The 288,358-nt window shown below is 41.5% G+C and overlaps 1 protein-coding gene and 1 long non-coding RNA gene across 2 annotated transcripts; both read left to right on the plus strand.

The window, feature by feature from the left end:
• The first annotated feature begins 11,565 nt into the window (after positions 1 to 11,565).
• Positions 11,566 to 12,317, plus strand: LOC126298630 (uncharacterized). The gene is made up of 3 exons (XR_007552633.1): positions 11,566 to 11,652; positions 11,828 to 12,022; positions 12,116 to 12,317. It is a non-coding gene; the product is annotated as an uncharacterized LOC126298630 (long non-coding RNA).
• A 5,580-nt stretch (positions 12,318 to 17,897) lies between these two features.
• LOC126298631 (xaa-Pro aminopeptidase 3-like) lies at positions 17,898 to 201,038 on the plus strand. The gene is made up of 7 exons (XM_049990039.1): positions 17,898 to 18,077; positions 90,942 to 91,081; positions 114,735 to 115,217; positions 164,189 to 164,492; positions 176,855 to 177,096; positions 193,399 to 193,519; positions 200,824 to 201,038. The coding sequence occupies exons 1-7, from the start codon at positions 18,029 to 18,031 to the stop codon at positions 200,997 to 200,999; spliced, it is 1,515 nt and encodes a 504-aa protein (XP_049845996.1). The 5' UTR covers positions 17,898 to 18,028; the 3' UTR covers positions 201,000 to 201,038.
• The last annotated feature ends 87,320 nt before the right edge of the window (positions 201,039 to 288,358 follow it).

Consider the following 288,358-nt stretch of genomic DNA (forward strand, 5'->3'; position numbering starts at 1 on the left):
CTTATTCCAGTTTTTTTGTAATTTACTCTGATCCATAAAACTCATGTGGTTTAAAAAAAATTAAAACACATATAAAGCACAATAAAACCCAACTGTATTTAATCTCCGAAATTTAATTAACATTCAAAATATGACATAATTAACTTTACACAAATTAAAAAGAACCATCATATTTGGTGATAGCAACTATTTCCTGTCACAAGAATTTATTTTCTTAATATTTGTTTTGACTTTTCTTGCAATATAAGACAGTGAAATACCATTTACACTTGTCAAAAAATGCTTTATATACAACTGTAATGTCTGTAAAGCACAGTTCAGTTTAAATGCAGAAATTCTAGATCTTCACTAATTCCTTGGATCTCTTCTCTCCTAAATCATTACTTAATTTTGACAAAACAAACCTTAGGTGGAGAAGATTCTCTGAATGGATGTAGTGGTATGTGTTATTGAACCATTGGAGAATAATGAAGTTTAGGATCCATTAGGTTGTTTTGTGAAACATAGTATTGTATGCATACAAGAGGGAAATGACGGGCGAATAGTCCTCGTGAACGTAGATAATTTCAGTGCTGTAGACGCTAATTTGGGAAAAGGATTTTTAGTAGCGAATTTGGATGTACCAGATGATGAAGACTGGTGTTCAAGAGGTAGGCATAGCGATCAACCAAAACTGCCGATAGAACTGCATTGTGTAACAAAGTTAAGCATTTGAAAGGAGGAGAAAAAGAGCATATGAAAGAATTGTTGTGGGAATTTAAGGATTTGTTTTATCCATGAGGGCCATTACCAGCAATTCCATTAGTTTAACATAGGGTACCATCAGGGAACAGAGCACCTGTTTACCATAAACCATACAGAATACTAAGGTATTTGCAGCCGATTGTGGAGGATTTCATTGATCAGCAGCTTGCGGACGGCATTAAAGACCAAAAGGGAAAACAATGAAGTTCATCACAAGGTATCAAGGCCATACCAAGTAGTTGAAACCACATCCACCATTAATGTTAAGCTTCAGCTGCCAACTAGAACAACGATAGTACACATTGGGTGGTTGTGGCCATTTAAGGGTTGACCAGATGTGATTCCAGGTATATCACTGGAAGGGAAGAGGTAGGTAGTGTACAGCATGATGTACCGTATGCTTTGCAATCCAGTAAGTAATAGAGTATTTGTAGTTTATTGTTTCTTGTTATGATGTATTGTTAATCCTAAAACTATTGACAAGCAGTATTGATGGACCTCAAAATATTCTCAGTACTGTCAATATATACAGAACATGGAAAGTCAGGTATTGACAGTTTGACAATATTCTCCATTCAGATGTTGACAGAGCTTCAGGAACCAGCCATGCAGCATTAGTGTGCACTGTTTATTTTTCAATACGTTGTTGTGTATGTCATACCTCAGATTCAAGTTTCAGGAGTCTTTTAACACGGAAGAATTTTAATAGGCCTATGCAAGGATAATCATTGTACATGCCACTTTAGGACTGTTAGCGGAGGATTCGCTGTCACACTGCTTACTTCAATAACTTGAAAATATAATATAGATTGGTGTACTATATAGCAGTTTGGAGAAACGATCCGACGTCGAAAAATAGGTCATATATCTGCAATGACTAGTAAGAGGTCTCACAAATACACATCAGTTTCACCAAATAACTGCAAAACGAAAAAATCTGCTATAAGTTAATTGCCAGAATAGATTCTGGCCAGGCAGATATAATTGATTCACAGTTTTCCACAGAATTTTACTACATAACGTTACATTGATACTTGTTCCATATATAACGAATATGAGATTTTGTAATGACGTGGAACGTGTCAGTTTAACATAAGTTTTCATTACACAATATGTATATATGTTACTACTTCGTATCTAAAAATTCATCAATTGAGTAGAAGGAGTTGTCATTAAGAAATTCTTTTCATGTGTTTCTAAATGTTGGTTGGCCATCTGTCAGACATTTAACGCTCTAGGACTGAGAAATAAAATTAATGAATTAATTATCTGCATAAATGAATTAAGAGTCTTCAAACCCAGCTTACATAATCTGCCTCTCTGAACATCATGTGACCACTGGTATAGAACTTCTAAATGTTACAGGGTTTAGGTTAGCATCTCACTTTTGTAGATCAGAAATGGAGAAAGGAGGAGTTGCTATATTCATTAGGACCTGTCATAAATAAAAACATAGACATTCATAAATTGTGCCTAGAACAGCGTATGGAAGCATGTGTAACAGATGTAGAGTTTCACAAAAAATCATTCATAATATTAAGTGTATATCGATCACCTGCAGGTAACTTTAATCTGTTCATAAGCCACCTTGACGCTGTACTGGTCTATTTAACAACCAAAAACAAAGAAATAGTGGTTGCTGGCGATATCAATGTAGATTTCCTTAAAGACTCTCCCAATAAGAACTTATTTGCGTTAGTAACACTGTCGTTCAACTTAATTCCCACTGTAAAGTTCCCCACTAGGGTAACTAATTGCTCACAAACAGCCATTGATAATATCTTTATAGAAAAGGCCAATGAACAAAATTATATTACAAAACCAATAGTCAAAGACCTCTCAGACCATGACATGCAGTTCTTCCTGTTAAATGTTAATACTGAACAGGATATAAAATCTGTTAAATCCGAGCTCAAGAAGGTAATCAATAAGCCAAAAATTGATTATTTATGACACTCCTCAGAGACATTTACTGGACTGATGTTTACAGTGCTCATGGCATGAATGAAAAATATAACACTTTTGCTAACAAAGTGCTTACCTTATTTGAACATTGTTTTCCCACCAAAATTACCAATGTTAGAGCAAAGTCTACAAAGAAGCCATGGATTACTCAAGGAATAGGGGAATCTTGTAAAGCAAAAAGAAAACTGTATCTGTCAATCCGAAACAGTTCCAATGCTGATGCTATAGCACATTACAAGAAATACTGCAAAATATTAAAGACTGTAATACAGACATCAAAGCAAATATAGTGTAACACCCCACCCATCACTTATCTGCATGTGGAATGTGTTCACATCAGCTAATTGACTAACAGATCAACAGAGAGTGCAAAACTGCCCCAATATCGGATAACGCAATGAAAGTAATAAGGCCCTGTGACTCCTGATTGAACTGCGGTGGCAGTGTTGACATTAATTGATTCAGAATTGATCACTTTTAATTAAAAAGGAGTGCATATTGATGTTATATTCTGCTATTGAACACCAGATGCAAATGTTGAACATAAAATTAATTAAGAAACTGACTTGCGATTGCAACTACTTGATTGAAAACAGATGCAGTCGATTATCGCAAATTTATTTTATTTCAAGACCTTCAATCATCACATTACATGACTCTCCTACCAGGCAGTGGTAATAAATTGCGTTTGCGTGGAGTGAAGGCCGATAACTCAAAAGTAATTCCTATTGACTGAACCAGACGTAATGCGAAGTGCGAGAAGAATTCTAAAGTACACGGCCCATGAAACCCTCGTGGAAACTTTGCCGACGTGATCCAACAAATTAATCAGTGGCCGGAGCGGGCGCAATATTACCGAATACAGCGTGGCGTAGCGGAGTCGTTGTGTGGACGTCGGCCGACCTCGTGGTGCTGCAAGGCTGCGCTCGTCTATTCACTCCTTGCTATCTTGCTGAGTACATAGCTGAACCAAAACTTTCCATCTCCAAGCTCAATCGTTCATTTGCTAAGTCTTAAACTGCAGAGATGTCCACACTTTTCTCAGGCAAACTGAGTAAAGAACGCCACGTCCGCACTCTAGGTAAGCTGGGAACGGAAGACCTCCACTGAGACTTCTGCCAGTCCGCTCTTCGCCTCGGTCTCCCCTCCAGCAAAATCACTAACATCAATTGCGGCGCAAGTCACATTATAGGCGTCGCTTCAAAGCACCGACCAATGCCTGCCCTGGGAAGTGGACAAATTCCCACAAAATTTCCCTTCCTCTCAACTTCTTCTATTTAGCTCCCCACAGACCACCCATCAAAGTTAGCGTCTGCACAAACACCAAGTTTTCCGGAATTCTGACTCCGACGAGAGTACTTCAAATTCCTTGGTCCTACGTTCCCATCAGAGGCTGGCGTATTTCATGCTGTCGCTCTTCACCTGATTTACTTCAGTGTGAAGTTGCTATAGTCACAAACACGCATATTTTGACCTCTGTTCAACGCTCCACCATAGCTTGCGCGGCTTTGTCGCATGTTTCACAGAAATGGGACAACGGACATTTATCAACAGGTGTACAAGTTCTCTGTCTGTTTCCCGGTACACCAGCATGGAGTCGGGGTCAACAACCCACTCACTGTCACTCATCTTAAGGCGGCTGGACGCCGTGCACCATTACCGCTTTCTCAGAGCTTCAGCCGCCTTAAACTGCCTATTGTAGCTTCCCTTAGCCGCTCCCCCGGCCGGCCACGCTCGAATCTAAATGCTTCCCTGGGGTAAACTAGCGTCCAGTAAATCGACTTGTTTCCACAAAGTTTTCCTTTATCGTGTTCTATTGCACCACCTCTTCTCTCCTATGTTTTCTTCCCGTTTTCTCCTTTTGTCAAGAATGGTTTTATAAGGCCTGTGAACATGTTTCGGATTAGCAATGTCACAATGGCACAACACAAATATAGCTCACTGCTCACACTCGCAGTTGTTATAATATCTTGGTATCAACAAATATTTCTGGCGTATCAACGCTGCTGTTCGCTCTGTAGACGATTACATTCGGTTCATTATAACATACAATGGGTGCGCTAATTCACGCAACTGCGCATAGCTCTCCACCTCTTACGTGTTCAGGGGCATACGACATGTGTTGTTGTGTTCTCGTAACGACCTACAGGATTGGCCACCTTATATATGTTCTCCAATAGCGGAGATACAATTACGGGGAACTTTTCTGTCATTTACAGAGTTCCTAATCAATCTTTTTCTAGGGGTACGCCCGGAAATACTTGTTTTCCATTCTGTAATCATGTGTCTTTACAAAATACTCTAGTCCACTTTACTCTCACAACATCGCTAGGCGAGTTATCAGTATTAATAATAAAAACTCAAAATATCGGCACATATAAATGAGACATTCTACCACTAAGATCACTATATACACAAACAAACAAGACACTTTAACAAAATCCTTATTCTAAGCATATATTTACTACGTCCGCACTCTGGTCCTATCCGTTAAGGTGGGATGGACCAGGCTTCGGAGGGCGGACTTCGACCTCTTCCTGTTTGTTATTTTGGTAACTATTGTTCCTGTCCTTCCCAATTGCTGATTACAGCCCCAGGTCCTTTCTGATTTACTATGTTGCAGCGGAGAGTGTCGCTCTTCTTCCATGTACCTTCTTTTAGAGTTTTCATTACTCTTATTTTGATTGTTGCCGTTGTAGTTCGGTGCTGGCCTACTATCTCACTGGGGTCCATTATTGCGACGGTTGTTATTTTGTTCACGCTGTCGGCGTTTCTCCCGCGCCTGTTCTCCTTGAAATGCGAATCCCAGTTCGGGCAAAATGCCCTTAAATACCTCAGTATCGCTACCACAACGACCGGCAAGTGATTGTTGATACAAGATGGGAAGTTTCATGTAACATAATGTGATGATTTCCGCCCCGCTACATGGGTTGTCTAGGTACTGGTTCCTTTTTGTCATATTTTCAAAAAAATTTGACCGGACTCCGGTACCCTGCCCCTTCCATATCTCTAGACATCATAATTTCTTGTTTGATCCTTTCTTGGGTTTCTTAAGACCAATACTTGCCCAAGAATGCATTTTTGAATTCTTCTAACGAGACGCTCGTCTTCGCTACATTCCTCATGTACTCAGCGGTCGCGCCCTCCATTTGGGAGCACACAAAATCCAGCTGGTACATCAATGGCCAGTGTGGGGGCAAAGATAACTCGAATTGTCCCATAAACGTTTTTGGATGCAAGCTATTACCTTCGTCCTTGTAGTGATGGAACTTTCGGACTGATAGAAAATGCTTGTGGTCAAACCGGTCATCATTCGAGTTATCATTTCGACCGTTTTTACGATTCGTATGAACTTCGGGACGTGGACGAATTCGTTCCGATACGCTATCGTCATCACTCCCCCTCTGTATTTTCGACAGTTGTTCAGTACATCTAATCAGCTGACAGCAATTGTGCTCACTGGACTGCTGCCCGCTGTCCGTGTTTACCTCGGTCGTTGCCTCAGAGCTGTGCATGGAGGCGTGGCTCCCGTTGCTTATAGTGTCAACTTTGTCACAACATGAAGCGGTTATCTGTGTTCTGGCAAGTGACGGTTCAGACGACGCAGTAAATACACCCTTCTCCTTTCCTGATGTCTCTGTAATGAGACGTTTTACCTCGTCCTCTAAATTTCTTTTTAATATCGCCACCTCCTCTTTCAACATCTCGTTAGGCCCTATGTCCGGTTGCTCTTGTTGCTTTTCTTCAACACGTTTTATCGGGCTTTGTAGCCTTGATAACATGACCTTTCCTACTTTTGCCGTGCTTTGCGTGGAGTCCCGAGTTTCTCTCTCTATTTTCCTTGCACATTTCGGAATTAATTTGGCTTCAATTGCCGTTCGTTTGATGATGGCAGTCCCTTTCTCTATTTTGACGCCGAGATTCTTTACCTTCTCTTTTACTTCCCCATGAACTTCTGTGAGCCTATAGTTGAGCCTTTTTAATTTCGGCGTTAAGGTTAGCGCTCTTCTCTAAGTTCACCGTTTGCACCTGTTGCAACAGGTCCGTAATGTTTTTGAGAGTAGCCTCATTTTGATTCTCGTCCTTTTGTGGCTGAAAATGCTACTCTTCTCCTCTGTTCTGATGAACCCTTCGACATATAGACAAATACCGTCTCCGCGCCCCCATCGGATCACTTGTGAATGAATCGTTTGATAATCGTCGAACACCGTTTTGTTCCAACACACTCTGGCTTCTTAGGCTGGATCTTCCCTACTTATGCATTAATCCTGTACTCCCTGCGTCCCCCGAGCCCTCAGTATCACTGCCTGAATCAACGTCCTTGCTATTCAGCGGACTAAACCAGTCGTGAGACACAGTTTCAGGAGGTTGCAACTCGCGTTCGTCACGCTCATCCGTAGAGCTTTCCCTACTATCACCCATGTTCTCCCAAGTAACAGTCTGATTATATTCTGCTGTTGTCTTGGCTTTTCCCATCGTTGTCATTTGCACTTTTATGTTACACGAAAACTCAAAACCCAGGTACCCCTTACACTCAATAATTAGATAACACAAAACATATATCAGGACACAAATTGATACACTGGGTGTGAGCAATGACCCGACAAACAGTTCATAAAGCATTCCCCCAAAAAAGGCTAGTACCAATGATTGTGTTCTTTGTGCACAGCATCGGTTGATTACGGAACTGCACATCATAAGTACTCCACCAAATCACAAGTACAACTAACAGGCACTTATAACTGTCAATTTGAAAGGACAGCACATGAAGAAGTTAATGTAACTTATTGTAACTACTGCTACCCATATTTCAATTAAAACTGCCTAAGAAATGGATCACAGGGAAAAATTTCCTTTTTCAAGACTACTTCTTAGCAAATCCCGAAGTATCGTATCCTTGGCAGGGTCGCCATATGTAACACCCCACCCATCACTTATCTGGTTTTGGCGTGTGTTCACCCCAGCTAATTGACTAACAGATCAACAGACAGTGCAAAACTGCCGCAATATCGGATAACGCAAAGAAAGTAATAAGGCCCTGTGACTCCTGTTTGAACTGCGGTGGCAGTGTTGACATTAATTGATTCAGAATTGATCACTTTTAATTAAAAAGGAGTGCATATTGATGTTATATTCTGCTATTGAACACCAGATGCAAATGTTGAACATAAAATTAATTAAGAAACTGACTTGCGATTGCAACTACTTGATTGAAAACAGATGCAGTCGATTATCGCAAATTTATTTTAACTCACGACCTACGATCATCACATTACATGACTCTCCTACCAGGCAGTGGTAATAACTTGCGTTTGCGTGGAGTAAAGGCCGATAACTCAAAAGTAATTTCTATTGACTGACCCAGACGTAATGCGAAGTGCGAGAAGAATTCTACAGTACACGGCCCATGAAACCCTCGTGGAAACTTTGCCGACGTGATCCAACAAATTAATCAGTGGCCGGAGCGGGCGCAATATTACCGAATACAGCGTGGCGTAGCGGAGTCGTTGTGTGGACGTCGGCCGACCTCGTGGTGCTGCAAGGCTGCGCTCGTCTATTCACTCCTTGCTATCTTGCTGAGTACATAGCTGAACCAAAACTTTCCATCTCCAAGCTCAATCGTTCATTTGCTAAGTCTTAAACTGCAGAGATGCTCACACTTTTCTCAGGCAAACTGAGTAAAGAACGCCACGTCCGCACTCTAGGCAAGCTGGGAACGGAAGACCTCCACTGAGACTTCTGCCAGTCCGCTCTTCGCCTCGGTCTCCCCTCCAGCAAAATCACTAACATCAATTGCGGCGCAAGTCACATTATAGGCGTCGCTTCAAAGCACCGACCAATGCCTGCCCTGGGGAGTGAACAAATTCCCACAAAATTTCCCTTCCTCTCAACTTCTTCTATTTAGCTCCCCCCAGGCCAGATTTGCTTCAGGCTCTGCAGACCGAGAATTCAGTGTGAAGTTGCTATAGTCACAAACACGCATATTTAGACCTCTGTTCACCGCTCCACCGTAGCTTGCGCGGCTTTGTCGCATGTTTCACAGAAAATGGGACGACGGACATTTATCAACAGGTGTACAAGTTCTCCGTCTGTTTCCCGGTACACCAGCATGGAGTTGGGGTCAAAACCCACTCACTGTCACTCATCTTAAGGCGGCTGGAGGCCGCGCACCATTACCGCTTTCTCAGAGCTTGAGCCGCCCTAAGCTACCTATTGTAGCTTCCCTTAGCCGCTCCCCTGGCCAGCCACGGTCAACTCTAAATGCTTCCCTGGGCTAAACTAGCGTCCAGTAAATCGACTTGTTTCCACAAAGTTTTCATGTCGTGTGAATTACTTTAAAACCATCACCCGACATTAATTATTCCACTATGTCCATACTATACCCTCTACAAGATGTATTGTGCCTTGTCAGTCATTTTGTTCAGCCCTACTGTTCGCTCAACGTGAGTTATGTGATCTTTAATGACTTCATGTAAGGGGCATAGTCTCGCCATCTTACAATATTACAAGGGAAAGATAGTCATATCAGATAACAAAATAAAGACTATATGGGATATAGTGAAGGAGGAGTCCAGTAGAACCAGACAGGAAGAGAGACAAATAGCATTAAGAGTAAAATGATACATTGGTGACAGACGTGTATAGTGTTGCAGAACTTTTTAACAAACATTTTATAACTTTTACTGACAAGATGGAGTTGTCAGGTTCTGTAGATGCTGCTTTGGAATACCTCTGACCAGACATTTCCATAACTTCCATAATATGAATTTGACCCTCACTACCCCTGCAGAAATAATATCCATAATAAAATCTTTAAAATCAAAAACATCTAGTGGGTATGATGAAATATCAACAAAGTTAATTAAAGAATGTGATTCTGAGTTAAGTAACATATTAATCTATTTGTGTAACCAGTCGTTTATTAATGTAATATTTCCTGAATTGTTGAAATATGCTGAAGTTAAGCCACTGTTTAAGAAGGGAGATAAAGAAATAGCATAAAAGTTCTGTCCAATTTCATTTTTGGCTGCAGACTCAAAAATTTTAGAAAAAATAATGTACAATCGGCTTTATAACCATCTTATCTCAAATAACATACCGTCAAAGTCACAGTTCGGATTTCTAAAGGGTTCTGATATTGAAAAGGCTACTTACACTTACAGTGAAAAATGTGCTTAATTCATTAGACAAAAAATCGCAGGCAACTGGTATATTTTGTGATCTTTCAAAGGCATTTGACTGAGTACATCACAATATCCTTTTAAGTAAATTGGAATATTATAGTGTAACAGGAAATGCTGCAAAATGGTTCGAATCTTATATCTCTGGCAAGAAACAAAGGGTGTTATTAGGAAAGAGACATGTATCAAGCTATCAGGCATCATCCAACTGGGAACTAATGACATGTGGGATCCCACAAGGTTCAATTTAAGGCCCGTACTTTTCTTGTGTATATCAATGACCTTTCGTCAGTAACATTACCAAAAGCCAAGTTTGTTTTATTTGCCGATGATACAAACATTGCAATAAATAGCAAATCAAGCATAGTCTTAGAAAGGTTAGCTAATAAAATACTTGTGGACAATTGTTTGCCACTAAACTTTGAAAAAACACACTACATGCAGTACAGAACTTGTAAGGGGTGTCCCACGAGTATATGCCTAACATACGATGACAAGCAGATAGAAGAAGTGGACAGTGTTAAATTATTGGGATTACAGCTTGATAACAAACTCAACTGGGAGCACACCACAGAACTGCTGAAGCATCTTGACAAATCTCTATTTGCAATGCGAATTGTGTCAGATATAGGGGATATAAAAATTAAAAAGCTGGCATACTATGCTTACTTTCATTCCACAATGTCATATGGGATTATTTTTTGGGTTAATTCATCAAGCCAAGCTAAAGTCTTCTGGGCACAAAAACGGGATGTAAGAGTTACATGTGGTGTGAACTCATGAACATCCTGCAGAAGCCTGTCTAGGGAACTAGGGATACTAACTACTGCTTCCCAATATATTTATTCCTTAATGAAATTTGTCATTAAAAACATATCACTTTTTCAAACCAACGGCTCAATTCATGGAATCAATAGTAGAAATAAGAGTAATCTTCACAAGGGTTTAAAGTCACTTAGTCCTGTACAAAAAGGTGTGCATTATTCAGGAACACACATTTTCAATAACTTGCCAGCAGCCATAAAAAGCTTAACAACCAATGAAATTCAGCTTAACAGAAGCCTAAAGGATTTATTGGTGGCCAACTCCTTCTATCCATTGATGAATTTCTCAGTAGAATCAATTGATTTGAGTGTATATATATATATATATATATATATATATATATATATATATATATATATATATATATATATATATATATATATATAACTTCAGCACAATTTAACGTAATGTGTTCATTGTAAATAAGTCTGTGTGTGTGTGTGTGTGAGTAAGTACAATCTAACTTCTGCACCAGTTCAGTGCAGTAATGTGTTCATTGTAAATAAGTATTATAGTAATTATATTACACATTATTAGCTTATAATTAAATAAAAACTTTTTATTTTAAATTCAGTGAATTAGTATTTGTAAAATGATTATTTCATATAGCGTTCATTAAAAAATGACGACCATGTCACTTGGGACCTGTGGTATGGTACATCAGCTTATTTGTTTGAGTTGTAAATATTTGTCATGTATTGTTGTTTTTCTGACATATTCTGCATCCTGAAGGACCTCCTCACTACGGATCAATTGGAATGAAAGTAAATCTAAACTAATCTAACCTGAGAAATCAGCAACAGATGGCAGCAGAATGGCCACCTATGTGTCTTAAAAGTAATCTTTGACATGAGCTACCATTTTGATGTTTCGATCAGCTGTTGTATGCTTTTAGTTGTTGCGGTTTTGTACTCCTCTCTCCACGAATATTTATATGGTAAGTTTTGCATAATATTGTTAAAACTGCAATGTATCACTAACTGTAAAATGATGACACTTTTTAACGATTTATACTCAAAACACTTACTAAATTGTGACTGTTGCCATTTGGCAATTATGGGAATTCATGTCTTGCATTTACATAACCTCAGAAACTGCTTCCTGTTCCACAGGTTTCTGAGAATGGCATTTCCCCAGAAAAGTCTGACTTTATCCAGCAAGGCTCTGACAGTGTCCTAGAATATCCAGAAAGCAATCATATTGAAATACACATGAAAGGGAAGGATTACACTATTGAACATGAGAACATCTCTAAACCTCAAGCAACAAACATAGAAAGTAATGGTGTACATCATTCAACCAGTAAGGTAAGTAATATATCTTTTCAACACGAAAAATTATTACATAGTGTTACCTCAAAGTGCACATAACTGATTGTTTATGTATACGTTATGCTAAAGGAAGCACCTCAACCCACAAAAAAGAAGAAGAAAAACTGTTCATGGAAGAAAGCTGATTTCGTTCTGCCAGATACCATGAGGAAAGACAACATACTTCCGCCACCATTTGATGAAGACCTAACTCCAATGAATTCGTTTCAGGTTTCTGTTGATGATGAAATATGCGAATCCATTGCCCTTGAAACAAATCGTTACACACACATCAAAGATAGGGTTGTCATTGATGTTTCTTGCAATGAAATAATATATTGATATTTTACTATTTATGAGTGCAGTTCAATGCCACAAAATAAATTGTACTGGTCACAACAGTGTCGCTTTCATCCAATTGCTGATGTTATGAGTAGGAATAGATTTCGAACTCTAAGGTCATATTTCCATCTAAATAATAACAACAACCAGAAACCGAAAGGTGATCCCAAGCATGACAAGTTATTCGAAATGAAGCCCCTGATTATTTATAGAACAATATGTTGCAACTCCCTCCACAAGAGAAACAGAGAATTGATGAACAGATCATCTCTTTCAAGGGAAGAAGTTCTTTAGTTCAGCATCTCAAAAACAAACCTCATAAATAAGGATATAAAGTGTTTATTCGAGCTGGAGTATCAGGCCTAATATATGACTTTGCAATTTATGTGGGTAAAGCCACATGTGATGAGCACGGTTTAGGAGTTTCAGGAGATATTGTTCTGACGCTGCGTTAAGATTTACCAGAGGGCAAAAACTACAAGATAATTTTGATAATTGGTTCAGCTATTTAGCACTTTTAGATGTTCCCAAACAGGAAGGTATTTTATGTGTTGTGGCTATTCGTTCAGACAGAATGTCACTCAGCCCCGTAGCAGAAGAAAAGGAGCTGGAAAAGAAAGGAAGAGGGGCACTGGGTTATAGCACTGATGAATCATCCAACATCATAGCAGTAAGGTGATATGATAATAAAGTTGTGCAACTGGTTTCCACATATGCAGGTACAAATCCACAGGATAAATGCAAGAGGTGGTGTAAAAAGGATAATCAGTCAATTCAGGTAAATCAACGACTGATTGTGAAGGAATATAATGAACACATGGGAGGAGTGGATTTAGCAGACATTCTCATAGAACTTTATAGTATAAATGTCCATTCCAAAAAGTGCTTGTAAATTCATGGTTGCTTTCACTTGAATCAGTGAGGTGCAACAGCTCATCTTTCTCTTCTGTATTTCCACACTCAAAATGCTTCTGGTCTTACTATGGCAGGAAATGTTGTGCATTGCAAAAGAGGAAGACCATCTACAGAAAATATACAAGCTCCAAAGAAGAGGTTGGTAGCCTCCAGGAGTATTGCAGATGTCAGATATGATGTAGTTGGTCACTGGCCACAACAGAGCCACCAGAAAGGCCGCTGCAAGCTCTGCCCTAAATGATTCAGCAGAGTGTCGTGTATAATATGTAAAGTGTTTCTATGTCTAACAAGTGAAAAAAATTGCTTTATGTCTTTCCACACCAAGTAATAAATAAAGTACTCTGTAACTGAACTTGACAACATGTTTATATTATGTTCTATAAGAAAATTTAGAAATGGTCATGTCATCCATATAAATGTATATTCTCCTTGTTGCATTGATAGTCTCCCTTTTATCACAAGCATATGTTGTATTTGTATTCAATTCTTAAATATAAATGATTTTATCAAATTCCTACCATACGGCAATTTTTTTTTCAAGATTCGGTGGTAGAAAAGTTAGGAGAACTTCAAATTATATTTCCAAATACATCCTAGGTAACATATGTCAAAGCAAATATTTTTTTAAATCACATATATTAATTCAGGGATGAAAGGGTTAAATAAATGTCTGCAAGGTGATCTTGGGTGGGCTCCAGCTCTAATTCTGATAACATACTTTTCCGCAGCGAGTACTTCTTCTCAAAACGTCAAATTACCCCCAAAATATGATGCGAGATGGAAGCAGTGAATGAAAGTAGACTAATTTACTGACATGTTTATCACCAAATTTGCAATAACCCTAAAGGCACAAATAACTGAACCTAACAGTTTCAGCAGATCATCAATGTGTTTCTTCCAACTCAAATATTTCATTGATGCACACATTCAGAAATTTGGAATATTCTGCCTTACCAACAGGCTTCTGTTCGAAGTCTATATTTACCAATGGTGTTATGCCATTTACTGAACAGAACTGTATATACCATGCTTTCTCAAAATTTAGTGAGGGATCATTTGTGGAGAACCATTTAATAATTTTCTGAAAGAGATTATTTACAATACCTTCAGCTAATTCTTTTATTTCTTCATGTGATTACTACACTTTCACCATTAGCAAAAAAGAATGGCTTTGCATCTTCTTGAATTAGGAGAGGCAAGTCATTAATATATATTAAGAACAATAAGGGACCCAAGACTGAACCCTGTGGGACAGCATTCTTGATACCTCCCTAGTTAGAGGACTCTGCTGATTTTTGCAGATTATCTGTACAGTTAATATCAACCTTCTGCATTCGTCCAGTTAAATATGAAATAAACCATTTGTGTGCTGTCCCACTCATACCACAATGCTTAAGCTTATCTATGAATTTCATAATTCACACAGTCAAAATCCTTTGAGAGATCACAATTGATGATGTTCAGTTCTTCAGAGCATTTAATATTTGATCAGTGAAACCATATATACCGATTTTACTGAAAATCTTTTCTGAAAACCGTATTGACATTTTATTAGTACTTAATTTTTACAAAAGTGTCAAGTTCCTTGAAAATCTTTTCTGAAAACCGTATTGACATTTTATTAGTACTTAATTTTTACAAAAGTGTCAAGTTCCTCTTGAATACATTACTTTTTCACGAATTTTGGATAAAGCTGTCAGATGTGAGACTGAGCACTAGTTGTTAGCATCGGACTTATCCTCTTTCTTAAGCAATGAGTTAAAAACTAAACTCCTCGTGAACAGACCATGAAGGCCCAATGGTACCGATTGGCCCCCATGTCGTCCTCAGCCCATGGGCTTCACTGGATGCAGATATGGAGGGGCATGTGGTCAGCACACTGCTGTTCCGGCCATATGCCAGTTTCCAAGACCAGAGCCACTACTACTCAATCAAGTAGCTCCTCAGTTGCCTCACAAGGGCTGAGTGCACACTGCTTGCCAACAGCACTCGGCATACCAGATGGTCACCCATCCAACTTCCAGCCCAGCCTGATAGCACTTAATTTCTGTGATCTGATGGGAACCAATGTGACCACTGCAGCAAGGCCATTTGCATGCAGTGGGTTAAGAGAAGCATATCTCTGTCTGTCTGGAAAAATACCCTGTTTCAGTGAGGTATGCATATGTGGCTGAGAATCCTACTTATCTGTTATGAACAAGCTCTTAGTGCTCTGCTGGGAATGCCATCAATTACATGTGAGTTTTTACTTTTGAGTGTATTTATTATTTTCCTTATTTCAGTAGGAGGGGTAGGTTGAACTTCAGTTTTATCAAATTGCATAGGTACTGTCACTTCCATACACAGCCTTGCATTTTCTAATGAATAGCTCTATCCTATTTTCTCTACAACACTTACAAAATGACTTTTAAAAATATTTCCTACTTCTGCCTTTTTGTTAACAAACTTTTCATTGCTTTTGATAGAAATACAGCCTTCCTGTGCTCTTGGTTGTCCTGTTTCCCTTTTAACAATATTCTAAATTGTTTTAATTTTATCATCGGAGATGCTAATATCAGACAATACACATACTTCCGGAATTTTTCTTGATGCAGTGCAGTAGTTTTTATGATGTTTGGCGGTTACTGTATCATTACTCCTTCTAGCCATAAGATACGTTTTACTTTTCTGTTTACAAGATATTTTTATCCTTTTAATTGGTTTCTTGCAATTATATTTCACTATTTTCTATGGGAAACTGTTTTTAAATATACTCACAAAGGTATCATGAAATAGGTTACATTTTAAATTAGCATCAGGTTCCTTGTACACTTTATCCCAGTCTAAATGGTGCAAGCTTTCCCTTAGCTTTGCAAGTGTTAAACTGTAATTGAACGCATTATTTTGCAGAACTGCCTTGCATTACTGTATGGATGTATTTCATGTACTGTAACTAGCTGTGCATCATGATCCGATAGACCATTCTTAACAGGAAAAGTTTCTATTTCAATAAATTTATCTTGAGCTATAAAAACATTATCTAACAGTATGCTGCTTTCCTGTACTACACGAGTAGGAAGATCAATAACTGATATCAAATTCTAAGAACCAAGTAACTTCAAGGTTTATCTTTCTATCGGACTCTTTCAGAAAATCTGCACTGAAATCCCCACAAACAATAATTTATGTCCCTTTGTCTGACAGATATCACAACAAACAACTCAAATTTTTTTTCAAAAATTTCCAAATGTTGACCTATACACAGCTACAATTATAAAAGTACCATTATTCAGTTTAAGCTCACAGGCACATACTTCTATATGTTGCTCTACACATTTTGTTTAATTTCTAAATTTTTCACACTACGATAAATTTTATCATATATGGCAACACCCCCTCTTTTCATAGTTTCTCTGCTTACATGTGCTGACAGGTTATATCTACCTACAGTTACCTTTTCCATGTCTGTGACTATATGATGTTAAGACAGCCACAGTACATCTTTTCTATCCTCTGTTTCTGAATCTCCTAAACAAACAACAAGCTCATCTACTTTGTTTTTTTATCTCCTGGTATTCTGATGCAATATACTAACATTATTTTTTACTGTGCTTTTTTGAGAATCTTGTGATATTTTAACATCTCTAGTACTTGCCTGTCTGAGCTTCTCATTAAGTTTAATTTCATTTAACGTTTAATCATTGGAAACTGATCTTAGCTTAAAAAAAGAGGTACTTTCATGAGTTCAAATGCCTCCTCCAAGATTTTGCCATCATACCAGCCAATTTACCATTCCCTTTCGTACTGAGATGAAGGCCATGCCTTGTGAGGTCCAACCTACCAATCGCAACTAATTGTGCTAGCTGTGATTAACATTGGGCACTCGTATGAGTTGCCTATCGCCAGAAATCTCTAAGTTACTCCTAATCTGCTGTCGACTGCGATTGCCTCTCTCATTATCATATTTTGATTCTCTGATCATCTCGTATCAGGGCTAGTAACTTGATCTACGATACTGGGCTCATCAGAAAAAAGTTTATGAAATCTTTCGTGTTCTGATTTCAGCTACTAAATTAAGACGTGACCAGTCGCTCCGTTTTTTCAACTAATCTTGGATCCTTTTCGTCTTTTTCGTTATTTTCTGTTGCTTGCAATCTATCTATAGCTAATATAACTGGAGAACACGCTTTCTTTTGGGTTTTCGGCATTTTAACTTCGTAAAATCGCTTTGTTAACTCACAATTTTTCTCAATGTTATTGATAGTGTGAGGTTGCTTCAATGTATTGAAGGTCTGACAAACTAGAACTGTCAATAAATATTGTTGGGCTAGTTTGCAGACGAGATGCTCAGTTAAAGCAGCAACCGTCTTGTGACAAAAGCGATATTATAGCGATCTTCATTTTATTATACAGACCCATCTCGTCGCTTCAAAAAAATAAAGGTAACTGTCTCGAAGAGGCAACTGCTTGACCTTTTTACAAATTTGGTGTGGCACTGATATGCTACTTGCAGGAATTTACTCGGTTGTACGTATATTGGGGCCCAAACGTGAGACGAAATTTAGTTATGACTGATCACAATACAAAGAAATGTGATATTTTGGCACTCGAATAACGCACTTAAATGCGATAAAAATAGAAACTCCAACATCGTCACGAAAACCAACAAATGAGCCATATATCGATAGTTTGAAGAAATGAGCGTGCTTTTAAGTGCTTTAGTGCAGTATTGTTATGTGATAGTAGTGTTATATTTAGTGATGGAAAATGCAGTCCTCGGTTTTAAGAGTATTGAAAAGCAGTATCACACAGACAGGTTTGTTACATAATATGGTATTTCAGCGTATTATTTATGAAATGGAATGCTGCCAGATGGTACTCGTGCTACGCGAGCAACAAAAACTTTATGCTTGGAAGTTCCATCGATGAAAGATCGTCACACAATTTACATTTCTTTTTTTAATGGATTACCTTTCAGAAGAAAATTATACCCAACATTTAGGAAATGTTGCCTGATGACAACAAACTCCGCGGGAATTCGAAGCCGCAAGAAACATAGGCCAACTTTTCACTATCCGTCATCTGACAATGTTTCGCTGAAACCCTTTGTTTTCAAGTGAGAAGTGGTGAACTGTCAGTTTTTATTTGTTGGCTACAATGTGACAATAAAGTCTGGTTTTAGCCATGCTGGTGGTAAAGTAATTAAGACATACCTCTTCTAAAAACGTTGTAACCGCTTTGAAATAGTTCTGTTATGTGTATGTCCTCCCCGTTTTCGGACCGTACACACGGTGGTTTTAAACAAAATTAAACAGTGTGGAACTTAGACTTAATTATGGCAGAAGGCAATTTATTACAATACTGTTTGTTTACTTGCTCACAGTTCTGCATTACGTCGCCTCACTACTTTTAATGATACGTACAATGATAGAGAAGGAGATACATCGAAATGTGCGTATTCATGTGAGGGGAGGGGGGAAGAAACATCATAAGACTACGTAGTGTTAGAAATAGGGACTTTAATCTTAGTGTGTGGTCACTTTGGGGTCCCGCAGATGTTTTCTATAAGTAAAGTTATTAAAAAAATCTTGTGAAGTAAGGCAGGTTTAGTGTGGATAATTTCTTTAGGAGGCTACCATTATTTAACATTTGATGGCAAATTAAGATTAATTTATAAAATATAGCTAAAGTCATTGATATATTTGTATATTTACACTATTCTGTTTGCCAGTAGAAGTTGAAAATGTGATGGATGGAATTGTGAAGACGAAGGAATATTCTGTTTTTTATATTATGTTCCATTTCTAGACTGTATATGAAAAGATCCCCTATTCAAACTATGGGGGGAAATTCCAAGAACTTTTTACCCTAAAAATATTCTTTTGTGTGATAATCATAATTCTAAATTATAAGTCTGTAACACATAGACACTGTAAAGAAAAAAAGGCTATAATTTGTAATGAAATCAACAAAACTTGGTTCATTTCTCGTAGTAGAATGTGCGTGACATCCACAGCACTGATAACAATGTAAGCAGTCTTATAACACGTGAGATAATTTTTTGGACAAAAAAGGGAAACCCAAGTGTATAATGTTGTTGCTTTCTGTTCTGGTATTGTTCCTTGTGCCTACCAGTAGCTGTTATTTCTTGAGTCTTATCCTTCCATATTTTGTACATATCCCCCATCAATAATTATTAGTTTATCACTGAACACTTGATTTGTTCTTAAGTGTTCCATGATATTACCAGAAGTGGCACAATAGTTTAAGGTACTGGATTTGCATTTTGGAGAGCAGGTTTTCAGTCCATGCCCGGCCATGAAAATTTAGATTTTGTCTAATTTCCCTAAAATTGCTTAATGTGAATGATGTAAATGTTTCCTTGAAGAGTCACATGTAATTTCCTACCCCATACTTTAATTCGATCTAAGCATGTTCAGTTTAGGGAATGACCGTGTCTTTAATGGAACACCGTAACTCTTTCTTTTTTATTGTCTCTGTTCTGGTGGATGACATGTAAAGAACGGTGCACATATGAATACTAGGTGTTCTCTTCCCATTTACGAAACAGACTTACCATTTGATGACCCCAGTGGATAGGCACATAGGCCTGTGTATGATGATGATGTACTACTTTGAAAACATTTTTTGAATTTTTCAGTTGGTAGCTGTTCAGTGGTTGTTTCAGCACTGATTGCATTGTTTACAAATTGAGTACCGTTTCTGATCTTATCAAAAGGAAAACTATAAAATTACAGAACAGAATTGCTAGCCACTACTTACTTTGAAGAGAAATATTCAGCACTACCAAATTACACGTAAAAGTACATACACTATCCTAGCTTTTGCAACTAATAGTTCGTTCCTTGGGAAGGAGCTTTGTCTCACCTTGTCCTCACAACAGGTGGGTCCCTCTCAACTTGGGGCCTGAGTGACCTGTCCCGTTTTTAACCTTCTCCCTCCTGGGAGTTTGTGATGTAGAAATGGTGAAAACTGTAAAAAGGGTTAATACTGCAGTCTGTGTATGGATTTTGCACAGGCTGTGTTGAAGTATGCATTGGTAACCTCTCCCACGATTGTCAAAGAGGATGTATATGCTTCACCACAGAGGTGAATAGTGAAAAGAAGGTTAACAGTTCCAGGATTCCTAGAAAGCTCCTTGAAGGATTCTACAATAAGATTATCATAAGAGGGGTCCAGCCTGATACAGACAGGGGTTTATTTTATTTGCGTGGTGTCATGAAATTGATGAATTTTGCAAATGTCATAGGTGAACATTAATCTACAGTATGACACTGGAACATTTTAATGACTATAATAGCATAGTGGTTGGGTTTGGTGGTATATTGAAACCCTTAAAAACCCAATCTCAAAAGTAAAATTTACGAGTGAGGAATCCTGAACTTCAAAATAGAGGCAGGTGCCAGACAAGGTGATGGTTTAATATTGGTGCACCAAGACTAATTGCAGCTGTTTGTATGCGTGTCTGTTGGTGCAGATACTACAGTATGAACTGCCACTTACAACACTAACTATGGCCTGACTAATGTTTGCACAAGGACTTTTCTACTAGTGTTTCACATGTGTACAGTGGACTTTCCTCATACTGTGCACCTGTGACAGCTGACTTGTCATGGCACAATAGTAGTATGTCCTCTTTTCGTTCTTTTTTTTTTTTTTTTTTTTCAATTGCATCTTGAACAAAGTGTGAGAATTTAAAATTAAAAACTTAAAGAAAACAAAAATTACCACTTATGCTGGGAAGAAAGAATAAAGGTGTTGTAATAAATAGCCTAGTATTTACTGATGATTTTTACTGTATTTTCTGAAAGCCTTACAAATGCAGTGGTACAAGTCACCTGGAAGAGATAGCAACATGGTACTATACTCTATAATCACTGGTCATACCACACTCGAGAGTCCATTACCGCAGCAACGTATTTTCGCCATCTATCCCTGTCTTGGGCTATTTCCTTCCATTCCCCTTCAATACCTGGGCTCCTCAAATAAGCTTTCACATTGTCCTCCCATCTATGCCTCGGTCTCCCCATAGGACGTTTTCCTTCTAGGTGCCCTACCAGCGCACTGCGCGCTACACTGCCCTCATCCATTCGAGCTATGTGACCCGCCCATTGCAGCCTACGTGATTTAATAATACTGATTATGTCAGGGCTTGAATAGAGTTCGTGAACCTCTTTGTTATGCAGTTTTTGCCACTCTCCGCTAATGTCATCCCTTTTTGCTCCGAAAATTTTCCTAAAAATTTTGTTTTCAAATATTCGAAATGGCTTTTCATTTTGCACAGTGAGATACCAAGTCTCACGCCCATACAGCATAACTGTATATTCTAATCTTTAAATTCCTAGACAATATCCGTGATGAAAGTACTCTATTCAGTGAGAAGTAGCATGCATTTCCCGCCTGTAGTCTCTTCTTCAGTTTGGATTCAATCTCATTTTTCGAAGTGATTTCCATGCCTAGATACTTAAATGTGTTCACTTTTTCAAACTGCATGTCTCCAACTCTTAACATTTCCTGATCTACTGCTGTTGGCATTCTAGTAGTAGTCAGGTATTTAGTTCTGTCTTCACTTATCCTTAGACCTACATCTTCACTATCCTTGATTAGCACATTAACATTTGCTGTTACAGATTCTTTCCTATCGCTAATGCTGTTTAGATCATCTGCATACCCTAATATCTTAATATTTCCATTTAACTCCACACCCTCTGAATTATCTGCTGCCATTCGTACAATATAATCTAGGACTAAATTAAAAGGTAGCGGTGACAGGGCATCTCCCTGCTTAAGTCCGTTCTTTATTACGAATTCTTCTGACTCCAATTTCCCCACGTGTACTCTACCTTTCGTGTTTTTCAAACTCGCTTCTATAAGTCTAACATACTTCTTTGGTATTCCAAGTTCCAAAAGAATTCTGTATAATTTTGACTGCAATACTGAATCATATGCTTTTGTAAAATCTATGAACAGATTATGAACTGGTTTATTGTATTCCCATTTCTTTTCCAAAATTTGATGCAGGGTGAATATTTGGTCTATAGTTCATCTGTTCCTCTGAAAGCCAGCTTGGTAATCCCCCACAATTTCATCTGCATATGGTGTAAGCCTGCTTAGTAGAATATTCGAGAAAATTTTGGAACATATTGGTAATAGCAATATCTCTCTATAATTACTACAATCCATTTTGTCACCTTTCTTAAAAATGTGGATCAGAATCGACTCCTGCTACTCTTCAGGTATCATCTCTGAGTTCCATAATTTAGTTACCACTTTGTGAACTACTTCCACCAATTTCTGTCCCCCATTTTTAACTAATTCTGCAGTTATGCAATCTGATCCTGGATAGCAACATGGTAGGCTTAAGAATATTTACAGAAAAAACAATGTTTGTAATAAATATAAAACGTGCTCAAAATTTTATTACAATGTTGGTCGCATATAAAAGGCAAAGAAATTAAGATGTTTGGAGAAACAATTCAAGAAAATGATTTAGATGGTTCAAATGGCTCTGAGCCCAATGGGACTTAACATCTATGGTCATCAGTCCCCTAGAACTTAGAACTACTTAAACCTAACTAACCTAAGGGCATCACATAACACCCAGCCATCACGAGGCAGAGAAAATCCCTGACCCCGCCGGGAATCGAACCCGGGAACCTGGGTGTGGGAAGCGAGAACGCTACCGCACGACCACGAGATGCGGGCAAATGATTTAGAAAAATTGGTACTGAAGGAAAGGAAAGACAAAATGCAATGAGGAAACAAAGGCTTATATAAAAAGGTCAGAAGGAAGTAAAACAATGTAGTGGTGAAACTGCCTGTATTAAAGAAAATGCTTAGTAGTTAATTATGTGTGTTGGGAAGAAGAATCCAAGGAAAATATTAGGTGCTCTTAAAACTTATGTAAACTGAATAATTCTGGATATTAAAAAGTGGCAAGAAAATTTATCAAAACATAGAAAACCTATCAGAATCAACAAGAAAGAGGGGTTCACTATTCTTAGGACAAATTTATGGCATGGATGGCAATAAACTAATCAGTGTGTCTTCAGATATCTTTGGATAACTAAAAAGAAAAATGAAATGAGCGTGTGGCATGGTTGGCTGGGTGGCCCCATGCGGGGGGGGGAGTTTGGCTGCCGTATTGCAAGTCATCTTTAGTTGACGCCACTTTGGCGACTTGCGGGTCAATGATGATGAACACCCAGTCCCCTGTTGGAAATTGAACCCGAGCCCCCAATGTGGTAGGCGGAAACGCTACTGCTACACTACAGAGGCAGACTTTGGATAACTAATGAAGAGGTACTGAATCAAATAGGAGGAAAGAGAAATTTATGGCACAACTCGATTAAAAGAAGGGATCGGTTGAAAGGAGAAATCCTTAGGTGTCTAGGACTATTCAGTGAGGCTGCGGAAGGAAAGAGAGAGAGAGAGAGAGAGAGAGAGAGAGAGAGTGTGTGTGTGTGTGTGTGTGTGTGTGTGTGTGTGTGTGTGTGTGTGTAGATAGAGGGGAAACAAGGCTTGACTGCAGTAGGTCCGTTCAGGTGGATGTAGGTAGTAGAGTGCAGTAGTTATGTAGAGATGAAAAATAAGGATAGATTATCCAGAAGACCTTCTTTAAACCAGTATTTGGACTAAAGACCACCACAACATATAAGGAAAACGGAGGTCATAACTATCTACACCCAGTGGTCAGGATGATATGGGATTTGTCATCATAATTCAATAAAAATAAATGGCTCTAATATACATGCACACAGAATATCAAGTGTGTGTTATGAGGATAGGATGGATGGTCATCTGTGGCCTTGCTAATAAACCATTCTGGCATTGATCTGAAATGATTTAGGATATGTTAAATCAAGATGACTGGACAGGGCAAACTTCATTCTCCTGGACATGAAGTTAGTATCTTAACAACTTCACTGCCTCATTCAATTGGTCCATATTTACAATCTTCTTCTGATCATACACAAATGAAATGATCATGTGGCATTTATTGGCTGGGATATCCCCTTCGGGATTCAGCCGCTGTACTGCAAGTCCTTTTAGTTGACGCCACTTTGGTGTCTTGCGTGGCAGTGATGATGAATATGATGATGAAGAACACACAACACCAGTCCCCTGCTGGGAATTGAACCTGGGCCCCCTTGCATGGCAGGCGGTAATGCTACCGAGGCGGACTGATCATACAGTTTGTACCAGATAACTTATAGCATAAAACACAGTTATGTTACTATAATGTACTATGTACCTTGACACACATGCTTGTGATGCATTACATTGTAATTGTCTGTTTATATATGACAGGGTTTTGTAGTTGGCCCCCTTTCATTACTAAGCCCCATTCTGAGTCCTCTAAGTAATCTTTAATTATGTAGTGTGCATTACTTAAGAAGTATTTTTAGTGGGCTTTTAGTTAGCTGTATTTTAGTAATATTTTTCATCTTCATGGGGAATTTATTTGTACAGTTTTATTTCCAGATGGAGAGTGCTGTTTTGATTTCTTTGTTTGTTTGTTTTTCAGACTAGCTCTTCTGCCATGATTATTGGTAGAAGTATTAGGGAAATACATGGAAATGTTTCTCTGAAATGCCCATAAGATTACTGGATGCACTTACTTGGTGCAGTTAGGATATCCATTTTTTTTAATGGTTCTTAACTATGGCCCCAGCTACTAATTTGAGTTTTTTATTCTTATGGTACTTTTCTGCAGTTTGGAAATTCTGTTCATGCTTTCTGTCATTCCCCAGTAAAAAAATCCCATAGCTAAGAATTGAGTGTGGATAGGAAAACTGTCACCACAAGATATTGGCTGTTATAAACTGATGGTAGAACACTAAGAGCACAACTATACTGGTGACATTTTTTTCGCTAAGATTTTTGTGCATTCATTCCATGTTAATTGACAGGCAGTATTCACCCCTCAAAACTTTGTATTGGTCATACAGTCTATATGTTTATCATCTATGCTTAATGTAACACAATTGTTTTCCCTCTTTGTGCTGAAACACATGCTGTGAGTTTTCATTATGTTTAGCAGTTATATATTACATACTGCCCAACTGTAAACATCCTTGAGCATTTCATGTGGCTTTTCTGTTAAGAGTTGTGGTATTTTGTTGACAACTGTGATGCTATGATGTTGCTGCCACTGGAAAAGAGAACTTTTTCTCCATTTCTTACACTGTATGGAAAATGATTGATATATGTTAATAACAGAATTTGGATCCAATACACTAACCTTTGGCACACCTATGATTATATGTTTCTTACCTTACAGTCTTTTCTGTGAACTATTTTAACTTTTGCAGCCTATTTTCTAGATAACAGGAACCACTGGTTTGCTGTTCCTCTTATATGTGACGCTTCCAGTTTGTGTAGTTAAATTTTATGGTCAGCAGTGTCAAAAGTTATGAACAGGTGCAAGAATATGTTTGTTAACACAAACATCCTTGTCAAGACCTGCAAGTACCACTTTTGTGAACTGTCATGGCCGCTATTGTACTTCTCGCACTTTGGAACCTAAACTGTGCTTCCTCAAAAATGATTTATTTATTCCTGTAACTCATTAGTTTATTTTTCATGATTCATTCAGAGTCACAGTAGAGAAACTGGTCTGCGGTCTTTTACAGTCTCTGCCTTACTGTTCTTTAGTTGTGGCTTAAGTTGTGCTTGCTTTAGGTACTCATAAAAAATATCTGAACCAAAGAAATCATTTATTATATATATTTATTTATGGGGTTTGTATGCCATCGACACACACCTTTACAACAGAGAACTCAATCACATCTATGCCAGCTGATGTCTTAATTTTTAATTTCTGTATTGTCTTCCTGACTTCAAGCTCTGCTGTGGGATAAAACATCACTGTGCTTTAAGTGCAATGCATTTGCAGGCACAACATGTGTTTTAGGAAGACTTGATTGCAGTTGCTTTGAAATACCACAGAAATAACCACTTACAAAATTTGCCAATTCCTGAGAATTTTCTATAACTCTACTCTCATCTTTGTTTTGTATGGTACTATACTTGTGTCCACCTTTTGCAGTTCCATAGTTTGTGACAGTCAATACTACTATGTCTTTATTTTCTTCAGTGTATATTATTTTGCCATTGAATGATTTTTTTGCAGCCAGCAGTACCCTCTTGTATATCTCTTTGTAGCTTTGATAGTAATTTAGAAACTGTGGATTGGTGTAGTGCTTTTGTAAAGAACTGAGAAGTATGCGTGTGTAGGAAAAATTTCTAATACCTACAGTTATGCCATCTGTTTTCCTTGTCTACCGCTGTTGAAATGCCTACTTTGGGAAATGCCTATACATCGATATTGCTTTTCATATACAGTTAATACCAGGTTTGATTTACCAGTGCACTACAAAAATGTGTATTATCTGTTTGTAGAAGGCTCATTTGTAGATGTGCAGTTCTGTGGGTTTTACATAGCCTGTCTTTAGCTTTGTTATGTGACAGAAATGATAGGGAGGGCAAGATGTTTTATAAATATTTCACAAATTTTTCCTGTGGACATCATTAATTTGCCTGATTCTCCTTGATTTTTTACAAAAATGTTATCAGTCTATACAAATACAAGGAATATATAGTTAAAGTTTTGTGTTTTACACACGATTCACAAAAGAACACACTGTGTTCTAATCCACACAATAGCCTAATTGAACTTTTCTTGTAGTATCAATATTCTACTGAACTTTCTGTCTGCAAACAGCTCTACAATTTTGCACAATAATTAAGATAGGGATAAATTGTGCCATAATACACCATTTAATGTTTCGCTATGGGGTATTTTGGCAGCTGGCTCAGCAAATATGACACAGCAAATTTTCCCATGTATAAAGTTAGTATGATTTATCATCAAATGCTTTTGTCTGGGTCGATACCTAGGACCTTATGTTAGTGATTTCCATTGCTGAAATACTGCCTGTACTCTCCATATCCATTTGATGTGAGTTGACTGTTTTAAGTGTAAGTAAGTGGAATTTCATTACATTAATGTTTAAGCCCTGATGAAGGAAATAAGAGGTTACATCTGTGACATCACCAGTCACAGGTGATCCTAGCGCACTACAGTCTTCCATATAAAACAGAAGAGAGATGTCATGTGCATAGTTTACTGTGTGTGAATTGGTGGGGTTGAGCAATATCATTAATGTACACCAGAAGAGAAAATGGCTGAGAATTAAATCTTGGAGTTATGTAGAATTTCTCCCACCAATTTTTAAAGACTTGAAAATTTTATCTTTAACATTTTTCAGCTGTCCTATGTTTATGCTTGAAAAGCTATAAATTTGTTTATTTGTGTAACACATACAGATCATGATTTTTCCACCTAAGCTCAATTATATAGGCTGGAAGTGTGAATCGAATGTTATTTTTACTTCGACTGTATGTAAATATCCCTCGGATTTCTCTGTTATCTGATCCTTTCACACAGTAGAGTGCACAAACAAAGAAAACAGCTTACCCATGTAGCAGAAGTCAGTGTGAGGTGGCTTGAAACAGTGCGAAGAGTATCCCTGTGTTATAAAATGGGGTAACACACAGTGGCAACCAGGTCGCAGCACCGCGGAAGAAAGGAAAGGGAAGGAATTATTGATGTTAGCTGCATCGGGACTATATGAGGGATCAGCAGTGATGAGTGTACCGGGCCGTGACTCGAACCTGGGATCTCCTCCTTACTTGCGTAAACCATTGCGCCATCTGGACACAATGTTTATTGCAATGGCATGGACTATCTTGGCTCACCTCCCAGGCGACCCACACTCACACCGAGCATCCCCTATCCACAGTCCCTGTCTGTGTCCTCCATGCTCGCAACTTTGAGATTCCCGCAGGAGGTTAGATGTCACTGTGTATAAGCACTGAAGGTGGCTGCCTATTAACATGAATCATTTATATGAATTTGTGGTGTCTGTTCTTTTGGACATGTCCGGAAGAACAGACATCATGCATTCGTACAAAATATTATTTGCCCGCTTTGGTGCGGCCGATGGCAGACACTTTACACCAGCAAAACAAAATCATGCTCACTTTGGCTGTTCTGCAATCTTTCACAAATAATTTTGCGAAAGCTAGTTGGTGAAAAATGTTGATTCTTTGGTTCCTTGTAGCCTTATATGTCAGCTACGTAGTAAATTGTGGAGCTTTTCATTAATGGTCATAGTTATTGTGATATTTCGAAATTACATAAACCACTGTACGAAATGCAGGTAGTTAGCAATGAAAAATAGGAGTCGGTGTGAATTTATATTTGGTGCGTGTCAGGTCATACATTGCTGCATGTGAAAAGTAGATAGTATTTTAAAACTGAGGTGTATATCTACCTCCAATCTTGAGAAGATAGATTGTAGATAGTACACTCAATTTTGCCTGTGCGTGAGTGCCATAGGTGCCAGGTGGTGCTATAGGTTCCAGAGATGCCAAAGCATTTGTCTCAGATGCCCCAATTTGATGCAGCACAGATAGCAGCCTGAAGCCTGTTGGCCGTGGCCAACACGGCTTCCAGCTGTTTATGTATAGCAGGGAATTCCTCCTGCATCTGTATGTAACATGTGCATTCCCTATCCATGATTACTGAATTTTTGCCTATATCACAAGTAATGTGACAGTAACCAAAGAAGTCATGTGATGCACTCACAGTTGTGCTGCTACGATATCTCTAGTTTACACCTCACTCAGCTCACATGAAGATAATGAACCAAACCTTGCACAGAAAACTTAAACTTAAGTTAGTAAACACTAATCTGTGCAATTCACTTCTTGGTAGAAGTATGTGAAAAACAGAAACTAAAATAAATTACTGTGTATTAAACAAACTGCTACTGCTCCACAGGAATCTGCTCAGCTCTTAAACAGCTGCTACACTGCCTATGCAAACACTGTACCCAACACTTACAGTCCTTCAACCAATTTCCATAAAAGCTCCCGACAGTTGCACATGAACAGCTGATCAGCTTTGCTGTTTCCAAGATACTTGTTCCTGGTACTGGACCACAATAATCTGCTTTTTGTCAAAGTTGATTATGTCATTGGATTTCCTTTCATCTTGTTCCATCCTTGAATGACTCCCCATTCATCTCTGCTCTCCTTACATACTTTCCTCACTGCATCATTTATCCACAACACTGCCAGGCACCATTCGGTCTTGTGGGTGGCAATGGTCATAATGTTTTGATCCATCAGTGTATTCCTAAGATATTGCACATTTGAGTTTATTACCCTAACATTTATTTTGCATCTTTTTTGTTCATTACTCATCAGTTATTTCTGTTTCTACTATGAGAGATCCAACATCAGCTACTTCTCTGCTTACATCTTACAAGTCTTCAGCATTACGTAGTATTCCAGTTTGTTTTGATCAAGCCCAGCAGTAGTTGGGCTTCGTCACTGTTTGAAGTTTCCCTGCTTTGAAATTTAGAGTTCACTCATTATTGTTGGTGCAGCCTGATCAGTCTTTCACAATTGTAATTTTTTCTTACTATGTATAGTTTCTTCCAGTCCACTGAGATGTTTACCATGCCCTGTGTGGTAGCTTCTGTTAAATTGACAATGTGGTTTATGAATTATCAGTTGACTGTCTACAATTAGTACTTTCATCAACATCTACCATTGTTTTGTTTTTAAGTTATCTACAAATTGAATCATATACTTTATTAGCTTTAGAAAATTCCATATTTGCATTCAATTAAGTCATAGCGGTGTGGGATTTAAACTACTATAACATTTTGAATGTGTTAACTTGCCTGATGTTTTCTCCACTGTTGATGTTTTTGCAGATGTTTCATTTTGATGGATATCAGTAGCACAACCTGTGATCACTTCCTCGGCTGTTACTATTTGGCAGAGCTTGCCTCCTGGTTTAACTTTTCCTTCAGTTTTTAGGTGGCCTTTGGTATCCAATGCCTTCACTGTGATCTGTCTGTGTGCCTTATCACAAAAAATAGATATCATGTGATCACTTCCTGGGATGTCACATTTTTTGGCAGAGCCTGCCTCCTTTTCACAAAAGTGAAAATGATTGGAAATAAGGTAATTGAATATGGAGTGGAGGATTGGAAACATAAGTTCATTTTTGTGAGTGGTGCCGATTGCTGAAAAGTTGTACTGGATACATTGTGTATCAATGAAGAACGTTTGTGTAGAGGCAGGAGGCATCAGTGGTGACTGACAAGAGATTGGGTAGAAGTGGATGGGCACAAATTGCAGGCAGATTGGGAAATGGTTTGTGTCTTTTAAGATGTGGATGAAGTTTTTGGTGACAATAAAAGCAGAGACATTTTAAATGTTTTCTCCATGCCACAGTCTCCTTATACATTGTTCATAGTAGGAAAGCACACAAAGAAGAATGCATTGTGGTCTGTGTTATATCTTGTGACTAGTACATATGCGCCTAGAGTGGTGTTGCCGCACATTCGTGTTTGATTCGGGCACCAGTTGTATCAGCATGGGCTGGCAACTGGAGGCAGCCTGTGGGAGGTGTGCATGCGGCGAGGCCTTCTCTCCACTATCTACCAGCGACTCTCTCTCTCTCTCTCTCTCTCTCTCTCTCTCTCTCTCTCTCTCTCTCTCTCTTTTTTCCTCACTTGTGCACACGCACTCACTCCTCGCCCCTACCCCTCCCCCCCTCCCTGGGGGTCCACAACTCTTTTGTGGATATGTGTGTGGCAAGCACGGGGCCCCGAGCTATTGCAGCCTTCCTTCTTTCCAGGGCTGCATTTCCTTCCCCTTCCCCTCCTTTCCTCTTGTTGGTCCTTCCCCCCTCACCCTCTCCTCTCCCTCTTTTGGCGTCCTTGATTATGTTGGCCCCTGCTATCCTCCTGGTTCTGTTGGTTTTGCAATTTGTCTTTGTTGCGTAATCACCTCCTCCTTGGGCACTCCCTGGTCCCCCGCTGGGGTTTGACCTCCATTACTAAATTTCTCTTCCGTAGTGTGAGCCATTTGGGGAAGAGCACATTACCTAGTGTCTCTGACGTCTGCCCTCCTAGTTCATTCCACCTTATCTTTCACGTCGTTGTCTGATGCTAGGGTGCATAACCAGCACGGTAACCAGCCCGTGTGGTGGGGTTGCTATGTACCCTTTTGGTTGAGCCCCCTGAACACACAGGGATCACACTTCTGATACCTGAGCTGTGACCTCCTCATGCAAGTCTCGGAGTGGTTGCTCGTCATCCTGGAGCATCGGAACTCCCGGCAATGACCGCCGTGCCAGATGGCACTTGCTGTGGCTGGGTGGTGCCCGTGAGGAGAGCCCCTGGTCGGAGTGGGTGGTATCAGGGCAGACGCTATGCAAATGAAATGCATATGGGTCCAGAACTCTGGCTGTTCTTCTGCGGCTGTCTCTCTGCATGGAACTGATTCTTCTAGTGCTGCTTCTCCTGCCCCTTCGGCCTTCCCTTCCATGGCTACCCAAGGGAGAGGGTCAGGCCCATTGGCTAGGGGCAAAGCCTTACCCCAACTATCTGGTTTGCACCAGGACTGATGGGGATACTTTCACTAATACCAAACCTTTATTCTTTGTGGAACATATTGAAGACAAGTTTGGCGAAGTGGACTCCCTGAGAGCAAGATGCGGTCAGGTTCGTTGCTGATCAAAACTGCTTCAGCTGCCCAGTCTGCGGCCCTTCGTGCCTGTACCCATCTTGGCACAATTCCTGTGTCCATTACCCCCTCCCCCAGTCTCTAAAGATGGTTCAGGGTGTGGTTTTTCACAGTGACCTCATCCTTCAAACTGATGAGGAACTTCGGGACAATCTTGGACGGCAGGGTGTTCACTTTGTTCTGCGTGTTCAGAAGGGTCCTAAGGACAATCACATTGATACTGGTGCCTTTATCCTGGCCTTTGAAGGTGATACTCTCCCTGAGAAAGTAAAGATTATGGTTTATAGATGTGATGTGAAGCCGTATATCCCACCTCCTATGAGGTGTTTTAAGTGCTTGCATTTTGGACACGTCTTCCCGTTGTTCGCAGGCCGCTGTCTGTGGTGACTGTGGACGTCCACACCATGAGGGGAGTCCCTGTGTTCCCCTCCTGTGTGTGTGAATTGTCATGGCAATCATTCTTCACGTTCACCAGATTGCCCAGTATATAAAAAGGAAAAGAAGATACAGGAGTATAAGTCCCTTGATTGTTTAACCTACACAGAGGCTCGTAAGAAGTATACATGTCTTCACCCTGTGTCCATGACATCTAGTTAGGCTTTAGTTACATGTTCACCCCTTCCTTATCCCAGTCCTGGACCCCTCTCCTCCCCCCCTCCTCTGTGGCTCCCACACGTTCTCCTCTGGACACTGCTCCCCCTCCCCGGCCGGAGAAGTGTTCCACTCCTTCGGCGTCTGCTGGTCAAGTGCGCCCCTCATGGGATGCCCCTTCCCGACACCTTCCAGGCCAAAGGTGTGCTGCCATGTGATGACCGCAAGAATCGCAGTCTGTCGGTCCCCAGGTCACCCGATCTCTTTCTGTTCCCGATCTTGCTGCAGCTGGCTTCTTTATGCCACACAACCCTCCTTGATCTCAAACAGAAAAGAAGAAGAAACGTAAGTCCGAGGACAAAGAGCCTCTGGTGTATCCAGACATCGCATCCCTGGCTTCACAACCAGATTCTGACCTGTCGTTCATGGATGTTGCCCCCTCCTTGTCGGTGACGGGTGGTGACCCTGCGGTATGACTGGCTTTAGCCTGTTCAACCCCCATTTAACTCATTCTGTGGTTATCCAATGGAATTGTAATGGATACTACCGTCACCTTCCGGAATTGAAATCCCTTATTTCGTCTTACTCTGCAGCTTGTGTAGTTCTACAGGAATCTCATTTTACTGATGATCACTCACCGACCCTCTGTGGATTCCATGTTTTCTGTCGAAATCGGGTTGGACCTCTGCGGGCTTCTGGTGGCGTTTGTACATTGGTCCATACAGACATTGCTAGCATGTGGATTCCTCTTCAATCTACATTGGAAGCGGTTGCTGTTAGGGTCCACCTGGACTCTGAGGTCACAGTTTGCAATCTTTATCTACCTCCTGACAGGACTCTTACACCAGCTGCCTTAACTGTTCTCCTTCAGCAACTTCCTCCTCCCTTCCTCCTTCTCGGGGATTTTAATGCTCATCATCCCTTGTGGGGCACTGCATTTCCATCTAGACGAGGTCTTCTCAAAGACCAGTTTATTGCAGACCACGACTTGTGCCTCCTTAATGATGGCTCCCCTCCTCATTTCAGTGCCGGTCATGGTACCTTTTCTGCTATTGATCTTTCTCTTTCTTCTACCTCTCTCTGCTCTCTTCATTATACTGGTTGCCACATGACGACCTTTGTGGTAGTGACAATTTCCCGTTGATTCTCTCTCTCCCTTCCCGCTTCCCGACGGACAGGTTACCTCATTGGTCTTTCCAACGCGCCGATTGTCCTCTATACACTGCACAGGTCGAGTTTTCTCCCTCTTTGTCAGGTTGTATTGATGATGTCCTACGTGACGTGTCTGACGCCTTGCTGTACCGTGCTCATCTGGACCATTTCGTCGCTGGCAAGTCCAGTGGTGGAGTACAGCCATTGCCATTGCCATCCGTGATCGCCGTCAAGCTTTGCAACACCTTAAGAGGCACCTTTCCGTTGCCAGCCTTATTACGTTTAAACACCTTCACGCTAAAGCCCATTATTTAATCAAACAGAGCAAACGGATATGTTGGAAACGATTTGTTTCTTCCTTCGGTTCTACTGTCCCTATGTCATGGGTATGGGCTACACTTCGCTCTCTCCAAGGTTCTCATGGCAGTCCACCCTCCCAGGCCTTCACCTCCCAGATGGCCTTTGTATGGATCTGTTGATTCTTGCGGAACATCTTGCGACCCATTTTGCAATGCCATCAGCATCAGCCTCCTATCTGGCTGCTTTCCTTAACCGGAAACAGGGGGCCGAAGCTTTCACCTTATGTTTTACCCTTTGTGAGTCAGAGTCTTACAACGAACCTTTTACTGAATGGGAATTTCTTTCCGCACTTTCTTCTTCTCATGATATGCCCCTGGCCCAGACTCTATTCATAACCAGCTGCTTCAACATCTCAGTGCTCCACAACGGCAATACCTTATCCAGGTGTTTAACTGTTTCTGGGCTCCAGGTTGACTTCCCTTCTCAGTGGAGCGACAGCATCGTGGTTCCTGTCCTTAAGCCTGGTAAGAACCCCCTATTTGTTGACAGCTATCGGCCAATTAGTCTGACCAATTGGGTCCTCGAATCTTGGGATCTGTTGTCTTTTGACCAGTGTGGCTTCCGAGAGGGACGGTCTCCAATCGATCATTTACTTTGCTTGGAATCTGCAGTTCAGCATGCTTTTTCCCTGCGCCGTCATTTGGTTGCAGTATTTTTTGACCTTCGCAAGGCCTATGACACGGCCTGGCACCATCACATTTTACTTAAACTTCATCAGTGGGGTCTTCGGTCATTCAGAGTTCAGTTTGGTACTGCTTTTAGTTCTCCACGGGCCCAGGAGATGGGCATCCCACAGGGTTCTGTCTTGAGTGTACTACTTTTCCTCATTGCTATCGATCGACTTGTGGCCTCTGTCGCTCCTTTGGTCGCCCCTGCCGTGTATGTGGATGATTTCTGCATTTGGGTTGGTTCCTCTTCGATGGCCTCTGCAGAGTGACAGCTCCAGGGGGTTATACGGCGTGCCTCTGCAGGGACCATCTCACACGGGTTTCAATTCTCTCCTTTATAATCGCGGGTGGTCCACTTCTGTCGCCGTACTACGATCCACCCTGATCCAGAGCTCTATCTCGATGCACAACGATTGCCTGTGGTCCCACAGTTTCGTTTCCTGGGTCTTCTTTTCGACAAAAACCTCACTTGGCTGACCCATATCAGACTTCTGAAGGTAGGATGTTTCCGTAAACTCAATGTCCTTCACTTCCTTGCCCACTCCTCTTGGGGTGCAGACAGCTCCCCCCTTCTCCATCTTTATCGTGCTTTAGTTCTGTCTCACTTAGACTATGGTTGTCAAGTTTATGGTTCGGCAGCTCCTTCCACACTGCATGTGCTGGTATCAGTCCACCATCATGGTATTCATTTGGCCACCGGTGCCTTCCCTACTAGCCCTGTTGATAGTCTCCTCGTTGAAGCTGGGATTCCCTCCCCCCCCCCCCCCCCCCCTTTCTGTTCGGCGGTCCCAGCTTCTGATGTCTTATGCACTCGCTGTCCATTCCTCTCACACTCATCCTTCCTATTGTATCCTGTTCCAAGACCATGGATGTCGCCCACCTAATTCCCACCCTTGGGTGGGTTTACAGTTGGGCTCCACCTTGCGTCTCTTTGCCATGATTTTCAGCTTCCTTCTTTGTCTTGTCTTCCTCGCTCCCTCCCATCCCCCCCCCCCCCCCCCACCCCCACCCCCCGGTTAGTTCCTTGGGGCTTTAAATTTGGATGGATCTCCGCAGAGGTCCGAAAGATTCCATCCACCCAAAGATGTTGTTCCTTTTTCCGCCGAATTTTATGGGAGCTTCGGGATGCTGTTGTTTTTTACACTGGTGGCTCTAAATCTGCTGATCATGTGGGATATGCCTTCATGTCCTCTGTTGGAATGGAAAATCATCTGCTGCCACCTACATGTGGGGTATTTACTGTGGAATTGAAAGCAATTTTCCTTTATTAAACAGTCCCCACACAACCGCGTTGTGTTATGTACGGACTCAATGAGTGGCCTGCTGGCTATTGACGGGTGTTTTTCGTGCCATCCCTTGGTCTCTGCCATCCATGACCATCTCGCTGATATTCACCGTGCTGTTTGTTCTGTTGACTTCCCTTGGGTCCCTGGCCATGTGGGTATCCCGGGTAATGAGCTCACTGATGGTTTCACTGGGGGAGCATTCACTTACCCCCTGTTTTCTGTAACCCCTCCTGCAGCGGATTTACGGCTTCACAACAAATCCAACTTCACACAATCATGGGCCAACTCTTGGGAGGCTACTTCCCTGTCTAATAAACTTCGTGTGATTAAGGTGACACCAGGCCCGTGGTGTTCTTCTGTTCGCCTCTCCCAAAAGGACTCGACCACACTGTGTCGTCTCTGCATTGGCCATACCAGGCTGACCCATGGTTTTCTTTTGCGTGATGAGCCACCCCCACTTTGTGGTTGTGGAGCTTTCCAGTCAGTAGCCCACATTTTGGTTGAATGCCCCCTTCTTTTGGCTCTGCGTGATAAGTACAGTCTCCCCCGCACTTTTACCTATGATGTTGGCCAACAATTCCTGGATGGTCGACCTGGTTCTCGGTTTCCTCTGGGAAAGGGGTTTTTATTCTCAGTTTTAAGGTTTTTAATCTCTCTCTGGTGTTGGGGCAAGGTGGTGAGTGTTGGGGTATCTCCCACTGTAAGCCGTGTTTGGAGATTCCAGACTCCCCTCCCGGGCCAATATCCTCTTTTCTTCCCCTTTTACTCTGTTTTTACCATTTTTTTCAAAGGATTGGTTAGACTCCTTTTCCCATACGCTCTTCTACATTCTAGCGTTTGCACCTTTTAAGTCACAGGTGGTCCTGCGTCTGCTGCTTCAGAGGTGGGGTATTTCCTGTCTCTAGCATTGTGTTGGGTTTGCTCTCTTGCTGACTTACCTCATTTTGTTTTTACCATTGACAACATGACTGCCGTTTTACATTTTTTAGCCTTTTCCCTTTTATCGTTCTGACTTTTCTGAGATATCACACTATCGGAATGGACCACATTTGAAACAAGGGACTGATGACCTTGCTGTTTGGTCCCTTCAACCCAAACCAACCAACCAACCAACCAACCAACCAACCAACCAATCCCCCCCCCCCCCCCCCCCCCCACACACACACACACACACACAGACACACATACACACAAAACACTAACTGCTTCTCTCGTGTGTCTTTCCAGTGTCTCGTTCATGTCTGTGTAGTGTATTGCTACATTGAGTTCCACGGGAGTCTCATTTCCATTGTAGTAGAACCATATTTGGGTTACTTTGGACTGGTCTCGTGTACTACGTAGTTACTACAGTCTGTAAGATCGTGATGCACAAATACTACATGTAACGATTCATGGTAAATCTGTGTACCCATGTGGCAAATAAAGATTTAGAGATCTAGGACCACTTGAAGTTCAGACATTTATAATTAACCTCAAAAGTCACACTTATTAAGAATCCTATAATTCAGATAACATGAACAATAAATATTGTCACGTAGAAGAAGGTGTAGTTAGATGAATGATGAACACTAACTTCACTTATTGAAGGTTTATTCAGCACTTGCACATACAAGAGCGCGGAACGAACTGCCTCTGGCCAGAACACATACAGTATATATAACGTTACAGAGTATTCTATTACAATGATTCTTGACATTTGTGGATACTTCTAGAATGTAGTTGAACCAAATATGGAAACTGAAAGTTTACAGTTCAGGTGAGTTCTGAACTCACGATCCTCCATGCGACAGTCTAGTGTCATAACCACTACACCAGAGTTACTGTGCTACTCAGCTTCTTCTGCGACAGTATAATAATTTTTTATAAGCCAGAACTTTCAATGAATATGCTTTGCCATTAAAAAATCACTAGGAGAAATGCAGTATCAAAGCTGATTGCGACATACCAAGTCACTCTCCTCTATTGAGATCCCTTGCATTCATTCAATGATGTACACAGGTGTTTAATATTAACTTCATAACTGTATTAAAGATTGTTACACAGTCAAGAAGCACTTAAAAAGTACAAGTCACGGAAACACCAAAACACTACGACAAATGTACAGCTACATGCCCTACAGGCAGCCTCTCTGCTGAGCCACAGGGGGCTGCTTATCATCCAGTTAGCGGTCAGGTGTTGCATGTGCACTCTCGTACATCCAGACGCACTGACCCATACCTAACTTGGTCAACTGTGAGGGTTCCAGCCTGCTATATTGCACCCCCCCCCCCCCCTCCTCATTTTAAAGATTGTAACCTAGTTGCCTTCCTATCATATCATTTCTTCCTATGCAATGCTTGTTTATAAACCTGCTGACAAACTTCCCTTTTTATCTCATCTTTTGTCAACCTTTGAAGAACAAGGAAAACTATGTACTCTTTACTATTCCTTGTAAAGAAGAGTTAAGTGTGTCTCTTATTACAGTATGTTCTACACAATCTGTTTATCTCCTCCATAATCCTTTTTCTGGGACTTCTGTGTGGAAAATAGGGCGAATCTGGCGACATTCTGATGCAAGTTCAATTGTGTTGGCTATGAAATGATACCATTATCAGGTAGAATAGATCTTGGCTTTACTGTATGAACAAAATAGCCCTCCAGTTTATCTATTGGTACTTAAGCTGTGCTTTTTTGATGGTAGACAGCTTTAAATATTCAGAATGCGTACGTAGCACTACAAACATACATGAACAACCTCTGTGCCCATGTTGTGGTCCAGATAGATCCGCAGCCATGGGTACTCTGACTCCGTTGGCTCCATACTTTGGTTCAGACCTTGTATAGGTGCAGCTGTTGCTTGTACTCTCTGGCCTTGCTCACATGCAGACACTCTCTTTCAGATGCAGTACCATAGGTCACTAAAAATAATAGTCGCTTGAAGTTTAACAATATACTTTTTGCACCAAAATGCCACCGGCCGCGGTGGCAGTGCGGTTCTAGGTGTTGCAGTCCGTAACCGCGGGACTGCTACGGTCGCCGGTTCGAATCCTGCCTCGGGCATGGATGTGTGTGATGTCCTTAGGTTAGTTAGGTTTAAGGTAGTTCTAAGTACTAGGGGACTGATGACCTAAGACGTTAAGTCCCATAGTGCTCAGAGCCATTTGAACCAAAATGTCCGTAACTTTTGTGTACAGAATCAGTAAATTTTTGTGCACGGAGGTCAGGGAAGGACAACTCCTGGTCTTCACCTCTTAAACAATTTACCTTTATGCAGTTTATAGTTAGTTTTTGCCTTTGGATGACCCTTTGAATTCAACGTTTGCTTTACTAATCGTGTATTGTCATCTGCAGTCTATTCATGACAAAGTTCTCTGTGTATCTTCCAAATGACTTGCACATTTTTAACACCACATTAGTAAACCATCCTGATAACCAATCATATGGTGTGATCATCCTTACATCTACCTGCAGGCACATGAGACAGTGTATCAGCAATCATACAGTTTCATACTTTTACATGGTGAATCTCGAAATTTTATTACTGCACATATACAGCCCAGCTTGTGAGATGTGGATGCATTAGTCTGCATTGCTATAAAAAACTGAACAGTCATTACAATAGTCTGGTGCCCTAGCGAGTAGCATGTGAACTTCTGGAAACCCTAGACGATTGCAAGTGCTTAAAATTCGGAATTGCAATAGTTTCTTTCTGTTGTGTTTAACTCTATCTTGCGAATACAATTATCCTGTGGACGTCTCCTCCTTCAGTCGATTCCACCTGGAACACCCCAATGCCAATGTTTCTGTTGGCGTATAAAAAGATAGTTAGAAATGTGGTGGTATAAAATGTGACTATTAACTAACTTTGATTTTAACTGCAAGAAAGCCTGTTCACATCCTACAGGTCAGTTCCAGGAGACATTTTTATTTAAAAGCTGAGTGAGACGGAACCCATTTAAAGCTTGTGTTGACACAAATCGTCGTCATAACCCAAACAAGACAAACATGGCTTTCAATTGTTTTGTATTCTTTGGGTATGGCGCTAAAGCTCTTTCATGTATTACATGGTAAAGGGAGTGATTTTTTTCTCACAGATTCTACCCTGACTATATACGCTGTCGAAAAGCGAATGTGACACCCTCAAGGATTGCGTTCAGTGGCACTGAGGGGTAATGTGGACATACTGAGGAGTTGAAGTGTTTAAGTGATTCGTCTGTCATGCACATTAGCAATCAAAGGGTGCATAGGAAGCTTGTCTGTGCATCATTTGTTTTGATCTGTAGGCAGTAACTGTTCTGAGTTTAGAGATGGTCCATATTTGCAGCATACATTCTAGAGTACGACCATTCCCCACTGATAAATATGCACTACTGTTGGACAGCTTCAATCATTTCATCGTGGTTGCATTGTGGGCCTGCAGAAAGCTGGATGGACATGTTGACAGATTATAGCACTCACCGGTCACGGTGGTGTGTGGAACATTCCCACACTTGTAGATCGGTTTCCAGACATCCACATAGTACAGACACTTGTGTCAGCAGTGGTAGTCGACCAGACATCATCCACAGATGAAGTCCGGGCACATGTTGCACCTGGTGTGTCATAAGGGAGCTTTGGGAACCATATGCGCGCAACAGGCTTATGATCACATATGCCTCTGGCCAGGTTACCACTGACACCACATCGCCAAGCATGGCTACTCTATTGTCATGAAAGAGTTGACTGGAGAGTGAATGACACTCTCTCATCTTCAGTGATGAGAGTAAGTTTTCAGAATGAGATTTTCACTCTGCAGCGGAGTGTGCACTGATATGAAACTTCCTGGCAGATTAAAACTGTGTGTCGGGCCGAGACTCGAACTCGGGACCTTTGCATTTCATGGGCAAGTAAGTTTTGTCTGCACGTGAGAGGCATACATATATTGGGGACAGGCAAGATAATGTCGACACCTGTCTTACTTGGAAATGGTTTGTTAATAAGGGGTTGGACCCCCATTTGGCCGTAATACTGCTGTGATTCTTCTTGGAATACTGGCATATAATGATTGCATAGTCTCCAGTGGAATGTTATGCCATTCTTTGATCAGAACCTCTTCTAACTCCTGTAGTGATGAGGGAGGCGGGAAATGCTTCAGAGTCTGCACTCCAGTACTGCCCACGAGGATTTGATACTGTTAGAGTCCAAGGACTGTGCTGGACAGGAAAGACGCTGCAGTTCAGTTGCATGCTCGTCGTACCACGACCTACTGTCCTGGTTGAGTGAATGGGTGTATTATCATCCTGAAATGCGGCATCATTGTTGGGGAACATTTGAATCAAGGGGTGCACCTGATCACCTAAAATGTTCACATAATCGTAGGCTGTAATACGGCCTTTGAGAGTAATGATGGGACCAGCAGGATGCCATATGGGTGCCACACCATCACATTTCCATCTCCATTCTTAACCGTTGGAATCAAGCAATCGGGATTGTAGGCTTCTTTTGGCGTTCTCCAGATGTAAATCCTGCTCGATGTTGGAAATAATAAAAATGTTGACTCGTCAGACCATATGACGTGTTTTCACTGATTAGCCATCCAGGACTTATGCTCCTGACACCATGTTTTACACTTCTTTGCTCGGTTGTCATCACTAATAGTTTCGGTATAGCAGCTCGTCCATAAATATTCACTTTATGGAGTTCTCGGCAGACAGTGTCGATAGATACAGTGTGTCGAAGATGGCTGTTGATCTCTGCATTCACTGTAGCTGCCGTAGTTTTGTGTTGTTTTGACACAATTCATGTTAGCGTATGACGATCTCGATCATTTAGTTTTGATTTACGCCCAATATTACATTGACACGATGTTGTCTTTCCATGTTTTGTGTAGGCTGTCATGACTGTTGAAAAAGTTGCCTTTGAAACATTCCATAAGTTGGCTGTCGTGGTTACTGATGCTACAACTAATCAGGTCCCAACAATCTGCCATCTTTGGAACGCTGTTAGTTCTTTTATTGCACGTTGATCTCGACCTCTGAATGCAAATATGAAGTGTGCACTACTCGTAAACAACCTGCACTGACGGCTAATCCGCACTGAACACGCACAGTCCAGTGTAACACTTGGATTACCAGTGTTGTTGACCACCAAACACAACCATCCTGTTATTACTACTATTCACATTATTTTGCCTGTCCCCTGTATGCTGCTGCAGTTCTACAGAGCTCTTTTCAATCCTGCCTTGACTATGGGAGTCTGGTTTACAGTTCGGTGGCACCCTCAGTGTTGTGTTTACTCAACCCAGTGCACCACTGTGGTGTTTGCCTAGCGACGGTCCCCCTGCGGGTTCTGGGGTAAGAATAGGCCCGCGGTATTCCTGCCTGTCGTAAGAGGCGAATAAAAGGAGTCTCAACCCTTTCGGCCTTATACAGGGTGTTTAAAAAATGAACTGTATATTTGAAACGGCAATAAAAACTAAACGAGCAGCGATAGAAATATACCGTTTGTTGCAATATGCTTGGGACAACAGTACATTTTCAGGCGGACAAACTTTCGAAATTACAGTAGTTACAATTTTCATCCCGTCTGGACTATGGGAGTCTGGATTATGGCTTAGCATCCCCATATGCGTTGCGGGTGCTGGACCCAATACTACACAGCGGGATACGACTTTCCACTGGTGCCTTCCGGACCAGCCCTGTGGACAGCATACTAGTGGAGGCAGGTGTCCCTCCCCTGCGGTTACGACGCCAACGTTTGCTGGCCGCTTATGCTGCCCACGTTTTTAGCTTGCCTGGGCATCCCAACTATCGTCTCCTGTTCCCGCAATCGGTCGTCCATCTGCCAGAACGTCGGCCTCGGTCAGGTTGTACGATCGCGGACCGAGTCAAAGAGCTTCTTTCCGGGCTTAGGGTTCTCACTGTTCCACCTCCTTTCCGGGCCACATTGCGTACACCCCCATGGAGTGTTCCTCACCCTTGCCTTCGGCTCGACTTGGCATAGGACCCGAAGGACTCAGTCCCTCCGGAGGCCTTCCGCCGCCGCTTTTATTCCATCCTGGCCACGTATCAGGGCTCTGGCGTTGTCTACACCGGCGGTTCGATGGTTGCTGGTGGTGTCGGTTATGCACTAACTCTAGAGAACCATTCTGAACAACGTTCGTTGCCGGCTGGCTGCAGTGTTTACAGTGCTGAGCTGGCCGCCATCTTTCGTGCCCTAGAGTATATCCGCTCCTGTTCAGGTGAGTCCTTCGTTATCTGTAGCGATTCCCTGAGCGGTTTACGAGCTCTCGACCAGTGTTTCCCTCGTTCTCGTCTGGTGATGGCTATCCAGGAGTTCCTGCATACTCTTGCGCGTTGCGGCCGCTCTGTGGTCTTCGTGTGGACCCCAGGCCATGTTGGGATACCCGGCAATGAGAATGTTGACCACCTGGCGAAAGAGGCCACCAGTACACCATCTCTGGACATTGGCCTCCGGGAGACAGATTTGCAAGCGTTCCTACGCAGCAAAATTCTGGACCTTTGGGACACTGAATGGAGCTCCCTGCCTTCACGAAACAAACTTCGGGCCATCAAGGAGGCTACCGGTGTGTGGCGCTCCTCCTTGCGGACCTCTCGCAAGGAGTCTGTTGTCCTCTGCCGGCTGCGCATTGGGCACACATGGCTGACGCACGGCCACCTATTGCGACGTGAGGACCCACCTTTATGTCGCTGCTGCTCCGTTTTGACAGTGGTCCACATTTTATTGGACTGTCCACTTTTAGCTGTGCTCAGGCAGTCGTTCGCACTGCCTGACACGCTCCCTGCGCTTTTAACAGATGACTCTGCTATGGCTGACTTAGTTTTACGTTTTATTCGGTCAGGGGTTCTTTATCGTTTAATCTGAGCGTTTCTGTTTCATTTTATTGTATTGTGTTGACTCTGGCCTTTGGCCTACGATTTTAAACTGAGTTTTTAATGTGTTATCGGTGGTTGGCTTTTCCTTTTTTATCCCTATGGTCGGCCAACCACTGCCACACTCTGTGTGGTTTCACTTTGTTTTGTCTGTTCTTTGTCTGAGTATTTCTTGTCCTGTGTCGTCTGCCGTCTTTCCTGTTGTTCGTTTTCCTTCTCTTTAGGAGGTTTTAGTTTTTTTTGGAAAAAGGGACCGATGACCGTAGCAGTCTGGTCCCTTTAACCCCCCCACAAACCAACCAACCAACCAACCAACCAACGGGAGCATTTAGAGCGTGTCCGGTGGGCAGTGTCCTGGAGGAGGCCAGAGTCCCTCCATTGAAGGTTATGGGTGCACAACTGCTCGCCAGTTACGTTGCACACGTTCGTAGTTCTCCTGCACAACCGAATTACCGCCTTCATTCCAAACCACGGCGGCTCATCACCCGCATCAGTGGCCCAGGTGAGGGCTTACAATTGCGGTTGCCGTCCGGTCTCTTCTGTCTAAACTGGAGTCCTTCCCGTTATCACCACTCCTTGAAGTCCATTCACGTACTCCTCCATGGTGTACACCTAGGTCGCAGATTCTTCTGGACCTTTCGCATGACCCTAAGGACTTCGTTAACCCCTGCGGCTCTCTGCTATCACTTCCTCTCGATTCTTGACATGTCCTGGGGCCATGAAGTGGTTTACACCAACGACTCGATGGCTGATGGTCACATAGGCTTTGGATATGTTCATGGAAGACATATTGATCAGCACTTCTTGTCAGATGGTTGAAGTGTTTTCACTGCAGAGCTGACGACCATATCTCGTGCTTACGAGCACATCCGCTCATGCCCTGGTGAGTCATTTCTCCTGTGTACTGACTCCTTGAGCAGCCTACAAGCTATCGACCAGTGCCATACACAGACATACAGAAAACAGCAAATGCTCTCCGAATGTGGTGGTGATTTGATACAGTCAAGTACTGTGCTATATTACGCCTCCAGATCAGTGCATTTCGGATAGGTGTTGGCAGCTGTGCTACATTTACAGGCAATTTTAGAACACAGAACGAGATGTTATGTCGTGAGTGCATGGATAGATCTAACCTAAAATGGATAGAATTACGAAAAATGACGAGGGAATAGGTATAAATTGACAGAATATACACCAAAATACTGTGGAATTGAGGAAGTACTTGCGTACCATCTGGTTCACGCCGAACAGTTTGTACATGGGGCAAGTATGCGCCAACAGGAGGAATCTGGGAAAACGTTGACATCGAAACGAATGGAAACAAGGATGTAGTGAATTTTTTTACGTTAAGACAGTGTCTGTTGAGGTACCAGTGATACACGCCAGTTGGCTACTGTATTTGATGCTTTTCAGGAGGACAGAGAACCATTCACTTCTAAACTTACTTACATCTGCATTAAAGGATAACAGAGATTGGACGGAGTGATTGATTGAGATAGAGTTATAACAAGGTATGATTTAATGGTTGACTGATTGATTTTAGAGAAGGAGAAGTTGCTGGAGGTAAATTTTTTCCAGTGTTCTGTCCGGATACATCAGTCGCGTGACATAGCCTGCATTCTACTTGTATATAACAACGTGTTCTTCACGAGACGTGGAGTGCAGCGGTCTTCTTCTGGTCAGTTGCAGATTAATTCGCTAACGGTGCTGCAGGGCTGGTTGGTCAATGGCAGTGTGAGGAGTGTCTTTCACTCTCGAATTTTACCCTAAGATATCGAGAATGCTCTGTGACTCCCATATGCAGAGAGACAGATCATAAATTAAAGACTATGCTCGAGGTGATGAAATATGTGGAGCGCTGTCTGGTATACTTTGATGATTTGTGTGTTCGAGAATTAACACTGAATGGACTTACTGTATCGTCATCTATCCATGTTCACAATGATACTCGCAAAGTGGAGAGGGGATGGTTTAGCTATGATACTGAAATTGGGGAAACATGCTATCCATGTTCACAATGATACTCGCAAAGTGGAGAGGGGATGGTTTAGCTATGGTACTGAAATTGGGGAAACATGCTGTCACATCATTGGCCGGTGTTGAATTTAGTGTAAAATTATTTGCTCTATCCAGTGTGATGTTTATTATTAGAATACATGGACGGTGTCTTTTCCATCTGGTATGGCTTGTTTAAGTTGGGGGAAAAAGTTTTGGTGGATGGACAGCAACTTCTGGGGTGGATAGCACCGAAACAGTGATCGCACACACGAGTGCAATATGAGGAATCAGTCGAAAGGGAACGCAGAGTCGTCAGCTATTCCACCAGTGTGAGAAACGAGTCAATCACCTTCGGACTGTAGTTTGGAGACCTACGCCAACGCCGTAAAAGTCTTCCAGTTTGATTATGTTGTAACTGTCTTTTATTTCAAATCATCCAGTCTCATGCCATCCACCATAAGAACATGATTTACACTGTGAAAAGTCTAGTTTGCTGCGAAAGGCTGTCTATCGGAACTTCTTAATGTCAGTTTAGAACCTGGCACAGGCCTCGAAGTCGTGGCAGAAAAACGACGTGTTTGACATTGTACAAAAGCGTGTTAGGAAACTGTGTTTCAAACAACTAAACAGGATGAGAGGGATTTAGTATAGTCTGCGGGATACGATCATTCGCCTAGAGAATAGCTGGTCAAACTTTAAAGTGGCCTATGCAGGCGGCAGTAGCAGCAGAAGTTTGAGGTGTGAATTCGGCGAGGGACTTGGTAAACCGTTAGGATTGCTTGGAGGGCTGCACACTGCGCTATTCTGGGGAGTATTGCGAAATCTCTTTCTCCGCACTGGAGCCCCACCACAGCTATGTGTTGGGGAGCATTGTGAAATCTCTCTCTCCTCGCTGGACCGGACCGCAGCTATGTGTCATTGCACCAGCATCGGTGCCTAGTTGACTTCTAAATGGGATTAGTTTTTATAGTTCTTAATTTTGAGAATAACGACGATAGCATATTGGGCTGACTGATTTGAATGGGTGCGGATCTGTAGTACTTGTATGCAGTTTGGGGACGTACAACATTGCGCGCATTTCCGCCGAATGGTCGAAACACGATCCTGTTGAGGTAACTCAGATCGTTCTGTTTCTACATGGGTTGCAGAATGTGGTGAATATGGCTTTCTCCGACTTCTGCTCAGTTCTGACTTAATTTGGAGCGATCACATGCGCAGAGCTGCAGAAATGGCAGCAGTTGCAAGATGCGTAGAGACTAACTACAACCACGTTGTAATTTCACTGTAGCAGACAGGTTAGAGAAGGGTGACTTGTTTCGAGATATGGGTTTGCCAGAAATATGATTCACTTGTGACTATAATCATTAAAAGATCCAACACAGGTATGTGCTTGCATCGAGGGACTTGATTCCAAATCCCTGACAGCATTTCTAGCGGATAGCATAACAGTAGAAGTCTGAAAAGTTAGTCTAGATTTCTTACTACCTCAATCAGCACACCATCTACTACTGTTTGAGATCTGTCTCGATCAGTCATCACGTATAACTCAGTGGATGTACCGCAGAACCTCTGACATGGCATAGAGAGATAATAGGTTACAAATACTGTAGAAATATATAGCTGGGGTGGCGTGAGGGAGTAGCAAATAGCGGTTTCATACCACATTCCCTAGCTGAATCACTTCCAAAATTCAGTTTATCACGAGGTTGCATCATGGGCTACACGCAACTGGACTGTTGGTCTGATAATATACACTCCTATGATCACCGTCACGGTATTTGTCTGGACAAGAAACCACCTCATTCAGAGGTAACGTCGTACCTCAATTTATAAAGCAAGTATAGTTTTTAACGTGGAAACTTATATGCACCTGTAGAACCAAGACCGCTTGTGATGGTGATATGGTTGTATTTTCTCTCTGTTTTTAACATTTCTCTGTTTGTAAGACGATTAAGCCTCTCTTTCTAAGACACAGTGGTAGCATTTGAAAGAAAAACTTACGAGACGTGTCCACCCACCGTTGATTTTCGGTCGATGTTATTTTGTATCGCCAGCAATCAGTTATTGACGAAGTATTATACGTAGTAGTAGTAGTAGTAGTAGTAGTAGTAGTAGTAGTGGATGTGGGATAGGTTTGCATTGAGCATCAGGCTTATAAAGTATGTGTTTGTGGTCAGACAAGTGCAAAGGAAGGTATGGATTTGACGTGGAATACTGTGATGGCGAAGGGAAGAGTATGTCAAGTCACAAGAATGGTACAGATATTTCTATTTCCAGAGCCATCAGCATGATGTATTTCCGATACTTCGCTCATTGTTGAACATCACTCAACTGAAAGTGCAATCATAACATTTAATTCTACGTATAGTGATCAAATATATATGTGACTGCTTTCATAGGATGATTCCGTCTACGTGTGGCCTGTGCTGGGAATGATTCACGTTTCCAGATAATGGTAGAGGCCGTCCGAATGCAGACAGTAGAATAGCAAACTAATACTTAGTATGTGTTGGACAGCTTTCGTGATCACATGGAAATTTGAGAAGATTATGGACGTGTGTTTGCGCTGGGGCATTATTCCCACCCATGTAAATTGTTCAGTTGACTGCTTGTTCACATTTTGTGTCTTTATTTACTTGAGAGAACATCGATTGTGATGTGTGCATCTAGCAGGTGAAAGACACATTTTCTGGTTCTCTTGATATGAAAAACACCTTAGTTGGCATTGTAAATTATAGAGGTGATTTGGAATCTGTTACATCAGTGACATCGGTATTCGCGAGTGGAAATATCAATTTCCCATTTTCCTCTATTCGTTTCGAGTTCTCACATAAAGATCTTCTCAGACGGGATACGTTTCTAGTTACTCAGTGGTCTAGACAACGCTCCACCTCGCTAAAGTTTGGGGTTTGCAGAGAAATAACTCCATTCTTTACCTTTGGAATTGTGTTGCACAAGCGATCGGTAGGATACCACTGTGTGCTTGATATCGAGAAGTACCTCGAAAATGGTATAATATTACGGCAAACCATGCGAAAATACATGTGTTCTTGTAATCCCAGAGTCTGGAGATTGGTGTAGAAAAGCAAACAAAAAATGTTTCAAATGGCACTGAGCACTATGGGACTTAACATCTGTGGTCATCAGTCCCCTAGAACTTAGAACTACTTAAACCTAACTAACCTAAGGACATCGCACACATCCATGCCAGAGGCAGGATTCGAACCTGCGACCGTAGCGGCCTCGCGGTTCCAGACTGAAGCGCCTAGAACCGCACGGCCACACCGGCCGGTAAAAGCAAACAAGGAAGCAGTTTCGGACCAGAAACAGTAATGCGTTTGTGCAGAGGGGGACCATGCCCGAATTTGTAGAACAGTTGTGAGAGTGACTTCGCTCCGCTGAGGGTCCTCTGGTCACCCGTACGGGGTGGATGACCGCTGACCTTGCAGGGAAATATCTAGTGCTGCGAGGAGTGTATACGGTGCTGTCCATCTTCGTGCTATATGTACAGTTGAAATAAAAGGGCTTTGATTTTGTGTGGCGCAGGATACGAATTGCATGTTTACTTCATCGACACAGTACACGGTGCTATATTGCTGGGTTGGAGATTGGTTTCGCGCTCTAATATTCAAGCTCTTGTCCTCAGTGGGAAAGTAGTGTAATTGAGTAAGGGTTTTTCAGTATTTGACGATATGTAGGGGAACTTTGCAAGGTTTAATTGTCGGTGCAATATGGTGATCTGTGTAAAATATTTTTTCTGCTGCTGTAAGCCTCGTCTGCAAAAAGAAAAAAAAAAAGCGAATGGTGCTTCCACACCAGTGTCATCAGTAATTTGGTGGGTAAATTCGATTAGAGCCAGTCATAATGTGCAATTTTTCCCAAGATATCCTTTGTTCTGGGATATAGGAGTCTACATAATGGTGAGAACGTTTGCATACGTTGAAAGCAGGAAGGGTGGCACATGATGGACTGGATGCCACGTATTCAATGCGAGGAATAATGCATTTGACATTATTCTGCGCTATTTTCGTCAACAGGTTCTGTTAGGATAAGAATTATCATGCATACAAGCCGAGACATCACGAACACTACTACAAAATCACATGTTAAGTATTTCTGGGACACTATACAGTTTCCGAGAGTTGGAATTGGTTCTTATTTTAGATAGCCATGTGGCTTCAGTACAACATTGAGAACGTTGCTCGATGCTCTTGCAGTGGTATGTAGCTATGCGAAGCGATGCGTCAAACCACACGTCATGCATGTCCCATTAGAATCTCTAGGGAGAATGCAGCCTATCCTATTCTGGAATGGATTTCTGCAGCGTCTGTGAGGGTGAGCTGTTTGGCAATTAGGTATATGGTGGACTGCAGGTAGAGAGAGGAATCACACCAGCAGTGATGGACACATGTGCATGCGGCCCAGAGGATGAGTTGGCGCTTATTTAGATAGACATGTGACGTCAGTATAACACTCGAAGAACTTTAACTGTAGAGATGACTTTGACATGCCATCGGCAGTGGCGTGAGAGTGATGGCTCACGATGGCTTGCGTCTGCCGGAGACGAAGTGCGCGTGCCCTTGGAGCGTCTGCGGTCTGCAAATAGGTCTTCGCTCCCATCTTGGTCGCATCATCAACGGTGCCTATGTGATCATGTATTTCGAGAGAAATTTCTCAGATGTGAAGTATGAAAGGGATGCTGCCGCCTCATGCTTGAGGGATCTGAATGAGCACCTGTGTGTAGCTTGGCAGCTGACGGCCAGGTCACTTTGCGGGGGCTGCAGGTGCATCCTGACTTCTGGGAGCGTGTGCGGTAGCCTCCTGTGTGGTCCAGTGGACAGGGGGTGGCGGGCAGTGCCTGCAAGCGTTGTTTGCCTGTTTGTTGCATTATTTTGCGAGCAGGTCTGCAGGCTGCACTATGCGTTATTTGGACAGTTTACGAGTTGATTTCATGTCTGCATGTCTGTGTGCTGTGTATTGAAATTATTTTGGTGTTTTACGAGTTGTTTCTGTGTCCGTAGTGAATTATTTAGGAGTAGTTTACAGGTCAGTAGGCTGTGTGGCATGTCAGAGCGTGTGTTTTGAATCAGTGTGATAGTATATTTATCTCAAATCCATCCCTAAATAAATTATTCCAAAATAAATAAAGTACACTCCTCCCTCTCTCCAGAAGCCCAGTGCAGGCTGAGTAATTTTCTCCTCCAGACAGCCATCTTGGGTTACGTCACGGACGATTGCGCTCTCTGGTGGCAGTACTGTGTACTAGGTCCAGAGCTCATGGTGAACACACTGTTCCCGCCATTTTCCCCACCATGTTGGATTATGTCATGGAATGGATGACATTGCCCTATGGTGGCAGTACTCTGTACTAGGTCAGTTGGACTCTGGACCCCATGGCGACCACACTGTTTCTCTCCATTTTCCCCCGCCACCTCGGATTGCATCACAGAACAGACAACAGTGCCCTCTAGTGGCAGTACTGTGTATTAGGTCAGTTGGACTCCGGACCTCGTGGTTAACACACTCGCCACACACCGTCAGGTGGCTTGCGGAGTATGGATGTAGATGTAGGTGGAGGTACTGCCTCTGTTTAAATAAAGACTGAAAATAAAGACTGATGTTCAGCATAGGTAGAGTCCTCTTCCCACCATTTCCTACGAAGAGGTGGCGGTCGGATGACTCAGGTTAGTGGAGGTAGCCCAAGTGCCCTTTCTTTCCCAAGATTTTCTTAGGTGAGTAGAGATAGCCCAAATGACCTTTCTTTACCGCAAAAATACAAATTTCCCTCTAATTCCTTGGAAGAAGTGGCGGTCAGATGACTTAGTCTAGTGATGGTATCCCAGTTAACCTATCTTCCCATCATTTTCTTAGGTTAGTAGAGGTGTGTTGATTATCCTGATGGAATTTGAACTTCTCGCCATTGTCTGGGGGGGGGGGGGGGGGTTAGGCTAGTGGAGGTATCCCAATCGACGTATCTTTCCTCCAAAATCCGCCATCTTGGATAACGTCGTTTGCTGTTGCCAAGTCTACAGGCCATCATCTTGGATGACTTCATCACCGCCATCTTGGATACATGTGGCAACGTTGGAAAGTGGGGTGACGCTGGCCAGTCCTACTACTGGTGGGGTAGGACTTCCCATTTTAACTTTTCCAAATACGTTTTGACCTCTTTTGCAACGTGGGGTCGAGCGTTGTCTTGCTGTATTGCGGCCATTTGTCTTTTAATGCTCTGCTCAAACGCATTAATTGCATGCGATAACGAATACTTGGTTTTAACACCTCATAGTACACGACACCAAGCTGGTCCCACCAAATGCAGACCATGATCTTGGAGCCGTGAATATTCGGTTTGGCTGTCGACATGGAAGGATGGCCGGGATATCCACATGATTTTTTGCGTTTAGGGTTATCGTAATGAACCCATATTTCGTCCCTGGTCGCAATTTGATGCAGAAATCCCTTCCGTTTTTGCCTTTGAAGCAACTGTTCACAAACACGCAAATGCCGTTCAACGTCTCTTGGTTTCAGCTCACACGGGTCCCAAGTTCCTTCTTTCTGAATCATGCCCATAGCCTTGAGACGTTTTGAAATGGCTTGCTGTGTCATTCCAACTAATCGTGCCAATTCTTCTTGAGTTTGACGAGTGTCCTCTGCATCTTCGAAAAAATTCTCTCCTTCACCACTATGCCAGTCTACGACGTTAAAATCACCGTCTTGAAGCGTTGAAACCACTCGTAACACGTTCTTTCACTAATAGCGCCCTTACCATACGTACTTCAGAGCATTCGATTAGACTCAGCCGCTGTTTTCTTCATATTGAAACAGAACCGTAACACCTCCCGCAAATGACGAGAATTAGGCTCGTAAACTGACATTTTCAATCAAGAACAACTTTATGATGCAGACACAAGTCGACTAATGTCGACCGAGGTCCAAGCTAACTGCCTGACGTCTGCGATCTGTTCCTTTCGACCGCTACTTACCGTTGTCGCCACCTATCGGCAAACTGGGGAAGCAAAGTTGTACACCTTGTAGTTGAATTTACAGCCTTCAGATTTGTGTGACTTATCGCGTAAGCCAAATTTAGCGGATTTCTTTTAGTACTCATGTGAATAACTTCAAACTTTTCTTTATTCAGGGTCGATTGCCACTTTTCGTACCATACAGGTGGTTGTTGTTGTTGTTGTTGTTGTTGTCTTCGTCTTCAGTCCTGAGACTGGTTTGATGCAGCTCTCCATGCTACTCTATCTTATCCTATCTAAATCATTTTGCAATTCGTTTTGGTCATCTGATAACTTTACAAGACGGTAAATGACAGCATCATCTGCAAACAGTCTAAGACGGCTACTCAGATTGTCTCCTATGTCGTTAATATAGATCAGGAACAATAGAGGTCCTATAACACTCCCTTGGTGAACGCCGGATATTACTTCTGTTTTACTCGATGGCTTTCCGTCTATTACTACGAACTGTGACCTTTCTGACACGATATCACGAATCCAGTCGCACAACTGAGGCGATATTCCATAGGCAAGCAGTTTGGTTAGAAGACGCTTGTGCGGAACGGTGTAGAAAGCCTTCTGGAAATCTAAAAATATACACTCTTGGAAATGGAAAACCGAACACATTGACACCGGTGTGTCAGAACCACCATACTTGCTCCGGACACTGCGAGAGGGCTGTACAAGCAATGATCACACGCACGGCACAGCGGACACACCAGGAACCGCGGTGTTGGCCGTCGAATGGCGCTAGCTGCGCAGCATTTGTGCACCGCCGCCGTCAGTGTCAGCCAGTTTGTCGTGGCATACGGAGCTCCATCGCAGTCTTTAACACTGGTAGCATGCCGCGACAGCGTGGACGTGAACTGTATGTGCAGTTGACGGACTTTGAGCGAGGGCGTATAGTGGGCATGCGGGAGGCCGGGTGGACGTACCGCCGAATTGCTCAACACGTGGGCCGTGAGGTCTCCACAGAACATCGATGTTGTCGCCAGTGGTCGGCGGAAGGTGCACGTGCCCGTCGACCTGGGACCGGACCACAGCGACGCACGGATGCACGCCAACACCGTAGGATCCTACGCAGTGCCGTAGGGGAACGCACCGCCACTTCCCAGCAAATTAGGGACACTGTTGCTCCTGGGGTATCGGCGAGGACCATTCGCAACCGTCTCCATGAAGTTGGGCTACGGTCCCGCACACCGTTAGGCCGTCTTCCGCTCACGCCCCAACATCGTGCAGCCCGCCTCCAGTGGTGTCGCGACAGGCGTGAATGGAGGGACGAATGGAGACGTGTCGTCTTCAGCGATGAGAGTCGCTTCTGCCTTGGTGCCAATGATGGTCGTATGCGTGTTTGGCGCCGTGCAGGTGAGCGCCACAATCAGGACTGCATACGACCGAGGCACACAGGGCCAACACCCGGCATCATGGTGTGGGGAGCGATCTTCTACACTGGCCGTACACCTCTGGTGATCGTCGAGGGGACACTGAATAGTGCACGGTACATCCAAACCGTCATCGAACCCATCGTTCTACCATTCCTAGACCGGCAAGGGAACTTGCTGTTCCAACAGGACAATGCACGTCCGCATGTATCCCGTGCCACCCAATGTGCTCTATAAGGTGTAAGTCAACTACCCTGGCCAGCAAGATCTCCGGATCTGTCCCCCATTGAGCATGTTTGGGACTGGATGAAGCGTCGTCTCACGCAGTCTGCACATCCAGCACGAACGCTGGTCCAACCGAGGCGCCAGGTGGAAATGGCATGGCAAGCCGTTCCACAGGACTACATCCAGCATCTCTACGATCGTCTCCATGGGAGAATAGCAGCCGGCCTGTGGTTCTGTCAGTGTGATCATGTGATGTATCTGACCCCAGGAATGTGTCAATAAAGTTTCCCCTTCCTGGGACAATGAATTCACGGTGTTCTTATTTCAATTTCCAGCAGTGTAGAATCAATTTGACATCCCGTGTCGATAGCACTTATTATTTCATGAGTATAAAGAGCTAGTTGTGTTTCACAATAACGATATTTTCTGAATACGTGCTGACTGTGTTAATAAATCGTTTTCTTCAAGGTAATTCAAAATGTTTGAGCACAGCATATGTTCCAAAACCCTACTGCAAATCTACGTTAGTGATATGGGCCTGTAATTCAGCGGATTACTCCTATTTTCCTTTTTGGGTATTGGTGTGACTTGAGCAATTTTCCCGGTCTTTAGATACGGGTCTTTCAGTGAGAGAGCGGTTGTATATAATTGCTAAATATGGAGCCATTGTATCAGCATACTCTGAAAGGAATCTGACTGTCATACAATCTGGACCGGAGGCCTTGCCTTTATTAAGTGATTTAAGCTGCTTTGCTACGCTGTGGATATCTACTTCGATGTGTCTCATTTTGGCAGCTTTTCTTGATTGGAATTTGGGAATACTTACTTCGTCGTCTTTGGTGAAGGAGTTTGAGAAACCATGTTTAATAACTCTGCTTGTCATCAGTGACTTCACCATTGTTATCGCGCAGTGAAGGTTTTGATTGCGTCTTGCCACTGTTGTGGTTATATATGACCAGAACCTCTTTAGGTTTTCTGCCAAATTCCGAGACAGAGTTTCATTGTGGAAATTATTAAAAGTGTCTAGCATTGAAGTACGCACTATATTTCGAACTTCTGCAAAACTCTGCAATCTTGGGGATTTTGCGTTCTTTTAAATTTGGCATGCTTTTTTCGCTGCTTCTTAAACATCGATGTGACCCGTTTCGTGTACCACGACTTATTAATTTATGTGGTATATATTTCTCAATTGCCGTCGATGCTACCTCTTTGAAATCATTCCACATCTTTTCTACGCTTACGTGATCAGATCGGGAGTGAAGACTGTCTCTTAAAAACGTGTTAAGAGCATTTTTACCAGATGTACTTAGCGTTTCTTTTTGATGGTTGTGGGTGTTACGGTATTCAGCCTAGCAGCAACTGCCTTGTGGTCGCTAATCTCTGTGTTCGTCATGATACTCCCTATTTGTCCAGGATTATTTGTTGCTAAGAGGTCAAGTATGCTTTCACAACCTTTTGCGCTTCGTGTGGGCTCGTGAATTAATTGTTCAAAATAATTTTCTGAGAAATCATTCAGTACAATTTCGGATAACGTTTCATGCCCGCCGCCGGCTTTAAACATATAATTTTTCCAGCGTATTGACAGTAGATTGAAGTCACCACCGACTATAATTGTATGAGTGGGGTACTTATTTGAAATGAGACTCAAGTTTTCCTTGAACTGTTCTGCAACTATATCTTGTAGCGGGGGGGGGGGGGGGGGGGGGGGGCACGATCCAATTAATGGTTTAGTCAGATTGTCAAATATAACCTCTACCCAGACTATTTCGCAGGAACTATCTACTTCAATATCACTACAAGGTGAACTATATCTGACAGCAATAAATACTCCACCGATAACTATATTTAATTTATCATTTCTGAACACTGTTAGGTCAAATGGTTCAAATGGCTCTGAGCACTATGGGAGACTTAACTTCTGAGGTCATCAGTCCCCTAGAACTTAGAACTACTTAAACCTAACTAACCTAAAAACAGCACACACATCCATGCCCAAGTCAGGATTCGAACCAGCGACCGTAGCGGTCGCGCGGTTCCAGACTGTAGCGCCTAGAACCGCTCGGCCACTACGGCCGGCATTGTTAGGTCATTTTTTGAAAAACATTCGCCTGAGCTTATTTCCGGCTTTGGCCAGCTTTCCGTACCTATAACTATCTGAGCTTCAGTGCTTTCTATTAGGGCTTGGAGCTCTGGTTCTTTCCCAACACAGGTACGACAATTTACAATTACAATACCGATCGTTTCTACAACTAATTTACTGTGTTTTACCTGCCCCCTTTTAGACGGACGGCGTTCCTGTGGTTTCCTGAGACACTCTAAGCTAAAAAGCCGCCCAGTCCCTTCCACACAGCCACTACTACTCATGTAGCCGCTTCCTGTGTGTAGTGGATTCCTGACCTGTTAAGCGGAACCCGAAAACCCACCACCCGATGGTCAAGGAATTGCAGCGTACACGGTCACAGAACGGCCTGAGCCTCTGATTCAGACCCTCCACTCGACTCTGCGGCAAATGACCACTGTTGGTTCTATCAACGATGCTGCAGATAGTGAGTTCCGCAGCAGGTGATGGAGTTTCTACAAGCCGGGGGAAAGACCTATGGTGGTGCTGGTAGTTGACCTGAAAGTAACTAAATCGGTAAAATAGCTAGTGGTAAGCATATGGAACGATCTGAATGTGTATATCAGTCTCAGCTTCATTTGCTGGAATCCCCAATAATGCAAACATTAATTTGATAGATCGAGTTATATGTTGCAGGTGAGGAGCCACAAATCCTGTCCTGCTTTAGCTGGAATACGACATCACTCAGCCCACTCTCAAATAGTGCGTGGGGGGCAAGGGGAGTGTGTGTGCTGGAAGCTCTGTGACGCTGTTAGTCACATTATGTCAGTATATTCCAATTGAAAAAGCGTTTATTATCACAGACACTTTGAAACTGCAGCCTTATTTGATTCAGATATCAGTTTACTTGTCATATGTTTCAAACTTATATCCTTGCATTAAGATTGCAAGTGTTCATTCAAACTGTTGGATCTCCAGGTATTGCAAATCTGCTACATTTGTGTGAACTTTTTAACTCAAATATGTCCACAAAACCTTGAACTATTGTCACGTCATAACCACACTAATGTTCGGATCCAAAAGCATGGTCGTCAGTGAAGTACAACAGTTCGTGCTGAACACCAACATACAGCCAGAACCGAACTGAATTTGTAGATATAGAATTATTGAGTGTTGCTACTTATACAAATCATAATAAATTTGGAGAACATTCCAAAAATGATAAATACTAAATAACAAATAATTGCTGATGGTGGGGTTTTAACTGGTGACGCAGTACGACAACCAAAGACATCAACCATTACCCCATAATGCACGCACTACAGCTCGCAGAATTCCTTCACGTCCTGAATAAGGGGTGACCTGCTGTTTCAGAAGTTCTCCTTGGAGCCCACTATAGCACTCTGGGTATAGATCGTGTGTTTGGGGGCCCTGGTTCTCTCTCATGTTCTGGTCGTGTTAGTACATCTTCTTTACTATGATAGACATCAGAGGCAGCCCCTACCATCAAAGCTTCACTATCGTCGACTAGGTCTTCAGTTTGTTTTCACGAGAAGCCGTCATTGCACCTGAGGTCTGCAGTAGGGTATAGTATAGCAGATATGGATGATGTCACTATGCTTTCGCCTACTTGACAGATGGTGGCAATCCTTGACGTATTATGTGCTGTCCGACAAGCAGCAGAGGACACGATACAGTCAAAAGTACCACTTTAGTAACTGTTACGATAGTCCCATTTTCCGCACACGAGTAAAAATTTGTAGTAAGTGTCTCAGGCAGTATCTCAATGGCCAGTGCTTCGTCTTTATAGCGCTCTTGGTCTTTTTCCTGGGTGTGTTGCTTGTTTGGTAATGGTGATGATGTCTCGTGCAGTCATCTTAAATGTTTTCCAATTGAAATGGGAACAGTATACCCATTGTTGTTTCGGCCTTGTGACCGTGGAGCAGAAAGAACTGCGTGAAGCCTGTAATCTCTTGTTTCTCTGTGTTATGTGCAAAAGTGACGCTGGGCATTATTGTATCCCAATCTGCCTGTTCAGCATCAATGTACATCGAGAGCATATCAGCAAACACCTTATTAATGTGTTCGATGATGCGACTCATCTATGAGTGATAGGCAATTGTCATCCTGTGTGTAATGTCACAATGTGAAATAATCTCTGATACTAGTTTCAAAGATTGTCACACGGGGTGCTCCGAACTTCAAAATGATGTCTACTACATTGAACTCAGCAATTTCTGTAGCACTGCTTTGGTAACAGCGTGGCGGGTGAGGTAGTCTGTGATTCTCTTTGTCAACTTCGGGAGCCTCCACAAGAGATGCATTCCAATTCGGTGGAATGGCGCTTTTGCAGGTGGAATTGGTGCTAGATGTCCTGGAGGTAATTGGCATCACTTGCTTCCGTTACTGACAATCCTGGCAGTGGCTCGAATAGTGTTTAAAGGATTTGTAGAGACCTGGCCAGTGATACTTGCGTCTGATTCACTCTAAAGTCTTAAATTCCAGTTGACCAGATGTTGGAGTATCATGGAAGTACATCGGGGTAGCTGGCCGTAAATAAGCTGGGATGATGAGTAACCCTTTCGATCCCATTGGATCATAGTTCCTCACGTACAGTATCCCATTTATTAAATGGAATTCTAATTTGATCAGAGTCTCCTCCTTCAAGGCTTCTAAAGTTTTAAGCAGTGCAAATTCTTCCCTCTGTTCAGCAGCAGTGCCTTTCCTGCAGCGATAATGGGGATTGATCCACCTATAGGATTCTTTGAGAAACAGTTGAGGTCTTCTTTTGTGTACCAGTATGACGATTTACTTCTGAAGCCTCAGCGACCATCTCACTGACCTGAATAGAAGGAACACTCCCGGCGGCAAAGTGGGCAGGGTCCATTGTACTAGGCCTGGCCACGATGTCTCCGTCGCCAAACAGGATCATGTGGAAGGGTAAATGGCCATAAGAGAATATTCGTGTAGTTATTGACAGAAAAGAAATCCGCCTTTTCCATGACTTGTCTCTGGAAGAAAGAAAAATAAACTAAAAGCTACACTTCTGCAACAAGTATATGCGGCGTCAATAATCCACGGACGCCGCCGCCCTATTTTCATGGTATGTCTTCTTGTAATGTGTAGGTAACGTTATCTGTTCATCTCCTTGTGTGTATGTATCAAATTTATCTCCTGCAATGAATAATCCAGCTACGGGACAAATCGTGGAAGATGCACCACAAGAAGCTCATAAAGTATTGCTGTTCTTAGGGTTCTTCACAATAGGACAGCGACGATCTTTTAAATAGTTCCAAAAATCCGTGAGTTCTCTGTCGCCACCTCCAAATAAATAATGAATTGCGTGACCATTGATCCACGTGACATGGTTGTGTTTCGTTCTCAGGTAATAAAACGTCGTCCGGGTAGAGTAGAGTGCGGTAATCGACATAAGAGGGTGACATTCGTAAAAAGAGAGCCAAAATTTGACGCACAAAATACCAGATCTCTTCCGCCGGCCCACAATGGAGCCGGTGTTCGTATGTATCCTGGACGTGACAGTTCACACATAAAGGCGAAGGTGCAAGATGGATCCTACGGAGTCTCTCTCGAGTAATTTGTTTTCTGTTCACCGTCAAGTACCAGGTAGAACGTACACCTGAATCGGGCGTTACCGCGTTAACAGTGCGCCGTACTATGTTCCAACGCACGATGGGACATGTCAGTTCGACGACATTAGGCGACCGGCGGCTAATTAGTGGTCGGTAGATGTCAGTTGCCGTTGGTAATCGAGAGATGGGGAGAACGTTACGTAGGTAGCTATACTCCCGATAAAACATCCCAAAGTCACAAAAGTGCATCGGTATTTGTGAAGTGCCGCTGGAGGGTCGAGGGACTATGGTGCCAGAGCCAGTGATGCTGGTCGGGCACATTCGCCGAAGCTTGAGGTGCATATTAACTTATAGAGGTACTGCTCGGTCATGAACACTGACAATGCCAAGTCCGCCTCGTTCTTTAGGAAGAGTATGGGAGTCGAATCGAACCTTAAATATCCTTCCAGCGCTGACAAAGGAACCGAATGCTGCCACGATGCTCCGAGCTATGTGTTTAGGCATCGTTAGTGTTCACGCTATATGCGGAATTCGTGATGTCTGATAGACGTTAACAAATTCGGTCCGTGATGAAGGTCCAATGCACGAACACGATGATCCATAAGTCCAGCCCGGATGTATTGCAAGTGGCTCCGATAATTGATAGTCGTCGTGCGTGAGATGTCGTCCAGGAAGTCGATACCGAGACAGCGGATTTTATCACAATTTGAGTGGGGCGACGCTTGCAGGTGTCATCCCAGTACCAATATTCAAAGCCATCGATTTATGAACATTTGTACGGCTCCCCGAAGCTTCACCGTAAGTGGCTAAGCAATCCGAGGCTCTGCGAACATCGTGTTCGAAGAGTTAACATCAGATCATCAGCATACGCAGTGCACCTAAAAACCGAGCCACCAGGAGACAAACCCGTGAGGCGGTGTTGCAGCCCACACAACAAAGGTTCTAATGCTAAGGCGTACAGTATTGTCGGTAATGGTCATCCCTGACGAACAGAGCGGCGAATTTGCAAGGTCTACCGTTGACAAGCACTTTCGATGTTGCGCCACGTAGGAAACGGAGTGTCACCTCCACAAAAGCACCCGGGTAATGCATATTCTGAAGAACAGCAATTAAGTACATATTACTGACGTGATCAAATGCTTGACTGAAGTCTATCGCAGCCAGAGCACCCGATACGTGACGCACATTAGCGAGGGCAATCAGGTCCCTGTAGCGGCAGAGGGCGGAGCGGATATTATGCGTCCCACCCATCGATGCCTGATCCACTGATAGGACATGGGATGTCGTACGCCGAACTCGAGCTGCCAGTAGACGTGTGAAGATTTTCATGTCATAGTTCAACAAAGTTAATGGTCGGTAATCTGTAATACGCGAACCTCCGCGAGGTTTACGTATTGGAATGATGATACTTTCCACAAATGCAGCCGGAAGTTGTGTCTCTGGTGTCATGAGCTCTTGACATATTGTAGTCCAAGAGGGCACCAGTAGTCTCTGGAACTTTCTATAAAACTCCAGGGGTAACCCATCCGGTCCTGGTGACTTATTGGGTAACTGAAGTGATATCAGGTGTTCCCCAGGGAAGCGTAATGGGACCTCTGCTGTTCCTGATGTATATAAATGACCTGGGTGACAATCTGAGCAGTTCTCTTAGGTTGTTCGCTGATGATGCTGTAATTTACCGCTTAGTAAGGTCATCCGAAGACCAGTATCAGTTGCAAAGCGATTTAGAAAAGATTGCTGTATGGTGTGGCAGGTGGCAGCTGACGCTAAATAACGAAAAGTGTGAGGTGATCCACATGAGTTCCAAAAGAAATCCGTTGGAATTCGATTACTCGATAAATAGTACAATTCTCAAGGCTGTCAATTCAACTAAGTACCTGGGTGTTAAAATTACGAACAACTTCAGTTGGAAGGACCACATAGATAATATTATCGGGAAGGCGAGCCAAAGGTTGCGTTTCATTGGCAGGACACTTAGAAGATGCAACAAGTCCACTAAAGAGACAGCTTACACTACACTCGTTCGTCCTCTGTTAGAATATTGCTGCGCGGTGTAGAATCCTTACCAGGTGGGATTGACGGAGGACATCGAAAGGGTGCAAAAAAGGGCAGCTCGTTTTGTATTATCACGTAATAGGGGAGAGAGTGTGGCAGATATGATACGCGAATTAGGATGGAAGTCATTAAAGCAAAGACGTTTTTCGTCGCGGCGAGATCTTTTTACGAAATTTCAATCACCAACTTTCTCTTCCGAATGCGAAAATATTTTGTTGAGCCCAACCTACATAGGTAGGAATGATCACCAAAATAAAATAAGAGAAATCAGAGCTCGAATAGAAAGGTTTAGGTGTTCGTTTTTCCCGCGCGCTGTTGGGAGTGGATTGGTAGAGAGATAGTATGATTGTGGTTCGATGAACCCTCTGCCAAGCACTTAAATGTGAATTGAAGAGTAGACATGTAGATGCATATGTAGATGGGTGCCCCTCTTCCTATGGCATCCAACACTTCTTCAGTCACCGGCTCTAGCAGTTCCTGGGAGTTCTGGGTAAGCATTGCGTGCGTCAAACCAGCGACAGCAGTAATGATCTCCGAGTCAGATCTTTTCTCCGCGTACAGTTGAGAATAATGGGTAAAGTATGCATTGGTTATGTCTCTTTGTGTGACGTGACGGACGCCATCTTCTGTCGTGACCTCATGGATCAATGTCCAGTGTCTGCGCTTTCGTTCCATGCAAATGCTGGGATGGCTCGTTTGAAAGGACACAGCCGACTTCCTTCCCTAATCCGATAAGGCCGATGACCTCGCTGTTTGGTCTCTTCTCCCACACAACCCAACGAAACCGAGCTCGCGAATAACAGCGCCGAGTGCTGGGCGTGGTGAATGCTGAGGAATTTGGTCCTTGGGAGACCGTGTACAATTAAAATCGCCCCCGATCACACATAACCGAGGCTCGACCGCGTTTCTGTTGTTTCTTGTAGTGACTCGTTAATGGTGGCCTGTGTTCCCGATTCTCAAAATTGTAAATATGTCCGCTAATTTTCGAAGTAAACAAACTCGCGTTCGCCACTAGACCGGCGGGACGGCAAACACGCGTCCTCGCCACTCCGTCGCTGACGGCCAACTGATCCTTCAGGCTGGTCAGCCAGCACAGGAAATGATGGTCTGATGAATGGTTTACCAAATAAATATTACTGGAAATTGTTGCTGACCCAAACAACTGCAAGACACTCTTTCTGGGTTGTTGGGTAATTCGTCTCAGACTTGGAGAGTACTATGGAAGCATAAGCTGTCACTTATTCAGCACCTTTCTGAATTTGCAGGGTGGCGCAGCAAATGTGTTAACAATTTGTTTTTGAATATAAACTTTGTCAATACAATCTGAAAGGAACATATACTACAATGAAGAGCCGCCCATGGAGATTTGTTCTAACTCAGCACATGCTCATATCGTTTCCTAACTTCCTTCCAACGAACACTGAAGTTAGTGATTACCCTATGGCACAGGTCCTCCGTAAATTCATTGCAAGCTTGAAGAATAAGTCTTCTGAGCTCCATTAAATCACGTGGACGTTTCGGGAAGATTTTTTCCTTTAGGTACCCCCAAAGAAAAGTCACATGGATTGAGGTCAGGACTATTGGGGGGCCAATTTTGTTCGTCATTGAAGCGACCTGGAAACCTGAGTGAAATGATCCGCTTGTCGAAATGCTCGTGTAAAAACTCCAACACAGTGTTTGCAGTATGTGGCTTTGCTCCATATTGCATGAACCACTGTGTGTTGAAGGGCGAGGCAGTAGTAAGAAGCTGTGGAATTAAGCTATTGCGAAGCGTGCTCAAATAACGCTCGCTGTTCACAGTTTCTTCAAAGAAGATGGGTTCAATAAGTCCGTGACTGGAAATTGCTGCCTACGCTGTAATCCTCGGAGCATAATGTTGTCGTTCATGAATCACTTGTGGGTTTTCAGTGGCCCAAAAGCGTACATTTTGTTTGTTAACCACACCGCCTAAATGAAAATGCGCCTCGTCTGAAAACCAAAAGTTGTTGAGAGTTTCTTCCCATCCTCTGCCCACTGAGCAAACAGTAGTCTCTGCTGCTTGTGTTCTGCAGTGAGCTTCTGTGCACAGGTCATCTTGTATGGGTACATATGGAGTTCACTTTTAAGAATGCGTTGAACGGAGCGTCTGGATATTCCTAGTTGCACTGCTGCCTTTCTACACGATTTCCCGGAACTTCTCTGTACAGCAACTCGTACAGCTTCAATATTCTCCGGCGAACAAACAGGCTTAGGCCGAGGTCGCTTCGCTTCCAATACTGTTCCTTCCTGTACAAATTTATCGTACAACCTGTGGATGGTCTTCTTGCAAGGGACCCATCGTGTGTTAAACTGTTGTCGAAAACGCCTCTGAGTCACAACAAGGCTTTTCGTTTCATGAAGAAATAACACAATTGCCGAGCGTTGCTGTGTCGTCAGTCTTCCATTGTCAGCCAATGCCGTTTACTAGTCTCCTAGTGGCAGTATCGTGAATTACATGTCATTTCGTAACTCATTTGTTTTTCCAAGCTCTGCTGGTACTGCTGTAGAGATCCCAGCGGGATATCTAATGTGCGTCGTAAATTGCGAAAGAAACAATTGGTAACACATTTCGTGCGCCACCCTGTACATTAGAACGGCACCTATTTCATAACTGCTGGCGTAGATGTTAAGTTCTGTCTCGGCATTCTCGTCACATTGCTAGGACTGGAGAAGATGCTAGTGCCTCCTTAAGCTCAAGGAAAGGTCTTTCTTGCACCTTGTTCCAGGACAGTTTTGAGTCTTCTTGCCGTAGTTCTTGCAAGGGATGTGCCTCGGTACAGAGGTCCTTCATAAATTGCTGGCATTAAGATTATATTCCGAGAAAGCATCTCACAATGTAAATCTCCTGAGGAGTCGGAAAAGTTGTAACTGCTCGTAGTTCCTCTGGATCGGGACGGACTCCATCATCATCACTAGACGCCCCAAGATTATTTTTTTTTTGCTTGGGCAGCGAAGAGGCAAATATCGGATTCAGACAGCGACCTGCAGTTTGAACACACTTAAACACAGTTGATCATGTGGCTTAGACGTTATTCAGATGTCTTCGAAGAACGACAATGTAGTCCTGATAGCAAAGACGCATCGTCCATTTAAGGTGCAACGCAGTCTGCCCGTTATATGTTTGAAGATGGTTGCAGAATTAGAAAATCTAAACGGCGTAACTTTAAATATATAAGTATCATCAGGAGTTACATAGGCTCTCTTTTCACCGCCATCTTCGACAGCCTCATTTTGCCAGTGGACAGTATGCATATTCATAGTTGAGAAATACTGTGCTTCTTTCAAACAGTCTAGGGTGTCATCAGAGTGCAACAATGGATAAACTTCTTCCTCCATGATGTAGTGGAGTCTTGAATAGTCGCGAAGCTTCAGTCCAGAACCGCGCGACTGCTACGGTCGCAGGTTCGAATCCCGCCTTTGGCACGGATGTGTGTGATGTCCTTATGTTAGTTAGGTTTAAGTAGTTCGAAGTTATGGGGGACTGATGACCTCAGATTTTAAGTCCCATAGTGCTTAGAGCCAAACCACGTGCTTGTTTACAAAAACGCATCAACTTTGTGTACCAAAGCCCTTCAGAAAACTTCAAAATCGATTTTCCCTGTAAACTCGTAAATATCATTGAGAACAACCTGTTTGTTACCACTTTTAACGGTGTTCCATGCGCGTGTTTCACTACGGAGCAGGAAGTAGCGTTACCCATTTTCACAGATTGTGTTCACAGCGCAACCAGAGCACAACAACTAACGTTTACAGAGATCGCGACTGCACACGATTTTTTAGTTATAACTATGTAGCTAACGTTGATGGCTGTTAATACTTTAGAATATCTTAAAGTTTCATTTACAGTAACGTAGTAACAAGATATCTAATACATAAGTAGGAGCTGCTGTCAAGAGCGTAACAACACCAGTGTACGTGTGCTACGGCTGCTGACCAATCATCTCGTTTGTGTGTTTACACCAGATTTAACGTCCGGTTACACATTTTCGGGCTCTCGTTTTATAGTTTTGACTCATCTGGCTGGATCCGTCCGCTCTCTCTTCTGGGAGTAACTGATGACCTCGCCGTTTAGTCCAATAACCCCCCACTCCATTAATCAGTCAATCAACAGGTCTGGGCCGTGTCAGGACCGATAGTCGTACGAGTGACGCGCGTTCCTCTAGGAACCACACATAACAGAGGCTCGACCGCGTTTCTGTTGTTTCTTGTAGTGACTCGTTTGGTGGCCTGTGTTCCCGATTCTCAAAGTTGTAAATTTGTCCGCTAATTTTCCTAGTAGGGAATTAGGACAAATAATACTTGCATTAGGCGAAGAAGAAGAAGAAGAAAAAGAAGCAAGGCAAAAAGAAGAAGAAATATGTGTATCCACAGTGCCTGGGAAATAAGACCAAAACAGGGAGAATTTCGAACATTATTTCCTCATCTCATGGATGATGGGACAAAGTTTTATGAATATTTAAGACGATGCAGGACACCTTCTGTCAACTTTTAAACAAAGTAGAACCAAATTTGAGAAAAAACGACATTTTCTCGAGACTCTCAGTTTTACCCAAAGAACGCCTGGTTGTTTTTTTTTAAGGCAGGTTAAAAAACTGTTAAAAAGAAGGTAAACAAACGAAGAACTCACGACCTTCTTCTATTAGTCTGTTGACGTCAATTTTGGAAACAAAACAGTCTTGTACAGCTTACAAAACAATTGTACCGTCGCGTCGTCCGTCACGTAAAAAATTGAACACAACAAATGCCACCCAGCACGCTCTCGGCTCACTGACGTTACTGGAACACGGTCCGCTCATGTCTGGACCGCTACATATATTTTAATGGTCTATTTCGTCTTCCGGGTGACGGCCGATACTCGAATGTGCCTCGGCACGGACCTGTCGCTCATCTCTGCAGCACCATCAAAGCCTTGCTCAATCAGTTTTTTTTATAAGATAAGAGATGCATTATAATCGTTGTTACGAGTACTTGAGCTGAACCATTTCTACGTACATAAATTCAGGCGAATACTCCCTGATAATTGATTTTCCACATGAGTAATCTACGTAAACATGACGTTAGTTTTTCTTGCTGAGATACAGTATATCTTCTGCTTAGTCAGCCAGTTCATTAAAAAACCTGCCTCTCTGACACTTTTAAATACCTGTGCACGAATAGCATTAACACATAGCTGAACAACTCCATTTTGAATTCCTGGAGAAGTGTAGGTGGCTCTACTATGGATGTTTCGTGCAAGTAAGTTATTCTTAAGAGCCTCAACGCGCGATCGAGCCGAAAACGAAGTAATGCTATAAAATTATGATTATTATGTGCGTGGTCATTTATTGCACTTTGTTCAGTATCACCGAATCGTCTCAGGACAAGTTTCTGTCTTCCACATAGAAGAACTGTTTCCACAGAAGCTAATAATCTTTTTATGACCTCTTCAGAAATTTTACTATTTTCCACATTGATGGATTCCACAACATCAAGTGCTTTTCGTTCTGCGACCTTTACAAAATTTTCTGCCTATTCGCCAACGAATGTATGATAGTTCGTATCTTCATGGTGAGCAAAGCTCTCTAAAGCTTTCATCCACTTAGTAAAGGACTTACTAAGAAAGGTTACAAGTTGTTAATGACTACTACCGCCTTGCATTTTTCCAAAGAAGATACATACTTTACAAAAGGCTCCCTGCATGACGTTTGAATATACAAGCTATGAGTGAGTGGCTGGTAGTCCAAGGGTGTTAGAAAGAAAGTTTCTTGCCAGTGACTGGAAACTTGAAAGCATCCAGTGGGGTTGAGGCCCTTTTAATACTCTCAGCTTTCCCTCATCATAAGTTGGAGGATTACCGACATATCTTCCAATATCATTATCCATATATGAAACAGGAGACATATCCACCACGGCTGTACAAGAAAAAATAAAAATAAATAAAATTAATGTTACAACAACACGCATCTGTTCTCGCTGGTATACAACTAGCTATAGGGATGATCGATAAATCACAACATGTTGCCTTATCACAGAAGTTTTTCTGTCACTGTTATGTCTGTGACGCACTTCCTGAAATATCTGTGACTCTCACAGGTAGTACATACCTGTCACCAGGTGGCCTGCGTCAAAAATAATGCCATTGACTGAGCTGTGACGGACTGCAAATACGACAGTCATGCAGGTCCTCCAGTAACATCCAACATCCGTGCAATTTCTGTTTTATTCAGAATATCACCCAAAATAATCTACACGAAACTGGCAATACAAATAACTGTATAGTTCTTCACAAGGAAATAACGAGGCGATACTAGAATAAATATATTGTATGACTTGTTTATATAGGGTGAACATGAATAAAACCGACAAACTGTAGGGACGGATTCCTGGCGGCAAATGGAGGAAAAAGGGTCATATGAACGTGGGCCCGGAAACGCATCATTGCCACAGTAGATGTCGCTGAGCAATGAAAGTTCCTCTGACTACGTGCCGTGTGTTTCTTGTGTGTTGCAGGCTGTGTGATAGACTCAGCGTACTGTAAGCAGCAGAATGGTCCGGTATTCGTGTCTGGAACAAGCCGAGATGGTTTTTGTGTACGGTCAAGCAGACGTGAACGGTCGAGAGGCAGCATGGCTGTACCAAACCAAGTACCATCACAGACACCGCACATTCCGCTGCTGATAATCCTTGCACTCGTTGCAGGTGATAGGGATAACGGTTGTCATACAGGATACACAGAATCATACTTCGTCTTACACCATGTTGGCGGGCTACTTGCCTGGTGCTTGTACTGGAGCTTGTCTCAATATCCTAAAGAACCCGATCCTAAAAATCTGGTGTACGCACAGTCTTCCGCGTCGCTGTACGTTCGTCTATCTACAAGGACTCGTGATCACACGAACCCCCAAAAAGGGTTTCAGATGTTGTGTGATATGGTTGGTGTCGGTGAGGGTACTTGTTTTGGTACAGCCGTGCTGCCTCGACTGTTTCCATATGCTTGGCCGTACACAAAAACCATCTCGGCGTGTTCCCGACATGAATACCGGTCCATTCTGCTATTTACAGCACGCTGCATCAGTCACACAGCCTGCAGCACACAAAGAACACACGGAACGTGGTCAGAGGAACTTTCATTCGTCGGCGCCATCTATTGTGGCAACACACATGTTCATAGGGCCTTTTTTCCTTCCATTTCCTGCCTGCAGCTCGTGGTCGTGCGGTAGCGTTCTCGCTTCCCACGCCCGGGTTCTCGGGTTCGATTCCCGGCGGGGTCAGGGATTTTCTCTGCCTCGTGATGGCTGGGTGTTGTGTGATGTCCTTAGGTTAGTTAGGTTTAAGTAGTTCTAAGTTCTAGGGGACTGATGACCATAGATGTTAAGTCCCATAGTGCTCAGAGCTATTTGAACCTTTTTTTTTTTTTTCTTCCATTTCCACTCATGAATCGGTCCCTACAGTTTGTCGGTTTTATTAATGTTCACTCTCTATAATTTGTATTCACATTTACATACAAGAATCTAAGTAATTTGTGTAGTTGAGTGTTATTGTCTATGGTTACCTGTTCAATACAGAGGAAGTCTGCTTTCTGTGTTATTCCTTTCTTATTTCAACATCTTATGTGAATGGGCAACATTAAGATTTTGGTGACAGTGGCTTTAAAATTTTTTAATTTGTGACCTTAATCCTGTGTGAATTCAATCGAAATCAAACTTCCGTGCCTTTTACATACAATATACTTTAATTTTCGCTAATTTGTCCTACAAAATCTGTGAATCCCCATACCTTAAAAATCACTTTTTACAGGGAACTTGATTGGAGAAGCGAAGCGAAGTCCGTAAGAATTCTTTCTGTTTTGTTAAGTTTAAACTGTGACAAATACTGTGGTATCGTCTACAAGCAGTACGGCCAACGTATAATTATAGTCTGTCCAACTTTCCTTGAGGCCTGGGCACCGTAGCTCTGCTCAGGACTCAGACGTTTTCGTAACGAGTGACACTTAGTGGTGCTGCAGTGAGCTGCTTATCGTTTGACATTGTGCTGCGGCTTGAATTTAATTGTATTTCAGATTTCATATCCATTAACATAAGTATGATGTGTGACCGTGAATGTTGTAACGTACTGTCTTGTTGTTGCTGTGCGTAGTTCCCGTCAGTGCGAGTAATCAGCACTTATCAGCAGCCGCAAATGCTGTCAGCACTGAGGGAGATCTCTTCCTCCACTCCAACTGCAACAATTTGCAGCCCAGGGCTCCAAAGATGTATACCGTTGCCTCACCCGTACTGCGCTGCTGATGCCCCGAGAAACGTTGGATTGATTATAATCTAACTTGCTTGTAACTTTGTCACAGATACTTCTCAGCCAATAGACAATCAGTATTTTGGTGCAGCGCCCCGTGGCGCAGATGACACTAAGCTGCTACTACACGGTCCATGCTCACACAACCACTCTTCAATATTACTCTTTATAAAATCGGTGTCACACATTGTACAGTCTCAGTGACAGTTATAGTTTTAGAAAAATACGAAAGAAAACTTCGAAACAAACTCACGCTTTCTGTTATAAATTTATACTGGGTTGAGAAAATGTAATTTTAGAAAATTATAAAAAACTTTTTTTGGGTGTATAATAGATTCTGTAATTTGAGATTTACACTACCAATGCATGTGCCTCTAATCTATTAAAATTTACGAATATTGGACAAATGCGTTTCAAGAGTTTTAAAGTCAGCAGTTGCTAGTGAAGACGCCCAACACTCGGACAGTTCTTACGATAATTATAAATAAAAATAGCTATTGAACATTAAAACCAAAGTGTCTCATATAGCCTAATGCAAGGAATCAACAGGAATAAATATTGGCTCGCTACTTCGCTTGTAATTAAAGCCACGAGTGCCCGTATCCGGGACTGATGACCTCAGATGTTAAGTCCCATTGTGCTTAGAGCCATTTGAACAATTTGAGCGTCCGTATCCCTAGTACAAAAATCCGACACTGCAGACTGCAACCAAACTGCAAACTCAAAACAAACGACACTATTACGATTCTGCCCAGTATTCAAAAAATTATTCATTGCAACTGGCGAAACTTGTAAACTACAGATTAAATGAAAAGTTAATGGGGAAAGAAGCTTTTTTTTTTTTTTTTTTTTTTTTTTTTTTTTTTTTTTTTTTTTTTAACCGCTCCCGCTATATGCAGAGCTATGCAATTGTCTTTTGAAACAAGTTTATGAGGAATTGGTCTGTTGTTTGGAAAAGAAAACCTAAAAGCTATTTCTGACTTGTCCGTTTGATAGTTTCTTCAAACGAGACTTATCAATTAACGCACACAGGCAGAGCTAAACACACTACGCCGAAAACTTTCACTGTTGGTTGTTGACTGCCCAAAGTGAAGTGACACATCATAGTAGCTCAGTTCCGTTGAACGCATAGTGACTGTGGCGGAAGACACCCCGCTTTTGGGCACAGCTGTCGTTTGTGGAATCATACTCCCACGATTTGTCGCAATGTCAACCATACGTGGTGCATGACTACTATTTTGTGGCACTGGGTTTTAAAATTCGTGTATTCGACTAATATTCACCTTTTTCTCTATAAGGCGAGGAGGGGGTCCGGACCATCAACACCGCCTCCCCCCACCCCCACTTACGTACGTTCGTCCTATACATGTTACTATCGGCTGGATGTATATTCCATTTACAGCTTTCAGCACAGTCCTTTAATACTACGGAATGTAGTCTTCTTTAGCTGACGACGATAAACGTTAGCCATTACAGAAAAGGTACACCGCGACTCGACCAGTGTCCCGAAGTGTTTTTCATCGGTGGGGACGTCAGTGGGATTTTCTGACATCTCGGTGATTGTTGTTCGTGGAAGATTTTCATCTGTGGTGGCCTCACCTCTGTAGATGGTCGACTCTCTTAGTTTTTCTGAATTTGGCAGGTAGGCGAGTGGCCGGTGACTGTACGGTGACGGGGATAGGCTAAGTCTTGGGGTATCCCCTTCCCTGTTCCACTCGCTAATGGCACTGGGGATGAATGGTTGTCGTTAAGCCTCTGTGTTGGCTCTAATTTCTCGATTTTTTGCGAGATATATGTGGGAGGAAGTAAAATGTTGTCCGACTCTTTCTGGAACCTGCTGTCTCCAAATACCAATAGTAAACCTGACCGTGATGCGCAACGCCTCTGTTGCAGCATCTGCCACTGGAGTTTGTTGAGCATCTGTGTAACGCTCTTGCACGGGCTAAACTATCTTGTGACGGAACGTGCCCCTCTTCGTTGTATCTTCTTTACCTTTTCTATCAGTCCTACTTGGCAAAGGGCCCGGAGTAATGAACAGTACTCACGAATCGGCCGAACAAGCGCCTTGTAGTGGATGAGTTACATTTCCATAAGATTCTTCCTATGAATCTGCCTGTCGTCTTATTTTCCTGTTATTTGTTTTAGGTGGTCATTCCGCTTAAAGTCGCTATGGATAGTTACTAATCGATATTTTACAGTAGATACTGTTTCCAACTATTTGTCATCAATAGAGTAGTGGATTTCATTCCCTATGTATCCGTTATACTCATATGTTATATTTACTTAAGTTCAGGGTCAACTAATAGAGACTGCTCCATTCAGCAACCTTCTGTAGGTCACGTTGCAAATCGACACTGCCTTCTGTCGGTGCTACTTTCTTATAGACAACCGCATAATCTGCGAACAGTCTCAAAGAGTTTCTGATGCTTTTTACTATATCATGTATATACGTTTTAAACAGTAATGGTCCTATCACACTCTCTTGGGGTACGCCGGAAATTGCCTTTAAATCTGTCAGTTTTGTTCCGTTGAAAGCGACATGCTGAGGTTTTTCTGTAGGGAAATCTTGTTATCCAGTCACAGATCTCTTACGATACTCAGTAATCTCGTTTTTTTTCCCCCACTAAACGGCAGTGTGGGACGGTGTCAAACGTCTTCCTAAAGTCAAGGAACACGGCATCAGCCTAAGCGCCCTTCCCTACAGCGCTATAGATCTCGTGGTGGAACACAGCGAGCTGAGTTTCGCGATCTGTTTGCAGTACATGTTGATTTTATAGAGGAGATTATCCTTCTCCAAAAGCGTCAAATAGGTGAACACAAAGCATGCTCCATAATTCTACTACCGATTGTTGACGTCAACACTATAGGCCGACAATTATGTGCATCTGTCCTACGATTCTTCTTGAAATCTGGAATGACATGCGCTTTTTCTATTCGCTAGGGATCCTTCGTTGCTCCAGTGATCTACAATAAACTGCTGCTAGAAGGGAAATAAGTTCTTTCACATAATCTTTGTACAATCTTATAGGTATGTCATCTGGTCTTGATGCCTTTCCACTACTAAGCGATATTAGTTGCTTTTCTATTCCGCGATCAGTTACCTCAATATCTGCCATTCCGACTTTCGTACGATGATTGAAAGGAGGGATCGTGTTACGATTTCCGCGTTGAAACAGTTTCGGAAGACCGAATTCAGTATTTCAGCCTTCTCTCTGTTATCTTTGTTCCGTTGCCAGAATGGTCTCACTGACTGAACGAATAGAGGATTTGGAACCGCTTACTGATTTTACGTACTAAAATCTCTTAGGGTTTTTATTCACATTGGTTGTCAAAATTTTACTTTCAAAGTCACTGTACGCTTGTCTCATTGCTTTCCTTACACCCATTTTCGCTTCGTTAGTTAGGTATGCTCTGACTTCGCTTGAATTTGTGATGCTCTCTTTGTTTACGTAGCAGTTCTCTAACACTGCTATTAAACCACGGTGAGTCTTTCCAATCCCCTTACGACCTTGCTCGGAACATACTTGTCTAAAGCATATTGAATGATGCTTCTGAATTTTTCCCATTTGTGGTCCACATCTTCGTCCTCAGCACTAAATAGTTGATGCTGACTACTTACATACTCTGCAGTTTGTCTCCTATCTCTCTTGCTAAGCAAAAATATTTTCCTGCCTTTCTTAACAATTCGTGTAAAACCCGTGGTTATAGATGCGATCACAGCCATATGATCACTGCTACGCTCCTCTACGTAAACTGATTTAATAAGTTCAGGTCTGTTTGTTGTTAGGTGGTCTAAGACGTTACCTTCACTAGTTGGTTCTCTGATTTTCTGCTCTAACTAATTTTCGGACAAGACATTCAAAATAACATCACACGAATCCCTTAGCACCAGCTTTGATAGCAAATAATCGGAACTTAGGATTTCGTTGCTGTTCACTTTCGGTTTCAACCAACTTTCTGTTCTAATACTATCCAAGCATTCATTTAGCGATACTAACTTTGTAACCTTTCCTTGCACGTTCCTACAGTTTACTTGTATTAACCTTTTATGTAACCGGTCTGCGAGGACGAGCATTCTCTGAGATCATCGCGGCTGACGTAACTTCGATTTTGGCAGGCAAGTCGTCTCTGATCCCAAAAGGAGGTTTTTCTACCGTAAAAAACCTCCATGAGCACGCCACTCGTACTGCGCTACTCTAGTATCCGCTTCCTGCGTGTAGTGCCTGCCTGACCTATTAAGGGGAGCGCTACAATTCTCCAGCCGATAGCGGTCGATGCCGTCGCAGAGTCATCTGAGCCTTTGTTTTAGACCTTCCAATCTGCTCCAAACCAGATGACCGCAATCAACCCTCGGTACGATGCTACAAATAGTCAGCTTTGGGTGCACCCCGTGTGTGATGCTAGTTGTTTTTTCACCAAATCAGCCATCCGCCGACAGGAACCTAGAACCGAGGATGGCCTCAGAACCCAGGCGCTAGGCGTCATTAGTGTCAACTTGTCACTTTTCCTCGCTGAGGGGCTTCATTACCTGCGTAAGTTGGAGTTTCCAATGACTAGGATACCCGCCATCTGCACTTGTCCGGACTGGGCAGGAAAATCGGCAGCTGGTACATCGGGAGACACGTCCCGTTGTGGCTCAGAAGTATGATCAACACAGGTTAGCACCTCGTACTTGTTGCTAAGGTATACGGAGGCAGCCGTGAGGCGCATTCCCCTTTCGCCTTTTGCCCAGTGACACGCGCACGAACACGCCACCGTGCGCCACTCACTCACTCTCAAGTTAAGATATTGTGTATCAGAAGACGCAGGGAAAACGTACCAACCGGGGCGTTCCATTGGCACCGAAGGTGTCGCAGGTCTCGCAACCGGCGCCCTCATGTCACCACAGCCAGAAGCTTGTCGACTGTGGCCAACGCAGCCTCCAGCTGTTTACGTACCAGCAGCCAATTCCTGTGCTGACAACAAGAACACTTCCTATCCATATCTACTGCATAAAAATCTGAATAAGATCTCATAAATACAAGTGTGTGTGTGTGTGTGTGTGTGTGTGTGTGTGTGTGTGTGTGTGTGTGTGTGTGTGTGTGTGTGTGTTTGTTTGTTTGGTTTACGGGCGCTCAACGTCTAGGTCATCAGCGCCCACAAGCAAAGCAATGAGGAGTGACTGAAAAAGTACGAACAGACGCCCGCAAAAGAGAAAATTACCCGACTGTGGCGCTTCTGAAGTGAAGCGCTCAAGCTGGTATATAAACACTAACTGAACGCAGCTGCACAGCACACAGGCTCGCAACGAACTGAGGCTGACAACTGGCTGCTCTAAACGTTCAAACTACTCGACTGTGCCGCTGCACGCAGCGTAAATCTACACTATTGAAACTCCGATACACACAGAAATATATGCAAGAAAACAAAAACTGGTTCTGATGTCTTTTAGACAGCGCTAAAGACGATACTAATAATCAAAATCACAAAATGAAAAGCGCAAGCTGCTATGTAAACACTAACTCACTGCCGCAACTACAGAGCACACAGACAGACAACGAAAAAACTGTTGTTCGTTGTTCCCGAATCGATGCTGAGCTGTGTTGTCTAAAGGCCTGGCCAGACAGAAGGCGGTCTGGCGGCGCAGTTCACGCCGCTGCCTTTGGCATCGTCTTTCAGTGGCGAGGCCCACAATAGCTGATACGGTACGCGAGAAAAATGAGTTTTCCGAGTTTCTTGCTGTAGAAAATGCTGTTTGTAAATGAAGCAAAACTACGTCAATTCCTGTAGTTAGTTTGTCCGTAGAGATTCTCTTCTTCTTTTAGAAAATTAAAAACCACTTCTTTAGGTTTTGTGCGTTTTCGTTTTTGTCATTATAGAATCCTTCTCATTCGATTCTGAAGAAACTAATACGCACAAAAAGTTGATATTTGCATATCTTATAGTTCATATTATAGCTCGATTACGTATCTTTTTGTCGACGTTGTGTTGTGATACCTATTTTCCAAGCACTATGTAGCAAACTTTGAAGGGTTTGCAGTGAAAAATATGGTCGCTGGCTACTTTACATTTCATTCGTTTCAGGTGATATGTTGCTGCTGACTAAGTGTAGCTATTATATCAAAATTGTTTTTAAAGTTGGAACGAAAGCTTTATCTCAGTACAGTGTGAAAGAGAAGTCGGAGTACTTCATTTGTGCGCGCTGGCGACGAGCGCACTGCCTGAGCCCGCCCGGCTAGCCGCGCGGTTTAACGCGCTGCTTCCCGAGCGGGAAGGCGTGCCGGTCCCCGTCACGAATCCGCCTGGCGGATTAGGGTCGAGGTCCGGTCTGCCGGCCAGCCTGTGAATGGTTTTTAAGGCGGTTTCCCATCTGCCTCGGCGACTGCGGGCTGGTTCCCCTTATTCTGCCTCAGTTACACTAAACAGTTTTCTAGGTCCCCGGTTCATTACGCAATACACACGCACAATCACGCGCGTCCCCCCCCCCCCCCCCCCCCCCCACACACACAGCGTATCCTGCAGCTCAGTCGTGAACATTTCGTAGCAATACACGCACCTTCTTTCAAATTAGTGATCGCAAATTATTATTGTATCTACTGCTGGAAGAAAATAATGAAAAAGACATTCTACTCCAACAATTGTGTAATAGAAAGTGGGAACGTGTCCTATCTCTAAGACAAGGCTCGACCAAAAATTTCATTTACGACACTTACCAGGAACAAGAAACAACCTCATCCATAAACTCTGTCGAACCACCTGGGGATCAACGGCAACAACTCTGAGGGCGTCTGCGCTGAGCCTGGTATACTCTGCGGCGGAGTACTGTGCACCAGTATGGCTAAACAGCAGCCGTGTCAACAAAATCGATGTTGAACTGAACAACAGCAGGCACATTGTTTCAGGAACTGTTAGGTCTACACCTAACATATGGCTACCTATCCTGTGTCATATAACACTCCTAAAAATGCGACGAGAAGCAGCCTCGGTCAGGGAATACGGCAAGATCGAAGCAAACCCTGAATTACCGGTACATATTGATATACCTGATCTGAGTACCAAGAGGCTTCGTTCAAGACATCCTCCTCTTGCTCTCGACAGCTTCACTGGGGCTGACATCAACTCTTGGAGTAGAGACTGGCTCCAAAATGCCCCAACAACTTGCCACCTAATGCCTTGTATTACTGAGGCAGTTCCTGGGTTACCGACTAAGAATGGGCATGGAAGATGTGGTAACTCACTCTTCAAATAGGGACTTCTGTCTTCGCCAACATGTGACTGCAGGGTGTGTAAGGAGACCGTACAACATATCAGGGAAGAATGCAGTACCAGAGCGTTCAGTGGGGACTTTGAAGAATTCCTCATGACATCCCAAAAATCCACTGAATATATCCAAGGACTATATGTTTGTCTGTGAATATATGTAATCTTATGTAATGTAAAATAACGTGATCCAGTACTGAAGTGTAATTAAATGCCATATGCGAAATAAATAAATCGTTATTTATTAAACAAATACAAAGTTCTGTGAGTTCTACAGGTTAAATATTTCCCAGTTTAACTATTTCCTAGATCTGGTCAAATAAGCTTTCGGGAAGAATTTATCAAATACATATTTGTATCCAATAACACCCGACGCGAAATTAGCCATAACACTAAAGCAAGAAAAGTCAAAATACCTTGAAAACTATTGTAAAGGGTGTTTTTTTCGATATAACTGGCAAATATGAACAAAAGCAGAACAGCCAGATTTTCACTTCAGATAGAACATTCTACTGTTTTCGAGAGAGTAAAGCTAGTTTGCATTACAATATGGCACACTTTGTATAACTACATAACAAATTATCAGAATTGTGTTAACACTTATCAAGCTGAGCCTGTCGTAGCCACAGAGCCATTCTGTCTAGTATCTTACAACGCAGTTAACGGCAGAGCTAGCTATGTTGTATTTTCAGTAATTGTTGCATTCGTAGACTACTACAGTATTACATTTGAGTAAATGAATACCTTTAACGGAAAGAGAACAAAGCGACACTTCGGCGATATTGTATCCAAGATCTAATTTCTTTTTTTTGTGTATCCCGACATAATTCTAAATCTATATCTATACTCTGCAAACCGCTGTGAAGTGCATGTCAATGGGTATGTCCAATTGTACCAGTTATAAGGGCTTTTTCCTTTTATATTCACGTATGGAGTGCAGGAAAAAAGACTGTTTAAATTCTTCTGTGCGTACTGTAATTAGTCTAATCTTGTCCACACGATCCATATGGGAGTGATACTTAGGGATTGTAGTATATTCCTAAAGTCATCATTTAAAGCCGGTTATTGAAACTTTATAAGTACGCTTTCTTGGGCTAATTTACGAGTATCTTCAGCTATCTGCCAGTTCAGTTCTTTCAACATCTCATTGACACACTCCAGCAGGTCATACTTTTGTTGATAAGCATAGGTGTGGTGCTGAATCAAACGCTTTTTGGAAATCGAGAAATACTGCATCTAGCTGACTTGACTTTATTTATAGATTTTAGCATGTCATGTGACAAAAGTGTGAGTAAGATTTCACATGATCAGTGTTTTAGAAATCCATACTGATCGGAATGAAGGAGGTCATTCTCTTCGAGAATCCTTTTTATGTCTGAGCTCAGAATTGTTCCAAGATACAACACATTTACATGAAGGATATACACTGAAGTGCCAAAGAAACTGATACAGGTGTGTGTATTCAAATACAGAGACATGTAAACAGGCAGAATACGGCACTGTGGTTGGCAGCGCCTATGTAAGACAACAAGTGTCTGGTGCAGTTGTTACATCGGTTAATACTGCTACAATGGCAGGCTATCAAGATTTAAATGAGTTTGATCATGGTGTTATAGTTGGCGCACGAGTGATTGGACACAGCATCCCTGAGACATTGATGAAGTGGGGATTTCCCCGTACGACCCATTTCACAAGTATACTGTGAGTATCAGGAAACCGGTAAAACATCAAATCTCCGACATCGCTGCGACCGGAAAAATATCCTGCAAGAACGGGACCATTGATGACTGAAGAGAATCGTTTAACATGATGGTAGTGCAACCCTTCCACAAATTGCTACAGATTTCAATGCTGGAGCATCAACAAGTGTCAGTGTGAGAACCATTCAATGAAACATCATCGATATGGGCTTTCGGAGCGAAGGCCTACTCGTGTACCCTTGATGACTGCGTGACACAAAGCTTTACACCTCACTTGGGTCCGTCTACACCGAAAATGAACTGTTGATGATTGGAAACATGTTGCATGATCAGACGATCTCGTTTCAAATTGTATCGAGTGGATGGACGTGTAGGGGTATGGAGACAACCTCTTGAATCCATGGAACCTGCACGTCAGCAGGGGACTGTTCAAGCTGGTGGTGGCTCTGTAGTGGTTTGGGCTGTGTGCAGTTGGAGTGATATGGGATCCCTGATACGTCTGGATTCGGCTGTGACAGATGACATGTACGTAAGCATCCTGTCTGATCACCTGCATCCATACATGTCCATGGTGCAGTCCAACAGACTTGGACAATGCGACACCCCACATGTCCAAAACTGCTGCAGAGTGGCTCCAAGAACACTCTTCTGAGTTTAAACACTTCCCCTGACCACCAGACTCCCCAGACCTGAACATTATTGATCATGTCTGGGATGCCTTGCAACGTGCAGTTCAGAAGAGATCTCTACCCCCTCGTACTCCTGTGGATTTATGGACAGCCCGGCAGGATTCATGGTGTCAGTTCCCTCTAGCACTACTTCAGACATTAGTAGAGTCCATGGCATGTCGTGTTGAGGCACTTCTGTGTGCTCTCGGGGCCTTACACGATATTGTGCAGGTGTACCAGTTTCTTTGGCTCTTCGTTGTAGGACGGTAGTTTTGTGGATCACTTCTGCTACCCTTCTTGTAGATGAATGTGACACTTCCTTCCAATTACTGGGCACAGTTTTTGTTAGAGGGAACTGTAACAGATTATATTAACAGCAGTGAGTGCTAACTCAACTGCAATATAAAATTCGATAGGGATTCCATCGGCTCCTGGGGCTTTGTTCAGTTTTAACGAGTATGAAAAGTTTTTACTGATTGCAAATGTTAAGGATACAATTTCTTGTAAGGTAGGAGGTATTGCTTTGAATTGTATTACAAAACAAGTGTATGGAATAACATCTTCAGTTGTGTTAGAAACACACATGAAAATAATTCGTTTTGACATCAGATACCATGCGAGGCAAGAAAATTAATTTTTGTTGAATGCGACACTTAATTGTCATATATGAAGTTCATTTTCTCGTGTTGCTTTCCTTTTTGATCACATGATTGCTTACATACTTCCTGTACTATCTTTCAGATGCCTCAAGATATAATATACCCTAACTGATTTCCAGTATATAACACTGCACTCTACTTCATTTTATGTAACTTATTGTATGTGTGAAAATTAAATTTTTTGCAAAAATATTTACCATTTTGGACCAGTTTAGCAGCTATATCCCTCCATAATGTGGCCTTCTTCAAACTTTTTTTATAACCTGAATCGCCTGTACTGTACAAGAAGCTGTACTTCCTCACCTGTCCGTTAAGTTTTCTGTTTGTATGATTGCCACTGATTGCACTGCATGCTCACAGATTTGACAGATCTGCCTGTCACCGTTGCTGGCTCAGCCGTCGGTGTGAGCATACAGCAAAAAATGCGGCTGCAGGCAGACCCAACGCCGACTGTGTCGGCGAATGTGTTTTTTGAGATAGACTGGCGCTTGCCGCTGTGGCAAGACCGCCCACTGCCTGACCGACCCGATGCAGCAGCTTACATTTCAACGACGTGGGCTGCCCGCAGCGGTTCAAGGTCGAAGAGTGCATTCTGTGTGGCCAGGCCTTTAGTAAAACTACACATTTGCCAAACACAATATGCCATCCTGCCTGTTGTACACTGTCCAGTCACATTAATGTGACCTCCTGTCCAAAGACTGAATAACTACCTTTTGCAGTGCGAACCGCTCAGAGACGTGCAGGAAGTACTTCAGTTAGTTTCTGGAAGGTAGTGGCAGGGATGCAGGGCCTTGCCGACTCCAATACCATGGCTAGCTGTGCTGGGTTTCCCGATTGAGGATTCATGTTGCGAACAGCCCGATCGAGGTGGTCCCACACATTCTCGACTAGGTTTAAATCATGGGAGTCAGGTGGGCAGGGGAGTACAGTAAACTCATCCGGGGCTCTTCGAGCCACGGATATACATTGTGCACTATAATATGTTGCATTGTCCTGCTGAAAGATACCATCCTGCCGTGGAAAAACAAACTGCGTGTAGGGTTGCACATGGTCCCCGACATCAGATGCATACTTGTGTTGAGCCATTGTGCCTTCCAGAATGACGAGATCAGACAAGGAATCCCATAAAAACAGTCCCCAGACTGTAACGCTCCCTCCTTGTTTACTTTCAGACATTTCACGCCATATACGCCAATGGCTATCTGTTTGATGGAGCATAAAACAAGATTCATCTGAAAAGGCCACCTGTCACCACTCAGTGCTGTATGCAAATTCCAGGCTTAGTCACTGATGAACAGCAGTCAGCACGGGTGCACGAACCAGACACCTGATGCAGAGGTCTGTACACAGCAACATTCACTGAACGATCATTGAGGAGATACCATTGTGCTCAGTTGCTCAACAGTAGCACATCTGTTCGCTTGTAGACATCTCCATAATCATCGTTCACCCCTGTTATCTATGACCCGTGGTGCACATCAGTTGCCTCAGAGCCAGTTCTGGATATCGCCATTTTGTTGTGCACAGTATACTTAAATACAGCAGCATGTGAACAATGTGAGACCTGAGTTTCTCCTGGCGTATACAACTTTCAAATAACTTCCGGGAATTCATCCAGGTAACACTTTCAGCGGGAGAATTTTCAAGGCAAACTGCAACGGACACGCAAATTTAATACCTCGGTTCTCAGACAGAAGCAGGAAAGATAAAACACACACACACACACACACACACACACACACACACACACACACACACACACACACACACACACACACACACACACTCTGAACACTAGTGCCACCAAAGATGACCAAAGTCAGAGCTATCGATAGTGAGACTGTGAATTTGCAGGTGAGGCAGCATTGACTCTGTCCTTCTGTTTTTTGACAAGGGAGAGAGCCGGATTCCAAACAGAGTTTAAACAAACGTAATCATTTCGGAAATGTTTCCACACGTGGTCCGAAAGTCAATGATTGTGCCCTTTTGGAGGTCAAATAAGTCCCTCCACATGCGCATTGTGACAAAGACTGCACTGTTGTCTGTGTCCTCCCGACACACTTTATACACCCTCCATTGCTAGTTCTGCCACCTGCCATCTGTGAGAAGTTATTGCACAATTACATCAAACATAGGGGGTGGTCACAATAATGTGACTGGACCGTGTATTTGGCGACTCTTTCAAATCCTTTCAGCCACTTCATTGGGTCCTGACTAGAATCTCCGGAGAACACTGATGGATGCATGATGTGCAGCTCACGTACTGCTGGTCTGGAGTCCAGTAGATAGTCTCCTGAATATACCGACTACGGGAATTATATGCTGCTTGTATTCTGGTTCCTGTCTGTATAGGTCACAGGTGCTAAATTGTGTAATTGGGGCCATGGGGCTTTTACATGGCATAATTGTAGCCACAGTGCTACAGGTGTTTCGAACAAACCAGAGTCTCCACCAAACAATGTCACATTGTAACGAGAATCAAGTCCAGTACTCAAACCAAGATCATTAATGAAGTATTACACTTAACACTGAAAGCATGTTTTTTACAAACTCCATTATACTGCTAGAAGAGAACAGAATTCCTGGACCGAGAGTGCTGCTGTTTATATAAGCATCAAATATTCCATAAGATGTGAAGATATACCCAAACTCATATTTGGAGAGTCTGTTCTGCCGGGCACGTCCGACAGAACAGATACCACTATCTGAAACAGCGGTGTTTATTGTGTGAACAGAGACACCAATGACAGTAGCAGTTGCGCTCTGAAGTAAATCCTAAGATGACAGATGACATTTTGTGCCAGATCAGGACTAAAATCAGATTGCCCGATTAATGGGACAAGTCCCCTGGATTGCCTCAACTATCATGGCATGCTTCCCACCTGACCCAAATTTCCATCCCATTGTAAGCAAGTATCATCTCATTCCATTCTCCTCCTGCTGGCAGCTCATATTGATTCTGACAGGAGTTTGTATGTAGTGTGCATCCACCCTGAAGTAATTGTAAGAGCTGTCACACTCATAGACATGAAATATACACACACACATATTCATGGTGTCTGTTCTGTCGGACATGTCCGGCAGATGCCAAAGGTGTGTGTGCGTGTGCATGTGCATGTGCCTATGTTTGTGTATCCATGCCCTGTAGGTATCAGGGTGAGCTGCCAGCAAGAGAATGAACAAGGACATTGCCTTTGTATGTCAGGATGGAAATTGGGGTCAGATGGGAAGCATAGCCAATGTGGTCAAGGCGACCTCTTGCGTTAAGTGGGAAATCCGGGTTTGAGTCCCATTCCAGCACAAATTTTCACCTACCATCTTTCGATTTATTTCAAAGACCAAATGCATCTTATATCATTAGTATCTGACAATTCATATTCCATAAGATAAAAACATTGGAATCATAAGAAATTTAAAGAACCTTTTAGAAATACTAAATACGAAATCAAATAATTGCTGGTGGTTGGGTTTAAACTGGCTTAGTCCACACTGCTTGCACCGCAGTCTTCAACTGTGTTCATCACTTTCTCTGAAATTTCCTGTATAGCCAGTCTCTCATTCAGCAGATCCGTGTAAGGTCAAAAAGTACTTTTTTTACGTAAATTCTATTACTGAAGGTCTTAGAAAACCCTCTTGAGGCACCTAAGGATTCTTAAACTCAAGTGTCAATACAGGTACTCCTTAGGCATAATGGTTTCTTAGGTTAATAATGGGAGGGAATTTAGGGTGAATTGTAAAATTCACAATCATAGTACTGCAAATAAAAAATAATTTCCATGCAGACTGTGTGTGTGTGTGTGTGTGTGTGTGTGTGTCTAGGATCCTAAATGATTCTTTTTTATTTGGGTGTAAAAGTCATCACCAGGTGGCGATCGGACATTATGCAGGATATTGGAACATAAATGAGCAGTGGATTAAAATCAGGCTTGAGAAACAGACTGCTGCAGAGAAAGTGACTGGTATGGAGCAAGAGACTAAAAGAAATGAATAAGGAGGCAGCTAGAGCAAAAAATGTATCATACAGAAGGATGTAGGCCAGAAGAACAAGAATGGTAGTGGATGACTACAGAGAAAAAATGCGTGTGGAAAAGCAAATTTTTGGAGCAAAGAAGAGAATCCTTTTTGGAGGCAGTTGCAGGATATTAAAGTACTTAATAATGCTAATGAAAGCAGATAATTCTATAGAAAGGTCAGTACCTTAGAAGGGGCTTTCAACCAAAAACAACAAAATAACAAAATGTAAAGGGAAAAATGATGAACTAATAGCATTATAGGAGGGACTGTTACATTGTTGAGCAGATTACTTTAAGCAGTTGTTATGCCCAGAGAATGCTGAAGCATGGGAACTAACCGAAAATCAACAGGTGGAAGAAGAGGAAAATGAGATTTGGCAAGCACTAACGAAACTACTCGACAATAAGTCACCTGGCTGTGACAACCTACCAGCTGTGCTTAAGTGTGGTAGAGATAATCTAGTTTGATGCTTGTATGCCATGATCTCATATATGTACTCAAAAGTCATCCCAGATGATTAGAAAGTAGGACTAGTATGTGCTATACCAAAGAAAGTTAAACATGGACGGGAAACAATTTAGATAAAAAGAGCATAGAAGCTTTTGAAATGTGGCACTTCAGAAGAATGCTGAAGTTTAGGTGGGTCGATCCTGTAACTAATAAGGAAATACGGGATAGAGTTGTGGAGTCAAGAGATTTGTAGCACAACTTGACCAAAAGAAGGGATCTGTTGATAGGACACATTCTGAGACTGGAAGAGATCACAAATTTAGTATTTGAGGGAAGTATGGGGGAAGAAATCGTAGAGGGAGAACAAGAGATGAATACAGTAAGCAGATTCAGAAAGATGGTTGCGGTAGTTATTCGGAGATGAAGAGGCTCGCATAAGATAGAGTAGCATGGAGAGCTGCATCAAACCAGTCTTTGAACCGAAGACAACAACAACAAGGTAAGAAAGTGGACATCCTGCAATAAACAAACTGTAGGGGAATTACACTATTGAGCACTGCACATAAAATATTGTCCTCCCTGATTTTTACACGAATAAAACCTTTTGCAGAAGAACCAGTCAGGAGATATCAGGCAGATTTTACATCTGGCAGATCACCTATTAACTAAATGCTCACCGTGATGCAAATATTGGGAAAAAAAACAAAAAACAAAAAAAACAAACAAGGAAGTACGATATCAAAACATGTCATACATTTGTTGATTAGAAGCCATGAATGAACCTGGCATACTGCAAGAGTTAATACGCCTTGTATGTGTGACTATAGAAAAAGTAGTATGCTACTCGTATGTAAAGTACAAATACAAGTAAATTTAACACCAGCCTTGGTGATCATTGTGGAATGAGGCAAGGGGACGCACTATCGTGTATGCTTTTTAATAAGATCAGGTCTGATGAACGTAATGAGCACAATATTCAGTAAAATAGAGCAGGTTCTGACCTATGCAGATGATGTTCACATGATTGCAAGAACAAAACTAGCTGCTTAAGAAACATGTAGGGCACTGGTGGCAGTAGCAATAGAAATGAGCAAGTAGAATAAGTTAGTGAATTTCTCTACCTGGGAACCCTGGCAACATCACAGAATGATATTAATGTGGAAATAAATCAACACTTACCTAAGTCCAGGACTCTGTCCAGGAGAGCAACCTGCCAGCTGTATAAAACATTAATACATTATAACACGACCGCTAGGTGTGCTATATTAAGATGCTGCTCCCTCTCTTCACTCCAAGAAGCTAACATTATATTTATTTCATTTACTGATAGTGTGACAATACAGATAATGAAGTTTCCGTTTAAGAACAGTGACTGTTAGCGGATCACAAACTGTATCATTTATTACCGAAACCAATACTCATTTCAAATGCTTTTAAATACACCCAGTTTTAGCAATATTCTGTGTGTCGTCATACAACACTAATCATTTCACAGTGAGACCTCGAAAAGCAATCAGAATAGAACACAAATAATTATATCGACATCAAATTCGGAAGAACGTCGGAGCAGTGCGGGCATGCTCATCATCTGAACTCCACTTCCCATCAAGCACTGACACGACAACTGTCGCAACCACTCTTGCCAAGCAACAACAATCACTACTACTGAAAATACTGTCAGCAAGCAGTGATTATTCTTTAGTATCTGCATAGGCATGGCAACACAGCTGAACAAGACTGTCGCAACAAGGTTCTGTCCAGGCCGACAGTGCCTTGACAACAAGCTGGTAACAGAACCCTGCAGGAGGAAATGAAAACTCACAGTGTGAGTGTTTCTGTGGGAATCCAAAACCCTGCAGAGACGTGCACTTGCACGGGGATTAAAATAGACACCAGGTGCGAGCGGCTGACGACTGAGCACATGGAGACAGCAGAGGGCACAATGCCCAAGTCGCAAAGCAAGATCTGTGGTGGTTGAGCTCAGCATTAGAAGTGCCCTGTCCAGCATATTGTCGTCCACAGGTAAATACTTCTGTATGCGGGTTTGCCCACAGTAGTCGCATGCACCCACATGGCAGTTGTGCTGGCCGTGGCAGATCATCTGCCTCCATCACGAAGTCCACTAGTGGGGATAGTAAATCCCTTCCTCCTGAAAAGGCCACGTGTTGCTGAAAAAACCAGTCTGGGGCTATGACCTCTAGCATAGAAGGGGAGAAAATGCCACAGACCTGAGCATTGGACTGACGACCTAAGGTGAGGCTGTTGCTGCCAACTCTGTCAGAGGGGGAGAAGGGGTGCAGAGGTGAGGCTGTATCCACTGGTGAGAGTGGAGAGGAGGAGGAGGAGGAGGAGGAGGAGGAGGAGGAGGAGGATGGGTCAAAATCCATGGGCTTCACATTGGTAGATATTTAAGTGAGCCTCACTAGGGCCTGAGGCTAAAGTCTAAGGTAGGGCAGTGAAGGGTACAGAGGGCTGTCACGGGGAAGCACACCACGGCAACTGGGAGCCCGCACCCTGATTGGTGCCACGACCAACCCTGCTGCACGGCAGAGTGGAAGACCTCTGCAGTCACGGCCAGTGGGGTGCAGGCACAACTGATTGGAATGACAAGTCAGCTGCTCCAGACTGACGTCCACCGCAAACAACTGCTGACCTTTGTTGCCTACCACGACGCCGGGCAACTGCCACTGCTGCAGGCTCTAAGACTGTTCCTAAAAGGCAACCTCAGTGGAAAAATATGAGGAACCACTTGGTTTGTAGTCACAAAACTCAAAAACATATTGTTACACACACTTCCCCATTTGAGTACTGAACGTACATAGGAAGCTCACCACCTCAAGAGAGTTCAATTGGCTCTGAGAACTATGGGACTTAACATCTTAGGTCATCAGTCCCCTAGAACTTAGAACTATGTAAACATAACTAACCTAAGGACATCATACACATCCATGCCCGAGGCAGGATTCGAACCTGCGACCATAGCAGTCGCGCGGTTCCGGACTGAAGCACCTAGAAACGCTCGGCCACTGCGGCCGGCCCACCTCAAGAGTTAAAAGTTGAGTGAAATGGGGTGGTGATCAGATTCTGGATACCATTGTGAATGCAAAAGTTTTCAAACTCCCAAGACACAAATTGGCAATCATTATCAGACACAAAGGTCGTGGGTTATCCCTCAGAGGCAAAAAAACTGACCAGCAATCATTGACAGTTTCAGTCAACGGTGTGGAGGACAGATTTGCGGCATACAGGAAATTTGATAAGGCACCAGCCACCAACAACTACGTGCTGCACAAAAATGGGCCAGTGAAATCAACATACACTCTGTCCTGAGGGTGCTCTGGAACCGACATGGCCATGGCGAAAACTGGCACAGGGCCTTCAAGCATGCACTAGATGTCTGACATTGTGATCGATTGCTGGCCAGTAGATGTGACACACCAGTACCTTCGTAGGAGTCGTATCCCAGTGCAACACATGCAACAACTGGAGTATGTGAGGAGACAGTGTTGGGGGACTAACACACAACAGTTTTGCTCCTCTGTGGCATACAAGACCCCCGGACAACATTGAGTTGATCACAGTGAAGAAAAAAACATATGCCCTGCAAGATACACACACAAATAGACAAACTCTGGCAAACCCACGTAGACAGCCAAAACGAAATCCCAGAAAAGTGGTTAGGCGGCTGTGTCAGTCACGACCTTTTGCAGTGTCAATGGAAAATCCAACAAGGTCTGCTGCATGGTATTGTCCAATGTGACCACAAAAGCCTCCTTCACCATGTGAAGCAATGTATGGGAAATCAGAAAGTTCTAAGCCACATAGAGACCTGCACGGGGATGAACACAACAACAGCAGGCACGGGTGGCTGAGTAATGAGCACACGGCTTGAGGCGCAAGGTAAGGTTCGTGGTGGTAAAACTGAGAATTATAGCTGCCCCATGTGGCTTGCTGTTGACTATAGATACACATATCTGTCAAAGTGGGTCTGCTCATAAAATTGCGTCACACGCGGCCCCCCTCCTTCCGTAGCAGTTGTCTGCACTAGTCCACTGCCCTACTCATGCCAGAACATCTGTCTCCATGGGGATACTGAAATCTGGACTTGGTTAAACCAGCAGCAGCTGTAATATACACTCTGTGATGAAGCAGATTAATAAGTTCATGACTTTTGTGGATCAGAGCCCACATTAAACTTTTAAATGTAATTACAACTATTTGGGTAAGTCAGCAAATCGTGGCAGAAGACAAGTCACAACACCTCCAATAGGGTCATGTATATTAATTCAATGTGCTGTTCAAATGAATCTTTCGATCATGATAACTTAACTTCACTTTCTTTGTAGTGACTGAACCTCTCTCATAACTTATTTTCCTGGTGTATATAGGGTGTTCTAAGAGGAGGGGTTGACTTCAGGGATATAACAGGAATGATTATTCGATGCAAAAATAGTCTAGTAAACATTGTTATGGCTGTGATCTCCTGTAATGTTTTGTGGATCCTGGCTGGTTGAGGAGAGTGTGGTACGATAGGTGGGTGGCGGGTTTCCTCTCACTAGAACACAAAATGCGTACATGGTTAAAATACCCTTTATTAAAGGAACCAGTTGAGTACTTAACTTCAGTTTTGTCCAATTTGAAGTTCTGTGCTTAACGGTGATCAGTTATATGTACTAATTCTTGAATCTTGTCTGTGTCCATATCACAATTATATAAAATGACTAATGTTCACTCACAATTAGCTAAGGGTCAAGGCGATGACTATCACTGTGGAAGACTAGAGCACAGTACATATTGAGGTGCAGTGCAAACTGAGTCTCGATGCTATGTACTGAGGTACAGAGATTGAGATTGACACCGCTTGGTCTGCAGCAGTGGCTATATGCACGCTGCCCAGGGGGCATTATCGGTGTGCAGCCTGGGGGTGTGTCTTGGTCCTCTCTTGTCATAGGCACATAGGCATGCTTAGTTCAGTGTCTGTTATACAATGTTTCCTAGTACTGACTGGTGTGTTGGCAAAGGTGTATGCTAACATAAATGTGGGCTCTAAAATGCATACCTTAGCTCGCAGCTCTTAAGGTACACATTTTAGAGCCCATGTTTACTAGACATTTTGCTTCAGGTGGTTGTTCCTGTCATATCCGTGAATAGTGACCATTTTTCCAGGGATACCCTGTGTTTTATTCCAGCTGCAAGCCTAAGCTATTTCTCTTAGATCTCATTTGTTAGTTTGATGTCACACCTTTTCAATTTACAACAACACTATTAGCTCACTGTTCTAGGTGTAATTGAAGTATACCTTCAGTTTCAAAGCCCTAAACCTAGTGTTATGGATAATATGTCAGCGGGATACTTCATTTATTGAAGGGAATATTCTCTTGAATTTTATAATTTGTGTATTTTTTTCTATTAGATTCCTGAATGAATGCATGGATATTGCTGCATCTATAAGAGTGAGGCTGCTGCCATGGCTTCATGCTCTCTTTATCCCTCAAACCTCTTTGCCTAGGTGTGATGAATATATGATTAGGTCAGAAGCATCTCCTCAAAACCTGTGTAATAACTTAAATCCAGTGAATTAGTTAGCCTGGTTTTTGATAGTGCTGTTGAATAAGATCTGAAAAATGTTTCACTTCTGTTGTGTACCGAAAGATGTAATAACTTCTCTGAACAGTGTAAATACATCTTTTTTGAGAACACACCTAACTGAAGGTTATAGAATACTGAGTGTATGACTGTTAATTTTTAACTGCTAATTGTCATGCCAATTTTTTATGGGAAGATTTATTTTGAATTCTAATTCTGTTGCAGGAAATGAGACACAAAGAATTTTTTATGGCTCCTATTCAAGATATGCAGTTGAAAAAGGATCTGATATGAAAGAGAAAACATGTGGTGTGATTGGTCAGCCAACTCATGTGACACATCCACATCTGCTAAAAAATGGAGAGGTAAGCACAGATGTTTGCCTCAAATTCCAGTACTTGTACAACCAAACCCACTGGACAAAATATTAGGCACCCCCTTAAAAGATCACACTGGTTGGTTTGGAATGCTGTAGATGGTGTACTACTGGTACCAGACGGTCATGTAACCCTCTGCCTTTCACATAAGTCATGGCAGTGAAGCGGTGTGTTATTACCAGTTGGTTGTATGAAAGTAGTGCTGTGAGATGGATTCCCATGGGGATGTGACAGAATGGCAAAAAGGAGTTCTCATATTTGGACATGCCCATGACCATGCATGAGTGAAGTTGCCCAATTTGGTGATATATTAGTGAGAACTGTCCAACACCTGCAAGTAATGTGTACCACTAACAGTCATGCAACGTGGCATAAGAACTGTGATCATAAGTAGATCCTAACTGGCAGGGAGCAAAGAGGACTGTTAAATCTTGCCACTGATAGTTGGTTTCAAACCTGTCAGGAATTGCTGCTGTCAGTGCAGAACCATTTCAACTATTTTCTGAATAAATGTCACAAAGGGTGCATGTGATAGATAAAGGAAGTTGGTTGCCTTGCAAAAGGCCATAGCTCACATCTGTACATAAAGCTACAGGACTTCAGTTTGCTGAACAACTCAGAAACTGCTCAGTATCAGACTGGAGGCATGTAGTGTGTTGTCCAATGAATCACAGTTCTTCCTTTTTTCAAACAGTGCGAGGTGTCTAGTACTCCGAGCATTGACTGAAGTGTTTAACCTACAGTGTGTGGGGGTGTAGTTAACCTGTAATACTTCTGCGGTGTTTTTTGTTTCATGACTAGGGCCCAATAATTAAAGATCACCATGAACATGACTAATATATTTATTCTAACTTTCTCATTGACCAGTTGTTGCTGTCTCATCTACATCTTCCTGAAGAGTATGCTGTGTACACTCAAGCACCCTGTTTTACCTTGAATGTCTGCTTAATCTCCCAATCTTATTACCATCAAAAATCTGTGGCACTATTTGAAACAGCAGAAGGTGACACACAGTAATCAACATCCTCATAATTTGTTTGTGCTTTGGCGTGTAATCACGCGTGAGTGGCCTTATCTGTATATGACATACCTGAAGAAACTTGTGGACTCTTTTTCTTTGCTGAAGCTATATCTACATTTCCATCTACATACATACTCTGAAAGTCAGCGCATGGTGCATGGTGGAGAGTACCCCTTATCACTATTAGTCGTTTTCTCTGCTGTTCCACTCACAAATAAAGTGAGAGAAAAACAACTGTCTGTATGCCTCCATATGAGGACTAATCTCTCTAACCTTATCTTCATGGTCCTTACATGGCATATATGTTGGTGATAGTAGAATCATTCTACAGTCAGCCTCAAATGCAAGTTCTCTAAATTTTCTTGAAAGTGGTCCTCAAAAAGAACATAGCTTTGCCTCCAGTGATTCCCATTTGAGTTCCTGAACCATCTCTCTAATACTTGCATGTTGTTTGTACCTACTGGTAACTAGCAGCCTGCCTCTGAATTGCTTCAGTGTCTACCTTTAATCCGATCTGGTGCGGATCCCAAACACTCAAACAGTACTCAACAATGGATCATACTAGTGTTGTGTATGTGAGCACCTTTACAGATGAACCACACTTTCCTAAAAATCTTCCAATAAATCAAAAGTCATCCATTTCGCTTCCCTACTGCAATCCTTACCTACTCATTCCATTTCATATTGGTTTGCAACATTACACTTAGATATTTAATCGATGTGATTGTTTCAAGTAGCACACTACTACTGGTATACTTGAACATTGTGGGTTTGTTTTTCCTACTCATCTCTATTACCTTGCATTTTTCTGCATTTAGAACTGCTGCCATTCATCACACCAATGAGAAATTTTGTGTAAGTCATCTTGTATCCTCCTGCAGTCACCCAATAATGACACCTTCCCATACACCATAGCACCATCAGCAAGCAACTACAGATTGCTGCCCACCCTATCATTTGTGGATATAAAGAAAAACAGTGGTCCTATCACACTCTCCTGGGGCACTTTTGATGATACACTTGTCTCTGATAATGAACACTCACTGCCGAGGGCAACATATTGGGTTCTGTTCAATGCTATAGGTGGTGATAATTCTTCGTGTGATAAGCTTATTTCAGAAGCTGCAGAAGTCATGTTGCAAACTCTGATATAGTTTGAACAGTAATTGCATGTTTTATAAAAGATATGAGTTACTTAGCATTCTACATGAGTCACATCCCCCCCCCCTTTCCCTTTTTTGTTGTTGAAAGAATATGGTATCATTTATTAGGACTGTGATGTACATTGTAGTCCACGGGATATCCCAGTTTTAATCTGATGTAATCCTCTGCCAACATTATGACAATGACTGTTATTATTGGTAGGCCTGAAATGTAGTATGGCTCTTATGAATTGTTGAATGGAGGCAGTGTCACCTGCTACACATTCTCGAAGAATGTAATTTATATTATCTCAGAAATACAAAGTTGCATGATCTAGCTGATATTTTAAAAAAAGTAATTACTTGAATGAAATATTTTATACATCACCAGCTTTGGACATATTTCCAGAGAGGAAAGATATACCTGAATTAAATAGTGTTATAAGAAATGTGACTGGAGATATTAACAACTTATGTTTTTACTGTTTTTGTTTTTCAAAATTTCAAGGTGATGTCTCATCATGATTGTGATAATATACTTAATGAATCACAAGTTGAAATTTTGAAGGATTTCTTGACTGAATAATCCATTTACAAATGCAGTCCACAAATGGTACAAGAATTAGAAGTGTAAATTTTAGTGTAATAGCAAGTGATACTTTTTTGTGAATTGTGCAGTTGCTTTGATTATGTGAAACAATATGTTTTCTTAAGAAATTTGAGGTTGTAGGCTCGGATAGTGTGGCTGGCATTTCATTTGAATCTTGTTTAACATTAAGAGCATGGGTAGAAAGAGAGAAACTTTACTATTAAGGTAGGTCATATTCTGCAGTGGAATATAAAAGGGTGTATGTCACATTTGAAGGAAGTGAAACGTCTAGCAAAGGGAAGTCCTTGTGTTTATATTCTGAAGAGATACATTCCAGATTTATGACCCCTATATGCCAAGGATTTATAGCCTTCACAAAAATGCAATAAGGAGAAAGATAATTGGTTAGTTGCTGTCTTTATTAATGACATATACCACAGTAAAACTCTTTCCCTTGCAGCCAATATCAAAGCACTTGACTGTTACTGTACATATGATATACAGGGTAACCTAGAGTGTCCATTCATCCCATTTTTCCCAGGACAGTTTGTTTTTTCCCCCAAAATATCCTACTGTCCTGAAAGGTTTTTTGGGGATGCTCAGATATCTCACTTTTTGTTTATTCCACGTGGATAAAGTACTTGCACTAGCAGATGTTTGAAATTTTTGGAAATTTGTGGTAAGGTCTTATGGGACCAAACTGCTGAGGCCATCGGTCCATCCAGATGTTTGATTTCCAATTTACTGTGCATTGTGCAAGTAAATATGCTAGGAAATGGCACTTGTACAACTTGCTCTATAATATTTGTTTATTTATGTTAATGTTTTGCACTGTTGGTAGTACCGATTCATGTTCACTGTTTCATCCTGCCAAAATGAAAGCCTAATTTTAACAGCAGTATAAAAAGTGAGTTGAGTTTTCTTACTGTCAGGACAGAAACTGCAGAAAGTATGTTGTGCAAATCAAACATCACTACTGCATGTGTGATGGAAGATTTGGCATTGTGAATCATGTTAAGATGAAGAAACATCACTTGAGTGTTCAAACAAAAATCGACATCTTGATAAAGTACATAAAAGTGAGAAGTATGGTGACAATGCAGCAGAATAATTGTAAAACATCATTTGGGATCATCTGAGTGTATGATGCAAAGGTGAACTTGTATGTTCATTAAATTTTGTCAATACATTTGTCCCCATTTTTCTCCTTAATTATCCTAGGTTTTTTCAAAACTTTAAGAAAGTCCCATTTTCTTAATAAAAATGAAACTGGACACCCTAGGGTAACCAGTTACTAGCAGTGATGCTGACACCAAGCTAACTGTATAGTTCTCCTGAGCATTTCTCCTTGCATATGTTATAATACATGGAACATGTTACGTAGATGTTCTACAACTTGCCTCTGGGCTGATGCTACAGAGAACCCCACGTTATCAGAGGACCTCTATGCTCTGAATATTGGGCAGGGCAGAGAGTTCAACACTGCTGCAGATTCTCTCTTATTAATGATTCTCTTCTCTCATGACAGACACCAAGTGGGAAATGATGATTGGTACATATGTCAGTGGCCTGTTGGTATTTGGATACAGATAGAATACCACATGAAAAAATAAATGGATAAATGGGTTATCAGCAAAGTGAACTGGATAAATGGACAGCAAACTGACTGTGCTGAGACACAAACCTATTGTCTAAGAATTGATCATGTTACTATGATCCACTAGTGGTTCCATTTTACACTTCTCAGGGAAATATTAGAGGCAGCCTTCTCGATGGTGTAGTGAAGAGGACTACCCTGTATTCAGTCAGCTAATTGGTGCATTTGTTCCTTTAGGTTAAGGTACGATAATGCTCCATAGTGTGCGGCAACTGTGTTGCACTTGGAAATTCAAACACTGACTGACTTCAGAGAACTGCATAGCCTTTTGAATACTGAGTAAAATATATCATATTTGGGAAACCATCAACAAGATTTCAGGGACAGGTGGGAGGTGCTGCTTAAACTGCTGACTTTAGACTAGCCCAGGAGACATTACCCAGACAATAGTGGCACACTGGCAGCCAGATGAAGTTGTCTTCTGTCTATTCTCCATGCAGGAGTTATATTTTACAATTTCTGGAGCCTTGTCATTACACCAGATAATTATAAAATTCATTATGCAGTGTAGAATTTCATAAAAAGCTATATTAATTGAAAGAATATAGGAAATATGTTAATTTGCAGGCAGGCACAATTAAAAGACACTAAATATTTTGGCCACAGCCTTCGTCACTAAAAGAGAGACACACACACCATTCACACACAAGTAAGCACACATCATGCACACATGACCACAAACTCCAGCATCTCAGGCTGGAATGCAACTATTATGTGGGATGTAAGCAGTAATCTGGAGGGGGAGGATGGGAAGGGATAGTAGCGTGTGGGTGGGGAGTGAGACAAAACACTGTCTGGTGGAATGTGCAGGGCCTAGAATGACAACAGGCGCAGTGTCAGGAGGTTGTGGGGCGGGGAGGTGGGGAAAGAAGGAGCAGAAGAGCAGAAAAGGAGAGGGATTGGGAAAAACAGGTGGATGTGTTGGCAGAGGGTGTCAAATAAACAGGTTGGGAGATGAGAATGGGAAGGAGATCAAAGGACAGACAGAGTGGAAACTGTTGGGTGGCGGGTTTGGGGACAGTATGTTACCATAGGTTGAGGCAGGAATAATTACGGGAGCGAAGAATGTGTAGTAAGGTTAACTCCCATTTGCACGGTTCAGAAAATCTAGGGCAGAAGGAGTTTCCTATATTAATCTTATATTAATCTAACTTAATCTTTGTAAAGTAGTGATGGAGATAGGATACTTTTCCAACTAATGGAAAGAAGCAGTTTTAATTGCACAACTTATACCTAGGGTGGATAACTAACTACCATAATATGGCCCCTCTAGCTGTATAGAAAAGATATTTGATTCAATAAGTAACCACTATCATGCCTGTGCCTATAATCCAGGCAGCTCTGTAGTCACATGGAACAATTTGCTCACTGCAGGTAAAGTGGACCATTGATGGCAGCCATACAAAAGGCTTTAATGAAGAGACACAACTGATTAGGTTTTTTTTCTACCGTGGGAAGCTGCCTGATACTACTTGGACCATAATATCTCCTCATAACTTTATTCATGGAGATTCTGGGGACAACTTAATATTTTTATATTGTTTTATCTCCCATCATATTAATGTAAATACTGAGCTATTGATACCCTATCAAACCAATCTGCATGGCACCCTCAAGTCAGTTGGGGCTTACAAATGACAAGCTGGGGTAAAAGAAAAAAGAAATGTTCTTTTAGGTCTCAATTATGAAAACTCTTTTTAAACATTCATATTTGTGATCCTCTAGAACTTACAGTTAGGCATGTCACTTGCAGGTCTAAAGATTTGGTGACGCTCCTGGGCGTTCTATGATGTTTCAGAACATTTTTTTACTGCCAGCTTGATTATGTGTACAAAGTATATGAGCTAGTCTTGGTGGGATGTAGTCTGCCCTAAGAGAACTGTGATGACCAACAGGACTTTTAGGACCAGCTATAGTCCTCTACTCCATGCACTGCCCAGTCAGGCACCAGTTAATATGAGATCCATTTTCATGATGTGACAAATGTATAAAATATACTGTTTAATCCAGACAAATATATACCATAGCAGGTTTCATGCTGTGTTGGGCTGTGATGGTCTTTTCTCAGGCTACCAGTGAATGTAATGACCTGCACTGTTTTGAGAATTTGGGGTACTGCTAAACGTTAATGGTTATTGATAGCAGATCATAAGTCCTATCAGAAATCTGAGCAAATATTCTCCAGATTGTCCACAATAAACAGTTTCCACTAGTAGGACCTAGTTTCATAACCATTACACATTTAAGAACTGAATAGTATTACAGGCATAATATGTAATCATGAATGGTGCAATCACTGATAAAGAAGAGAATGCGTTCGTGCATTTAAAAAAAAAGGTATTGATCGGAACACTGTAAAATTGTCACACAGGCATGGTACATGTTACAACATTATATAAGTAATAATTAAACACATTGATTAATGTCAGTAATATATATGCATAAAATATTCTGAACATATAGATCATTTGTGTGATATACATTCTCTCGTTGGATGAAGCTGTTTCTTTTAACATGCCCATTCATCTCATAAGAGAGTAGCTGTACTGTGATGTTAGTGTAAGAGTATCCACCATATTAAACAGTGCCCTACATCTATAAAAAATTCATGGATTATCATCAGACATGATGCAATGGCCGTAATGTTTTTACTTAAATTCTCTGCTCTCTCATGCAGAGATTGCTAACTTGCAGAGATTGCCAACTGTTAATACCTAGATGAGCTGTTCCTGAACCCAAACTCTGACTCTACTAATGAGTTATAGTTACTGAAACAGGCAGCTGCTGTATTGTCCATTTCCCCCCTTCATTCCCATTTGGATTTATCTTGAATGTAACTTCATTGTCAAGCATTAATGATGCACATTATCAAAGAAGTCAGTAACCAAAAATAGAGAGAAGACAGTTTGTGGTCTGATATACCTTTACTTAACACAGATTTAGTGAATTTAATAGAGGAGATTCAAAAGACAGTAGTGTTTATCATGATTTCATTTTGCAAGCATGAGAGAATAATAGAGATCCTTGCCCATCTCCAATACAATAGGGGTATTATGCACAATGGAGAGGTTTACTGGTAAAACTTTGAGAGCATACATTGTATGAGGAATCAAACAACATATTCTACCTGCTTCAAAATAAAGGGAATGACTGTTGAACATGGAAGAGTTTGGCAATGTTGGTTTACCTTTACCCATGTGAGGTGTATGGCTGTCATAGAAACAGATTTGCTATTCCTTATTATTATGTTCGCACAATCCTTGCTGATGCGCAGTAATGAGATAACTTTTCAGGATTTTAATAGCCTTATTGTTGTTTGATTCATTCTGTTACTTAAAATAAACTAACCTCAATGAGAATTGAAGCTTACATGAAAAAAATTAATTACATCAGTTATGTCACTGTCTGAAATATTTGTCTGCAACTGATTGCAGTAATCAGCACCTAAGGTAGGAGAGCAATATGGCAGCATGTAACAGAAGTCTGCCCAACCTCATTCTCTGGTTGAGTGTTCCTAGGATACCTATCCTGCTGACAATTAGCTGTTAATCATATTTTTATTCTGATCAGGGTTTACTTCCTGTCACATATATATTGTGTGTTTATGATAGGAATTTGGAGAATTTTGAGCTCTTTGCTTTTGTCAATGTGCACCTGTAGAGTCCAGCCAATAAAGGAAAATAAGAGAAAAAAATTGTGTAGTCACAAATTTTTGTACAGTGTTAGGGATGTGTTGTGGTTGGCAGGAGAGCCAACCAGGGTTAGTAAAGGAGGCCGAAATGCACGCGTTTTAGCTCACGCCGGCTGGCGTGAGGTCTGGAACATGACAAGGGAATTAGAATTGAGAAAAATGGACATAGCTGGCGGAATACTTAACTTTAATCCATTAATGGAGAACGTCGCTCTTTGTGGTACATGATTCACAATATCAATAGTACGAATACTGGCGCCTTGCTAGGTCGTAGCAAATAACGTAGCTGAAGGCTATGCTAACTATCGTCTCGGCAAATGAGAGCGTAGAAGTCAATGAACCATCGCTACCAAAGTCGGCTGTACAACTGGGGCGAGTGCTAGGAAGTCTCTCTAGACCTGCCGTGTGGTGGCGCTCGGTCTGCAATCACTGATAGTGGCGACACGCGGGTCTGACGTATACTACTGGACCGCGACCGATTTAAAGGCTACCACCTAGCAAGTGTGGTGTCTGGCGGTGACACCACATTCCTCCCCCACAAATCGGCGTACGGTTGTGGCATAAGGCTTCCGCCCGCCGTGGGGAGGACTGCGTGTTGACGTATGCGACGAGGTGGGGAGCCTAACAACAGGCGAGGCTGTGCCAGCCGCACCCTGCCATTCAGACGGCGGGGAGCTAGGAAACACCTGGAAACCTGCTCCAGGGTGCACGCCAACATGCGTGTAAGCCCCCTTAGAGAGACAGGAGGGGCCAAAGGGTCGACCTCCATCGGGCCGGGGCAGCCGACGGGTGAAGACGACATATGGTCCGGAGCGGGCAAGAGTTCCACGTCGGAGGACAACTGGTCACGGGGAGCGATCAGCGTCGCGTGACCCAGGGAGGCGCCCGGCGGTTGCAGCGACACGTCCAATGCAGGCGCGCCGGCGGGAGAACAGGCGGCGGCGGCGCGCCACCATGGGGCAAAATGGAAGGCAGCATCGGTAACACCTGGGGCTGAGGCGAGCCAGTAGATGGGTCCCTGGGGCGCTGACTGGACGGCGCCGTCGCTGAAAGCAGACGGCGAGTGGCAGATCCCGTGCGACGACAGAGGCGCAGCTGATTGAGATGCCGACGCACCTCACCAGAGGCCCCCAAAACCAGATACATAGCGTGGCCGAGGCAGCGAAGTATGCGCCCTTCGAGCCAGCGCTGTGAACCTCAATAGTGGCGATAGTAGACAACGTCGCCTGGAGCAAAAGCAGGTGTCTGCTGCGGCACAGGAACCTGATGCGGCAGATGTAGCAAAGACATCAAGGTTCGATGAGGGCGACCGTGGAGCAACTCAGCCGGCGAGCGACAATCTGAGAGCGATATGAGGACAAAAAGAGCAATAACGCGTCCTCCCGAGAATGCGACTCTTTCAACTTAAACATCTGTGACTTGAAAGTCCTGACCAACTGTTCAGTGGCACCATTTGACTGTGGCGAAAACGGCGCGGACGTCAGATGTAGAATACCATTGGCCCGGCAGAATGGCTGAAATTCTGTGGATATGAATTGTGGGCCATTGTCAGAAACAATAGTCTGTGGAAGACCTTCAATGCAAAAGATAGCGGATAACACTTGGATGGTGGCAGATGACATCGTGGAAGACATCCGGACAACAAAAGGAAAATTACTGAATGAATCTACCACAACTAACCATCGAGCATTCCAGAATGGACCAGCAAAATCGACGTGTAAGCGTTGCCAAGGGGAAGTGGCTTTAGGCCATGCAAAGAATTTCCGCGGTGGTCCTGATTGTTGTTCGGCACACACCACGCAAGAACAACACATATTCGTAATCGCGGCATCAATTCCGAACCAAGTACAGTGCTGATGAGCAAGTTGTTTCGTTCTCACTATACCCCAATGTCCTCGGTGGAGAAGCTCTAAGACAGAGGACTGTAACGAACGTGGGACCACGACCCTGGACTGATCATTATCGGAACGCAACAGCAAAACACCACATCGTACAAAAAGTCTCTCCTTGTGAGCAAAAAATCAGCAAACCAATGGGTCCCCGATTCGTGAATTTGACAAGGGCCATTGCGTAGCAACAAAACACAGAATGGGAGCAAGGACAGGGTCTGCAGCTGTGGCTGTAGCTACACGACGAAAATCAATCGGAAATGATTCTACTACGTCATCAGTTTCCGCATCAATGAACATGCAAGTAAGTTTGGAGGAATCGAATGCCCTATCCTCAGCAACAGGCAAGCGGGACAGCGCATCGGCGTTTCTGTGCTTAGCAGTGGACCGATAAAAGATATCGTAGTTCTACTGCGAGAGGAAAATAGACCAGCGAAAGAATTTCTGCGCTGTACGTGGAGGTACAGGCTTGGTCGGATGAAAAAGCGATGTCAAAGGTTTGTGGTCTGTGATTATGGTAAAGTGACGACCATATAAGAAATCATGAAACTTTGTAACACCAAAAACGAGAGGCAAAGCTTCTTTCTCGATCTGTGAATAATTTCTTTGCGCAGACGAGAGCAATTTGGACGCAAAGGCAGTAGGTCGATTGTGCGATCCATCTTTGTGCGCAAGCACAGCACCGATCCCGAAATCCGATGCATCCACCATCAACAAAAGGGGCTTCTGGGGATCGAATGGCGTAAGGCAAGTATTGGAAAGCAACGCCGATTTCAACTGGCGAAAGGCGCGTTCACATCCCGTCGTCCAGACGAATGGAACACCTTTATGGCGTAAGCGATGAAGCGGAGCTGAAATGGAAGAGGCATGCGGAATATATTTATTATAATTGTCGATTTTTCCCAGCACTCTCTGTAGCTGCTTCAAATTCTGCGGCGAAGGCAAGTCTTGAATGGCACGAAGGTGCGTGGGACTGGGATGTATGCCTTGGGAATTGATTACATGTCCCAGGTATGGTAAGTCCCAAGCAAAAAAACACACATTTGTCCTTCCGCAAGCAAAGACCATTTTGTCGCAAGACCTGAAATAATGTTCGGAGATTGGCCAAATGTTCTTCTTCCGTCTTTCCGGAGATCACAATATCATCCAGATAATTAGCCGCAGTAGGGACCGACGCACAAACAGTTTGTAGATATTGCTGAAACAATGCAGAGGTGGATGCACACCCGAATGGCAGTCGTTTGAATTGATACAAACCAAGATGCATGTTAACCACCAAAACGCGCTGGGGTTCTTCGACCACCGGTATTTGCAAGTACGCATCTGCGAGGTCCAACTTTGAAAAATATTTACCCGGGCACAGTTTGTCAAAAAGATCTTCCGGGCGGGGTAAAGGAAATGTTGCAATCACTAGCTGTGGATTCACTGTTGCCTTGGAGTCCACACAAAGTCGTAACTTTCTGGAAGGTTTTGGCAAAATTACTAAGGGTGATGCCCAGAGAGAAGCCTGCACACGTTCAATCACACCTTGTGATTCCAAATCGTGTAATGTTTTTGCGACCACATCACACAATGCGTGGGGAACATTGCGCGCTCTGAAAAATTTCGGTTGCCCGTTTGCTTTCAGTTCCAAATGCACTTCATAGTTTGTAGTGCAACCGAGGCCCGGTGCAAAAATGTCTGCGAATTCTTCACATAGACGAGAAACACTGTCTGAAGGCACAGTCTGGTTCACTGATAGGTCCTGATTTACTATAGACAAATTAAACAACTGAAATAAATCGAAACCAAACAAGTTCACTGTAGAAGAAGAACGAAGGACGTAAAATGACACAAGTTTTGTTTGTCCTTTGTATGTTGCAAGAAGGCTGCACTGTCCTAACACAGGGATCGTTTGTCCCGAATAACTACTTAATTTAACATTTGCGGCACGCAACGGAGGTGTGCCCAGCAGCTTGTAAGTGTCTTGATTGATCAGTGAAACTGCAGCTCCGGTATCGAGCTGGAATGGTATCACTTTGCCGTTAATGTCCAAGTCTACAAAAAGTTTATTGTCCTGCTGACGACAAGAGTGACTGTCTCGTACAACGTGAACTGACACTGGTACATAATCACTTGCGACTTGACGGGAGTTCCGGCGATGTCGACGCACACTATTTTTGGGACGAACACAGTCACTGTTAGAGAGAGTGGCACTGGGTGGAGTGGAATGAACTACATGAATTTCCATGAGCGAAGCTTCGCAAGCCTGAGTATCCATGGTTCGAATCTGATTCCGGCGCGAAGCAAAGGGCCTGGAATGGCTTTGAGCTTCTGATCTGAGCTTTTTCTGGCAAACACTCTGAACATGTCCTTTTTAATTACAATAAAAGCAAATAGCTTGGCGTGACGGGCAGTTCTCACGCGATTGTCTAGTAGCACACCGCAGGCATGATTTGATCACTGCATTTGCTTGCCGGCGCGGCACACGTGGCTGAGAGCCTCGCGGCAGCGGCACGGCCGGGCGCGAGGGCTGTTGACTGCTCCGTGCAGCTCGCCCGGCGAGCCGGTTAACCTGACACACTGCTGGCGAAGTTTCAAATGATTCCTGATCAAAGTCAAGTGTGTCCTGCTGATCCAATATGTCCATCACTTGTTGAAGGGAGGGATTTACTAGTTTCAAAATCTGTTCCCTTATACGAACATCAGAAACGTTCTGTGCAATTGCATGACGTACCATAGTATCTGAATAAGGGAGTCCACATTGACACTCCAAAGCACAATCCCTAGTAAGGCCTTGCAAGGTTGTAACCCACTCCCAATTAATCTGTCCTGCCGTACGTTTTGTACAAAAGAAGGTATACCGTTTGGCAACTACATTGACCGATTCTTTGAAATATGCATCTAATGCAGACAAAATTTCCTCGTAGGACAGAGTCGCTACGTCGCGTCGGGGAAATAATTTGACTATCATTCATGGCAGAGGGGTGTTTGTTTTCCACAAAGTGTGTTAGCAACATATGGAATACAAACATGAGTTACTAGTAATACTAATGCAAAAAACATCCATGGACAGAATATAGGTAAATGTCAGCATACTGTTCCACACTGATAGAGGGGATCCTTAGCATCCTGTACAGCAGTTGTAGTGTTCTTCTGGGGAAGGTTATCTCCCCTAGTATGAGCACTGCTCGTTTTTCTAGTTACAGACAGACTATACATCTGCAGCATTCCCTGTCCAGTTTTCATATGTGAATAGACAAAATTACTTCACTAAGCTTGTGCTTATACAGTAGAGTTGTTTTCAGTTTATTACAGAAGTACTTATTATTTGCAGTTGTTAAATGCCCTATCATGTAAAGAAGTTCAACAGCTGGATCTGTCTATTATCTACCACCCTGAAGAGCTTACCTCCAGTGTAGTATACTGTCAATACATATTGGACAATGGTGATAGCATTGTTTCCACTATCAATGGCTGGAATACTTTCCACAATATGAAAGGTATCAAATGAATTACCCTAGCTTCAGCTTTTCCAACATTTGAAGAGGCCAGAGGCTTAACTTGTCTTCATCTGCAGCAGAAGTATGTCATCTAGGAGTTATGGAACTTCAAATATTCTCGGAATTGTATGTTTATCAATGTACACTCCTGGAAATTGAAATAAGAACACCGTGAATTCATTGTCCCAGGAAGGGGAAACTTTATTGACACATTCCTGGGGTCAGATACATCACATGATCACACTGACAGAACCACAGGCACATAGACACAGGCAACAGAGCATGCACAATGTCGGCACTAGTACAGTGTATATCCACCTTTCGCAGCAATGCAGGCTGCTATTCTCCCATGGAGACGATCGTAGAGATGCTGGATGTAGTCCTGTGGAACGGCTTGCCATGCCATTTCCACCTGGCGCCTCAGTTGGACCAGCGTTCGTGCTGGATGTGCAGACTGCATGACACGACGCTTCATCCAGTCCCAAACATGCTCAATGGGGGACAGATCCAGAGATCTTGCTGGCCAGGGTAGTTGACTTACACCTTCTAGAGCACGTTGGATGGCACGGGATACATGCGGACGTGCATTGTCCTGTTGGAACAGCAAGTTCCCTTGCCGGTCTAGGAATGGTAGAACGATGGGTTCGATGACGGTTTGGATGTACCGTGCACTATTCAGTGTCCCCTCGATGATCACCAGAGGTGTACGGCCAGTGTAGGAGATCGCTCCCCACACCATGATGCCGGGTGTTGGCCCTGTGTGCCTCGGTCGTATGCAGTCCTGATAGTGGCGCTCACCTGCACGGCGCCAAACACGCATACGACCATCATTGGCACCAAGGCAGAAGCGACCCTCATCGCCGAAGATGACACGTCTCCATTCGTCCCTCCATTCACGCCTGTCGCGACACCACTGGAGGCGGGCTGCACGATGTTGGGGCGTGAGCGGAAGACGGCCTAACGGTGTGCGGGACCGTAGCCCAGCTTCATGGAGACGGTTGCGAATGGTCCTCGCCGATACCCCAGGAGCAACAGTGTCCCTAATTTGCTGGGAAGTGGCGGTGCGGTTCCCTACGGCACTGCGTAGGATCCCACGGTGTTGGCGTGCATCCGTGCGTCGCTGCGGTCCGGTCCCAGGTCGACGGGCACGTGCACCTTCCGCCGACCACTGGCGACAACATCGATGTACTGTGGAGACCTCACGCCCCACGTGTTGAGCAATTTGGCGGTACGTCCACCCGGCCTCCCGCATGCCCACTATACACCCTCGCTCAAAGTCCGTCAACTGCACATACAGTTCACGTCCACGCTGTTGCGGCATGCTACCAGTGTTAAAGACTGCGATGGAGCTCTGTATGCCACGGCAAACTGGCTGACACTGACGGCGGCGGTGCACAAATGCTGTGCAGCTAGTGCCATTCGACGGCCAACACCGCGATTCCTGGTGTGTCCGCTGTGCTGTGCGTGTGATCATTGCTTGTACAGCCCCCTCGCAGTGTCCGGAGCAAGTATGGTGGGTCTGCACACCGGTGTCAATGTGTTCTTTTTTCCAGTTCCAGGAGTGTAGATTTACACTGATTTAGGATGAATAATTATTTTTGAACAAGGATACTACTGTTAAAATTTTATAAAGTGCCAATGTAGACTATAACTGATGTTATAGAAAAAATACATTTTTTTGGCATTCAGCATTTGATGATTAACTGTATATCACGACATGTACACAAGTTTTGATACAGTTAACACGAAAAGACATTTATTTTTAATGTTGTGTTTAGTACTACAACCTTAGTTTTCTATGCCAATTATGTGACACATGTGATTTTACTAGGACATAAAGGCAATATCAGAAGTTGGCTGATTTACATAAATACATATTAATAAATGTGTGAAATGCACAGATTTTCCACTCAACTGGTTTGATGACACCTGCTACACTAGGATGCCAAAGATAAACACTACGAGGGGCATTTGAAAAGTCTGTGCAAAGTGCGAGAGGTGGCACCACCGGCACATATCGAGGTCTTTGGAAAGAACGCACACCAAGTTTCAGCCATATTGGTCTATTTATTTGTGTATGGCATTCGTGTGTATCAAAGAAGAAGAATGATTGTCTAAAAATGGACGAAAAAGAATTTCGTGTGGTGATTAAACATTACTTTATGAAAGGCAAAACACTTCAGGAGACTACAGAGAAGCTTGATAAACATTACGGTGACACTGCACCTTCGATTAAAACTGTTTATTAGTGGTTTCAAAATTTTTGGAGTGACCATATTGGCACAAGTGATGCTGAACGTTCTGGACACCCTTTGGAGGTTACGACTCCAGATATCATTGATAATATGGTGGTGGATGATGGAAAAGTTAAGGTGCGTAAGATTTATAGTGCTGTGGGAATCTCGAATGAATGGCTACATAATATTTTACATAAACATTTGGACATGAGAATGCTATCTGCAAGATGGGTTCTGCAATTGCTCATGCTTGACCAAAAATGGAACCGTGTGAAGTATTGCAAGGATGGTTTGCAGCAGTTCAGGAAGAATCCGCAGAACTTAAGCGTCGTTTCATCACTGTGGATGAAACACGGGTACATAACTATACTCCTGAGACCCAAGAACAATCTAAAAAATGGGTTACCAAGGGAGAATCTGCACCAAAAAAGGCAAAGACCATTCCTTCGGCCGGAAAGGTTATGGCAACTGTCTTTTGTGATTTGCAAGGGATAATCCTCATCGACTATCTGGAAAAGGATAAAACTATTGCAGGTGCATATTATTCATCATTATTGGACCATTTCAAAACTGAGTTGCAAGAAAAACGCCGGCGATTGGACCGCAAAAAAGTCCTTTCCCATTGCAACAATGCACCAGCACACACCTCAGCAGTTGTAGTTGCAAAATTAATCGAAATAAGATTCCAACTCATTTCACACACCCCCTGTTCCCCAGACTTGGCTCCCTCGGACTACTATTTGTTCCCCAATTTGAAGAAATGGCTGGTGGGACAAAGATTTTATTAAAATGAGGTGTGATTGCAGCAACTAATAGCTGTTTTGTAGACTTACATAATTCCTATTATTCAGAAGGGACCGACAAATTAGAACAGCATTGGACAAAGTGTATATGTCTAAAGGGAGACTAGTTTGAAAAATAAAAAAGGTTTACCCCAAACATGTAAGTAGTTTTTCTTTTTGCATGTACTTTTCAAACGCCCCTCGTATGTGTCAGCATGTCCCAGAAAAACTATAAAAATTATGACCACAACAAAGCATGTTTTCCACATGAGGCAGCCAGCAATGCAATCTGAAATTGGCAATGCAAACAATCTGAAGCATCAGTAGCTGTAATATGACTTTTGTCTGAAGAAAATGTAGCCAATTAGGGAGCCATTCAAAGACATTTCTTTAATAACTTTACCATGGGTTGAGGCCACAGTCATGTAATGCTCTTTAAGTCAAAGTTCTGCCATTTGAATGTATAGATCATTTATTCTACTGTAGAGTCATAACTTCGGCCTTTGAACATTTTCAAGTACCACAGTGTTGGAGATGATCAGATTTCTGTAAACAAAGACATTGCTGAACTAGATTAAACTTTGACAATGACTTTGTTTATAGAAGTCTGGTCATGGTCAACATTGTGGTACTTGCAAATGGCCAAAGGCCAAAATCATGATTGTACAGTAGGATGAACCATCTATACAGTCAAATGGCAGAAATTTCATTTAAAAAACTTTTCTTTGCTTTCAAATATGTATTGTGGCATGCTTTGTGGTGAAATTTCAAGCAGACAATCTGACTCCTTTTTTACACAGCTAGTTGAGTGCGCGCAAAATGTGGGCAGCCCGCAGAATGAACTTGGCGTAATAATTTACTTTACTGAGGAACAACTGCATCTCGTTCATGATGGATAGCTTGTGCATGACTTCTACATGATTATGCGTGCATGTTAACCCCATTTTGCTCAAGACATTATCGAGGTGCTTAATGCTTGTTTCAAAAAACTGACGTGTTGAACTGGCAAAGCAGTCTCTGGACTTGCAGCCACTCAAATAATGCCTATAAATGCTGCTGTCTCATAATCCCTGTTACAAATATAAAGGGTATCCCATGAAGAATATAACTTTTGAGTGCATAATAACATACAAATTTATTTTTGAAATTAAGTAATTTGCATATTATTGCAGTGTATGCTACCTGTGATTATGTATAAAATATGATAGTTCTCAAATGCCCTCCATGACTCTGCAGGCACTTTGTTCTTTGATGAAATTTTCCATAACTTTTCAGCATACTTGCACCTCTAGTTCTGAAATTATATGCTGAATTCCAGCCTTCAGCTCTGGAAGTGATTGTGGTTTGTTGGCATAGACATGAGATTTCAAATACCGCCACAGAAAGAAATCTCACGGTGTCATCTCACAAGATCTGGATAGACAGTTCACATCACTGTTGTGAGAAATTACCCAGCCAGAAAACCTCTCTCATAACAAATCCATTGTTGCAATTGATGTGTGAGAGGTTCCACCACCTTGTTGAAGTTGAACCTCTTCTGCGTTCTGATAGAGTTCAGACAATAAAGCTCTCTTTATGTATTAACGTGGCATTCATCGCCTACTGTTAATGCATCACAGGCACTATCCTTGAAGAAGTAAATCCAGTTATGTTTTTAGTCTAAATGTCCTGCACCCAAATACTTCAATTTTGCTTGTTCTTGAAGCAATTCTACAGAAACTGTGCCTTGTCAGTGAACATTGTATTTCTTGATGATATCATTGTGTGCTCTTTATCTCACAAGGATCCAGTGAGCATATGCTCAGCACTTTTCATCATCATCTGGAGACTAGAAGTCTATTATGTAGAAATCAGCATGGGTTTCGAAAAAGGCAATCGTGTGAAACCCAGCTCACAGTATTCGTCCACGAGACTCAGAGGGCCATAGACACGGGTTCCCAGGTAGATGCCGTGTTCCTTGAATTCCGCAAGGCATTTGATACAGTTCATTTAATGAACGAAGTAAGAGCATATGGACTATCAGACCAATTGTGTGATTGGATTGAAGAGTTCCTAGATAACAGAACGCAGCATGTCATTCTCAATGGGGAGAAGTCTTCCGAAGTAAGAGTGATTTCAGGTGTGGCGCAGGTGAGTGTTGTAGGACCATTGCTATTCACAATATATATAAATGACCTTGTGGTTAACATCGGAATTTTACTGAGGCTTTTTGCGGATGATGCTGTAGTATATCGAGAGGTTATAACAGTGGAAAATCGTACTGAATTGCTGGAGGATCTGCAACGAATTGACGCATGGTGCATTGAATGGCAATTGAATCTCAATGTAGACAAGTGCAATGTGCTGTGAATACATAGAAAGAAAGATCCTTTATCATTTAGCTACAATATAGCAGGTCAGCAACTGGAAGCAGTTACTTCCATAAATTATCTGGGAGTTGGCATTAGGAGTGATTTAAAATGGAATGACCATCAGATCTTCTTTCAGAATTCATTGCTTGCAGGTTCTGAGAATATCCAACTGTTGCGAATGTCACTGTAAAGTTTTACCAGACTTGCATCATCATCATCATCATCATCATCATCATCATCATCATCATCATTCATGATGATGATGTTTTCTGCAGTACAACTAACATGAGGGTGCCTCAAGTGTTTAATATCCACAACTGAACTGGTTTTCTCAAAATTAGCAATCAGTCCAATCACAGTCGAGTTATTTGGTACATTACATTGCCCAAGCATTTCATGGAGTTTGCAAACATTCTGTGTCACAACATTCACCACATTATAATAAGATTTCACTGTGACAACCTGCTATTCTGTCATGAAGCACTCCGTAACTAGCCACAAAGAAAATAGGTGGAGACGGTGCAACATTTAGTACTGTCAACTTAAGAGAACAGAAAAAGGGGCACTTCAAAAGTCACATTCCTTACGGGTCACCCTTTTTTATCCATATAGTTTAGACAATTTAAGATGCCTTGAATTAAATGTTTGAGATACATCTCGTTAAGGCAGTTATTGGCTTGTAAATACTTTATAAAATGCATGAGACACTAATGCTGACTTTGTTTATATTTTATTCCGGCCAGTTTTTCAGTCATAAACCGTGTTCACAGTCGTCAAAAAATTAATCTGCAACCAACATTATGCATCAAAATTAACAATATCATTCATTTAGAAAATTACAAGCCTGATATGTGTGTTGGAAATGAATGATGCTTTTAATTTCCTATGTACTGTTGGCTGCAGATTAACTTTTCAATAGCTGTGAACATGGTTTATGACCAAAACTGATTGGAATGAAGTATAAATAAAGTCAGCATTTGTGTGTCACGCATTTTATAAAGTGTTCAAGATACCTCTGAAAAATTGTGGGAGAACTTGGGACTACAAACATAATCTGTTGTATATAAACTTGCATAAAGGCATATTAATAACTAGGATCCATTTTGTTTCCTTAACAGGCAACTACAAATATGCATCAGCTACATGCATTTTTGAAAACAAGGTGCCTCGGACAAACTTGACTAGCAATTCATTTGACCTAGGAATCGGATACAGACCCACATGTGACTGAGCATTTACCACAATGGAAATTACTGTGTAACCTATTTGCTCCATTTGCCTCCTTAATGATTACTGACAGCGCTGTCCAGTGACTCGAAAATACAGTAGATATTATCCTTAAGCTTTGCAGTCTGTCAAGTTGTATCTTAACTTGTTTGCATATAGGGAATGGCACTGGATGTACTCTATAGAACTTGGGTACTGCTGATTGTTTTAACGAAATGTGCACCTTAAAATTCACAGTACACCTGAAGGTGGGTCCAAAAATCTGCTTACTCTATGCACATAACGAACTGAGTTCCTTGTGCGGGATTGCGTTAGAGGCCAGATTAACTTGGTCTTCAATCTTGAAGCCAAAAATCTTGAATGGATCCAGTCTGAAAATGTTAGTACCCATACAGAAATTCACTGTTTTAAATGTTATTTGTCTAGCTGCATTCTTATACTAAGTTGAGACCATTGTTTGGCACTGCAATGGGATCGATTGGTTATTTTATGTCACCACCATCCACTTAGTGTGCTGCATGTGTGGGAACCCGCTGAACTGGTATCTCTTCAGGTTTATAAAAGAACATTTTGTACAATTTTCTATAGAAAGGCAAAAATGGAGCACTCTGACAAGTTCTGTCCAATATCTGACTTGCCTCACAACAGGTATCAAAGAGATTTTTGCTTGTTTCATGAAAGCGAGTGAATGGTTGAGGAAGAAGTGATGTAGCTTTTGGTACTAGTGTTGGCTGCTGCTGCTGTCGTTTTTGTTGTTGGAGCAGGCGGATGAGTTGCTGTTATAGTTTCTTCTTCTGTTGCTGCTTTTCTTGGTGTTGCAGTGCCATTTGCTATTTTCACAACTTCAAAAACTCAGGATCCACCATTGCAAGATGAGTAACATACTCAGTGTCACTTAATATCTTATTTGGTGTAGGTAGCAAAAGTTCAGTATTGTGCAGCACATGGTGACACTGTGACTGGTGGAACAAATGGTAGTTTTTAGTGGTTAGTAACAACAAAATTCACTTAGTGCATGGCTGGATAGAAACAGTCTGAAAAAAAACACCAAGTTTGCCATAAGCATAGAACATCAATCCAAAGTGAATATTGAAAGAGAGAAAACTGTAACACAAGCAATAGTCAAACATTGTATTAAATGTTACAGTCTGAACGCTTCACGTCATAACAGGCAAGGGGCAGTATCTGGTGGACCATGTGCATATTTCAACACACAACTCTGTGCCCATTGTACCTTCGGGTTATGTCATGTGTGACCCATGGCTGCTTGCAGCTCAGACTATAAATCAGAATCACTCTTGGATACAAGATGACAGTCTTTGAGTAAGATGGTACTTATTGTATGTGATAAGTATACGTGTCAACACATGTTGTACAACACCCATGGCCAGCATTATGGTTTTATTTGTTCCTGCAGAACTACTGTGTGATTGGGCCAGACATCAGCTACATCTTGGCCTTGACCTTTAGAATATTTATGGCTCCTTCAAGAGACGATATAACCTATGTGCACTAATGCAAGTATCCAGGGCTGTGGAGCAAGCCAGCAGATCTTTACTGTGTGTATTCTTCATACCCATTTACCAAGGCGTTACCTATCATGCTAAATTTAGTTTACGTGTGTTCACCGGGATAAAGTTCATGTGGTGCATATTTAAGGATAGTAAGAGCCAAAAATACTTGGCAAATATAAATTAAATGCCTTGCTACAATTATTTGTGTATTTCAACTGATATTCCAGTCACATTTAATACTAACTTAAAATCTTTACATTCAGACTGTGAAGTCTGTTTCTTGATTGTGCGACAGGAAAAATTCTTTTCTTTGAAGAAATTTGGTATTGTATGTGTCATGTCAGAATTTTCAGAGTATAGTAAATCAAACAATTTTGATTTATAATGCTATGAAACACTTAGAAAAATAGATGCTGGAGTATCTGAAACAGTTACACCTGATGTATTTCAAAGATAATTCACTGTACCACTGTACACTTCACATTATTAGTCCAGAAATTTGTTAAAGTATAAGTATAGAGTCTGAAAGACTTTATGTAACTTGAACTGTGCAAGTTATTCTATGTGGTAATTTTCTTTGTCAATAGCAGCACGCCTGTTTTGATTTATTACCAATGTAGCATATTCACACAAGTGATAATTCTACAGATTTTCCCCATCAAAGTATGCTGTAAGGTTATTGACTTGTTTTGTGCCTCATAAGTCTCATAGATTTTCTTCGTCACCTTACTTCTCCTGATGATTACTACATGCTCTAAACAATTGTGAAATGATTGCTCACAACACATGTGCGTTTATTTTCCACTTCATTCAATTTTATATCTTTAAACACATTTACGGTGATCATCTTGCATGATTATATTGGAACTTTGGTAATCTAATTCTGCAGGTTGGGCTCTTAGTAGCCAACCAAAATTTAAGAAGTGCCCATCCATAGTTAAAGAAATGATTGACTAACTGACTGCAAATCACCTACTTCTGTAGTATCTGTATTCAATGTAAAATTGTAATTGCAATATTTGAGTGTTAGCTGCCAATGGACTGTGGCTTTGTGTGTGATGTCTGTATAAAAATGGGTGTAGGGCAAATATTACAAAATAGCAAAATACATGACAATTACACCTTCAGTAATAATAATATAAATATGGGAAAAATTGTTAGTATATATACACATAAGATAATGAAGTAATTTGGTTTAACTATAAGCTGTATAATCTAAAAATGAGAAAAATGATAGGTATTGTCTATGAGAGGAAAGTTATACCAGTTGTTGGGATTTCCAAAGCCTGCCAAGAAATTTCAGGAAACTTAATTTTCTGATTGGAATATTTCAAAACCAACTTGTTATTTTAGTAAAGCTGGACGCTTCTGGAATGTGAGAAATGGGGACAACAAAACTGTTCTTTCAAAGATGGGAATGAGGGCTTTCAAACAAAGTAGGTCAGCATTAAAACAAATAATTAGTAGTGGGGTCAAATATAAAAGTGCATGTGGTTAGCATGACTCTAAAATTGTGAATACTTCTTTAAATAAAATGTTTCTTCCAAAACTAAGTATACTGTAGAGTGTTGTTATTCATTGGCCCAAGTGGTTAGTAGTGGAACATGTTATTCCCTAGACTTGACATGTCACATCACAAATGTTATCATCAGTGGTCTGAAAATTATAACTCAAATAATAATGTTTAGCAAAATCCTGCTTAATAATTAGCAATTTTCTGTGCTTGTGGCTTGTGCCTTAAGTGTAGAAAAGTTATCAGAAAAGGAAAAAAATTGTTTATTTTAGGAGTGGGACTGTAGCAAGTGGGATTTATTGCTACATTTCAGTGTTGCATATCACTTGAGCCCTTTCTCCAATCATACTACAGAACAAATAATTTTTTTCAGTACAATGGCAGTCTTTTCTCTTTGTCAGTTCAGTATATTCACCACTATGAGGCATACTACATCAGTTTATGTATCTACGATTGACAGTGGATTACCTTTTTTGTGTATCAAGCTTTAAATAACACCCTTGTATATTTACTCATTTTATGCCACATACTTCTTTTCTCTTTCAGGTACTTCCTGGCCTCTGTATACAGGAATTTCAAGAACGCCGACAGAAGTTGCTGTCCAGCATACTGAGATATGAACCAAACCTGAATCATGTCATTGTTATACCATCAGCCACAAAAATGTTCATGACTGAGAAAATTCCATATCCATTCCGACAGAACTCAGATTTTCTGTATTTGACTGGATGTTTGGAACCTGAATGTGCCTTAGTGATGTCATCTCATTCTGGGAAGTCCAAGTCTGTGTTGTTTCTAAGAAATAAGGACCCACAAGCCGAACTCTGGGATGGGCCTCGCACTGGAATTGATGCAGCTCCTTCATTTTTTGGTGTAGATGAGGCATTACATATAAGAGATCTCGGAACATTTCTTCAATCCTATGCCAAAGGAACAAGTTCATTTTATCTGTGGTATGAATATATTCAACCTGTGCAACCAAACCTTCATAAAGTGATGCGTGACTATCTCAATGGAAAGTGGAATAAGGTAATTATATAGATGCTAAGAAAATATATTCAAAAATGAAGTACACCTTTGTAAACATTGTATTTCCTCACTATATTTGTTATTTGAAAGAGTTATTTAAATTTAGACCAAGCGAGATGGTATAGTGGCTCTTCAGCCCAATGCCAGCCTTTTGACATTACGTCACTCCAGCAGCCTATATTGCAATTTTGCAAATCAAGGTGGTCACTGGGCATTGAATCCAGAACCTCCACATTAGCCAGAAATGATAATCACTAGATTGCAGAGGCAGTGAAGTGGTTGAGGCCCTGTACTCCAATCCAGTAGGAATGGGGTTAAAATCTCCATATGGACATCCATATTTATGTTTCCTATGATTTCTCTATATTGATTAAGCGAACTACTGTTATCGTTCTCTGAAGAGGACATGGTCTGGGTGATTTCCTTCCCTATCCTTATCCTAACTGCACTTATGCTCCATGTGGAAGCTTCCTTTTTCAATCCAATTTGTGTTTGAATCTATAGATAATGTTTTTAGATGAAATTTGAGAAGTACAAGGGTTGGAACTTTAATAGTGGCAAGTACTTATTTACAGCTTGTAAAAAAATAGATAGGTGTTTCAAAGTTTTACTGACTTTCAAAGTAGTCACCAACGTAGCCAGTGATGTGGAAGTCGTAGGATACTCGTGGCAGTGCCAGTTGTGTTGATAGTTCGAGCGGTGTGGTCTGTTGCCCGACGAAATTTTAGCAGCAGTTCTGAAGCGAATGCCGTGAAGTGTTTCCTGCAGTTTAGAAATTGGGTTGAACTCATGAGGTCTTAAGTCAGGGGAGTGCAGTAGGTGGTATAGCACTTGGCAGCCCCATTAGTCAAATAAATCAATAACAGCTTGCACTGTACGTGTTTGAGCATTGTCCTGTAAAATGATGGCCACTTCCTGAGGAAAGTGTCATCACTTGTGTCTCTGTGGTGTTCATTTTTGGAACACAACCTGTGACCAGCTTAGAGACAGAAGCGATGACACTTTCTGCAGGACGTGGCCATCATTTTACAGGACAATGCTCAAACACGTACAGTGCAAGCTGTTATTGCTTTGTTTGACTGATGGGGCTGCTTAGTACCATACCACCTACTTCACTCCTCTGACTAAAGCCCTTGTGGGTCCAACTCGATTTATAAATTGAGGGAAACACTTCACAGCATTCACTTCAGAACTGCTACAAATTCGTCGGGCAATAGACTGCGCCGCTCGAACTGTCAACACAACTGGCACTACTAAGAGTATCTTAAGACTTTCACGTCGCTGGAAACGGGTTATACACAATGCTGGTGGCTACTTTAAAGGCCAGTAAAACTTTGAAACATTTATCTATTTTGTACAAGCTGTAAATAAATAGTTGCCACTATTAAAGTTGCAACCCTTGTATCTCTGTGCTTCAATAAAATATTTGAAATTTACACACCAAAAGGTATGAAATGTGTAAAAGTAAGCCTTGTTTCTTCAACTATTTAGACTAATTGGTTCTTTTACGCAGGAGACTTATATTACTAGAGTTTTGTGCACATTTGAAAGATCCATTTTTAATCATCTGAGCAGAAAGTAGAAAATGTATTGTATGAAAAATTGTGTGTTATACAACAAGATAAGGAAAAGGATAGTAGCTACTCAGCATATAGTGGAGATTCCGAGTAGCAGAAAGGCACAAAAAAAAGTCTATTGGAAAGTTAGCTTTTGGCCAACAAAGTCAATGTCAAAAATAGACAAAACACACACACACACACACACACACACACACACACACACACACACACACACAATTCCTAAAATTGTAGTCTTCATATATTTCATCAAATGATAAACTAAATTTTAAGCATTGCTTCTTTTCACTTTTAAGAATGGATTTTCGTAGTATGGTGGTAAATACGTAATTTCATGAACTGTTTACCTGGTCCCATGGAGTGGTTGCATTTTTATCACAGATTTATGCTCTGGAAGGATGATTTGTTTTGGGGAAGACAACTCTGTAGCTAAAGATCATCAGAGTGTAAATTCTGCCTGGAATTAAGTTGTTTTTTAAAAGCATTAAGACAGCACAGTGTCAAGCTCAAATGGGGCTTTAGTTTTTAGGCACCACAAGAAAGATGTTGGTCATTGAGGGGAGCTCCCAAAATTCCAAGTGCTGCTCACATTACATTATGAGTCAAAGAATGTACTGCTTTCACCAAGGTACATCATATGTGATGAATATGATAAAATTCAGGAAGCGTTGGCTTATGTAGAAGGGCATTGAGAATGCTCCATCCAAGACAACATGTTGTGTCCTCCCTATCAAAAAGTTCTCAATCCAGTCACAAATTTCACTTATACCCCATATGATTGTACTTTCGACAGTAAGCATATGTCCGGTACCGAGTCAAATGCTTTTGGGTAATCAAGAAATAGTGCAACTTCCTGCTTGCCTTGATCCAAAGCTTTCAGTACATCATGTGAGAAAAGTGAGAGTTGGATTTCACATAATCATTGTTTTCGGAATCCGCACTGTTTGGTATGGAGGAGGTCATTCTGTTTGAGATACCTCAATTATTTTTTAGATAAGAATTTGTTATAAGATTCTACAACAAATTGATTCAAGGATATCAGATGTTAGTTTTGTGGGTCACATCTGCTACCCTTCTTGTAGAAAGGTATGACGTGTGCTTCTTTTCCAAGAACTGGGCCTGGTTTGTTGTTTGAGGGATCTTCGATAGTTTATAGTTGAAGAGGGGCGAACTCAGCTGCAAATCAAGTATAGAATCTGATAGGGATTCCATCAAGTCCTGGAGCTTTGTTCAGTTTTAATGATTTCAACTGTTTCTCAACACCACTGGCACTAATACTTGTTTCACTCATGTTTTCAGTGGTATGAGGATTAAATTGGAATGATTCTTGTGGGTTTTCCTTCATTAAGGAACATTTGAAAACAAAGTTAAGCATTTCAGCTTTTGATCTGCTACCCTCAGATTCCAATGTGGGTCACAATCTGCAGTTGGTTGCACCCTGCTCCCTCAGTGGGTACCAGAATAGCCTTTTCAACATGTTAAATGAGGGCCCCAATTGCACACACTGAGTACACATTGTGTCCTTTCCTGTCCCTTTCTACCGTCATTCAACATACGTTTGGTCCCTTTCTACCATCATTCAACATACGTTTGAAGTGCGAATCATTAATAGACTCCTACCCTTTTTTCGGTTTGCCTCCTCTTGACACCAGACAAAGCAGGTTTCATCAAAAAGACTGCACCTCAAACTTGTTAGTTAGGGGGATAGGTACAACACCTTGAGTTCTCTCTGGTTCCCATCCACCATGTACGGGATGCCTAGCTCTACCATTGAAATGCCACTCACAGTCAAGTGGATGAGTAATGACAAATCCTGTACTTCCTGCAGAGGAGACAGGAGCCACAGGAGCAGATAGTACTTTAGGTACCTTTGGTGCCAGTACCATGGTTATCTGGTTCTTGCGAGCTCTTCCATCATGATGAATTGCAGCAGCTGCCTCTTGTTTGACAGTAGCCAGGGTGATTTCCAGCTGATTATGAACATCAACCAACTCATTCCAGATTCAGGAGCACCATTCACAGTGGGGCTGCATTTTAGCTGGTGTGATATATTACAGGACAATGAGCAAAAAACTTTAAATTAAACCCACTGTGTATCTTTTAATCTCTTGAGCTATAAACTTGCTAATTCCATATAAGAATTGAAGAAAATACACAAAATGAGATTTCTATTAAGGCAACAGAAACCCTGTGGTAAAAATTAGTAGTTTCCTAAAACTTATAGTTGTTAGAAAACATGAAAACAGAGTTAATTTATGAAATGTAGATAATATATAGGGTTACTCCTCTTTAAGGGAAAACTAGGTGTAATACAATATGTTAGAATATCTGCTACAGTAACTTTTATGTCCACCACAAGAAACGCATACTCAACTGAATTGATTAATTGTTTATTCACACAATTCTGTTTATTTGGACAAACAACTTAAATATACTTGGAGAGTCTTCGAGATTAAACAACAAATAAATACACACGTCTTCTGTAATTCTTAGATGGCGTAAAACTCTATTTTTGCTACTGCCAAGAATTAAGTTACTTGCTAGACTACACTCCTGGAAATTGAAATAAGAACACTGTGTATTCATTGTTCCAGGAAGGGGAAACTTTATTGCCACATTCTTGGGGTCAGATACATCACATGATCACACTGACAGAACCACAGGCACAAAGACACAGGCAACAGAGCATGCACAATGTCGGAGCTAGTACAGTGTATATCCACCATTCGCAGCCTTGCAGGGTGCTATTCTCCCATGGAGACGATCGTAGAGATGCTGGATGTAGTCCTGTGGAACGGCTTGCCGTGCCATTTCCACCTGGCACCTCAGTTGGACCAGCGTTCGTGCTGGATGTGCAGACTGCATGAGACGACGCTTCATCCAGTCCCAAACATGCTCAATGGGGGACAGATCCGGAGATCTTGCTGGCCAGGGTAGTTGACTTATACCTTCTAGAGCACGTTGGGTGGCACGGGATACATGCGGACGTGCATTGTCCTGTTGGAACAGCAAGTTCCCTTGCCGGTGTAGGCATGGTAGAACGATGGGTTCGATGACGGTTTGGATGTACCGTGCACTATTCAGTGTCCCCTCAACGATCACCAGAGGTGTACGGCCAGTGTAGGAGATCGCTCCCCACACCGTGATGCCGGGTGTTGGCCCTGTGTGCCTTGGTCGTATGCAGTCCTGATTGTGGCGCTCACCTGCACGGCGCCAAACACGCATACGACCATCATTGGCACCAAGGCAGAAGCGACTCTCATCGCTGAAGACGACACGTCTCCATTCGTCCCTCCATTCACGCCTGTCGTGACACCATTGGAGGCGGGCTGCACGATGTTGGGGCGTGAGCGGAAGACGGCCTAACGGTGTGCGGTACCGTAGCCCAGCTTCATGGAGACGGTTGCGAATGGTCCTCGCCGATACCCCAGGAGCAACAGTGTCCCTAATTTGCTGGGAAGTGGCGGTGCGGTCCCCTACGGCACTGCATAGGATCCTACGGTCTTGGCGTGCATCCGTGCGTCGCTGCGGTCCGGTCCCAGGTCGACGGGCACGTGCACCTTCCGCCGACCACTGGCAACAACATCGATGTACTGTGGAGACCTCACGCCCCACGTGTTGAGCAATTCGGTGGTACGTCCACCCGGCCTCCCGCATGCCCACTATACACCCTCACTCAAAGTCCGTCAACTGCACATATGGTTCACGTCCACGCTGTTGCGGCATGCTACCAGTGTTAAAGACTGCGATGGAGCTCCGTATGCCACGGCAAACTGGCTGACACTGACGGCGGCGATGCACAAATGCTGCGCAGCTAGCGCCATTCGACGGCCAACACCGCGGTTCCTGGTGTGTCCGCTGTGCCGTGCGTGTGATCATTGCTTGTACAGCCCTCTCGCAGTGTCTGGAGCAAGTATGGTGGGTCTGACACACTGGTGTCAATGTGTTCTTTTTTTCCATTTCCAGGAGTGTATATTGTGGAAACAAAAGTTAAGTACTGAAATACTGCTAGTCTGCTCATCTTGAATGCATTGTTCTTTTATGATTACGAGTGATGTGAAGTTAAATTTTTTTATTGCAATCCCTGAAACGATGTCCTAGTCCAGACCTGCCTGGCTGATAGTGTCTGATTCCCAATAGTGTGATGTTGTGGTCAGAAGAGTGATGGTGAATGGTGGACTGGACGATGACAGCTGCAATGGCAGCATCTGTGGTGATGATCATCAGTTCCAGGCAGATGATGTCACTGCTTTCTACTGCTTCAGTGAGAGCTTAAATCCTTGCTTCAAGAATGATTACTTTGTTATGATTGGCTGCAGAGCTGGGCCATGGGAGCAGAACATAGTGCCAATCAGCACACGTCAAGTCTAGCTGGGCATGATCATTGCGGTTTCAACGTGACCACTGGAGTAGCCCTCTGCTGACTTTCTCACCCTGCCATGATATAGGCGGAGCAATGGGCATTTGAATATTGTGGCCAGCAAACATTCGCCAGCTAGCACTCCGTGGTAGGTGCACCAAAACAGTAACTAAATCACAGATAGCAATTTAATACCAAAAGCACATTTACTTTTATTGACATACATTGAAATTCAGGGGTGTTCTGTTCTTTGGAAAAATAAGTTGCATATCGAAACCTTTTGTTGTATGGAGAAAGTGATATTCTGTGAGTAAGATCGCAGGTCACTATAAGCATAACTAGGCCTAAAATGGTGGAAAGTGCACCAGATTCTTTGTGTTTTTTCTCTTTTTACTTTTTTTACACATCTTCAATTGTAAAATTTCCTGGAATGTGCTCATATTGTTGCTGAAGCTTGCTAGTATTGTGTTTGCATAGTTTTCAAGGCTGAACCTCTGTGACATTTTAAAACTCATGAGTAACCCTTAATTGAAGAGTACAGGTGGTTTTTTAAGGAAAACTTCCAATTTGGAGGGTTTGGAGTAGGAAAGGGGCTAATGGAATTGTAAAGTAAGTAATGCATTATTATACATTGTAGGAAGTGTGCTTATGCTACTTGCAAGGGGACACGACACTCCATGTTGGTTACAGTGAAAAACATACACACATTAATTATGCTTTAGTCACACGAGTCGTAGAGTGAAATAACTACTGTAGTATGGAGATCAGTTCGTAAAGTTTCCCACAGTTTATTCTGAATAACGAAAGCAAATTGAGTGGAGAATTTGCAGTTGACGCCAGCTTGGTTGTATAACGTAAAGAAGTGGTTCCTAGAGATGTTTTTTTCTTCTATATCTGTATTATGACAGGTTCAACTGGATGTGTGCCTCTTTCTTTTGCTCTGTCTCTCTTTCTTAATATGCTAGTAACTTCATCTATTTTCAGTGTCCTCCAATATTCCAAGCCTCGTACTTCTTCTCCATTGCGCTTCCCTGCAATCTTTCCTGTGAGTACTATTCAATGCAGGCAATTTTTTCACAACATGTGCCTCAACCAAGATGTTTTCCTTATTTTTATATAATTTCCAATAATGTTATTTCCTCTCCTAATCAAAGGTATGTGTCTAGCAAGTAACTTCCACAAATAATTTCTGCGTGTTTTTGCTTAAGTGTTTACATTAGAACAAAAGCTTGCACAAATTTACTTCTGCAAGTCACTTATGCAAGTTAATTCCAGCAACTTACTGCAGATACTTCCAGAAGTGGTTCCACTAGAGTTATGTGTTGAAACACGCAAGTGGAATATGTGAGTGTAAGCTTTCGCAGCGAATTTCATTTATGAAGTCTTCACGGGTTGTCAGCCGCGATATCAATTCGCCTGCAGATGATGGAGACGCATTCCGTCGAAATGTTGCTACAAGACAATGATGCTACTTCGCTGACAACCTGTGAAGACTTCGTGTATGACATTTGCCGAGAAAGCCTGCACTCACATATAACATACCTCTACGGGGAGGATATACATCACAGTTACAAGATGCTGCAGAAGTTACGGAGCAAGAAGGGGAAACTGCTCATCAGGTTGGCCTTCTTACTCTGATGTCAGGATAAAGAAGTGATGCCTAAGTTTGCCAACTTGTGGCATCTTGTCAATACCAACAGGACGAGACACATCTTATGATGGGCAAACGCGGACCTAGTATGAGAACACACCAGGGTCACAAGATTGGAACTCAACAAGAATGCCAGAATCCTGCTTTCTCTACACCTCCGAATGGCTTCCTGTCTCCCAGAACACACTGGATAGAAGGCAATATCTTTGCCAATGGTGAATGGTCCAAGAAGAAACCCACCGAAAGGCAGTGCAAGAAATTCCTTTGACTTTTGGAAATCCGACAACAGAAAGAAAAACCATCTCCCAACAAGGTGGTCATTAATCTAAAAAATAAGGAACTGGATGGGCCAACACAAGAGGTGCTGTCCAAGGGCCTAAACTTCGCCCCTGTTCTGAGATCCTGCCAAAACAGTACATCATAAATGGGGTAGAGCAAGCCATAAGGAGACTACCTGAAGAGGCTGCAGAAGAAGTAAGAAGAGATGTCTGCAAAGTACTAGACAAAGCAAAGATACCGAAGAATAACATTTCGGCGGTAGAACACAAGGCACTATGGGCACTTAGGGAGGACCAGGACACAGTGGTCTTGACAGCGGACAAAGGGAATGCGATGGTGCTGCTTAAATCAGAAGACTATTGGCAAAAAATCTATGCCCTCCTGCAGGATCCTGCCTACATACAACTAGGGAAGGACCCCACCACCACAGTGACTCGCAAGTCCATTGAGATGCTCATCAACTCTGGACTAGAGAAGAATATCATCAGGAAGCTGTACCCGAGGGCACTGGCACCACCACGTCTCTATGGTCACCCAAAGGTCCACAAAGAAGGCGTCCCATTACGACCTATTTTGAACACTATTAACTCACTGACATATGGTATTGCTAAGCATTTATCACAGATGCTAAAACCCTTGGTGGGTTATAGTCCACACCATGTGAAAAACTTGGCTGAGTTTGTGAAGGTACTACAGGGCATGCGGCTGGAAAATGAAGACCTACTAGTAAGCTTCAATGTGACATCCTTATTCACACGAGTACCAATAGAAGACTCCCTGGATTTACTCGAAGAACATTTTGAGGAGGATATTATCAAGCTCTTTCACCATGTGCTAACCACCACCTGTTTCAAATGTGGTGGGAAGTTCTACGAACAGATAGATGGTGTAGCTATGGGCTCCCCCCTAGCACCAGGCATAGCCGATCTATACATGGAGCACTTTGAAAAACTAGCACTGGACACTGCTAAACACAAGCCAAAAGCCTTCTACAGGTACATTGACGATACTTCTGTAGTTTGGTCACATGGCAGGGACAAACTGCTAATGCGCTGGTCCTCCAAGGGGCCAAGATCACGAGAATTCTCAAGAAACATAAAGTGAAGACCATTTTCCGCTTAGTGGGAAAAATCAAAGACCTTCTCGGTTCAACCGAGGACCCACTAGGTCTGACGACACCTGGTGTGTACAAGATCGGATGGAAATGTGGGATGCAATATGTAGGGCAGATGCAGCATTGCATATCTCAGCACTGCACTGAACACATCAAGCATGGACGCTTGGGTCAGACCAACAAATCTGGTGTGGCGGAACACAGTATTGACGAGAAACACACCTTCGATTTTGAGGACACAAAGAAAATATGCAGTATAAATGGATTTTTAGACTCAGTAATCAAAGAGTCCATAGAAATATGGTTACACGACAAGCTAATCAGCTGCGAGAGTGGCTACCGTCTCAGCACAGCCTGGGATCCTTCAATTAGTAAAATCAGAGAAGAATGTTCTGTTCCACCAGGGCCACAGACAGAGCAAACAGACACGGATACCGGGACACGAACCCCACACACACACGTGCCCCCCACCACCGGCTGTTCCAGACCCATTGGGTGATTCCGCGGGCGTGCAATTGGCCAGCGGCGGGAAGCCGAGAGCGGTCCAGCAGAGATATCAGCCCGCGACTAATGATATCCCGACAGTTTGCCTGAAGATGATGGAGACGCATTCCATCAAAACGTTGCTACGAGACGACGATGCTACTTGGCTGACAACCCGTGAAGGCTTCATATAGGCAAGTGGAAGTTTACAATATCATGCTTAAAAATCCGAGCAGCTGCAACTTTTGCTGCTTTACTATTATTAAAGAAGAAGCATGGTGAAAAACAAAGAGTTAAAAAATGTTTGGGAGAAGAAATGGATTCAGAGCTATTAATGTTTCTAAGAAATGCTTCATTAATTTCTTCTTGATAGAGGGCCTATAATTTGTTATTTTTGTTTTGGTTGTGTGTGTGTGTGTGTGTGTGTGTGTGTGTGTGTGTTGTGCAATATATTTTAGTGTGCCTTGGCCTATAACTCTGTTATGTAAAATCCACTTGTTAGGTGCTCCACAGTGCAGCAAAGCATTTCACTTTCTGAATTACCAGTTGTGTTCTTTCAATGGTCCACAAGTACTCCTCAGTTTGTGACATGATGTGTTTTTACTGGTATTCAAAACACAAAACTTCTGCAGGTTAGAGAAAAACTTCTTGCAATTGGGTATGACAAGTGATTGCAGAAAAACAAAAAAAGTGTTTACCACTAACTTGTGCAAGCTTCTCCTGGAAGTTGATGAAACTTTTGAAGCGGACTTGCAGCTGTAGCTTCTATAAATGACTTGCAGACGTCTTCTTACTAGTGAACACACATCTTTTGGAGATGTATATATATCTCTGTTTACTTCAAGCATTTCTTGTCCTGTTGTTATGAAGTACTCCATGGCATCTCATTTTTCTTTTATATTAAAAAACCAGAAACCCCCCTCGATTGCGAAAAATGCACCTAGTGTTAACCTAGGTTTCGATGTAGATACCTTCTTCAGAACAATAAACCCACAAGTGCCTAAGAAGACCTTTGTCAATGATTGAAAGAACACCATGACTTCTGAAGAACGTGTAGTTATCTGCGCCGAAACCTAGGTTAACACTAGGTTCATTTTTCGCAATCGAGGCGGGTTTCTGGTTTTTTAATATATTAACCAACGATTGCCGACGCGCTGCGATGTTGAAGGCTCATTTTCCTTTTCCATTCCTGCATCCAACCCGATCATCTTTAATTTTTTCTTGAATTTTTGTCTCCAATGGCCTTTTGTAATGTGTCATAATCCCCCCCCCCCCCCCTCCTCTCCCCCAGGGAGGTCACCGCTCTTTGGCAGATTCATACTTGGCTACCATGTGTACCCAGCCTATGCAGCATCGTTTCCCTTCCGTGCTGCATATCTATCCTCTTGCTATTCTTTTTCCCCTCCCTTTGGGAAAATGTCTGGGATGTTTTTGGGAATGTGTTCTGCATCATCAGTACCCTGACATCAGAACAGTCTCCCCACTGCTTTTTGTTCCTCTTTTCTTTCTTTGTTACCCTTTTCCTGTTCTTCCTCTGCTTCATCATTTGGGGTTCCTCTTTTTCTCTTCCTCCCTGTGTGCTCCTGAAGGCCAATGACACATAACAGGTGACTGGGTAATGCATAATTCCCAGCCCTGGCTTGACAGGTAGGGTTTGCATGTACCCCGGGTACAGACCAGGCCCAGTGATGGGTGATTGCCTGTGCTGCTACCTCCCCAAATTGCCGATTGTTCCCTCTGTCAGGTGTTCAGGAGGTGTGACCTGAGGTGTAAACAATCACGTAAGGTGGGTGCGCCCCTTCTGAAGGGGGGAGAGGGGGGGGGGGCACCATCGGAGACACTGGCAATCATGGGGGATTTTTTTGCAATGAGCCAATCATATTCTTCCCAGTCAATGTCTACCAAACATAAACAGAATGAGGCTAACAATTCAAAGATCCTCCCAGCAGCACCATGGTTCCTCGTGGTTTCATTTCTTTGCTACAGTCAATCTGTTTCTTATTCAGAAAGATGTTGATGCAGTTGCCGGCTCTGTGAAATCCTGTTCCCATTTATGAAATGGCACTTCGCTTTTGGAGACTGCTTCTAATTCTTAAGCACAATAACTGCTTGCATTTTCACTCCTCCGCGGCTGTCCTGTTCATGTCGAGGCCCATCGAACACTGAATTCTTCCCATGGTGTTATTTACACTAGGCTGCTCAGTGGTCTGACCAAGGCAGAAATCCAAGTGTACCTCTCTGATCAATGAGTCACTGCAGTCCATCAGCTGATGAAATAGGTAGATGCATCCTTAGTACCTACATGCTCTCTTTTTCTACCTTTTTATAAAGTGGTGCTTCTCTCAAAGATCAAAGCAGGTTATGGGTTATCATAATCTGACTATACATTCTGAACCCAGTGTGCTGTTACCAGTGTCATCATTACAACCACACCTAATGTCCTGTCGACACCCAGACAAATGTGTAACCTGTGGTCGGGATGTTCATGAGGGCGATTGCCTGCCTCTTTCTCCCTGCTGTATCAACTGCAATGGTGACTGTGCTGCCTCCTCCCAAGATTGTCCCATTTATCTCAATGAGTAGGCTGTCCAGGAGATCTAGGTGAAGGAAGAAGTACCTTACCCAGTCACTTACAAGTTGTTGGCTAGTTGGAAACTCAGCATTCTACCATCCAGCACTTACAGTACTGTTCTTGCTACATGTCACTCCATGAAGGACACAGGCATGCAGACATATGACCTCAAATTTGGCACTACACTTGTGAAGTCACCCAGCATCATGGTAACATCCCCGTTTCCTCCTCCACCTATGCAACAAGCCACCAAACTTTTGCGCCATGAAGCAAAATCACCTGCTTCACAACAGGTAGGCTGGAAAGGATGGAAGAAATACTCCCACAAAGACTTCCTACATCCCTCCAGCCAACCAACATCTGAGTCTTCGTCTGTCAACCGGAAAGCTCCAAGAAGTCAAACAAAGGCAAACGGTCTTCTCCTTCACCAACTCGGAGATCCTCTTCGACGGTGTAGGCATGTGATACTCTTGCCCAGTCGACCTATGTGTTGCCATTGTGCACCACCAACAGTTTTTCTGCCCTGGACTCCAGAGACCAAGAGAAGGAGAGTGCTAATGCCTCTGTAGATCTCATGGAGCAGGATCCTCCAGCCACTGTGCCCTGTAGCAGTGAGTCTTCAAAGGCTGACACTAGGCAGCTGCTGATTTGACACGCCTTCTTTTTTCCCTCCTCCCCTTTCCTCATTATGACTCTCCTCCAGTGGAACATTTGTGGCATTAAGTCCCACAAAGAGGACTTAGGGCTGCTCTTAGAATTGCAGTGCCTACTTGTTCTCTGCTTCCAGGAAACAAAATTGTGTCCTCATGACTGCCTTGAGCTCTCGCATTTCTTCCCTGTTAACTTTGACCTTCCCCACAAGGATGGCATCCCATTTCATGGGGAAGTCGTGCTTCTCATCTGGGATGATGTTCATAGTGGGCCTATCTCCCTGGCTACCTGGCTTCAACCTGTTGCTGTCGGCCTTTTCCTTCCCCACTTGATCTTTTTTCTTTGTACCGTTTACATCCCCCCATTATTCGGTGTCACCAGGGCAGACTTCTTCCAGCTTATTGGGTAACTCCTTCAGCCCTTGCTGCAGCTCGGTGACTTTAATGCACACCATCCCTTTTGGGACTTGTCCAAAACCTGTCAGAGACGTGCCCTCTTGGCTGACCTTCTCAGTCACCTTAACCTCAAATGCCTTAACATGGGACCATCCACATTCCTTTCCAACTCTAGTAACACCTAGTCCCATTTGAAGCTCTCCTTCTGCACTGCCCAGCTTGCCCAACATCTTGAGTGGTCTGTTCTCTATGATAAGTACTCAAGTGACCATTTCCTGTGTGCCATCCGATTGCCGACTTCTACCCCGTCTATGTACACAGCCAAATGGCAGCTTTCTAAGGCTGACTGGAGGCTTTAATCGTTTGTGGTGACCTTCTATGAACATTTCCCCAGTTGCAATGACCAGGTAGAATATCTTACAAAACATTATTCTTACCACCACAGAATGTTCCATCCCATGCACTTTCTCTTTGCTGCACCATGTCCCAGTCCCTTGGTGGACTGAGGCATGTGGTGATGCAATTTGCACATGAAGACATCCTCTCCACATTTTTAACTGTCGTCCTATGATGGCCAACAGCATTCATTACAAACAGTTGCATGGACAGTGTCATCATATTCTTCGGGATAGCAGAAAAGCTAGCTGGATTTCCTTTACTAGTTCTTTTAACAGTTCCACACCATCTTCCGCCATGTGATCCAACCTCTGAAGGCTGTATGGGACCAAGGTCCATTCCACAATTTCTGCCTGACAGTAGCAGATGATCTCATAGTGGACCATACTGCTATTTCCAACACCTTGAGTCGCTATTTAGTGGAGATTTTGAGGTCCACCCACTATCACCTTGCCTTCCTCCATTGGAAATGAGTAGAGAAGACCCAGGTGGTACAATTCTCTTCTCAGAAATGTGAGTGCTACAATGCCACATTCACTATGAGGGAGCTAGATCATGCTCTCACTTCGTCCCGGTCGTCCACCTTAAGGTCAGACGATGTTCACATTCAGATGTTGCAGAATCTTACTCTTGCAGGCAGGCACTTTCTCCTTCATATGTACAATCACGTCAGGGCAGAAGGCATGTTTCCCAGATGCTGATGTGAAGCCACTGTCATACTCATAACTAAGCCTGGCAAGGACAAATGCCTTCCTTCTAGTTGGTGCCCCATTTCTGTCACCAGCTGTGTTTGCAAAGTGATGGAACATATGATTCATGCCTGGCTGGTATGGTGGCTCACAATTTACTAACCACTGCAAAGTGTGGATTTCGAGTGTGCCATTCTGTGGTTGACCATCTCGTCACCTTGCCAGCCCATGTCATGAATGATTTTCTATGGAAATTCTAGCATGGGGCAGTGTTTTTAGATTTGGAGAGAAGCTGCAACATGTGCTGGAGGACTGGTGGTATCCTCTGTACTCTCTACATGTGGGGCTTCCTTGGCGGCATGCTCCATTTCTTTCAGGAATTCTTAAAAGACCAAGTTTTCAGGTATGTGTGGATTCAGCCTTGTTGGACACCTTTATCCAGGAAAACCGTGTGCCTCAGGGTTCCATCCTGAGTGTCATCCTCTTTGCTGTAACCATTAACCCTATAATAGCCTGCCTCCCACCAGGCATCTCCAGCTCCTTTTTCGTTGACGATTTTGTCATCTGTTGCAGCTCTCCGTGGACTTGTGTCGTAAAGTGGCGTCTTGAGCAATGTCTCAATCATCTTTACTCGAGGAGCATCGACAGTGGCTGTCGCTTTTTTGCTGACAAAACTGTTTATATGCATTTCTGGTGGTGCAACTGCTTTCTTCCACCGTCTTTACATCTTGGGCCTTTGCTCTTCCGTTCGTTGATGTTACAAAATTCCTGGGGCCCATGCTAAATGGGAAACTTTCTTGGTCCTCCCACGTGTCTTACCTTGCTGCCTGCTGTACTCGGTCCCTCAATGTTCTGTCTGTCCTGAGTGGTACTTCCTGGTGAGTGGATTGGACCACCCTCCTCTGTTTGTATCAGTCCCTTGTCCATTCGAAACTAGACTACGGGTGTTTTGTTTATGCATTTGCATATCTGTCCCTTTTATGCCATCTCAATATATCCACCATTGTGGCATCCGTTTGGCCATTGGCTCCTTTTACACTAGCCCAGTTGAGAGTTTGTATGGCAAAGCAGCCTAATTACTGCTGTCATATCACTGTGACTGTCTCCTTGGCAGATACGCGTGCTGTTTGTCTGTCATGCCTGGTCACCCATACTATGCCTCCTTTAATGACTCCTTTGATCACCAGTATGGGGCATGTCCCTCTTCTGTTACCTCCTGGAGTTCGCTTTCAGCTCTTGCTCTGGAAGCTTAGCTTTCTGCTACCTGTCACTCTGCTGGTGGATGTGAACCGTTCACCACCTTGGCTTCGTATGGTGGCCTGTGTTCACCTTGGCCTTCATTCATTTCCTAAAGACACGACTCCAGCCTTCCTCTATCACTGTAAGTTTCATGACCTTTGCATGGAACTTCACGATAGTACCTTTGTGTACGCTGATGGCTCTCAGACTGATTGTGGTGTTGGGTTTGGCACCAACATTTCTCAGTATCAGCTTTCAGAACACTGCTTAGTATTTACAGCAGAACTCTTTGTCCAGTAACAGGCCACACAGTACATCTGTCGACACAGTCTTTTCCATTGCGTCATCTGCTCCAACTCTCTAGGTGCCCTTCAGATCCTCAGTGTACTGTACACAGTCCATCCCTTAGTGGAACAGGTACAGGCAAGCTGTCACTTGCTCACTCTTGATGGAGCCACTGTAATGTTTATGTGGGTTCCTGGTCATGTTGGTCTGATGGGAAATGAGGCTGTTGACAATGCTGCAGTCCTCGTGCCTCGGCCCGCTAGTGCTTCCACCCCCTCTGATGATCTCTGTGTAGCCATCTGTCAGCAGGTGGTGTCACTTCCGCATCACCACTGGTCCTTCCTTCACAGGAACAAGCTCTGGGGAATTAAGCCTCTCCAATTGACTTGGACAACCTCCTCTTGGCCCTCTCATCATGAGGAGATCATTTTAACTATGTTGCATATTGGGCACTGTCTTTTTAGCCATCACCATTTGTTAAGTTGTGCTCACCCACCACTATGTCTCATTGCCCTCAACCTCTGACAGTTTGCCATTACCTGATGGAATGCCCTTTTTTTTCTTTTTTAACCATTTACATTCTCATTTATGTTTTTCATCTAAGTTACCAAACATTTTAGCAAATGACATGCAGCCTTTTGACTGAATTTTACTTTTTATCCGTTGCAGCAATATGACGTTGGACATTTAATCTTTTAGTTCAGGATCTCTGTTTCTCTATGACATATTTTACAGCCCTTTCTCAAAGTCCCTGTTTTAGCTGTCTTTCCTTCTGTCAACTGGGTTTAACGAGTAGTTGTTTTTAAATCCTTTGTTCTCTTTGCGATCTGTGGTTCCGACTTTGGCATGTTGTTTTTGTGCCTTGAAACAAAATAAAACAAGCAAACAAATGTGTCACATGAAGCTAACTGTCATATAGTTTCACAGTATTTGGTGTTGTGTTTGTTATGTGAAGGAACTAGAATAGTTTTAACTAAATTTACAGGTCAAATACCCTCGTAATATAACATATAGATAAAACTGGTCAGTCAGTATGTTGCTCCAATTCCTAAGTTTGTAGTATTTCAGCTGATATTTCATCACAGCTCATTGCTTAAATAGGCTTCCCTATTCCTCTGTGCCTGATCTTAATATCTCTATTTTCTGACAGTCTAATTTATGCTGACAGTTTCACAACAACCTTCACCTCTTCGGATTCCACCATTCACTATCCCTCATAAATCTTGTACTGCAGAAACATATCTGCATGGCACAGGCATCCCAGACCACCTCTTCTACCTCCACAAGGTAAGGTTACTATGCAATCTTCACAAAATACATTACATTGCCAAAACTGAAACTGTTGCACTCCCAACATTTGGAAGAGCATTCCAGATGTCACCTCCATAACCTGTCCAACCTGCTGACATCCTACTTTCACCTTGGGTCACCTGTATCCAGCAATATGTATCCTAACCACAATGAACCCCCTTGTCAACCCTTCACAGCACCCAGATCCTGCCTAGCTGACCTTTTCAATTTACCACATCTGCCAAAATTTCCTTTCAACACTACACAAAATGTAGAAACCAAACAAAACCAAACTGTTGTTGTTAACCTTTCCACAAAAAAAACCTCAGTCCCACAGAAGTTTTGGTCCTATCGAAAGGCCTCACTTTCAGCCCCACACCCAAGTCTAATGTTGTTGTACTTGTCAAAGACCTACTCTCCTACTCCTGATCCCTACACTGGAAGTGTTTCTTTGCCATCAGTCCCTCTACCCAAAGCCAACCTAGCGCAACCTAAGCCTCTCCCAGTTCATATTACTACCCAACCATGACCTTCCTCCCCTTACACCTAACCACCCCCTGGTCACCATTCAGGAATTCCTTACCTTCAACTTGGCCTCACCATCCATCCTCAGGTCCCTTCCTAAGAACACTAACCTTTCAGCAGAAGAAAGGACAGCCATACCCAACCTCAAAATAGATTCTGACCTAATCATCTATCCTGTACACAAAGCGTCCATGATTGTCACAATGAATCGCGATGACTACCTGGCAGAAGGCTTCCACCAACTGTCTGACTCCTCCACATACAAGGTCTGCCATAGTGATCCCCTCCCAGAAGTCGAACATAGTCCCTACTGAAATCCTTAGGCCCTTCCCAGAACATCTTCCCTGAGTCCTTCACTTCCTGACCCCACAGACACCCTGCACACCACCATTCTACATGCTTCCCAAAATCCTCAAATTCAATTATCCTGGATACTCCATTGTAGCTGGCTTCTGTGCTCCCTCTGAAAGAATTTCCACTGATATTGACCATCTCCAACCAATTGTCCAAAACCTAGCCACCATCATCAAAGATACTAACCACTTCCTTCACTGACTCTCCACTTTCTCCTCCCCCTCCCCCTCCCCCCACCCCCAATCACTACCCATCACTGTTGATGCCACTTATGTATACACAACACCCCTCATGCACATGGCTTTTCTGCTATCCAGTAGCACCTTTCCCCACATATGTCAGACTCCAAACCAATTATCTCATTGCTCATATGCCTTATTAACTACACTCCTGGAAATTGAAATAAGAACACCGTGAATTCATTGTCCCAGGAAGGGGAAACTTTATTGACACATTCCTGTGGTCAGATACATCACATGATCACACTGACAGAACCACAGGCAGGCTGCTATTCTCCCATGGAGACGATCGTAGAGATGCTGGATGTAGTCCTGTGGAACGGCTTGCCATGCCATTTCCACCTGGCGCCTCAGTTGGACCAGCGTTCGTGCTGGACGTGCAGACCGCGTGAGACGACGCTTCATCCAGTCCCAAACATGCTCAATGGGGGACAGATCCGGAGATCTTGCTGGCCAGGGTAGTTGACTTACACCTTCTAGAGCACGTTGGGTGGCACGGGATACATGCGGACGTGCATTGTCCTGTTGGAACAGCAAGTTCCCTTGCCGGTGTAGGCATGGTAGAACGATGTGTTCGATGACGGTTTGGATGTACTGTGCACTATTCAGTGTCCCCTCGACGATCACCAGAGGTGTACGGCCAGTGTAGGAGATCGCTCCCCACACCATGATACCGGGTGTTGGCCCTGTGTGCCTCAGTCGTATGCCGTCCTGATTGTGGCGCTCACGTGCACGGCGCCAAACACACATACGACCATCATTGGCACCAAGGCAGAAGCGACTCTCATCGCTGAAGACGACACGTCTCCATTCGTCCCTCCATTCATGCCTGTCGCGACACCACTGGAGGCGGGCTGCACGATGTTGGGGCATGAGCGGAAGACGGCCTAACGATGTGCAGGACCGTAGCCCAGCTTCATGGAGACGGTTGCGAATGGTCCTCGCCGATACCTCAGGAGCAACAGTGTCCCTAATTTGCTGGGAAGTGGCGGTGCGTTCCCCTACGGCACTGCGTAGGATCCTACGGTGTTGGCGTGCATCCGTGCGTCGCTGCGGTCCGGTCCCAGGTCGATGGGCATGTGCACCTTCCGCCGACCACTGGCGACAACATCGATGTACTGTGGAGACCTCATGCCCCACGTGTTGAGCAATTTGGCGGTACGTCCACCCGGCCTCCCGCATGCCCACTATACGCCCTCGCTCAAAGTCCGTCAACTGCACATACTGTTCACGTCCACGCTGTCGCGGCATGCTACCAGTGTTAAAGACTGCGATGGAGCTATGTATGCCACGGCAAACTGGCTGACACTGACGGCGGCGGTGCACAAATGCTGCGCAGCTAGCGCCATTCGACGGCCAACACCGCGGTTCCTGGTGTGTCCGCTGTGCCATGCGTGTGATCATTGCTTGTACAGCTCTCTCGCAGTGTCCGGAGCAAGTATGGTGGGTCTGACACACCGGTGTCAATGTGTTCTTTTTTCCATGTCCAGGAGTGTATATCCTGATACACATCTACTTCCCCTTTGAGTGGAAGGTGTACAAACAAATCCATATCACAGCCATGGACACCCCCATGGAACCCTCCTATGCCAACTTGTTTTATGGACCATCTAGAGGAGACCTTCCTAGTCTGCCAAAACTCCAAAGTCCTAGACTGGTTCAGGTTTGTAGATGTCATCTTCATGATCTGGATGCAGGGCCAAGACACCCTATCCTCATCTGTTTTCAACCTCAACACTATCTCTCCCATCTCGTCCATCTGGTCCTCCTCAACCCAATGTGCCACCTTCCAGGACATTGACCTCCATCTCTCTGACAGCTCCACTCACTCCTCTGTCCACATTAAACCCACTAACCACCAACAATACCTGCATTTCGACAGCTGCCATCCATTCCACATCAAAAAGTCCCTCCCATACAGCCTCACTACTCTGGAGGACATATCTGGAGGGATGAGAACTCCCTTGCCTAGTATGCTGAAAGTCTCACGAAGGTCTCCACAGACTGACACTACCCCACGAACCTAGTCTGCAAACAGATACCCCATTCTATATCGTCACATCCCCACTCCCCCCGTCACCCCCAAGAATCAGCTACAAAGGAGTGCCACCCCCCTCATCACCCTACATCAACCTGGACTGAAACAGCTGATCCACGTCCTGCATCAGGGCTTTGATTCTGTCATCATACCCTGAAATGAGGGACATCCAGACCAAGATCCTTCCTATTCACCCTAAAGTGATGTTATGTCAACCCACCAAACCTACATAATATACTGGCCCATCCCTGTGCCACTCCCACTCCCAGCCTGTTACCACAGGGATCATATTGCTGTGGGAGACCAAGGTGCAAGACCTGCCCAATCAACCCACCCATCACTTTCTACTCCAGGTCTGTCACAGATTTATCCTACCCCTCAGCGGCTGTCCCACCTGTGAAAGCAACCATGTCGTATACCAGCTCTGCCACAAACACTGTAAAGCTTTTTATGTTGGTATCACTACCAACCAGCTGTCCACCAGGAGAAATGGCCACTGCTAAACTGTGACCAAGAACAAAGTTGACTATCGGGTGGCACAACATGCAGGTGAGTATAACATGTTGAGTTTTAATGGCTGCTTCACAACCTGCACCATCTGGATTCTTCCTTCTACCACCAGCTTCTCTGAACTATGCAGATGGGAGTTATCCTTGCAACACATCCTTTATTCCTGTGATCATCCCAGCCTCAATCTCTCCACACCTGTTTGCTCTCCACAATCTTTATTTCACATTTTCATTTCTTGTACACAGATATCACTGTGTTTCCAAAGTTTTCTTGCACTTTGTTAGGTATGTAATTATTCCATACATATTTTCATAATGTATCTTGCTTTTCCAGATATTCAGTCTCCTCGCACTGACTTTTCACCCACTCCTCTCACATTAATCCAATTTGTATAACATTCCATTCTTTCCTATTCTTTTCCTACTTTACTTTTCCAACCTCTTCTGAAGCTTTCAGAATTACATTTCTATTCATATTCTATACTTCTGCTACACTGGTTATACTCCAATGAATTTTCAAGTTTTTCTTGTACAGTTTGAGAGTATGTCTTGTTGTTGTGGTCTTCAGTCCTGAGACTGGTTTGATGCAGCTCTCCAGTATGTCTTAGATCTGTATAAATGCAATGTGAATGTCTGGTCAGTATAGGTGACGTGTGGACATCCCAGGGCAGTGTTAAAGGAGAAAGTAAATATTCCTTTGATAATAAGTATTTTATGCCTATATGCATTACAATTGGACCCACTCAGAATGGTATGTCCAGCTACCAACAATTCTTAGCATGGCCAAAGTCTCAGTTGGCAAGAGCAAGTAGAGATCCTGCAGTAGCTGCACACTACAGAAAGTACTTAAAATTACTAAGAAATTTATTCAAAAGCCAAGAAACATGCACATAATGTCAGAGATGAGTAATTCTGACAACGGACATAAGGAAACATGGAATGTAGTGAAATGAGAGACAGAACAGCCAGTCACAGAACAGGATAACATAACTATTGAACTGAATGGAAGGGTTATAAATGATGAGTCACATGTAGCAAATATATTAATAATCATTTCTTAAATATAGTAGAAAGTGTAGGGACAAACAGTTCAAGAGAAAAATCACAGCAGTATGTTGAAAAAGCAATTCTCATAAAATTGAGTCCTATGAATGTATTGCCAACTTCTCCTTCTGAAATTAAGAAAATTATATATTCTCTCAAAATTAAGAACTCATCTGTTTTTGATGATGTTTCTAAAAGAGTACTCAAGATTTGTTCCCATATAACAATCTCTGTCTTATCTGAACTATATAGTGCAACACTAACTCAAGGCATTTTTCCAGAGACACAGATATATGCTCTTGTCAAATCCCTCATTAAGAATGATGATAGGAGCGATGTCAGTAACTACCAACCTGTTCCACTGCTGACATTATTTTCCAAAATTTTTGAGTTGGTGTATTCTAGAATAGAATCTCGTCTGAGCAACAGTAATATCCTCAGCAAATCACAGTTTGGAATTCAGAAGAGTTGCTCTACTGAGAACGCCATTCACGTGTTCACTCACCAAATTTTACAAACATTTAATAATAAAACATCACTGGATGGTATTTTCTGCTGCCTATCTAAAGCATTTGATTGTGTGAATCACAGTATTCTCCTAGATAAATTGAAGTTTCATTGGATTGATAGTATAGCCACCCAATGGATTATAATGTACTTAGTTTACTTAGTAATTCAACCAGTGTAGTTCAGGGGCATTATTCTGACTGAGGAGAAGTCATGTATAGCATTCTCAAAGGCTCAGTCTTAGGTTCACTACTGTTCATCATATATGTAAACTATCTTCCATCTAGTATACAACACGCATTATTTGATCTTTTTGTAAATGACTCTAGTTTGTAATTGATCCAAGTATACATACACGAAGAGAAGAAATCATAAACAATGTTCTTAAAAGTATCAGTGACTGGGTTTCAGCTAATGGTCTCGCCCTCAATTTTAGAAAGACACAACATATTCAGCTTTGCACATCTGGAGCTCCTACGCCAATGACAGGTGCAACACACGATGAGGAAATAATAATAGGGTGAAAACTTCAAAATTCTCAGGTGCCCATATTGATGAAAATTTAAACAGGAACAAGCACATTTTGGAACTCCTAAAAAATGTAGTTCAGCCACATTTGCACTTAGTGTCATTGCAAATCTTGGGGAGGGACAAATCAGTAAGGTAACATATTTTGCATATTTTCATTCACTAACATCTTATTGAATAATGTTCAGGGTAACTCATCTTCAAGAAAGTCTTTGTTGATCAAGAACGGGCTCTAAGAATAATATGTGATGCTCACCCACAATCATCTTGCAGATGTATTTTTAAGGGATTGGGCATTTTGACTACTGGTTCACAGTATATTTAGCCCCTTGGGAAGTTTGTTGTAAATAATCCGCTGCAGCTCGAAAGGAACAATGACATAGATAATTACAATACCAGGAGGAAAAATTACATTCATTGCTCCACATTAAGGCTGTCTTTTGCACAAAAGGAAAGGGGGGGGGACAATGCTACTGCTAAAATTTTCTGTAAATTACCCAGTGATATAAAATGCCCGGCAGACAGCAAAGTAAAATTTAAAAATGAACTGAAGAAGTTTCTCCTCAACTACTTCTATTCTACTATGTGAAGTTATCATATTGTTGAGTAAGACTAAAATTTTGCTAGTCAAAAATGAATATTTGTAAGTGTGTTTTTAAAATTAACTTACCTCAGATCATTTACATCACTGGGTAAGTGATTGAATGTTCTTGTCACAACAAATAGCATTGCTTAAAGTGAATGTGAAAAAAATTCAAGAAGAGAAAAGAAGATCATTCTTACTTAGTATTATTTCTTTTGAAAGTTGTTAACCTTCTTGAGCTGCTGTTTCTAACAAATTTCAATAGAGAATATGTGTACTGCAAAGCTACAGTCAAAGTCCAGCTGTTAAAGATATATCAACAATGAATTAATTGGCAATGTTCATCATGACAAAAGAGGGCAAAGGAAAAATGATATTATTTTGAGCTTTTCTTCGTGCCAGGATAGGCACATACCAGGGGCAATATATTAACCTCTTGGTCCCCCGTGGGACACCTTTATTCCACATCAAACTCCTGACACTTATCAGAAATGCTACTGTTTGCGTCCCTCTTTCATCAACTTCCTCATCATTTCTTCCATTTGTTTCCATTATTGTTCCAAGATATTTGATACAGCAACCTTTTGTCAACTGTTCCCCTGCCAGCATTATTCTGTTTGTAGTTGTTTCTCTCTTCTGTTTTCACGATTGTGAACTCTTATCTGCCTCACATTACATTTCACAACACATATTCAAAGCGCTTCTGCCCATGCATGTAACTGCTGGTAAGCCTCATTTTCCTTACTCACTCAGACCATTAGGACATTAGCAGAGGCCGATAATTTGTTATCAGTTGGTGTTAACCTAGATTATAACTAATACTTCCTTTACCAACAATAGCAGTAGTTTTTGGGAAGTTGCATCTTCCTTTAGGACCCTCCAAAAACCATCTTTCTTAACATCTCTTCTTCACTTGTTACATGGAATGTAGAATATATTGTTAACAATTCAGAACATATTATCTATTCTCTTGTGTGATAGGTGGCCAAATGTGCTCTCAGTTACATAGACTGACTAGCTAGTTAAGGCAGTGGTACACTTTTGGGAGAAGGCAAGTTCAACTTGCCATTCAGCTATCCAAAGTTATTTTTCCCATGGTTTCGCTAAATTGCTTAAAGCAAATGCTGTGATAGTTCCTTAGAAAAGGCTGTGGCTAATTTAATTCCCAGTTCATAATTACCACATTGTAAACAGGATGTTAAGCCCTCCTTCAGTTATGAAGATATGAGAAAAAGTCACTTTGCAACTTGCTATTAGGATTTTGTGTAATAAATTGTGACCTCAAATCTGAATAGTGTGGCAGGTAATATGTCAGGAACACATCTGAAGCTCTTTGATTTGATAACTTGGTGAAAAAGTCAACTTGAGTGTTGTCATCTAATATATTCTTTGTGTCTAAGTTGAATTAATATGAAACTTCCACACCAAGTGAAATATATGCTTGGTAATTGGGCAACACCAATAAAATGAAAAATGGGACAGAAACTATAATGTATTACTGTACTTGGTTCTTTCCAGAAAGGAAGCATGAAAGAATAGAGAATGACATTACTGTGGTCATACCAGACCCGAACTAATCACTGTTGCCCTTTCATACACACTTATCTTCATGTGGCTATACAAAATTCAATTTTTTCTGATGAACTTTTGCACCCAACTGTTTACATAACTCAGTCTTGTAACTTTCACTTTATTGGTGTCACACATGCCTTTCATGTCCTTTTTGTTACTTCACAACCAATTTTATTCAGAGTATAGTGCCATTCCAGATTCCTGGCAATAGAAAACCTAAAGTACCTTTTGTCTTCCTCACACTCCAGTCCTCTACACTAGTTAAACTTGGTTTTTGTTCTAAAATTTTAAGTAACTGTACGAAGTATTTTCATAAAGTTCACACTAAAGTCATACAGCAGAATCAGCTGATCGAAAATGCGTGGAAGAGTTGCAGGCCAGCTAATACGCTTCAGTAACTGTATATATCACACATGGTAATTCAGTTTTATATGCTATAACTGAATGTAGTAACTTCTGCGAATGTATTTAATGATGTGCTAGAACCTATCTAAAGTTAGGTAGGCAGGGTAATAAAGTTAAATATACTGAATTTCTGAATGTAATTTAAGTTTTTTGAAAGACCCAAGACACATTAAGTTCCACTGACTGTAATTTATGGCAATTTGAAGATGTATATGACATCAGTTTTCACAGTAACCTAAATAAAATGCTATTGAGCCATAATCAATGTATTGTATGATCCATAATATAATTAAGAAAGCAAATGTTTCACTGATATAAGTGGAGATCAGTCTCTGCATGCCTTAGAAAATTTAGTGAATTTGCACACTTGTAATAAAGTAACTTATTTTCTGGTTGTAGAAGGTAACACACTGCTTGTCACAACTTGCCCACATCATAGTAAATTTGAGGTAATAGCAGAAATGAGCACTTAAGAACAACTTTTTGTTCCAGTTTGATAATTTTGTAAGTGCTGCAGACTTAGTGCGCAGTTACATGACTTGAACAACGTGATATTCAGACAAACTTGATCCCCACTGGAGGAAATGGACAGCTGTCCAGATGCAACATCATCCCCAGTACTCTAAATCACAGAGTTCAGAGATGTAAGGCAGTGAGCAAATGCTGGTACTGTCACAAAGGAAGATGCAGCTACCCACACAAGTAGGTAGTTTGCAAATACCATCATTTACAAAAGATTTTTCAATACTCATCATCAAATTATTCTACACTGTATGCTTGTGGCCTGTTGGTAGTAGGTTCAGACAGGCATGACTGAAACAGAAATCTGAATACATTGTCATTGTTTTTATGTAATTTTTAATTAACTTTTAATGTTCCCAGAATTTTTCTGAATCAGACAAACCTTAAACTATAGTTAACATACACTGAGGTGACAAAAGTCATGGGATACCTCCTAATATTGTGTCGGACCTCCTTTTGCCTGGTGTGGTGCAGCGATTTCATATGGCATGGACTCAGCAAGTTGTTGGAAGTCCCCTGTAGAAATATTGAGCTGTGCTGCCTCTATAGCCTTCCATAATTGTGAAAGTGTTTCCAGTGCAGGATCTTGTGCATGAACCGACTTCTCCATTATGTCACATAAATGTTTGATGGAGTTCATCTTGGGCAATCTGGGTGGCCAAATCATTTGCTCAAATTGTCCAGAATGCTCTTCAAACCAGATGTAAACAATTTGTGGCCCAGTGATATGACATCGTTGTTTGGGAACATGAAGTCCTTGAATGGCTGCAAATGGTCTCCAAGTAGCCGAACATAATCACTCCCAGTCAATGATTAGTTCAGTTGGACCATAGGACCCAGTCCCTTCAATGTAAACACAGCCCACACCATTAAGAAGCCACCACCAGTTTGCAAAGTGCCTTGTTGACAGCTTGGGTCTGTGGCTTTGTGCGGTCTGCGCTGAACTCGAACCCTACCATTAGCTCTTACCAACTGAAATTGGGACTCATCTCACCAGATTACTATTTTCCAGTTATCTAGGGTCCAACCGATATGGTCATGAGCCCAGATGGGGTGCTGCAGGCAATGTCACGCTGTAAGCAAAGGCACTCACATTGGTCGTCTGCTACCATAGTCCATTAACACCAAATTTCACTGCACTGTCCAAACAGGTACAACTGTCATATGTTCCACATTGATTTATGTGGTCATTTCACATAGTGTTGCTTGCCTGTTAGCACTGACAACCCTACACAAACGCAGCTGATTTTGGTCATTAAGTGAAGGTCATTAGCTACTGTGTTGTCCATGGTGAGAGGGAATGCCTGAAATTTGGTAATCTTGGCACACTCTTGACACTTTGGAGTTCAGGATATTGAATTCCTAATGATTTCTGAAATGGGATGACCGTGCCTCTAGCTCCAACTATGATTCTGCATTCATAGTCTGTTAATTTCCATGATGTAGCCATAATCATGCCAAAAACCTTTTCACATGAATCACTTGCACACAAATGGTGGTTCCACCAATGCACTGCCCTGTCGTACATTGTGTATATGAGACTACTGCCATATGCTATGCCATGACTTTTGTCACCTCAATGTATAATGGCATGAGTAAAATTAACTACTCACCTTATAGAGGAAGTCCAGAATAGCTAATAGCAACATAAGCAAAAAATTAAATATTGAACTCAACTTTTAACTTTGGCTTGCACATGTGTATGCTTTGAAGATGGCTCAAGTGCAAAAGTTTCTGTTAAACTTCTTGTATATTTGTGTAGCAGTGATTCCTCTGTACAGTGAGTGGCTATCTGTACTTGTACCACTGTTTATATTGCACCTCACCTGATGATTTTTGCCCTTTCTGTGTTATTTTTTCAATATGGGGAGCTTTTGTTTATCTTTTACACTTTATGATGATTGTAAGTATTGCCCGCACCATTTTGTGTCCACCATGAAGCTGTTTTATTCCATGCCATACTGCCTGTCATTATCAAGAGTTACTGGTCACATTCTATGTCTGCTAAAGTTCTTTATTGTCACCACAGTTTGTACTGTGATATTGCTTAAGATATTTCAATTGTAACTGCTGCCCTTTCTGTATATGTCTACATCTGTTCTCTGCAATTTGCTGTACAATGAATTACTTGGATTATTGAGGGGGGTGGGGGGTGGGGTGCTGGTTTTGTTTGTGTAATTGTATAGGAAAAATAAAGGGATATATGCTTTCATTATTATTATTATTATTATTATTATTATTATTATTATTATTATCATCATCATCATCCCTACTACTTTTTTTTGCGTACCTATTTGATCAGTAATCCACATTTGTTGGAATGGAGAAAAAATGTCATTACCTTTTTATCATATGTATTTTACTGTATAATTGTTTTAATCACAGTAGCTTTTTTATTCCTGTTATTATAGTAATAATATCTACATTAAGGAAGAATCCTTTACAGATGAGCTGTGTTATCTGATCTGGAGATTAGTGAAGTCTGTAAACTATATATATCATCAGTTTTTTTAGATGTCCACAGCTGTAGATTACTTGACCTGTGTTAAAGGCTGGAGACTTGTAGAGGCACCCTTGATTAATCAGATGTGCTCAATTTGTTGGAAATGACTGCCTGGGTGGCAAAGTACATGTGCCATGTACTTTGAAGTTTTTTTTCAAAAAGACAAAACTCAGAGATTTCCTTATGCAAATCTAACTTATCACAAACCACTTATTAAAACGAGTCAGACAACATTCACCATTTGCAAAATAAAAGTGAAGCATCCAGAAGATGTCCGATGTCAATGTAACTTTGTACATGTACACATCTTTGCGGGTATGTAAATGATTAGAGTTACAATTCTCTCTGACAGGTAGAAAGGCCACCAGAGTGAGTATCGGGTGCTGAGTGATCATTGTGAAGAACACAAGATGCTGTGTACGCATGTGATACAGCATTATCAGCACTTGACAGAGTTTGAAAGGTGAATAATTGTTGTCTTCATTTGGTTGGCTGGTTGAATTGTGCAATATCCAGATTTGTGGGCCATTTGCATGTGACACTGGGCTGATGTTGAAATGCATAGGAATGTGAGGGCAGGCATACTAGTTGTCAAGTTTCTGGTTGACAACAAGGGATGATCACTGTATTGGATATCAAGCACATTGTAACCTATTTGCATCAGTGCCTGTCATCTGAGAATGAGTAATGGATTTGCTGCAGCATTCTGTGTCACTCAGCACCATTTTTTGGAAACTAGCAGCAGCCAGACTAGGGAATTCTCCTCCTATATAGTGCCTTGACTGTTAAGCATGGACTGCTGATGGAGGACACTGAATTAGATGAAAATAATAAATAAAATAAAAGTGTAGCGGTGACCTGGGGATAGGTTTCTCTCTTCCTTTGTTTTGGAAAGACACAGCAGTGTTACTCCAGGTCTTATGGTGTGGGGAACCATTAGATGTGACTTCAGGTCATGGGTGGTAGTGGTTGAAGGAACTCTGATGGTACAATGGTACATTACAGACAGCTCACATCCTCATGTATTACCTCTCACGATAGTACCATGACGCCATATATTGACAGGACAATGCTCCTGTACACGTAACATGTATGCTATGCACTGGATGCGTGATGTTGAGGCACTCCTGCGGCCCACAAGCTCTCCAGATCTGACTCCAGTAAAATGTGTGGAACCAGCTCATGTCAACTTCATCCCAGTCCCAGTATCTGGGACCAGTTACAGCAGTTGTGGGCCACCTTGCCTCAGGAGAGGATACAATGGCCTTATGACACCCTTCCCAACTGAATTAGGCCAGACATACATTAGGTCAGAGGGGGGCGCGTTATCATACAGATAAGTGAGCTCATCCTGCCAAGTTATTTGTAAATGTAGCCTGGTTTTGTAATCACTGGAATGACTCACATATGCTCTCAACCCATGCAGATTCATTTTGTTTCCTCCTTTCCTTCTGAGTGCATCACTTTGTTTTGTCAGGCAGTGTATATTGACAGACAGACAGAGAGAGAGAGAGAGAGAGAGAGAGAGAGAGAGAGAGAAAATATTAAAATGCTACTTTTTAACTTCCAAACTGATCACAGAAAAGTCTCAGAATTCACTATAACCAGGTAAGCAGTCACCATACATAATACTAAGAACTGATAGTTTGTTCAAAACCATATTTGAAAGCAGAGGAAATTCTGGCAACATGTTGAATACAGGTAGGTCATGATGTGGAATGTTTATAGCAAAAAGCAACAGGAGGATTTTTAGTGAGGTTAGAAATCAATCCCACTGTGAACTCATATGGACAAGGGCAGCTGGCAGTGATGGACTCTGATTAATAGTCAGGTGTTTTCCATTTGATAACACTCTAGCCGTATGGTAGTAGTTGAGATTGATTTTATAGTGGCTCGTACATAACATAGGGGAAAGACAACCACTCACCTTTAGTGGATCGATGTTTGGAGCTAGAAACACACAAGGGAAAACATCATTTACACTAACTTTTGAGTACCAGTTCTTTTCTCTGGCAATAATACACACATTCACACATACAACTACATAGATGCCTGAACACACACCCCCATGACCATGGCAAAACCAATAATTGATAATTGCTTATTGAAAGTAACTGCCTGAGCTGATGGAGGTGATAGTGGTGATGGGAGTTGAATTAGGGATGAATGCAAGGAGGGGTAGCAGGTTTTTGGATGGATGACCTCATAGTTGTACAATGAAATGGAAAGAGTGCAGAGGGGGGGGGGGGGGGGGGCAACAGCTGCTTCACTACTCAGGCCATATGTTGGTTACTACCTTCCAGCACAAGTTTGTCTGAACTACACAGACAGGAACTGTCTCTCCAACACATCCTGCATTCTTGCAATCCCCCTGTCCGAAACCTGTGCTCACCTGTTCCTGTTGTCTCATCTTGCCTTTCTCCCTTCTCTCTTCTGTCCACACCACTCCTCCTCCTCTGCCCAGATCAAGCACTGCCTTCTCCCACCACTCTTCCTACCCCCCACACCCATGTGGGCATTCTCTCTCTCTCTCTCTCTCTCTCTCTCTCTCTCTCTCTCTCTCTCTCTCTCTCTCCCCCCCCCCCCCCACCTCTGTCTCTCTCTCGCCCCCACCCTCCCTCCCCACCCTCTCTCCTTCCCTCCCTCCCTCACTCCCGCCCTCCCCCTTCGTACTCTCTCTTCATCTGCACCTTTCTCTCCTTTTTATGCCCTCCTTTTCTCTCCCCACAGGTTTCCCCCTTCTCTGTCTTTCTACACACACACACACACACACACACACACACACACACACACACTTAGGTTAAAAAATCTGGGCGTGCATAAATTTCAGTAGCAGTTTAGATACTTCATTTATTTATCTACTTATTCATTTATTTGTATAATTAGTTTGATTTTCGTTAGAGCATTTGGCCAACATATAATTATGTGAAAGTTAGTGTACAGTCTAACAAGATTTACTTGTACATTAACCAACTGAAGTCACTATTCCATGATTGTGCTGTTGCACTTGGAGATAATCAGTGAAATCCTGATGATGGAAGAAATTTTTGTCAACAGTATTTGACCAAAAGGGAAAGAGAGACAGTGGTGAAAAGTGCATAGTCATGAGACTGTGTGCCAGTTTTCTGGGTTAAATTTCATACATCTCTATTATTGTGGTGATGACACTGTTGATGGTAATCCATCAGATGAAGTTGTTAAGCTTGGAAGTCCTGGGATGTTCCTTTCAAGAGGAGTGGGCTATGTGTCAGCACTTCACTACAAAGATTTGTCTACAAGTTGATTGTGGAACAGCTCTGTATATTATTCTCAATACACAATTTTGTGCAGCGGTAAGTCTCTGTCAGAAATATAGTCCTCATGAAATTATAGTGTCCTTCTTGCCACCTCTTTACCATCTATGACAATTATTGTGGTGTATTTTTGTTATCATTATAATTATTATGATGATATGAATGAAAGATCACTTGGAGAATAATACTTTGTAATTTAGAAAGTGTACTGTGCACCATTTCCCTTTCTCCAGCGTATCTGTCACAGCAGTTAATGGTGTGTGTGTGTGTGTGTGTGTGTGTGTGTGTGTGTGTGTGTGTGTGTGTGTGTGTTTTCATTTACAAAACGGAGATACACCACTAGAAGAAGTGGAGGAGTTCTTGTTTAGCAGAATTACAGACTAAAAAGATATCACCAATGAACCTGTACTAAGCAAATGGGTACAGATTCTTGGAGTTAATGTACTCTCTTGACTACATCTCATGCAAAGGCTGGCATAGAATAGGAACATTATGTTCCTCATAGCCATTCCCATGGTATGTTGGTAGGATTCTCCTTCAAATGTGAACACTAATCAGCATCATACTTGCATTTAATGTCTTCATATTTGAGGAACATACCTGTAAATAATTCAGTGGGATGACATGCATTAAGTGCCAGAGGCTGCACACTTTTGCTTCGCACAGGCTCACTTGTATCATTTTTGGAGTCTGAACTGGTAATGAAGTGTAGCTCCTCTACTTCCATCCATAGGCAAACACCTTTCCTCAAGCTGCTCCCTGAAGTTGGACTGCTGTCTTGCTGATATGCACATTGTAACTCCTGTCCACATGAAACCAACAAGTAAACAACAATATCTCAGTTTTAGTAGCTACCATCTCATCTGAGGTAAACATATCTTATACAACACAAAATTCCTCAACACGTATACCAACTGGCTTCCAATCAAGCTACCCATTTATTCCACTTTCCCATTATCTTCTCCAAAAACAACTCTACTGATCTGTCACTTCCTTCCTTACTTCCAGCAGCACAAGTTCCTGCTTCAAAATCACTGAGTAGTCCTCCCTCTGTTTCCTTATTATCTATTACCACAAAGTTCTTAAATACCTTAATACAATTTTCCATCAGGGTTATGTTGTTTTTGTTGCTGTTGTGGTTTTCAGTCCAGAGACTGGTTTGATGCAGCTCTCCATGTTACTCGTATCCTGTGCAAGCTTCTTCATCTCCCAGCACCTACTGCAACCAACATCCTTCTGAATTTGCTTAGTGTATTCATCTCTTGGTCTCCCTCTACGATTTTTACCCTCCACGCTACCCTCCACTACTACATTGGTGATCCCTTGATGCCTCAGAACATGTCCTACCAAGCGATCCCTTCTTCTGGTCAAGTTGTGCCACAAACGTCTCTTCTCCCCAATCCTATTCAATACTTCCTCATTAGTTACGTGATCTACCTATCTAATCTTCAGCATTCTTCTGTAGCACCACATTTTGAAAGCTTCTATTCTCTTCTTGTCCAAACTATTTATCGTCCATGTTTCACTTCCATACATGGCTGCGCTCCATACAAATACTTTCAGAAACAGCTTCCTGACACTTAAATCTGTACTCAATGCTAACAAATTTCTCTTCTTCAGAAACGCTTTTCTTGCCATTACCAGTCTACATTTTATATCCTCTTTACTTCGGCTGTCATCAGTTATTTTGCTCCCCAAATAGCAAAACTCCTTTACCACTTCAAGTGTCGAATTTTCTAATCTAATTCCCTCAGCATCATTTGAATTAATTATTATCCTCATTTTGCTTTCGTTAACATTCATCTTATATCCTCCTTTCAAGACACTATCCATCCCATTCAGCTGCTCTTCAAAGTCCTTTGCTGTCTCTGACAGAATTACAATGTCATTGGCAAATCTCAAAGTTTTTATTTCTTTTCCATGGTTTTTAATACCTACTCCAAAGTTCTCTTTTGTTTCCTTTACTGCTTGCTCAATATACAGATTGAATAACATCAGGCATAGGCTACAACCCTGCCTCACTCCCTTCCTAACCATTACTTCCCTTTCATGCCCCTCGACTCTTATAGCTGCCATCTGGTTTCTGTATAAATTGTAAATAGCCTTTCGCTCCCTGTATTTTACCCCTGCCACCTTCAGAATTTGAAAGAGAGTATTCCAGTCAACATTGTCAAAAGCTTTCTCTAAGTCTACAAATGCTAGAAACGTAGGTTTGCCTTTCCTTAATCTATCTTCTAAGAAAAGTCGTAGGGTCAGTATTGCCTCGCATGTTGCAACATTTATACGAAATCCAAACTGATCTTCCCTGAGGCCGGCTTCTACCAGTTTTTCCATCTGTCTGTAAAGAATTCTCATTAGTATTTTGCAGCTGTGACTTATTAAACTGATAGTTCGGTAATTTTCACACCTGTCAACACCTGCTTTCTTTGGGATTAGACTCAGGGCTATAAATTCCGTAAAGCGAGCCCTGAAATCAGATTATCTCTTCATAATACCTCCCTCCCCCCTTGTGAGTTATAGTTGATTTTATTGGTCCTAACCTTCCTAACATTCTTATTAAGCCCTATGACATTCCCAGACTATCATTTCTGACCCAAGGCTCCTACCTCTGCAACTAATCTTTCTCAAAAACTTAACATCATATAGCCATCTACAACTGGCCACACACTCCCCATCATCAGCAGACATAGCCATATGCAACACTATGCATGCCATTTACCAGTTGACATATTCAGTAAATGACACTCAACATACGCTGCAAATTAGTTCTATGTCGTGGACAGCTGCAACTAAAGTAATCCATATTTCATGAATAAATTGCTTCCAGCTATATATGAATCTTTATTTACAGAAGCATGATCAATTTCATGATATAGAACACATCCTCAGGTGTTTATATGTCAGCAAAACATTAAGCTCATAATATGGGAAGGAGGGTGCCCAATCTCCTCAAAATAATATGCTGTTACCTGCAACAAGCAGGGCATCACAGTTCAAATTCAGCAGTTGAAAAACTAGCATGTTAAAAAACCACATTAACCACGAAGCGGCAGCCTCACTATGCAGGGCCACATTGCTACTCGATGTATTCGTGACTATGTGCCTTGTTGTCATCCCTCATGTTGTTTCTCGGATCGCAAATGCCCATCAACTGAGGAACATTAGTTTATAAAGCACACTTTTCTATTCACATGATATAAAGTAGCTGTAATGAACTATGGTTTTATACATGGCTTTGTAATAATATCTGAAAAAAGTTTTTTTTAATAATAATCAGAAACCTTTTCTCAGTACTCTCAACTACAGGAAATCACTATACATAGCCACCTGTGACTCAGAAGTAAAAGTAAATCTGTATTCTCAGTGCTGTTCAGTAGAATGCACTGTCTTTCCTAGACTGAACAGGACATTGTGGCTTGTAAATACTGTTCAGACTGTCAGCATGGCGCCGGCCGCGGTGGTCTCACGGTTCTAGGCGTGCAGTCCGGAACCGTGAGACTGATACGGTCGCAGGTTCGAATCCTGCCTCAGGCATGGCTGTGTGTGATGTCCTTAGGTTAGTTAGGTTTAAGTAGTTCTAAGTTCTAGGGGACTGATGACCACAGCAGTTGAGTCCCATAGTGCTGAGAGCCATTTGAACCATTTTTTTGTCAGCATGGCTTTCAGTGTCCTTTCAAGCATGATCGATAACACCAGATCATAATCGCTACCTACAAATTATGGCTTGTAAGTACCTAGAGGAGAATGCAACAGAACTGTATGCTACCTTTCTGAAGGCAACTCTGAGGCCTGCATCGACTTACAAGGTATGAAATCACCTCCACATGATCAGTATGACCTCAAGGTGTCAGTTATATAACCCCTCCCTTCAGCACAATGTTGAAAGTTTTGTCTGATGTTTGACGAGTGTCATAGAAGACTGTCAGGGTGGCCAGTGCATGCTTCATTTGCGTAGTCTCTCAGGTTAAGCAGGGAGAGGGTCAGTTGTGTTTTGGACCAGCATCACTTACGGGTGTCAGGAGAAACCTATTAGAGCTATTGAGGGTAATTTGAGTGGTGTGCAATATTGGGACAGGATCCTTCAATCTGTTGTTCAACCATAGAGTCAAAATTTTGGCAATGAGTTGATCTTTCTACATCTACATCTACATACTCCACAAGCCAGCTGACAGTGTGTGGTGGAGGGTACCTTGAGTACCTCTATCAGTTCTCCGTTCTATTCCATTCTTGTATTGTTCATGGAAAGAAGGATTGTCGGTATGCCTCTGTGTGGGCTCTAATCTCTCTGATTTTATCCTCTTGGTCTCTTCGCGAGATATACGCAGGAGGGAGCAATATACTGCTTGACTCTTCGGTGAAGGTATGTTCTCGAAACTTCAACAAAAGCCCGTACCGAGCTACTGAGCGTCTCTCCTGCAGAGTCTTCCACTGGAGTTTATCTATCAACTCCGTAACGCTTTCGTGATTACTAAATGACCCTGTAACGAAGCAGGCTGCTCTCCATTGGATCTTCTCTCTCTCTCTCTCTCTCTCTCTCTCTCTCTCTCTCTTATATCAACCCTATCTGGTATGGATCCCACACTGCTGAGCAGTATTCAAGCAGCGGGCGAACAAGCGTACTGTAACCTACTTCTTTTGTTTTCAGATTGCATTTCCTTAGGATTCTTCCAATGAATCTCAGTCTGGCATCTGCTTTACCGACGATCAACTTTATATGATCATTCCATTTAATTCACTCCTAATGCGTCCTCCCAGATAATTTATGGCATTAACTGCTTCCAGTTGCTGACCTGCTATATTGTAGCCAAATGATAAGGGATCTTTCTTTGTTTGTATTCACAGCATCAAGATGATAACTTACCTCCTGTGCATCCTCTTTCAGAAGGCAGATATACATTGGATTGACTGTTCTAGTGTCCAACTGAAACTTCCAGTGCATCATGTCACGAATCCACTTCGTGGACTCAATGGCCTCGGGAGGGCCACTATGAAAGAATTGGGCAAGCTCAAGGAGCAGTATCTCAAGCACCTTCTGGATGGCGTACTGAGGAGGGTCTGAGTGTCTTACAGTCTGAGGAGGCTATCTGCACGGACAGCGAGAATGTATTTAATTTGTTAGACAATAGGTTAACCTAGTTGTTTAACGTCCCGTTAACAACAAGGTCATTAGAGATGGAGCGCAAGCTCGGGTTAGGGAAGGATGGGGAAGGAAATCGGCTGTGCCCTTTTAAAGGAACCATCTCGGCATTTGCCTGAAATGATTTAGGGAAATCACGGAAAACCTAAATCAGGATGGCTGGAGACGGGATTGAACCGTCGTCCTCCCGAATGCGAATCCAATGTGCTAACCACTGCGCCACCTCGCTCGGTGTTAGACAATAAATTTTAGGCTACTGGCATATTTTATGATCTGTCAAAGGCATTTGACTGTGTAAATCACAATGTCCTTTTAAGTAAATCAGAATATTACAGTGTAACAGGAAATGCTGCAAAATGGTTCAAATCCTATATCTCTGACAGGAAATGAAGGGTGTCAGTAGGAAAGAGATATGCCTTAAGCTATCAAATATCATCCAACTGGGAACTAATTACATACATGTGGTGTCCCACAAGGCTCCATCTTAGAGCCCTTACTTTTTCTTGTTTATGTCAACGACCTTTCATCTGTAACACTGCCAGATGACAAGTTTGTTTTGTTCGCAGATGATACAAACATTGTAATAAACAGCAAAACAAGTATAATCTTAAAAACATTGGTTAATGAAATTGTCATGGACATTAATAAATAGTTCTTAGCTAATTCTTCATCATTAACATTGTAAAAAAAAAAAAAAAAAAAAAAAAAAAGAAATGCTCTTACACAGTGTAAAACTTGTAAGAAGTTTCGCATCAGTACATAAAATACAATGACAGGCAGATAGAAGAAATAGACAGTGTTAAATTCTTGGAATTACAGCTTGATAACAAATTCAACTTGGAGGAGCATACCACATGACTACTCAACCATCCAAACAAAACTCTACTTCTAACACTAATGTTGTCATACATAGGTGATACATAAATAAAAAAGCTAGCATACTATGCTACTTTCATTCCATAATGTCATACAAGATTATTTTTGGTTGTAACACATCAAGCCAAGCTAAATTTTTCTGAGTATAAAAAAGGTGCAATAAGAAATATTTGTCGTGTGAACTCAAGAAGAGGCAGGTTAATGAACTAGAGATATCAACTAATGCTTCCAAAATATTTCTTTCTTTATGAAGTTTGTCATAAATAATTCAGGGTGTACATGTCATTTTGAAGAGAAACCCTGAATAGTCAACACTAGACGCAAACATGGTGAGTTCAGGTGCGGAGCGAGCTTTCTGTGTGTTGGAGTTTGACAAAAACAAGTGTGCTACAGCTGCTCAGCAGATGTTTAGAACCAAGTACAGTAAGAAGCCATCAACAGAAGGCCATTTACCACTGCCACAACAAATTTGTTATGATGGGTTGCGGGTTGCTTGTGTCCAGCAAATTTCCCAGCAGACATCCCAGTGTGAGAGACGTGAATGTGGAGTGTGTATGAAAGACATTTGATTAGGAATCCAAAGAAACTGGTGTGCCGTGCATCCTGTGAACTTGAAATTGCTTCAATGACAGTGTGCAAAGTCCTGTGACAGAAGCTGCCTATGAAATCATTCAAATTGGAGCTAGTGCAGAAGCTCAATGATGACGACAAAGACAAGCATTTTGAGTTTTGTTCGCAGTTGCAAGAATTGAATGATTACAGGGATGGCATTTTTGATCACTTAATTTGTAGCAACGAAGCCGCTTTCCACACTAATGGGAAAGTGAACGGGCATAATTGTTGAATCTGGGGTACAAAGCATCCACACGAAATCACTGAATTTGAGTGTGATTCCCCAAAGGTAAATGCGTGCCTTGTCACATCGAAAACTCTACTGGCCATTCTTCTTAGCCAAGAGCACTGTCATTCGATATTCCTACTTGGACATGTTGTAGCAATGGCTGATGCCTCAAATGCAATCGGACTCTCCATTCGTCTTTCAGCAGGATGGGGCTCCACCCCATTTTCATCATGAAGTTTGTGGGTACCTGAACACAGAGCTGCTGCATTGATGGATCGGCCGTGCTACAGTTGGGACAGCTGTTTCATGAAATGGCCTCCCCAATCACCAGATCTCACTCTGTGTGACTTTTTTCTTTAGGGACACATTATAGATCTGGTGTATGTACCGCCTCTACCACGTGATGTAGCAGAGCTCTTGGAGAGAATATGGGAAGTGACTGCCACAGTCGACGATGCCATGTTATGACGGGTATGGCAACAATTTGATTACCATATTGACATCTGCTGGGTCACTCATAGTTCGCATATCGAAAGCTTGGGAAAAAAAAAAAAAAAAAAAAAAAAAAAAAAAAAAAAAAAAAAAAAATCGGGTTTTCCCTTCAAAATGCAATATGTATAACATCTGTACAATGTTTAGTTCTTGTGCAAGAAATAACTGAAAGTGTTGCCGGACTTTATGTACCCTGTATATATCTTTTTCAAACTTGCTGCTTAGTTCATGAATTGATACTAGAAATAAGAATAATCTTCACAGAAATTTAAAGTCAGGTACTTTAATCCAGAAGGGTGTCCATTATTCAGGAACACACATTTTCAAGAACTTGTCAACAGCCATGAACAGGTTAATTACTAATTAAGTTTAGTTTAGAGGACCCTAAAGGATTTATTGGTGGCCAACCCCTTCTACTCCATAGATGAATTTCTCAATAGAATCAACTGATGTGTGTATCTTACTAAACATATTAAATAATGTGGATATTATGTACAATCTGACTTCTGTACAAATTCACTGCAGTAATGTGATCAACTGTAAATAAGTACCATAAAATGATTTTTGTGTTTGATGATGCATGGTTACAAAAGCCTAAGAATTATCATGTGAACCTCAGTGTGTTGAACATTTACATGTTTTGCGTCAAGTTTGCTATTATCTTTCTTTGAAAATATGTTCCTGATTTTTTGGACTTTTTACACATCTATGAGGACCATTTCACTGGAATCTGTGGATGGTACATTAACATATTTATATTTCTTTGTAAATATGTGTTGTGTATTCTTGTTTCCTGACATTTTCTACACCCTAGAGGATCTCCTCACTATGGATCGATTGAAACAAAAACTATATCTAATCTAATCGAAAAGGGTGGAGTAATAAAGTATTGATTGTTACTGAGCAGCAGAGTTTGATTTTACAAATGTGTACTTTCAAACAAACTGCTTTTATTCAGCTTGTTATTCAATTTTTAGTTAACAGTTAAGTTAACTTATTAGTTTCAGAAGACATGTTACTTTGATTCCCTTGGTCCCCTTGATTGTAATCTCATGTTTGCAGATGTGCTTGTGGTAAAGAAAGTTTTTCGATTAGTTTGCCACAAAAAATCCTTTCACCATATTTGCCTAGTCTGTTGTCAACTGTGTGAAATGATATAGATACTTGTAGCTTACAAATTTCATCTCAGTCTGCCTCTTGCAAAATATTTAAAAAATACTCTTGTATCATCAATTAGCCTCACTAAGTGCAAAGGGTGTCTGTGTATGTTTTGTGATACTAGACTGTCTCAATCTACTATATTCCACAATCACACATTTTATTCAGTACCTAAAAATAATTACTTCAGAGTTATAATGTAAAAGACATGCACAAAATTTCTTACTAATGTAAGTACCCTGAAGTATTGATGTTCTGACATTTGCATAGATAGTTTGTGTTGTGATATCTTAAGGCATTTCTATTAAAGCACTGACCGCTTTAATATATGATTAGTGCTGCTAATGCTGATTAACTTAAATCTGCAAATGAGGAATATGTGCAAATTAAGAAAAAGTTTACCTCTGTAAGATGATAAAGTGCAAATATATTCTGAGCAATCATAAGTTGAATAAATAACTAATAACACTAGCAGTTTTGTTCACTTCTCATGTGGACATCATTAAAAGGAGACTGAACACAATATGCTTTTTCTATTTTACTGCAACTTTCTGATTTTCCACAGTTAGTGCATTTTTTCCTTTCTTATTTTTAAGTGTTGACCATGATGCAAGTTTACTGAAATATGAACTAGAACATGCCAAAACTATTTCATATCTTTCCCCATAATACTGTCACAATTAAGGTCCTATTTTCATTGAGAAGCCTTGTAGTTGTATGTGCTCATTAATAGATTTACCTCTGACAGATCAGGAGAACGTTATTCTGCTGTAGAAGTGAATTGTGGTTGAGTTTTGGCAGTGAGTGTGTTTAAATCCATATGAAGCTTTCAACATTGTTTTGTTTAACGTGTCTTTTGAGATTAAGATGTGATACATGTTTGTCAAAAGCAGATCTTTTTGATAGAAAATCATTCAGCATAATTGAACATAAAACATACGTAAGTAGAATAGTGTCTGTTCTGGTGTTTTTAGACACCAGCAGCTGTTAATTTTTCCAGAATCCAGAAATGAATTTCTCTTATTTTAAAATGCCTTTGTTCCCACCATTCATGGAGAAGTTCAATCTGTTTGACTTCTCAAATGTATGATTCTGTTATTAAAAACAAGATGTTTTGGCTGTCAAGTGTAGTAACTGACTGTTTCTTCTCTGAGGTGTACACACATTTCGAGTAATAATCCAGAGAAATGAGATAAATTCAGTATGAAGTAGTCCTTTTTGGATGACCATAGCATCTTGTTACAAAATTAGAATTTGCTTGTCTTCCAAATGATTCATTAATGAGTTTTTCTTACACACTTACATCACCTGGATTTTCTCTCTCCCTCTCACTCCCCATACCCTTGTACACCCTACTCTCTTAACATTCTTAGAACTGTTTATTGAATAGAGAGATACTTATTCACTACCTGTGTCCTCACTGACTTGATTGCTATTCAGTATTTAGTCTCTCACAATTTCTTGTCTTAGCTAATCTTATGATCAGCAGAGAGCTTTCATTTTTTTCTTTGTGTGTGTGTGTGTGTGTGTGTGTGTGTGTGTGTGTGTGTGTGTGTGTGTGTATGTGTGTGTGTGTGTGTGTGTGTGTGTGTACACACAACCCAACAGTATTTCAGATGTGAAAACGAGTTCTGTCTAGACTGTTACTGAATTCATTTATTTAACAGTCACGAGTTTTACATGTGTGCCATTCTCAAGTGATATGGTGCATTATCACTTGAGAATGGCGGAAATGCTCAAATCACAACTGTGAAGTAAATAAATCTAGTAACAGTCCAGATGAAAAATATTGTTGTTTCTGAAAGCAGAGAGGTTGTCTTCTAGAACATATACTTGTTGCAAAAAACATGTTTTGGATGTAGGTATTACAAAGAGTGATGTGTGATAAGTAATTAAAGCAGATATCAACCCAAAGTATCCGTTGAACAAATGAGTACTCCATGAAGCATGATTTTGTTGGAGGTGATATATCTTTGTCTTTCTCCTGATTTGTAAAGTGGCTTATTCAGCTCACTAATGGGAATCTAAAATTTAATGTAATACACTTTTCCCATCCTCTGACATGTAAACAACTCACATACTCAATTATCATGGACTTGTAGTTTAACATGGAAACAAAATTAGAGTTAAATTTCAATACATCCAAAATTTTGCAAGGAGCATTGCTGGGCACAAGACAGTTAATCCATGAATCATTAATTGACAAAGTTTATTTTTGAGTAATGCACCAACTTTTAAGTTAATTTTGAAAAAATCATTAATAGCCTCTATAACTTCCATTAATTTTCTTTGAACCCTTTAATCATTTATTAGGCACTCACTCTTTATGACAAAAATGACACCACACGATGTGCGGAAATCATGTTCTGACAAGTTCAGGTCATATACCTGTGTGGCCATGCTGGAGTGCGTGCAACTGATGTAAACAGCCGATTGCGGGTGAGAGAAACTGCAGGTGTTGACTGTTTATTGTTGTTTGTTTACTAAGTTCACATGTACTACGTTTTGTTAGTAGATAGTGTGTAGAAACTAAATCATGGAATTGGACTTTAGCTCTACAACTGATGAAAATCTGTGGGTGGATTTAAATAATCTACATCTACATCTACATTTATACTCCTCAAGCCACCCAATGGTGTGTGGCGGAGGGCACTCTACGTGCCACTGTCATTACCTCCATTTTCTGTTCCAGTCGCGTATGGTTCACGGGAAGAACGACTGTCTGAATCTCTCTAATTTTACATTTGTGATCTCCTCAGGAGGTATAAGTAGGGCGAAGCAATATATTCGATACCTCATCCAGAAACGCACCCTCTCGAAACCTGGCGAGTAAGCTACACCGTGATGCAGAGCGCCTCTCTTGCAGAGTCTGCCACTTGAGTTTGCTAAACATTTCCGTAACGCTATCACGCTTACCAAATAACCCTGTGACGAAACGCGCCGCTCTTCTTTGGATCTTCTCTATCTCCTCCGTCAACCCGATCTGGTACGGATCCCACACTGAACAGCAATACTCCAGTATAGGTTGAACGAGTGTTTTGTAAGCCACCTCCTTTGTTGATGGACTACATTTTCTAAGGACTCTCCCAATGAATCTCAGCCTGGTATCCACTTTACCAACAATTAATTTTATATGATCATTCCACTTCAAATCGTTCCGCATGCATACTCCCAGATATTTTACAGAAGTAACTGCTACCAGTGTTTGTTCCGCTATCATATAATCATACAATAAAGGATCCTTCTTTCTATGTATTTACAATACATTACATTTGTCTATGTTAAGGGTCAGTTGCCACTCCCTGCACCAAGTCCCTATCCGCTGCAGATCTTCCTGCATTTCGCTACAATTTTCTAATGTGCAACTTCTCTGTATACTACAGCATCATCCGTGAAAAGCCGCATGAAATTTCCGACACTATCTACTAGGTCATTTATGTATATTGTGAAAAGCAATGGTCCCATAACACTCCCCTCTGGCACGCCGGAGATTACTTTAACGTTTGTAGACGTCTCTCCATTGATAACAACATGCTGTGTTCTGTTTGCTAAAAACTCTTCAATCCAGCCACACAGCTGGTCTGACATTCTGTAGGCTCTTACTTTGTTTATCAGGCCACAGTGCGAAAACTGTATCGAACGCCGTCCGGAAGTCAAGGAAAATAGCATCTCCCTGGGAGCCTGTAACTAATATATTCTGGGTCTCATGAACAAATAAAGCGACTTGGGTCTCACACGATCACTGTTTCCAGAATCCATGTTGATTCCTACAGAGTAGATTCTGGGTTTCCAAAAACGACATGATACTCGAGCAGAAAACATGTTCTAAAATTCTACAACAGATCAATGTCAGAGATATAGGTCTATAGTTTTGCGTATCTGCTTGATGACCCTTCTTGAAGACTGGGACTACCTGTGCTCTTTTCTAATCGTTTGGAACCTTCCGTTCCTCTAGAGATTTGCGGTACACGGCTGTTAGAAGGGGGGCAAGTTCTTTCGCGTACTCTGTGTAGAATTGAATTGGTATCCCGTTGGGTCCAGTGGACCTCCTCCTGTTGAGTGATTGCAGTTGTTTTTCTATTCCTTGGACACTTATTTCGATGTCAGCCATTTTTTTGTTTGTGTGAGGATTTAGAGAAGGAACTGCAGTGCGGTCTTCCTCTGTGAAACAGCTTTGGAAAAAGGTGTTTAGTATTTCAGCTTTACGCATGTCATCCTCTGTTTCAATGCCATCATCATCCCGGAGTGTCTGGATATGCTGTTTCGAGCCACTTACTGATTTAACGTAAGACCAGAACTTCCTAGAATTTTCTGTCAAGTCGGTACATAGAATTTTACTTTCAAATTCACTGAATGCTTCACGCATAGCCCTCCTTATGCTAACTTTGACATCATTCAGCTTCTGTTTGTCTGAGAGGTTTTGGCTGTGTTTAATCTTAGAGTGAAGCTCTCTTTGCTTTAGCAGTAGTTTCCTAACTTTGTTGTTGTACCACGGTGGGTTTTCCCCATCCCTCATAGTTTTACTCGGCACGTACCTGTCTAAAACGCATTTTACGATTGCCTTGAACTTTTTCCATAAACACTCAACATTGTCAGTGTCGGAACAGAAATTTTCGTTTTGATCTGTTAGGTAGTCTGAAATCTGCCTTCTATTACTCTTGCTAAACAGATAAACCTTCCTCCCTTTTTTTATATTCCTATTAACTTCCATATTCAGGGATGCTGCAATGGCCTTATGATCACTGATTTCCTGTTCTGCACTTACAGAGTCGAAAGTTCGGATCTGTTTGTTATCAGTAGGTCTAAGATGTTATCTCCAAGAGTCGGTTCTCTGTTTAATTGCTCGAGGTAATTTTCGGCTAGTGCACTCAGTATAATGTCACTCGATGCTCTGTCCCTACCACCCGTCCTAAACATCTGAGTGTGCCAGTCTATATCTGGTAAATTGAAATCTCCACCTATGACTATAACATGCTGAGAAAATTTATGTGAAATGTATTCCAAATTTTCTCGCAGTTGTTCTGCCACTAATGCTGCTGAGTCGGGAGGTCGATAAAAAGGAGCCAATTATTAACCTTGCTCGGTTGTTGAGTGTAACCTCCACCCATAATAATTCGCAGGAACTATCCACTTCTACTTCACTACAGGATGTTCTGCACTTACAGAGTCGAAAGTTCGGATCTGTTTGTTATCAGTAGGTCTAAGATGTTATCTCGAAGAGTTGGTTCTCTGTTTAATTGCTCGAGGTAATTTTCGGCTAGTGCACTCAGTATAGTGTCACTCGATGCTCTGTCCCTACCACCCGTCCTAAACATCTGAGTGTCCCAGTCTATATCTGGTAAATTGAAATCTCCACCTATGACTATAACATGCTGAGAAAATTTATGTGAAATGTATTCCAAATTTTCTCGCAGTTGTTCTGCCACTAATGCTGCAGAGTCGGGAGGTCGAAAAAAAGGAGCCAATTATTAACCTAGCTCGGTTGTTGAGTGTAACCTCCACCCATAATAATTCACAGGAACTATCCACTTCTACTTCACTACAGGATAAACTACTACTAACAGCGACAAACACGCCACCACTGGTTGCATGCAATCTATCCTTTCTGAACACCGTCTGTGCCTTTGTAAAAATTTCGGCAGAATTTATCTCTGGCTTCAGCCAGCTCTCTGTGCCTATAACGATTTCAGCTTCGGTGCTTTCTATCAGCGCTTGAAGTTCCGGTACTTTACCAATGCAGCATCGACAGTTTACAATTACAATACCGATTACTGCTTGGTCCTCACATGTCCTGACTTTGCCCCGCACCCTTTGAGGCTTTGCCCTTTCTGTACTTGCCTGAGGCCATCTAACCTAAAAAACCGCCCAGTCCACGCCACACAACCCCTGCTACCCATGTAGCCACTTGCTGCGTGTAGTGGACTCCTGACCTATCCAGCGGAATCCGAAACCCCACCACCCTATGGTGCAAGTCGAGGAATCTACAGCCCACATGGTCACAGAACCGTCTCAGCCTCTGATTCAGACCCTCCACTCGGCTCTGTTCCAAAGGTCCGTAGTCAGTCCTGTCAACGATGCTGCAGATGGTGAGCTCTTCTTTCATCCCAGTAGTGAGACTGGCAGTCTTCACCAAATCAGGTAGCCGCCGGAAGCCAGAGAGGATTTCCTCCGATCCATAGTGACACACATCATTGGTGCCGACATGAGCGACCACCTGCAGATGGCTGCTCCCTGTATCCTTCATGGCATCCGGAAGAACCCTTTCCACATCTGGAATGACTCCCCCCGGTATGCTTACGGAGTGCACATTGGATGTCTCCCCTCTCTTGGTGCCATATCCCTAAGGGTCCCCATTACACGCCTGACGTTGGAGCTCCCAACTACCAGTAAGCCCACCCTCTGTGACCGCCCGGATCTTGCAGACTGAGGGGCAACCTCTGGAACAGGACAAGCAGCCATGTCTGGCCGAAGATCAGTATCAGCCTGAGACAGCCTGAAACCGGTTTGTCAGACAAACTGGAGAGGCCTTCCGTTCAGCCCTCTGGAATGTCTTTCGCCCCCTGCCACACCTCGAGACGACGTCCCACTCTATCACAGGTGAGGGATCAGCCTCAATGTGGGCAGTATCCCGGGCTAATTTTGCAGCCAGATTGGGAGAACAAATACTTATTGATTGTACACTGTGCTTGCCTCAAAAAATCAACAATTATGGCTCACACTTCAATCCTTAACAATTTGAAAGAACACATAAGCAGAGCACATGAATTGTGGTATGTACAGTTTGAAGAAATAGTTGAAGAAAGGGTCTGGCCGAAGAAACTCGAAAACAAACATCAGTCCTGGGCATTCAGATATTGACAACAAAGCTAATAGCAGTAACCCGGTTAAAAGAGTATGACAGAGAAGCATTGGAGAGTCTTTTAGCACTGAAGCAATTAGCAGTAGTGTGTTTCAAGTTAGTGTGGACCAGCGCATAGTAAACTTTGTTGTTACATATCAAATCAAAGTCATTTGACAAGCTGATAAAGATTTAAAACTGCAGCAAAAGTTCAGTTTCAAGGAGAAAATTTGGCAGACACCATTTTTTTGATTCTCTCGTGATTTAATATTGATCCTAAATAATTACAAAACTAAATGATTAAAGTGTTTTTTATTTATCCTTGAACTTCAAAAATTCCTTATTTAATCAACAGTAATGGATTTGATTCATTTGCTCATTTCACTACTCCCACAACATATAGTTTACTGTTTTTAAATTAATGATAAATGATTAACTTTAACGTGTAATAAATCTACTGTAAAGTGATGCCCTGACATTTAACAACGTTAACTTGTTTAGTAACAGATTAATGTTTAATGAAGTTAACTTTTTGATTAACATTGCCCCACTGTGACCAGGGTTATCTGTATCGCCAATGACATTGCCACACTTGTAACACTGGTTCCTGTCAGATGACCAAAGATAAGCACTGGTGGGCTTGGCTAGCACTGGGATGAGTGACTGTCCAGGTCTGCCGAATGCTGTTGACAAGCGTGTTGCAATCAGCCCCTGTGAGGCCAGTTGAGGAGCTACTTGATTGACAAGTAGTGTTACAGTATAGAAAACTGACAACTGGCAGTGGCTGGAAGAGTGGTATGCTGACCTTTAACCCCTCCATGTCCACATTCAGTGACACCTATTGGTTGAGAATGACCTAGCCATTTGTTGGTACCGTTGGGCTTTCTTTGGCCTGTTGGGATGGGTTTTTATTTAGTATTTGTATCAATAGAAAGATCTCAAAAAGTAACTAATGTGCTGTAGTTGGCGATGTAATTAGTAAGTCACAAAGCTGTATGTGTAAATTTTATAACTGGTATAATTAGTTATTGTGCTTTTGAAAAATGCTGTATAGATGTGTTCATGTAATAACACTTTCAGTTATTATTGTTTTTTGTTTTATTTTATTGATCATCTAGCCTTGCACTTGATCATTGTATAAAACTATCATCTCACCAGTGTGCTAACCCCCCCCCCCCCCCCCCCCCCCCCCGCCGCCCGCTGGGCACATAATTTGTTAGTGCCAAATGGAACTGTCAACTCTCTCTCTCTCTCTCTCTCTCTCTCTCTCTCTCTCTCTCTCTCTCTCTCTCCTCCCCCCCCCCCCCCCCTCCCTCTCCCTCTTAGTAATGTGTGAAACTTTTCTTTGTGATATTACACAAGGTGGTCAGAAACAGTCTGAAAAGCGTGTTAAGGATAGGTTGGCTGAAAAAGAATTGTTAAGAAAAGAAATTGATACTTTGTGCCATTTCCATGTTAATTAGCATTGAAGTTAGCCACTCTGGCCACCTCATGTGCAGATTCAAGTAGCCCGCCAGATACAATTAGTGTCAGTTGTTCTTATAGAATAGATGAGAGCCTTTGGCTCGGGTTTAATTCTTACTACCATCTCATCTCCAAATTTGCATTGCTGTCTTGTTCAGAGTCTAGGAAACCAATCGAAGAATACCATGTTTTCTGACACTGTCTCTGGCAGCCACTTGAATTTGTGCATGCCATGGCCAGATTACCCAATTTCAGTGCTAATTAACTTGGAAATGGTGCAACATATTGCATTTTTTCTTAACATTTATTTCTCAGCACAGTCTGCTCTGGATCATCTGTCGAAGCTTTTCGGATTATTTTTTATCACCCTGTATATCAGTGTCATCTAATGTAATGCAAGAAAGTTTGAAATTAAATATTTTGATAGGGGACAAGGCTCTGGATGAATTTGTGTGGATGCTTTTATTCAATATATAATTTGTGTGTTGTAATAAAACTCACTCTGAATGTGTTTGAACTGTTTTATATAGCCAAAACATAATTTTTTTTTTCTCTCTTGTAGACCTGGTCATCACCAAGACCTTTCATTCACCGCCTGCGTCTTTACAAATCTGATGCAGAAATAAATTTGATGAAGACTTCATGTGAAATAGCATCCAAAGCAATTGCAACAACGATGTCCATCACAAAGAATTGCACAACAGAACATGAATTGCAAGCTCATGTTGATTTTGAGTGTCGATTGCATGGGGCACAGCAACTTGCTTATCCCCCAGTAGTAGCTGGTGGGGATCGTGCCAATATTATTCATTACATTAACAATGACCAGGTTTTGAGAGATGGAGACATGGTACTGATGGATGCAGGTACAAATTTATATATATATATATATATATATGTACACAAGTTCCCTAACAATAAAGCTTACATATACAGAATTGCCATCCCAGCCTGATAAGGACCCAATAAACTGAGTGACATTTGCGCAGTGGACTGTAATTCTAGGCTGAGCTGCTATGTTATTTATATTTTGTCTGAAAAATTTGCAACACCAAGAAGGAGTTGTGTGACATAAAGCATCGTCTACACCTGAAACATGATGTCTATTCAAATTTCACACCATTCACATAAGAGTGATGCTAGTAGCTCCACTACAAGTATGCAAATGCGGTTTGCTTTAAGTACACACTCTATTGATCGTGAGCATTAGTTACCTTTGAGACTGGACATGTTGAGTTGATTGATGTTAGTCAAGAATGCCTGTAAAGTGATAAAGATGCCATCACCTTACTGAATGAAGTCATGTAATAGGTCTATGAGAAACTGGATGTTCCTTCTGTGATATTGCTGAAGGACTTGGCAGGAGTGTAGCCACTGTACATGGTTGCTGGTAATGGCAGTTACAAGATTGTATGGTTGCAAAAAGACTGGACTCCAGAGAGCCACTTGGCCCTACCTAGAGAGAAGACCATTGTGTTTAGTGTATGGCTATGGTGCATCATACTACACCTGCACCAGCAATTTGAGCAGCAGTTGGCATCACAGTGACACAATGAACTCTTACATATAGGTTACTTCCAGGACAGTTCCAAGTAAGACACCCTGTAGTGTGAAATCCACTGACCCCAAACCCCCCACCATCTGTGACTTCAATGGTGCCAAGAAAGAGCTTATTGGAGAGCAGATTGGAGGTCTGTTGTGTTTTCCGATGAAATGTGGTTTTGCTTCAGTGTCACTGATGGCCATGTGGTGCCAGTGATTGCCGTGTGTTGGGTAGGAGGTTTCCAGTTGAGGGCCTGCAACAAACTTGTTATGTGTGTGACACACTGTACCTACACCTGGAGTTATGGTCTGGGGTGTGATTTCGTATGACAGCAGAAGCACTCTCTTGGTTACCCCGTGCACCTTGACAGCAAATTTGTGCATCAATCTGGTGGTTCAACCTGTTATGCTCCCATTCCTGAACAGCATTCCAGGAGGTGTTTTCTAGCATGATAATGCTCACCCAGATATTGCTGTTGTAACCCAACATGTTCTACAGAGTGTCAATATGTTGCATGCATGCTCAATTACCAGATCTGCTCAAATGGCTCTGAGCACTATGGAACTTAACAACCAGATCTGCCTCTAATCAAGTGCATTTGGGACTTCACCAGTCGACAACTCCAGTGTTATCCACGACCGGCATTAACCGTCCCTGTATTGACCTACCAAGTGCAGCAGACGTGGAACTCTATCCCACAAACTGCCTTTTGGCTCATGTACAACACAGTACATGCACATTTGCATGCTTGCATTTCACATTCTGGTTGTTAATAATGTATCAACATTTCACATTTCCACTGGCTTATCTAACACTTTTATTGACCAGTGATCTTGCAATGTTAATCACTTACACATGTTACCTATACAAATATATTTCCAAAATTTCATTACTATACATTAATTATTTTTTGGCGTTACAATTTTTTTCCATGGGAAACATTCCATGTGGGAAAAATATATCTCAAAACAAAGATGATGTGACTTACCAAACAGAAGTGCTGGCAGGTCGATAGACACACAAACATACACTCAAAATTCAACCTTTCACAACCAACGGTTGCTTCCTCAGGAAAGAGGGTAGGAGAGGGAAAGACGAAAGGATGTGGGTTTTAAGGGAGAGAGTAAGGAGTCATTCCAATCCCGGGAGCGGAAAGACGTACCTTAGGGGGAAAAAAAGGACAGGTAACACTCGCGCTCGCGCGCGCCCACACACACACACACACACACACACACACACACACACACACACACACACACACACACACACACACACACAAATATACAAGCAGACATTTGTAAAGGCAAAGTGTTTGGACAGAGATATCAGTCGAGGCGGAAGTACAGAGGCAAAGATGTTGTTGAATGACAGGTGAGGTATGAGCGGTGGCAACTTGAAATTAGTGGAGGTTGAGGCCTGGTGGGTAATGGGAAGAGAGGATATACTGAAGGGCAAGTTCCCATCTCCGGAGTTCTGATAGGTTGGTGTTATTGGGAAGTATCCATATAACCCGGACGGTGTAACACTGTGCCAAGATGTGCTGGCCGCGCACCAAGGCATGTTTACCCACAGGGTGATCCTCATTACCAACAAACACTGTCTGCCTGTGTCCATTCATGTGAATGGTCAGTTTGTTGCTGGTCATTCCCACATAGAAAGCTTCACAGTGTAGGCAGGTCATCTGGTAAATCATGTGGGTGCTTTCACACAGTGCTTTCACATGGTGCTTTCACACACTGCAAATTAGAACAGCATGACACCCTCCACCTGAAAAAAACTATCCAATCTCCTGGTTTCCCACCTCCGGAAAGGCAACTCACTCACCCTCCACAATCTTTCCCTCAAACCTCAACCTCCTCTCATTGCACACAGACCCAGTCTCTCCTATCTACTCAATCTCCCACTTCCAGCTCCACTTCCCCCAACCAACACAATCTGGAGCCACGACACCCTAATTCAGTAGTTAACCTTTTCTCCAAACCTCTCTCCCAATCCGAAACCTCTGTCCTATCCAAAGGCCTCACCTTCAGCCCTACTCCCAGATTCAACCAAACAGCCCTCGTCAAAGATTTACTGTCCTACACTCGTACTCTCTGCTGGAAATGTCACTTTGCTACGAAGAAAAATAATCCTGATCCTACTCCTAATGATCCAACTCCCCAAGACACTATCCAAATTGAACCCTGTCTGGAACAGTTCCGTCCTCCGTCAAAGATGGACCCACCTCCTCTTCCTCAAAATCACCCTCTCCAAACCTTCCAGGAATTTCTCACTTCCAGCGTTGCTCTCAATCCTTCTTGCAAAACCTTAATCCTACTCCCAACATCACCACTGCTGAAGCCCAGGCTATGCGTCGGGGAGTATGTGGCTGAGGGTCTGCGTCAGCTTTCAGACAACACCACATACAAAGTTTGCCAAGGTAATCCCATTCCTGCTGCCCAGGCAGAGCTTCAAGGAATCCTCAGAGCCTTAGGCCCCCTACAAAACCTTTCACCTGACTGCATCAACCTCCTGATCCCACCGACACCCCGCACGCCTACCTTCTACCTACTTCCTAAAATTCACAAACCCAATCATAGTGCCCGCCCCATTGTAGCTGGTTACCAAGTCCCCACAGAACGTATCTCTGCCTACGTAGATCAACACCTTCAACCCATTACATGCAGTCTCCCATCCTTCATCAAAGATACCAACCACTTTCTCAAACGCCTGGAATCGTTACCCAATCTGTTACCCCCGGAAACCATCCATGTAACCATTGATGCCACTGCCTTATACACACATATTCCGCATGTCCAGGGCCTCGCTGCGATGGGGCACTACCTTTCACACTGATCACCTGCCACCATACCTAAAAGCTCTTTCCTCATTACCTTAGCCAGCTTCATCCTGACTCACAACTTCTTCACTTTCGAAGGCCAGACATACCAGCAATTAAAGGGAACAGCCGTGGGTACCAGGATGGCTCCCTCGTACGCCAACCTATTTATGGGTCGCTTAGAGGAAGCCTTCTTGGTGACCTGGGCCTGCCAACCCAAAGTTTGGTACAGATTTATTGATGACATCTTCATGATCTGGACTCACAGTGAAGAACAACTCCAGAATTTCCTCTTCAACCTCAACTCCTTTGGTTCCATCAGATTCACTTGGTCCTACTCCAAATCCCATGCCACTTTCCTTGACGTTGACCTCCAGCTGTCCAATGGCCAGCTTCACACATCCGTCCACATCAAACCCACCAACAAGCAACAGTACCTCCATTATGACAGCTGCCACCCATTCCATATCAAACGGTCCCTTCCCTACAGCCTAGGTCTTCGTGGCAAATGAATCTGCTCCAGTCCGGAATCCCTGAACCATTACACCAACAACCTGAAACCAGCTTTCGCATTCCGCACCTGCCCTCCCAACCTGGTACAGAAGCAAATAACCAGACCCACTTCCTCAAACCCAGAACCTCCCACAGAAGAACCTCAAAAGTGCCCCACTTGTGACAGGATACTTTCCGGGACTGGATCAGACTGTGAATGTGACTCTCCAGCAGGGATACGACTTCCTCAAATCCTGCCCTGAAATTTGATCCATCCTTCATGAAATCCTCCCCACCCCACCAAGAGTGTCTTTCCGCCGTCCACCTAACCTTCGCAACCTCTTGGTTCATCCCTATGAAATCCCCAAACCACCTTCCCTACCCTCTGGCTCCTACCCTTGTAACCGCCCCTGGTGTAAAACTTGTCCCATGCACCCTCCCACCACCACCTACACCAGTCCTGTAACACGGAAGGTGTACACCATCAAAGGCAGAGCCATGTGTGAAAGCACTCACGTGATTTACCAACTGACCTGCCTACACTGTGAAGCTTTCTATGTGGGAATGACCAGCAACAAACTGTCCATTCACATGAATGGACACAGGCAGACAGTGTTTGTTGGTAATGAGGATCACCCTGTGGCTAAACATGCCTTGGTGTGCAGCCAGCACATCTTGGCACAGTGTTACACCGTCTGGGTTATCTGGCTGATACTTCCCACTAACTCCAACTTATCAGAACTCCGTAGATGGGTACTTGCCCTTCAGTATATCCTCTCTTCCCGTTACCCACCAGGTCTCAACCTCTGCTAATTTCAAGTTGCCGCCACTCATACCTCACCTGTCATTCAGCAACATCTTTGCCTCTGTACTTCCGCCTCGACTGAGATCTCTGCTCAAACTCTTTGCCTTTACAAATGTCTGCTTGTGTCTGTATATGTGCGGATGGATATGTGTGTGTGTGTGTGTGTGTGTGTGTGTGTGTGTGTGTGTGTGTGTGTGTGTGTGCGTGTGCGCGCTGCGCGCGAATGTATACCTGTCCTCCCCCCCCCCCCCCCCCTTTCCCCCCCTAAGGTATGTCTTTCCGCTCCTGGGATTGGAATGACTCCTTATCCTCGCCCTTAAAACCCACATCCTTTCGTCTTTCCCTCTCCTTCCCTCTTTCCTGATTAAGCAACCGTTGGTTGCGAAAGCTTGAATTTTGTGTGTCTGTTTGCATTTATTTGTGTGTCTATCAACATACCAATGCTTTCGTTGCATAAGTTACATCATCTTTGTTTTTAGATATATTTTTCCCATGTGGAATGTTTCCCCTCTAATATATATCTGTGTGTGTGTGTGTGTGTGTGTGTGTGTGTGTGTGTGTGTGTGTGTGTGTGTGTGTGTGTGTGTGTGTCTAGCTAGAACTCAACACAACTGTATGGAGAGTTTTTATCTTTATTCCTTCCAGTGAAAAATGTAATATGATACCTCCTTTTTTATGATCAAGGAAGAAAACAAATGAGTGAGTGGGGAAACAGGGAGTTTATGTATCGTAGTAATCCTAATAGTAGTAGTAGAAGTAGTAGTAGTAGTAGTAGGACCAGCAGCAGTCATGGTGTGCTTCAGAGAACACAGCTGAGTTGCTGTTTCCAATTTTTGCACAATATTTTATGACGTTCCCAGTCATCATCTTTGTCAAGTGATGTGACTTATGCTGTTATAAATACTCACTGACTGGAGTCCAACTAGACTGTATTGTTGTTGGTCTCGTGCTGCTAGTTACAGCTGATTGTGAGTTCTGCTCCCAGTGCCCACGATGTCGTTTGATGATGCAGTTTGGTTTTCAGAACTGGTAATGATATTCTCTGAAATGCACAATCTCTTAACATTTCCCAACTCTGGTGGATGCGATAGCCAGCAAGATCTTAATAAACTGAGTGCAGGAATCCAGACATCATTTAAATACAAATTTCCATCACTGTTCATAAGATTTTCTGACACATTTATTTTGATAGTTTCCTGAATTATGCTGTCTCAGAAGCTTGACATAATATTCAAGATAATGCTCAGTGACAGCTGATTTTTTTTTTTTTTTTTTACAGGTCTGTTACTGATGTTTCTCGAATTGCTCTTTGACTGTTGTAATAGTATTCTGCAAATAATACGTGCCACAGTTGTGTGAAATGTCGTGCAAACCCAGCTTTCAGAGACCTAGGTCATCCTTAACATTACAAAGAAGACTTATCCTTACTGATGGGAGAAAAGTACACTAGATGACATTTTTCTATAGGAGTTTAACCAATCTTTCTGGATATTGGACCAGTGTAGGTAGATAAGTGACTCTTGGCAAAGAAATTTCGTGCTGAGGACTGTAGACAACGTAGCTCAACACTTTCAGGCAAGGAGAACATTGTCGGAGAATTACAACACATAAATAATATTTTGAAGAAATGGGTACTCAAATAAGCAGATTGAGTGGGCATTGCTGCCAGAAGAAAAATGCAGCCAAGAATTGTGTATTACCTTATGCTGGTCCAATATCCAGGAGGATTGGTAGCTTCCTATGTAGACATGGCATCCAGTGTATTTTGTTCCTGTCAACAGAGATAAAAAGTCTTGAGTGTAATGTTAAAGGTGATCTAGGTCTCTGAAAACCAGGTTTGTACGATATTCCGCACATGTGTGACATGTATTACATGGGGCAGACTGTTAGAAAAATAAAGGAGATATGCGAGGAACATTGACAACACACCTACCTAAAACAATGAAGCAAATAATCTGTTGTCAAGCTCCATCTCGAATGTAATCATGAAATGAAATATGAGGAAACCAGTATCACGGTGCAAGTCCAAGATTCTTTGACAACATAATTAAGAAGTCTATTGAAATAAAGGTGGTGGAAAATCTAATAAACAGGTACAATTTAAACAATCCTTGGGTCCAGCACTCAATTTATTAAAATCTTGCCAGCTATCACATCCATCAGAGCTGGAAAATGCTAAGAGAGTGTGTGTTTCAGGGAATATCTGCATGGGTTCTGGAAACCAAACAGCATCAAAGGATATAGTTTGCATCAGGAGTCAAACTCATGATCAGCTCTAAATAGCTACTCAAGTCCAACAATAATTCACAGTCTGGTTGCAGTCCAAGCAGTGAGTACACATAATAGCACAACACAGAGCACCTGAAGGAGAGGACTGGATCAGTAGTCAAAATATTGCGCAAAAAATAGAAAAACACCCCAACAAAACCTGAGGTGACACAGGAGTAGCAGTAGTTTATTGCAAGATAAGTTTATATAGACTAAAATGCTATGGCATATGAGGAACGAAAAGAAAGAGGTAAAAGATGGAAGATCAGAAAAACAAATGTGGGAAGTAGTTTGGAAAATAGCTATTGTGTGGAATGGTGAGATCGTTTTTGAACAGGGAAATTAAGAGTAACATAAAAAAACGAATGGGGTTGGCAGGAGACACGAGTACATATTTGTAATGTTTGGGACTGAGGGGATCGACACACTACAAGTGATGTGCCTGGATAGGCAGACACAATGGCATTTTATTCAGTCTGATAAACAAAATAAAGCAACAGTTTACTGGAACAAGAGTCAGTTCTACTTGATTCAGTCTGACAGGTAATACTGAAGCACTGGAATGTCCCAGCAAGTAAGAACTGATACTGTACAGGAATGCCCTAGCGGATAATCACTGACATTGGACTGTAGATGTTCATATGTGGATGAAGTCTGTGAAGGAAGTGTCCTGTGAGATGGTAAGCTCAGAGATGAGCCTGAGACAAAGTCCCACAAAGTGGTGAGCTGTGGTGTACTCCAATTCATGGACCACTAGGCACAACTGGCATACAGCATAGACTGTAGAGGGCACTGGCTGGAATAACTCTGACTGATAGGTCATTATGTGCGGTTGCCATAGAGTTTGGAGTATAGAGCACATTTGGAGAAAGAACTGTGATTGAGGAAACACTAGGTGTGCTTGGAATAAAGCTCTCTGTGTGGACTGACTGTACAGTGAACAGGAGGAGACATAAATAATCATCCAATGGAAGGATACCAATGGAGGCACCTGACCCATGTAAGTGGGGCAGTGCCATGATGACAGTGCTGTTTGCAACAATAGGAGGCAAGGCTGGTGCCACACCGTACCATGGTGGCTGCTGGATGTTTGATTGTAAACGACATGGGGAGGTATTTGTGCGTAGTGGATTTTTTCATTTGAGATCCAGAGGAAGTGAGGTTAGTGGGCCAGCTCTCTCTCTCTCTCTCTCTCTCTCTCTCTCTCTCTCTCTCTCTCTCTCTCTTTCTTTCTTTCTTTCTTTCTTTCCTCTGACTGCTGTTCTCCTTTTTGCCTATAAATCTTGGCGTCTTTTATGCAGACTGAGCTTGTGCAAGGCCTCATATATTGGTTGTTCTTCCACCCTCTTAGCTTATATCCCATTACCATTTACAGATTATGAAGTACATTTCTCATTAGTGGGTTTATATTTCTACTTTTCAAATTTTTTCTTAGTTCTGAGGGCCATGCATGGAAAATTGTCCAATGTAATGTATGATCTACTAGATACGCTGTTTCACCTTATTCACCTTGTGTGTGTGCTATATGTAGTTATCCAAAACTTAACTCAGTAGCCAACTCATTCTCTGAATTTTCATCCATACTCTTTGTACTCTGCTTAAATACATCTTTGCATGTTGCAGTTATTCCAATATTTTCTTTGCGATCTATGCAAGAGCAATATGTAGGGGGCTGTAGTATATCCCTTACTTAATACTGGTTCTTGGAACTTGGTAAGTTGGCTTTGTTATTAATCATGAGTGTGGTACTGAGTCAGATGCTCTAAAGAAGGCAATAAACACTGCATCTATCTGATATCTATAGTCTATGACTTTCAGAATATCATGTGAGTAATGCACAAGTTAGGTTTCACACAGCTGATGTATTTGACATCCATTTGTGTTGGCATGGAGGAGGTCATTTTGTTCAAAATATCTGTATGTTTGAGCTCAGAATGTTCAAAGATTCTATAAGGTTTTCAATATAATGGATGGTAATTTTGTGGGCCATTTCTGCTACCATTCTGGTAGATGAAGATGGGTGTGACCTGTGTGTTCTTCAAACTTCCTGAAGCATGTACAGTATGTTATGGTTAAAAGAGTCAATTTCCTTAGTTTGAGTGTGTCTGATAGGACTTGCAACATTCTATTTCTTTCTTTCTCAGAGTCTCCATCTATCACAATGTCACCAGCTAATCTAGTACAATGTATCCTTTCACCATTGCCTTTTATTCCCTTTACCTTCTTCTACATCATATGAGTAGCTTCCTCAATGAACACATTAAATAAATATGGAGATAGGCAACGTCCTTGTCTAACTCCTTTTCTGATCCTGATCTCTTCCCCAATATTATTGATGTTTATTTTTATGCTTTGGTTCTATACAGTTGATTGATCATTCTTGTATCCTTCCAGTGAAGTCCTATTTTTCACAACCTTTGAAGAGTAGCTCCCAGTTCACACTGTCAAAAGCTTTTTCTAATTCAGTGAAGGTAACCCAAGTTCTTCTATTTATATCCATCATTCTCCCCAATAGCATGCATCATGCCAAAATTGCTTCTCTTGTCTCTCTGCATTCTCTAAATCCAAATTGGTCTTCTCCAGTGTACTTATCTACTTTTCCTTTTATCCTGCTTTTTAACTACATTAGTATTTGATATCCCAATGTCATTCCAGTTTTTCAGTGTGTGTGATATTTGAATAGAAATGTTATCCTTTGGTTGAAATAATATAATTTACCTTCACTCATATTGTAGCTGTGTAATTGAGCTACTAATAAATGGGCTAAATTTATTAGCTTTGCAACATAGTTTGATGAGGAGATTTTGCAGGATTATAAGAAGGGGGGGGGGGGGGGGCACGACTTACCTTTTTAAAAGCTCTTTTTTTACATGCAGGTTAAATTTGTTAAATTGGTGAATACTGAGAGAATGGATTCCAGCTTCCGGCACAAAACTTACTCAGCCAGGGCTGTGATGTCACTAGCAAGACATGTTAGCACACCAGACATTGTCGATAGCTGCAGTCTGCAAGCAGAAGTGGTTTTGTGAGCAGCTAATACTGTGGTTTAGATTGCCACTATTACTTTTCTAGTCTAAACTGAATTGCCCATGAAATAAGAAAGAGCAGTCATAATTTTGTGGTCACTCATTATAACAAAATGGCTTCCCAAGGGATGGGATGTTATGTTTTATTGTTTTCCAAAAATCTGGAATCTATTCTGAATTCACCCACTTTGGTAACAGTTAAATAAAATTTGAACCTCAGGAAACAATTAAGAACAATTCTTTCTTCTCATCTTTCACTCCATCTCTGAAGGCAATGGTGGGCTGTGGCAGGGCAAAGCTCTTTACAGCCAGTTGTGGCACTGTTTATTTTTGATCTTAGGTTCTTATTTGGTGTGGACATAGTACATAATGCTGGTGAATTGGAGGAAGAGGTTCTTATACTTACTACTTAATTGTGGTATTCTCTTTGTGCCTAGAAAAAAAAACCCTATGTGATGGTGTTATAACAGAGACCAAAAACTCAACCAGTTGGAAGACCTGGAAATCAACAAACATCTGGCCTCCCAAACCTGACTTAATATTAAATGACCAAACACAGCTCAATACTTCCCCCCTTCTAAATTTTATTTAATCTAAATTCTCTCTCCATTTTCCAATGCTTCCTTACACTGCCTGTTCCTTTCTGTTCCTCAATTTTCCTGTACTTATTTATTTATTTTAATTTTATTGTGATTACCAATATACTCCATATATTCTGTTGTGACAATTATCAATTCCATCATTTAGTCTACTTCCATATTACATTCTATATGTAGTACCTCTTTAGGATTTTCTTTAATTGCCATTTCAAGTACTAATTTTATTTTGTTGGAATTGTTAAATTAATTTAAAATGTCATGTAGGAACAGTTTTTTTTTAGTGTAGTGTTAACGTTTTTCTGGTGTGCCACTTCATTTTTATTTATTGTTCAAGTTTTTACCTTTTAATTGCATTACCATCACACTGTCAAAGATGACATATACTGTGTGTTTGCACTTCAGTCTAGATGAGTAACATCTTTACCAGTGTTGTTCACAAATACTGTAGCTTATTTGATGATGATAGTCAGTTAAAGTGTGATGATGACCTCATAAGCTGAAAACTGATTAACTAAATTATTTAATCTGTAGAACATTCACAGTATTGTGCTTCTCATTTATTATCACATTCAAAGACAAAAAAGAAAAAAAACCTTATCTTGGCCAGCAAGGTCACAGGATTGCACCACAATTGTGAATGTATGGAACATCGTGTGCAGGGCCCTCCAGCCAGCTTCAGATTTTGATGATCTAACATGCCACTTAGACAGAATTTGGCATGATATCCATAAGGAGGACATCCAACAACCCTACCAATAAGTGCCAAGCCAAAGAACTGCTTGCACAAGTGCTAGAGGCGGACCAACATGTTATTGACTTGCTCAGTTTGTGAAGCTCTTCCTCTTGAATAAATCATCCAATTTCCTGAAATTGTAATCATTTGTTTGTCTTTATATGTATCTCACATATGCCGATTTATGCCCATTTGGAGAATTCCTTCATGGTTCATCTTTTTTTGTCTTAAAGTGTATGTTGTTTTGCCATGAATCAGTTAAGATAAAAGAAAAAAATTCTGAGGCAACTTGGAATTGTTCTTTCAATGCACAACATGCTTCCACTCATTGCTCTTTTTGCTGGTCAGTGGAAACCTTAGTCACAAATGTGGTAACGACCTTTCTCTTTCTCAAATCTTCTACTGAAATTCACTGAACTAAGCTCTAAGGAATCCAGTTGACTCTGTTGTGTTCAGACGTTCTCCAAGCTCAAGTTCATGGTTCTTCTTGACAATTTCATCTGTTCAGGCAGTTAATAGATGTCTAGAATGAGGTTTGTCAACTTAATAAATTATCTTTGTTATCAAGAAAACCACCTGTACACATGAGTTTTCCCTTAGTATTATCTTTGTATGCCATTTTCAATATCATGGTAGTTTCTGTGGCATTTTTTGTAAGCAGGATACATGTCACACCTCTACTGAAAAAATATGTTTTATTCAAACTCTGCTCAACGCAACAGTACTCCGCAAACTTTTCAGTGGGATTGTTCACTAAGCTGTGTTACACTTTTTTTTTTTACTTGAAATTCTCATGTAAGCTTGCTGTTGTGCACACCTTAAGACATTTTCATGTAACAAAAAAGGATTTGCTGTATAATTTTGTCTTTTCAGTTATTCGTGTTGGCTGTTTGTAGTGTCTTTTATACACAGTGTCAACAGCAGTTGATATTTTTGTGTTTCAGGTTGTGAGTACCACGGATACTGTAGTGACATAACTCGTACATGGCCTGTTTCGGGAAAGTTTTCAGATGAGCAACAGGTTTTATATGAGGCCTTGTTGGAAGTGCAGATGTCCTTAATACAGCACTGTTCAACATTTCCTCCATTGGATGCTCTCTTTCACCACATGTGCACACTCATTCGGGAGAAATTAATTGCTGCAAGGGTTATTTCTCAGAGTTTTAGAAATGAAGATGGAGCTTCTGTGAGTAATACTGGAGCCTCTCTCTATTTTTTCATTTATTTTATGCCATAGTACTCAGTATTAATTATTTACTCACCATTTGACCTCACTTGATAACACTGCGTGCAGAAGTTAAAGATTTCAGTAAATATGGAATCCAAGAAGTCACTTCCAAAGCTTTCTACATCACTCATGGGTTAGCCCATAGGCTTGTTCTGACTGGCCAACATCTGTCTACAAGGCTACTATTCAGTTTTTTCTGAAGTGTTCTAAGTCTCTATTTTTTAAGATTTAGGTTGATCTGTCATGTAGCATAAAGGATGTTCTTCTGTTGTTTCCGAATAGAGGTCTTATAAAATAGTAATTTAACTGACTTACAGAAATCTTACCAGTTGCAGTTGGCTTTAAACCACTTTTTCATTCTCACTTTCAAGGTAGAAACCTGAGATGGTGCACAAGAACATGTTAATGATCATTTGTGTATTGCTGGCTAATGACATTTTTAGGGTAAAGAGACTGATTATATGCAGTTCACATAGAAATTTTCTACAGCAGTTTTCTTTCTAGAAAACTTCATTTTATTTCATGCTGTTAGCCAAGCCAGATACTTGTGGGTGAAAGACATAGTTTTGCTTGCTGCATGAAGCTCCGTCCAATAGTTGTGGTCATGCAGGTGGTGAAAATATGTCATGCAACCCAGGGTTGAGATATTTGAGAGTATACTTACTGCAGTTCATTTAGCTGTGGAGCTCTACTGTGCACAATTATTCACAGAAATATTAATTATGAGACAAGGTCTATTACCAAAATGGTCATTATTTAGCCATTAAAATATATTATAAATATTTACCTCTTGGTATGCTGTTTTGTTCACATATATCTGAAAACCAAAAATTAAAAAATTAAAGAAATGGATTAATGTGGATACGTACTATCCATTTATAGATTTTTCCTGTAAAAATGATTAACTATTTCTGTTCAAGAATTCCTCTGAGGAATAGAAGGTACAGATTGATTTTTAGATTATTTTAATTCAGTTCTACACGGATGGTATTGTGTAGTATCCAATATCATTTTCATTTAATCGTAAAAATTGGCTTGAAGATGTATATATCCATTTTTGATACTAAAATGTACACATATTGGCATTTAATGTGAACGCGTCTGCAGATGACTGTTATGCAAATTTATCACAAATTATTAATCGATCCCATCTCTGGAAGGTGGTTTTAATATCAAAAATGTAATACTGAATAATCATTCAAAGTCAAAGATTGTACTTATCGTATAAAATGTAATAAAAGTATTGATATACTTCAAGTTTCTTAGAAATTGTGTAGTGGATGAAAAGGGAAAAAGAATTACAAAGTATTGTGTGTGTGTGTGTGTGTGTGTGTGTGTGTGTGTGTGTGTGTGTGTGTGTGTGTACACACAACCCAACAGTATTTCAGATGTGAAAACGAGTTCTGTCTAGACTGTTACTGAATTCATTTATTTAACAGTCACGAGTTTTACATGTGTGCCATTCTCAAGTGATATGGTGCATTATCACTTGAGAATGGCGGAAATGCTCAAATCACAACTGTGAAGTAAATAAATCTAGTAACAGTCCAGATGAAAAATATTGTTGTTTCTGAAAGCAGAGAGGTTGTCTTCTAGAACATATACTTGTTGCAAAAAACATGTTTTGGATGTAGGTATTACAAAGAGTGATGTGTGATAAGTAATTAAAGCAGATACCTCTGCTGTTTGATGAGTTCTTACCTTCACTCCTAAATTATTTACATTCTACAAGAACATTCAATTACAAATTATTCAGACACACATCAAAACACGATATTGATAAAAAATACTAGTTAGTTCATTGATTGAATCTGAGGTTCACATAGATTTCGGTGGCTGTACATAATTATGAATTCTTCCATGATGCACATTCTTGTATCGATACATCGATCCAATTTTCTTCATAATAATGTTTTTATAAACACCGTTTAATGTCATGAATTTTTTTTACTCTTTACCGGCACACTGGGACAATATTCAAGGAGATTATTCACTCTGCTCTATTGTTTGTTTAACAGGTTGCTCTTTTTTCCCCAGTATCCGTACTGTAAGTTCTACCATGACTCTAATATTTCTGATCATTTCTCTCCCAAAACTTACAGACCTGCATGCAGATAGTCTTAAGTGGAGATATCTTGCTGTCTGAACACATTGTTTCACACTTACTTTTAAATCCTGGTGTATATGATCTTTTCTGATCAATTAGAATTCTGTATCTGCCAGATTCTTGGTTTGCTATATGAATATTTAAGTTGAAATGGGCATGCAAAGTCATGATGATGTCCATCATTCAACTTTGGATAAATTACTGAGTGAGCTTAAGTTTCCTGCAAAAGAACACTAACTTCCATATAGGAAGATATTGTAAATGGTTGGTAAAATCATAATTCCTGTAACCAATCCCTGGTCCTTTTGAAAAGTGTGTAACAGAACTTAGCCTATGCAAAGGCTTCTCTGCCGTCATTTGAAGAGCAAAACTGGTGAAGTGTATTTGGTGGCTGTACATAATTATGAATTCTTCCATGATGCACACGTATAACAAAGCTGAACCATTAGCTTTGCAATGTCTAAGTCTGATAGGACATATGTATAACCTAAGAACGGACAAGTGCACCATCCAAGATTGTGCAAAATGAGCTCCCAAACTGCATTAGAAAAAAGAAAGGAAAAAACAAGATGATAATAATTTTTTTGAAATTGATGATGAGCAATTGCAATAGAAATAAGGAAATAGGCAAACAGGACAATATGCCAAAGGCAGCTGTCTCTTAAAGTCATAATGCCATGTACCCACCATTCACCTAAAGGGATTAGCAACCTCCAGACATTGAAGCATCTCAGGTTCGCATATGTACAAGGCTTTGCCTTCCTGGACTGCATTGATCACAACAAGGATGACACACGGCAGGACAAGTGCCACCAGAAGTCCTCTGTGCCTGAGACTATTTCCTCCACCATGTCGCATGTTCGGAACTGGATCGGTGAATTTCTCCTTGCCCCGGCTATATAGGGCAGCACAAACCAACTGTTTGGCAGTTCACTCCACTTGAGCTGTAGGTCAGTTAGAGTGTCATCTCTTAGCAGCCCATCAGACAGAGCCCAGTTGGAAGCCACCTTGGTGGGACCTATGACTTTCCAGCGATATCCTGAGATGTATCTGTCAGCCAACTATGCCAAAACTCAACCTCCATCACTAGGGACTATCAGTGGCATAGTTTATTCACTGTGTGTTCCAGGCGTATGCTTGTTAGTGTCGGAGAAGCTGTGTCATTGAGAAGAATTTTCTTCTGTTATTAAATCTCTCTACTGTGCTTGTAATAGCCATTGTTCTTGTTTACATGTGTCTTATTATTTATTATGAAGCATCTTCCCATGGGAGATGTACCACATTTATTATCCTTCACTTCTATTTCTGTTAGCCCAACTTTCTCACTGTCTTCTCAGTTGCTGCTGGAGTATTGGTTATTCTTCAGGTTTTGCTGTCCATGTTAATACAATTCATTAAACCAAATATCACTGTACATCAATTTGAGTGTGTCATATAAAATGGACAAACAACAATTTACTTTAAAAGAAATTTTGTTTGTAATGAGAAACAAACTGATATTTCATTATATCCATTCTGAATGCCTAACTGCAACTGTGATTGAAATTGGTGGCTTATATGGTTATAATATGCAATCAGTCGTTTTTGATATGATTTATTGTACCATTCACTAGCTCTAAGCCACTGTAGGCTCATCATCAGATGGAGGTGTTCAGGGACATTATGTTCTGGACCATGTGCAGATAGAAACTAAAGACATGGAGTGTACTCACTATGACCCTAGCGTCTACCTGCACATGGTCCAAAAAAATTGTGGTGGTAGCACAATAGTGCCAAAGTTGTTAACAAATACTACATATAATATAACTATGACTGAGGTGGAACTAGAGAGGCAAGATACTCTAACAGTTGTAACATGTACGAAATCTCAGAGACATAGTACAGACAATCAAGAGTCCTATTGACAGAAAAGTTGATCAGACTGACAAAATTTAGTAATTAGAGCAGGTATGCATTCAGTTCAATAATGTCTCTGTCAACAAAACTTTCGAGTCCACCAACATTGGGTACTCCAGAACCTCCATGGACAATGGCTACAGTAAACCATCCGTTACCATGATCAAAGGAATCATTAATTTCTAAACTAAAATTAAGTCGGCACCCACAAAAAACAGAAGGACCGTCCAGCAAGGCTTGTGCAGCGACAGACTTGACTGGTATACGATTCTTCTTGTCTCCTGATGATGTAGCAAACTCGACGTTCTCGATGGTTTTTTACACTGTCTGTTTAGAACGGCGTGGTGTAATTTGCAAGATTAGTTTTGTTAAAGAATTATGAGCACTACATTTTTAAATTTCTGTATTTTGTAGATTTTTAAGAAAATTTATGTGATGTGGGATGTATTGATGGGTGGGGGTAGGTGCACAGATGAAAACAGACAGACGGTAATGGCCTAGACTGTTATATGGAATTATAGTTGCTCTTTGTGGACATAAGATAATGAGTTGTATTGTAACAAAATAAATTAATAAAAAGTGTTATGGACTGACAGCACTAACTAGTCACGTGCACAGTTGTCTGACTCACCATATCTGTTCCTGACCAGCACTTGTTAAGGTCCTGGGAATGTTACAGTATGTGGCCAAAACATTATAACCACTGCTTAATAGCTTATTGGTGAACTTCTGGAATGTGATACATCTGTATGGCATGGATTCAACAAGTCCTTGGAAAGTTTCCAGATGCATGTGGCACCAGATGTCTGTGCACAGGTGATGCAGTCTTGTAAATTATGGGTTGCTGGTTTGTGAACATGGACCTGGCACCCGATAGTGTCCCAGATGTGTTCTGTTGAGCTCAGATCAGGCGTATTTAGTGGTCTAAACATCAGTATGAGTTCACTTTTGTAGCATATTTATGAGATTTTGACACAGACAGTTATCCTGCTGGAAGATGCCATCACCTTTGTGGAAGACATCAGGCATGAAGCCATGCGATGGTTTGCCATAATATTCATGTAGTGCACTGTTGCAAGGTGCCTTTGATTACCACTGCTGGTCGCGTGGAAGCCCAGGTGAATATACCCCATAGCATAAAACTGCCCTCATTGGCCGTTGTCCATGGTGTGGCGCATCTTTTGAGCAGCAGCTAGCCTGGATAACACCATATCTGCACATGACCACTTACCTGGTGTAACAAGAAATATGATTCATATCACCAGGTGACATGTTTCCATTGATTCATAGTCCAGTCTCCATGATCTTGTGCCCACTGCACTCATAACTGTTGATGTCGTTGGGTCAACATACGAACGTGTAGGCGTCATCTGCTGTGGAGCTCCATGTTCAACAATATGTGCTTAACAGTGTACTCCAAACCACTTGTGCCTGCACCAACTATATTCTCTTCATCAGATCCACCACACATCACCATTCACGTATCCTGATATACAGAGAAAGCGAGCCTCCAACCTCCATGTTTTGTGATGTGGCGTACTTGTTTAATGTGTTTTTGTCTGCTCATGGTTTGACTATCCTTCAGCCTCTTTCCATGGATGCTCACAACAGTAGCACACAAATGGCTGACCAGCTTCCTTCCTGAGATGCTTCTTCTCAGACACTGAGCCGTAACAGTCTGACCTTTCTTGAAGCTATCAATGTCAGCAGATTTCTCCATTCGAGGTACGGACATCGAACACCTTGTTGTCCACTTGTGTTTTCACTGTCCTTCAACTACTTTTCATAGATGCTCACAATGGCAGCCTGCAACCAGCCAACCAGCTTCACCATTTCCCAGATGCTTGTTCTTAGGTGTGGGGCTGTAACAATCTGCCCTTTGTGAAATTCACTTATGTCAGTGGATTTCCCCAATTACAACCTACATCATCACTAGAATGATTCCTCATTTCTCTCTGCTCTACTTATATACAAGGGTTGCCCAGAAAGTAATGCACCATTTTTTTTCTCTCTCCCGAAAACATTACGTATGTATTATTTGAAGCCTCCTGAGTGAGGCACAAAGTTCCCATCACTTCCGACAGACAGCGTAGCTGTGGGACAGTTTCAAAATGGCATCTGTCGGTCATGTACATTACAAGCATTACTGAATTTCTCACTGCAGAGAGGGAAACTGTGGGGAATATTCACAAATGCTTGTGCAATGTCTATGGAGTATCTGCTGTCAACAGAAGCACAATTAGTCACTGGGCATGGGGGGGTGAGGTCATCAGAAGGTGGTTCAGCAGAACTCCATGATTTGCAGTGGTCAGGGAGACCATCCATGGCTGTCACACCAGACTTGTTTGAGCGAGCTGATGTCATTTGCAAGGACAGATGCATTATGGCTTGGCAGTTGGTGCTGCATTTGTCAATCAGCAAAGGAACTGAGAATGCCCAAGTTTGAGGACTGCTAAACACATCACAAAACAGGGTTGGACAGTGTTACCCCATCCACCCTACAGCCCTGATGTAGCCCCCTCAGACCTCCACGTATTTGGCCCATTAAAAGATGCCATCTGTGGAAGACATTTTGAGGATGATGTGGTGTTGATTTACACAGTAAAGCACTGGCTCCGCCACCAGGACATGTATTGGTACCGACTGGACAAACACGCCCTTGTTTTGCACAGGAGGAAGGCCATAGAACGGGATGGAGATTACATGGAAAAATAGGGTGTGTAGATAAAACACCATTTTCTCATGTGTGTAATTCTCATTATGTTCAGTAAAGAATTGTTAAAGAAAAAGAATTGGTGCATCACTTTCTGGGCAACCCTCGTACTTTCCTTATTTGATCTTTGCATGCAACACCACCGAGCAACATTCATTCATGTAGTGGGTGGTGGCCACAATGTTTCCTCTCAGTAGTATAATGTGCAGCTGGTAAGAGGATTGTTATGTTATAGTCTATTACTAGGAGAGAGAACCATGCCATGATGTAAAAAATTGTTTATGATAACTGCTTTATACCCTGATATTGGTAAAGTTATAAAAATACATTGACTGTAAACATCATCAGATAATATTCTTCTTTTGTTATATGATCACTTGCATTCCTACACCAATCTGGGAATATCATTCATTTGATACACACTCTCATTATAAGTAACTGGTTCACTGGTGATGTTTTACTAATGAATATTTGTGATGTAGCCCCAGTAGTGACATCACTGTGTGTTTAACTTAAATAACCAAGAAATGATATATGAAGCTATAATATCAATGCAGTTGGCCAGAACAGGGTTGATGATGGTGATAACATGTTTTGGGCACATGACAGCTAAGTCTTTGCCTTAGAGAACAGGGTCGAGTAAGCATGTTGCAATGATACATTGGCTAGCATGAGTAACAAGTAAGACACTGTGGAAGCATGTACTTTGTTAAATTCAGAAAAGCTGGGTTGTCATCCGAGTAACTGACCATTAAATAGGTGAGTCAAGAATGTATATCATTTAATTCGATTATGATGGACAAAGTTTTTGCAGATTGTAAACTGCTCTCTGGAGAAGTATGTGCTGAATGAGTGATTAAAGACTGAAAAGACCCACTGTTGTTTAATAACAAAATTCTGAAAATGATGAGGAAGTAGAGACTGTTGCACTCTTGCTTCAAAAAAAGAGCACACAAATGACAACAGGCATAAGTTAGTAGAAATTCTTGTGTCTGTAAATAGATCGATGCATGAAGCATACAACTACCACTGTCATACCCAGCAAAAAGACTGCCTGAGAAAATTATAGTCCTGCATAAAATCGCTAAGCGGATATGACTTCTATCCAGTCACTCATTGACTGGATAGTCTAGTGTGACTAGACACCAAAAGGAAAGCTGAAGTTTTAAATTTGACATTTAAGAAACCATTCATGCAGGATGATTGTACAAACATACCAACATTCAGTTGTCACATAGACTTCCATATGGAGGACGTGGTAATAAACATCCCCGTCACCGACAAACAAGTGATAGAGTTGAAACCACATAAGTCACCAAGTCCAGATGTAATCCCAATTCAGTTTATCATGAATCTCTTGTCAAGTGCAAAGTCTGAAGTGACTGGAAAAAAGTCCAGGTTGCTCTTGTATATAAAGAGGCGAAAATAACACACACACAAAATTACAAACCAATATCCTTAACATCGATTTGGTGCAGAATTCTTGAACATATTCTCAGCTGAAATATAATAAATTTCCTTGAGATGGGAAAGGTTCTGTCCACAAGTCAGCACAGATTTGGAAACCATTGTGCAAAACTCAGCTTTTTTTTTTATCGCATGATATCCTGCAAACCGCGGATGAAGGGCAACGAGTAGATTCCATATTCCTAGATTTCTGGGAAGCATTTGACACAGTGCCCCACTCCAGACTGTTAATGAAGATATGAGCATATGAAATAGGTTCCCAGATATGGGAATGGCTTGAGGACTTCTTAAGTAACATAACCCAGTACATTACCATTGATAGTGTGTGTTCATCAAAGACAAGGGTCTCATCAGGAGTGCCTCAACGAAGTGTGACAGGATCGCTCTTATTCTCTATATATGTAAATATCCTGATGGACAGGGTGACCAGCAATCTGCAACTATTTGTTGATAATGCTGTGGTGTATAGGACGATGATGTCATTGGGTGACTGTAGGATACAAGGTGACTTAGAAAAAAATTGTACGTAGTGTGATAAATGCCAGCTTTGTATAAATGTAGAAAAATGTAAGTTAATGCAGGTGAGTAGGAAAAACAATCCTGTACTGTCCAAATACACTATAGTATTCGCCTGCTTGACACAGATATGTCAATTAAATAATGTCACATAGTGTTCATCATTCATCTAATTACACCTTCTTCTAACTTGACTTAACGAAGGTTTGTTCTGCACTTACACATACAAGAGTGCGGAGAAAACTGCCTCCAGCCAAAACACACACATTATATATACAGCTACAGAACATTCCAGTACAATGATTCTTGACTTTTGTGAATACTTTTAGAATGTACTCAGACCAAATATAGAAATTAAAATTGTACAGTCCAGGTGAGTTTTGAACTCACGACACTGCATGACGGTGCCTCTCAGCTTCTGCTGTGACATTGCTCCCTCCTTTAGAGAACAGTGTCTTGGCGTTATGTCCTCCTAGTGCGGGAATGAGTCATCGGTCCTGCATACTTCGACTCACAATGACAGATGCTTGCCCTGGTGGTGATCTTCTGAGAACTTCTTTTGCTGCTACACTCTTCGTCACCTTTCCGCTTGTTGCCTGTCGCTGGAGCTTTTATTTTCCCTGGGTGGCAGGATCCTTGTAGGGCTTCATTTGAAGGACGTGGACCATATCTTTGATCTTTCATCGTCTTGCGTCGGGGTCGAAATCTTCAACTTCATAAGTAACATCAGACAACTGTCTTACAACCTTATAAGGTCCAAAGTAGTGCCTGAGGAGCTTCTCAGAGAGACCAACCTTCCAAACAGAAGTGAAGATCCAGACAAGGCCACCAGGCTGGTAGACAACAGGGCGGTGGCGCATGTCATACCTTCAGTGATTGTTTTCTTGACCCTGCAGTGTGCGGAGTCGAGCTAACTGCCGAGCTTCCTCAGCTCTGGTTAACATCTGGCCGATGTAGTCATTGCCCACGTCATCAGTATGTAACGGAAACACAGTGTCCATCATCGTAGACACTTCACGCCCATGCACCAGGAGAAATGGTGTAAATCCTGTGATGTCTTGTTTGGCGGTGTTGTAGGCAAATGTCACAAAAGGTAGCACCTCATCCCAGTTGCTCTGCTTAACATTGACAAACATTGATAACATGTCGGCCAAGGTCTTATTAAGGCATTCAGTAAGCCCATTAGTTTGCAGATGGTTGGTACTCATAATGTGATGAATAATGTTGTACCGATGATTTATCTCTTGTCACAAGATTCGATTGAAAAACTTTCCCCCGATCTGTAATTAACGACCTTGGGGCACTGTGTTTTAATACAATGTCTTCCATGATGAATTTGGCTACCTCAAATGCTTCGGCTGTTTTCACGGCTTTTGTAATTGCATAGCATGTCAGATAATCTTTGCAAACAATAATCCATCTATTGCCACTAGCAGATGTTGGAAATCATTTGAGGAGGTCAATCCCAACATGCTGGAAATACGTTTCGGCTGGTGAAATAGGTATGAGTCGACCAGGTGGTTTCTGAGGAATTGCCTTTCTCCTCTGGCACTCTCTACAGTGCAACACATAGTAACAGACACTCCTAAATAAACCTTGCCAGAAAAATCTCTTGTGGACTCTATCGTAGATCTTAATAAATCCTAAATGTCTGGCCACAGGTGTGTCATGGAATTTCTTTAGAACATCTGACCGCATGTATTTAGGAATCACCAGTAACAACCTCTTTTCAAACGCATCAAAGTTTTTCTTGAAAAGTAATCATTAACCACATTAAATTGTCCTATCACATCCTCTGACTGGGGTAAGACAAGCATTATTTGAGATATATTGGCTTCCTTCTGCTCAGCAGAGAGATCCTGGAGTGCAGCAAGACAGTCACCATCTTCATCAAAGTCTTGATGGTTGTGCACAGGGTTTCTTGAGAGACAGTTGACATCTTGGTGTTTCCTTCCACTTTTGTACACTATGGTAATGTCATACTCTTGAAGACGTAGGGCCCACCTATCGAGTCGTCGTGTTGGATACTTAAGACCTGTCAGCCAACAAAGTGAGTAATGGTCTGTAACAACTTTGAATGGCCTTCCATACAGATACTGTCAAAATTTGCACATGGCCCAGATCACAGCAATACATTCTCTTTCTGTAGTTGAGTAGTTGCTCTCAGCTTTTGTAAGTGTCCTAGGTGCATAGTTTATAACCTTCTCTTTTCCATCCGAAATTTGCACCAGAAAAGCACCGATCCCATATCCATTCACATCTGTATGTAGTTCTGTAGGTGCTCTCGCATCATACAGGTCAGGTACTCCTTTTTGTAGCACATCAAAGGAATCTTGTTGAGCACCACCCCAGATAAATTTAGCTTTTAACAACTCCTGGAGTGGCCTGGCTTTGATACAAAAGTCTTTGATAAAACAACGGCAATAAGAACATAATCCAAGGAAGCTTCTTAATTTCTAATACTTTTAGGAATAGGAAATTCTATTATAGATCTCACCTTTTCTTCTGGGTCTGGCTGCACACTTTCGTTTGACACAAGGTGTCCAACCCCGCCCCTCCCCCCCCCCCCCCCTCCCCCCCCGCACCACCACCACCACCACCACCACCGCTCTCCAAAGAGACACTTTCTTGGATTAAGTTTCAGTCTGCCTTGTTGAAGACACTTAAGAACGGCCCTCAATCTTTTGATATGTTCATCAAAAGTTTCTGTGAACACTATAATTTCATCTAAATAACAAAGACACATCGTTCACTTCAGGGGACATAGAAGATTACCCATCATCCGTTCAAAAGTTGCTGGTGCATTACACAAACCAAACGGCATTATCTTAAACCCATACAGGCCCTCAGGGGTGATAAATGCAGTTTTCTCACGATCAGCGTCATCTACTTCGATTTGCCAATATCCCGAGTATATGTCCATGGTTGAAAAAAACGTAGCCCCTTCCAGACAATCTAGTGTATCGTCAATTCATGGTAGATTGTAAACGTCCTTTCTAGTTATCTTATTAAGCTTCTTGTAATCAACACAAAAGCGCCAACTGCAATCCTTCTTGCTGACGAGAACCACTGGTGACAACCATGGACTCTGCAAAGGCTGAATGATGTCATTTTTCATCATTTTCTCTACTTCGTCGCGAATTATTCAACATTCCATTGTTGACACACCCTATGCTCTTTGGCTTATTGTTTGATGGTCCTCAATGCTAATCCAGTGATTCACCATCGATTAGTCTAATTTGCTCTTCACCTGTGGATTGAAGCACTCAGAGAACTCTTGAAGAATGGTAAGTAGCTTCTTCTGCTGTTCCTTAGTGAGATATGGTGATAGTCGAGCAAGAAGATCTTGTCTCGTAGGGGTAGCGCTAATTGCACCCACAGACGTTGCATGGGAGATTTCTATGATGCTCAGCTGTTCTTCAATTAATGGCTCAGCATTTGCTATGCACATGCATCTTGGAAGGAGCTGCAGTTCTTGGTGACAGTTAACTACCCACAATCCACCGAATCCATTCTTAAACGAGATGACAGCGGATGGGATGACCAAGTTATTCTTCAGTGGTATGCTTCTCTTACATTACACTACAAGGTCCATGGGTTGATGCATGGCATGACACATGACAGTTACCTTTATAGTGCAGGAGTGATCGCTTCATCCAACACACAGTCTCCACACACTTGGATGCACATCTTCCTGTCCACAGTATCTCATCTCGTCTAGCATAATCTTTGAGTGACCACAATCTATAATTGCTTGAGAAGCTTTCAAAAAGTCCCATCCGAGAATGACATCATTACAACACACTCGTAAGATGATGAATTCTAAGAGCTGTTTGTGGCCACTTATACCCACATGAATGGTACATCTTCCTGTAAGTTTTACATATTTCCCATTAGCCATCTTCAGCAGAGATCTTTTGTTGTCGACTAATATGGTTTTCTGCAACTGGTTGACAGTACTTCTCCAAAATGACTGAATATGATACTCCAGAGTGCACAAGAGCTTAGGCTGGTTGGCCATCCATGAGGATATTAACACAGTTTCCTATCATTTTTGTAGTGATCGACTTCGGAGGATTTTTCTCTTCGGCGGCCTCACCTCCAAGGAAGGTTTCACTCTTTAGTTTTCCAGTTTGCGGCGGCTAGGTGATTGGCTGGAGCTTCTAAACAGTGTGTTGGGGAGCATCTTCTCCTGCAGCTAGCTTGCAGTGATGGTGACCTATGTCATCCTGCACCCACATCTTCTTGTTCTGGTGCCCATACAGGTTCCTCATGCGGCATTGTAGGAATGTAACTCTTCCTGGGTCTCGACTCACCGTTTTAAAGGGAAATGAAGGACAAGAGATTGAGTTCAATGTCTGTTCCACTTTCTCCCTTATGACCTCTTGAAGCATCTCAGTTTTTTGCTTGCTGTGATATCCAGGTGCCTTCTGAACTTCCTCTCTCACCATTTGCTGAAGAACACTTGTGAAATCAGTTCCTTCATCCGTCACAGACATTGATACGACATTTGGAAGCCGTTCAAACTTCTAGCGTGTAATTCTTTTTTGATGCATTGTTTCGATATACTGGCACCATTTTATGAAGTCGTCTGCTGTCGAAACCTCCTTCAGGAGTAGGGCTTGTTACATGTCCTCAGCAACACCCTTCATGAGACGTGCAACCTTATGTTCCTCCTTCATTCTAGGATCCACTATTTTACAGAGCTCCAAGATGTCTTGAATGTAGGATGCTGTAGTTTCTCCTGGACGCTGTGCCCTGCACTTTAATTTATCTTCATCCTTGCACTTCTGTCATTGTGTGTTGCCAAAATACTTACGCAGTTGTGCCTGGAATACTTCCCAGCTTGTGAGCTTCTCCTTTTTGTTCTCATACCATTGCTTGGCAGTGCCCTCGAAGTAGAAAAATACATTAGCCAAACACACGGTGTCATCCCATTTGTTAAAATTGGCTATACACTCATATATCTTCAGCCATTTGTTTGGATCTTGGTCAGTTGCTGTCATCGAACGTCCTTTTCTTCTTTTGTCTCCGATAGATTGTGATCTGTTGAATATGGCTCGAACTCCAGTTTCTCGCCACGCAAATGGCGATTCTGTTGTGGCCTAATGGGAGCCACTGTGTTGTCGATAATGTGCGTTATCACAAGTTCCAATACCTGGCACCTCCACCGGAATAATGTTGTGTAGAAGTAGGTGTAATTAGATGAATGACGAACACTAACTTCACTTAACGAAGGTTTATTCAGCACTTGCACATACAAGAGCGTGGAGCAAACTGCCTCTGGCCAGAACACATACAGTATGTATACAGTTACAGAACATTCCAGTACAATGATTCGTGACATTTGTAGATTCTTCTAGAATGTACTCAAACTGAATATAGAAATTGAAATTGTACAGTGCAGGTGAGCTTTGAAGTCATGGCGCTCCATGCAACAGTTAAGTATTATAACCCCTACACCACGGTGCTACTCAGCTTCTGCCATGACAATATCGAGGTATAAAACAAAACAATATGAAAGGGAATGAGCACATAGGCATGGTAGTAGGGAAAGTGAATGGTTGACCTCAGTTTATTGGAAGAATTTTAGGAAAATGTGGCTCATCTGTAAAGGAGACTGCATTATAGAATATTAGTGATACCCATTCTTGAGTACTGCTACAGTGTTCAGGAACCCCACCAGGTCAGATTAAAGGAGGACATCGAAGCCATTCAGAGGCGGGCTGCCAGATTTCTTACCGGTAGATTCGAACAGCACATGAATATTTTGGATATTGTTTGTGAACTCAAATGAGAATCCACAGCTGGCATTTGAAGTTGACTGCAGAACAATTGTACTGCCATCAATCTACATTTTGTGTAAGGACCATGAAGATAAGAGAAATTGGGGCTTGTACAGAGGCATATAGACAGCAGTTTTGTCCTCACTCTATTTGTAAGTGGAGTAGGGAAGGAAATAACTAGTAGTGGTTCAAGATACCCTTTTCCATGTACCATACAGTTCCTTGTAAAGTCTCCATGTAGATGTAGAAGTAAAGAATAGACTCATTGTTTCTGCTTATCATCGCTGTGCTCCAAACAGAGGTATATCATATCATTAGTGATTAACCATTTGTAGAAAGAATGATACCGTGACCTTGTACAAGACAGGAACTATAGTTTCTACCAAGCAAACCAGCATAGTAGTAAAGATACTGGACTCTCACTCAGGAAGATGAAGGTTAAAATCCTTGTCTGCCTACCTATATTTAGGCTTTTTGTGGTTCCCCTAAATGGTTTAAGACGGATACCAGAGTGGTTCTTTTGAAGGAACATGGTCAAAACCTCATCCTTCCCTAATCCAAGCATGGGCTCCATCTCTAGTAATCTTATTGTTGATGGGACATAAAATCCAGATCTACTTTCTTTTTAATTGTATCTTTTTTGTTGCGTGCCATTAACCTATCGACAGCAGTGAGTTGTTCCGTTAGTGGTTCTATTATGAGCGGATATTGTAGCACTGTGTGGTGAACTTAGTATAGAGAATCCTCAGCCGCATGCAAGCAAAAGGAGCATCTTGAGTATCACACTGTACAATTGCTATGTCATTGTGAGGGATGCCTTCACATATAATTTACAATCCCTACAGTTTTGATACAGGGAACTGCATTCAAATGTACAAAGAATTCTACAAAAAAATATCCATCCAACCTTAGAAAGGTGACAGATGCCATATTTGGTGAGGATAATGGTTGCCCTCATGTTGAATTTGTTCAAAATGCAAATATGCTACTGTTGTGTGCGGGAATCACAGACTTGCCTATTGTATTTTCTAAGCATATTCACTGGATGTATCGAGCGAGGTGGCGCAGTGGTTAGCACACTGGACTCGCATTCGGGAGGACGATGGTTCAATCCCGTCTCCGGCTGTCCTGATTTAGGTTTTCCGTGATTTCCCTAAATCGTTTCAGGCAAATGCCGGGATGGTTCCTTTGAAAGGGCACGGCCAATTTCCTTCCCAATCCTTCCCTACACCGAGCTTGCGCTCCGTCTCTAATGACCTCATTGTCAACGGGACGTTAAACACTAACCACCACCACCACCACCACCACCACCACCACCACCACCACTGGATGTCAAACTGAGCCAGCAGTGAGTAGTAATAATTTGAGACACCAATTGACACAGTTTTCATTTAAAACAAATCAGTTTTCTGTAGTCCCATGCCTGCATATTATCTGTCTAAACATATTTTGCGCATTTCACCATTATGATGTAAGTTTCCCCTTAGGACTAATAAGGGAGCACTTGTTTGTGTTGTAGTGTTAGGAAATGTGAATATCTTGTTCTTTATATGATGTATGTCTGTAGGCATATTAATTTTTTGTATTTATCCTTCTTTTCAGAGGATTTTGTCATAGCTGTTTCAAAATGTTTAGCTGTAGAAAATATGCAAATGAAACTTCTCTTAAACTGTTGTGAAACAGCAGTTAAACTGTTGTCTGTAGTATATGCATACCACTCAAGTATTCCTATTTTTTATCGTCATGAGTTAAAATAAAGATGTTTAACATTGCAGGTTGGGTTTTCATTGTGCCCCCATCACGTCAGCCATTACTTGGGAATGGATGTTCATGACACACCTCTTATTGCTCGTAGTATAAGATTAGAACCGAGAATGACAGTGACTGTGGAACCAGGTGAGTTGTTTCAACTGTTCTTCATAGGTAATCAATAGGATATCAAAAAATAACAGCACAGTATATTATAGAATGCCTGATGTTGCATGTATTTAAATGATACAGGTCACTGTACTTAGAAAATCCAATAATTTCTGTATTCGGCAACAAATAACAACATAATAAATAAATCCAAAGCATCCAACTAGAGCCAACAGACAGTCGTTTTATTCAACATTAGACCGTGGTTTCGATGGATGTCAACCTGTCTTCTTCAGAAATATATGTAACTAAAATTTCACATTGGGAAAACAACAAATCGTGAAATGATCAGACATTTGTCCAATGAAAATATGCTCTCAACACACATCATTTTATATATTATTAAATATGCTAACCCCCACGATCTGGGCTTTTTGAGTAAGAATTGTTGACATTGAGACATAAAGCCAACAAAATAAAATGTCACATCTTGTTATGAGGCGCACGCCAACTCTGAGTTTACTTAAGTCACTGAGCAGCTCCTAACATTACCTGTCATTTTATTTGATTGGCTTTATTTCTGAAGTTTAACTATTCTTTCTCGACAAGCCCTTTTCATAGGGGGCAGCATATTTAGTAATGTATACAGTGACATGCAGTGACCTCATATTTTCACTGGCCAAAGTCAGATTGCTTCATTATTTGGTATTTTTTTCCAATGCGAATTTCTGTAGAAGACAAGTTTACATTTGTCAAAACGATGGTCAAAGATGGAATAAAACCACCTTTTGTTGCAACTTGTTGGCTACTTTGGATTTATTTACTGATTACTAACCATTGTGGAAGTGCAGCTATACTGAAAATACAAAAAATATTAAATAACAATTTTTTAAAATACATAAATTAAAGATTGCAGTTGTTTGAACAGGTCTACTTGTTTTGTGTGTCACTTATGTTTCTGTAGCTTAAATTATACATTGATGTACGAAAACATTATGACCGTCTGCTTAATAGCTTGTTTGTTCACCTGTGGAGTGATATACATCACTGATTCTGCATTTAAGGGGTGACAGTTTGTTTGTAGGTTTGTGGAGGTATGTGGCATTAGGTAGCTACACACAGGTCATGTGATTCGTATAAATAATGGGCTGCTGATTTGCGCGAATGGTGATGGCGCCTGATAGTGACCCAGATGGGTTCCATAAGATTTACATCAGGCAAATTTGCTCACTGAGACATCAATGATGAGCTCACTGTAATGCTCCTAAAACCACTATAGCATGATTCTGGCTCTGAGACATCGACAGTCATATTGCTGAAAGAGGACATTGTTTTTGTGGAATACATCAAACCTGGTGGTTTACAGCTATCAGCGTGTCTTCAATTACTAACACAGTTTTTGTGCAAATGCAGGAGAATGTCCCCCATAGCATAATACAGCTCCCACCACCTGTGTCCATTGTGCGCGCAGGTTTCGAGCCTCCATTGACCTCAAAAATGGCATTCATGGAAATGACCATTGACCTAGTGTAACAAAAATCTGATTCACCCAAAGAGTTGATTGACAGTCAAATCCTGATGGCCCTGTGCCCACTGCAAACATAATTGACAGTGCCATTGGATCAACATGTGAACACCCTGGGGTGGTCTGCTGTGGAGGTCCACGTTCAATGATGTGTGATGAACAGTGCGCTCTGAAACACTTCTGCATGCACCAGCATTTTGCTGTTTCGGCAGAGATGCCACAGATCACCTTCTATCTTACTTTACAGAGCAGAAAAGCCTCTGAACCCCACATTCTGTGAAGAGTCATGGACGTCCAACTATTTAGCACCAATTGGTAATTTCACTGTCCTTGTATCTCTTTCCATAGATGCTCATGACAGTAGCATGTGAACATTGACCCAGTTTTACCATTTTTGAGGTGCATGTTCACAGGCTCTTTGTAATAATACTCTATCCTTTGTCAAAGTTACTTATCTCAATTGATTTTCCCATTTGCAGTCCATATTTTTGCTAGTGTGATCCCCCCATCTGTGTCTGCTCTGCATACATACTTTTGTTACTGTGTCACATAACCTCAAAGCCACCAGGCAGCACCCAACATCATGGTGGGCAGTGGTCCTAATGTTTTGGCTTATCAGTGTACTTATCATTGCTCTTGTACAACAAACTTTTAAAATGGCATTTTGAGCATCAGATTTTCGTGTAGTAAAGAAACATAGGTTATGATACCCCCAGTGTTTAGTTACCTTGAAATAAGAAAACTAGCACAATAGTCCTTGGAAGAACTAGGATTAACAAGCCAAATAAAGTAGTGTTATGTTTTCAGTCTCATTTAAAGTTGTAAATACATCATAGAGAAGACAAGCCTAGTGGTGCAAGATGTCAGGACCATAAAATAATCATGTTAAACAGCCCAGTATTCCTCATGAAAGACTCATATTTGCCAGATTTGATATACCATGGTTATGAAAATTTTTAGTAATATGATATTTCATGCTGCTGGCCATTACAGTTGCACCTAACGGGCAGATATCAAATATCAAAATTTTAATTATTGTGTGTTTGCAGTGTACGAGGCACAATACGTGACTAATTTGTAAGTGATCTGGGTTTACACAGAGCTACCACTTCTAGCTGCAAAACCAGCTGCAACATGGCTGGGCATCAAGTCAAACTGAGTTTGGATGACAGATATGGGTACATCACTCCGTGCTGCTAAACTCTGCACCAGAGTTCATCAGTTGTAGTGGCTGGTGATTGTCATCATGTCATACTTTCTGCAACCTGTGACTGGGTGCTTTCAATGTGGAGAGATCTGGAGAATGTTCTGGTCAGAGCAATTCACACACTCCGTATTGCTTTTGAAAGATGATGTCACGGATACCTGAAAATAAGCCACAGCCAACAGTCGTAACTCATCAAAAATGTAACGCATGCTATTCAAATTACCAGCTATGCAAACCAGAGGTGATAATGTTGTATACCCAATGGCATCCCATACCAGCATGCCCAGTTCTAGGCATGTATGATGATGGCGATGATGAATGCAATCTGGCAATGTCTGTTCATCTCAAAGTGTCCTCATTTGGATGTGTCCATTGTGATACTATACAGAGAGCCGGACTTGTCTGAAAAGATGACGAGGTGCCAGTCCTGTGCCCAGTGTGGTTATTTGGTGAACAACTGTCATAATTTGGAGCTACCAATACACTGAATTTTTTTCTGAGATCATTCACAGAAAATACCTGCATCTGATTTACTTATTTTAGGTTTTGAGCAGGTTTATTTTCATAAATTTTTTGTAAGTGAACAGTGGATTGTTGTAGTATTAGTAGTGCTAGTGTTAATTCATCCACAGATTACTTTTGTAAGAATATTGGTCATATCTTGGTATTACAGTTTGAGACCAACAATGAGTCATAACACTGAACTATGCATATGGTTGGAGAACATTCCAGAAATTGATAACTTTTTACTTCCAGTTTGCTTACAGCTCATTTTCCCAAGTAAAATTAAATTCAAAAGTTATCCTATGGTAGGGAAAACTTGATGCACTATGAATTGCAAGTGTATTTTTTTATTATTATTTGTCAAAAGATAAGACCGAATATGAACTGGAATTTAGCCCCATTGAAAGTGTAACTTGTTATATATATGCATAAATTCACTGTTACGCAAGAGGAGCTGAAAATTACTTTGTCTGTTATTAGAAACCAGAGGCTGTTACTCATTAATGTGTTAAGTGATGCATGTAGGGTGTCAGAAACGTGCTGAAAATAAGTATCAGATACTTCTTTCGCTCAAGAAATGATTGACATGCAGACAAGATCATGAATGGTGTGACAATGACAAAGAATCTGAACACTTAAGATATTTGGAAACCACAATCACCCCCTGATGAACAAGCCTGAAATGACATCTGAAAGCTGAAAGTAGCTCTGAGCTACTTTGTCACACTTGTGTTGTTCAGAAAATAGATAAAGCCAATGCTGGATCAAGGCAAATATGTTCATGGCTATGTCTGTTAATCATCAATAATTAAGACATGGTGAATAATGAAAAACTTAGGAAAATGATGGATGGACATTAATATAGTAATAACAACCTCTGGTGCAGAATGAGATTCATTTTATAAGCAACCCCTAGGCTGTGACCAATACTTTCTTTCAGAAGTGCTAGTCCAACTAGGTATGCAGAAGTTTCGAAAACAGGAGAGAATTACTGACAGAAATAATACCTTAAGGACAGGTTGTGAGCCATGCCTGGATAGCTCGTGTTGGAAAGAATATTTCGTGCGAGGCAAGTTTTTGATATAATTTTATATTGTTGTTTGGTATGAGTAATAGCTTAACTTTCTTGCTTATTTTGACATTCTTTTAAACTTTTTTGACACATTTTAGGTAATGTTACATTTTATTTGCCTGATTAAACAAACTGTCTTAAGAATTTCTAACGTTTTTCTTTTGCCTTTGGTTAACTGTGAGTTTAACAGCTTTAACCTTTATTTTCTTTATTGCATTGTTATTTTCTTTACATGCGATTAAAAACCTTGAGGGTTTCACACTTTTTGCTGTGTAATACTCAGTGAGATATCAGTTTTTGGCAAGCACTTTTTTGAGTTGTCACAACCTTGTCATTGTAGAGAGCAGCATTTCACTCATGTGTCATATTTGTGTTTGTCTGTAAGTATATGATCAGTGGATGGAAATGGCTACCATGCACACTCAGTGTATACCCTGTAGCCACATCCATCTGCCCATTCATCTGTGACAGCAGATATTGTGATTACAGGATGGACCTAGTTACAGATTGTCCCACATAACTGAAGCAAGGATCTCGGTTACATTTGCTGTGAACTCATACTTGGATTCTTCTGGTGAAAGGGAAAGAAAGTGTTGGAAATGTACGTAGCTTCAGGGCATCATTTTGGTTCTTGTTATACAGTATTGTCTCGGAAACGTGGTATCAACTTTTAGTTTCCAGCTGAGTGGAAGGCATCATCCAGAAACTTTGGCATTTTTCTGCCAACCAAGTTAATGACTTCATAAATCTGCACCAAAGGAAAAATATATATAGGATCCTCTCTGTGAGTCAGATGCACAACACATACTTGAATGTGTGTAAATGGCTTCCCACTGCCTTGACTAATGAATGAATTTCAAAATAGGATCACAGATTGCATGCAGAGTGAGAGTGTTGCAAATCCCACTGTTCCCTACCAAGGTGTTCCCAACAATGATGTGACTCATACACGGAATAATGAGACTTCCAGGAAATCAGCATGTGTTCCTGCTCCCAAAGAAAGCAAAAGAACTCATACAATACTATATACTTTGAATCTGATGTAAGCAGAGAGGAAAAGCAGTGACTTATTCAAAAAGCCGGTACGTACAGGGTGTTTCAAAAATGACCTGTATATTTGAAACGGCAATAAAAACTAAACAAGCAGCGATAGAAATACACAGTTTGTTGCAATATGCTTGGGACAACAGTACATTTTCAGGCGGACAAACTTTCGAAATTACAGTAGATACAATTTTCAACAACAGATGGCACTGCAAGTGATGTGAAAGACATAGAAGACAACGCAGTCTGTGGGTGCACCATTCTGTATGTCGTCTTTCTGCTGTAAGCGTGTGCTGTTCACAACGTGCAAGTGTGCTGTGGACAACATGGTTTATTCCTTAGAACAGAGGATTTTTCTGGTGTTGGAATTCCACCGCCTAGAACACAGTGTTGTTGCAACAAGACGAAGTTTTCAACAGAGGTTTAATGTAACCAAAGGACCGAAAAGCTATACAATAAAGGATCTGTTTGAAAAATTTCAACAGACTGGGAACGTGACGGATGAACGTGCTGGAAAGGTAGGCGACCACGTACGGCAACCACAAAGGGCAACGCGCAGCTAGTGCAGCAGGTGATCCAACAGCGGCCTCGGGTTTCCGTTCGCCATGTTGCAGCTGCGGTCCAAATGACGCCAACGTTCACGTATCGTCTCATGCGCCAGAGTTTACACCTCTATCCATACAAAATTCAAACGCGGCAGCTCCTCAGCGCCGCTACCATTGCTGCACGAGAGACATTCGCTAACGATGCACAGGATTGATGACGGCGATATGCATGTGGGCAGCATTTGGTTTACTGGCGAAGCTTATTTTTACCTGGAAGGCTTTGTCAATAAACAGAACTGGCACATATGGGGAACTGAAGAGCCCCATGTTGCAGTCCCATCATTCCTGCATCCTCAAAAAGTACTGATCTGGGCCGCCATTTCTTCCAAAGGAATCATAGGCCCATTTTTCAGATCCGAAACGATTACTGCATCACGCTATCTGGACATTCTTCGTGAATTTGTGGCGGTACAAACTGCCTTGGACGACACTGCGATGGTGCCCGGCCACATCGCACGGCCGACGTCTTTAATTTCCTGAATGAATATTTTGATGATCGTGTGATTGCTTTGGGCTATCCGAAACATACAGGAGGCGGCGTGGATTGGCCTCCCTATTCGCCAGACATGAACCCCTGTGACTTCTGTCTGTGGGGACACTTGAAAGACCAAGTGTACCGCCAGAATCCAGAAACAATTGAACAGCTGAAGCAGTACATCACATCTCCATGTGAAGCCATTCCGCCAGACACGTTGTAAAAGGTTTCGGGTAATTTCATTCAGAGACTACGCCATATTATTGCTACGCATGGTGGATATGTGGAAAATATCGTACTATAGAGTTTCCCAGACTGCAGCGCCATCTGTTGTTGAAAATTGTAACTACTGTAATTTCGAAAGTTTATCTGCCTGAAAATGTACTGTTGTCCCAAGCATATTGCAACAAACGGTGTATTTCTATCGCTGCTCATTTAGTTTGTATTGCCGTTTCAAATATACCGGTCATTTTTGAAACACCCTGTAGTAACAATTAATAGCTCTCTGTCTGTGCTGTATTCTACTGAAGAAAAAGACAAGACACCATTAGGTCACTTTTTATGATTCAAATATCGAGTTTTGAGGTCACCATCAGACCTAACATCTCATTACAGTGAAAAGCAGCTCGTCAAAAGGCTGAAAATTCAGTAACATAAAAAAGAAGTAAAACGTTGAATCTTTGCATCATGAATGAGCTTCACTTCACGGTATTTAGATATTGGTTCTGAGAGTGACATGTAATAAAGGGTAAAACCAGTATTTGAGATATACATAAGAAGTGACCAAGACAATGTCTTTCTTCATTATATTAAAAGTGGTGACTGTACCTTCAGACACCATGTCTTCAGTTGTGCAATATATTATTGATCTTCACTTAAAGTGCCAGTCCCTTCCATTGGTTCTGTTGCAGGTATTTATATCAAGAAGAACAACAAAATGATTGTTCCTGAATTCCGCGGTCTTGGAATTCGCATTGAGGATGATGTGCTCATTACAGAAGATGGCCCTGTTGTATTGACATCTAGCTGCCCCAAGCACACTGAAGACATTGAAAAGACGTGGCCTTGTGAATATGATTGTAACTGAATATTCCTTACTTTGAAATATAATGCCAAATGAAATCCATCAACTTATATGTAGTTAAAGCAAGTATCCTCATCAGACAAATAAATTGTAAATTGTGCTACAGCTGAAAAGAACACACACTATCAGAAAATGGAAAGAGGCTGGGATTTGCAATAGAATAGACTGCACACTACTGATGATCTGTTCTTTACTCTGTATGTTGAGATTTTGTTTCCTTAAACAAACAAAAAAAAAAAAAAAAAAAAAAAACACACACACACACACACACACCGAGAGAGAGAGAGAGAGAGAGAGAGAGAGAGAGAGAGCGCGTTGGGAGAGAGAGGGAGTACTGGGTCGGGGGGGGGGGGGGGGGGAGTACTGGGAAGAAGAGGGGTGGGGATCTGAACAATAGTAATGCATATAAGAAAAACAGTGATAACAAGTGACAAAAGAAAAGAAACTGAAGGGTGTTTATTGTGTGGTAAGATGTAAGTAACAGATGAAAGTACCAGCAGACATTTTCGTTTTGGAGACAGAAGTCATGGAGATTTGCATGAGGATGGAGTATGTTTCACAAATGGGGTGAACCAGAACTCCAACGAAAAACTTTCAGAGCTGGTTTTATGAACCAAGATAAGAAAAAAAAGGTCCAGTTAACATGGGATTTTAAGTGCATACTAAGTGTTATGAATACTTGTTCATCTTTGCTACTGTGAAACTCATCTTTTTCTACTAAACAAATGCTCATATCTCATAAGGTATGCATTTGAAGCCCATGTTTTCTGGACATTTTTTCTTGTTTTGGTCGATAGCACCACCTCTGAAAGTTTGTTGGTGAAGTTCTGGCATAGCAATGTGGAACTAGCAATAAAGAAAAATAGACCATTCATACCCTGTGACATCTTGGATCTTGGTGCAGTTTTTACCACTACTTCATATTTTACTTGTAGGGGCTGACTGATTCCAGTAAATAATGTTTTTGTACCTACGACTAAATGCAAAATTAGTGAATTTATCAGGTGTCATGGTTTCAGATAGTGTGTTTTGATGGTAGTTATTTTGCTAGAGCCTTGTAACAGCAGACCCATGATATATGATAAAACATTAAAAGAAATTATTTTTCTTTTAAAATTGAATGTTATTTTTCCATCCAAAAATTGGATTATGTGTTGTGTGACATTGTTTGGTTGTGAAAAATGCCCTTTCAGATAACTTTGAAGCAACAGTTTTGTTTTTAAATTTTACCCTTTTGGCTTAAAGAGGGACTCCAGGATCACACTTGCATCACTGGCATTGTGCATCTAATATGCTAAAACACTATCTAAAGCTTCAGGTTGCCATTGTGGGAACCAATTTGTGTCTGCAAAGTACAGTTTAGACAAGATGAATTTGCTGGTGTCATTTTTTTGTTTCCCATTTAAAAAAAAGATCAGATCTCATCACTGCTTTAGCTTTCATAGACATTGAGATAAAAGGGTGTACTAATTGTACTTTTCTTACTAGTGAAATATAAATGCATATATTTATATAAAAAGTGAAGATCAGAAACTGTCAGTTTTTTGTTACAAAAATGAACGTATGGCTATATACACTACGAGATTTATAAGAAGATATTACAATGTGAAATCTTTTATTGAATAGCAGCATATTTCCCCATTAATAAATGCTTCAATTTCTTTTTAAGGTATTTAAATAAGCTATCTTAAAAGCAAACGGTAGTTTGTTGTAAAAAAAAAATGTTCCTGATGTATGTGGATTTCAGTCTTCAGCCTTTTGATTACTTGTAATTCTGTGAGTTTCCCCTCCCCCGTGTATTTTAATTATGTACATTACTGTTCATTACATTATGTTCTGGATTATCAATGAAATGAGACGGGTCAATGAAATTAGTCGCATGTCAACACAAGCAGTTAATTTTGTCATATTTCGACACAACATTGAATTTTGTCATATTTCAACACAACATTGAAGTGAGTCACATATCAACTTTACCTCCATTCAGTTGGAACAACTAACACTGGCATCGAAGGTAATGACAATTATAAGTTACTTTGCATTTTAACCAAATGTAACCAAGAGGATATTTGTATGTTTCATGTAAGAAAACATTTCATGTAATTCTGGTACATTCTGTTTCTATGTGTTTCCTCTAATTAACATGATTTTTAAGAAAAGTAGAAAATGAGCTCTAAGGTGGAACTGAATTATTTCTACGTCAATGCCCATATAGCACATTTATTTCCGCTATGTGGGAGGAATATTTCCGGAAAGTTTAGACATACCATTTTGTTAAACCCTGTAGTTATAGCACTCAACAAGTTGACTTGTTGCAAATAATTAATGCTATTATTTGATGAGACTGTTTTTTTACAATATGTTGTCTTCTCCAGCAAGTCCTCTAGGTAACTAAAAAATCTTAAATTATGCATCCAGGTAACCTATGCAAAGCTGCTATAATCAAGCTGTTTTAAATTTATGCTGCAACCACAAGTACCATTTCTGTACTCAGATCATCAATCCATTTGACTGTTTGAAATGCTATATCATTTCTGCTATAAATGCCCACCCTACTACATTCATATGTCTTCTTATAGAACAAAATTTATGAGTTTGCAGTTATTTAGCTTGTATTCACAAGCATCATTTTCCTTGCAAACCAATTCATTCATTGTGAGAATATCTGGTTTAGTTTCATTTAGGTATTTGCCCAAGTTCTCTGCTTTATTCATTGAATATTGAATATTCTGGTAAGATGTTTTAACTTTATTTCCTAAAGTAGCACAACTACCTGTATGGGTAAATCTTCTGTGTTTTATTCTAAAAAAGCATCCCTGTTGCCATGGTGATTGAGAATTTTGTTTGTCATCTTTTCTGTGATAATTTTGCTGAGTCATCATTCAGTCAGTCATTTGTCTTGGTCTAGAAGAAGGTATATTAAAAGAAAACTGTGTAATTCATATCAATAACTTTTGTAGAGGCTCTAGTTAGACATAATATTACAAGATATGTGTTACACATTAATTGTTAGTAGATACTAGTAGGTGATAAAATAACAGGAGCAAGGAATACACATTTATTTGACAGCTGTAGTTTTTACTTATTCATCCAGGGATAGTTTCAAAAGATACAGGATTTTTCATCATAATGCAATGAAAACAAATAGCTCAACTATACATACACATAGAACATAAGTATGTTTACATTGGGTTAGGTCAGTTGGTTGGCTATGGTCTTGCTGAAGGAATTGTTCCAGCTTTTGCTGAAATGATTTTGGAAAATCAGAGAAAACCTAAATCAAGATGACCAGACACAGTTAACTCCATCCTCCTTAATATGAGGCCAGTATCCTGACAGTTGCACTACCCCATTATTTTGGTCCCGGTTTACAATATTCTTTTGATTATACACAATTTACACAATATAGCTTATCCTTGCATACAGTGTGGACAACCACTAGTGACTCCAGGACCACAGACATGCTGCTGTGCTCCTTGCACTCCGTCCAGTCAGAAAACAGGTCTGTAAACTTGCTGCTCTGCCTCATGTGTATTCCATTGCCTCCATTCAGTCCATATGGAAAACTGAGTCAGCATACCCCCATGGTGAGTGAGGCATTGAGCTCAAGAGAATGACAAGGCAGTACTGTCCTGCTCTACGGACCTTGGCACATGATTTTATTATGAAAGCATTGCATTGTGGTAATGTATTGCAGTTGTCCTCTTTTTCATTGTTGCATACTTTGAGTCCATTGTGTGGTAAGCATCATTTATGAATTATGTATTAACTGCCTTTTTAAATAATGTATTTCAGCAATATTTTTATCTCCTTGGGGAACTTACTGAACAACTTTCTTTCCTGATAGGAAGTACTTTTTCGAGTTTTGTGTTTGTTTTTCTGTGGTAAATGCAAGGCTAAATTGGATCTTGTCCCCATGATTACATATTGAACTATTAGTGAAATTCTTGCTAATGTTTTCCTTGATATACACAACAGATTGGTAGGTGTATTCACTCAGCATGTATGAAGGCCAAGGTGTTTTTATTACAGTTCCTGCTAGTTATCCAAACTGCTGCTTTTGGTTATTATTATTATGGCCCTTTTCTGCAGTTTAAAACTGTGTCCACATTTTGTGTCTCTGATTCTCAGAAAAGAATCCCATAGTGAAGAATTGGGCATACATAGGAATAGTGTCACCACAAGACAGTGGCTATTACAAACTGATAATAGAACCCAAAGAACACGACATGCTGATGACATTCTTTTTGCCATTACATTTGTGTGTTCATTCTGTGTTAACTGGCAATCAATATTCATCACTAAAAACTCTTGTGTTTGTCATGCCATCTATAGGTTTACCATCTATGCTTAATGTGACATAATTGTTTTCCATCTTCATATTGAAGTGCATGCTATTTGTTTTTTTAAGTTCGGTGTTAATTTATAACATACCGCCCAACTGTAAACATCCATGAGGGTTTTATGTGCCGTCTCTGTTAGTGCCCGTATTTTGTCGATGACTATGATGTTGTTGTCATCAACAAAGAGAAATTTTTCTCCAGGTCTTAGACTGTCTGTAAGTTCATTGATATATGTTAAGAACAGAATTGGACAGAACACACTAGTATGAGAGTAACCTATTTTTATGGGTTTCTTGTCTCACAACTGATCACTAAAAATTTATCATCAGTAGACATTTGAACTGTATCTACATTTTGCACTCTATTTTTGTGGTAAGACTGAAGCAACTGTATTACTACTCCTATTACATCTTGTGTTTCTAGTTTGTTTAGTAGAATATCATGGTCAAAAATCTTAGACAACTCTAGGAATATATGTGTAACACAGTCATCTTTGTCAGGAGCTTCAAGTACCATGCTTGTGGACGCTGTAATGGCCAACAATGTTGAACATCTCCCATTTTGGAAACCAAACTGTGCCTCATTAAAAATGTTGTATTTATTCATATAACTAGTCAGTCTATATTTCATCATGGATTAAATTATGTTTGAGAACAGTGATAGTGGTGAACTGGCATGTGGGATAAAAGCCTAGAATAGGACCAGAAGCATTCTTACATGTTTCACCCAGGAATGTTGTCAGCTAATGCCATGAGGTATGATGGGAACAAAAGGTGGTGTGTCAGCTTTTTATATTATGTAGCCAATGTGAGAGCAGCAAACAGACGAGGTGTTTTGAATACATTCAGAAGAGAAATTGAAGCATTGCTGTCAATGAGATTACTAATGTAATACAATGACAGTGTCATAACTCATGGTGTATTTGAAAAAAATATTTCTCTGCTTTGTGTTGCTATGGAGGTAATTTGTGTGAGCAAAAAATGAGTAAGTGGATCACTGTTTTTGAAATCATGGGAATAGGTAGTTGGCTCAATGTTTTTAATTAAATCGTGGGTGAGGTAGGTTGATCAATGTTTTTAATTAAATCATTGGAGGAAGTGGGTGAGTCCATGTTTTCTTAATTAAATCATGGGAGAATTTCTGGGAAGGAGGATTAATGAACAGCAAACAAGACAAAGGAATCAATTTCAGTCTTCACTTATGTGACAAGGAAAAGGACACTTGTGCAGATAATCCTACCATTATGTAAAATATGCACAGATGTGTACAGTTCATCATGAGCATGAAATCATTATGTAAACAAAAGACAGACCTAGATAGTGCCAACTGGAAATTAATTGTACAGGCAAACTTTCAATACAATAATCACTAAGTATGCTAAAAAAGTATTGAAAATTTGGAACTGAACAAAAAGAAAAAAAAAATCAAAACTTGTGTTTTGATGAGCACTAAAATCACAATTATGAGACAATAGCAAAAGCTGCTACACTTGTATGTACCCCTAAAAAATGTTTCATAGTTAGATCAGATTTATCTATGAAACACTGATTTAACTATCTCTATCAAAATGATGTGGAGCCTATAAGGTACATGGGACTGCAAGCTAGAAAATTACAGATTACTTAATACCATGACAACCAAAAATAATGTGTGTGAGGATGCTAGAGAAATAAGTTTAACAACAAAAAGACATGTACTTTCTGTACATACTACTAGTCTTAATTAAAAATTTGTCATCAGAGTAGTAAGAGATGTCCAGAAGAAATGATAGCTGTTTATGTGTAAACTTTGCTTGCCTGCATGGTACTATCAGGCAATTAATCAATGTCATTTTCTTATTTCACATTCAGATGAATTATTTATGACACTTTTCCAGTGGGGGCTGGTGCTCATTTTCATTGGGAGGAGGGGGGGTGAGATGAAAAAGCAAGAAACTTGAAAATAGAATTGTTGTTAATAACCTTCATTTTTGTCATTTACAGGAGAGGAAAGGAATCTTTCAACAGGTTTCTTCCCCTTTATATACCACAGTCCAATGTCAAAGTGATTTTTGCATGTAATATTTGTTGTTTTGTCTATCTGCCCAGAAACAAACGTGGCACCACCACGTCCAGCACAGTTCTGTACAATAGGTCAGGAACAGAAGGGTTTCTTTGACCACGACCTCACATCCTGTAAGATTTGCCAGCAGCTAGTGTATAATGTGTGACACATAGTTAAATGACAGAAGTAAGAGAGCTGCTAAAATGGTCATCTAACACACTGTCAAGATTTCCTAGAAGAGATAACAAATAAGATATTGCTGCAGGTAGCTGACTCCCATTTTTCAATGGGAGCCCTTGGTGCTCCACAAAATGTTAAGCACACTATTACTCTGTTTAATGTGTGTCTGTTTTTCATAACTAATTCATTATATTTCTGAATTGACATTTTATATGACGAATCAATCTGAGCAGCAGTGTTACTGGCACCAAACTTTTAGTATTTACAAGCATTTTCTCTTTCCTAATGTATCTTAATTCAGTCACATAAATGCTTTAGATCCTTACAACCAACCTGTGCCCACAATCTTTCACCACCAAATAATACACCATAAAAACAAAATAACTTTTATTTCTCTTCATCCACTGTCAAACACGAATTATTGCAGAACAATGTATTCCAGAAAGTTCTGTTCTTTGTTTCATCAAGTTCAGACATTAAGAAACCTTTTGGTTGACATGTATCTAACCACCTGATTTCTAGCTTCTCTTCCATATTTAATAAATTGAAGGGCATTTTTGGCAAACAATGTACTTTGTTAAGATGCTCAAGTTCAACTCCACAGGTCCAGAATACAGAACACTACTGAGAGATGGCCCCATTTGCTGTTTGTGATGTTTCCTGTTGATTAATCCCAATAGGGTGAGAGTTAGGGGGGGGGGGGGGGGAGGGATGGTGCAAGGCAACTTCAGGTAGGTGCATTGAGTGATGCAGGCGAGAATTCAAGTTACGGGCACAAGCTAGCTGGCTCGTAACATTGTGTAGAAGTGTGGACAGAATGGAGAGTGGTAACAAGACAGACACAGCAGGGTTTGCTGGGATGCCCATGATGATCCATCCACTGGGTCAACCTAAGGTGACACTAAACTATCCTACAGTGAGGAGTGACATGAAGAAAGGGAAATAGTTTGGTCACATCACGGCGACTGCAGTTTCCAGAGCTGGGGGGAGAAGGATACGGGTGGAAGCATGTGGCTTGTGGAAGTGTGGTAGGATCCCATTGGCAGCACTATTTGAAGTGTTTCTTCTGCATCTGGCAATAAAGCTGATGCCACCAGATACTGTGGCAGCTGCTGGAGTTTCGGTTTAAAACAACCTGGTGTGTACCTGTTGCTGTGGACTGTATTCGTCTGAGCTCTAGAAGAAATGTTGTTTATGGGCTGGAGCTGCAGCAACGTGCATTATGTGACTGTATGGCTGTTGCCTGTGTCACCAGTTATACAGCAATCTCTTGCATACTTTTGGTAGAGATTTGATGTGAAAGAAAGGCTGTTTTTTCAGTAATTTAATCATGACATGATTCTTCATTCAGTACTATGTAGCTAGGCTGCCTCGTTAATGCAGTGGTTAGAGTTTTTAATTGGAATTTCAACTCTGGGAGTAGGCATAATTTTTCTGTATTTCCTAATTTTTTTCTGCTCAGTAAAGTTGCAGTGTAAATTGTATCTTGAATGATACATATCTACAGTTATAGTTTGTACAACACTGAACATATAAGTTTTCAATTACATCATTCCCCTTGTGGTAGTAGACAAGATTTTCCACATATCCACATATCCATTGATATAGTCAATAATTGAAAGTTGAAGCACACAAATAATCACTAAATAATGATGGTAATGAAAATAGTGACAGAGTTTGGTTAGTACCTGTGAAACGGGATTGCCAGCCCCACTGGTGGTGCAATGGACATGGTTCTGATTGACAGACTCAATGGCTGAAAAATATATGGGGCAGGCAGATGAAAACTGAAAACCTGCAAAATGGCACCATGGAATTCAAATGTAATTATCATCACACACATTAAGACATCTATCCCACTAGAAGACATGACTCAGTTCCAGTTTTGTAGAATGCAGTCAGTCACTGATGGCTCCATGACTACACCAACTCCTGCACTCGCTTATTGGACTGGAACCAACATCCATACATGTCTTTGTTCACATTACCAATGATGGGAAAATCAGACAGTAGAAGGTCTCGGCTGTACAGAGAATGTTGTAGTGTTTCCAACCAAATCACTGAAGTTTTGCCTGTCAGTTGACAGTCTGGCAGGCAGGCATTATCATGCAACAGAATGATTCCACCTGAAAACTTTCCAACCACCCGAGGAAACATCACACACTTACCCCACAAAGGAACTCCAAAGATGTTCACACAACTTCTGGCAAGGTCACGATGATGTTCTTCTTAGACTGCAGGGACCCTCTGCTCATAGTTCCTCAAGCGTGAAACCATAATCAATGCACAGTGCTATGGAGACACTTTGCAGAAACTACGGTGTACTGTAAAGTCAAAATGCGAAAAGCTGTTGGAGGGAGTCATCCTGTTGCATGATAATGCCTGCCCCCAATTGGACTAAGGCTGTACTTCAGCAATTTGGTTAGGAAACACTGCAACATCCTCCATGCAGCTCATATCTGTAACTGTGTGATTTTCACATTTTTGGCAACCCGAAGGAAGGCACACATGGACATCAGTTTCAGTTATATGAAGAAGTGCAAGAGTAGGTGCGGTTGTGGATCTGTCAGTGGCTGACCGAGTTCTCCGAAACAGGAATTGATCATCTCATCTCCCAGTGGGATAAATGTCTTAACATCATGGAACCATTCCATGCTCACTTTATGGCAGGTGTTCGGTTTTCATTAGACTGCCCCTTGTATACCAGAGACTGAACTTAAATATAGTCGAATTAATGGAAAACATTACACTTAGATAATGTGGCTATGTGATGTGTGTGGTTGCCAGGCAACTACCTAGGATGAAAGAAGCAGCAGTAATAGGCCAAGAAGGAGTAGGTGGAGCCCCCTTTTTTGTACTTTGGGAGATAAATATAGCTCAAAAAAAGGCAGCAGTGCTGATAATGGACCAGACTGCATGGCGGGTTGTAGTGCATGGAAGAGAACAGGATTAATGTTTAAAGGCAAAATACGTCTTTAAAAGTGGAATAATAAAAATGATTGTGCTCTCATATCTGTGTTAGTGGTAAATAATTGTATGTTATTTGTATAAGACGTGGTTTAATTGCTCTATAACAATTAAAATCACAGCTGCCATATTTTATAGTCTAAAATCAGAAGAAAAACATTCATCTATAGCCAGAATGAAACTCTCAAACTAGAGTATTCTAATGCAAAACTCTCATGACTGCAGTAACTAGGCAGCATAGCTACACAACAGTGAATGAAGATACTTGTTGTTCATGTGCTTACAGTGTTACCAAAGTTCCTTTCTTTGACATCTATTTTATACCAAAAATATGCATGGGATGAAATTTTGTTAGAGACTTTTTTGTGTGTTTAGTATGCAAGGAGTTACACTGTGGCATATGAGTGTGGTTGAACCTGTATGTGCTTTTCATTCTCTAGGCAGGGCAGACTATTTGAGTAATCATCCCAGTAGAGTCAGGGACTTTACAGCCAAATATCAGGCAAGCTGCTATTGGAGTGGAAGGAGTCCCAATTGATAATTTTGGGAGGGATTATCAATTACAGAACTTGCCTTACAGCCGAGGGAAATGTTGTTGGTATGATATGTATTCTTGGACATTAGACACGTAAACTTCAGAACAACTTTGTTGAGTATGTTTTCTGCTTACAATGCTAAACAAAACAGAACAAAACAACTCTGTGCACAAACACTAGAAAAGGGACAAATGAAAGCACATGACTGAAACAATTTAAATTTTAACTTGCCACATCAGTTTTTACAGCCATGAGATAAATGATGAACAAACTAAAGTTCAGGATTTTAGACTCAAAGACTGAGTCCTTTAACACACTTCTCACAGATGGGGTGTAGCACAAGGTTTCATCAGTACATCTGCTGCCATGTCCTGTATCAGCTGATATTCCAGTTTCAGTGGATACTCTTGAAGAGTTTGTGGTATAAATTTAAATTTTATATGAATATGTTTATTCTTTAAGTGAAAGACTGGATTGTTTATTACTTTTCCCAGGAGACTGATTACCACTGAATAAGGAGATATTTGACAGCTCCCTTAAATTTCAAAAAGTGAATTGCTTCTTTTTCTGCTTTGGTGATTCTTGTGTATTCAGCTTCCACTGATGAAAGAGCAATGGCTCTCTGCTTGTGTGAACATCATTAGAACGCAACAAGCTGCAGACATAGGCGAATACGCACAGGTGAGTTGTAGGTGCCTGGGTTAGCTATCATCACTTCCATTCTCCATTCGTCATATCTTACTGAATTTATTTTACTGCAGCCAAAGATTCCATAGTACCACCAGTGCTGGTTATCATGTTTTGCTGAGCTGCAAAACTGTGGCTGTTAATTAAGTGATTAACTATACATATTTCAACTGCTTCTTTAATCCCAGTACATGGAGACAGATGAGAGGATCTAGGTCTCTCCATATTTCATGCCATGTCCCTTATGATGACAACGTTCAGTAACAGCAGATTTTTCTGACTGACAGAGCCTAGTGTGATGTCTATGTTCATCGCATCTGTCTTTAATAGTGCAGGACGTCTGGCCAATGTATGATTTTTCCACACTGGCACAGGATTCTGTATATTCCTGGTCTCCTTAGACTTAAGTTGTCCTTTATGGAATCCAGAATCATTTGCACTAACACCAGAGGATGGAAGACACATTTTATTCCATGTTTCTTGGAGAGCCTGTCAATCTTTGACACACCACTAACATAAGGCAGGAAAACCATCCTAGTGCAGTTCTGTGTTTCTCCTGGTTTTTCTTGAGGTTTAATGGGTGCTGATTGAAATGTGTTTTCAATCTGCTTTTCAAATTACACATCCTGGACAAACACAGAGTGGTGATGGCTAAGCTCTGCTGCAAATTCTGTGGATCTTAAATAGCATGAGCCATATGGACTGTCTTGGATGGCTGTTGGAAGTTAATTGGGACTCAGTGGGCATCCACTTGAGAGGATGGTTGAAATAACAAAAACGTATTTATCACTAATTCACCAGTTTTATTGCTAAAGACTAACAGATACATGAGTGCCTGAGAAGAGTACCAACAGACTGAGTGGATATGGCGTCTAAGAGGACAGAAAAGATGTATTTGCTTGGGTCAAGAGCAGATGAGAGATCTCCTCAACTACACTCCTCAGTCTGCTCCAAGGCCCCTCATGTGCTCATTTCTACCTCTCTCATTGGTGGGTCTAGAGCATCAATGTTATTCATAAAGCATCCCCTTGTCAGCAGTGCTGACTGTGAGAGTGATGTTTACTGAGCAACACGTGAACAGAGTGTGGGTTGGTGCTGGAATTTGGTGCCAGACCAGCCCCGGCTCAGCCACAGCTTACATCAAAAACTTAGAAATTTCCATGTAAATTTTTATTCATCATTTGAAGTAACTATCTTCCGTACAGACTTCTGGCCCACCTTGTACAGAATGAGTGTCGATAACACTGTACATCACTCTGCCTTCTGCAGGAGCAGAGAACTTGGTTCAGACAAGGATACAAACTTTTAGGAAGGAAGCTCCCTTAAAAAGGTGCCATTTACTGGGGACATAATTTTGTAAGGAAGGATGAATTAGATTTAAATCTGTTTCATTTAGAAAATGAAAGTGGGCCATGATACAGTATAAAACTCTAGAATATATAATGTTGTGGTGTGATGTGGCTTGAGCTTTACAATAATAGCCACAGAGCTGGCAAGTTACAGGGTGGGGTGGCAGAGTGGCAGCATGGTGATAGCACTAAGCACAGTGATGGAGTACAGGTGCCAATAACTACAGTGCTGATGCTGCTGAATGGTGGTGGCAGTTGCGGTGACCAGGTGTCACATATTAATGGCAGGCAAGGCTATAACACTCCGTGGAAGAGGCGAATCAGTTGGGGTTCAGGAGGGAGATTTCAGAAGAGGAGGAGAGGGTGAAGGACCAGTTTAACAGAAACTCTAAAGGCCACTAGACCCTTTAGCAACCAGCTTTGATTGGTTTAATGGAACATGAAATGTTGGTAGAACAGGTTCTAGCTTCTTATATAAAAGTAGTGTAGTTGACTGACTGCCTAGGCAGCTATATCATTGTACTAATCCCATCTACAGATGGCATAACCCTTTAGCATGTTTACATTTGAATATCTACTATAATTGACCCCATATATTACTTCATCTCAGTTACATATTACAACTGACACTACACAACTTTACTTTTGAAACCATCCCTGTGACCATTAACATTCTGGTCCAGCTTACAGTTCATTACTTTATGTCATGAAAACGAGAAGACAGAGTTGTATTAATCTGAATTATAATATCAAAGTACACAATGGAAACAAGACTAACATACCAGCACCTTAATCTTAAGGCTTAAAATTAATGGAGGGCCATGGCTAGACAATAGTACACTCTTCTTTCCAGCATTAAATATTTAAGCGTGTTAGTCACAACAGTAGTCTTCTTCTCCTCACGGCATTATAACCGTGTTTGGGTTTTAGTTTCCTCCATTCTGCCTTCAGCAGCACGGTTCTCTGCCATCCTTGGACTCTGAGAGATTTTATATCTTCTTCCACATCATCTATCCATCATTTTCATGGCCTTCCTCTCTGTCTTCTTCCAGCTGGCCTTCATTAAAAAATCTTTTTAGTTGTTCTTCCAGTATCCATGTCCAAGCCAGGCTATTCTTCTACTTTTTATAATTCTTATGATGTCAGCTTCTTGTATGAGGTGATCCAGCGTAGTATTCATCCTAGATCTCCATAAACCATTAGTATCCTGAACTGCCCCACAGATCTTGTGCACCAATATGAATGATATATCCTATTCAGAAATCTACTTGACCGTACTACTACATGGCTACTAGAGTAGCTTGTCTCATCTTTCTGGTGCCTTAAGTGCACAGACGTTTTTATTTCTGATTTGTGCTACCGCCTCCATACTTTTCCCTCAGCATGGGCAGCTGTAAGGAAACATGCTTGCCACACAAGTGAAATCTTGATTGTTAGTAAGAATTGTTAAACTCATTCTGTTATGCATCACACTGAACTTTGGCTTTGTATTCATATAAATTATTACAAGTGCTCCACTTTATCATGTACGGTGGTGTAACTGATTGTGAAATCACTCTTTTCTTTATGGCAACAAAGCTGCTCTTACACAGCTGTAGTGGTGCACAATCCTCTGTTCATGCCTGTTGGTATTAGCCTATTGTACACTGTACTGCGGCCAACTGTGACAGCACTCCTTTTTTATCATGATGATTTTATGTCTCAGACTTGCAGGGTTACCTTAATTGGCTGTAGTGTCTTGTATAATAGTCCCTATTGTGGTTTGGTTGCACTGTCATTTAAACTATCAGCTCATCTAATATATTTGCAAAACGTTAGTGTAAAGTCTTTTCCATTGTATATGCCTGAATTGCCTTTTGTAGTGCCACAACCTGATAGTTGGCCTGTGCTGCCTAGTTATTGAAATAATTACCTACTCCAGTCAGTTGATAAGCTTAGCCCACAAATTCGGTCAGATTACTACTGTTTTGACCCCCTCCCAGGGGACTCTGCCTTATCGTAGGCACCTTCAGTGCCAGGCAGAAGTGGTTGCATTTAATGAGGTCGAGAGCTGTGCTGGCAGTAGTGTAGCTATTGGCAGGGTCACCCAAGTTAGAGTGGTCTCGATAAGCTAGATGAATTGTGTCCCACATCATAGGGTAGGGGGAACTCTGAAGGCTAGGTCGTCAACTCCTCTAGGGGAGCTAACCCCAAAATGAAAGCCTGGTCCTCCAGATTGGTGGTTGAGCACAGGATTGATACCCCTGGCTTGTAAAAAGTCTATTATTGTGAATAATTCAACAATACCAGAGAAGAAAAGTTGCTACTCACCATATAGCGGAGACGCTGAGTCGCGATAGGCACAACAAAAAGATTCACACAATTGGAGCTTTTGGACATTGAGGCCTTCTGTCAGCAGTAGACACACACACACACACACACACACACACACACACACACACACACACACACACACACGCACAAATGCAACTTGCACACAAGTCTGCAGTCTCAGAGAGCTCAAACCACACTGCGACAGCACATGATGGGAGTGGCGACTGGGTGGGGGTAAGGAGGAGGCTGCGTCCTTCAACTTTTTTGACTGCTTCATGAAATGATGAAGCCTGACTGTGAACAAAGTATAGCCATACTTCAGACAAAGGGTTTTGAAGTAACAATGGACACTTTTTTCAGATTGGAATTATGATTTTAGTGGTTTAAACTTTTTGATGACTCGCTCAACAGCAGGCAACAGTGCTAACCACCTTGTCTGAGCATAACCCAAAATCACTGCAAAAACTGTTTCAACAAAGCTGCAAAAGTCCTTCAGAGTTTCAACTCTCACAGTGTATGATTTGAAATACAGAAATATTTTGAAAACTACCATTTATATATCTACAGGCAAAATATCAGTAGCTGCTTGCACAGTATTATGCAGTATATGAGCAGCACAACCAACCCTATCAGTCGATGACCGAGTTCCACTTGTAGTGTAGTAAAAGCATTATTCTGACCTTTTCTTTCAGCACCTCCAAAATTGCAATTAGTGTTATCAGCACACAATCCAACAACGTTTTCTTGTAGGCTGTTTTTTCTGAGGCAGTCTGTTAAATAGCCACTCACAATAGTAGATGTTTCCCCAGGCAAAGATTTTAATTGTAATAATCTTACTTTTACACCAGTTTTGTAATCAAAATATCTGACGAGGATAGGAAAGACCTTGAATCTCTTTGTGGTTAGATGCATCTCTCAGAAGTGAAATAAATGTCACTTTTTCTAAATCACGTCGCAACATATCTAATGCATGAGGAGCTAACACATTCACAATTATTGCTTCTGTTTTTGTATGTGCACAAGCAAATTTAGGCTCTAATGTCGCATGAAGAAGCTTCAATGTACAGTCCATAGATCTGAAACTATGATTGTGCTGAATTGTATGAAACACAAAAACGCCCTCAGTTGCAACTAACCTCTCCTCCTGAACACAAAGTTTCTCTGATGTAAAAAAAATGACTTTAATGTTGCACTAGACGCTGCTGCAGAGACTGCTCTTTTATGTTTGTCACTTTTTAAATGTAATTGTATATCATCATCTCCACTGTGACTTAGTGAGAAACTAGAAGCACATGTGTTGCACCTCAAGGGGTGCGGGGGTGGGGGGTGGGGGTGAGGGGGGGGAGGTTCAAATGGCTCTAAGCACTATGGGCCTTAACTTCTAAGGTCATCAGTCCCCTAGAACTTAGAACTACTTAAACCTAACTAACCTAAGGACATCACACACATCCATGCCCGAGGCAGGATTTGAACCTGCGACAGTAGCGGTTGCACGGTTCCAGACTGTAACACCTACAACCGCTTGGCCATCCCGGCCGGCGTGTTGCACCTCACCTTTCCTTTTGAGTCCGAAGAACTAATGTATTTGATGAATGGAAATTGTTTCTGCAACTGTTCATTGAAGGAGCACTTGAGCTTCTTTGAACTCATTCTTGCGAAGAAGTATTGTTATTGTTATTGACTAGGAAAAACAACTAAACTTATCAAACTTTCAAACTTAATATACCATAACACGATGTAACACAAAATTCAATCTGATATAATATGGCACACACAGATGACAAATGGTAGTATTCTAGAGACCAGCATACACTGCGTTGGCGATGCCAAAGTCAATGAAGGAGTATATTACTGTTCGTCTGTTCGAGTTACTGTGTATTTCCTCTGCATGTTTGCCATAAAACCTCCTCTGCCTCTACCATGGCTGTCAGAAAATATGCAGATTTCTTCCTTCTTCTGTTTGAGTTATGGTTAGAACCATTTCGACCTCACGAATGCATTTGAGTGCGACTTTTTCCCAGTTGACATGGTCTCTGAGTGCCCATTAGCTGTTCGTGCTGTCGCCAACACGTGTCTGTACAGTAGAAACAGTTTGATAATGGTTTTGGCAATTTGTCATACCCTCTTGTCAAACAATTTCCCACCATAACTAAAACTAATAATAAAATATACCGATACAGGACGGAAACCAGATGGCAGTTATAAGAGTCGAGGGGCATGAAAGGGAAGCAGCGGTTGGTAAAGGAGTGAGACAGGGTTGTAGCCTGTCCCCGATGTTATTCAATCTGTATGTTGAGCAAGCAGTAAAGAAAACAAAAGAAAAATTTGGAGTAGGTATTAAAGTCCATGGAGAAGAAATAAAAACGTTGAGGTTCGCCGATGACATTGTAATTCTGTCAGAGACAGCAAAGGACTTGGAAGAGCAGTTGAACAGAATGGACAGCGTCTTGAAAGGAGGATATATGATTAACATCAACAAAAGCAAAACGAGGATAATGGAATGTAGTCAAATTAAGTAGGGGGTGATGCTGAGGGAATTATATTAGGAAATGAGACACTTGAAGTAGTAAAGGAGTTTTGCTATTTGGGGAGCAATATAACTGATGATTGTCAAAGTAGAGAGGATATAAAATGCAGACTGGCAATGGCAAGAAAAGCTTTTCTGAAGAAGAGAAATTTGTTAACATCGAGTATAGACTTAAGTGTCCGGAAGTTGTTTCTGAAGGTATTTGTATGGAGTGTAGCCATGTATGGAAGTGAAAGATGGACGATAAATAGTTTGGACAAGAAGAGAATAGAAGCTTTCGAAATGTGGTACTACAGAAGAATGCTGAAGATTAGATGGGTAAATCACATAACTAATGAGGAGGTATTAAGTAGAATTGGGGAGAAGAGGAGTTTGTGGCACAACTTGACAAGAAGAAGGGACCAGTTGGTAGGACATGTACTGAGGCATCAAGGGATCACAAATTTAGCATTGGAGGGCAGTGTGGAGGGTAAAAATTGTAGAGGGATACCAATAGATGAATACACTTCAGCAGTTTCAGAAGGATGTAGGTTGCAGTAAGTACTGGGAGATGAAGAAGCTTGCACAGGATAGAGTAGCATGGAGAGCTGCATCAAACCAGTCTCAGGACTGAAGACAACAACAACAACAACAACTGATACAGGTGAAATGAATGTCTAATTCAGGACAAATTGGGTCATGATTGTTAATTTCGTGACAAACACGTGTCCCGAATTACCTTTGAAAAAATTTGGGACACACACACAAAAATCGGGACTGTCCTGGGGGGGGGGGGGGGGGGGAAACAAGATGGATGGTCACCTTACATGCAGGGTGCTGATGTGTAACTGTATTGTGTAAATGTTATACCCTTTGTTGAAAAAATTCATGGGATAGCGATATGCTTATATACAGGTGGTGGTGGTAGTATCACATGAATAAGGTATAAAAGGGCAGTGCATTGGCAGAGCTGTTACTTGGACTTAGGTGATACATGTGAAAAAGTTTGCAATGTGATTATGGCTGCACGATGGGAATTAATAGACACTGAACGTGAAATCGTTGTTGGAGCTAGACCCATAGTTCATTCCATTTCAGAAATCATTAGGGAATTCAATATTCTGAGATCCAGAGTGCCAAGAGGTTACTGAGAATACCAAATTTCAAGCATTGCCTCTCCCACAGACAAAAATGTGGCCAAAGGCCTCCACTTACCCACTGACAGCAGCTGTGTTTGTATAGAGTTGTCAGTGGTTCAAATGGCTCTGAGCACTATGGGACTTAACTTCTGAGGTCATCAGTCCCCTAGAACTTAGAACTACTTAAACCTAACTAACGTAAGGATATCACACACATCCATGCCTGAGGCAGGATTCGAACCTGCGACCGTAGCGGTCGCGTGGTTCCAGACTGTAGCGCCTAGAACCGCTCAGCCACTCCGGCCGACCAGCTGTCATTGATAACAGACAAGCAACACTGCATGAAATAACCACAGAAATCAATCAGGGATGTATGATGAATGTATCCATTAGGACAGCATGGTGAATGTAGCATTAATGGGCTATGGTAGCAGATGACTGATGTGAGTGCCATTGCTAACAGCATGACATTGCCTGAAGTGCCTCTCCTGGGCTTGTGACCATATCAAGGACTTCTGGTTCCAAACAGTAATGGAATTCTTGTGGGTGGTGATGCACCATGTCACAATTGTTTGCGATTTTGTTTGAAGAACATTCTGCACAATTCAAATGAATGTTTTGGCCACACACACACCTGACATGAATCTCATTGAACATTTATGGGAAATAATCAAGAGGTTAGTTTGTGCAAAAAATCCTGCACAGGCAACACTTCTATAATTATAGATAGCTTTACATTCAGCATGGCTCAATATTTCTGCAGGGGACTTCCAATAACTTGTTGAGTCCATGCCACATCAAGTTGCTGCACTACGCTGGGCAAAAGGAGTTCCGATTCAGTATTACGAGGTATCCCATGACTTTTGTCACTTCAGTGTGCAACAGAACTTGCAATGTTTGGTCATCTCCAAGGTAGTTGTTAAGTTGGATAGTGCCTCATGGCTGGTTATTAAGTCACACTGGATAGAATTCGTAACCTCTTCCTACTACTGTACTAACTCTGTAGCTACACTGTGGTACATGCATAAACAAACATATGCTTACAGTTTCAGAAAAACTGGATGATTTATTCAAGAGAAAGAGCTTCATAAACTGAACAAGTCAATAATGTGTTGGTCCACCTCTGGCCCATATGCAAGCAATTATTTGCCTTGGCATTGATAGATAAAGTTGTTGGATGTCCTCCTGAGGGATATCATGCCAGTTCTTTCCAATTGGCATGCTAGATCATAAAAATCCCATGCTGGTTGGAGGGCCCTGCTCATAATGCTCCAAGTGTTCTCAATTGGAAAGATCCAGTGACTACTGAAATGTAAGCTCAGGATAGTTTGTGATGAATGGCAACAAAATGAGGTGCAGAATATCATCAACATACCAGTGTGCTGTAAGGGTGCTGGTGATGACTATCAAAGGGATCCTGCTATGAAAAGAAATTGCACCACAGACCTTAACTCCTGGTTGTTGGATTGAATAGCAGGCAACAGTCAGGTTGGTATCCCACTGCTGTCCGGGGTGTCTCGAGACACATCTTCACTGACCATCAGGGCTTAATTCAAAGTGGGACTCAACAGTGAAGACAATTCTAATCCTGTCAATGAGATTCCATGCCAAGGAATTGGTACTAGGTGTTCACAACAGAGGAGTGAGGTGTAGAGGAATTGAGGTGAATTAATCGTGTACCTTTTACGAAGGAATCTGGTCTTACTAGACAGCGCAGATAACCACAAATCTAAGTACGGAAGTCTACAGGGTAGGTATTGGAGAGCACAAGAATCGAGAGGATAGCATCTTGAAATTGATGTGAACACTTGTGGAAGTTGTAGTGAAAACACGAATCCTCATGGAATTGTGAACTTGTGAGCACTTACTTAAGTGATGGAAACACCTGTACTCGCAAGGTAGGAGAAAGAAGGTCGTATTAACGAGATGTAATACAACTGTAGATGCTGCTTGCTGTAGGCACAGCAGATGGTAAAACAATTCTCTTTTGTATGACGTTATAGAATGCACTCCTTGAGTGCACTAACCACATTGTGGGTTTTGATGAAGACTATACAAACAAGGGCAGAATGATGGTCCAGCTGACGATGCTGGGAATCAACAAACATATGACACATTGCCAGTTTAGTGTTGAATGATCAAACTCAATTTGTTTTCTCTCCACTTCCAAACTGAGTTTATGGTGTGAATAATAGACTGAAATTATAGCTTCAAAATTATTTCTTGTCCATTGGAGACAAAGTGAGCAGCGCTGTTAGCACCAAAGAATTGCAGAAGCAGTATTTTACTTCAGAGACTGTGTTACTTATCTGTGTCTGACACATGAGTATTTATGAGTGCTTATGACAGTGCTAGGGTCCTGCACTGTGGGTATTGCTGTACAATATTAAAAAGGTAATGCTTCACTTAGTAGATATATTTGTTTGCAGGTTGGACTGACAGCTAGGTGCTAAGGTGAAGTATGCTTCACAAAACACACTAAGGGAGTCTGTATGACTCATGTTTCTACATAAGGAGTTCAGCAGTTCTTCCAGCAGGGAAAATCCCATTAGATGTGCATTAATTGCCAAATCGTGTTACACAGTATTGAGAGTCAAACTGGCCATAAACAGTAATTTGTTCATAATTTAAATGTAAATAACACATTTAAACTGTAAGTAACACATTTAGATTGCAAGTTTTGGTGTGGACTACATCATCATTGTTGGAACACAAAGATGAGTAAAGGGAGACTGCCTGTGAGTCATCTTGTACACCAAATAGTGATAGAGCTTCTCCCGGGACACTCAAATTACTGCTGTTTCAAGGAAACTAAGTAGGAGGCAGGGGGACATGCTACACATCCCTGGGCACCAAATTAATTGATGCAATTGTTTAAGGGTTTACTTTGTGCTTTGGTTGTGTAAGTATGATGTGTTTATTCCATTGATCCTGATGTGAACTGCGTCAGGAAAATGTGTCCCCCCTGATAAACACATTACAAATACATTCATTATTTTTTTCGCATTGATATTCTACTGATCTTAGTCCAGTGGATAAGTGTTACTATAAAATATCATCATTAGTTTGGTGAATACTCCTTGACTGTGTGTTTTATCTTTTTATTTACTTAATCTTCTGTGTATTGCTTAATGCGTGTTAGTTCCAGAATACACCAAAGAAATTTGCTCATCACAATATGCATATCATAATTTACATGCTGTATACTGGCATGATATGGTTCTATGTCAAAAAATTGTGAGTCAGGTGTAGTGTTTCTTTAAGTCTGGATCATCTAATTAGTAATGTACATGAATGGATTAACGAGATCCCTGTTATCCCTATCTACTACCTAGTGAAACCACTGCCAAGAAAATGGCCTTGGAAAAATTAGGTTATATGCAGGTGAAGCTGAACCTGCAATAGGCTTTGTATTGCTTTGAGCTATGATGACTCAACCAGACAATTCAATGGGGAATCTGTGATATGTAAAAGTCTTACAGCAGTTACCAGTTCTACACATGTAGTTCAGATTATGTGGCTTTTGGAGTTGTTGTAACAGGTGTTGTCCAAAAGTTTACTGACTGATAATTGAGTACTGGATCAACTCACCAGAAGGTAACACTGACTGTTTACTTAGGCAGCCATTTAAGGCATAGTTCACATGCAATGACAAATCCTCAGAGAAGAGTTAAAATGGGCACAGCTACAAGAGAGCAGCAATACCTTGGTAACAATGACTGGAAAGTAAGATAGAAACTATGCTGTTGGGATAACATCTCACTGCTTGACAGAAGAAGAAAGACAAAATAGATCCACTGACACTGCAGTAGGTTAAAGAATAGCAGAGGAATGTGGAGAAATAAACTGCAATAGCAAGCAACAGCAGCCATCTAACGGGTCTCAGTGGCAAAACAGACACTTGTATTGTGCGTTGTCATTAGCATAAGAAACTGTGTCGTTGAAGAGTCATCCCTTTTTGTCCTTGTTTACTGTGGGTAAGAGCGAGCCTCTTTACATAGATTAGCTAGCAGCCAGCCAGGTTAGGACGGGCTAGTGTCGTTTATAGTCCCTGGAGTCACCACAAGAGGTGATGGTAAGACAGCAAATCTTTACCTCATTACTTGCACTACATTCACTAAGTGACAGAGAATTGAGCCACTTTAGGACAAATATTTATGATACAGGCAACCTCAGCCAGGTCTTGGTGGGAAGTGAATGGACGTTTGTGCACATGGCTGTGCCTATAGCTGTCTGAATGGTGATTAATGCAATAAAAGCATAACCATAGACAAGGAAATTACACTGACATAATTTGCTAGTGTACATGCAACACAGGGGCTCTGGAATGTGTTCTGCTAAAATGTTTGGGCCTATTAAAATGATGTAATATGGCTAGTGTAATATCCACAATAAGAAATTAACCCAAATGCTACTAAAAGGGGAAAAATCACTGGTAGACCATTCACTGACATCAACTTCTCCTGGTGAAACAATACTTCTAAATGCGGTCTTACAATGTTACAAATAAAACATACAAGAAAAGTGGCGCACAACTGCATTCACATCACACAAGAACCCTTACATGACTTAACTTAACAGGAGGTCTATCATGACCTCACACACTAGTACACATGTTAAGCATAGCAACATAGCAGAAAATAGTAAATGAGTAGCATGGCAAATTCATCACAAAATAATAAGATAAATGCAACTTAGGCACAATATAAAAATTTGTGTTGCAAAGAGACTTGAGCAGTAGACTCGCCTTAGTGTGATCGTAATAATCACATAATTTACCCTTCATATTTGAACCTTGAGTTGGCAGAACTATTCTTGACCTTTTCCTTCAGAGGGAGTGTGCTGCCAATGCCTCAGTGTTACCTCCAAAATATTGTTAACTGTTGGAAGAAACAGGGAAACCAAAATCCTTAAGGAAAACTCATACCAAGTACCTGCTATGTATTAACACACAGTTCCTGTAAGCCTGCTAGGCACGCTACATGCAGTTAAGATGAATTAGGAGGCACAGTGTCATGATATGAAGCAAATATTATCTAGATTGGTATATGGCATGTAAACAGCTGACTGTCTATGTCCAGACACGGCGCATATACAGTCTCACTAGCAAAGTTACAATTCATTTTAGTTCTATAATTTATCTGGAATACAATGTTGCAACTGGCAGGGATCACTCTACTGCTTAGTTAAGGGATATAAATGGACAAAAAAGTTTTCCACAAACGCAATTGGGTATAAAGAGAGTGTAGAGCTGCCGGAACAAATGGCACAGTTACAAAATTGCAACAAATAGCGACATTAACTGAGTTTGGTTGTAATAGGAAAATATAAATTGGAAATTTACTCATGAATTAGTACTGGCATTTTGGATTGGGATTAAAGAATTAGTTCAACAGCTGTGCACAGAAACATGCGCCAAAACTGCTGGCTTTGTTAAGGATATGTTCCTCTGCCAAACGGCCTAGTTACAAGAGTAGCAGAGTCAACCAAAATCCAGCAGAAAATGCCAGTCACTTAGGGACCTCTTGGCAGTTTGCTTTCATTCAGTGTGGTTGACAACAGCATCATATTAAAAGGAGAGCAGTTGGAAACCATTATCCAATGCCTTACCAGGCATTAATTTGATCATAACAGGAAGAACTATTGACGGGCCATGAACAGCTATACCATTATTGTTGAGTGTATGATCAGCTCACAGTGACCGAGGATTATACGGTACATACTGTGAGAACAAGTGAATGTTGTGTTCCATACAGAAGAATTGAATTGAGGAAAGGAAAGCGGTTTTAATAGTTAAAGAGGTTGATGGTGTCAGGTGTACCTACAGTTTCAAATAAGTAATCACTACTACTGGACCAGTGGGATGTATCATCAATGGTTAAACAACAATGCTGTACAGGGGCAGTTATTTACTCCTGTAATTACATATTAGGGTGTTACTTCTAAACCAGTTACCAATAAAGCTCAGGAGCTGTCAGCAAGTCTCGTCTCACACATTTACAGGTTTACTGAGGTGGCTGATATCAAATACTTCAATCTCTACTTTTAGAAATATCTGAAAGAACAGACACCATTCTTGATTCTGCATATTTACATGTACATTATGAAATGAAATAAATTCTGACATTGGCCCAGTTGTAGCTGATGTCAGAATTTATTTCATTTCATCGTGGATCAGTGATCTGTTTGCAATATTGCTGAAAAATTTAGTTCTTTTCTGATAATACATGTGTACAAACTCATTGGGAGGGCCAGGCCATGCCCACTCCTGTGTAATGCCTCAAGATTGGCTAGTGCTGGTGGAAGCCACACATCCACCAAGTTAGCTGTCATTACCACATGGCTTCGCATATGCAGGTCACTTGTACTCACATAGCACAGCTGTCCATGTTTCAGTTTTGAAATTGTCCTCGTTTGGCCTGCTTTCACAATCCAAAATTTTTCTTTAAGTCTCTTAAATAATCTTACACTGTTTTAGGATGCTAGAGCAATGTAAAATTCTTCTTAAAAATAGAGTGAAGTGTGTGGTTTATAAAAAACAAAGATTGTCTTGAAAAGTTTGTTGCTGAACAGTAATAAATTCTGGCATCATATGCATTAGTTATTGTTTATACCACATGCTCAAGGTTGTCTAACATGTACTGACGTTTTCACAACTTCCAAACACCCTTATTTTAAAACTAACATCACTGATTGGTGTGTAATTACAAGAAACTTTAGTTATGTGTTGGCAATTATCATCCATGAATGTGACTAAATGTAGCAACTGTGGGGTGTAAATAACTTATTGTAACCTTTCTGCATTACCTGGTGTGTAAATCAGTCTCTAATATCACCCTCCAAGTACGGAGTATTGTCTCCTTGATTTTCAGATAGTTACAGAAGTCAACAAGTGACTTCACTTGCCTGTTGTACAGTGTATTAAAGATAGTAGCCCTTAGCTGTATCACTTCAGTGTAACAGTTGGTGTTGGCTCATTAAAATGCAAATCTCACAGTTTATGTAAAAAATGATCCACTGGTAGCAGGTAATTGCAACACAGTATGTATATCTCTTTAATATGTACGAGGTGTGTTAAAAAAGAAACTGAACTTTTGCTGTATCAGCTTCATTGCTTATTGTACAACATTTTAAGCACTGTCCCCTTCACAATAGTCGCCTATACTTGCAATACACCATTCCCATCATTTCTTCCTGTTTTGGAACGCCTCCTGGAACACATTTTGTGAGATGGTGCACAGGTTTCTCTCCGATTCTTCTGTATCTCCTCTATGGTTTGGAAATAGCATCCTTTCAATGTATTTTTCAGTTTGGGAAATAGCTAGATTGAGGGAATAGGTGGATGGGGCACAACGGGAATGTGGTGTTTTGCAAGATAGCTGCAGACAAGGAGTGACGTGTTAACTGGCACATTGTCATGATGCAACATCCAACTCTGGTTTTCCCACAATTCAGGCCTCTTCCTGCTCACAGCATCCCTCATGTGCACTAGGATTCCTTGGGAGACTTCCTTGTTGACCATCTGACCACATGGCACAAATTCAAGATGGATAATGCCTTTATAGTCAAAAAACACAACCAACATCACCTTTATCGTTGACTGACTCATGCATGCTTTTTCTTGGATGAGGGCCCTTTGCCCACCCACTGCAACGACTGCATCTTCATTTCAGCATCTTAAACGTATGCCCACATCTCATCACCTGTTACGATATTCTTAAAAAAGTTTTCATTGTCGTGAACAGTGGCAAGCAGTTCATCGCACATTTCAACATGGGTCGCATTTCTGATCTTCAGTCAACAAACGCGGTACAAATTTGGAATTGACATGACACATCTCAAGTTTTTCACTGAAACTTTGATGGCATTATCCTATGCTGATGTCCACCTCCTCAGCAACTTCATGAACAGTTAGACGATGATTACCACAAATCACAGCATGAACACTAACCACATGGCAATCATCTGTTGATGTGGAAGGACATCCAGACTCATAGCACTATGTGCGACTCATACAGTCCTCCCAGTATGCTTGGCTAAGCCTCCGAAATGTCTCTGTGAAAGTTTTGCCAAGTTTGTGGTAGAATTTCACACTAAAAATTTTGTTCTTCAAGCTCCTTCATTGCACTAATTCGACAAACAGGCCGTACATGTACTTATTTCAGCAGTTGTGGTTTGCTTGCTAATTGTCTGAGTGACATGAGGCAAATGGCAGTTTGTTTTCAGAACCTGTCACTAGGTGCGTTCAGTAGCCACAGTGTGCTCTCTCTGCTGGTTGGCGTACTATTTCAAAAGTTCAGTTTCTTTTGGATCTTTTTTTATACCTCATATACCTAAACCTTGCACAGTACTGATGTATGGCAGCATAACAAATGTCTTTTACCTTATGTTTTAATTTAGCCAGTGTCAAGCTTTCAAAGCAGCAAATAGCACTGATATACAGAAAAATATGCGTAGTTGGAACATAGCATTTGTTAAGGCATGTGCAACTAGTACTGTGTGATATTTCTTAGTGAATGAAACATAAAACTGATCAGTGAACTAGGTATCTCTACTGTGTCTTTCATCTTTATAAGTATAGTTGAGCTTATAAAGCTTTATCAAACCAGCATATCGTATCTGTATTGCATAACAACACACTTTGATTTATTGTAGCCTATATACTAATATTTGTTATAAGACAACTAGAAATGGCTTAATACTATAGACCCAGTAACTGCCTAGGTGGTCATGTTTCAATCACCCATGAAACATTGCTGACTTTGTTAACCCTTATAACATGCTATAACTTACAGTAAAGCATAGCTCAACATCTGTTTTACAGAACGTCTCATGAAAACTTCATGCCCTACAAAAATATCCTTTCTGCAGTGGAGAAAGGCAGGAGACTGATTCTAGCAATTGGTTATCGCTCTCAATACGAACCAACTACCACAGTTATCTATTTTATGATAAAAAGACACAAAGAAATTAATAAAACCAGGAAAGAAAAAAATGTAACTTGTGACATTTCAAATTGAAAGCATCTTGCAACGCTGTTAGAACACTAGTGAGAGGAAGCACAGTCATGCACATAGAACAAAATGCAGCATAAACTTTACATGAAAATAATGGGTAAATTTAATCCCTTGATCTTAACCTACTTACACCTAAGTGCATACTTACAGCATGCTGGCAACAGTGTGACTTTCTTTTTCGTAACTTTGCTCACTACAGAATCTGTATTCCAAGATGGTCCCACAATTACAGCAGGAGGTGGCAGAGCTTGCCCATGATATGGTCTTAGCCTGTCAAAGTGAACGACTACAGTGCAGTCAGACAGTCAGATTTCCACATTAACAGGGGATGTTAAGCATGTGATTGGAGAAGGTCCTTAATACAGAGGTGATAATTTCTTGGTTCTCCCTTTCTTAGTTGCTGGGTTATGAATCATCCTCTTGGTAAGACGAGAGTTCTGTTCATTTATTACTCTATTGGACTTGCTTGGTGCTGGTCCTGTGGTTATTCTATTGTATCTTTTTCCAAATAGTTTTAAGAATACGTGCCAACCCTTTAATGTCTGCTGGTTATACACCAGATGGCAGCTTATCAACTTTGAATGGAGTTTTTATAGGTCACCTGTGTACCACCTTGTAGGGTGTGAACCCCGTAGATTCATGGGTACAACTGTTATACAAGGACACCATGTAAGGAATATACTGATCCCAATCACTGTGTGTCCTATTTACATTCTAGGGTGTGTAATAAGTAGATTCAACGATATGACTGTTATAAAGGGTGACAATTACTGAACTAAATGAGAAAAAACCTAAATTAGTTAAAAACTACAGTGTGCACACACTTTATTCAACATGTAAATGTCACTACAGATATTCAGATATTGGTTATGACATGTTCGATATGTCTGCCATCATTGGTGATGATGTGGCACAGACAAATAGCAAAATTCTGCATGACCCACTGAAGTGGTGGAACATCAGTGCTGTCAATGACCTCCTGAATGGCTGTTTTCAGCTCAGCAGTGATTATGGTATTGGTGTTGTACACTTTGTCTTTAATTTAGCCCCACAAAAAGGAATCACGTGTGTTCAGATTTGGAGAATATGGTGCCCAATCAGGGCATGAGCCAGTGGCCTCTGGGTACCCCAGAGCCAGAATGCAGTCCCCAGAGTGATCCTCCAGGACATCAAACACTCTCCTGCTTCAATGGGATCAAGCTATGTCTTGCATGCACCACATCTTGTTAAAATCAGAGTAACTTTGGATAATAGGGATCAAATAATCTTCCAAAACCTTCACATACCATTTGGTAGTCACCGTACCATCAAGGAATATCACACTGATTGTTCTGTGACTAGAAGTTCCACACCACACAGTCAGCCATTGAGGGTGATGAGACCTCTCAATCACAAAATGTGTATTCTTACTCCCCCAAATGCACCAATTTTGCTTATTGACGAACACTCCAAATGAAAGTGGGCTTAATTGCTAAACCAAACCACTCTGTGCATACTAATTCCCAACATGCCCAGTGTCCGCTGCTTGTGGTCTAGGGGTTAGTGTTGCTGCCTCTGGATCAAAGGGTCCTGGGTTCGATTCCTGGCCGGGTTGGGGATTTTCTCTGCCTGGGAACTGGATGTTTGTGTTGTCATCATCATCATCATCATCATCATCATCATCATCATCATTTGTGAGAGTGACTAGATTGGATTGTGAAAAAATGGACTGTGTAAAAATTGGGACTTTGTATGGTCACCAATACTGCGCAGTTGAGCACCCCAAAAACCAATCATCATCATCATAATCATGCACATGGGCCAACTGTGCAGTTTGAACATCCTAATGCAAACCATTCAGAAGTTATGATGATTTTATTTCATGTAGTTCAATAATTGCCAACGGTCTTGCCACAGTGGTAAAACCAGTACCCGTCAGATCACCGAAGTTAAGCACTGTCTGCCTCGGCTAGCACTTGGATGGGTGACCATTTGGTCTGCCGAGTGCTGTTGGCAAGCAGGATGCACTCAGCCCTTGTAAGGAAAACTCAGGAGCTACTTCAGTGAGAAGTAGTGGCTCCGGTCTCGTAAACTGACATATGGCCAGGAGAACAGCGTGCTGACTACATGCCTCTCCGTATCTGTATCCAGCAGCACCTGAGGGGTGAGGAAGACATGGTGGCCGGTCAGTACCATTGGGCCCTCATGGCCTGTTCGGGCGGAGTTCAATAACTGTCACCCTGTATGTGTACACTACGTAAGGAATATACCTGTTCCAGTCACTATGTGCCCTGTTTACATACTAAGCCATCATTTGAACTATAGTTCGACACACGTGTTCACGATGGCTGTTCACTTTAGGATAGACAGCAGTTATTCTCCATTTCTTAATCCACAACAGCTTACACACCTGTGAGAACATGGCAGATGTGAAAGTAGGCCACTAATCAGTCATCATAGCATCAGGACGTCTGAATGGCAAGATTATATGACTGACAAAGGCAGTCATGTCAGAAAGTGGCACCAGGTTTAAGTACCTAGAAAACTGATCAGTGATGGATATAATATGTTTCTTTTATTGTGTACTTTGCAGAAAGGTGCCTATGATATCCAATGCAATGATTTGAAACAGTTTTGAAGCCTTTGACAGTGTTTTCAAAGGAATTCATACTTGTAGTTGCTGTGCTCTCCTTGCACAAGCCAACAGTTCCATACATACTTCTCAACATCACTCTGTCTGACTTTCCACCAAGACCACATTGCTGTTCTAGTGTTCATGGCTCTTTGCCTACTATGACATACTTTTAAGCTGTCATGGTACTGAGCTATTACATGTTATTGCAGTTCTTTAGCAATTACTGCCCTTTTTCCCAAAAAAGTCTTTTGGCACAAAATCCCATCATCTGCAACAAAATCTGGAAGGGAAGGATACTGGTGACATTCTACATATCTCTACCACATTGCTGATCTAGTGTTCATGGCTCTTTGCCTACTATGACATACTTTTAAGCTGTCATGGTACTGAGCTATTACATGTTATTGCAGTTCTTTAGCAATTACTGCCCTTTTCCCAAAAAAAGTCTTTCGGCACAAAATCCCATCATCTGCAACAAAATCTGGAAGGGAAGGATACTGGTGACATTCTACATATCTCTACTGTGCTTCTTGTAACTCTTCTATTAACACATCATCTTTCTGCACTACTCTGAATTTCCAGCTTAATGTGTGTGTATTTTTTGTGTAGCCTACCAAGTTTAAGGTGCACATCATAATGATATTCAGATAACTTTAGTGCCCAACAGGTTAAGAGGCCACTGGTGTCCTTCAAACTTAACAACCACAAAAGGGAGTGTGAACAATAACCACAGTGATTTTTCCCCCATATGAATATCATTTTAAATAGTTTGCTGCAAACACAAGAGCCAGTAACTCTTTCTCTGTTGTAGTGTAATTTATTTCTGCCTGTTCGACATGGCTTGAAGTGTAGCCAGTAGGACTTCCCTCTTGATTATATTCTTGACTGAGTATAGTTCCAACAGAAAACTGGGGCATCAGTTGAAAGAATAAAAGGCTTCCTAATGTCTGGGAGTATCAGTTGTAGAGAATTTGTCAATTCATATTTGATCTGTCCCACAGGTAAGCCACACTTTTCTGTCCACTCAAAAACTGCACCCATTTTCAGCAGCTTGGTAAGTGGCTGTGGCATAATCCTACACAAATCTATGGTAATAACTGGTGATGTCTAAGAAACTTAGCAATTCTGTAATAGTGTCATGTAGAAGAAGGTGTAAATAGATGAATGATGAACACTAACTTCACTTAACGAAGGTTTATTCAGCACTTGCACATAGAAGAGCGCAGAGTGAACTGCCTCCAGCCAGAACACATACGCTATATATACAGTTACCGAACATTCCAGTACAACGATTCTTGATCTTTGTGGATACTTCTACAATGTTCTCGAACTGAATACAGAAATTTTAATTTTACAGTTCAGGTGAGTTTTGAATTCACGACCCTGCATGCAACAATCTTGTATCATAACCGCTACACCACAGTGATGGTGCTACTCAACGAGTCACCGTTCCTGCATACTGCGACTCCCGATGACTCATGTTCACCCTGGTAGTTATCTTCTTAGAACTTCCTTTGCTGCTATGCTCTTTGTCACCTTCCGCTTGTTGGCTGTTGCTGGAGCTTCGAATTTACCCTGGGTTGCAGGATCATTATAGAGCTTCATTCGAAGGGAGTGGACCTTATCTCTGATCTTTCGTCGTCTTGTGTTGTGGTCAAAATCTTGAACTTCATAAGTAACATCAGACAGCTGTCTTATAACTCTATTAGGTCCAAAGTAGCTCCTGAGGAGCTTCTCAGAGAGATAAACCTTCCGAACAGGAGTGAAGATCCAGATGAGGTCACCAGACTGGCAGACAACAGGGCGGTGGCTCGCGTCATACCTTGTGGATCCTATCATATGTCTTAATAAATCCTAAATGTCCTGCCTCAAGTGTGTCATGGAATTTCTGTAGAACACCTAAATGTGTGCTTAGGAATCACTGGTAGCCACCTCTTTCTAAATGGATCAATGTTTTTCTTGCAAAGTAATCCATTAACTACCTTAAATTGTCCTTTCACATCCTCTGACCAATTTAAGGCAAGCATAATTTGAAATATTTTGGCGCCCTTCTTCTGCTCAGCAGAGAGATCCTGGAGTGCAGCAAGACAGTCACTATCTTTATCAAAGTCTTGATGGTTCTGCACAGGGTTTCTTGAGAGACATTCGGCATCTTGGTATTTCCTTCCACTTTTGTATACTATGGTAATGTCATACTCTGTAAGACATAGTACTCACCTGGGGAGTTGTCTTGTTGGACCCTTAAGATCTGTCAACCAACAATGTGAATGATGGTCTGTAACTACGGTCAATGGCCTTCCATCGAGAAACTGTCACAATTTTCACATGGCCCAGATCACAGCAAGACATTATCTTTTTGTAGTTGAGTAGTTTCTCTAGGCTTTTGTAAGTGCCCTAGAAGCATAGGCTATAACATTCTCTTTTCCATCCGAAATCTGCACCAGAACAGCACCAATCCCATACCCACTGGCATCTGTGTGTAGTTCTATAGGTGCTCTCTCATCATACAGACCAAATACAGGGTCAGTTGTTAGAGCTTTTCGCAGCACATCAAAAGAATCTTGTTGAGCACCACTCCAGATAAATTTGGCATTGGCTTTTAACAACTCTTGGAGTGGCCTGGCTTTGATATAAAACTCTTTGATAAAACAACTGTAATAAGAACATAATACAAGGAAGCTTCTTAATTTCTGATACTTTTAGGAATAGGAAATTCCATTATAGATCTCACCTTTTCTGGGTCTGGTCACACATCTTTGTTTGACACAAGATGTCCAAGTATTTTGATTTATTTTGCTCCAACGAGGCACTTTCTTGGATTAAGTTTTAGTCTGCCTTGTTGGAGACACTTAAGAACGGCCCCCAGACTTTTTGTGTGTTCATCAAATGTCGCTGAGAATACTATAATGTCATCTAAATAACAAAGACACATCATACACTTCAGGTGACTTAGATTATTATACATCATCTGTTCAGAAGCTGCTGGTGCATTACACAAACCAAACGGCATTAGATAAATGATGACCACTGACTTCACTTGACAAAGGTTTATTCCTTTTTTTTAGTTGATCTCATTTTGTTCTATATTGTTTGTTGCATTTGTTTGAGGTGGGCATCTGATGACACTCATTCAGGTTCTTTGTTGATCTGTTCACTCAGTTTTTTTTATTACAGAGCGTAGAACACGTATGGTATGTGTACGGTTACAGAACATTCCAATACGATGATTCTTGATATTTGTGGATATTTCTAGAATGTCCTCAAACTGAATATAGAAATAAAATTTTACAGTGCAGGTGAGGTTTGAACTCACGATCCTCCATGCAACAGTCTAGTATCAGAACCGCTACACCTCAGTGACAGTGCTACTCAGCTTCTTCTGCTACAATGTTAGTGGGTACTGGGAAACCCTCAACTGCTTGTGTTAAACAAGTTTCTGACTTCACCCCAGCTGAAGTTATAATATGGATGTGTAACTTTGCAAAACAACACGTACCTATCTTCAAACTCAAATGTCCACCCTGTAACCTTGGCAGTACAGTACATTTTCTTCAATAGTCCTGGAGAACACAATAATGTTCTCTAAGTAAACTAAACACATTGTAGGCTTCATTTCTCATAGCAACAAGTCAGTGACACTTGTAAGGTGACAGGTATGTTTTGAAGGCTAAAATGCTTGTGTAAATAGTCATACTATCCTTGTGGTACCATGAAAGTTGATTTTGGCCAGTGTTGGGGTGCAATCGGAATTTGGTGGAAGCTGGAACACATATCAAGGGTGGTAAATTTTACTACCCTGTTTCCAAAGGGAGTCTTTCGGCACAAAATCCCGTCATGCAACAAAATCTGGAACAGAAGCATGCTGGTGACATTCTACATATTCCTCCTGTGCTTCTCACAACTCTTCAATTAACACATCATCTTTCTGCACTAATCTGTAAGCTGTCCAGTCTTTCATTGAAAAGGGGTAGAGACTAAGTGCCAGATGCAGTCACTTTATTTACTGCTCTCATTTTAATGCGTGTACAATAGGTCTTTTGCTGAGTGATTGTTTTCTGTGGCACAAGCGTGACTGGCAAGGGCCACAGACTATCTGAAGATTGTGTTGGGCCTGCATCTAAGTGTTGTTGCATGGTATCCTGAACAACAGATGGTTTTGAACTGTTGGCCTAGAATCTCCAGTTGAATTTTGTGGTGCACAAGGTCAGTTGCTGGCATATATTGCTGTTACTTGAACAACCAAACAAACTCCTCTACAACAGGATATAACAGATTTTTCTCTGACTCAGTTAAGTGCACCAACTTCCCATACAATTGTTTTCTAGGGAGTGGCACAATTGTACACATTTTCCTCACTGGCAACTGCTGACCCCCACACTGTAATTCTTTTTCTCTACTTCATGTCCACTTACAAGTATCCCTCCACAGGTTATCTCTATTTCTCTCTGCCCAAAGTTAACAATGCACACTGGAATACAAAATTTCTTCCCTACTCCCGCTCTGCTAATACTCATCTTTATAAGAGTTTGTAACCTGTTGAGAATGTTTTTGCTGACTGGATCAACCAGAAAGACAGATCTCATCAGTTTTGAGCTTCTGATGTTAATCCAAAGAACTCTCTCCATGCCACCACTTATCGTAACATGAATGTGGTACTTTTTTGTACCTAAGTATGCAGTTCTGTGAAAGCCCTTTTTCACAAATTCCTCACAATTGTGAGGTGCAGCCACCATCAAAATGTGAATTACTTCACTGAATCAAACAGTTTGTATCCTATAACCTATGACATCCTGGTACTAATGTAAGAAATTGTTCACTAGGATGACATCAGAATCCCTCCTGTGCTATTTCTGTACCAAACCCATAAGTCCTATGATGCATTTGTAGCTTCACAAAGCACATTATTACAGTTACTATCACTTCCTCTCGCTGGCCACTTATGCAGCAGTGTGGTAGCTTCAGCACTTGTATTTCACTTTGAGAAACAAATAAAACTCTGATTTGTGACCCTGTATTAACTAAAACTTTGACACCCATGATTTTTTTCCCCTTCTCATATTATGTTTGCTACCTCTTCTACACCCATATTATGAACAGGATGCATAATGTTCACTGGGGGTGGGTTTGTTGGGTGGGGCCTGTCATGTCTGAGGTTTGCCCATTGTTGCCCCTCATACTATCTCTAATTCTGTGGTTGGTTCCTCTGCAGTCTGTGTCTGGAGGCAACTATTGTTTGTGTGCCAGCAGTATGGTGCCAGGCACTCATCAGCAGTATGCCTGGATCTTTTACAGCACCCACAGTGTGTGCCATTGGTGAAAACATGGTGTGGCTTGGTGCTATGCAGCAAGGTGAAACAAATCTTTCATACTGCCTCTTTGTGGAGCAGGACCAATCTTAAAGCTTCTTCATGTAAAGAAGTTGGTGAGGCCACTTTAATTCCATTGCTTCTTTGTGGGTTAATACCTCATAATAGACATCTGTCGTGCAAGCCTCGACCTCCTCTATTAACACATCATTTTGCGTCGCATCTGATCCCTACATGTAGGTGCAACATGATACTGTTTGAATCCAGTTGACAAAAGCCTCACAAGTTCTCACTTGGCTTTTGCCATTGTGTGAACAGGTAATCCCTGTAATGGTTAACTCCTCTCTTATCTGAGTAGGGCTCTGCTAATCCTGGGCTAGAACTTCAAACCATTCTGCATCTCTCAGAATTGACAGTTTCAACACATGTATGAGCATCCCCTGACAGCTTCAACCTTGCTACATTTAACAAAAGCCCATCTAGCCAGGAACAACTTTGTCCTACATCATGGACACACTGCAGAAAAGTCATTACATTTTTGTTTGTCTTCCCCGAGAAAGTGGGGATAAAAGGTACAGCAGGAAAATTGCTGACAATAGTGACGAAGGAGGCCACAGAACTAGCCACAGATTCCATAATGGCTTCTCCAGTAGCCTGAACAGCATTCTGCATAGTTGCTTATGACTGCAACCCCTCAAACTGTTCTTCTAACTCAAGTTTTCTAATCGAGTCCACACTACCTCTTCAGCTGTGGCTCCTTGTGGAGAATATAAGCCAATCACTGTTACAGATCAAGGAAAAAAAAAAACATTTACTTACTGATCAGCTATAAGTGACTTTAGCAGAAGATAACACAATATTCAACGAGAAGATAAAACTTGTTCCTAGCCACAATGATGGTCAAAGAATGATCACAGCAAAGTGATGACACAGGACAAGTGTCCCATGCTAGCACCACTTAGATGAATTTCAACACATGGAATTGGTGACAGCAGCAGTGGTGATGATGTGATGTGGCCTGCAGTACGTCAGCAGCAGATGCAACACCCAGGATCTTCATTGAAGTGTCTGCCAAGTGACATGGCCTCAACTACTGTCAATGACAGCAGGCCCCTCACGATTTTGGTGACAGTGGTGATGGCTTGGGTTGCACTGTATCTGGCAGCATGATGTGCAGTGTGGACAATTTGCTGGCAGTGACTGACTGGCAATAAAGATTCTGTTAGTGTGGCAGGGGAGCGGTGAATGCACCAAACGCATCTTTGCGCCAGTTGTGTTGTCGCAGCCCACATGCGAATTCATGGAGTGTAGTGCCTGCAGGCACATCTAACTCACCACACTGACTTCAACAGCCAGGTATAGCTGTAGGTTAAAATGACATGCTGACTGCAGTTCTTTCCTGAGGGTTTCCTGTGAAGCAGCCATGTGCAAATGATAAATAATCTTGATATTACATCAATTGGTGTGAATTATACCAAGTTCTGAACTCTGTTGTCCATGGTGGCTGTTGGAAGGTGATCAGGATTCAGTATGCATCCAGCTGAGAGGATGGTTGAAATAACCAAAACATATTTATGCTGTAAAACTGGCTGATTCACCAGCTTTTTTGCTAAAGACTAAATGGATACAATAGTGCCTTGAGAAGCCACTGATGGACTGAATGGACATGGTATCCATGAGGATAGGACTGTTGCATCTGCTCAGTTCACGAACTGGCTGGCAAGCAAGGATGAGACATCTCCTCAACCACACTCACTAGTCTGCTCCACAGCCCTCATGATACCATTTCCAACCCTTCAATTGGGGAGTCGTCACCACTGATGTTATTCTGAAAGTATTGCCATATCAGCAGTGCTGACTGTGAGAACAGTGTCTCACAGGAAACATGTACAGGGCTTTGGCCAGTGATGGGCTAGTCTGGCACTGAATGCCAAGTCAAGCTACAGCTCAGAAGCTGTACTTAGTCACTTCAAATGATGAACAAAAATTTGCTTTGAAGTTACTGTTTCCCATACAATCTGCTGGCTCACCTTGTATGCCTCCATCTGGTTGAGAAATTCACTTCCAACATGACACAGAATCATCTGGACCTCTGGTCTAAGTCTCCCATGTGGCTCCAAACCAAAGGGCTGTGATCAGTTCTGAGAATAATGGGAAGATGTTAGCTAGACTTCCAAACAATGAGTGACGATACTTGTCTTCACCAAAGCAGCCAGACGCCTATAGGAACTGAGGGTGGCATCTGAACCCAGACAGCAGGCATTGTTCATGCCGAGATGAGCCACAACTCACACCTGGGTGGACCCAATGTGCTCAATTGCTGCCAGCAGAGCTGCCCAGGATAGGTATATACTCGTGCACACACACACACATGCATATCCATCCATACATACACTGTCTGTGTGTGTGTGTGTGTGTGTGTGTGTGTGTCTGTCTGTCTTTCCGCTCCTGGGATTGGAATGACTCCTTACCCTCTCCCTTAAAACCCACATCCTTTCATCTTTCCTTTTCCTTCCCTCTTTCCTGACGAAGCAGCCGCCGGTTGCGAAAGCTCGAAATTCTGTGTGTGTGTGTTTTATTCATTGTGCCTATCTACCGGTGCTTTCCCGCTTGGTAAGTCTTGAAATCTTTGTTTTTAATATATTTTTCCCACATTGATTTACGAGCACATTCACTAAATGGTGCACATGTTGAGTGTGTTCACTGTTTCTATTTTGCTTCTTTTTTCATAGTTCACTACACCTTCTTCCTGTTTTCATGCTTGACCTGTGTTCAGTTTTTGATGGGCTATCCGCTGGGTCATCTTACTTTTAAATATGAGGTGAGTGTGATGGGGAGTTTCCCTTGTTAGGTCAGTGATTAACAGTTGATCCCCAACATAAACAAGTATCACATATTTCCCATAAATGGGAAGAAAGACCCATTATTGTGTGTTTACATGATTGCAGAATAATAACAGGAAGCAGTTACATCTTTTAAATAGCTAGGAGTATTCGTACATAGCAAATTAAAGTCTAATCACAGGTAAGATAAATGCCAGATTGGGATTCACCAAAAGGATCTTCAAGGAATGTAGTCCACACACATTTGAATATACCTTCAAAACCCTCACTCGACCAATTGTTGAATATTGCTCTTCAGTCAGGGCTTCATAAAAGATAGGACTGGTAGAGGAAATGAAGAAGACTTACAGAAATGCAATGTGTTTCATTACATTTAGTAAGTGCAAAAGTATCACAGAAATGCTCATCTAACTTGAGTGGCAGGCACTGCAAGAGATATGTTCTGAATAACAGTGTGCGCTACTGATGTGGGAATGTACAATCCTGGAAGCGTCAACCAGTATCTTTCTTCTTCCCATATTTATCTTGCTAAAAGACCATGAGGATAAAATTAGAGAGATTTGAGCTGACACGGAGGCTTACCAACAACAATTCTGTCTGTACACAAACAGGAACGGTGAGAAGTGACAGAAATGCAACAAAGTACCCTCACCACATGCTGAAAGGTGGCTTGCAGAGTGCAGATGCAAATATAAATGTAGACAGTTGGATTTTGTTTCTAAATAACTTTTTTGTCTTCATTTTAGGATTACTTCAAAGATTTTCACATTTTTTGGGGATTGGCTGCATGATGATCCTTGGATCCTGTAGGACTGAGAATTTCATTCTGTTATTACCCAGTTTCTAGTAAGCTTGAACTTTTCTATGGACTGGAATGTCATATTACATCACAGTTTTCTGTGACCACTCTCACCAAGATATCTCAGGACAATTCAGCATCATCTGTGCTAAGGAGAAGTTGGTATATTGCACCCATACCCAACCATTTGCCAATTGTTCACTTCATACATTTTTTTGAACAGATTGTCACCAAATAACAACCAGATACTTCTGAGGAGACTAACAAAGAAGTGTGCCATGTTATGATGGTGGCACATTCGCTCAAAAGTAATGTTACAACAACAGCAAAGTAATTTGCCTTGCTGTCTCTCAGAGTAAATCCTGACAGTTTAATGTTACCTGTGGTCTTGAGCAATGGTAAGGTATTGTTGGACAAGTGTGATTTTATTCATAAGGTGCCATTTGTAGTATTTGATACAATGATTGCAGACTCAGTGTTGACCTGCAGTAGAAAGTTGAGATGAAGACTAACAACCTCCTGAAGAAAAGTTATTGCTAGACACTATCAGGAGTCATAAATCTTGTTGTGTTGTCCATCCTAGATTATATGTCCTTCCAAAGATCCACAAAAATGTGTTCTTATTAGTCCCATTTTTAGTTACATAGATTACATTGCATTGTATCGTATTGTATGGAACTGGTGCCTAGAAATGATGGAGAGGCTTTGTCCCCACTATAGCCCTCAGTGGTTCACAACCCCACGACAGGCTATAGCAGTCCACACACCCTACCACCACCCCACACCGAACCCAGGGTTATTGTGCACTTCGGCCCCCAGTGGACCCACCAGGGAACATCTCACACAAGACGAGTGTAGCCCCACCCCATTGTTTGCATGATGGAATAATTATGGTGTATGCATATGTGGAGGAAATGTTGCGCAGCTATTGCTGACATAGTGTAACTGAGGTGGAAGAAGGGGAACCAGCCTGCATTCACTGAGGCAGATGGAAACCTGCCTTAAAAGCCATCCACAGACTGGCTGGCACACTGGACCTCGACACTAATCCACTGGGCGGATTCATGCAAGAGACTGGCATGCCTTCCCACCTGGAAAGCAGTGCATTAGACCACACAGCTAACCGGGTGGGAGATCTGATATACTGTTGGAAGGAAACATGATGCTACTTAGTTGACTCCACTATTAGATCAGTGAGTGCATCAGATCAGGAATTTGGCAGATTTTCTATGCTGATTATAGGGACTAAGTTTGACTAACGCTGATATTTTAGTAAGTTTTAATTGGTCTCTCCCTGTCCACTTGCATTCTTCTGTCTGATTCATTACAGGTAACTGAGGTTAGGTTTGATCTTGAATTAAGTAACATATTTCAACATGTGTTGAGTTGCACATATTTTTCATTCTATGAATAGACAAATGGAGTTGCGATGGGGAGCCCTATGTCACCTATTGTTGACCATCTTTGTATGGAAGATATTGAGGAATGTGCCCTGGAGTCAGTCAGCAACATTTAAACGTTCATGCCCTTTTCTTTTCTTTTTCTTTGATGGAATTTGCACAGCTTGTTTAAAAGTCACAGTTGAATCCACCTAATTATTTGCTTCACTATTGAGGGGGAAAAGGATACTTACCTTCTCTTCCTTGATGTGTTGGTCAGAAGGAATGACAGAGGTTCATTGTGATATTTCATTAGTAGGAAGCCTACTCACACTGATTTGTATCTTAAGGCTAATTGTTGTCACCATCTGGCTCAGCATAAATGAGTACTTTGTCCACATCATCTCAAACCTTGAAAGTTCATTAGCTGAGTTTGCCTACCTTGAAGTTAACTTTCCCCAGTTTGCACATAGTGAGAGACAAATCAGGCATATCATACAGTCATCTGAATGTGAATCTGATGAATGATGAGGATAATGAGGTAGCACTTACGTCTACAGCTTCCTAGTCCTAAACATGTCACATTTCCAACAGGATTGGTTGTATTCTGAGGAAAAACAGTGTGAAATGTATGTTTTGCCCCCCTTTTAAGATTAGGGCCCTCATAGGGTCTGTAAGGGATGATCTTTATTTATGTAAGGTGGTTGTTTATGGTATCCTGTGTAGTTGTGGAACATAGTACATCAATCTGATCATCAGGACCATGGAGGACTGGGAGTGAGGAACATAAGCATCACACATTCAACAGCTGAGCAATGATTGCAGAACACTGCTATGGTACCAGTCCTCTGATGGAATATAACAACTCTGAGATTCTGGTGTGCACTTCCAGTTAGTGGGCTACTTTTATGAAGAAAGCTGTTGAGACTATACCAGCAAGTATCCATATAAATAGAGGTACAAGCTTTTGCTCAAATTTTGCCTAAACATCCTGCTTGCCAAACAACAGAGGGAGAGAGTTACTGTTACTTGCTCACCCATCATTTATTAATATTTCAGTACTTTAATTATGTATAACTATGGTCCAGTGTGCACTTTGTTTTTCTGCAGAGCATGTATATGACATTCAAATTACTTTTTTTTATGTGTTCAGTGATGTGAAAGGAACATTACTATCATTTGAGTTTTTAATTTCAAGTATTATCAAAGTAGATATTAATTATTAAAAATTGGACCATAATTAGGTGACAATGTTCCTGACTATGGTCCACTTCACATGTACACTGCTAGAAAAAAAGTTCACTTGGGAAGAAGACATCTATTTTGAGTCAGTGGTGGCATATGCCACATGGGAATAGTAGATGTACCAATAATGGTTACAACACTGCCCACTGACAGATCAGACAGCACAGTGGCATGGCCATCAGAGCGCCACCTGGGTCTACCCTTTAATAGGGAATATTCACAGCCAGAAGGCTTACTGTGCAGACGTGTGAAGCAAGCAGGCAACCATGCCATGAAGGTGCACTCGTGCTTCCTACATCCAACTGTGTGAATTTGAAAACGATCAAATTATGGACCTCTGAGTGGTGGGATGATCCTTTCAGAGAACTGCCACACAAGTTGGCTGTGCTATGTCTGTTACTAACCACTACTGTTGTACCCTTGGAAACACCTCCTCAACCCTCCATACCTCATTCTTTACAAAAGTTAAACACTAACTCAGTGACCACCTGTGACTGAATAACACTGTGTCTTATTGCCTGAAAAATACAACTCTGCCGTCCAGGTAATGATCTTGCAGGGCGCCCATTCTACCTCCAGCAAAGAGATAGGACACTGTCATTTCTCCTCTGGTGCTGTCTCTTTATAGCAACCTGAAGGCAGGGATCATTACCACCTCTCCTCCCCTCAGAAGCCCACAACCTATAGTACACACAAAAGAAAAAATACCTGAGGAAGGGACCATTACCATCTAATCTTCTCTTAGAAGCTCTCAACCTATGCTACACACAAGGGAAAAAAACACGTAAGATTATAAAACAACAATACATACCAATTATTTCCATGATTGCAATGCATATTGAACAAGATGGATCTGGACCTCCTCCTCCTGCTGTTCGTCTCCTCATTTCTTCTTCTCTGGCTCTTGCCTCACTTTTGTTCTCACTCCCCACAGAATCGCTGCTGGTGCACCCATGAATGGCTGTAGATGCCCAACATGCACAACTGTTGAGATCCTGGGCTGCTGCAGCTTTACATTTAGTGGTGATGTGGTTTCAGTTAGTTGGTATGGGCTCTGGTACTATGTTACAAACTTCTTAGTTTCCCCCCTTGGAGTATATTACCCATTGTCCTAATTCGTACAGCGATAATGTTCCCACCCACTTCACTGCGGCTTCTTGCTCCAACACTTCTTTCTCCACACTTCCCCCACTTTTCATGCAAATTCATGGACCAACTCACCATTTCTGCCGCCTTTCTGACCATCCATGTTGAACAGTGATGACATCTTTTCCAGAAACACTACCTCAAATGATGACCACCCTGTGATAGTGTGTACTTCGGAGTTGCATGCACTCATTACAAGAGATAAATATGTGTCCCAGTCTGAAATATATACTTTCTTGTAATAACAAAGCATCTCCAATCGTTCAATGAACTTGTTCCATCCTTCCGTTAGCCTTAGGCTGAAGTGGACTCATTCTTAGTTTTGTTTACTCATAATAAACAACATGTCTCTTTCATCAGGTCTGACATGATATCTGTCTGCTGGTTTATAATTACTGTCCCCAGAGCTCCAAATTTCAGTATCTACCTATTTACAAATGCTCATGTGACTGTGACCGTGTGTTGGTCCAACAAGAGTATCATCTCTATATAATGGTCAATTATGGTCAGCACAAACTGGTTACCTGCTGGTGTTTGATTGAATGGTCCTAACATTCAAGCCCTGTGACACTAAATGGTTCTGTCACCTCTGGCAACCTCTGCAACAGTACCTGCTTTTGATTCAAATCTGCTCATTCCACACATTCTATACAACTTCTAACATATTGATCTGCATCATTCTTTGTTCACTTTCACCAGTATTTTTTCATCACTCTTCAATTTGTTGCCCAGCATCCTCCATGTCCTGACAAGACATTTACTACCACTGCCACAACCACCCAGGGTCCTAACTTAATCTCTCTACACAACAGTTCATTATGCACACTGAACTGCTGCTGCTTGCCATATTGTTTTCATTCCTCATTGGCACTCTGGCCTAGTGTTTATGTTACCACTATCTTTCTGCTCAACCCATCTGCATTCCATGATTTTTACTTGGTTTGTAGATTACTTCATACCCAAATTCACTGAGTGTTAGTGCCCACCTCATCAAACTACAGCATGGGTCCTTCAAACCTAGTAACCACTTCAGAGCAGCCTGATATATGACTGCTTTGAACTTTCTGCCATACAAGTAACACAAGAAGTATGTTACTCCATACACAAAGCTAAGCACCTCTCTCTCCATTGTAGAGTAATTCCTTTCTGCTCTATTCAACTGTCTCAATGCAAAATCAACAGGATGTTCCTGACATAAAACACTCAAGAGCATGATTTGATGTATCACATGACAATGTGAACTATTTCTGAAAGACTGGAAACACCGACACTGGACTACACATACACATCTTTTCCAGTTTGACAAATGCCCGTTGGCATTCCTCCAACTATGCAACATTAGTACCCTTTTCCAATAACTGTGTAAGTGGTCATGCTATATCTGCAAATCCCCTCACATACTTCCTACAATAATTTGCGAGGCCCGGAAGAGATTGTAACACCTTGGTTGTTCCTGGTACTGGGAAAGCTTGCACTATTTGTATTAATCTAGGATCATACCTCACACCATCCTTACTGATGATATGGCCTAAATAGTTGACTTTTTTCCAGCAAAAAGTGTCATTTTTGAGTACTTAGTGTCAAATGAGCTGCTGATAACCTATTGAACACTTCCCTAGCTGTTGTTTATGCTCTATGCTCCTGCATATTCCTTGAAAAGATGATTGTCATTGGGATACACCAGATACCCTGTCCAAAAACTGTTGGAATGTTGCCAGTGTGTTTCTTTAACCCAAAAGGTATCCTTCTATATTGATAGTGTTACCAAGGTGCTGAAAATGCCATTTTCAGTCTCTCATTCAGGGCAACTTGTAATTAATGGTATCCACTCTTCATGTCCATTGTTGAGAAGTACAGGGACTGGGATTGCTGTAGATTGTCTATCATTTCTGAGATGTTTGGAACAGGGGAGGCATCTGTCATAGTCTTACCATTCAAATGGCACTAATCACAACAAAAGTGGTACTTCTTTGAGCCATCCATAGATAACTTGGGTATGATTAGAAGTCCCATCCCCCAGGGGCTACTACTTTCAGGTTCACTAATGACTCTATAGCCTTATCTCTGGTGACACCCTCTGTTTTTGATTTTTCTGTTGGCTCGCCATTACTGATTTTTACAACTCAGTAATAATAAATCAAAAATAACATAAATACATTAATCCAATACTAACACATGCAAAATACTCCACTGCTACTTCTATTAACAGTCAACTTCTTCTGCCTAACCATGAGCCACTTGGACCTTCCACATAGTCTAACTTGTGTCTAAAACAATTACATGTAAAGCAAATCACTGCTACAAATTCAGTACAAGCGGCAGAGTGCCGAAGTAAATTACACCGTGTGCCTCCATCTTTAGAATTAACCCTAAACTGTGATAAATCCACTGGTTATGCTGGTTTTACAAAGGTGCTGGTTTTACAAAGGTGATCTTTATATAAGGCACCCGCTAAACTTCAATCAAAAGACTGTCACCACACAAAAACAAAAATGGTCTCCCTCGAACTAAACAATGATACTTTGGACTGTAGCTTGGACATTGCACTGTGTGGGGTGGCACACCCTCGAAAGCTGATTGTGGTGATGTCAGAAGCCTGCACACCCTTCTGAAGAGTGTAGTTGCACTTAGGGGTATGAGTGAACGTTGGTGACAGGCCGATAGGCCCAATTGAAATATTGACGACAGTAAAGAATGCCTTTATTTAATTCCAGTACTAGGTATGTTGTGGTCTAGCAAGGTAAACATGCTTCACTCTGTTGTCCTTAGCCAATACTAATGTATTGGTGGCAGCTTCTGCTCTGGATGCTGTGTAGGTGCCTTGCAATGCTGATGGATTTCTATGGCAGTCCAATGACCTTTGGAGGCCACAGCTGTGATGCTAGTAGCATCCTACCTTGATCGACAATGTGGAGCCCTGACAACCCCTTGGTTCTGCATGCATTTACTGTGGTGGCACTTGGAGATGGCTGTATGAGGGCTTCAGCTTACTGCCCTCTGTCAGGAGTCGGATGGAGGTGGGCACTGAGGTACTGAGTCCCACTAGGAGCTCAGTTCTTGTGACAGCAGACATGGATTGCAAGTTGGCAGGGCTGTAGCACTGAGTTTTGTGAGGAACTGGTGCTGCTGGCAATCATAAGCTGACTCCGGCCTCAAACCCAGGCCTGCTGTTAGCGACGGCCAATTGTTTCACTGCCTGGCATGGTGCTTGGTGTGGTGGTAGTGGTGCTGCCAGACTCCAATGATGAGAGAATGCGTAAAAACTAAGGCATATTTGTATCACTCCAAGGTACATTATTTTCACTAAAACTGGCTCTTAGTTGTGTCATCCATAACAAGAGAACTGCCGTGATGTGGTGCCATTGACCCACCTGCCACAGTCATTACCACTGTGTAGTGAAATTTTTTGGCTGTGTCCGGCTAGCCTCACTTCGCTCTCTCCTTATGTGTATGTGATTTTGACTCTTGTGTCATACACTTGAGGCTACCAGCCTGTGGCTGTCAATGCAATGCTTTACAGCAGCTTTCTCACTACTTCTCATTATTTTATATAAAAACTGGGTAGTGGCATAATAAACTGAAGAAATTCACAGTAGCGAAACATTCTTTAACTGAGGGGTGCTAGCCAAAATATAAGGACACCCAGACAGCCACTGGTGCATGTTGATATTTGGACTGTGTCCTTCAAGCTGCAAAAGAGATTAGATTAGCAGACAACCTCATTAACCAAGGGAATAGATATACCTCAGCAGAATGTGGAACTCCATTTTAACATCTACTGCCCCACAACACTTGTGTTGTGGTCAGTAGCTGATCTTAGGGGTAACTGTTATCGATTGCATCCCATCTTAGAATTCTGCTCAACTGTTTGGAACTTACATCAAATTGGGCTAACAGGGTACATTGTTTGTGCCACATTTCTTTTATATGTTCAGTCACATAGTTCTTTGAGTCACAGGAGAGCAACACGGAAATGTTGAACAACCTGAATTGTCTGACTAGAAGATAGATGTAAATTATCCAGTGAAAAGCTAATTACAAAATTTCAAGATTTAAGTGAAGAGAGTCTTCAGCTTCACATGTATCTCTCCCATGGGTATCATAAAGACATATTTGGGCTACTTCTCATTTAAGCAGTTTTTCTTCCATATATGATTGGAGTGAGAAGATACCCTAACATGCGATACCGTGTTAAGTATTGTTGTGACAGTGCCACGACATTTAACAGTGCCGCCACGCCAGTACGTGCAAACGGCGATAGAGGCGCTCTGCAAATCGGCTGAGCGCGGGAGCGCCACCTAGCTACGAATGGCGCCGGCTGCATGTCACGGCACGGCAGTCGAATACGAGAGACTGAGTTGTTATCATGTGATCAGCTATTGTTTCTAAGAGAGAGTGTTGAATGTTGCTGTTGTTGTTGTCTTCAGTCCTGAGACTGGTTTGATGCAGCTCTTCATGCTACTCTATCCTGTGCAAGCTTCTTCATCTCCCAGTACCTACTGCAACCTACATCCTTCTGAATCTGCTTACTGTATTCATCTCTTGGTCTCCCCCTACGATTTTTACCCTCCACGCTGCCCTCCAATACTAAATTGGTGATCCCTTGATGCCTCAGAACATCCCTTCTTCGATCCCTTCTTCTGGTGAAGTTGTGCCACAAACTTCTCTTCTCCCCAATCCTAATCAATACCTCCTCATTAGTTATGTGATCTATCCACCTTATCTTCAGCATTCTTCTGTAGCACCACATTTCGAAAGCTTCTATTCACTTCTTGTCCAAACTATTTATCGTCCATGTTTCACTTCCATACATGGCTACACTCCATACAAATACTTTCAGAAACGACTTCCTGATACATAAATCTATATTCGATGTTAACAAATTTCTCTTCTTCAGAAACGCTTTCCTTGCCATTGCCAGTCTACATTTTATATCCTCTCTGCTTCAACCATCATCAGTTATTTTACTTCCTAAATAGCAAAACCCTTTTACTACTGTAAGTGTCTCATTTCCTAATCTAATTCCCTCAGCATCACCCGATTTAATTTGACTACATTCCATTATCCTCGTTTTGCTTTTGTTGATGTTCATCTTGTATCCTCCTTTCAAGACACTGTCCATTCCGTTCAACTGCTCTTCCAAGTCCTTTGCCGTCTCTGACAGAATTACAATGTCATCGGCGAACCTCAAAGTTTTTACTTCTTCTCCATGAATTTTAATACCTACTCCAAATTTTTCTTTTGTTTCCTTTACTGCTTGCTCAATATATAGATTGAATAACATCGGTGAGAGGCTACAACCCTGTCTCACTCCTTTCCCAACCACAGCTTCCCTTTCATGCCCCTCGACTCTTATGACTGCCATCTGGTTTCTGTACAAATTGTAAATAGCCTTTCGCTCCCTTTATTTTACCCCTGCCACCTTTAGAATTTGAAAGAGAGTATTCCAGTCAACATTGTCAAAAGCTTTCTCTAGGTCTACAAATGCTAGAAACGTAGGTTTGCCTTTCCTTAATGTGTCTTCTAAGTAAGTCGTAAGGTCAGTATTGCCTCACGTGTTCCAGTATTTCTACGGAATCCAAACTGATCTTCCCCGAGGTTGGCTTCTACTAGTTTTTCCATTCGTCTGTAAAGAATTCTAGTTAGTATTTTGCAGCTGTGGCTTATTAAAGTGATTGTTCGGTAATTTTCACATCTGTCAACACCTGCTTTCTTTGGGATTGGAATTATTATATTCTTCTTGAAGTCTGAGGGTATTTCGCCTGTTTCATACATCTTGCTCACCAGATGGTACAGTTTTGTCAGGACTGGTTCTCCCAAGGCCGTCAGTAGTTCTAATGGAATGTTGTCTATGTTGAATATCCACGCAAATATTGGTGATTAAAGGTTATAACACTTTTTGGCGACGAGGTCGGATATTTTCGCTGCGTTGTGGATTTGCGTGTTCGTGACGGGGCAGACATGGAACAGCTTTTGCAAGCGCTCATTGAACAACAAACACAGCTGACGGCTACTATTCAGGCTCAACAAACACAGCTGACGGCTGCGATTCAGGCGTTGTCGACGTCGCTTACTCATCGTCTGTCTTCCTCTTTTCCGCCTCCATTCCCTCCTTACGACGAGGCCGCTGAAGACTGGGAGGATTATGAGAAGCGTTTGCGGCAACACTTCTTGGCTTTCGGCGTTGTCGACGCTCCTATGTGTAAGTCGTTATTTCTATCTTGGATTTCCCCTTCGGATCTATCAGCTGCTATCTCAGTTAGCCCCTCTGCGGGAACCTGCCTCCCTGTCCTTCCAAGAAGTGTGTGTCTTATGGTCTGACTATTATCGAAAAAACACCCACGTCGTTGCCGCCTGCGTGGCGTTCTACCGGTGTCGTAAACAGCCCCATCAATCTTACCGGGCTTGGGCGGCGGAACTACTCGGTCTGAGTAGGAAATGTCAGTTTGTCACGGACACACATCACGGATCTTATGCTGATTCAATAGTTAGGGATGCTATTCTACGGTTTGCTCCTCATAAAGAATTTCGGCAACGTGCCCTACAACTGCCAAACCCGTCGTTGTCGGAAGTTCTAAGCATCGCTCAATCCTTTGAAGTGTCTCACACTGCTGGCGCGCAAATTGACGCGTGGTGTGATGTAGGCGCTGTACAGTCAACTCTCGACACGGACAATTTGCCTGTTTCACAGGAGAACGACGATGTGGCGGCGGTTCACTCGGGTTAACAACGTCGCGTTGGGCCGCAAAACTCGCAGCGAAACCAGCAACCACAGAAGCCGGTTCGTTCCGCACTTCCTTCTTGCCCCCGTTGTTTCGTACAGCACGACAGGGCAGCGTGTCCAAAACATTGGGCCACGTGTAATTCATGTAGGAAAAAAGGCCACATTGCTTCTGTGTGCCAGTCGGACATGGATGTTCACTGTGTGCTTTCTCAAACAAATAAGTTGTTTGTTACTGTTCGTGTTCTGGATAAAGACATCCGCATGCAAGTGGACACTGGCTCTGCAGTAACTCTCATTAATTCTCGCACGTATTTTGGCGTTGGGCTCCCCTCCTTTGTCTCCAGTTACGCGAAATCTGAGGACTTATAATAAACAGAAAATTCCTATCATGGGCCAGTTTGATGCTTCCACTGCCTACAAGTCTGTGGTTCGCCCCCTTACGCTTTATGTGGTGGATCATGCGGGCATTGAAAACCTGTTCAGTTATGATGCTTTCCAATTGTTCGGGTTCTCCATTGATGATGATGTGCACCTCATATCTGAGGATATTCCGTATCAACAGCTGGATGGATTGTGTTCTGAATTTTCGCCCGTGTTCTCTGCTGGTCTGGGTTGTGCCAAGGATTTTGAAGCCCCCATTACTCTTAAACCTACGACTCGGCCCAAGTTTTTCCGGGCACGCCCTATTCTGGTGGCGTTGCGAGCACCTGTCAAGGCTGAGCTAGAGAGGTTAACAGCTTCAGGGATTCTCCTTCCGGTTACCTCCAGCGAATGGGCATCGCCGATCGTGGTGGTTTCTAAACCAAACGGGAGTCTGCAATTGTGTGGTGACTTTAAAGCCACTGTCAATGCTCAGAGCCTCATTGACACTTATCCTCTTCCCCATCCTGAGAAGTTGTTTACCAAGCTCGCTGGGGGCCAGTTATTTTCCAAACTTGACTTATCGGAGGTGTACCATCAGTTGCCGTTGGACGCTACTTCCAAGGAATTTCTCGTTATCAACACTCCTTGTGGGTTGTATCAGTACCAGCGGTTACCATTTGGCGTCGCTAGCGCACCGGCCATTTTTCAGCGGTTTTTGGAACAGCTCACGGCTTCCGTTCCCGGCTGCATAAACTATCTGGATGACATTGTTGTCACGGGGGCCTCCACTGAGGAGCACCTTCGTAATTTGCGTTCACTGTTTCGGGTTTTGCATTCGGCTGGGTTGAGGTGCAATCTGGACAAGTCACAGTTCTTCCAACCCTCCATTGTGTATCTTGGTTTCCACTTGTCCCGTGAGGGTATACGTCCTCTACGTCAGCACGTTGCGGCCATTAACGCTCTACCCCGGCCATCTACGGTCAAAGAACTTCAGACGTTTCTAGACAAAATTGCTTATTATCACAAATTCATTCCATTCGCAGCGGCGGTAGCTTATCCTCTGCATCAGATGTTACGCAAAAAAGTCCCTTTCTGTTGGTCCGACAGGTGTGAGCAGGCTTTTGTCCGCCTGAAGGCTCATTTGCAGTCGGCGCCTTGTCTTGCCACTCTCCGTGGCCTGATCCAGCTCAGCTATGGGAATGGGTGCATGCCGACTTTGCCGGCCCCTTCCTCGGTACTTATTGGCTACTGTTGATAGACGCCTTCTCGAAGTTTGCGTTTGTTGTTAAATGTCCGTCACCCACCACTGCGGCGACGACGCTGGCTTTGTCCAAAATCTTTTCGCTAGAAGGTCTTCCATCCACGATCGTCACGGACAATGGCCCTCAGTTCTCTTTGCAGGCCTTCCGTGATTTTTGTACTGGACAAGGGATTCATCATGTTACAGCACCTTCCTTCCATCTGCAATCGAATGGGGAGGTCGAGCGCCTTGTCCGCACTTTCAAATGCCAGATGAAAAAATTCCTTAGTGATTTTTCCACAGATGACGCTCTGCTGCAATTTCTGAGTTTTTATCGCTTCACGCCTCTGGGTGATCGCAGCCCTGCTGAACTCTTACACGGCCGCCAACCGCGCACTCTACTGCACCTGGTTCACCCTGTCAGGCCTTGTGCTCTGTCACCTATTGCGGGAAAATGCTCGGTGGGCGCCGACGTGTGGGCACGAGGGTATGGCTCTCACCCTAAATGGATTCCAGGGGTGGTCAAAGCTCTTCGCGGCCGCTGGCTTTGTGAAATACGTATGGGCGACGGCACGGTTGTTCGCCATTACAACCAGATGCGCCCACGAGTGGTGGCCATGCCGGTGCCACCGCCCCATCCTTGGCCTCCACCAGCCCGAGAAGCCAGACCTGTCGCTGCTGCCGATCTACCGTACGTGTTGATGCAGCCGATGTCGCTACCGCTGCTGAGTATGCCGGAACCGGCCCCCAGTCGCGACGCCGCCTTCTCCGGGACCCATCTCGCTGGAGCACACTCCCAGGTCCATGACACCTATGGATGCTGCTCCGGAGTTTTCACCCATCATCTCATCCAGGAGACACGTTCCATGCATTAGCTTCCGTCCTGGACATTTTCGACCATACTCTTGTGTCTCTCCGCGGGATCTTCTCGGGGCCTCACAAGAGGCCATGGATGTCTCCGCGTTGTCCATGTCTCCAAGGAAGTTAGTGTTTTTTTTCCAAGGGGGGAAAAGTGTTGTGACAGTGCCACGACATTTAACAGTGCCGCCACGACAGTACGCGCAAACGGCGATAGAGGCGCTCCGCAAATGGGCTGAGCGCGAAAGCGCCACCTAGCTACGAACGGCGCCGGCCGCATGTCACGGCACGGCAGTCGAATACGAGAGACTGAGTTGTTACCATGTGATCAGCTATTGTTTCTAAGAGAGAATGTTGAATATCCACGCAATTATTGGTGATTAAAGGTTATAAAAAGTATCCTTACCTACATTTGGGAATGCCTAAATTGTCACACATATGTAACATTGTTGTGAGTTAGGTATGATATAAAAAGTTAAGATTTAGCTTAGTGACATGTAAAATGTTTTGTATTCATGTGGAATGTCTCAACTTCTTATAAGTCACTCATACTGAAGAAATATATGTTTGTATAACTGTGTCCTAGCCATTTATTGACTACTTTTATTCATGGAGCATTCTGTGGTTCAGAAATGGCTACCAAGGAGAAACAACTAATTTGTATTTGAAAATACTGCTACTGTATCATATGTTTGTAGCTACAGTGGTTTTAATGATTGCAAGACTGTAGAATTCATATTTGAAGAAGATGCTGTTTGTCTTGCTAAGCCATTTTTCTGTGCAGTGTCACAACTTCATTCATGGAATCAGCCATGTCACTGATTTTTTGGTAACTTATTCCAATAAGTGCCTTAAATTTAATGATCTAGTGCTCCATAGGTGTTGTAACTTTGTCTCACAAATTGTAGAGCCCTTGCTTGACTGACTTGTACACCTAGGAGGGCAAAGCCCTAGCAGTATATATTCACTCAACTGACTCATTTTCCAGCTCAGCATATCTTCCAGTTTTCAGTTCTTGATACTTCATTGCCACTTCCCAGGCAATTTGTGCAATAACCTTTCATTTGTTAATAGTGTCTCACAGTACGGAGAAAGGTTTCCCATCTGTTTTCACACATTCTTACTGTGCAGATTTTTGTTACTGTCATATTTTAGTAAATCCTGCAATTTCTTTGTCCCTTAAAATGTTTCGTTTTTATTTTGCGCATGTTTTGTGTGAATGTCTAAACACTGTTATATTTATAGAACTGAAAATATTGCTTCCCTATTACAAATTTTGTCACAGTCAGAAACGCAGACAGAAAAGACACACTTCTTTACCTGTGTGAGGTATGTGATTGGCAACCAAAAGGCAGGAATGTGTCTAAAAGAAGGATGTTAGTGTCCTATAGTTAACAATAGCCGACACTTTTTTGTGTTATCAGCTAAATTAACTACTGAAAAGGTTTTGAGAGCTTCTTCAAGCTTCTTTAAAACATGCCACTGATATGAAATGTCAGGGCCGAGTGGTCAGCACGGCGGAATGCCATGCAAAGAGGCCCGGGTTTGATTCCTGGCTAAGTCGGAGATTTTCTCTGCATTCATCTCATCCCCATTTACATGCAAGTTGCCAAAGTGGCGTCAACTAAAAAGACTTGCACAAGGTGACCGTTCTATCTGACGGGAGGCATTAGCCACATGACATTTCATGCCACTGATGGGAGTGCAGTACAGAGGAAGAGTGCATTAAATGGAAAATGCTTTACTGGGCTCTCATGGAAGACTTTGCAGTAATACAACACAGGGCAGCATTTGCCTTGGATCTATTACTTAAGTTTCATTGTGAAGTAAACGACATCCCAACCTGTAGGAAAAGCACAGTTCTCCACAGCATTCTGTTGAGGAAGTTTACGCTCTGAAGTGAGAAGTTCTTCTTCCCATTTAGAATTTATTTAAATGATAATTGGAATAAACACAAAACTTTAACTAATTAAAAAGAATTTTTGATGTAGATATCAATTCATTGTCTGAAATTGACAATTGACTATAATTACGTACGTAATGGAGTGCCAAACGAAAACACAGGGGCCTGCACATCCTTATTTCAAAAGATATGTTCACTCAATGTGTGGGAATGTATAAAAGAAGTAAATACATATGTTGTTGGTCTTCGAGTTCCATCTTATAACTGCAGCCAGGCTAACGCAACTGCAGAAGGTAGGGTGGAAGAAGAATATCATTTACATTTTTATTCAAAGCTGTTATTTTTACAGAACAAGAGGAACATTTATTTCACTTAACAAGTTCAATAGATTAATCTGTCATCTTTGGAAGTTCGATACTGGCTTAATAGACAACAGTACCTTAAATCAGTGAAGCATAATGCCATCACACACTGCAAAAAGTACATAGTGCATGGAATAACTTAGAGTGAATTAATCACATTTATCAATCTGTGGTTATAATTATCATACTAACTACACACACTAGCGCCCAAAAATTAAGCATAATCATGAAAAGAGGACATATTGTCTTAACTGGATGTCAGAAGGATTGCAGAACTAGTTATAAATTAATTAAAACATATTTGGCATACTGAAGTGACTGAAACATAATGTGAGAAATTTTTGACAGCTAATACATACATTTTTAAGAAAATAACCAGAACTTTGAAATCACTTCCAAAACAAAAGAAGCTATTGATAGGGGATATGGTTACCTCTATCAGCCACACATGTGACATAGTGTGCTATCTACAAGATGGTTCAAGAGCTCTGATGAGAGTCGATCCTATTTCTCAGTGAGAGTGGTGTGGAAGTCTCATGGTGTTCTTAGTGGAGGTTCACGGGTTGCAGTTTACCACTCTAATGTAGCCCAGGCATTTTCTATAGGATTCAGCTCGAAGGATCTCACTGGCCAGTCCATGCAGTGGATATCTTATCCTTCCAGAAATTAATCCACCACAGCAGCTTGGTGAGAGCTGGCGTTACCATCCATAGAGAGGTTGCTTGGACAAAATGCACTTCTAAAAATATGAACATGTGGTAGTAGTACCTCATCTCCATACCTATGAGCATTTACAATATTGCTGCCAGCACTAGGAAAAATACTTAGCTACTCATGGCCATTCAAAATGATGCATTCCAAAACCATTATGCCATCCCCACCAAACCAATCTCTTTCTATAATGTTCCTGGGGCTGTATTGGTCACCAGGTTCTCTCCAAAGTAGTGTCCAATGAGGACCATTTGGCAAATTTTGTGAGAGCAAAGTAACTGCTATCTGAAGGAGAAGTAATATTTGCAGTGCCTCTTGGACCTTCACATTGACGATGAAACACAGAAATTGCATCGGAATCAGAATCAGAATTTTTATTATCCCATAACGTACAAAGTCAAATCACAGATCTGATGTACTGGGGACTCGTCAACATTACATTTACATTACAATTTCAATTTGTGTATACAGTTTTACAAAAACAACATATCAACACTCAAGTTTACATGTATCACAAAGTAACATAGAACAGCAGTGTTTACGTAGTAAACATATTTTAAAAATCATTTATTTTACACAAAACTGCTAAGCTTAATTTACAGGTGATGTTTCCTTGCTCAGACTTCCACATCATCATTCATAAATTCTTCTATGGAGTAATAACATTTCTCCACTAGTAACTTGTGCAGGTTTGGTTTCAGTTGCCCTAGCTCCATGCTGTTTATTTGTTTCTTTTTTAGCATGTTGTAGATTTTCATGCCCATATATTCTGGGGTTTGTGCATATAACTTTAATCTATGAGTAGGAAGCATGAAGTTTGTCTTATTTCTAGTGCTGTATTGATGCTTAAAATTGTTGTCTGTGAATAACGTAGGGTTACTGTACACAAAAATAATCAGTTCATAGATGTACAAACAGGGGGCACTTAATATTTTTAGATTTCTTAATAGCGGGCGGCAAGATTCTTTTGGTCTTGCATTACACATATTTCTAACAATTGATTTTTGTAATTTTAATATTCTAATGATTTTGCTTGTATTACCCCACAAGATAATGCCATACCTTATAACAGCTTCAAAATAGCTGTGATAAACTACTTTTCTTATCTCCATGCTAGTTGAGTGTGACAAAATCTTCATAGCAAAGGTCAGGCTGTTTAACTTGTTTGCCAAGTATTCTATATGTGAAGACCAGGACAAATTTTGGTCCAAATGTATTCCTAAGAATTTAACACAATCTGATTCTTTCATTTCCTGGTTTCTGCAGGCAATATGAATTTCATTTATTTTACAGTTTTTAGTTTTAAACTGTAGTAAATGTGTTTTTCCAATATTCAGTTTTAAGCCATTTAGTTGGAACCAGTTTTCTAAACTGTCTAGTAGATTTGTGACAGTTGAGGGAATTTGTTCTGAGTGATTGCTTTCGATGAGGGCAGACGTATCATCAGCGAATAAAACTGAGTGTGAATTTATGTTTAGTGGCAAGTCATTTATGTAAAGGAAGAATAAAATTGGACCCAGAATAAAGCCTTGTGGAACGCCTTGTGAAATAATCATCCATTCAGAGAAGAAATTTCCCTTGCTTGATGATATAACTACTCTTTGTTTTCTCTTTGTGAGATATGACCTGAACCACTCTAAAACACGACCTCCAATTCCGTATTTTTCCATTTTATACAGGAGCAATTGATGGTTTACACAATCAAATGCTTTTGTGAGGTCACAGAACAATCCTGCAACTTTGCTAGACTTGTCTAAGGCAGAACAAATTTTTTTCACAAACTCATTTATGGCGTCTACTGTGTTTTTGCCTTTCTGAAAGCCGTATTGATTATCTGACAGTATGTTTGATTTTTCTATAATTTTTTTATTTGTATTACTACCACTTTTTCAAATATTTTTGAGAAAATTGGGAGAATAGAAATTGGGCGGTAGTTCCCCATATCTTCTCTTGAGCCTTTTTTGAACAAAGGTTTTACCTCTGTATGCTTCAGGGCGTCTGGAAAGTGGCCTTCTTCGAGTGATTTATTGATTATTGAGGAAAGGGGGTGAGCTATAATCTTGGCAGCTGATTTAACTACTTTAGTAGGTATGCCATCCCACCCGGCGGGAATTTTTGTTTTTGAGCTGCAATATAGTGTTCTCTACATCTTTGGCTGAAATTTTTTTAAATTTGTTAAAGCATTCTTCTGCCTTCTGACCTAGTTTTACTTTTTTGGTATAACCATCTACATCTGCAACTGATTTTGATACATTTATAAAAAAAATTGTTAAATGATTTTGAAATCAGAGCAGGATTTGTTATAGTTTTATTTCCCACCTTAATTCTGGAGATAACTTTGCTGTTAGTTCTCATCCCCAGTTCTGATTTTACGACAGACCAGACTGCCTTTGATTTGTTTTCATGAGCCAAGATGTATGTATTATTTACCATTTCTTTTGCAGCTTTCACTACCCTTTTAAATAAGCCTTTATACCGTTTGACATAATTTATGAAAACAGGGTCTTTGTTATATTTCAACTCCTTGTGCAGTTGTCTTTTCTTCCAACTGGATATTTTTATTCCAGTGGTGATCCAATTTAGCTTATTTGACACCTTTGTGTGGAATACTCTAAGTGGAAATATTTCATTAAATACATGTAGAAAACTTTCTAGAAACCTGTTAAAATGTGCAGAGGTTGGAGTTTCATCTTCAACTTGCCACTCCACCTCTTCTAATTTAGAGCAGAACTGTTTTAAATTTCCAGCAGTAAAATGTCTTTTGCTATAAGTATTTTTAGTACTTGGTTCATTTGCATTTGCTATTCCAATAAACAGAGCAGAGTGGTCTGAGAGTCCTAATTCCACACATAACTTCTTTGCATCATCAAATTTATAATTTGTTAAAATGTTATCAATACAACTTCCTGTATTTCCGTTTTCCCTTGTGATTTCCAGGAAGTTTACCTTGAATGTTTGGGAACCAGTACAATCATGAATAAAAACGTTTCTTACCTTTGTATTTGCCTTAGGCTCACTGGCACTAAAAAATCCTTTAAGTGCAATGGTTGTTTGATTTTTCTATTTGGGAGTCGAGTGGTTGCTGCTGTCGCACTGGCTGTTGCTGGCGGATTGATTTCTGCTGCTGGGCTGGCTGTTGATGGTGGGATGGTTTCTCCTGCTGGGAGTCGAGTGGTTGTTGCTGTCATACTGGCTGTTGGTGGTGGATTGGTTTCTGCTGCTGGGCTGACTGTTAATGGTGGGATGGTTTCTCCTGCTGCATCAGTACATAATATGCCTTCAAGTTGGTGAGAGTGATCTGCTTCTTCTAACGAGATTGTAGTTTTTGGTTTAAACCAATCCATAATTCGTGTTTTTCTGGCGATTTTTAAGCTTGGTGCATGTGTCCTCACGACACAGGTACTGGTAAATAGCTTTTCTGCTAAAAGTTCTTAAATGGAGTCCATGAGCTGTGAAAAACCTTCGACCTAAGCCATGTATGTCAATAACTTCTACATTCTGAAAGTCAGAACATATTTCAGAGATTTGTTTGTTAGCAGCACAAATTTCACGGTTTACACACGACCAGACAAGCAAGTCATAACGAGGTGGTATGTTTACAACGCGAATAGTGGTGTGTATTAATTTGTTTAAACAGTTCTTCAGTTCTTTTGTTAACTTGTACGTTTCATTCCGATAAACATCGTTTGAGCCACCTAAAATTACGACAAAATCATCTTTATTTAAGTTGGATATCTGAGCAGAATTTGTTTGTTCTGCTATCTCACGAAACGGCGCTCCTGGTTTGACAAAGCCTGATACCTTTAAATTACATTTTTCTGTCAACAGTGCAGAAATTCCACGTCCGTGGCTATCACCTAACACACAAAGATCGTTTTTAACTTTTTTGCACTCGATGTTATGGAAACACAAAGATCGTTTTTTACTTTTTTTGCACTCGATGTTATGGAAACATGTATTTGCCTAGAAGCCATGTTATGTTTCTGCACATTTCCTACAGGGAATATCTTCCCTACGCTAGACTCCGTGTTAGATATTATTTCACATTGTCCACTGTTGTTTACACTGGTAGGCCTAGTAGTATGTCTATTTGATTTGTTTTGGTCGTTATTTTCACTCTGAAGTGTGAGTGGTTTTTTTTACGTACTTTGGACTATTAATTCCCACTGACGCATTGTAACCAGTTATGCACATGAGTTTTCGATCTGCTTCAGTTTTCTGTATCACATTTATACCTGGTAATTTGCTTTGGATGTTACTTGAAGCTGCTGCTTGTAGCTCGCGTTCTTCGTCTCGAAGATTACTGATATCTCGCCACAGAATAGCAACGACTCGCTGAAGGCTTTGTAATCGTTCGTTCAGAGTCTCGATTTCACTTTTACAGTTATTACAAACTCTGTTTTTTACAGGAAAACTATAACTTTTAGTCACATTCCCATCACTTGCTTCTTTACTTGACGCCATCTTGAATAAAAATTACAAAATGCCGACCTAAGTTCAAGAAGAGTGACTCTTCTAAGGGTTTGCGTTTTGAGCCTTTCCTGGGAGAACAGTATTAAATTCCGATGCACCACTGGTGGTTTACTGGATAACTAGTACCTTCACATTGACGATTAAACACAGAAATCGCATCGGGATTGAATACAAAAGGCACAATGCTGACCTCTGTACACGGAGAGTGACGTTAAACAGTCAGTGCAGTGCTTTGAGCCTTCCCTGGGAGAACAGTAATAGATTCCGATACACCACCTCAGATTTACTGTATCCCTTAGACATTCACATTGGCGATGCAGGTTTACTGAATAACTTGGACCTTCACATTGACGATGAAACACAGAAATTGCATCGGGACTGAATACAAAAATCACAATGTCGACCAAGGTACAAGAACAGTGACTCCATTAAGGGTTTGCGCTATGAGCCTTTCCTGGGATAACAGTGTCGGATTCCGATGCACCGCTGCAAGTCTACTGTTTCTCTTGGACCATCACATTGACGATGAAACACAGAAATTGCATCGGGAATGAATAAAAAAGACAAAATTCCGACATAAGTACAAAAAGAGTGACTCTTCTAAGAGTTAGCGTTTTAATGCTTTCCTGGGAGAACCACTGCAGGTTTACTGTGTTGCTTGGTCTTTCACATTGACAATGAAACACAGAAATTGCTTGGGGGTTGAATACAAAACACACAATGCCGACTTATATACAAAATGAGTTACTCTTCTAAGCGTTTGGCGTTTCAGCCTTTCCTGGGAGAACCGTATTAAATTACGATGCACCGCTGCAGGTTTACTGTTTACCTTGAACCTTGTCATTGACGATGAAGCAAAGAAATTGCATCGGGATTGAGAACAAAACACACAATGCCGCTTAGGTATATGAAGAGTGAATATTCTTAGAGTTTGCGATTGGAGCCTTTCATGGGAGGACAGTATTAGATACCGATTCACCACTGCAGGTTTACTGTATCCCTTGGACCTTCACATTGACGATGAAACACAGAAGTTGCATTGGGAATGAATTCAAAAGACACAATGCCGACTTAAGTACAAGAAGAGGGACTCTTCTAAGGGTTCGCGTTTTCAGCCTTTACTGGTAGCCTGGCACAACTGCAGGTTTACTGTTCACTGTATCCCTAGGAGCTGCACATTGACGATGGAACACAGAAATCGCATCGGGATTGATTACAAAAGACACAATGCCGACTTAAGTACAAATTGAGTGACTCTACTAACGGTTTGCGCTTTAATCCTTTCCTGGGATAACAGTATTAGATTCTGTTGCACCACTGCAGGTTTACTGTATCCCTTGGACCTTCTCACTGACGATGAAACACAGAAATAGGATCGGGAATGAAAACAAACGACACAATGCCGACTTAAGTACACGAAGAGTGACTCTTCTAAGAGTTTGCGATTTGAGCCTCTCCTGGGGAAACAGTATTAGATCCCGATGCTCCACCGCACGTTTACTGTATCCCTTGGACCTTCACATTGACGATGAAACACAGAAATGGCATCGGGATTGAATACAAAAGACACAATGCCGACTTAAGTACAAGCCGAGTGAATCTTCTAAGAGTTTGCGTTTCAGCCTTTCGTGGGGGGAACAGGATTATATTACTCATGCACCACTGTAGGTTTACTATATCTATATCTCTTGTTGAACAGGATCCATAACTTGCACTGTGTGTGGGTTCGTTTGGTGGGGTCTGCCATGTCTGAGGTTTCCCCATTGTTGTCCCTCATACTATTTGTAATTCTGTGGTTGGTTCCTCCTGCAGGTTTTACTGACCTTGTGTCTGGAGGCAACTATTGTTTGTTTGCCAACAGTATGGTGCCAGGCACTCATCAGCAGTATGCCTGGATCTTTTACAGCACCCACAGTGTGTGCCATTGGTGAAAACCTGGTGTGACTTGGTGCTATGCAGCGAGGTGAAACAAATCTTTCATACTGCCTCTTTGTGGAGCGGGACCAATCTTAAAGCTTCTTCATATAAAGAGGTTGGTGAGGCCACTTTAATTCCATTGCTTAGTTGTGGATAGAGACCTGTCGTATAAGCCTGTCGTATAAGCCTCGACCTCCTCTATTAACATGATAGGTGCAACATGATACTGTTTGAATCCAGTTGACAAAAGCCCCACAAGTTCTCACTTGGCTTTTTCCATTGTGTAAACAGGTAATCCCTGTAATGGTTAACTCCAATCTTATCTGAGTAGGGCTCTGCTAACCCTGGGCTAGAACTTCAAACCATTCTGCATCTCTCAGAATTGACAGTTTCAACACATGTATGAGCATCCCTTGGCAGCTTCAACCTTGCTACATTTAACAAAAGCCCATCTAGCCAGGAACAACTATGTCCTACATCATGGACACACTGCAGAAAAGCCATTACATTTTTGTTTGTCTTCCCCGAGAAAGTGGGGATAAAAGGTACAGCAGGAAAATTGCTGACAATAGTGGTGACGGAGGTCACAGAACTAGCCACAGATTCCATAATGGCTTCTGCAGTAGCCTGACCAGCATTCTGCATTGTTGCTTATGACTGCAACCCCTCAAACAGTTCTTCTAACTCAAGTTTTCTAATCGAGTCCACACTACCTCTTCAGCTGTGGCTCCTTGTGGAGAATATAAGTCAATCACTGTTACATATCAAGATAAAAAAAAAACATTTACTTACTGATAAGTATAAGTGACCTTAGCAGAAGATAAAACAATATTCAACGAGAAGATAATTCTTGTTCCTAGCCACAATGATGGTCAATGAATTTTAACACATGGAATTGGTGACAGCAGTAGTGGTGATGATGTGATGTGGCCTGCAGTACGTCAGCAGCAGATGCAACACCCAGGATCTTCATTGAAGTGTCTGCCAAGTGACATGGCCTCAACTACTGTCAATGACAGCAGGCCCCTCACGATTTTGGTGACAGTTGTGATGGCTTGGGTTGCACTGTATCAGGCAGCATGGTGTGCAGTGTGGACAATTTGCTGGCAGTGACTGACTGGCAATAAAGATTCTGTTAGTGTGGCAGGGGAGCGGTGAATGCACCAAACGCATCTTTGCGCCAGTTGTGTTGTCGCAGCCCACATGCGAATTCATGGAGTGTAGTGCCTGCAGGCACATCTAACTCACCACATTGACTTCAACAGCCAGGTGTAGCTGTAGGTTAAAATGACATGCTGCCTACAGTTCTTGCCTAAGGGTATTCTGTGAAGCAGCCATGTGCAAATGATAAATAATCTTGATATTACATCAATTGGTGTGAATTATCCCAAGTTCTGAACTCTGTTGTCCACGGTGGCTGTTGGAAGGTGATCAGGGTTCAGTGTGCTCCAGTTGAGAGGATGGTTGAAATAACCAAAACATATTTATGCTGTAAAACTGGCTGATTCACCAGCTTTTTTACTAAAGAGTAAATGGATACAATAGTGCCTTGAGAAGCCACTGATGGACTGAATGGACATGGTATCCATGAGGATAGGACTGTTGCATCTGCTCAGTTCAAGAACTGGCTGGCAAGCGAGGATGAGACATCCCTCAACCACACTCACTAGTTTGCTCCACAGCCCTCGTGTGACCATTTCCAACCCTTCAATTGGGGAGTCGACACCACTGATGCTATTCTGAAAGTATTGCCCAATCAGCAGTGCTGACTGTGAGAACAGTGTTTAGCAGGAAACATGTACAGGGCTTGGGCCAGTGATGGGCTAGTCTGGCACTGAATGCCAAGTCAACCTACAGCTCACAAGCTATACTTAGTCGCTTCAAATGATGAACAAAAATTTGCTTTGAAGTTACTGTTTCCCATACAATCTGCTGGCTCACCTTGTATGTCTCCATCTGGTTGAGAAATTCACTTCCAAGATGACACAGAATCATCTGGACCTCTGGTTTAAGTCTTCCATGTGGCTCCAAACCAAAGGGCTATGATCAGTTCTGAGAATGATGGGAAGATGCTAGCTTCACTTCCACCCAATGAGTGATGATACTTGTCTTCACCAAAGCAGCCAGACACCTATAGGAACTGAGGATGGCATCTGAATCCAGTCTGCAGGCATTGTTCATGCCGAGATGAGCCATGACTCACACCTGGGTGGACCCAATGTGCTCAATTGCTGCCAGCAGAGCTGCCTCGACATCTTGGAAATGACCTTTGGAAAACAAACAGAGTGGAAACTGGCATTCTTGTTATCTGCCCACAATTACGTTAATGGGATCCGTCACCTGCCTGACTTTGGAGCTACCAGTAACAAGCAGTCCCACCCTCTGTGCTTGTTTGGACATTTCAGGAAGTTTGGTCATACTCCCAATAGATAAGGCACCCAGTGCTGGCTCAAATGTACCTTTTGATGTCTAAGGGGACAGCCATGCAGCCAGTACCCATTTTTTCCTTCTGACCAGAGATTTGTGACCTGTCACTGTTTGTCATTTGCCAGTGTTGATTTGCCAGGATGAGTGAATCATAAGGCAGTGCTACATCAAGGATAGTAGATGATGATATAGGCTCCATAAGTGTCAATGCACTTCCCAGATGCCTCAGTGCCACTGCAGCCCAGGCAAGAACCTGAAGTCTGTCAACCAGGCCGACACAGCTTCCAGTTGTTTATGGACAGTGGGCAATTCCCCCTGCATTTGTACACTACAGGTGGAGTTTCTCTCCATCTTTAATCAATTTTTGTCTATGCCAAAACTAATACCGCACCAACCGAAAGCATTGCTGGGTCCAGTCTAAGTTCTGCTGATATGCTACTTCTGGTTTGTACTGCACTCCCAAGTCAGTTCACACAGTGAAAATGAAATAAAAGTTGTGCAAAAACTTAGAATAAGTCAGTATACACCACTCAACGAAGCTGAATACACAAATACAACTTATTTCTCTGCAAAAGCATGTGAGGCCGAAAACTAAACCAAATCCTGAGTATGAACAGAAACTGCTAATCCACTGGGCTCTGCAGGTGCAGCTGTCAGCAAGTGTAAGAAATCTTCTCACACACAAGATTTAAACTGGCCCACTGATTAATGTGATTAGCTGCAGAAGAATTAATTTAACACAACATTGGAAATTGTTGGCAAACAATATGTTCTGAGTACCACAACAAAAATGAAAGTGCACTTTGCAATCTCATTCTTCACTCACAAAATTTATCTAATTTCCACTGGCAATGGTTCATTTCCCCCATAGAGGTAAGAAATATGAAACTTGAACTTCTCCCAGTGGATGGAATGTTTACATATCGTACATTAATGCAGCCAGGTAATGTTGTCAACAACCTCAATATTTCACAAGTGAACACCCTATCATTTTCAAGGCATAAATGAAATTAAACCCTTTGTCGGCTGGTCCTCATCAAAGAGGAATCAAAAGATCATGTGTGCAAAAGGCAACACACCACACAAGGAGACTTTGAACAAAAACCTCTCTCTACTTATAAGGTTAGTGGTTAATTTAACCTCAACAACTCCCTTGACACTGCTATCCCATTAACTGCAAGGGCACATCAGAATGTCAGTGTTGTTATATCGTATTGGATGACTGTTATCATACCAAGTTTCTGGAACTGTGGATTTAATCAGCTGTTGTAAGTGTATATGATGCTTATGCTTCTGGCACTGGTCCTCCATAGTCCGACAAATGTATGATATGCCCAACAACAGCACAGAATACAATAGACTCCCACCTTAAGCAAACTGAGATCATGCCAACTGACTCTAAAAGGCCCCTAATCTTAGATGGTGGTCAAAAACCATACTTCACACCATGTTGCCTCAAAATATGACCAACACTGTTGGAAACACTAACTGTTTATCACTGTCTGTAATGTATGGTGTTGGTTTACTTTGATCATGTGGTAGTGCTAGTAGTTTAGAGGATGCATTGTCATTCTGCATACTCTTCCTTCTGGTTCGTATCTCGCATAACCCTGTTCACCGATCACTTAATTTGTCATGCACAGTGATTTCTCATTTTATTTGTGTCTTGAAAATGGCAGGGTGTCCACCTGTCAAAATACCGCCCATTGTCAAGGATGTTACCTAGCTTCATTCCTATAAGTTATGTGAATATTCAATGTGCCAAGAGAAGCATAAGTTTCATTTTCACGTCATACAGTTGGATTTAGTTATTGTGTTTCTCAGTGGTAACATGGTTATCTCAGGGCTCCTATATTGCTTACAATGGGGAAAAGCATAACTCTTTCGTGTGTGTCTTTGGTAGGCCATGAAGTCACAGTAAGGGGGTTCTGGGCTGGCCTGGCACCAGATGTCCACACCCTGTACACATTTTGCTTGGTAAACACTCTTCTCAGAGTCAGCAGAGCTGACAAGGTGACACTTTAGGAATAACATTGGTGGTGTTTATCTGACAATCAGAGGGTTGGAAATGGTCACATAAGGACCTCGGATCAGACTGGGGAGTTTGGTTGAGTAGATATTTCGTTCTATCTTGCCAGTTAGTTCTTGACGCAAGCAGATGCATGTTTCCTATTCTCTTGGATGCCATATCCAGACAGTCTGTTGGTGACCTCCCCAGGCATTGATGCATCCATTAGTCTTTAGCAATAAAGCTGGCGAATTGGACAGTTTTACAGCACTAATATGTTTTGGTTAGTTCAACCATCCTTTCAACTGTATGCCCATTGAATCCTGACTGCCTTTCAACAGCCATCCCAGACAGAGAACTGTAGTAACCCCACAATTGGTGCAGTGTTCAATTGTGCAGGAAGTAGCTACTAATACAGCAAAGTACATGTGGTGTGCACATGTGGATTTTTTTGGACAGAGAAATCATTCCATAGGCCTGATAATATACATTCTGATAACATATGAAATAATACTGTCCCCATTAACTAAAGAAAGCAGCATTTGTCATGGCAGATTGGGGAAAGAAAATGTTAAATCTTACAAGTTAACTACAGAAAGTACCCAGAACTAGTCTTACTTGTAAATGCCAACAAAGCGCACATAGTGCTAAGGGCAGAAAGCTGGCTGAAACCACATGTTAACAGCAATTAAATTCTAAACTTAATTGGAATATATGTCTCAGAGATAGATTGAACACTTGTGGGAGCTTGTTTATAACCATAACAGATATGATAATATCTAATACCATTAGTACAGATTCAGAAAGTGAAACACAGTGTCTAACAAAAAAAAGTGAAGCACCCAGAAGGAGAGGAGGAAATGAAATGAAACTTCATAGGGTAAGATAAGATAGTATGTCATGTTATTTCAGTGACTACAAAACTGAGTTAAATTTACAAAAAACATAGCAGTATCAGCTACCTATCAGTATGATGATGCATCCCCTCTGGGATTGATGGTTCCACTGGTTCAGATGGGAACGGTGTCATAAAGCCATTGTATTCTCTCCTCTCCTGAGGCAAGCTAGCCTGCAAGTGTTGCAACTGGTCCATAATATCCTGGATACTGTCACTGGGACAGAGTTGATGTCTGATTTGGTCCCACACATGCCCTACAGGGAAGAGAACAGTTGAAACATGATAACACAATACAGTCACATGAGAGGTAAAATATGATGAGCAGAATATCAGTGCCACACCATTGTGCTGTCAGGGTTCCCTCAATTACTACCAGCTATGGCTTACAGTCATATCTGATGTCTCCCCAAACAATGACATCAGAAATAACACGACATGGTATAGAACTACTTCAAAAACCTCTGTTTGTGTTGTGTTACTAATGGCAGCCTATGCATAGGATGTGACTGGAATTCGAGTGTAGGAAAAGGGAGAGAAGCAAATGTAGTAGGTGGATATGGATTGGTGCTAAGAAATGAAAGAGGAAGCCGCTTGGTAGAATTTTGCACAGAGCACAACTTAATCATAGCTAACACTTGGTTTAAGGATCATGAAAGAAGGTTGTATACATGGAATAACCCTGGAGATACTAAAAGGTATCAGATTTAGGAACCAGGTTTTAAGTTGTAAGACATTTCCAGGGGCAGATGTGGACTCTAATCACAATCTATTGGTTATGACCTGTAGAATAAAACTGAAGAAACTGCAAAAAGGTGGGAATTTAAGGAGATGGGACCTGGATAAACTGAAAGAACCAGAGGTTGTACAGAGTTTCAGGGAGAGCATAAGGGAACATTTGACGGGAATGGAGGAAAGAAATACAGTAGAAGAAGAATGGGTAGCTTTGAGGGATGAAGTTGTGAAGGCAGCAGATGATCATGTAGGTTAAAGACGAGGTCCAGTAGAAATCCTTGGGCAACAGAAGAAATATTGAATTTAAATGATGAAAGGATAAAATATAAAAATGCAATAAATGAAGCAAGCAAAAAGGAATACAAATGTCTCAAAAATGAGATCGACAGGAAGTGCAAAATGGCTAAGCAGGGATGGCTAGAGGACAAATTTAAGGATGTAGAGGCTTGTCTCACTAGGGGTAAGGTAGATATTGCCTACAGGAAAATTAAAGAGACCTTTGGAGATAAGAGAACCACTTGTATGAACATCAAGAGCTCAGATGGAAACCCAGTTCTAAGCAAAGAAGGGTTAGCAGAAAGGTGGAAGGAGTATATAGAGGGTCTATACAAGGGTGATGTACTTGAGGACAATATTATGGAAATGAAAGAGGATATAGAAGAAGATGAATAGGGAGACACAATACTGCATGTAGAGTTTGACAGAGCACTGAAAGACCTGAGTTGAAACAGTGCCCCCGGAGTAGACAATATTCCATTGGAACTACTGATGGGCTTGGGAGAGCCATTCCTGACGAAACCCTACCATATGGTGAGCAAGATATATGAAACAGGCGAAATACCCTCAGACTTCAAGAAGAATACAATAATTCCAATCCTAAAGAAAGCTGGTGTTGACAGATGTGAAAATTACCAAACAATCAGTTTAATAAGCCACAGCTGCAAAATACTAACACGAATTCCTTACAGACGAATGGAAAAACTAGTAGAAGCCAACCTCGGGGAAGATCAGTTTGGATTCCATAGAAATACTGGAACACGTGAGGCAATACTGACCTTACAACATACCTTACAAGAAAGATTAAGGAAAGGCAAACCTACGTTTCTAGCATTTGTAGACTTAGAGAAAGCTTTTGAAAATGTTGACTGGAATACTCTCTTTCAAATTCTAAAGGTGGCAGGGGTAAAATACAGGGAGCGAAAGGCTATTTACAATTTGTACACTAACCAAATGGCAGTTATAAGAGTAGAGGGGCATGAAAGGGAAGCAGTGGTTGGGAAGGGAGCAAGACACAGTTGTAGCCTCTCACCAATGTTATTCAATCTGTATATTGAGCAAGCAGTAAAGGAAACAAAAGAAAAATTCGGAGTAGGTATTAAAATCCATGGAAAAGAAATAAAAACTTTGAGGTTCGCTGATGACATTGTAAATCTGTCAGAGACAGCAAGGACTTGGAAGAGCAGTTGAATGGAATGAACTGTCTTGAGAGGACTGTATAAAATGAACATCAACAAAAGCAAAATGACGATAATGGAATGTAGTTGAATTAAGTCAGGTGATGCTGGGGAATTAGATTAGGAAATGAGACACTTAAAGTAGTAAAGGAGTTTTGCTATTTGGGTAGCAAAATAACTGATGGTCGAAGTAGAGAGGATATAAAATGTAGACTGGCAATGGCAAGGAAGGCGTTTCTGAAGAAGAGAAATTTGTTAACATCGAGTATAGATTTAAGTGTCAGGAAGTCTTTTCTGAAAGTATTTGTATGGAGCATAGCCATGTATGGAAGTTAAACATGGACGATAAATAGTTTGGACGAGAAGAGAATAGAAGCTTTTGAAATGTGGTGCTACATCAAACCAGTCTGAGGGCAGAAGACCACAACAACAACATGCATAGGATGGTAATTCCCTGGTTCAGCTGCTGTTAGTTTCCAAACAATGATGCAAGATGACACAGAAAGTTGCAGGGAGTACATGACTTGTTCTCAGATGGATATAGCTCAGTTCAACCAGTCGGCCAAATGGAGACCGACAAAGAGGACCCTTTCAGACTATGTCAGGTTCTGATAATGCCGCCTCGCATGAATATGTGCCATCTCCATTTTCTCTACAGTGATCGTTCTACACCTGACACTGCTCACACCCCTTGAAATACTCTTAACAGGTCTAGTAACAGCATTGAAGATGAACAACACTAATGCACATCTTTTTCCAAAATAGTTTCACTGAGGAAAGTCACACTTTAGTTTCTCCTTAATTGACATACAGACATCAGAGTGGCAAGTAGCCATGAAATTGTTCAGCAGAGGAAATGCCACTGGACTTACTGGGACACTGATACTGTTCTACATAGAGTGTTTAAAAGAACCTCTTCTCCTTCTAGCAGCAGTGTACCATAGGTTGTTGGATGAGTGAAGCATTCCTAACACTTCGAAAAAACACAGGTCATTCAAGTTTTTCAGAAGCATCATTGATCAGACAAACATAAATATAGGCTCTTGTCTCTGACACTGCTTTGTTTTAGAATTTGGGCCAGGTATTATACTCATGTAGTATGACATATTTGGAAACCAAAAATCTCCTCTCTAGAAATCAGCATGGTTCTGAAATCAAAGATTGTGTGAAACCCAGTTTGCTCTGTTCTTCCATGAGACCCAGAAAGCAGCTGCCAGGTTGATGCCATGTTTCTTGGCTGCCCGGAAGCATTCAGTACTGTTGCACACTGCCACCTAATGAACAAAATACAAGCTTATGGAATATAAGAGCAGTTTTGTAAGTGGATCTAAGTGTTTCTAGCAAACAAAACCCAGCAGGTCATTCACAGTGGAGAGAAATTTTCAGACATAAAATTAACTTCTGGTATCACCAAAGGTAGTGTTACAGGCCCATTACTTTTCACACTGTATATGAATGACCTAGTGGACAATGTCAGGAGTTCTGTGACACTTTTTGTGGATGATGACATTGTGTACACAGAAGTTGCAAAGCTTGCAAATTGTAATGAAACACAGTAAGTTGTGCAGAGGATTGACACCTACGAAGGAAACTCCCCATTGCACCCCCCTCAGATTTAGTGGTAAAATGGTCCAGTGGATAGACCATAAAAAAACTAACACAGATCAAGCACAAAAACAGGAAGGAGGTCTAGTGAACTGTGAAAGAAGAAGCAAAATAGAAACAGTGGATGGTCTAAGATCAAAATATGCAACATCGAGCGAACTGTAGGAATATTGGTGTCATGGTTGTGTGGTCACAGTATTGGACGGCAAAGCAGGAGACTAATGATCAAATCCCCTTTGTTCCTCCCCCCCTTTTTTTTTGCTACAAAATTATGAGCTTTCCATCCTGTCACTGATGTGTCTGTTATTCTTTTGTTATCTTGCAAGTTGTCATACTATACATTGGTTGTAGAATATGAATCATGTTGTAAGAATATATTGCCATTGCAAGTAAATGTGACGAGCAGTGAGAGTAGGTGACATGCCACTTAGACCTCTCACAGAAATGAAAACAACAAATAAATGGTGGTGAACTGTGTTACAACAAAGGAATTCAACAGTTGAAACTTCCCAAGCAGAATGCATGAGTCATAACATATGGTACTTATGTAGAACAAATAGGAGGTGTGTACATCTGGAAGTCCCTTCCTTATACCTTGCTGTTGCAAATAGACATTACAGAATGACACAGCACAAATATGAACACACTGAACAGACTTGTCAATGACCAGATGGACAATTCACAATTTTCTTATATATATATATATATATAGTATGAGGGAAATTAGAGCACATTCACTCAATGTTGCACATGTTGAGTGTGTTCACTGTTTTTATTTTGCTTCTTTTTTCATAGTTCACTACACCTTCTTCCTGATTTCATGCTTGATCTGTGTTCAGTTTTTGATGGGCTATCTGCTGGGTCATCTTACCACTAAATATGAGGTGAGTGTGATGGGGAGTTTCCCTTGTTAGGTCAGTGATTAACAGTTGATCCCCAACATAAACAAGTATCACATATTTCCCATAAATGGGAAGAAAGACCCATTATTGTGTGTTTACATGATTGCAGAATAATAACAGGAAGCAGTTACATCTTTTAAATAGCTAGGAGTATTCATACATAGCAAATTAAAGTCTAATCACAGGTAAGACAAATGCCAGATTGGGATTCACCAAAAGGATCTTCAGGAAGTGTAGTCCACACACATTAGAAGATACCTTCAAAACCCTCACTTGACCAATTGTTGAATATTGGCTGGATGATGATTCTTGGACCCTGTAGGACTGAGAATTTCATTCTGTTATTGCCCAGATTCTGCTAAGCTTGAACTTTTCCATGGACTGGAATATGATATTAAATCTCATTTTTCTGTGACCACTCTCACCAAGATATCTCTGGACAATTCAACATTATCTGTGCTAAGGAGAAGTTGGTATATTGCATCCATACCCAACCATTTGCCAATTGTTCACTTCATAAGTTTTTTGAACACATTGTCACCTAATAACCACCAGATGCTGCTGAGGAGACTAGCAGAGAAGTGTGCCGTGTTTTGATGGTGGCACATTCGCTCAAAAGTAATGTTACAACAACAGGAAAGTAATTTGCCTTGCTGTCTCTTAGGGTAAATCCTGACACTTTTATCTTACCTGTGGTCGTGAGCAATTGTAAGGTATTGTTGGACAAGTGTGATTTTATTCATAAGGTGCCATTTGTAATGTTTGATACAATGATTGCAGACCCAATGTTGACCTGCAGTAGAAAGTTGAGATGAAGACTAACAACCTCCTGAAGAAAAGTTATAGCTAGACAATATCAAGAGTCTTAAATCTTGTTGTGTTGTGCAATCCAGATTATATGTCCTTCCAAAGATCCACAAAGAAAGTGTTCTTCTTGGTCCCATTTTTAGTTACAGAGGTTACATTGCATTGTATCGTATTGTATGGAACTGGTGCCTAGAAATGATGGAGAGGCTTTGTCCCCACTATAGCCCTCAGTGGTTCACAACCCCATGACAGGCTATAGCAGTCACCCTACCACCACCCCACACTGAACCCAGGGTTATTGTGCACTTCGTCCCCCAGTGGACACCCTGGGATCATCTCACAAAAGACTAGTGTAGCCCCGCCCCAATGTTTGAGTGATAGAGCAATTATGGTGTATGCATATGTGGAGGAAATGTTGCGCAGCTATTGCTGACATAGTGTAACTGAGGTGGAAGAAGGGGAACCAGCCTGCATTCACTGAGGCAGATGGAAACCTGCCTTAAAAGCCATCCACAGACTGGCTGGCACACTGGACCTCGACACTAATCCACTGGGCGGATTCATGCAAGAGACTGGCATGCCTTCCCACCTGGAAAGCAGTGCATTAGACCACACAGCTAACCGGGTGGGAGATCTGATATACTGTTGGAAGAAAACATGATGCTACTTAGTTGACTCCACTATTAGATCAGTGAGTGCATCAGATCAGGAATTTGGCAGATTTTCTGTGCTGATTATAGGGACTAAGTTTGACTAACGCTGATATTTTAGTAAGTTTTGATTGGTCTCTCCCTGTCCACTTGCATTCTTCTGTCTGATTCATTACAGGTAACTGAGGTTAGGTTTGATCTTGAATTAAGTAACATATTTCAACATGTGGTGAGTTGCACACATTTTTCATTCTATGAACAGACAAATGGAGTTGCGATGGGGAGCCCTATGTCACCTATTGTTGATCATCTTTGTATGGAAGATATTGAAGAATGTGCCCTGGAGTCAGTCAGCAACATTTAAACGTTCATGCCCTTTTCTTTTCTTTTTCTTTGATGGAATTTGCACAGCTTGTTTAAAAGTCACAGTTGAATCCACCTAATTATTTGCTTCACTATTGAGGGGGAAAAGGATACATTACCTTCTCTTCCTTGATGTGTTGGTCAGAAGGAATGAGAGAGGTACATTGTGATATTTCATTAGCAGGAAGCCTACTCACACTGATTTGTATCTTAAGGCTAATTGTTGTCACCATCTGACTCAGCATAAATGGGTACTTTGTCCACATCATTTCAGACCTTGAAACATCATTAGCTGAGTTTGCCTACCTTGAAGTTAACTTTTCCCAATTTGCACATAGTGAGAGACAAATCAGACATATCATACAGTCATCTGAATGTGAATCTGATGAATGATGAGAATAATGAGGTAACACTTATGTCTACAGCTTCTTAGTCCTAAACATGTCACATTTACAACAGGACTGGTTGTATTCTGAGGAAAAACAGTGTGAAATGTATGTTTTGCCCCCCTTTAAAGATTAGGGACATCATAGGGTCTGTAAGGGATGATCTTTATTTATGTAAGGTGGTTGTTTATGGTATCCTGTGTAATTGTGGAACATAGTACATCAATCTGATCATCAGGACTCTGGAGGACTGGGAGTGAGGTGCATAAGTATCACACATACAACAGCTGAACAATGATTGCAGAGCACTGCTATGGTACCAGTCCTCTGATGGAATATAACAACTCTGAGATTCTGGTGTGCACTTCCATTTAGTGGGCTATTTTTATGAAGAAAGCTGTTGAGACTATACCAGCAAGTATCTATATAAATAGAGGTACAAGCTTTTGCTCAAATTTTGCCTAAACATTCTGCTCTCCTGCTTGCGAAACAACAGAGGGAGAGAGTTACTGTTACTTGCTCACCCATCATTGGTTAATATTTCAGTACTTTAATTTTGTATAACTATGGTCCAGTGTGCACTTTGTTTTTCTGCAGAGCATGTATATGACATTCAAATTACTTCTTTTTTATGTGTTCAGTGATGTGAAAGGAACATTATTATCATTTGAGTTTTTAATTTCAAGTATTATCAAAGTAGATATTAATTATTAAAAATTGGACCATAATTAGGTGACAATGTTCCTGACTCTGGTCCACTTCACATGTACACTGCTAGAAAAAAAGTTCACTTGGGAAGAAGAAATCTATTTTGAGTCAGTAGATGTACCAATAACGGTTACAACACTGCCCACTGACAGATCAGACAGCACAGTGGCATAGCTATCAGAGCAGCAACCTGGGTCTACCCTTTAATAGGGAATATTCACAGCCAGAAGGCTTACTGGGCAGATGTGTGAAGCAAGCAGGCAACCATACCATGAAGGTGCACTCGTGCTTCCTACATCCAACTGAGTGAATTTGAAAAGGATCAAATTATGGACCTCTGAGTTTTGGGATGATCTTTTCAGAGAACTGCCACACAAGTTGGCTGTGCTGTGTCTGTTACTAACCACTACTGTTGTACCATTGGAAACACCTCTTCAAGCCTACATACCTCATTCTTTACAAATGTTAAACACTAACTCAGTGACCACCTGTGACTGGATAACACTGTGTCTTGTTGCCTGAAAAATACAACTCTTCCATCCAGGTGATGATCTTGCAGGGCGCCCATTCTGCCTCCAGCAAAGAGATAGGACACTGTCATTTCTCCTCTGGTGCTGTCTCTTTATAGCAACCTGAAGGCAGGGATCATTACCACCTCTCCTCCCCTCAGAAGCCCACAACCTATACTACACACAAAATAAAAAATACCTGAGGAAGGGACCATTATCATCTACCCTTCTCTTAGAAGCTCTCAACGTATGCTACACACAAGGGGGAAAAAAAAAAACACGTAAGATTATAAAACAACAATACATACCAATTATTTCCATGATTGCAATGCATATTGAACAAGATGGATCTGGACCTCCTCCTCCTGTTGTTCATCTCCTCATTTCCTCATCTCTGGATCTTACTCACTTTCATTCTCACTCCCCACGGAATAGCTGCTGGTGCACCCATGAATGGCTGTAGATGCCCAACATGCACAACTGTTGAGCTTCTTGGTAGCTGCAGCTTTACATTTAGTGGTGATGTGGTTTCAGTTAGTTGGTATGGGCTCTGGTACTATGTTACAAACTTCTTTGTTTCCCCCTTTGGAGTATATTACCCATTGTCCTAATTTATACTGCCATAATGTTCCCACCCACTTCACTGCGGCTTCTTGCTCCAACACTTCTTTCTCCACACTTCCCCCACTTTTCATGCAAATTCATGGACCTTCCCCAAACAATACCTCAAATGATGACCACCTTGTGATAGTGTGTACTTCGGAGTTACATGCATTCATTATAAGGGATAAATATGTGTGCCAGTCTGAAATAAGTACTTTCTTGTAATAACAAAACACCTTCCCAATTGTTTGATGAACTTGTTCCATCCTTCCGTTAGCCTTAGGCTGAAGTGGACTCATTCTTAATTTTGTTTACTCATAATAAACAACATGTCTCTTTTATCAGGTCTGACATGACATCTGTCTGCTGGTTTATAATTACTGTCCCCAGAACTCGAAATGTCAGTATCTACCTATTTACAAATGCTCATGTGACTGTGACTGCGTGTTGGTCCAACAAGAGTATCATCTCTATATAATGGTCAATTATGGTCAGCACAAACTGGTTACCTGCTGGTGTTTGATTGAATGGTCCTAACATTCAAGCCCCGTGACACTAAATGGTTCTGTCACCTCTGGCAACCTCTGCAACAGTACCTGCTTTTGATTCAAATCTGCTCATTCCACACATTCTATACAACTTCTAACGTATTGATCTACATCATTCTTTGTTCACTTTCACCAGTATTTTTTGACCACTCTTCAATTTGTTGCCTTGCATCGTCCATGTCCTGACAAGACATTTAATACCACTGCCACAAGCACCCAGGGTCCTAACTTAATCTCTCTACACAACAGTTCATCATACACACTGAACTGCTGCTGCTTGCCGTATTGTTTTCATTCCTCATTGGCACTCTGTGCAGCCTACCACTTCTCAGGGTCCTGACCTAGTGTTTATGTTACCACTATCTTTCTGCTCAACCCATCTGCATTCCATGATTTTTACTTGGTTTGTAGATTACTTCATACCCAAATTCACTGAGTGTTAGTGCCCACCTCATCAAACTACAGGATGGGTCCTTCAAACCTAGTAACCACTTCAGAGCAGCCTGATATATGACTGCTTTGAACTTTCTGACATGACATCTGTCTGCTGGTTTATAATTACTGTCCCCAGAACTCGAAATGTCAGTATCTACCTATTTACAAATGCTCATGTGACTGTGACTGCGTGTTGGTCCAACAAGAGTATCATCTCTATATAATGGTCAATTATGGTCAGCACAAACTGGTTACCTGCTGGTGTTTGATTGAATGGTCCTAACATTCAAGCCCCGTGACACTAAATGGTTCTGTCACCTCTGGCAACCTCTGCAACAGTACCTGCTTTTGATTCAAATCTGCTCATTCCACACATTCTATACAAGTTCTAACATATTGATCTACATCATTCTTTGTTCACTTTCACCAGTATTTTTTGACCACTCTTCAATTTGTTGCCTTGCATCGTCCATGTCCTGACAAGACATTTAATACCACTGCCACAAGCACCCAGGGTCCTAACTTAATCTCTCTACACAACAGTTCATCATACACACTGAACTGCTGCTGCTTGCCGTATTGTTTTCATTCCTCATTGGCACTCTGTGCAGCCTACCACTTCTCAGGGTCCTGACCTAGTGTTTATGTTACCACTATCTTTCTGCTCAACCCATCTGCATTCCATGATTTTTACTTGGTTTGTAGATTACGTCATACCCAAATTCACTGAGTGTTAGTGCCCACCTCATCAAACTACAGGATGGGTCCTTCAAACCTAGTAACCACTTCAGAGCAGCCTGATATATGACTGCTTTGAACTTTCTGCCATACAAGTAACACCAGAAGTACGTTACTCCATACACAAAGCTAAGCACCTCTCTCTCCATTGTAGAGTAATTCCTTTCTGCTCTATTCAACTGTCTCAATGCAAAATCAACAGGATGTTCCTGACATAAAACACTCAAGAGCATGATTTGATGTATCACATGACAATGTGAACTATTTCTGAAAGACTGGAAACACCGACACTGGACTCCACATAAACATCTTTTCCAGTTTGACAAATGCCCGTTGGAATTCCTCCAACTATGCAACATTAGTACCCTTTTCCAATAACTGTGTAAGTGGTCATGCTATATCTGCAAATCCCCTCACATAATTTGCGAGACCCGGAAGAGATTGTAACACCTTGGTTGTTCCTGGTACTGGGAAAGCTTGCACTATTTGTATTAATCTAGGATCAGACCTCACACCATCCTTACTGATGATATGGCCTAAATAGTTGACTTTTTTCCAGCAAAAAGTGTCATTTTTGAGTACTTAGTGTCAAATGAGCTGCTGATAACCTATTGAACACTTCCCTAGCTGTTGTTTATGCTCTATGCTCCTGCATATTCCTTGAAAAGATGATTGTCATTGGGATACAACAGATACCCTCTCCAAAAACTGTTGGAATGTTGCCAGTGTGTTTCTAACCCAAAAGGTATCCTTCTATATTGATAGTGTTCCCAAGGTGCTAAAAATGCTGTTTTCAGTCTCTCATTCAGGGCAACTTGTAATTAATGGTATCCACTCTTCAAGTCCACTGTTGAGAAGTACAGGGATTGGGATTGCTGTAGATTGTCTATCATTTCTGAGATGTTTGGAACTGGGGTGGCATCCGTCATAGTCTTACCATTCAAATGGCACTAATCACAACGAAAGTGGTACTTCTTTGAGCCGTCCATAGATAACTTGGGTATGATTAGAAGTCCCATCCCCCAGGGGGTACTACTTTCTTCTGTTATACTGTCAGCCAATTATTGATTTACATATTCCTCCAGAACTAGCGGCAGTAATCATGGTGTTCTGTAAGTTCTCTGATACACCAGTGCTTTGTTTCCTGTTGGAATCCTGTGTTTCTTACTGGTGTAGCAGGCAACAGCCCTTGGAGAAAAAAAATATATTGAAACTCCAATAGCAGGTCCTGCATCTGCAGCTCCTCTATTGCTTCCAAATGCTTCAGTTTTTCATGAAATGCTTGCCTAGCTGCATCCTGTGCCCTTCTACAGCCACCACCTCTTGTATGACAGCATTTTTAACCCAGAATCTCCAATGTGTCCATCAATGTTCCTTTCAATAACTTGACCTTGTCAGCACAATAATTATATTTGTTGATGGGTACCACCTTGCCTCCTACCATCTCTTGTACAAGTACAATACTACATATCATCTTCCAGCAGTTCCACTATATGTAACATATTAACTGGTATGTCAGGCTCCGTATTCAACCTTAGTGGATTTCTGGTGCTCCTCAATATAGAGTCAAGCGAATCAAATCATATGTCATTGTTCATGGTTTAACTGGACTGTCTCATATACAAGGTGTACCTCATGACAGATCAGCATTGACCACAGCTAACCAAAATGTCTTCCCACAAGCTCCATTGTACGTTGTTGAATGTCAATTATGGTATGATGTTGATGCACTAAATCCAACCCAAGCCTCATGCTGTAGTCCTTGCTTACATGAGGCACCACTTCCACACACCATTTAAACACAGTTGTCTTAAATGAAAACTTCATAATTACTGACAGCAATGGTCATATATGATTATACCCTATTCCGCATGACTTTTAACATGGTGGGTTCCAGTGCCTCATACATACTAATTGTCTTACTGTCTTAAGGACACTGACACATACACCACTATGTCCAACAAAAGTTTATACTCTCTACCATTTATACACCTATTATGGCACATTCTGCATAGGTTTTTACTGAATTGAGTTTCACTAGGTTCTCCTGTTGGCAGCTCTGATGTTCCCTCTTACGAGTTCAATGTTCATTCATCCCCCCTCCCGTACAACACCATCATTGGCAGCCCATGCTATATACACAGGGTGATTCAAAATTCCTATTACAGGCTTCCTTGGGTTGTGTAGGGGTCTTAGTAGATGAAGTATTGATAAGGAACCGAAGTCCTGTGATGTGCCTTTTGGACGTAAGCTCAGTTTGAGGATCAGATGATCACTTTAAAATCTCCTGATCCTTGGTAAGGGCACAGGAAGACAATGAGCTCTGACCTGTGTGCTGCAGGAACACATGGCATGGGTAATGTTTTGAGTGCTTGTCCTCAGGTCCTCTGCTATGTGATGAAGGACATCCTCTTCAAAGTTGAAAGCGAAATGTGTCTTTGGTGTACTGTACTCGACCCTCTTAGTTTTGAATGTACCAATTTCCCTCAGTTATTATTGTAGTTGAGCGAAGATGTTATGTGACGTCATAATTACAACAGGGCCTGACAATGATGCCCTCTTCTCATCTTTTGTGCATATTATGAAGTGGGAGATTTGAAAGTGACCCAGTCTCCATACTTATTTTATTTCCAAACAGTATAGTTCTGGAGGTGGGTTCCTTATTAAACCTTCATCTGCTAAGTCCCCTCTATAATCCCTAGAAATCTGCAAGAGGAATTTTGAATCACCCTGTATACATATATTTCAGTTGAAACCGTGTCTCAAGTGATCAAATGTTTCTGCCTTGAATTATGCTTCTGTGCACTGTACAAACAACTTCACCTCTCCTGTTAAATGCAACCTTGAAATCTGCAATAAGTGTTTATCTGAACAATCCCCTTTGTCAGCCAATGACTTGAGATCATCTACAAATGGTAACACACCATTGGATTACCTACCAGCAAAGGGAGAAATAAGCGTAGCAACTGCAAGATCCATTCCTAGAATCTGTGAGTTCAACAACTGAATCTCCTCAAATTTCTCTGCCAGTTTAGTATCCACAACAACTTTGTCTGCCCTTGACTGAGTCGTCAGATTCACTAATGACTCTATAGCCTTATCTCTGGTGACACTCTCTGTCTTTGATTTTTCTGTTGCCTCGCCACTACTGATTTTTACAACTCAGTAATAATAAATCAAAAATAACATAAATACATTAATCCAATACTAACAGAGGCAGAATACTCCACTGCTGCTTCTATTAACAGTAAACTTCTTCTGCCTAACCATGATCCATCTGGACTCTCCACATAGTCTAACTTGTGTCTAAAACAATTACGTGTAAAGCAAATCACTGCTACAAATTCAGTACAAGCGGCAGAGTGCCCCAGCAAATTACACTGTGAGCATCCATCTTTAGCATTAACCCTAAACTGTGATAAATCCACTGGTTATGCTGGTTTTACAAAGGTGACCTTCATATAAGTCACCCACTAAACTTCAATCAAAAGACTGTCACCACACAAGAACAAAAATGGTCTCCCTCGTACTAAACAATGATACTTTGGACTGTAGCTTGGACATTGCACTGTGTGGGGTGGCACACCCTCGAAAGCTGATTGTGGTGATGTCAGAACCCTGCACACCCTTCTGAAGAGTGTAGTTGCACTTTGGGGGATGAGTGAATGTTGGTGACAGGCCGAAAAGCCCAATGGAAATATTGACAACAGTAAAGAATGCCTTTATTTAATTCCAGTACAAGGTATGTTGTGGTCGAGCACGGTAAACATGCTTCACTCTGTTGTCCTTAGCCAATACTAATGTATGGGTGGCAGCTTCTGCTCTGGATGCTGTGTAGGTGCCTTCCAATGCTGATGGATTTCTATGGCAGTCCAATGACCTCGTTCGACAACGTAGAGCCCTGACAACCCCTTGGCTCTGAATGCATTTACTGTGGTGGCACTTGGAGATGGCTGTATGAGGGCTTCAGCTTACTGCCCTCTGGCAGGAGTTGGATGGAGGTGGGCACTGAGGTACTGAGTCCCACTAGGAGCTCAATTCTTGTGACAGCAGGCATGAATGGCAGGTTGGCAGGGCTGTAGCACTGAGTTTTGTGAGGAACTGGTGCTGGCAATCATAAGCTGACTCCGGCCTCTAACCCAGGCCTGCTGCTAGCGACGGCCAATTGTCTCACTGCCTGGCATGGTGCTTGGTGTGGTGGTGGTGGTGCTGCCAGACTCCAATGATGAGAGAATGTGTAAAAACTCAGACATATTTGTATCACTCCAAGGTACATTATTTCCACTAAAACCGGCCCATAGTTGTGTCATCCATAACAAGAGAACTGCCGTGATGTGGTGACATTGACCCACCTGCCACAGTCATTACCACTGTGCAGTGAAATTTTTTGGCTGTGTGCGGCTAGCCTCATTTTGATCTCTCCTTATGTGTATGTGATTTTGACTCTTGTGTCATACACTTGAGGCTACCAGCCTGTGGCTGTCAATGCAATGCTTTACAGCAGCTTTCTCACTACTTCTCATTATTTTATCTAAAAACTGTGTAGTGCCATAGCAAACTGAAAAAATTCACAGTAGCAGAACATTCTTTAACTGAGGCGTGATAGCCAAAATATAAGGACACCCAGACAGCCACTGGTGCATGTTGCTATTTGGACTGTGCCCTTCAAGCGGCAAAAGACATTAGATTAGCAGACAACCTCATTAACCAAGGGAATAGATTTACCTCAGCAGAATGTGGAACTCCATTTTAACATCTACTGCCTCACAACACTTGTGTTGTGGTCAGTAGCTGATCTTAGGGGTAACTGTTATCGATTGCATCCCATCTTAGAATTCTGCTCAACTGTTTGGAACTTACATCAAATTGGGCTAACAGGGTACATTGTTTGTGCCACATTTCTTTTATATGTTCAGTCACATAGTTCTTTGAGTCACAGGAGAGCAACACAGAAATGTTGAACAACCTGAATTGTCTGACTAGAAGACAGATGTAAATTATCCAGTGAAAAGCTAATTACAAAATTTCAAGATTTAAGTGAAGAGTTTCTTCAGCTTCACATGTATCTCACCAATGGGTATCATGAAGACACATGGGGGCTACTTCTCATTTAAGCAGTTATTCTTCCATATATGACTGGAGTGAGAAGAAACCCTAACATGTGATACCATGTTAAGTATCCTCTGCCATGGATCTTATAGCATTGTTCTGAGTATGTTTATAGATGTAGATGTATCACTCCATGCAAAGAATTCACCACTGGTGATGCTGCATGTGCACTTTGTTAAGGGGCAACACTGACACCTTCTGGCTTAGGCTTTTTATGGTTTTTGACCAACATAGGGGCAGCACCTTTGGCTTTTCAGCCGTTCAGATTCACATCTGAAGATGATAGCCAGTTGGAGCAACAAAATGTTGATTCATATAAGGGTCCAGCAGCAAACTCAACAAACATACCACATATTACCTACACTTGGGAATGCCTAAATTGTCACACATATGTATCATTGTTGTGAGTTAGGTATGATATAAAAAGTTAAGATTTAGCTTAGTGACATGTAACATGTATTGTATTCATGTGGAATGTCTCAGCTTCTTATAAGTCACTCATACTGAAGAAATATATGTTTGTGTAACTGTGTTCTAGCCATTTATTGACTACTTTTATTCATGGAGCATTCTGTGGTTCAGAAATGGCTACTAAGGAGAAACAACTAATTTGTATTTGAAAACATGGCTACTGTATCATACATTTCATTTGTGCAGATGAATGGTCAATTAATTTTATAATTTTATGGAACAGTGAAATAAATGATTTGTTTGGCACATACAGCTGCTTGATTCATTCCAGGCTCCTACAAACTGTAATAATGATAACTTATTTCTCACTTATCTTTTTAGGGGTGTGCTTACATAAATGAAAATTTAAGAAGGCTTTCATATCTTCTGCCTGCTGAAATACGAAACAGAGTAGTAAGGATATGCTAGTGAAAGTCAACAGAGACAATCAAGATGCACTGTTTGCACCATTAAATGTTAGTAGCTACAGTGGTTTTAATGATTGCAAGACTGTAGAATTCATATTTGAAGAAGATGCTGTTTGTTTTGTTAAGCCATTTTTCCGTGCAGTATCACAACTCCATTCCATGAATCAGTCATGTCACTGATTTCTTTGGTAACTTATTCCAATAAGTGCCTTAAATTTAATGATCTAGTGTTCCATAGGTGTTAAAACTTTGTCTCACAAATTGTAGAGCCCTTGCTTGACTGACTTGTTCACCTAGGAGGGCAAAGCCCTAGCAGTATGTAATCACTCAACTGACTCATTTTCCAGCTCAGCATATGTTCCAGTTTTCAGTTCTTGATACTTCATTGCCACTTCCCAGGCAATTTGTGCAATAACCTTTCATTTGTTAATAGTGTCTCACAGTACGGAGAAAGGTTTCCCATCTGTTTTCACACATTCTTACTGTGCAGATTTTTGTTACTGTCATGTTTTAGTATATCCTGCAATTTCTCTGTCCCTTAAAATGTTTCGTTTTTATTTTGCACGTGTTTTGTGTGAATGTCTAAACACTGTTATATTTATAGAACTGAAAATATTGCTTCCCTATTACAAATTTTGTCACAGTCAGAAAGGCAGACAGAAAAGACACACTTCTTTACCTGTGTGAGTTATGTGATTGGCAGCTAAAAGTCAGGAATGTGTCTAGAAAGGAGGATGTTAGTGTCCTATAGTTAACAATAGCTTACACTTTTTTGTGTTATCAGCTAAATTAACTATTGACAAGGTTTTGAGAGCTTCTTCAAGCTTCTTTAAAACATGCCACTGATATGAAATGTCAGAGCCGAGTGGTCACCACGGCAGAATGCCATGCATAGGGGCCCGGGTTTGATTCCTGGCTAAGTTGGAGATTTTCTCTGCATTCATCTCATCCCCATTGACATGCAAGTTTCCAAAGTGGCATCAACTAAAAAGACTTGCACAAGGTGACCGGTCTATCCGACGGGAGGCCTTAGCCACATGACATTTCATGCCACTGATGGGAGTGCAGTACAGAGGAAGAGTGCATTAAATGGAAAATGCTTTACTGGGCTCTCATGGAAGACTTTGCAGTAATACAACACAGGGCAGCATTTGACTTGGATCTATTACTTAAGTTTCATTGTGAAGAATACGACATCCCAACCTGTAGGAAAAACATCGGTCCTCCACAGCATTCTGTTGAGGAAGTTTATGCTCTGAAGTGAGAAGTTCTTCTTCCCATTTAGAATTTATTTAAATGCTAATTGGAATAAACACAAAATTTTAACTAATAAAAAAGAATTTTTGATGTAGATATCAATTCATTGTCTGAAATTGACAATCGACTATAATTACGTACGTAGAGGAGTGCCAGACGAAAATACTGGGGCCTGCACACCCATATTTCAAAAGATATGTTCACTCAATGTGTGGGAACGTATAAAAGAAGTAAATACGTATGTTGTTGGTCCTCGAGTTCTGTCTTATAACTGCAGCTAGGCTAACGCAGCTGCAGAAGTTAGGGTGGAAGAAGAATATCATTTACGTTTTTATTCAAAGCTGTTATTTTTACAGAACAAGAGGAAAATTTATTTCACTTAACTAGTTCAAAAGATTAATCTGTCATCTTTGGAAGTTCAATACTGGCTTAATAGACATCAGTACCTTAAATCAGTGAAGCATAATGCCATGACATACTGCAAAAAGCACATAGTGCACGCAATAACGTAGAGTGAACTAATCACATTTAACAATCTGTGGTAATAATTATAATGCAAACTATACACACTAGCGCCCAAAAGTTAAGCATAATCATGAAAAGAGGACAAATTGTCTTAACTGGATGTCAGAAGGATTGCAGAACCAGTTACAGCTTAATTAAAAGATATTTGGCATACTAAAGTACCTGAAACATAATGTGAGAAATTTTCTGATAGCTAATACACACATTTTTAAGAAAATAACGGAAACTTTGAAATCTGTTCCAAAACAAAAGAAACTATTGATAGGGGATATGGTTACCTTTATCAGCCACACATGTGACATAGTGACATGGCGTGCTATCTACAAGATGGCTCAAGAGCTCTCATGAGAGTCGATCCTATTTCTCAGTGATAGTGGTGTGGAAGTCTCATGGTGTTCTTAGTGCAGGTTCATGGGTTGCAGTTTACCTCTCTAATGTAGCCCAGGCATTTTCTATAGGATTCAGCTCGAAGGATCTCACTGGCCAGTCCATGCAGTGGATATCTTTACCTTCCAGAAATTAATCCACCACAGCAGCTTGATGAGAGCAGACATTACCATCCATAAAGAGGTTGCCTGGACCAAATGCACTTCTAAAAATATGAACATGTGGTAGTAGTACCTCATCTCCATACCTATGAGCATTTACAATATTGCTGCCAGCACTAGGAAAAATTCTTAGCTACTCATGGCCATTCAAAATGATGCATTCCAAAACCATTATGCCATCACCACCAAACCAATCTCTTTCTATAATGTTCCTGGGGCTGTATTGGTCACCAGGTTCTCTCTAGAGTTGTGTCCAATGAGGACCATTTGGGGGAATTTTGTGAGAACAAAGTAAGTGCTATCTGAAGGAGAAGTAGTATTTGCAATGCCACTTGGACCTTCACATTGACGATCAAACACAGAAATTGCATCGGGATTGAATACAAATGACACAGTGCTGACATAAATACAAAAAGAGTGTCTTTCCTGGGAGAACAGTATTTGATTCCAAAGCACCGCTGCAGGTTTACTGTATCTTTTGGACCTTCACATTGACGATGAAACACAGAAATGCTATCGGGATTGAAAAAGAAAAGATACAATGCCAACTTAGTGCAAGAAAGGTGTCTCTTCTAAGAGTTTGCGCTTTGAGCCTCTCTTGGGAGAACATTATAAGATTCCGATGCACCACTGCAGGTTTACTGTGTCGATTGGACTTTCACATTGACAATGAAACACAGAAATTGCTTTGGGGTTGAATACAAAAGACACAATGCCGATATCAGTACAAGAAGAGCGACTGTTAAAAGATTTTTCGACTTGAGCCTTTCCTGGGAGAACAGTATTAGGATCCGATGCACCACTGGTGGTTTACTTTATTCTTTGGACTTTCCCTTTGATGGTGAAACACAGAAATTACATCGGAATTGAATACATAAGACACAGTGACGACTTGAGTACGAGATAACTGACCTATCTAAGAGTTTGCGTTTGAATCTTTCCTGGGAGAACAGTATTAGATTCCGCTGCACCAGTGCGGGTTTACTGTGTCCCTTGGACCTTCGAAATTACGACGGAACACTGAAATTGCATCGGGATTGATTACAAAAGTCACAATGCCGATTTAAGTACAAGATGAGTGTCTCTTCTAAGAGTTTCGCTTGGAGCCTTTCCTGGGAGAACAGTATTAGATTCCAATGGACCACTTCAGGTGTACTGTATCCCGTGGACCTTCACATTGCCGATGAAACACAGAAATTGCATCGCGATTGAATACATGAGCCATAATTCCGACTTAAGTACAAGACGAGTGCCTCTTCTAATAGTTTGCGCTATGAGCCTTACCTGGGAGAAGAGTTTTGGATCCGATGCACCACTACAGGTTTACTGTATCTCTTGCACCTTCACATTGACGAAGGAACCCAGAAATGGCATCGGGATTGAATACAAAAGACACAATCCCGACTTCTGTACACGAAGGGGGACTCTTCTAGGAGTTTGCGTTTCCAGCTTTTCCTTGGAGAACAGTATTAGATTCCGATACACCACGGCAGGTTTACGGCATCACTTCGACCTCCACATTGACATGAAACACAGAATTTGCATTGGGAATGAAGACAAAAGACACAATGCCGACATAAGTACAAGAAGAGCGACTCTTAAAAGATTTTTCGACTTGAGCCTTTCCTGGGAGAACAGTATTAGGATCCGATGCACCACTGCAGGTTTACTGTATCCCTTGGACCTTCGAATTGACTATGGAAAACTGAAATTGTATCGGGATTGATTACAAAAGTCACAATGCCGATTTAAGTACTAGATGAGTGTCTCTTCTAAGAGTTTGCGCTTTGAGCCTTTCCTGGGAGAAAAGTAATAGAATCCGATGCACCAATGTAGGTTTACTTTATCCTTTGGACTTGCAAATTGACGGTGAAACACAGAAATTACATCGGTATACATAAGACACAGTGACGAATGAATACAAGAAGACTGACCTTTCTAAGAGGTTGTGCTTTGAATCTCTCCTGGGAGAACAGTCTTAGATTCCAATGCATCACTGCAGGTTTACTGTACTCCTTGGACTTTCACATCGACGGTGAAACTCAGACATTGCATCGTAATTGAATACAAAAGACACAATGAAGACTTAAGTACAAGGAGAGTTAATAATGTAAGAATTTGGTATTTGAGCCTTTCCTGGGAGAACAGTATTAGATTCCGACGCACCACTGTAGGTTTACTGTATCCCTTGGACCTCCGCACTGACGATGAAACAAATAGATTGCATAAGATTTGAATACAATAGACACAATGCCGACTTAAGTTCTAGAAGTGTGCCTCTTGTAAGAGTTTGCGGCACTAGTCTTTCC

Source organism: Schistocerca gregaria, chromosome X, assembly GCF_023897955.1.
Source record: "Schistocerca gregaria isolate iqSchGreg1 chromosome X, iqSchGreg1.2, whole genome shotgun sequence".
NCBI lineage: Eukaryota > Metazoa > Arthropoda > Insecta > Orthoptera > Acrididae > Schistocerca > Schistocerca gregaria.

Excerpts from the sequence above, each read along its gene's own strand:
- LOC126298631 (XM_049990039.1), top strand. The coding sequence starts at position 18,029 with ATGCAGTCCTCGGTTTTAAGAGTATTGAAAAGCAGTATCACACAGACA. Across the intron at positions 115,218-164,188 it reads TCAATGGAAAGTGGAATAAG|ACCTGGTCATCACCAAGACC; the intron begins GTAATTATATAG and ends TCTCTCTTGTAG. Across the intron at positions 177,097-193,398 it reads GAAATGAAGATGGAGCTTCT|GTTGGGTTTTCATTGTGCCC; the intron begins GTGAGTAATACT and ends TTAACATTGCAG.